At 39.9% G+C, this 288358-nt stretch overlaps 1 protein-coding gene and 1 non-coding gene across 4 annotated transcripts; both read right to left on the reverse strand.

Moving 5' to 3' along the window:
• Positions 1–287: 287 nt before the first annotated feature.
• Positions 288–174901, reverse strand: Prlr (prolactin receptor). 3 transcript variants are annotated; one of them, XM_052743139.1, is made up of 10 exons: positions 174224–174901; positions 59889–59950; positions 38721–38830; positions 31214–31346; positions 29308–29477; positions 24975–25144; positions 23385–23526; positions 22841–22940; positions 22249–22318; positions 288–616 (listed from the first exon to the last, which is right to left on the reverse strand). In XM_052743139.1, the coding sequence occupies exons 3-10, from the start codon at positions 38785–38787 to the stop codon at positions 524–526; spliced, it is 945 nt and encodes a 314-aa protein (XP_052599099.1). In that variant the 5' UTR covers positions 38788–38830; positions 59889–59950; positions 174224–174901; the 3' UTR covers positions 288–523. The 3 variants fall into 3 exon arrangements, with proteins under 3 accessions (XP_052599099.1, XP_052599097.1, XP_052599098.1); XM_052743137.1 differs by lacking the exon at positions 288–616 and adding an exon at positions 15708–20450 and having other exon boundaries at positions 174224–174900; XM_052743138.1 differs by lacking the exons at positions 288–616; positions 59889–59950; positions 174224–174901 and adding an exon at positions 15708–20450 and having other exon boundaries at positions 38721–38929.
• Positions 174902–182054: 7153 nt separating this feature from the next.
• Positions 182055–182161, reverse strand: LOC128113867 (U6 spliceosomal RNA). The gene has a single exon (XR_008219677.1). It is a non-coding gene; the product is annotated as a U6 spliceosomal RNA (small nuclear RNA).
• Between the last annotated feature and the right edge of the window lie 106197 nt (positions 182162–288358).

Consider the following 288358-nt stretch of genomic DNA (forward strand, 5'->3'; position numbering starts at 1 on the left):
GGACAGAGACAGCCGAAGCTTTGGAAAAACACAAAGTATAGTTACAGTTGTGAGCAGGCAAAGCCCTACAAATGGAAAATAACCCAGGTGTGTGTGTGTGTGTGTGTGTGTGTGTGTGTGTGTGTGTGTGTGTGTGTGAGAGAGAGAGAGAGAGAGACAGAGACAGAGATACAGAGAGACACACAGAGAGAGATGAGAGAGAGAGAGAGAGAGAGAGAGAGAGAGAGAGAGAGAGAGAGAGAGAGAGAGAGAGAGGCACACAGAGGGGCAGAGCTACTACCATGCGAAACTGGGAGAAGCAGGATGCAGAAGGCAGAGCCCAAGCTGAAAGAAAGCAAATGAGCTGCTCAGAAAACACAATTAACACTGATCTCGTCACTGAGCAAATTTGTAGTCTAGCCAGGCAGGGGTCCTGGAGACCGTACAGATTATCGGCACCGGGAAAAATTCTGTCTTGTTCTCAGCATTTGGTCCCGATGGTTGTGGAACCCATTTTGAGAGGCTCCCACTTCAGTCTGCAGCTTCAGGAGTCAAGTGTCCCTTCATTGTCCAGTTTATGGAATCGTCCAGAAAGGGCCAGGCGCTGATCCACCTTGTGTTTGCTTGAAGAGCCAGTCTAATTATGGGAGAGAGACCAAGTCAGAACCGTAGGGGGCTCCTTTCAGTGGGAAGTCAGTAGGAGTCACAGGGCAGACTGTTTTTCATTGGGTGCCATCAATCAGTGATGTTAACTACCAGAGCTCCACAAAGGGGAATGAATGACAGCAAGTGATTATCTATGGAAGCTGAGTTAACCAAAAGTCAGAGACCTAAAGATGGAATATGGTAATGTTCTGTTGGCATTGGTTACTGCATCCATATGTGGCTTCCCTGCCCCAAGAGCAGATAAATGTGATGGAAACTAGGAATAATTGGCTGGAAGCTTGTAGTTCACCCCATCTTGTTCTGTGAAACTGAATATCAGAGTAACTGTAGCTGTCTCTGTCCACAAACCACACCTAGATATACAAATTCCAATACAGAAATACAAGAAATATGAAAAACAAGGCAACATGACTCCTTGAAAGAGTGAAAAATTCATTCCACAATAACTGATTTTAATGATAGCAAAGTGGGCAAAATTAGAGCCCAAATGGAAAAGAATGATGATAAGACCATCAACAAATCCAAAGAAGATACAAATTAATTCCCAAATGAATTAACAGAGTATGAGTAAACTGCTGAGTAAAATAAGGACAATCATGCACATGAAATAATTCAGTGAAGAGCTAGAAAGTAAAAACAGACAAATGTACATTTCAAAAGTGAAAAGATTAATAAACCAAATAAAAACTCAATTGAATTTTCACCAGTGGAAGATCAAGTGGATCAATGGGAGGGTAGAAGGTCAGAGCTTGAAGATAGACAAATATAAATATTCAGATGATAATAAGGAAAATTAGAAAGTAAAAACAGATGCTGCAATACTTCTGAGCCACCATTAAAAGGTCAAATTAAGATTCAGAAAAAGAGAATATAGAGAAGAGGAGAGTAGGTACAAACTAAAGAAACAGAAAACATTTTAAGTAAAATAATAGAAAAGAGTTCCCCAAATATTGGAAAAGCGATGCACATCTAGATACAAGAGGATACAAGAACCTTAGACACATGGGTTTACATGTAAACAGGGTGCTTTCTTGAAGCTTTCCATAGTCTTTCCTCTTTCTGTGTGTTGAGTGTTTTAACAATAATACAACATGGCTCCTGTCCCTTTCCTGCCCGTCTTTACTTGTGCTTCTCAATGTCGTTTACAGCCATGAGAATATGGGAAAGACTGAATCTCATTAGAGGAGTAGATAAGCCAAGGAAGATAGGAAAGGGTCAAATATCACAAAAAAGTCAGCAAATAGAAGGTATTAGTACATATCTTTTAGTTATAACTCTGATGTTAATGGTATCAAATGTCCAATTAAAAGACCCAGACTAAGCTGGACAGTGGTGGTGCACACCTTTAATCCAAGCATGTGGGAGGCAGGGGCAGGCAGATCTCTGTGAGTTCAAGGCCAGCCTGGGCTACAGAGTGAGTTCCAGTAAAGGTGCCAAAGCTACACAGAGAAACCCTGTCTTGAAAAAACAAAAAAACAAACAAAAAGACTCAGACTAATGTATCTAATACCCACCCCCAAACACAACCAACAAAATGACTCGATTGTTGCTTTCTAGATGTGCACTTAATTAATTGGTCAAGAAAACACAGCCTAGAAAGTAAAAATATAGAAAAGATATCCCAGTCAATAGAACCCAAAAGAAAGCAGGAGAATCTACACTCACTCATATCTAACAATATTGGCTTTAAAACAATATTAGTGAGAAGTGATAAGGAAGGTCACATAATTTATGTGGATAATGGAACAACTCTATCAAGAGTATACAATGATTATAAACATGTACACACCAATATTCAGCACACCTAGTTTTATAAAACAATGCTATTAGTTTATGAAAGTACATAGATATTGTTACTATCAGACAATTTAAAATAAGCATAGTTGACACATTAGTAATTGCATGATTTAACACCTTATTCTCAGCAGCAGACCTGTCATCCAGAGAAACACCAGAGTAAATGAAATTGTAGATCAAGTGGACTTAACAGTTGGCTAGAGAATATGACACCCAAAGATTCAGAATATATATTCTTTTCTGCAGCCTACAGAAATTTATCCAAAATAGATATTTTAGGGCATAGAGAGAATTTTCTTAAATACAGGATTACATATTTGTGTTCACACTCATGCAATTTAGTAAACTACCCACAACACAGCTTTTCACACAAAAGGAAGATCTGAGCCGTTTTCTCAGACTCTCTAATAATATTCCATTATGTGTTTTATTTGATTCTGGAAAGTTCTTTGCACTGCCTTAGCCCATGTAGGCTGAGGTGAAAGAGACTAAGTAATTTACGAAATAGAAATATATTTCTCACTGTTCTGGAGACTATGGAGTCCAAGAGATGGTGTCGGCAGGCTTTTGTACACGTTAAGGTCGTGGTCCTCATGTGGCTGTTTTCATGTATCCTTACACAGAAGCAGGGCAAACAGGCTCCTTAGGATGTCTCTCCTAAAGGCACTAATCTCAGGGGAATGCATTCTCATAATGTAATCACCTCACCAATCATCTACAGATTTTCACTGCGGGAATGAAGATTTCAATATACAAATTTCAAGGGAGATAAGAAAACTCAGACCATGGCAGCCACTATTATTTCAGATACTCTTCTCTGTTCCGTCCTCACCTACTGATATTTTAATCACAGTATGTTACACCTTTTAAAATAGTTCCATGGTTCTTTGAAGATTTTATTTTCTCCCCCTCTTTTTTTCTACTTGCATTTTAGTTTGGGAAATTTCTGTGTGCTTGCGTGCACTAATTCCTTGCTCAGTTGAATGCCGTCTTCCAGAGGCTGTTAAAGGTACTGCTCATTTCTATCATGGCATTTTTGACTTTTAGCACTTCTTTCATTCTCTTTTAGAGTTTCTTTCTCTCATTACAGTATTCTTATGACATTATATGTATCTTTTCTTTATTAGAGTCTTTAACATATTAAGCATAATTATTGAAAATTGTCTGATGATGATAGTAGTTAAATATCTAAGTCTGGTTCTTACGTTTGCGTTGTCTCCTCAGATATTACTTTTCATCTTAACACTTTAGCATCTTTTGTGATTTTTTTTAATGAAACCTGCTGTGCGATGTAGGATAAGATGGTGTATGGTAAGATCTGAGGTAAAGAGACTTTTAGTATGAGATTTCATGTTAGCCTAGTTAGATGTGGGCTCTATTTAATGTTTTCCATAGCATAAGAACTAGAGAATTAAAATTTCTTAGGTGTGCTTTGAGTTGACTTGTCTTTGACAGTGTCACTACTAAGGAAGCTGACCTTAAATTCAGGATCCTTTTCCCTTAGCCTCCCATGATGGACAATCTATTTACCTTTGTGTTCCCTGGTGTCATTGACTTACCCTCAGAATCTTTTTTAAAAAACTAGAATTGGGGAGTAGTAGGTATTTTTTAATTATCATTTATTATCTGTTTAGTGTGTGTGTGTGTGTGTGTGTGTGTGTGTGTGTGTGTGTGTGAGTGTGTGTGTGTGTGTGTGTGGTCATATGCATATCATTCATGTGGAGACCAGAGGACAACTTTCAGGAGTCAGAGCTCTTCCTTTGAGGGATTCAAACTCGGGTCGTCAGGCTTGGTGGCAGGTGTCTCCTGTTGAGCCATCACGACAGCCTGGCAGCTCTTTTGACTATAAAGCTATAGATGCACGTTGCTGTCCTAGAATCCTGAGAGTAGACTTCAGTCTTCAGTGGGTGCCTGACTCTGGAGCGGGACTTCACAGTTCCTTCTCTGACAGAGTAACTTAAGGAACAAAACAAAGCAATACAAGCAAAGCACCCCCACCTGCTCTCTTTGCCAGATCAGCCTAGTTTTTGAAGCTCTTTTTTTGTGTGTGTTATTTTCTCCCTCAGTTGTGACAGAGAAGTATGGGGTGCTAGAGAATATCCTTCCCAATGTAGGGCTTTGGCAAAGTCATTCTCCCTGGAGAACAGATTCCTGTTAAACGGAATGTGCTAAGTGTATTTCTGCCTTTTTTTTTTTTTTTTTTTTTTTTTTTTTTTTTTTTTTTTTTTACAGCCACAGGAATAAGGTGATCTAAACCTCGGCAATGTAGCGTGTTCTTATAAACAAGACAAATAAAGGTTGAGGAATCATTCTAGTGGTGACTGCCAGAGGCTTTCTCTTTTCATGTTAGTGAATACCTCACCTCTTGTAGTTTGCCAACATCACTATTTAAATGTTCCGGATAGTTATAAGTCAGTGGCGTAGGCTCCAGGTAAGAGCTCATTTGCACCTGTTAGGATTCACCTGTCTCTAAGTTTTAGGATGACAATTCACTTTGTAACTTTACTTCTCTACTGGATTCAAGGGAGATAATTAATTTCAGTCTGTTCAGCTTCTTCCTGCAGGGATAAGAACGACAGCTCCCAAGCTTGACTACAAGACACGGCTTGTTTAATATCTCCTCCTTTACCATCTTTGTGCACAGAATTGTGTGTACTTAATTTTCCCCCCTTTGAACAAATTCTTTGAAGAAGGTTCCCAGTTTAACACATAGGTACATCTTAAGCGTATACCAATAAGAGAGCATCAATTTATAGTTTAACTAATGTTTCATAAAACCATTTTGTTCAAGATGTTTTTCATTTGACTTCTGTAAAGTTAATATCCAACTGGGTCTGAAAACTGGGAGGGTAAGGAGAGAGATTCCATCTAGAAAAACTTCTCCTGCACCCTAAGAGTTCTTTGGAATATCCATCCAAATCTTGCCCAAGGTTCATTCCAGGATACCAGTTCCATAGATGCTGCCTCTGAGTTACAAGAAATTTAGGAGAGACCATTTTTAGTTGCTCTCTTTTCACTCCTCTTTGGGCAGATGAGGCATACTCTTCCTAATTCTACACCAGAATCAGAGAAGAACTTCTCTGTCAAGACAGCTAGTAAACGGGGAGGGGGGGGGATAGAAGATCCGAGTTTCACCTCCACCTGAAGCTGTTTCCAAGATAATGAATTCCCCAAATGCAGAGTGTATTTTAGCAGATCTGGAAATTTGAGAATTTCTCCTTCAACATAAAAGCTGGCAGACTTCATCGGTGACTGTAAGGGGAGATGGCACTCAGGTTTACCACTTAATGATTAGTTAAGTTCTGAGTACAAATGAACTTTGCCTTTGCCTCCAAGGCCTTTTGCCAACATCAGATCAAGGTCCAGTAAGAGTTACTAAGGGTAAATGCCAGCATTCCCAAAGCTATCCTCTACATCTCCAGCTCTCAGGGCCTGTGGAATAGAAGGAGAATGCTTTTTGGGAAAGTTTTTGGTGGGGTAAAAGTCATCTAAAACTTCATGTTGTAGGTGTTCCATTTCAGCATTAATGGACTGTGAAGAATGGTGTGTTCGGGATGACTAGACGACACGTAGAAAGCAGAAGGAACAGCACCTAAGTGGAGGTGTGGTTCAGAACCAGGTTCACGCAATACTGATGCTCTTGAAAAGTGGCACAAAGAGCAGAGACATTCGGGCATGTCCTACCAGAATGACTGGACTCGCTCCTTCTTAAAAAGCCACATTCTGCAGAGACCCGGGACACAGATTGCCTTGGCTATTCTACTGAACCCCAATACCCAAGAGCCCACAGAGTGCACCCATATTGCTGAGCTGTGCTAGCATAGTATCTGACACACAATGCTCATTCAAGAAATTCCTTCTCATCATTATTTTTAGTTGTTATAAAAATAATAGGCTTCATTCTGACATGTATATCACTGTACTTTGCTCATGTTTGGTCATCTGCACCCTCTCTTCCTCTCCACTTCTGCTTTCCCATCTAGATTCCTATGGGAGAAACCACACACTACTTGTTAAAGTATTACTCATTAATGGAGATGTGGCAGAATGACTGATGGACAATCCTCCTGAAGAAGTTTTGCACTTACAAGGACATCTTATCATTTCTTTTTTGGTAAGCTGCATGGTAGGAACTCTTTGTAGGACTGACCCTTCTCTTAGCAGGTATAGTTTTTGAGTTGCTCTTTCTTTTGTACTTCCCGATCACGGCAAATTATTCCTTTCAAATCACAGCAGAATGAGATTTCTAAGAACTTGTCCACTCACTCCTGTTGTTCCTGTGTGTGTGTGGAACTGTCTTTAAACTTGGAGGCCTCATATACAGTGAGCCCTCTGTCAAGGACCTTCAATTAATACCTGTTCCTTTAATGATTATTACAGAATTAGATTGATTCATATAATTCAGATGAAAAAAAAACCACAAAGGAAAAAGTGCTTTAAATGAAGAAAAGAAAACTGATCTTATAAAAGGCACACACACACACACACACACACACACACACACACACACACACACACACACCACCCAAGAATCTCCATTGGGAATGGTAAATGGAAATCTAGCTACATATTTCAGAAGACACACCTGAAATAAGGTGACAGAACAATTTAAAATGATGGCAAGAGCTTCACCACCCAAAAGAGAATAAGAACATGAGTGTCAGAAAAAAAAATAGATGTCATGATAAAGGAATCACTGGAGATCAAAGGGATCAAAATTAACAATGAAAGGGCTAACCTTACCAGAACAGCAGTTCTCAACCCATGGGTCATGACCTCCACGCGGTCAGATGGCAGACAGACTGCACTTCAGATATTTCCATGACAATTCATAACAGTTACAAAATTATAGTTATTAAGTAGCAATGAAATGATTTTATGGTGGGGGGTCACCACAACAGGAGGAACTGTATTAAAGGGTCACAGCATTAGGAAGGTTGAGAACCACTGACCTAGAAGGATTGAAAATTTAAGCCAATATACACCTAATAATATAACTTACAGCTATATAAAGTAAAAGTAAATAGAAGTACAACAAGAAGAAACCTTTAAACCATGATTTTAATTTATCTGTGACCACTTCAGAAAATTCTCTCTGAAGCAGCAAAATGATGAGTCTCATAAGTGTAAAAGCCTTAATGTTTAAAAGCAAATTAGAACTAATGAAATTGATAAAAACCATGAAAAGTGATGTTTTCTTAACAATACAATGGAAAATTAGCCCAAAGATATTTCTCCAAACAATTTTACTATAATAATTTATTCATTAACTAATGGAGAAAAGTCACATGCTCATATTAATTACCAAAGGAGGGACATAAAGGGATTTTTTTAAGCATAACTAAGGGTATGTATAAGCGCTACAGGAAGTAGTACACCTAAGGGCAAACGTTTAGCCACACGCTTTTTGAAAGTCAGGAGGCATGAAGAAGGGCTTCTACATCTGCTTACATTTACCACAAATTGGAAACTCTACGCCAAGTAATAGATTGTGAAAGAGAAATGAGAAGTGCAAGTATCGGAAAGAACTGAAGTTATTTTCTGAGGATATAATTTAAAAAATAGAAAATCTACAAAAATCTAAGAACCAATAGAATTCACTTAAGTTGCAACATACAAGATAAATATGAAAAAGAGAGTGCATTTCTTTTGTTTTTGAAAAGGCAATAGCAACAAAACATACCAGTTGCATAGAAATGAGTTTCATATAACAAGCACAAAGACTCATGAAGAATAATATAAATCTTTACTGAAGGCTAATGCAGACAAAGCAATGGGTCACCCTCACAAGCAAGGAATAATGTCTAAACTTGCAACTTCTCTTGAAATTAATATGCAACTTTAATAGATAACTATTTAGTTCCCAGGACAAGAGTTTAGGAGATATGATAGGATCATCTCAAAATTTAGATGATGAATAACTGAATTAACAGAATGTTTTGTGGAAGGGGTATATTGATGTAGGAATTGATTTGCTGGATAGTCAGATTTTCGTATGATACATAGGAATAATATTAGAGTACCAGGGTAGTAGACAGAAGCACAAGATCTATTAAGTGCAAGATATGGCAAAAGAAATATATAAAATAAGCAGATAACGAATGAGTTGTTCAGATATAAGATGGATTTACCAGAGAAAAGAACATTAAAGTAATAACAATATTTCATTTTGTACTTATCAATTTGCCAAAAAAGAAAATATATGTGACAATACTATGTAGTTTTTTTTTTTTTTTACTCTTTGGGGGCCCACCACCCAGCTCCCAAATAAACACAGAGAGAATTATTCTTACTTATAAATGCCCAGTATTATCTTGGCTTTTCTAACTTAAATTATATCATTTTTCTTTAACTACATTTTGCCTCTGGGCTTTCTACCTTTCTTTACTCTATATATTTTTCTTTCCTTTTTACTCTGTGGTTGGCTGTGTGTCTGAGTGGCTGCCCCCTGGCATCCTCCTCTCCTCCTTTTCTCACTTCCTGCTCTTCTCTGTAGCCTAGATTTCTCCTATTTATTCTTTCTGCCTGGCAGCCTCGCCTATCTCTCTCCTGTCTAGTTATTGATCATTCAGCTCTGTATTAGACCAATCAGGTATTTTAGGTGGGCAAAGTAACACAGCTTTACAGAGTTAAACCAAAGCAACATAAAAGAATGAAACACATCTTTGCATCATTAAACAAATATTCCACAGCATAAACAGTTGTAACACATCTTAAACTATATTCTACAGCAATACTAGGTAATTATAAAAACCAGACTGGAATGGAGGCTCCTACATGAATGGGACAGGTATATTGGTGCAACTGCCTTGGAGTGAGGAGTTTGTCAGTATCTAGGGAGTGCAAAAGGCATGCTTTTTATGTCACCCCCCCCAACATTTATATAATGGAGAAACCGTTCAAACTCTTTACAATTGCATCCAGCAGATAGAACCAGTAAGTGGAAGCTACTTACATCTTAAAAATCCCAATGATAAACAAAAAAATCAAAGTACATAGTGATATATGCTTATAGCCACCTTAGAAAATTCTGTTTTAAGTGGCAAGGAGATGAACCTTATAAATATAAAAATCCACAAAATTTGAATGATTGCACACATCACTTACTGAAATGTGGATATGAGGCAAATTTAGTTTTTTTAAAAGACAAGAAGTATATATAACAACTGCAAGACTGTGGATAAAGAATTTAGTTTTGAATAATATGTATGATAGCATCTATGATATTTCATTGGTTAAAAAAACATGAAACATGTAAGGGGAAATGTTGATACTGAGGAAACTTGATGTTCATAAATAGGTGTTTGTTTTTTTTCTATGTAATTTCTAGGCACCTATGAAGTACTTTATTCAATAAAATATGATCAAATCATAACTGAAAATTTAAGTGAAGAGGTAGGATAATTCTAGGTTGGAAAAAGTTAACACAAGAAAATGTCAATCCTGTCACTAAGATTTTGTAGTTTCACAGCCTGATTGCATCTCAGATTTGGAAATTCTCCTAATGATTGTTCTTGGTGGTTGTCAGGAGAAGATCCAAGGAACTTCTGGGAGCTTCCAGTCATGTTTGCATTTTCAAAATTTGAATTTGGCAAATGAGAAAAGACAAGGAACGCGAGGGCAGCAGAAGGAAACGGAACTCAGCTTATTCGGAAGCATGACGCAGATTTGATTTAGAATTAGAAGGAAAATAAGAGAAGGTGTTGAAAGCTGAGAACAAAATTTTTTTCTTTGGAAAAACATGCTGTAGATGAGTGAACTACGATAAAATGTTTTTTTTCATGTGCCTCAATATTTTTTTTCCAGAGAGGTTACAGAATGTCATTTTCCTCTTTCTTCAAACCAAAGCAAACCAAAACCAAATCAAATCAAGTTAAATAAAAAAAAAGTTCTAATAAAGACTGTTAAAGAGCTTGCCTCAAGTTCCATTTTTCATATAATATGTGGTATAAGTATATACCAGGAAACAACTTATTAAAATTAATTTAAACTAAACACTGTTACCATTGCAAAAACATTGACTCTGAAAAAAGACTGAAAAATTTATCATGAATTCATTCAACTCAGTAATACTACCAGCAATGCTCATGTAAAATAAAACTACTAGATATATCATTTAAGATTACCTTCTAAATTTTATAAGAAGCAAACACTACTCTAAATATACACTGGTGGCATTTGCAACCTTTTCTAAACACATTTATAAAATTCCCATTTTTTCTTCCACCCCTGTTCAATAACCAACATCCAACTTGTGTTTGGGTTATCTTCTATACTTAAAGGTATCTTATAAAACTCATAAAACGATACGAGCTTTAAGTCAGTTTGTAAAGAATACACTTTAGTATGAATCTACCTGGTCATAAAGAAAGAAGAAAGTTTAATGTTCCCAAGGATGGCTGGATTTGTATAGTATGGTGTGGGAGGAGCTTACCATAAAAGAATCATAATTTTAGATGTTAAGAATTCTGAATTTCACAGTAGCAGAAATTGGTTGGATTTCTCCCACACATTTGAGAGGGGCTGTCAAATCCAGTAGGAGATTTTCTTCCCGTATTCTGTAATGTCCTGGTGGGGGGAGTTGTTTAATGACCTTATTTCCTGTCTTCTACACACCAAGATGGAAGTTACATCTTCCAGCCTCTAAATAGCAGGATAGGGATTTAGATTACACAGTTGGAGGAGGACTAAATGGGTTGAGATTTTAGACCTGATTCTGGCAAGTTGTGGCAATGTGAGTTCCTGATTTCTCTCAGAAAAGCACACACAATACATTCAGAAAACATGTTACCTATTTTATGTCCTCAGGTCACTATTTATTGTATGGTACTTATTTTTGGTGACAGATGCTCCAAAGGTTGCAAAATTAAGAATACACACGAGCCTTAGAATGAAAGGCAGATGGTTCCAATAGAAACAGAGACAAGTCAGTGCTGCTTTGCCCAAAGCCAAGCTTTAGAGACTGACAGTCACCAGGAGAAAGAGAATGTCCATTCTCTAATAAGGCACAGTACTAGAGGATTAACAGGGGCAGAAAAGATGTCTTAACCCATCCTAAGCACACCTTGCACAATTCTGTATATCAGCACGAGCAGTGGGATGGTTCTACATCAGAATTCCTTGAAAGGTAAAGATAAGGTAAAGATTATCCATTCATGCTCAGTCTAATGGATTTGTCAGATGAAAATGTTAATAATAGTGATGAATCACATTGTTCAAAGGAATTCCATATGCCATTGATGGGCTGGTCTTTCCTTTATTTTACAGCATTTAAATGAGTTCCCCTGATTTGATCCCCATAAACCCAATTTTATCTTACTTTATTTCTATCAACTTCTCAAATGAGACACAGGAGACAAAGGGGAGGGATTTTTGCCTTGTTATTGGGATGGGTAAACATGAATGGGAAAATCTGTTTTTGTTCAATTTTATGAACAATTTCTTGATTATAGATCATTAAGTGGTTCAAAAGTCTTCAACAAAATTGCTTTAGCCATATGCATGATATTCTGCTCATTCCCCCCCCCCAATTTTTTCCAAATTAAAAAAAATAGCAGAAGGACAAGCAAGGGAAACAAATATTTATTGAGCCAGGCACTGGGCTGGGTATTTCCAATAATGACACAAATAGAAATATAATGACCATATTATTCTGGGATCTCTAAGATTCTGTTTGGCAAGCATTATTTTCGGCATGCAGTAAAAGTGGATGTGAGAAATTGGCATGATTTTTATATTATTGACAGAGATTTAACTGTCCACATTCTCCCAACAAAGTGGATGGAGACAAATGGATCAGTCCGTGAAAATCAGGAAGCTTAATGTGCAATAACCCAAGATTCACAGAGTGAAATATGTAAGGGGACAAATCATATGAACTTAGCATTGTATAATCCTTTAATACTAAAAGAAAAAAAAGTAGACATCACAATAGGGATACATAGAAATGAGTCTCTAAAATCAAAACAAGATTATTTCTGATAAATGACTGACTCTTCCCATGCCATAATATATTTGATGGTTAAAATAAAATCAAGAGGGTATTTATTTCTTAGGAGTTTGGGGAAATTAAATTATAAATTCATGATTACAGATCTTCTAGCAGCAAAAATTCTTCAAGAAAATCACTTTATCAGCATCCATGTAATTCTGTTCATTTGCATTTCAAACAACAACAACAACAACAAAGGAGAACTAGGGGAGGCAAGGGAAATAACCGTATGAGCCAGGCACTGAGTTGGGTATTTCAAACATAATGACATAAGTTATAATGGCTTTGGCCAACCACCTTGAGGTGACTCACTGATGGGGAAAATACCTGAAATCTATGATTTTTTTTTAAAAAAATCTGATGACTTACAGTATAGTCTTTCTGCACTTTACTCATCAGCCAATGTCTACAAAATATCAAAATGTAGAAATGGTTATCTATAAAATCTAGCAACAATCTGCAAAGTAGTGAGTTAGAAGGTTTGTTATGAGGTTAAAAATGACAACATTAGCAATCACTTCTAATTTCCCACTTGAAGGTTGAATTTTGCTTGGCATTTTATAGGGAAAGAGCAGGAGAGAGGTAGTGGCAGCTTTGGAAACAGGGAACCTTATGCTGTAGCGGAGTCTTTGCTTCAATATGGCTTTACACAGGACATGATCACTCAATGGACTGCGTCTGGATTGCTTTGGTTTATACAAGAGACTCTTACATTGTTTAAAATTAATGATAGAGCATAGAAGCAAGTCTCAAGGTGCGAAGAACTTTTGGGGATCACATGAAGCAAAGCCAAAGGGTTGACATTTCAATAATTGGTGGATTGTACTTTACACACATTAAAACCCCAGATCAGCTATACAATGACATACAATATCTTGTAGACAAAGATTAAGGAAAAAATCAGTACATTCACAGTTTCAACAGAAATACATGATTACATATATGATTACATATTTTTAATTTTGCTTTACAGACATAGACATAACTGTATTGAAATTAGATATGATTAGATCATAAGTCATTAAATAATGATTTTCATTTGTATTACATGATAAATTTACAACACGAGGATTATATAGTTCAATATGGCATATACCAGTTTTGAACCACAAAAAGCAATATAGAGTAAAATAACAGATACTTAGAGTTAGGAGTGTCACATGAGAAATATATCAAATATTCCATCAATACCAGTCCAAATATAAATGTGGTATTTTTCATTTCTAACTATAAGCAGCTTTGAAGGAAAGTCATTAGGATGTGGAAGGGAGGTAGCTTTAAAAATTCAAAATATTTTTCTCAGGAACTACTTTCAGAAGTATTTTTCCCATATAGTTTTTTTTTTTTCATTTTAGATAATGTGGTAAAAAGACTGTCTCCCCAATTTGCAAAATGTGTACAGACAAACTAAGCCTGTATTTTGAAGTTTATCCGGGGGGGCATAATTTGACCATAACTTTTAAAGTTTGTGTTTGATAGTACTGCTTCACTCACAAAGGCTTTTAGAATTTTTTTCTTCTCTGTTTAAATGGCCAGTAGGTAAATATTAATGAATATACCAAAATGATCTGTGAGCTCTTTTACTCATTGACTAGACCATACAGATGGATGTCTTTCTGCTCTGAGCGTCTCAAGGCTTTCTAATTTGAAATGAATGGAATCAGTGTGAACAGAACAGTTGTTAGCTCTTGAGTTATGTATGCCTCTTAGCAATTGACTCATAACTGCATGTAGATTTACCATTTTCAGTTAGACTTGAATTAATGAATACTCTCCATTTCATGGGGTTCTGATACATCTCACACTTTGGAACATCTCATTTTCTACCCTTTCCCACCATTGGAAACTGATACCATGCAGAACTCAAACCCAAAGTTACCTTCTAGGAAAACAAAAGACTGAGGAGAAAATTCCCATGTGATTCATGGATGACAAGTCCATTAATCATAGGAAAGGATTGTAATTATAAGTAGATTATAAGTAGAATTTCTCATTAGATCATAAACTCTGAAGCAAATAGTCTATATTTTAAAGTTTCTCCTTAAGACAGTCAATACCTATTGATCAAGATAGCTTAGATTTATTAGATAGAGTTACCAGCTTGAATCTTTAAGCAAGTACATATCTAAATGGAGCCTTACTTATGACCTCAATTTGGGTTTGTGTCTGTGAGGAGATTCAACAAATTGGTCCATCTTATACAGAGCCCAAATCATTGTTTATAGGCAATTTATTTCCTGTAGACCTCAAGTTTACTACTCCACATAATTAATCTTTAGGGAGAACAACAGGTCCTGGGAAGAGGGGCTGAAAGTCTCTCAGTATACAGAACTGGAAGGAAGCAGAGACTCAAGGGTTCTGGTCTACCTAACTTGGAAAAATGTATCTCAGTTTTCTGTTAAGTATACACAGTCTCAGGCATTTACTGCCTAGGTCAATGGCATGTCAGCAGTGGAGTCTGGGCTTTTCATCTGCAGTCTTAGATTTTACTTAACTCATGAGAATTAACTCAAAGACAGACCTATAAGAAGTCTTAGAAACATTTTTTGAGGGCACCAATCTACTTATTTAAAGAGAGGAAACTCATGGCCTGAATTAAAAGAGATGACCAGGATCACACAGCCTATTTAGTAACAGTGACGTGACCTAGAACTGGACATGGAGGGTTCAGTGACTCTCCTAGGAGCATCAATATTGTGCTTGAGCCAAAAAGTCAGAAATGAAACCTTGTTCAATGAAGTATACACGAGGTTGTCATCCATGGCAAGTCGGGGGCATAGAATTCAAGGTCATTACTACTTTTTCATCTGTGTGCAGACCTTCAAAGTGTACATATTATCCTCTTCAGGGCCTGGCATACAATTCAGTGTCACTCAAGAATGCATCAGCATTTTGTTTCAGAATGGAAAGTCACACTCAGATTCAGGCAAAGAAATTGATGCTATTCATTTCAATTCTGTGAGGGTTCAATTAAACTATACACAAAATCTCTGGATGTTTGCTGGTTAGTCTTTAGATAATTTTTTCATCCCCTTTCTGGCTTCTCTTTTGTTCATATCTCCATTTTTTAAAAAGAATTCCATTTAAGGTAAAATTTACTTTCCAATCAATGCACTTTTCTTCCAAACTGAAACCTTTTTTTTTAAGTAAAGAAAGGCACTTTGTAAAATGTATCCAGATCTGTTTCTTTCTTGTTTATGCTAGACTGAAGTTGCTAAGGGCAAGCTGAGTCTTTTTTTTTTTTTTTTTTTTTTTTTTTTTTTTTTTTTTTGCAAATTATGGACAGCAGAGGGAAGCTGAATAAAAAAAAAATTAAAAAAAAAGGAGCTAGGCTTCTGTTTGGACAATCTTTACCCTGGAGCTCAAGTCCTTTGCTTGTTCATTAACTGAAGATTCACCAATTCTCTCGGATTACGCCAAGCAAAGAGTCTCCTCCCAGCTTTGATTTTTCACATGCAACAAGAGCTTGGCTGCTTCCCACCAAACCAGTTTACAGTGAATCATTAGCCTATAACTGATTACCAGAATTGGTCTCAGGCACTTAGGAGAATGTATCATCTTTTAAAAATCAGTGACAGAGTTGATGGTAAGTTGTGCTCATATTAAAGTTCCTTCTATGCATCTGTTAAAACCTATCAGAGAATATTTTGCCATTTGTGCCCTAAAGTTCTATCAATCATCCACTGGATATATTCAGTTTCCATGTACTTCAGAACCTGAATTCTTAGTTGCTTACAAAACTATACATTTTTGTGATTCAGAGCAAAAGGTTCTTTAATTTATATGTTCAATGGTTATTCATGAACTATGATGATAGGAAAACAGTCAACAACCAAATACAAGAACAGAGACTTGAAGCTGTTGGCTCCACACAGGAATAAGCATGGCTTGATGCATCAAAGATAGTTTTTCTAAAGACCAGTGTCTCATTTCCTGTGTCTTTCTTAGCTATACGTCTTATCTCTGAACACATATTTGCCCATGATCTTAGAGTCTGACTTAAAGTCTCAACATCCTGTTTGTCTTCATATGTGCAGACTAACGGGATGTCGAGCCTTTAAGGAGTGAAGCAGGGATGAGTACATCAGTGAAGGTGACTTTGCATTTCTACAACTGTCTAGCAACTTAATTAAGATGTCAGGAATTGGTTCAAATTGCTCAGTGAGTCATAGAATCAAGGATACCGAATTTCAATAGGGCTTTCAGATTATCCATCCAACATAGTCAGAGAAAACTGAAATCCAAAATAGGTAATTGGCCTTTCCAAGGCAAAGCAGGACTAGAACCCAGATATCTTGACTCCTAATATTCATTCTTTCACTCAAACAGCTGTTTTTCAACAGAAAATATTTGACCATAAGAATTCTAATAAACAAATTGAACTATGGGTTTTATTTTATTTTATTTTTTAATTTCATGAATGTTAACTGATTTTTGTGGGATGTAACTTGCCTTTAGACAGTCATGTTTTTCACATATGTGAAACTATATATCAGATGCAGATTTTTAAGTTTCAAACTATGAGTACAATATGCACTATCAATTCTATAGTGGTCATGATTTGTTATCTCCTGGAGAAGAATAGAATATGTTGGGAAAGGTTTAGTTTACACTGGCTTTGATGTTTATTTTGTCAGTAGTTTTCAAGGTGAACTAGATTCATTGACCCTCTTGGAAGGTGTGTGTATTTTGCATGTCATTCTCTCATGTGACTTCATATAAACTTCATCATTATGTGAATCTTAAATGACTGATAGTTTTGTTTTTGCTTTTTCTTTATATACAGTGTTGCTTATTTCAAGTTTAAAAGACTTGCTCCGTACTTTCCAAGAGAGGGAAAAAATAACCTTTTGTGGAAATGGTCGTAGAAAACAATGCTTCTCCAGCTTGAGTGTGCATGTGAGTTATCTGGGCATTTAGTAAAATGCAGACTCCAATTCTGTATGTCTTCGATGAGGCTTGAGATGCTGCAAACAAAATTTCCAAGTAGCACCCATGTGATGCAATGCAGTTGGTCCTCAGACATTTAGTATGGAGGGTCCAGGGCATTGAATGATCCTGGACAACTTTCCCAAATGCTTCTGTTGTTCACAAGATGTTTATGTACTGGGAAATATGCTTCAGGTGTTTGCACTTGCAGTTCTGAAAGTGTTGGCTCTACGTCTACTTTTGGTCTTCAAGGAATCTCTGAATCCAGTTTCTACCAACATGTGCTTGTTGGGTGAAATATTTAACTCACAAAAGGTGAGTTCAGAGTCTCTATATCCAGTTAATGAATGGACAGAGAACTGATTTGCCTATAGGTGATATGAAGAGCAGAGGGAAGCAGAGTGCAGAACATGAGTCGCAGATACTCTTATTAATATGGAGATACAAGGCTTTGAGCCTCCTTAGGAAGCCTACTCTTGGAGCTGTCTTACAGATTCTCCCATCCCCTGACCTTTGAAGCTGTTCTTATCACTGGACAGCTGCTTGCTTTCCTAGAACTTTTATCTGGACATTCTTGATGTGAGCAACTTCTGCCAAGAGTTTTCAAATACATTTATTCCAAAGAGATATTGACTTTTAGTTTTGCTTAAAATTCTTTTGTGTTCGGGATTGCTCAGAAAAAAAAGCAAATAACACAAAGCCAATTCTCTGTCTTGGAAACTCTGCTAGCAGTCACTACTCTCCACTTCCATGATGGTTCATAAGATTCGCCCATAGGTGAGCAGAGCCCTAAGTTCACGGGAGAAATATTTTAGGTCTAGAGAGTCCTAAAACCCTAAGTCAATGATGGCTGCTATTTAAAGTAACTGGAAGAAAAAAATAATCAGATAGACTATACTCTATTCTACTTTATTGAATTTTTTGTCTGCTTCACATTCCTCAGTGGGCAATGGATTGGCCTGGCATTTCACTCTAACAGGGTCTGCATATACTATATATGCACATATATACTGCATATACTATGTACTTTGAATACTCATTATAACCTTGCAGCAAAAATTACTGTCCCCATTTGAAGACGTAAACAGCAGTACTGGGAAGTTAGAAAATAGTCTTTACTTTACCTAAGCAATAGAAAAATAGTCTTCAAAAATACAGTGCTAAACTTACGGGTTTGTATTAAAGCAGAATTGTATATACAGTAAGGCAACACTTCTATTAGCATCCTGCAATGATTACCGTTTAGATTAAAATTAGTCTTTGGGAATTTTTTTTTCAATAAGAAAATACTAGGGTCTATAACAAATCATCTGTCTTGCTGAAATGAAGCAAGGAACACATTTGAAAATGGTTCACCACGTGGAATTCATTGATCTTATTTTGTAAGGAAATTATATTCCGCCAAACTATACACTCTAGGGGCCTTAGAAAGAAATAAAGCTTAGGCAGAATAACCCATGCTTAACATACTCAAACTACTTTAAGAAAAAATTGGGGCATGATTTCATTTGCATACAGGCAAAGGATCAGTAAGGTATAGGGACTGTTGTAAACAATTTGGCTGGTGTCCCAGAATGTATTCCTTCAAAAAAGTGCTATGCTTGGACCATCCTAATAGAATGAAAGAGGAGTGTAAAGGCTTAGCAATCAGTTTTAAAAGCGGTTTTCATGGCATTTTCAGCATATCTGTCATCTTCTTGTGCTAAGTCCTTTTGAGTGTTTCATACCTTCTATCACATGCCAAATCTATTGCAGTGGCTGTACCTGCTGGCACCATCCCTCAAGAATGGTAGGCAATGTGCTTTTATTTCATTGAACACATATAATATATATATGTATACATACATACATATATATATATTTATAGCAAAGAGAAAGTCTACAAATCACAGGAAACAAGATCGATTTGTTCTGGATATCAGCTGTTGAAAAGAGGCAAGTGCTGAACACGACATGAAAAGGAGTGAAGTAGTGTTATTTTACCCACATCCTGTAACATTCACTAGCAGACCACATTATTCCATGACTCTGTAGTGTTACCTGAAGAAAAAAAATCACATTTTAGCCGATCATTCCATAAGTCTAGCTATCAGTGAAAGGAGTGCATGAAGCATGTAGGATCCAGGTAATCCAGCCTGCCCAGTTGGAGTCTGCAGTTGCTTGAGGTTGCCGCAAAGCTGGCCAGATCTTTCTCAGGTGGATTCTGTTCAAGCGATGGTAGAGCCTTCTTGGCTGATTCCCCAAACAAAGCTGTGTTCTGAGCTCGTGAATCTGGCACTAACACCAAGAGGTTGTCATCCACAACCCCAGACACCTTGGCATACTCCTTACTGGCTTCAGGAACCCCGGGCTTCTCTGCCTGGTTGTTTTCTTTCTGTTTGGGGAACAATGATAGTACTCCATCTTTGTTGACTTTGTGAATCTCCACATAATCTGGGGGTTTAGCATAGACAATGGGAGCTTTCTCCTGGAGCAGGGGCCATGATGTGTTCTGTTTAGTCTCAGAATGGAAGCTTTTCATCTCCTCTTGCTCAGCCACCTCTTTTTCCTCTCCAGTCTTGAGGGTTTTAGAAAATTTTAGAAGGTTTTTTCCTGCTTTGTCTAGGAAAGAGGCAAGTGTATCTACAGGACCTCCAGCTAGCTTGCACACATCAACAATGCTGTGATAAGGAGATCTGGTCATGTGTTGGCCAGGCAGTAAAGGCCATGTTGAAGATTTAGACACATCTGAATGAAAATAGGGGATGCTGCTTTGGGGGTCCTGGGTGGGAGGAATATTTGCTTCAGGATTCTCTGGCTTCTCAATGATCTCAGGAATGTGGAAAGCAGGGGGGTAGGCCTGGGGCTCCTCATACTTTTCAGACAAAAGAGAATGGCTGTCATAGCTTCCATGACCAGAGTCATTGTCAGGATCTAGGTGTGTGGGTTTTACACCTTGACCTGGGTACTCTTTGGAATGGGATGGCATTAGCTGCACGTCCTCACTGTCATTCACTTCTAAAAACTCCACCAGCAAGTCCTCAGAGTCAGAAGTGGGGGGGAAGTCTTGGCATCCTAAGGCACTCAGGAGTTCTTCAGACTTGCCCTTCTATTGAAACATAGACACAAGGAGAGATGCTGTTAGCTTCAGCACATGTCACTCTCGGCATCACAGCTGAGTGGTATCTGAGAAGAGTAAAGGGGCTTTGTTTCTGGGGCAGCAGCCATGTGCATCTTGCTTAGTCTTGGAATGGAAGCTTTCCACCTCCTCCTGCTCAGCAGAAGGCTTCTGTGAGCACTCTCACAGTATCCAACCCCCCCGCTCCTCCCCGCTGCCCCCAGACCGCAGACGTGTGCATCAGGCCATCTATAAGCACCTTTTGAGTATTATTCACCAAATACTTTTCTTTATGTCTTTCATAATTTTTCTTTGTCTCTAATAGTGGTTTTGAACTTCAGGGGTAAGTACTATATATACTACTCAATGTACGATAAACATGAAACTATGAAATGAAAATGTCTTGTGAAACATTTGAAGTCGTAGTGTTTGTGTATACACCTGACACTGGTTGTCACCGCAGAGTACTTCCGAGATGTAGTGGCTGGCCTCCTAGCCTCTTGCACCACTTCTGGGGTGTGGTGACAGTGGAGTGGTCCTTGTCTCTGGCTTCTCCTACCACTCCTCCGTCTCACATTTCTCCTCTTACTATTTTCCACCTCTCCTTTCCTGTCTCTTTTGTCCTCTTTTTCTATTCTTTCTCTATGTCTTTCACCTCCTTCCTCCTTCTCTCTCTTCCTCCTGTTCCACATTATCTCTCTCTACATCCTATTTCTCTCTTTCGTCTTCTGGTCTCTTTTCTCTTCCCCTCTTCTCCCCAGTCCTCTGACTTAGGTCATATGGCTAAGTCTTGGCTTTTATCCCTTATCAGGTAGATATGACTTTGGATAGGTTGCTCTCCTTTCTGGATGATAGCTTCTCCAATTTTATAATGGGAGTAATACCATTTATCTGCAAGGGTTCTTTTGAAGATTAGAGGTAATTTAAGAAAAGAATATAAAAAGTGTAACCCTAAAGTAGCCATTTATTATTAGGTCTCTGTGGCTAGTAGGTTGAGCTATAAGACAGATACTAGGTAATTTGCTTAGCTGAGACATTCCTGTTGGTTTTAAAAAGGTCAATACTAGCCTGAATAGTGGGTAAGACCACTGGCCCGGAAGCCCAAACTCCTCAGCTCAGTCCTTGCTGTAATAGTTACAATCAAAATGATTTTGAAAGACAAATCAAATTTACTTCTTACATTCTTATAAGCTTAAATTTGTGGCAATTGCATTAACTGGCGTTTACTTTTATATACAGGTGATGGCTTTTTTATACATCATTATTAAGGTAGATTAAACTATACATTTCAACCCAGAGAGAAATGTTTTAAACACCAGCCCATAGAGTACTGATCTACTGACTACTCAAATGGAGCATGGGGACAATGGAAAATTCTGTCACAGAGGCTTATATAAAGAACATTCAAGTCGAAGCTTGGACTCATGTATAAGGGAGATGGTGGTAATGAGCTAGTTAAAAATATCTGCTCTCTTTCTAAACTCATTATTTGAACAAAATGGTCATCTCCATTTTTGGGAGCAGCCCAAAATGGGCAATGTAACAAGCCTCACCATGAGTTTGAGTGTTTCTTGGCTTTCTCTCTTTGCTCTCTGACTTTTAGCATGTGATGATTAACACACTCATCCCAAACACTTTCTTCTGTTAGCCTACGTGCTGATGAGGAGAGGCAACTGGAAAGAGATGACCAAGAGGGCCAGGATGGATTGATGAGGATTGAGTGTGCATGTATAAACTTAATTATCACCAAGTGGTGAGTCACATCACATTCTCTGCTTCTGTCACTTACCTCCAGCAGATGAGTATCAAATCCTTTTATTTTTGGCCCAGGAACTGGTGGAAAGATGCAGGTCATCATGCTATAAAACAATTTGTGAGAGTGTATAAATGACTCATATTTTCATTATAAATTTGAAAGAGATACCCCCATCCCAATTCCCAAATAGCTGATGCATGGGCTATAAGAGGTTGAATTCTATGACTGTATTAAAGTAGTAGTAAAAGAGAGAGGTAATTGTAGAGACATACACTACACCTTCACTGGCTAATTTTTGAATGCTAATTTCAAGCTACTGGATTATTTGTTCCACTTAGTTTTTTCAATGTTAGCTGCTTGAGCCAAATTTCCACAATTTTATAGCTCTAACTCCATATTTTATGGAAAGAGCACTGGATTCAATAAGCACATTTTAATGCTTAAACAAGCCACTGATAAAAGATTTCTTTTTTTTTTTGTATGAGAAAAAGTACTGGCACTAATGGATAAATAAGGTGCTTAGGCTGCCTGTTAGTTTCCATCATCTTTATATCAGTGTTTGTTTTTTTTTGTCATTATTCCCAATAACAATGACTGAAAGAAGAACTGAGAGACAATATAGTACCTATAGCCCTTCAAAGCTACTGCCCAGACCATAATCAAACAGATGACAGCAGAGAGAATGGCCACAATGATCCACACGGTTGTATCTTTCAAGGTGAAGTCTAAAAAAAAAAAAAAAACAGCCAGAGAGCTTTGATCATACATAATATCATCATTAAAAACCAATTACCCAATATAACACATGAAACTCTTGGACTCAAGATTTTTTCTTTCTACTTATATTTCTTGACTTGAAAAGCAACCCATCAATAGTAGGTAGGCGTAAGACAAATAGGGAGTCAGAATGAATGACCAACGAGTCCTTGGAGGACATTCTAGACTTATTCCTGTAACTTTACTCTAGATACTGGTGTGTTTATCAACTATAATTCAGGCAATAATACAACTTTTCCAAATGTCTTTGTTAGATTAAGAGTTGATAATCATATCTCTGCCTACTTTTCTAAATAAGGCTAAAAATAGTTTCTATATTAATAGCTATTACATGAAGTTTTACTGCTAGTAATACTTATAAATATAGGAAAAAACACAGTCAAAACACTCACCATTGGGTATTTCAATGGAATTCTCTTGGCCCCATCTACTCCAGTATCCATGGTCTGGCTTGCAGCGAGTCTGGACAAAGTATTTTTGTCCTGGATATAAGTCAAAAACCTTAAAATGTGTTTGCTGCCCCGTAAAATGGGTCTAAGGAACAACAAGAAAAATGGAAGTCACCTCTGACTCTTGTTATGAGGAAAGATATTTTTCTTTTATATCTTAAATTATTAGGGAGTTAGGTAGACATAGCTGTGCTTAGAGGATGTCCTGTTTTCCTTACCCTATTCCATCCTTTTCTTCCTCTTAAAAATGTCTCACAATGGGGAGACTGGAGGGATGGGAGGAGAGAAGTGTGTGATCTTTGATTGGTATGTAAAATGAATAAAAAATTTTTCTTAAAAAATTGTCTCACAAAAATTTAAAAGGTTTTCTATGTCTTCATTTGGAACTCTATTTCAGAAAGACAATTCCCACCCCCTTCCCACTTTATTTAGTGAAAGACAGGATTCTTGTTAACAAATTAGCACATACACATAAGAGACAATAAAATTATTAGTTTACAAATTCCAATAAAGTGATTGATTTAAAGGATTACTAGTTGATGTAAAAAGTACTAGGTAGAAGAAAACCAAGTCTTCATGTATCTTGAAGTGATTGTACACAAATAAAATGTTATTTAGCAAAGGAGACAGGTTTCTACCTCCCTAACCTAGACCTCAAATTTAGTATCATTTATACTAGGTCAACCAGATGCCTCATGCCTCCTGATGATGATGATCATGATGCTGTTGGTGATGATGAATATAGTATGAAGTTCATACTAATTACTTATAGAGTATGTTGAGTTACATGTGATTCAACCTGAATCTAATCAAGTCCTCAAATCTAAAGTCTGGTTGCAGACAGTACAGAGGCATAGATATTAGCTAAGTGATTGTACAAACAACTAATAAAAAGTGAAGATTGTGGGGCATCCTTATGAACAAGTAGCCTCTTCTTACTACATCAAAACTGTCTTGGAGTAGACTTTTGTTTGGACAAACCAGCTGTTAAAAATATTTTTGAAGAAACTGAGCCAGGGAGGATTAAAATATAATAGACTAACCACTATATTTTATTTAGATATTTTAATTACCTTTTAAAATGTGTGATCCCATTATTTTGACTATGTTTGCAAATGTCCCATTTCCAAAAGACAGAGGGTAGAATACCATAATGCCTATAATAGTGGCACTATCATTTTATGCTGAAGTATTACAAAGCATTTCTTTAAAAACATTGACCATGGACATATTAAACTGACTTTCTTGCCTCCAGCCTCAGTATAGTTTATGTTATTCCAGAACATGTTGTCTGAGATATACTTAGGAAGGTAAATTGGGAAGTACAAGCAACTGTCTTTGTGAGATTTGTGAATATGAACATCCTTCAATCTTAGTAGAAGGGAGATGACATTTCTTTATCTAGCAGTGCTATGTTCGCAAGGGGATGCCCACATGGTGGGCATGTAACTGGGGAAATTATCTACTCTGTTGTGAGATGTTTATCCTTACCAAAAGGACATGGCTCCTCCAATAAGCATCTGTTTGACTCACCTCCCACTCATCTGCTCCTTCAGACTTTAATCGAATTTCATATTCCATCGTAAACCAACCAGTTTTCACATCAGTTATGGTGGGTGGGGACCATTTTACCCATAGATACGTTTTTTTGTCTTTTAGCTGTCTCACTTCTAAAGTCAGGTTCCGAGGAGGCTCTGGCTCAACTGTAGATACAAAAGAAATTTTAGTTTCCCTCATAGCTTGGATCTTCTTTTTGACCCTACTGTTTTCTACCATGGCTTGCATTTTCTATCAGCCCACTTTCCCCACTGGATTATAAGCTCCTAGAGAGCATGATAAATACCTTCTTACTCTTAATATGTGATCAATCATGTTTGTACTTGAAGATGGGGTTTGAATAGTAACAAAAATAAACAACTGAGATTTTGCTTTGGCTGTATGCTCCACTTTCTACCAGTCAGGTTCATATACATATTCACATTTTTTTCCCTTAATGGCATTGACCATGTGCTAATAACTGGGATGGGAGTTTCAAGTCAAAGTTGGTATAGGAGATTATTGGAAAAGGAATTTGAAATAGTTTATTTTCCTTAGTTAGGAGCGACCATCTCCTTGAAAGTCTGCGTATCTTTTTTAGCATCACTCATTCATTTTTATAACTTTGCAGGTAACAAGTTTACAGATTTTTGCCTTTAGTTCATCAGCTATATTCCACACTCAAAATATACATCACTCCCTGTGGAGAACAGTGTAGATGGAACAGTCTTATTAAATAAGAAACACAGAGCCAAATGCAGAGTTAAAAGCCCAAGAGGTCAGAGCAATAGCTAAGAGCTGATACTAAAAAACATTTCTTACCCTTCGCTGCCACTGTCATCCTTCCCCTCCAAAAAGAGACCTACTTCCTGTGTATCTTTCTTTTTATTGACTTTCTGTTCTGCCTTCTCATTGGTTTTAAACCCAACCACATGACCTCCTCGTCACTGCCTTTCTATACAGACCTCCATGTCTTCTATGGTTGGTATTGAGATTAAAGGCGTGTGTCTCCAGTCAACAAGACAAAGCGACAGCCTACAGAATGGGAAAAGATCTTCACCAACCCCACATCTGATAGAGGGCTGATATCCAGAATATATAAAGAACTCAAGAAATTAGACATCAAAATGCCCAACAGTCCAATTAAGAAATGGACTATAGAGCTAAACAGAGAATTCTCAGCAGAGGAAACTCAAATGGCTGAAAGACATTTAAGGAATTGCTCAGCATCCCTAATCATCAGGGAAATGCAAATCAAAACGACTCTGAGATACCACCTTGCACCTGTCAGAATGGCTAAGATCAAAAACACTGAAGACAGCTTATGATGGAGAGAATGTGGAGCAAGGGGAACTCTCCTACAGTTGGTGGGAATGCAAGTTTGTACAGCCACTTTGGAAATCAACATGGCACTTTCTTAGAAAATTGGGAATCAATCTCCCCCAAGACCCAGCTATACCACTCTTGGGCATATACCCAAGGAATGCTCAATCATACCACAAGGGCACATGCTCAGCTATGTTCCTAGCAGCATTGTTTGTAATAGCCAGAACCTGGAAACAACCTAGATGCCCTTCAACTGAAGAATGGATAAACAAAATGTGGTACATATACACAATGGAATACTACTCAGCAGAGAAAAACAATGGCATCATGAGGTTTGCAGACAAATGGATAGATCTAGAAAAAAATCATCCTGGGTGAGGTAACCCAGACTCAGAAAGACAAACATGGTATGTACTCACTCATAGGAGGATACTAGATGTAAAACAAAGGATGACTAGACTGCTACTCACAACTCAGGGAGGCTACCTAGAAAACAGGACCCCAAGAAAGACACAGGGATCACCCAATGACAGAGAAATGGATGAGATCTACATGAGCAAACTGTACATGGGGGGGGGGGGTAATGAAGGGCAAGGGTCAAGGGAAAGAGAGCTTAGGGGAGCGGGAGATCCCAGCTGGATCAAGAACAGAGAGGGAGAACAAGGAAAAAGAGACCATGATAAATGAAGACCCCATGGGAATAGGAAAAGCAAAGTGCTAGAGAGGATTACCATTACTAAATGTTCATCGAATTCCCACTAGCAAAATCCTGACATTTCTTGAATGCACACCACATGCCCTGAATTAAAATAATATTCTAACAATGAATCACCATTTAACCTCCTCCCCCAATGTCATGCACCTGTATTACTCTGCCCCTTTGGTAGAAGAGAAACCAAAAGAGGGACAGTTACTGGTCTAATGTCACACATTCCATCATGATTGTTGTTTGAAACCCAGAAGCAGCTTTTATTTATTTATTAATTATTATTATTTTATTTTACATACCGACCACAGTTTCCCCTCCCTCCTCTCCTCCAGTCTCTCCCTCCACTTTCTTTCTACCCACCCCAACCACTCCTCAGAAAGGGTAAGGCCTCCTATGGAAGTCAACGATGCATGTCATATCAAGTTGAGGCAGGACCAAGCCCCTTCCCCCTGCATCAAGGCTGAGCAAGGCATCCTACCATAGGTAGTGGGCTACAAAAAGCCAGCTCATGCACCAGGGATAGATCCTGATTCCACTGCCAGGGTCCCCTCAAACAGACCAAGCTACACAACTGTCTCCCATATGCAGAGGGACTAGTCCAGTTCCATGCAGGTTCCACAGCTGTCGGTCTAAAGTTTGTGAGTTCCCATGAGCTTGGTTCAGTTGTCTCTGTATATTTCCCCATCATGATCTTGATCCTCCTTGCTCATATAATCACTCTTCCCTCTCTTCAACTGGACTCCCAGAGCTTACCTTTTCTGAGGAGGGAATGAGAGGTGGGTTGGGGGAGGGAGGAGAAGGCTGGGGGTGAGTGGGAGGAATGAGAGGGGGATCTGTGGTTGGTATGTAAAATGAACAAAAAAATTTCTTTCTTTCTTTCTTTCTTTCTTTCTTTCTTTCTTTCTTTCTTTCTTTCTTTCTTTCTTTCTTTCTTTCTTTCTCTCTCTCTCTCTCTCTCTCTCTCTCTCTCTCTCTCTCTCTCTCTCTCTTTCTTTCTTTCTTTCTTTTCCGAGACAGGGTTTCTCTGTGTAGCTTTGCGCCTTTCCTGGAACTCGTGTTGTAGACCAGGCTGGCCTCAAACTCACAGAGATCTGCCTGCCTCTGCCTCCCAAGTGCTGGGATTAAAGGCATGAGCCACCACCGCCCAGTTTAAAAAAATTTCTTAAAAAAAAAAAAACAAACAAAAATGAGGACATGAAGTTGGGAGGTAGATGTGTGATGACTGTATGGTCTCAGCCTGCTTTCTGTTGTTGAGTGGTATTACTTAGATTGGGAAGGCTTGAGTAATTTCAAACTTTATTAACTGCTTCATAAATTATTATCTAAGATAAATAAGAACCTCATTTTCCTCATCCTATCTATTTTCCTAGGAGCCTATTTATTGTCTGGGTTAACCATAAAGGCCGTTGCAGCTGTGTCCAATTGCCCTGCTACATAATGCTCATCATGCAAAGCAAGGAACTGTCTCAGATCTACTGCTCTGCTTTATGAATGCTTTTTACAAACAATATATAAGTGACTGTAATCTTTGACCATTTACTACCTACTTCCTATTGTTATTATTATTACTGCTACTACTACTACTACTATTATTATTATATTTTGGGAATACTTGAACCTAGGGTTTTTTTAATTTATACTAGGCAGCATTTTATCATTAAACTATAACCCCACTACCCCCACCAGTCTTTGTCTAATAATATCTCATAATGAAGTAGATATGATATTGTAGAGAGCTGAATTTCAGTCAAGGTATTTGGAATGATTCCTGTGGTTTCAGAACCTGAAGATGCTTTTAAAGACCTTCATTTCTGAAGAATATTCCTGTCTTCCACAAGGAGAAAGAAAAGAAAGACGTTTGGAGCTGTTGGTATAGCTCAGTGAGAGAATGCTTGCCTTCATGTCCATCTCTAGGTTTCATCTCCAGCACACCCCCACCAAAAAGAAAAGAAACTTGAGTTTCCTGGTAAAGAAGGCAACATGGTTGCAGGGAGAGGGCTGAGGGAACTATTAATAAAGGAAGCATGCAGAACACACACACACTGGATTTAAGACACTAAGATTAGAGTTGAGGGAAAACATGAGAACTCGAAGATCCCAAGGACTGACCTTGCTGTCAAGAATCAATGCTGTTGTTGCAAAATGCTTGCCCGACAGAGATACTGTGAGTTCTCTCACTTTTCTTATCTAGGATCCATACGTAAGCCAGCAAGACCCAAACTGAGTTAGACTTTTGCTAACTATATAACATAACGTAACAGTAACAAATTCCTCACCCACTTCCCTTCCTCTTACCTATGTAAGTCACATCCACATAAAGTGGATCCGATGCACTGCTTCCCATCTCGTTAGTGGCATTTACTGTGATGATGTATATTTTCCATATGGAAGTGTACTGCTTGCTAAAGAAACAGGAGTTGGGGCCACTGGTTTTGTAGTCTGGACATTCATGGGTGTCTTTCTCTCTGCAACAAGTAACGCATTAAGAGTGAATAAGGCCGGGCGGTGGTGGCGCACGCCTTTAATCCCAGCACTCGGGAGGCAGAGCCAGGCGGATCTCTGTGAGTTCGAGGCCAGCCTGGGCTACCAAGTAAGTCCCAGGAAAGGCGCAAAGCTACACAGAGAAACCCTGTCTCGAAAAACCAAAAAAAAAAAAGTAAAAAAAAGAGTGAATAAGAAAACAAGAGTCTCATTTTTGTTATTAATAGATGAATATTATTGGATTTGGGGGATAAGGTGCTCAAGGTACAAGAATGGAAGCAGAAAAATGGATCCTAGTGGCTCGGTGCTCTAACTATACCAGCTGGGAGCGAGGGAAAGAAGTGTGTTGGAAGAACGGGCGGAAAGATTAGTTTAGCATCTCAGTTCTCTGCTGCTCACGAACCCTTCTTTCCTGAAGGTGTCTCTATGAACCTTGTGGTTTGTCCTCCTGAGTTACCAGTGGCCAAGGCACACACAGACCAATGGCATCGCCATTGGATCAGCTCAGGCAATTGGGACCTTTGTTAGCACACATTCATATTATGGGATCATCCATAATGCAGTGTTGGTCATGCAAACATGCTGAGCTACATTTAAACAAAAGGATTTAGGAGGAGATGCACTGATGTCAGTACACTTTAGATGGTCAAGTGAGCAACAGAGTGAAGTGGCCTTGAAAGGAGATATTTCAGCCCCACGTGGCTCATGAAGTTGCTCATATTTTAACAGCCTCAACTCCACTCACACCACACAGGTGTTAGAGGATGCTTCAATTCTGGGTCCTTTAAATATTTGTGTCATGCCTCTTTGGATCCCATATGGAAGGACAGCTTTGTATACAAGCAGTCCTTGCAAAGTGGCATGACCGTCTCCTTCAGTAATACATATTTTATTTTTAGGTCCAAGACACGGAAGTGTACTTTTTGCTAGACTAACATTCCTTAGCTTGTTTAAGATTTCTAGGAGAGTCTCATTGTGATTTTATCAAAATTATCATCTAGAGATGATCTTATTTTGGCGTCTTGGCAATGTTACATTTAACTCTGGCCTTTAGGAGATCTTGAATTTTATTCTCTTATTGTGTTTGAAATAGGGGTTCTCTATGTAGCTCAGGCTGGCTTTGAACTTGTGATCTTCCTGCCTCTGCCTACAGAATGCTAGGATTACAGATGTGTTCTCCCATGACTTGTATCCTTTAGTTCAGCAATTTGCTAAAAAAAAAAAAAAAAAAAAAAAAAAAATCCTCAAGTTCTTTTCCTTAAATGTTATTTTTTTTTCTTGGGCATGAAACACATTCGAAAAACCTAATGTACCATGGCTGCCAAGAATCACACAGTTTGTATAATCGTTATGTTGTAAAAGTAGTGTATTAACTAAGAAAAAAAACCCTACAAATGTCAAGTGGTTATGGCTGAGCAGCTAAGATTAGGCAACCCATAGGAAATGGTGATTTGGGCTGTAATCTAAATTTGTGACAGACATTTGGAAACTTGGTTAGTTTTATAATGCTACTGGTCAATGTGCATTTGAAGACTGAGTCTGTAAAATGCTTTTACAGAACAAGATGGGCTAGAGACATTAGATCCCTATCCTTGTGGTATGAGCCTTATTGATATATATCCAGGAAAGTGTGGAATTTATAATAAGAACTAATGTAACTTGGGCCTGGAGCATGTGAGCGCTAAGGTGGGGTTTGATAGGATGGAAGAGAGCTTTTTACCCTTCTTTGCTGTAAATCAGTGAATAATTGGTAGGAAGTCCTCCATCTGTCCCAGGATTCCACCAGCAGGTGAATGTTTCCTTGTCAGGAGAACGACATTTGTGGATCTCAGGTTTTCCAGGTGGTGATTGTCCTAAAACAAAATAGCCATAAGCCATTAGAATTGATATTGAGGTCCATTCAACTGCTTAACTGAGCTGCTGGTAACAGAGGCAGATGATTGGCACCCTGGCCAGTGATGAGGCCACTGCATCAGCATCCAACTACATTCCTCTGTGCTATTCTCTTGCTAGCAGGGCACTTAGATGATGGTGATTTGTGGTGTATGCTTGCATTTTCAGATGGAAATAACAAAAACTTTTATGAGATACAGTGATAAAAATTTCAACGAAGAATGAGTGGGAGGGGAGAGAGATGGATGCATATGGAGACTATGTAGCTAGCTCTTCTTCCCATAGAGTCTAGATGGCATTAGTGTTACCATCTGAAACATGCTTCCCCAGTGACAAGTGACCTGTGTATACAGTTAGTGCATTGCTTTGTGGCATGTCTCCTCTTTGATCAGGAATCTGTACTTTTCTGGCATTCCCACAGCATTAACTCTACCCCTGTCTTTATCTGCATCACTTATGGCCCTTTATCTGGGTATCCCCGGTCACTTCCTCCCTCCTTTGCCTTCTCCTTTTCTGCTTTCCTCTTTATCTTGACTCTGTACAGCCTTGGCTGAGTGATTCAGTTTTTAAAAAATATGTTTTTATTAATTCTTTGGAGCCTCTATGCATGCATACAATGTGTTTTGAATATATTCATTCCCCACTGCCCTCCTTAACTCTTCCTAGATCTACCTCTAGCCTTTATCCCTACAAACTCTCTCTTTCTCTAACAGACATACACACACACACACACACACACACACACACACACACACACACACACACACAGAGAGAGAGAGAGAGAGAGAGAGAGAGAGAGAGAGAGAGAGAGAGAGAGAGAGAGAGAGAGTCTGATCTGTATTTTTATAAACTTCTAAGTGTAAGGCTAGTTATCCACTGGAGTCTTGTTGACACGCAGGGGCTATACACTTAGATTGACCCTGAAGATCCCCTAGAAGTTGTCAGATGTCAATAGTGCTTCAGTTGGGGATGGGGACTCAGGAGCCCTTCCATGTTGGACTGTTGACTGGCTTAATCTTGTGCCATCTGCACACAACCTCAGCTACTGTGAAATTATGAGTCTAGTGGTCCTGCCATGTGCAGAAGTCACTGTTTCATTCCAGTCTTCCTTGACTTCTGGCTTTCACAGTTCTTCCATCCCCTCTCCCAAAATGGCTCCTGAGCTGTGTGTGCGTGCGTGCGTGCGTGCGTGCGTGTGTGTGTGTGTGTGTGTTTGTGTGTGTGTGTGTAATATAGATGTCCTACCTGTGGCTGAGAACTCTACAGACTTATAGTCTAGTTTCACTATCCCCTAATTCTTCCTTTTGCTATTTTCTGAATCTTGGTTTTTAGTTTCCTTTTGTACTTACTCCCCATCCCTTCTTTCTTTGTTTCTCTCCCACTTCCTTTGGTTCTTTTTATGAGTAGGTGACTCAAAACTTCCCTGTAGTTCTGTGGATCTTCAAAAGCAGGAAGTATGGTAAGAGGTAGGATAGGGGGTAGTTCCACTCTGAGCTACCATGGTTAGATAAGGGATGTTCCCACTGTCAGCACAAGAAGTGAGAAGGTCTGCAGGAGGTGATGTGGCCAAGGGGTTGAGATTTTTCACTGGCTTAATTTTCAAAACTCTTAGTAAGCTGATTTCCAAATCTCTTGCTTGAAAGAGGAACAGAATAACCTTGTGACTTTGTCATGACGCTGTTAGTTTGGGAGGTCAACCATAACTGACAGTATATCTCATTTTCCTATTTTTTTTTTTTGGTCCCACTTGAGGATTCAATGCTAAATTCAGGAGTAGAAAGAGTTTTCTTTCAGAAATTGGTGTTAGCAGCTCAGGGGGCTTTTACTTTTTTTTTTAAATCTTTCCCCACATTTATTCAACCTTTCATGTAGGCTCTCAGGATGAAACTTTAGTCCAGGAGAGCATGCCATGAAGATCATGGCAAAGGGATCATGGATTAGAAAAGGGGGTCGGTATACAATCTATCCAGGAAGAAGAATTTAATGGATGGTTTAGGATTGTGCACCAGACGGGGTCATGGAAAGAAGGCTGGCCAGTCAGTGATGACAGAGTGTCACATGAGCTCACAGAACTGCTGAAAAGAATCTGTGTGTACCTTGTGTGTATCTACCAATGTTTGGAGAATTGCTCATCCTCCAGGGAAGGTTTTGTCAGGATAGTGATATTGCAAAAGACTCATTGCAGAAATACAAGGTTTCTTTTTTCTTGTTTGTTTTTGTTAGGGTGAGGAGAAACATGTGATGTAGAGAGAAATATTCATTAAAAAAACTTCCAAAGTAGCAGGGCATGGTGGGCGCATGTCCTTAATCCCAGCGCTAGGAATCAGAAGCAGGTGGATCTCTGAGTTTGAGGCCAGCCTGCTCTATGGAGCAAGTTCTAGGATAGCCAGGGATACCCAGAGAAATTCTGTCTTGATAAAAACCAACCAACCAACCAACCAACTGAAGAGCAAGCAAGCAAGCAAACAAACAAACAAAACATGAGATCCAAACCACTATCACTGCCAACTGTAGCTGAAGTTTTTCTGTGTCCCGCCTGGTCCACAGCCACTCAGACCCAAGTAAAAATACAGAGGCTTATATTAATTAAAACTGCTTGGCCACTAGCTCAGGCCTACCACCAACTAGCTCTTGCACTTAAACTCAGCCCATTTCTGTTAATCTGTATGTTGCCACAACATGTTCCGTGGCTTTACCTGTGTGTCATTACATGCTGCTCCCTGGACAGCAGGCTTGTGTCTCCTCACTCAGCCTTCCTCTTCCCAGAATTCTCCTTGTCTGCTTATCCTGCCTATACTTCCTGCTTGGCTACTGGCCAATCAGCATTTTATTTATCAACCAATCAGAGCAACACATATTCACAGCATACAGAACATCCCACAGCACCTCCCCCTTTCTGTCTAATCAAAAAGGAAGGTTTTAACTTTAACATAGTAAAATTACATATAATAGAACAGTTATCAAGCAAGAATTATAATTATAATATCTAGTCTATTTGTATTTGGCAAAATTATAGAAAATATTCCATTTATCCCATATTTGTGAGCTGAAGTTTCATATCTAATTTATCTTTTATCATAACCAAGGAAAATTATAACTATCTAGTCTTCAACTACATCAAAGACCTCAGAAGGATATAATATTACCTAAGTAAATAGGAAGAACATTGTGAGCAACTTCCAAAAAACCCAAGCATGTTGTTAAAAGGAAAATGCAAAAATCTCTGTATCATGTATGAAGAAAGAGCCATCTGATATGGGACAGAAGAAAACCCAAAAATTAAGGGTCTATTCCATTGCCACTAACCTCAACTCTTTGGTTCTCTTTTGATTCTTTAAACTTTTCTTATGGTATGAATTTTATATCAAAATTTATAAGATTAATATAAACGTATTTTAAACTTTCATAATGATATTAATGGTCATATAGAGTACTAACTAATTCTAGAAAATAGGCTTCATTTAGCTGCCTATACATGTTTTTTTGTGTGTTGGAGTCTCTATCAGTTTTCTGCAGGGAATCAAGACCAGGCCTGACAGCAAATTTGAAGTCTCCAGAAAGATGATGGGGCCCCACAATGACGATTCCACGTGGACAATAGTAATTCCACTAAGCTGACAAACACCACCAAAAGATCAGCTTTGGACTACAAACTACTCAGGACAATTTCGAAATGGCTAGCTGAGATGATCCAGCCTCACAGACTATTTGAGCGATGACTTGAGATAAGCCCTGCACTTTGGCATTATGTAGAAGCTGGACAACAAATGATACAGCTACTACTCTGGAACTTGACAATTAACCCCAAATTTTTCTTTTCAGGATCTCCTAAAGATGCCTTCACTCCCAAACAGCAGGAAGTAATTAAGAACACGACGCCCATATTCCCAAGAGGTGGGGTGGGTAGTTTTTGGTCTTTCAGTGGGTTTTGGGTTTGGGATAATTGTCATTGTTTAGAATGGTTGGTTACAAGTTGTTGATGTTAATGGTCAAGGAAAGGGCTAAACAAAGGAGATTAGATTTAAGGTTCTTGTTTGAAGAAAAAAAAAGAAAAGAAAAAAGAGGATATAGATAAGAGCTAGATTATTGAATCTACTCTGAAAAGAAAAAAGAGAGGATATAGATATGATATAGATAAAAAGGTAGATTATTGAATCTACTTTTAAATGATAACTACTAGTTTTAAATACTTTACATTGGATTGGATTTTTACATATTATATATAAATTATATATATTGAGATTGATATTGTTAGAAAATGCTGTACATATATTTTTAATCTTGTTCAAGATATTGTACCTATACAGTTCATTTAACAATGTAATGCAATTTGCTAATCCTTGAATGTTATTATTACCAACTATTAGGATATAAAGAAATGAAAATTAGTAGTTAGATATTATCGAATTTGTAGTCATATTAGGTATGTTTTCAAGGTCAAGTGGAGATGTGCTTTAGATAGACAGGTCATCTTTAAGCCCTTCAGAGAGCTACAGAATATGGCATTTAAATGTTTTAATAACATAAGATTTTTTTTTAATGACTATGAGACATGTTGGCTCCTGGCAGCACCAATCTACTTCAGAGAAGATATAGGCATTGAAGAAAATGCATGTGGAGTTAACTTTGATTGTGGCGAAAGTTAGCCACTGGGCAATAAAGTGCCCTTGAATCAATTGCTGACAGCATGCTATCCAAAATGGACAAACAGGACACAAAACAAAGGACTACTGATCCTTGCCAAGACAAATGTGGTTGCAGCTTTGGCAACAGGTGTCCTCCGAGGCTAGGACAATATGGCACCATCCCTGAAGTGACTTTGCAGTCTGGAAAAGGCACAGTGCCCCTTTCTTTGAAGGCAACTGAACAGGCAGTGGACTGATGACTTCTAGAGTGCAGTGGAACAGTAGCTGAAACAGTTATTCTTGAAGGAGTAACTAGGCTAACAGAGTCTAACCTCTCAATGGTAGACTGGCATTTAATAAAGGAGATGAAGACACCCACAAGCCAAGAAGAATGGGATGCTGAAATGAAGCCACGCACAAGCTGAGAAGAATGGGCAGCTGAATTCCAAAAACACCAGCAATTTCTAGAATTTAAAATCCTGAATCATGACAGGACACTGATGGGATTCAAGTTTATCTGGTACACGAAATACTCTCACTGGATGTGAAGTCAAGCTGTAGGCTTTGTGTACATCCTACTTCACAAATGAGTCTGTCAGATACACTAAGCCTATAGGTCGAAGATGATGCCCCAACATGCAGAGAAAAGTCAGGTGACTGTTCAGGCAGCTGACTGTTTCTGTCAAGTCACATTTTTTTTTTGGAAGTTGCTTGTTTGCACTTCATGTTTTACCACGTAATATTATTTCCTTCTTGGGTCTCTGAGGGAGTTGAAGAATAGATAGTTATAGTTACAGTTTTCCTTGTTAAGAAATTCAGAAAACAAACTTACTAAGAGGTGTTGTGTATAAGTTTGAAAGACATCATAAGATAGTTTTCTGTTGGTAATATAAGTTAGGATAGAAAGTGAATTAGGTACATTTTGGACTCACCAAAATAGAATAGATAATTGAATAATTTCTTTGAATTTGTCAAATGCAAATGGACTAGATATTGTTGATGTATTTATTGCTTGTATATATTGTATATAGTTATTGTATTTATTGTATATAGTTTTTCATATATTAGTTATAACTTTTTAAAATTTATTTTTAATTTTTATTAGATAAAAAAGGGCAAATGTGGTGATATTTTATTTGTGCTTTAATAAAGCTTGCCTGGAGATCAGAGGAAAAGGACAGCTATTTCAAGTAAATAAAAAGTCAGGCAGCACATGCCCTTAATTCGATCATCAGGCAGGGTCTCTAAGTGTTCAGGGCCATACTAGGGAACAGAGTCAAGCGTGTTGGTACCTTTAATCACAGTACCAACCATAGAGACCTGGAGATCTGTACAGACAGACAGTGACAAGGAAGTGAGGTAGCTGGGCTAAGAAAGCCAATGAGAGGGCAGAACAGCAAGGCAATAAAGGCTTGGGTAAGACAGGAAGTAGCTTTCATTTGGAAGCTGCAGAGTTGGTGAGGTAAGGTTGGCTGGTGGCTTTCCCTATTTCCCTGATCTAAGGCTTTCACCCCTATATTTGGCTCCGTGTTTTTTATTTAAAAAGACCATTTAGAAATTCATCTACAGCCAACCTTCAAACTCTGTAGCTCAATAGTGAGGCTACTTGAAGCTGGACAGGGCCGTTGTTGATTACTTGAGTACTTAAGAGTTTCTTTGACGGGTTATCATGATTTTTGTTTCTCTTCTCTTCTTTCTCCTTCTCCCTCTCTTTCCCCTCCCTCTGAACTTATCTTTTCTACATTTTTACTGGTTATTAATAGCACTTTTAGGAAACTCAAGGGGAAAAGGTAAGGTTGTGAGATTACAACCAGTTGAATGTTATTTTCATGCCCCTTGAGGAAACAAACTTTATGGACTGTCTCAGTGAACAGACACAAGGGATATTATACAGGTCCAAGAAATGCAGACACTTGCCTACACAGATTCCACATCAGAAGTAAGTACACACATAATACATTACACCCATGTAAAATATATCCAGAGAGAAATACACACAAAGGCATAATGATGGCAATATATAGTGGTACACATACACACAACAATATACACATATGTAAATACACAGAGGTTACTCATTGGTATCCACACACACATATACATATACAGACACAGAAGCATTTACAATCAGGTACCGTAAGCAGTTGATGTGTACATGGGTGCATTCGTAAGTACACACCCCCAGAAGTACATAGAAATAGATGTGGAAACCTATGTAGACAATTACATGCCTCTTAATTTAGCTGTGGCTTTGTTTCTCTTATTAGTGCCCACACTGAAAGTGGTTACACCTGTTTTCCACCTTGTAATGGCAATAGCTTACATTCCTTTATAGTTTTTCAAAGGTATGTTCACATACATTATTTCATCTGAAGTTTGTGAGATATCATTATCCTTCCTTGGAGAAATTAAAAACAGTGAGATAGACAAGGGGTTCAAATCACACAGCTAGTGACTATAACCTGGATGGGAACTCAGGTCCTGGCACCCCCAGTGCCCTTTCAATCTACTCTCAAAATGGGGGTGGAAGAGAGGGAACACAGTGATAAGATTTGGCATTAATTTTAATGCAGAAATGTGGCAAATAATTTAGTAGCAGCAAATGACACGAACGTTTTCATTTCTCATAACTGCATTGCAACAGACCGAGACAGCCTCTACCCCCCAATAAGCACTTGAGGCAAGAAGAGTAAGAAGAGGGTCTCTTACCATTCAGAAGGCCGATGTTGAGAAAAAGTAGGATGAAAGCAAGGGCAGATGGCATGTTTTCCTTCATGTTGGCTCCTGTTTCTTGCTACAGGCAATGTATCAGAGGCTCCCTGGAAGAGAAAACACCAGGTAATATTTGCTCAGTTACAGCCGGTCAGGCACATGCACCACTTTATTCTGGGTGCTTGCAACTGATTCTTGTTCCTTGCTTAACGTGACCAACAGAACAGCAGGGAAGAGAATGTAGGAAAATGTAGCAAGGGATGGCTTGGTTTAGAAGCACTGATTCACACGTGCTGGCAAAGATTTCACCACAAGAGGTCGTCAGACAACAACGTAGAGAGTTCAAGGGAAGTCAAGGCTGTTGGCTTTTCATTTGTTTGGGTTTTGTTTTCTGCACTCACCAGAGTTGTTCTATTTCCACGGCATTGTTTAGGTGTCTAAGAGCACAGCACCCACTTATGTAACATAGAGTGTGAGTCCTGAAAGAGAACTAACTATTCAAGGAGGGCTCTGGCTCCAGCGTTCTGAGCCAGAATTTACTGATAGGGCCAGACTGAGAGTGGAAGGGTTGGGGTGGAGGTTCCTGTCTAAGTTCAGGCTGAGACGGTTCTGGAAGTCTCCAGGGATATAGCCATGGCTGTGAAGCAAACCTCATAACGAATTTTAGTGACCCTCCATGTGGCCTCTTTCTCTTTCCTGTAAAGCCCCATAACCAGAGACAATGAACTCCAGTAATAATTCAAATCTCTTGAGGTCAGAGCAATAAGTCAATTTTGAACCTGCAGGGCTAGAGAGTTTTGAGCAATTTATTATTAATATTATTATTTTTACTCTTGGAACAGCTTTCAAAGCCTCTCATGTTCCTTAAAAAAAAATTTTAAAAAAACTTAAAAAAATTCTCATTAGTCTTATTAGACTTCAAACATTGCCCAGAAAACAATAGATTTGATGAACTATGTGTAAATTTCCAGAAACACATGGTTTTAATCTCCCTTTAAATTTTAATTTTAAATCAAGGGAAAAATATCTAGGAGGCAAAGTTGCCCATCTTAGGCCATGTGAAGAGTTGCCTGATGAGCCCCTAAAGGACCAGAATTTGTCCATTCCTTCTGATCAGGGAAAGCCTTCTATCTGTCAAACACATATTACTCAGTGGACAATTTTTTAAAGGTGTGTTAAATCTGCCACTACTGCTTGTGAAATCATACAGAAATAGACATTTTAATGACATTGGAAGCTTGGGGTATGTCGGCACCAACAAGCAGTGCCCTTGCATTGAAGATTCTGGTTCAGAACTTTGCTGACCCCCTCACGGGCCCATCAAAGTGCTGGAGATCTTTCACTTGTTTTGCCTAGATTCCTTATTCCCCACTCTCCAACCCCAGGTAGCATATTCTCAATCTAATCTGCTTCTTTTAAACTCTCGAGGGGGTGTGTGTGCATTTTCTTTAAACCAAGTGGTCAGAGACTTCAAATGGGTTTTAAATGACTCACTTATAGTCCAGGCCCTGGGCTGAGTCATCACTTGAATTTCATTTTGTTCTTTCTGTGGCCCCATCAGTAGATACTGGTTACCACCACCCGCTCCATTTTACCAGGTATGGAAACTGAATGTAGAGAAACAGTTTAATAGGCTGTCAACCACATGCTAACAGGAAAGTGCAATCTGGCAAGTCCCAGAGCATCTGCAAAATCATGATTTGTGGGATATCTGTGATATAGCAAAATTGTCTCCTTCTATAGAGGAGACACATGGGGCAAGGCTGTGAGGAGAAGTCCGCCAAGACCTGGGTGAACTAGAGCCTGAAAGCTAGGACAGGTAGAGGTTATCTCAGCTGTCACTCTACTTGTGCTTAAGGGTCTCCATTATTGTTGATCTGTCTAAGCTTCATGTTCATACTTCATTCTGGCCATCTTAAAAGCTCAGCCTGGCTCGGAAGTGGGATTTTGCTTCCTGGCTGAAGATGTTCTATAATATCTCTTTATCGAGACTTCCTTACTCCTTTGGGCATCACATAAACAACACCTGAGATCACCATGCTATAAATCACCCCTCGTGGGTGAGGTCAGAAAGCTCTGCCAGACAGGGCTGGGCCTGTTTTGCAAATGAAATACTAGGATAGGAATCAAGGTAAGCAGAGGCAGGAGTGGATTTAGTTGTTTGTTTGTATTTCCTCTTCTGCTAGTGCAGGATCAAAGAAACTTCTAATTTAAGTTTCTCCTTTTAAAAATGCTATCAGAAACCACTCTATGCATGTGTAAAACAACTTTCTCCTATGACTTCCTGAGACACACCCTGGAATCTGGTCACACCCAGGCATTTTCCAATGCCCCAAACCTCTTGTGCCAAGGAATTAGACATGTTCCTAGTGTGTTTTAGCAATGACTTCCCAACTCATTCCTCATCTTACACTCTCTGGCAAGGTAACCATGGTGTGGTAAGCAAACTTTCAGAGGGAAACAGAACAGCAACTGTTCTCCTTCAGTGGGGCTATGCTAAACGTTATCTCTGGTCAATGGGATGCGTACCTTTGCCCTACCATTAAGCATACCTCTTGCTGATTCACAGACCAGTTTTTGTGGTCGCAGATGCTAGCCCAGGGATAGATTTGGTTTTTATCTCTCTGAATCAATTCTCCACTGTAAGCGAATCCTGATCAAAAACAGGCATGGCCCCCCTTATTAGCCACTTCAGCTGGGGCTGGGATACCAAGGAAGGTCCACAACTTTGCATGATGTTGTAGTGCAAATATTTTAATATTTGGAATCCAGTTAGCAAAAAGTGACCCTTGCACACTCAGCCCAAGGACGGTCATCTCAGGATCCACACATCACCAACTCTCTAAGTATGACTGTGGTTGAAAAGTAAAGTCTCTATTTATGAGCAGGTTTATGGTGAGCTCCCAACTTTCATCTGCTTTGTCCAGGACTGCCTGATTTGGCTTCTTTACTTCTGAATCCTCAGACTTGCCCATCTCCATGCCCCTTTCCATTACCTTATTCAGACTCCTACCATGCTCCATCCTGCTGTGGCACAAATGCCAAGCGAACTCCTTAGCCCTCTTCTCCCTGAGGATGCTTTCTGTATCAGCAGTGGTCCTATTTAGACCTACTCTTTCCAAAAGCTCCTCTTTATTACCATCTCCCTTTCAGCCTCTTCCCCAGAGGCCAACAGCTGAGGTTGCAATCTGTGGTCTGGCAGCTCATTCTTTTGGGAAACTAGATGGAAAACCAGTCGGGGGCCCATGGCCTTGCTTAGTGCCCCCTTTTCCCCCACACATCATGGAAGGCATACTTTAGGGGAGGAGGCAGTATGACCATCAAGTGTTAGATAGGACAGACCTGAACTCTCAACAAATCACTGCCTGGTGCTAGCCCCTCCTCCTTTCTGCTGAGACTCTCTCTGTATGTTTTGACCCATCTAGTCCTTGAGATAATCAATTACAAAAGCCTGAAGCCTCAGCTCTCCCATGGTGTGGGATTTGCTTCCATCCCCTGATGCTAGGAGCTTCCTATCGTCTCTGCTCCATCCTGCTTTTCTGTCACTGTGGTCTCAGTTTCCTTAACCAGAGAAATGGACCCAATAAGCTAGGAGATTGTGAGGATCTTCTTAGCTCTTAGAAGCACAATCCTTGATGGACAAGCCAATTCAAGACTTAAAGAGTCAACCTTAAGTATTCTGCAACAAGTTATTACCAAGTGAATAGATCTACGCTACCATCCAAGTTGCAAAAGAATAAAAAAAGTAGCCCAGAAACAGAACTGGTGGCTCCTTCTAATCTCTACCTATCACAACAGTCCTTTCCTGACTTCTAACACAAGATTAGTCCTGCCTACTTTATACCATATAATCACACAACAAGCATTGTAGGAGTCTGTGTCTGGCTTCTGCCATTCTACATTGTTGTATGATGCATTCTGGCTATTGTATGCAACTTTACATAATTTATTTTCATTTCATTTCATTTATATTTCACTGAATGAAATACTATAATTTCTTCATGAATTCTAGTATTTTAGATGTTTAGGCTGTTTCTGTTTTTTGGCAAACTTTAAAAAATTGTTTGAGAACTTCATATATGCATATAATACATTTTGATCGAATATGCCTCCCTTTGTCCCTCTCCAATTTATCATCTATCCCCGCACCTCCCCACTATTCCCTGTGAACTCCATGTGGTTTTTTTTTTCCCTTTAATCCACTGAATTCACTTAGCGCTGCCTGTACATGCATGGTTGTAGGACAATCTGCAGGAGCACCGTCAGTTTTCTTCAGGGGTCACATCCCTCCCCCAGCAGGCAAGACCTTTATTCCAAGGTAGCCCTGCAGACATCACAATGCTCACCCACATTGGTTCTTCACTGTAAGTGGTCAGTATGCTATCTGTCATACCTTCTGCCCATTAACCTAACTACATTTCTAACATCTTTCTTGTACCTACCCTTCAAATGCAAGAAAACCTTCATGTTTTGCACACTAATTTCAAGTGCACTCATTTACTGAGGTATTATGCAATGTTAGGTGCTTCCTTTGAGCTCCCCTGCTCACTGGATCACCTCACCTGCCCTAGGTACTAAATGGTCAGAGGCCGAAATAACTGGGAAAGAATCCCATGTATGCCCTTTGATTCTCAGTTTGACTTTTCTTTCCAATACAGAATGCTGCTAGCATTTAATTTGGAAAACAAAACGCATAATCTGCTCAGGGTGGGGAGAAGAACAGAAAGGATTAGCCCGTTTTCACACCATGCTGAAGATTAAGGTTGTTACATGCTGGATTTTGGAGCAATAACTCCAGCTAGGAATAAGCACTCAGCATTTGTTTTATTAAAATGAATCCGGTGCAAAGATGCACACATCACAGTGTGGTAATTTATCTGCAATTAAATTTCCCAGGTGACCTGTGCAGTGCCGACCTGAGTCAGCTCCCATTTGGACCACTGTTTGGTGGTTTAGCTAGATCCTCATGGTTGTGTGAAAGCTACTAGAAATGAATGTGGAGACATTCTAAAACACCCACTTCTGACTCCCTATATCCCACCTTTTCCCTGTTTCAAAAACCCAAGACGGGCCTGAGAGGGTGGTGTGCTGTGTGCATGCATGTGCTATGCAAGCAGAGAGCTGCATTCTGTAAGAAGCATTCAGAACTGCAGAGAGCATGGTCCAAACGGGAGCTGGTTCAGGCTGGTACTGCATAAGGGTAGCTTCGTGGAAAGATCTGTCTTCAAAGCTAGCTGTGGCAAATTGCAGTTCAGTGCTGTATTCACCTCTGCACTGGAGTCACTTTGACACACCAGGTGCTTACCCATAGCTGGAGGCATCGCTTCCAACTCCAATTACACCAACTCTCCTCACTCACTCACCATAGTCCCAGCAACAGCTTTTCCCTGACAGAGGTTTGGTTTTACTCAGCATTTTTTGGCTTAAAGGAAAGGAGAGGAGCAGGGTGAGTGTTAATTCTCCCTGGCCAGGTCACAGTTTGGACAGATGTTGGAAAATCCATGTTGGCCTGGTTTTCAGAGGAACCAGTCTCTCATGGGATCATCTGTCAATAAATAACTGCAAAAGCATCATGTACTGGATATGATGTTTTACGGCTAGCTCACTAAACCACTCCACAGACTCCAGTGGATTTCAACCCGAGTCACACTACCAGCATGGGAGAGTTCCCATTCCTACACTGTGTCCCTAGACATTCTGAAGATGGTTGGGCACTCCCTAGTCCACAGTTTCTGCATTTGTAGCTTCACCAAACCCAGACTGAAAGCATTTGGAGAACATTTGCATTGTTTTCGAATATGATATTTTGCCATTCCCTAAATAGGACAGAATAATTGAATGTACAGGTATTACAAGTAATCTAAGGATGATTTAAAGTGTATGGGAGGATGTGCATAGGTTACATCTACATGGTATGACATTTTATACAAGAGATGTGAATATCCACTCATTGGTATCTGCAGGGGTCTGAACCCAACCCCACCGGCAGATGATTCTCCTCCTCTTCCTCTTTTTTTCTTCTGCTCCTCCCTTTCTTCCTATTCCTCTTCCCTTCCCATCCTCTTCTCATCCTTCTCTCCCTCCTCCTGATAGCAATTTTTAAACCTAAACCTAAGGCCTCACATATGCTAGAAAGTACTTCATCACTGAGGTGTAGCTCCTCTTCACTTCTCATTTTTTTCGGGGGGGAGCACAGTCTTCCTAAGTTGACTGTGTTGGCCTTGAACTCACTCTGTATCCAAGGCAAGCCTTGAACTTGTAATCTTTGTGTGTTATAATGCTTCCTCAATAGCTAAGATTTAAGGGTTTTAGCATCAAGCCCATATCTCCCTGGATACCAATGGATGATGGATACTAACTGGTTTTGAGTAGGGCCTACTGGGAACGACCACAAAAAAAAAAGCTCTGTACATTATTGGAAGATAATAGAAGTAGACAGAGCTAACGTGATGCTGCCTAACACATACAGACAAGCCTCCACTACTAGATCCCACTGACAGAAGAGGAAACTGAGGTTGAGAGAGGTTACTGATTGATCATCATTACGTGGGCCGGCAGCACCACAGAGACACTGAATCTAGTCTTTGGGACTCTGACTCAACATCAAGGGCAAAATGCTCAGCCTTTTATTGCACTGTAGGCTGCCATATATATAGCACTCCCACATCATCATATCTTATTCTTACAATAGATCTTTACAGGACCAGAGAGGCAATTATTGTCATTTTTATTACTATGCCCATCCTATCATTCTCATGTCAAAGATGAGGACACTGATATTCAAAAGGGTAAGGGATGTGCAAACAATGACCTTATCTCACAAACCCCCAGGTTTCTCACAACTGTAGTGATAAAATATGAGAGCCTTGTATTGGATATACTGCACATCAGTTACTGCTTTGTCCATTTGCTTAGCTCTTATGACAATCTTGAAGTATAGGTACTATTATTATTTGCATCTCACCGATGAGGATGCTGAAGCCCAGAGATGTTCTGCGAATTGTCTAAGATCATACAGCTAGTGGGTAAAGAGGGTTGTAGTTGAACTCCAGAGCCTGTGTTACTTACTTATCACACACTTTCCACTTTAGGTATCTACAGAGGACCAGCTGTCCTACCTTTAGGGAGCTCCATCCCAGAAGCACAAAATGTCACCTGGGCATGAGAGCTGGGAACAGGTAAGATGACCTTGGTACCATAGGCTCTAAATTCTCCAAGGCTGTTATCCATCTTTCTTGTTTGTTTGTTTGTTTTTGGCTTTTTTTGGGGAGGTGGGCTCCCCCACAGGGTTTCTCTGTGTAACAGCCCTGGCTATCCTGGAGCTCACTTTGTAGATCAGGCTGGCTTTGAACTCACTGAGATCCTCCTGCCTCTGCCTCCCCCATGCTGGGATCAAAGGCATGTGCCACAACCACCCAGTTGTCGTCTCTTTTTTGATAGGGGTCTCAGTACTCAAACGCACTATCCAAAGGTGGCTCTAAGGTTGGGTGCTGTGAACGTTCTATAGTAGTAGATATTCCAGGGGAGTATTATCTTTAGAGACTGTTCTAGATACACTATCTTTTTTTTATGTAATATGTCTCTGGATGTGGGGCCCAGGAAGAGGCATTTCAAGCATGCAGTTCTATGACTGTCATTCAAGCTGAAACTTGAGAACTCCAATTAGAGGTAAAAGAAGGAAAAGGGAGATGTTGTGAAGGAAGTAGAGGGGCTGCCTCTCTGTGAGAAATGCCACATTTGAGGCTTTGATGGAGGCCACGTGGTGGTGGGCTGATTTGATTATAGTCCCTAAATGTTTTCTTATTCCCAGTCATGGAGAAACATTTATCATTATAAGACATACTCAGGTATTGTGTTAGAAGGGGACTCACCTCAATGCCACTACTTTAGGTTCATCCATTTGGAAGGCAGTAGCTAATGAGATATGAATAATTGTGACTACTTTGGCTGCATCTGTCCATCAAGAAACAGTTGTAGGATGTGGCTTAGATTTTCTTTGTCTAAGTTGCGGGGTTACAGTATTGTATTGGATAGTGACTACATCCTTACTCTGGGTTCCAACGCAAGAAGGCAAATGGAATTCTACAGCACCCGGCAGAGCCCAGCCAATCCCAGAAGCACCACGGCCAGCCTGCTGCAACAGTGAATGTTGCTTCAAGTCACAGAAATCTCACTGCTGTTTATTACTATGGCAAACCCAACTACCAAGGGCCATATAATAGTAGGAGGACATATGTTTTACCAGATTGCTTAAAAAAGGTTCTTCTTTATAGTATGTGTGTGTGTGTGCCTGTGTGTATGCATGCACGCTATTTAATTAAACACAAAACAGCTTAGATTTCATTAAAAATCATCCCCCTACACAAATAAAATATTGCTAGTAACAACCTTATCTATTTATATATGTTTCTTAATTTCTAGAAACAAGCTTGGAAGTGAAGGGGAAATTTAAAACAATAATAAAAAGGTTAATTACTGTTTTACTGCTTCTTTGGCTGCCTGCTTAAGATTTTTGGAGTTTTGAATCATGGCATTTTGGATCTGAAAGGAAACACAAGACTTGAAAGGACCTGGTCCAGTTTCACCACTGCACATGAGGAGAGTGAGGTCAAGTTTTCCCTCCTCAGAGTGACTGTGTGGTCTTGAGCAACCCATGAAGCCCCCCTTGAGCCTCAATGGCCTCATCTGTAAGATGCAATGATCATAGTACCTCTACCTCAGCCTTGCTGTGTGTGGGAAGCTGACTAATAAAGCAGGATCTGGCATGAAGTGTCAAGTGTCTCTTGGGAAAAAGGCCAAGTGTCTGATGGGAAAATCTTCAGAGCATTGAGGATGGGCTGTATCCACATTTGAGAAAGCTGGTTAAGCCTAGTGAGAAATTCTCAAGAACGTGTCAAAAATCTTTCTTCTTTCTAATTCCTGCTCTTCTTTACCACTTCAGCCAGCTTGCTGAGAGTACATCACAGAAGAAGGAAAAAGGTCCAGCACTATCACAACTGGGTCTCTTTTCCTTTTACTCTACAGTTTATGTTCTCATTATTACTCATCCTGTAGTTAGATGGGGTCAGAGGATTGTGGCCTCTGAAACTGGGGAGAAATGCTACACTTTTAGTCTAGTCTTAATCTTTGAAGCTTTCCCCATATATATTCTCCCCAACCCCACCATCTCTGTCTGTGTGTTCCTTTCTCTTCCTAGCCTGCAGGAAATTTTGTGGTGGTTCTAAGAGCTCATTCAATAGAAAGGAGCCTCTTGATTTCCACTCTAAACCCACTGAACTTCCCAGGGATGAGAAGTAATGATCTAGTTATCAATGAGCTTTGAAACTAGGGGCTGAGTATTGAAAATGCCTGGTTTTGCTTAGCCTAGCTAAACTATGAGATAATCTAGAGATGGCTGTCATGGCCAACTTTGGATGGTAACTATTTTATTTAATCGAACAGAAGAGCCATGAGTAAATGAAAACCTCTGATGCCTGATCTGTTGATGTAGAGCCATCTTGAACACTATTATCAAAGTCATTTTGTTCAGCTTCTATACCATCCATCCTGTTATGTTGCACACATTCACACTTGCTGGTTGATTGACTGATTGATTGCTTTTAATGTTTTTTTCCTCCTTAGTGGTGTTTTGGATTGAACCTAGAGCCTCGGAAATTTGAGGTGTGTGGTGATAATTTATCTGTGTCCCCCAATAAAATTTATCTGAGGATCAGAGGATAAAGGTCAGCCACTATTAGTAAAAACAGAAGTGCAATGTTAGCATACACCCTTAATCCTATCACTTAGGAGGCAGGGTCTCTATGTGTTCAAGGCCACACTAGGGAACAGAGCCAAGCCTGGTGACACATGCCTTTATTCCTAGTACCAACCATAGAGACCTGGAGGTCTATACAGACAGGCAATGGCAAGGAAGTGAGGTAGCTGGGCTAAGACAGCCAATGAGAGGGCAGAACAGCAAGACAATAAAGGTGTGGGTAGACAGGGAGTAGCTCGCACTTTGGAAGCTGCCGAGTGGTGAGGTAAGGTTAGCCGGTGGCTGTTCTGATTCCTCTGATCTCTGTCAGATTTTCACCCCTATTTTCTGCTCCATGTTTTTTAATTTAATAAGACCACTTAGAAATTCATCTACATTTGGGTTTGCTTTTATTAACAAGACCTTTTTAAGATTCATGCTACAAAGGTGAGCAGTCCACCACTGAGTTACAAACTCAGCCTGACTCACTAACAAAAACCATATAAAACATAATATTTTCACACTTTGCTCAACTCTCAGATCCACAGGGAGGAAAATAACATGCATCCCTGAAACAGGGAATTCTTTCTTCCTCTCAAGATGTACTTCAAATTACTGAGGAATGTGCTCTGAGACCTTGGTGATTCCTCCAATACCATTTCATGTGCATTAATTTATACTCAGGGATAGATGTACTAAAATGTATCCGATTTGGCTACAAGGAAGTTGGCTAGTAGACAAAATACATAAACATTTTAGTTATTGGAAACTGAGGAAAAAAGAGGGCTCTCAAAAATAGACAAAACTTTGATTGTACAGTCTTCAAATAAAGTAATGATCCTTATCCAAGTCCTTTTAAATTTTGTTCATTCTTTTTTTTCAATGAAAACACATTCAAGGGTAGCATATACATCTAATTTTCTAAACCATGTCCCCCCCCCCAATAAAATTTTTATTTTAACCAATTGGATACACATCTAAAAATTATTCACTTCTATGGCTTCTTAATTAGGACGTTGAGGTCACTGGTGAACTTATCAGTTATAGTGAGATGCTGTGACTAGATACAGGAGACTATATAGACAATAAATACAGGCCAAAGAAGTTTTGCTTAAATCAAACACCTAGGACTCAGTGCCTCGATATATTCTTGTTTGCCTTCTTTTCTTCTTCTTCTCCTCATCTTTCCATCCTTCATTGTTTTTGCTCCCTTAAAACTTTAATTTAATGTGCAGTAGCTGTGTTTTTGCTACTTAACTCTCTCTAGTAAGTCTGACAGCCCCTTCTACTCCAGCGTTGCTTGTGTTCTATAAAGTCAGAAACCGAACATGAAAATTCAAATTTGGAAAGAGGAAGTAGCTTAAAGGATGGCAAGCCATTGCGAGGGAGGCCTGGAGGAATTCTCCACCAGTCTTGTAGATGAACAGGTTTGGTTACATCTATTTTGTCCAGATGTCCACTTGGTTTGCTTTCTGGATCCCACATGCATTCCAGGTAGTTGAGCTGCTTATCTGAGCTTTAAATAGTGGTACAAGGTAAAAGCAAGAAAGCCAGCCCCACGCCCAGGAGGAGTCAGACAAGACAAGACAAACTGGACTCCTTGTTTTTCTTTTGAGAGGTGGGGAGTGGAGGAGAGATGGGTAGGGAGGTTGGGGGGATATCTGAGAGGAATTAGGAGAGGGGAATAAATAGGATCAAAATATATTACATGAAAAATTTCAAAAATAAATAAAATATTTTAAAAATAAAACATCAGTTTGAGAAATTGCTGAAAGCTTAAAACTCAAGGGTGGCTCTCGGTTATAGAAGGATACTTCTCTGCATCTTTGTGTCTCTTAAGTCCTCCATGACACTGATGTTTATCAAGCCAATTGAAGCCCCCAACTTCCACTTTACTAGTAATCTTCCCTGGCCTATGAAATAGATCTGTGCAAACATCTGCACACTTTTCTATGATAACAACGACTAGGCAAATCCCAGCAAATCATTCTTACTCTTTGGTTCAAAAGAATAAAATGATTGCTTGTTTGCATAGCACTTAACCAATGCTGTGCCTTATGGCCACCACTCTCTGAACCTAGGAGAGGGATAGTAGTTTGGGAAGTCAATACTAAAGAGTCAGTCCAATTTTCCTTCTTTCTACAAACACTTCTTGGGCATTTATCCATGATGATTTCCATCCGTGACCTGGCAGGCACTTATTGTAGTGCCATACTTGTCAGCCCAGTTTTAGAAACAGAAATTGATTTTAATATTATGAAACCAATGTGATGTGGGGGAAATGGCTGCTTTGATGATATTCTTAGTTCTATTAACAGCCAATTTATTTGAAAGTCAAAATATAATATCTTGGGAGGCTTCTCCTAGGTGTGCTTAAGTGGCAGGGCTTACTCATACCTGGGTGTTTGGAACAAACTGCTGAATGCCTTTTATGGTCTAAAGGATGACATTATAATCCCCACTTTTTATCTGAAACTGTAGGTTCATGTACCAGGCACATGGAGCCTCAGGGGCCCAGCAAATAAATATGGGAAGAGAAGTAGGCCATGGTCACTCTGTACCCTGTATAGCTCAGGTGAAGGATTTCCAGCTTTAGCACCAATGTTCTGAGTGTATGGCAGTGCTTAAATATGAAAAGAATGAAGGATGAATGTTGAAATGTCACAGTTTCCAATATGTGGCCTTTGTTCTTACCCCCACCCATCTGGAGACTACACTCAGCCCTTTGTTATTCCAAGTATTAATAAGAGCAAAGATTTTATGGTTTAACAGGGCTGAAGGTTCCCTAGCCACTACATGTCAGCTACTTGGCCAAATTTCTTATTAAACATCTGTCTTTCTCCTCCAACAGTTGCTATGTTTGTTCCCTTTATCTTTCCTCACACCCCCCTAAGTCCCTGCCTCCTGTTATGGTTCCAAACAGTTGTGCAGTTAGCCCCTACATTCATAGCTAATTCACCAAAAAGCCACACTGATTTCTAGAGAAATGGCAGCCAGTAATACCACTGGGATCTTACTAATTCTATCATGTAGTGTGTTAAAATAAACCAAGATGTTTCTTTTTCTACTCAGGACTCCAGCTACTAGAAAACGTGACATCTCCATGGTATTTTAGAAGCAGCGAAGGTGGGTTCATGGTCACCCAAAGGAAAGACCAGATATCTCCTCATTCCCTGTTTCAGTCCTCATTCAGGCAGACACTCTGGGTCTCATAAAGCTGGTGTACATAGTAATGCTAATGAATTTGACTTATCTTTCTGCAGTTCCCTATCCCCATAACCCTTCAGGATAGACTAGAAACTCATTGATTCAGTGTGTGTGTGTGTGTGTGTGTGTGTTAGTCCTCATATTTAATTCAAAGCTCTATATATTGGTACTCAATAAATGGTTCAGAAGAAATGAACTGTTTTGAGTGTTTGCTGAATGTAAAGAGGGAAGATGGCAAGGATTTTGTGCTTTTAAAGAGCCACTAACATTACAATATTTGGCAAACGAAGGTGTATCTTCTACTTGGGTGGTTCAAAAATAGATAGTAATGGCATTGCTTATTTTAATGGAATTACTAGTTTTCAAAATTTTTCATATAAAGTATTTTATTTCATTGCTTTTTCCAACCCTTGGGGGGATTTCAGAATGTTATCACTGAGTGTATACATGCATTTGGATTAGTACCTTGTCTTTTGATTGTTAATTGGTTTAACTTTTCTCATAATATGTTAAAAGTCTCAAGAATATTACATACACAATGAGTCAGAAAATACCCTTCAGAAAGTTATCCTGAGTGAATCTAGATATGCAAAACATTTCTTGAATAAAGAGATTGATCTTCCCCAGTGTTATTTACAAAAACAAATTGTTAGAAAACAATTTAAATATCAGACCCTAAAGGACTGCTTAACTAGATCATAGCATAGACAATGATGGAATATTACTTAACCCTTGACATAATGGGATTAAAATTTCAGTGATTTCCTGAGGTGAAGTGTAGCAATAACTGGGCACCTGAAATAGACATGCCTGATCCTAATTCTGACATATGCTTCCGCATAGGTGCACAGACACTAGCCATGAAGCATACTCATGCCAACACAGTAGCAGTGATTCCCTTGGGAGGGGCGATTACTCTAAAGTAGGTAATGATTACTTTTCTAATGTAACAAAATAAGAAGTGACTACTTTTGCAATTGAGGAGACACATTTCAACAGCATCAATCACTCAACAACAAGAAAAACCTCACTAAAGAAAACCTGGCATTTAGTGGTGTGAACAGAGGCTACCATATAGGAATGAGTCCTGTGTCTCTGGCAGTATGTTCAGCAGTGGCTGGTAGCCAACCTTCGTGCATCAGCTTTGTAGCTGAGCATGTGTCTGTCTCTTGGGCTACAGTGAAGGATTTCAACAGCTCTCTCACCCACTGGCTGCTCAGTTCCTTTTAAGATTCACTCCCACTTTTCCTAATTCCTTTACTGTGTCTGAGTACATTTAAAACACCCAGGGGAAACCAGCTATTGTTTGCCATTCAGCTCTGACAAGTAGGTGAAAGGCAGTTTCACAGAAAACATCTTCTTCAGGCCCCCGAGAAGGGCCAGGCCATCTTACACAAAGAAATCTTGTAAGTTCAGTAGGACTCTTGGTCTGAGATTCTGTGTGCAATTTTTTCTCTGGCTCCTCAGCTTCTGTCAGTGCTTGTAATGCAAAGCAATAGGGACTGGAAGTCTAAAGGATACTAAAAGGAAGAGCACAGACAAGGCCAAGGATGCAGAAAGTCTGCATGTTTCTCCCACCTCATAATGCTCAGGACCGGTCCCAAAGTCAACCCTCCTCCCTGTGCTCCCCTAAGGAGCACGCCCTGTCTCTACCTCATTGAGTCACCCTTTGTCACTCATGAACAAGATGTTCCTTCAGACCTACTTCTGCATTCAAACATCTGGGCTACTCATCTGTCAGGATAATTGCCTGTTTCTCTTGCTGGCTTTTCCCTTCTCCCATTTCCATTTTATTCAGCTTCCATTAGAAGCTCTCTCTTAGCAGAAAAGGTACCAACCTAACCAGAGAGGTAACAGCCCAACCCGAGGCTAGCTCTGGGAGTAGAGCAAAAAAAAAAACTTCCATTCAAAAGTACTTCCAAGATAATTTCATTGAGTGGGAGTGGAAAGAAGTGAATAAAGATTCAGCTGTGTGTGTGTGGGTAGGCAGATTAGAGAACAGGTAGATTGACCCATTTTAGTGGTTGTAATGTCCATCTATCCATCTATCCATTTATCCATCCATCTGTTTATCCATTCACCCACCCACCCAACCACCATCCATCCATCTATCCACCTATCCATCCATTTACCCACCCACCATCCACCATTGATCCATCCATCTACCACCCACCATCCATCATCTATCTACCCACCCACCCACCATCCATCCATCCCTCCATCATCCATCTACCCACCCACCATCCATCCATCCATCTTTTTATCCAGGTACCTATACTTAGATGCAAGAACCAGATGCAGAAATACAATCTTGTGCAGAAAGAATTCTTCTAGTATATATGTACAGTCTCTCAAAGAGAGAGAACCCAGTAAAACACACACACACACACAAATGACAGGAGAAGAAAGAACAAAGCTCTGCAGGTACCATGACAATAGCAGGAAGATCTGACCTGGTCAAGGAGATAAGGTTGCTTCCCTGTGGAGGGTGCTGCTCAGTGGAGAAGAAGCTTTCTTGTCTTGTCTATGACACAGCCCTATTCACAAAATGAGTCCAGCAGATATTGCTGTTTTTTTTCTCCAGCACCCACTTCTCCCTTTGTTTTTATGCAGAGTCCAGTCAGGCATCAGGTGTCCAGCCCCAGGGGATGAGGAAGTAGCAAGACAAGCTAATCAAGGTCATTGTATTCATTTTTTTGTTCAAAGATTACATTAGGAATGGCCACCCCACTCAGTTCTGGTCATTGAGGCATAGCAGAAAATTTCTTCTCTGCTGAAAAAAAGAGAGGGGAGTGGAGTCCCCCTCCCTAACCCTCACCCTGATTCTGGGTCCTTGGAGTTATCATGACCTGCTAAATCAAACCTAAAACTGATTTTCCCAGAGCTTCTTAGGAGAGTGCTACGTGCCCAGTGTTTAATCCACCTTTAACCAGGCATGCTATGGCTTGCAGCTCAAAGGATCCTCCCTGGGGCCATGGCACAAAAAGATGCCTCTAAGAGGCTTAGAGTCTGCACTTACTCAGCCCTGGGAGAGTGTGGACTGTCCAGAGCATGGCCCACTTGCCTTGGGCATACAGCAAAACTTGGCATAGGCATCTCAGTAGTCTCATCGTCAAATGTTGTGGCTTAGGTGTTGAGAAAGCTTCTTCCTGATAGAGAAACACTGGGGTTCTTCTGTAATGGAAGGAAAGGGGTGCATTGCTAGGTGTGGAGTGCCACAGAGGCGTTGAGTGAGTGTGTAAAGAGCAGATGAAGTCCTGATGTGTATTGTTTGACAGGGGCACGGCCATGTCAAAGACCAATTCCTCAGACCCGTGGGAGTGGCAGATTCCACCCCTAGGATGAGGCTCCAAGGGATGCAAAAGTTTTCCTCTGGTCCGAATGCAAATGCTGACAGTGTGTACAAGTAGACCAGTTGATTAACGTGGACAAGAAACAGCAACACAACTTCCTCCTCCTGGATGCTTATACCCCGAGATTGCTTGCCTATAGAGACTTCTTACTAAGACGAGCTACATTCCCTCCCTAGGCTGCACATAAACATGCTGAGGTTCCAGGTTGCCGTGTGGAGTTGGTGCCATTCCATCAGTGGGCAGAGCCCAGCTGACCCCAGCTTTTCTGTATGCGTGTTATGTTTGTCCTCTTACTGTTCTCTTGTTGCACCCGTAGTCAAGTTTCCAGGCCTAAGCCATGCTGGATGCGGAAGCTAGAGGCCTTGACTTATTGGGAATGATCACATTTAAAGTGACCAATTTATTTTTGCCACCGTCTTCAATATTACGTTATCTAAATAGCTTTAGAATTTCTTTCCTATTTAGTTTTCTAGTCAGTGGTGGATTTAGTGTTAGAGGTCATTAGACATAAAGGCCATAGTTACTCTGTATATCTTTGTGTGCTAGAGGAAAATACAGAATCCAGTCTTCCATGTAGCCAATTATGTGAATGACTATTATGCATCATGAGTTGTAGTGCATTCAAATGTGAGACTACGCTGTATTTGGCCACAGGCTGTTGAAAGTCATGTGAATGGAAACACTCTAACTCAGTTTTCTAGAAAAATAAATCTGCCATGACTAAGGGTATCTCAAGGCAGACAGAAAAGCAGCATTCCCCCCCCCCCCCATTTTTCACCAAGAAGACAGACAGTAGACCTAGTGTGCACACTGACAAACACTGTTTTCCTCCTGTAATTATTGAGTGTGAGTGTTCACTTGCAAGACGGGATCTTCTGGGAAGAGCAGCTCCAGCGTTAGTGGAGCTTCATGGCTTTTGTCTCCTCTTGCAGCAGTTTGAGTAAATGAGGCAGAGTCAGTGAGCTTGTCGGAGACGCTATGCATGGATGGAGCTAGATACAGGTTGAGCTTGCATCTATGGGGAGCTCCTAGGCTTGGCGATGACTGACGTCGGGAACTGAACGGGTGCTAAGTGACCTGTATCAACTGAGAGAGGGGTTGTGAACCGCAGACAGGATAGGTGGGTGTTTTCTATGGTTGGTCCTGATATTTACCAGCCATGCTAATTATGGCTTGTCTCTTTCTCTTCCTGAGCCTCCATTTTTTCTTAAAGAAAGTGCAGAGGGCCATATCTCCTCTACTTCCCTCAGTGAGTGACTGTGAGGATGAGACTGAGATGAGTGACTTTTGTGAAAGTACTCTACTTGTCTATAAAGTCCTATGTAAGGATGAACCACTGTTTCCATTAGTGGACAATGACCACTCCTCCACCGCTGTGACTAAGGGACAAAAATTGCCCTGGATACCCACTGTGTTCCTTGGAGTCTTCCTAAAAGCATAAATTGCAATGGAGATGATTCTTTTTCCTTGCATTGCTTTTTTGATTTGAACAATCCCAGCTCTATGTGGAGTCTTGAGTATGGTCCCAGGATCCGATGCCACCAGAGTACTCATTTCTCTTTGTCTGGGAACTCACTGACTCCTAGGTGTGAGCTCTGCTTAGGCTCCCACTTGCCTCAGTATTCAGAAGCCAGTCTCTTGTTTCACCATGAGTCCACAGAATCCAAAGACCAGTCAGGGAGAAAAATGGGTCTCCAAGGCAGCCGTGGTCACTCCTTCATTTCCTGGAGCTTTGTGGTAGAGACTGCATGTTTCTTCATGGCTGGGCACAAGTTGACATAATGGCTGAGGTATTTGAAGTATTCTGATCTCCCTTTCGCTTTCTTTTAGGATCTTATTCTGTCACCCCTCCCTCACTGCAGAGCCTGAACTGTCTCATTTTCCCAGAACTCCTCATTGGGATGACCAGCTTGTTCCAGTACAAACCTCTGTGATGATGGAAGTATTCTAGATGTTCCCTGTCCAATAAAATGATCACTAAGCACATGTAGCTACTGAACATTTGAAACGGATTATATATAACTGATGAGCTGAATCTTCAATTTTTAATTTCAATGGACTACATGTAAATCGGCATATGTGGCTAGTGGCATGGGATTTGATGGCCAGTGTACTCAGTTTCTCTACTATGACCATAATTAGTCTCCCCTAGGTTCCAATCCATAGCCTTCTCAGAGAAGCACAAGAAAGTCCATCTCATAAACCAAGTGCTAGGCAGAAATTAAGGTCCTAATCCTCATAGGCAACTGTGTAGCTCTTTTTCCTTTCTCTTGTCTTGTGGATCGAACCCAGTGCCTCACACAGACTAAGCAAGAGCTCTACCAGTCAGCTACATGTCTACATGCCAAGACTAGCACACAGGTTTTGAACAACACCATGCTTTAGTCAAAGTAGAAGCCCAAGTGGCTAGAATTGGGGAAGGTAGCAGAAAAGTGTGATATGTAAAAAGATGATGGGTAAAGACTTTTTCATGCACATCAAAGTATGCCTGATAGATGGCATATCCCCCCCCCCCAACCCCCAGTGCTCTGGGATGCTTCTAAGCTCCTTTGTCTCTCACAAATCTGGCAAGATTTAAGGTCACAAGTATATGGGTAGGAGCTAGGAAAGAATTGGAATGGGCAGATCCTGGAGGATGCCAGAGTTCTTGCAAAAGAATGTAAGGTGCCAAGTAGGTTGGTGCTTTGTTCCGCCTTGCTATGGAATGAATCACAACCATGGGGACATAACTGAAAAGCTGGAGATGAGAAAGCAGCTTACAGAGCTCACAATGGACCATGGTATTTTTGTTAGGCTGTTGAACAAGAGTTGAAGTCCAGCTCTTAATCTGAGTCCCAGCCTTTCAGGGGAGTATTCATGAACGTTGGTTCCTGGATGTTCTTTTCATATTGAAACTGGACTGTGTTGTTGTGTGTCTTGGCTTGTCTTAAAACGGCCTTCAAGTTCCTGCCTGTGTTTTCACTGGTACACACTGGCATCAGAATAATTTTTGCATGTCAATTCCAGGTTGGGTAAAGGGTGGAGGACATGGGGCTAGGATTGATGCTACAGAAGGTCAACTGATAGGATAAAAGGGTCCTGGGGGGCACTTGGAGATGAGCAAGCAGAGATCATACCAATGTTTGTGTTTTGGGATTTGCTCTTAGGGCCCCACTCTCCTGTTCTAACCGTAGACACATCTGCTACCAACACTTCACCTGTTCTGCACTGCTTGGAGTGGAAAAAATGAATTTTAATTAAGCCACTGTTTAGACTCTATGTTTTCCTGCTTAAAAAATTCATAAAGTCAGTAAGAGACAATTTTTTTTACACAATAAGTAAGTATATATAAAGTTAAAAAAAGGAATTAACAGAGAATTCTCTGTGTGTTTGCAATACAGTTCAGACTCCAGTTTTCTGTACTTGTCTTCCTGGGGAAAGATTAATACAGTGTTTAGTATAACCTTGTTGTCTCCCAATTTGTCTACCTTTTGAGTAGTACAGACCATGTGAAATCAAGGGACAGAGCTCAGAATGGAGGAAGGTATGCATAGAACTTTAGCTGGATTGATTCATCAGTCCTTATGCTCATGGACCATCCAGGGAAGGACATTCATGTCACAGGGATCTCTTGTACCCAAAGTGTCTGGATGACTTATGGTATCCTTTCTGTAGACATTTCCTAATGTCCACTCTGCACACTATGAATTTCAGTCCATTTAAATGAAAAGACAGAAGGTCCTGCCAGGGCTGAGGTAACTTAGAGAAGTTGTTTTTGATAAAAGGATTTTGTTCCACGTAGGAGACATCTGGCAATGTCTGAACACATTACAGTCACTACCCAGGGTGGGTGATTTTGTCCTTCCCAGGACCTTAAGCAATGTTTTGACACTGTCAAAGCAATGAAGCTGGGGAGGGAGTGGGTTTATACTCTGATGTTGCTAAGTTTACTACCATACAGAGAGCTGTCTCCGTGACAAACAATATATTCTTTGATCAGAAGGTCTTGACAATGTTTGAGAAACCTTGGTCCAAGAGACAGGCAAGACTTCACTGGAGTGAGGGGTGGCTCACAAAGGGATACCTCCATGTCACTGTTGGAAGAGTTGTAAACCCCCGAGAGGTGGCTCAAAGAAATTTCAGAAACTTTTCACTTAGAACTTTCTTCAGGCATTAACTTAGTCAATTTCCTATCCTAATGATGTTTTTCACTTTCCCTGGAAGGGAAGGAAAGAAAGGCCTCAGAGTTACACAAGCAGCCCTCTATTTCCTTAAGTAGTCTAGATCTTTGACTGTAGCATATGCAGAGGCAATCTGTGTAGATGATTTCTCCATGGCCTATTTGCTGACAGGTCCTGGTTCCCAGGACTTCCTTGCTGTTAGTAGATGGAGAAGATTCAGAGATTGCCGTGTATGAGTATTGTCACATAGGCTGGGATGGAGCAGGTCCAAGGCGTGACAATATGAAGGAGGCCAAGACAAGGCTCAGAAAGTGGTGGCAGAATTTGTACTGAACTGGTTGGAAAAATAAAAGCAGAGGCAGTATTTCTCTTTCTGATTATAGAAGTAACACAGACATTGTCAAAAAAATCTCCCAAGTACAGAAAACTGTAAAGAGGAAATAAAAATCTCCTAATTGCACTATTAGGGGATATCAACCATGAAAAGCGTTTGAGAAAAACAAGGAAAAGAGATGAACATCAGGTTCTCTGAGACAATGAGCTAGGGAGATTGGAGATGTTTTTTGAGGACAGCAGAGTGCCCTGTATGAGTGAACATCAATGGGTTGAGATGATGTTCTTTGAGAATCAAGGTAGCTGGGTCCCGGTCCTTGCCAGGATGAGATGGACAATGGAAGGCAATCAGCTGGGCACTAGATCAAGCCCTTCTTACCTTCAGGGCTCACGTGCAAAGCATCTGTGGTGCTCACCTTCACAGACAGACGTGTCCGTTAGCTGAAAGAGAAGATGACTCATGTTAGTTCAAGTGCGACGAAGCAGGATATTTGTCATTTCCAGCTTCCTGTGCCACATAGCAAGGCTAAACACCCTCACTTATAATAGCTCTCATTTTCTGGACTTAGTTTTTTGGCAACTTCATTATGAAGTAATACCAATCTTAGACAAAAGTTGCAAAAATAAATTTCATCTATTGCACCCAGATATCCTAATTATTAATATGTTATTCATCATCCTGTGTCTTTTATGCATAAAAATTACTTTTTCCCCCAAGTCCAAGACTGGAGAGCAAGTCATAGTCATGATGCCTCCTTTGTCCTAGTTATATTGAGTTATTGAGAATAGGACATTCTTTTTTTTATAAACAATGTGATTAAGTCAGAAGATAACCATTGATTCAGTATTGCTATCTAATCTACAGCTCATAGTCCATCTAGCCCAATGGGGTTAAATTATAAGGAGTTTGATACTGGAAGTCCTAGATGGTATTTACTGATGAATCCCGACACGGCCTTGGTCAAGTTAGATTTGTCCACTTTTACTTGAAGCTTAGATTGGATTCTCCCTTGGTGAGTCAAAAACGCTTTGGCAGGAGAAGGCTGCCAAATGGTAAGAAATGGGTTGTTCACTGAAATGCAGGGTGAAGCCTTGCGTCTCTTATGATACACCCTCTAGGAGTCACGGCCCCAACCTTATCCAGCTAGTCTTCCTGACTCTAGGCTTCTGTACGAAATCCCAGACTTTTGCTTCTGATTGGCCAGGGTTTAAGGGACACACGGTTGATAACTGCTGGAAATGCAGTTCTCAGGAAGAAACTCGTTCAACATTTCAATACAAAACAGGTCTGTATATGCCAGAAGGTACTTTTTCAACCTGGCTTTTAGGGCTGGGAAGATTGCTCAGTAGGAAAAGTACCTGCCATGTGATTATAAGACTGGATTTCAAACCTGCAGCACTCACATAGATGCTGGGGAGGCATGGTGGTCTATCTATGATCCCAGCAAACATGGAAGGTGGAGACTGGATCCCTGTAGCAAGCCAGCTGCCTAGATCAGCCAAATCTAGCTAGATTAGGTTGATTCACTTGAATTCTGGGTTCAAGTGAATGACCCTGCCTTAATATATAAGGTGTAGAGAGCGGCAGGAAGTCACTAGACATCAACTTCTGGTCTCCACATGAGTATGTACCTGCATATATACAAACACACACACACACACACACACACACACACACACACACACACACACACACACACGGATCACATACACATGTAAAAAAATAACCAACCCCTCTCCCCCAAACTGATTTTTATTTATGGACATAAATTCAAAATTATTGTCCAGTTTAGTCTCACAATCCCATGTGAAAGCCAACTGGCTAGTGGAAACAGCCAAAAAAAGGCTTTCCAATAATTTCTAAGCATTCAAATGCTAGAATTCTAGGAATCATCCCTTGAAGAAGCTAGCTAGTGCTGAACGTTCTTCATGTCTCTTCAACTAACAGAGGAGGAAGTGACCGGCTGGAGACCCATGGTGGCCACCAGTGTCTTCATAACTCTGAAACCCTCACAACACAGTCAATACTTTGTCAACACTGCTGCTTTGATTAGGCAGCTGATTTGTGTTTGCAATCAAAGCCGGTGATATGATGAAAGCTATTTGAGCAAAAGACGTTCATCCACAAGGTAATGTGGAGTCTGGTGAACCCACAGCTTGTGACACAGATGTCAGAGGGCAGGTTTCCTAGAAGTAAGTCACCAAATTTTCTCCATAAGGTACAGCAACACCACATTTTCATTTTAAAAACTCTTAAATATTCTAGAGTGCATTTTATGTTCTGGGAACTATTTTAGCTCTCTTCACTAATGTCCTAGCTCTGCTCAGAACAGCCCCAGCTCCTCTCTGTTCCCACTCAAATTAAATCTATACTCTGTGTATACTCTTGTTGGAAACCCCGAGGGGTTAGCTGAGGCTGGAGAAGGGCACAGAGGCAGCAGGACATAGGTCAGAGGCTGCATTCAGATGGACAGATTGAAATACAATATAGTAGTAATGAGGGCTTTAGAGCACAGGGGCATCAAGGGAAGTGTAGTTTCAGCAGCGCCCAAAAGTGTTTATTGAATGGTGGGTCTTGGGCTTTTATTGTTTGCTCTTCTATTATTCATTAGCGTGCATCAAATGTCTGGCATGTCACTTAACTCTGGCCAGTCTCTGTCCTTGCTCCCACATTTATTCTAATCCTGTTCTGGGCTTGATGGTTCTGCCTGCTGGGCTCCCATGCCTTCATCTTCAGGGAGAGTTCAACTGCATCAGGCAGAGGATGGGAAATGGGCATGTCAGTATACTCTTTCCTTACACATCTACCTTTCCATGTTCCATTACAACATGACTCAGTTGTAATGGTGATATGTCTCTCTAGGCACATTATTCAGTTGAGTAGCCTTTCCTCTATAACCCTATCACTGAGCTCCACAAAATCACTCTTGCTCATTTCTTTGTGTGTAGAAGAGTGATGAGTTTTCCTTATTCTCTCAGCTTTACCCACAAGAACACTACATAGTCTCATTGCCCTCTCTTAAAAGCCTGGCTTATCTGTTACTGTATGACCCTGATGGGAATAAAATTCAGAAAGTTCCCTTCAATTTCTATTTCATGGAATAATTTGAGGAGTATTGGTGTTGGTTCTTCATTGAAGGCCTGGTAGAATTCTGCACTGAGTCCATCTGGCCTTGGACTTTTTTTCAGTTGGGAGATTTTTTAATTACTGTTTCTCTTGCATTAGGGATATGTATATAGGGAGGATTAGTGTCTAGAATATATGAAGAACTAAAAATTTCAACATCAATAAAACAAATAACCCAATAAAAACATGGGATACAGAAATAAAAAGAGAGGCCTCAAAAGATGAAATGCAAAGGACTGAGAAACTACTTTGAAACTTCATCTTATGCCAGTCAAGATGGCCAAGATAAATAAAACAAATGGCATCAGATGCTGTATGGAGATAGGAAAATACTTATTCATTGCTGGTAGGAATGGAAACTTGTACAGCCACTATGGGAATCAGTATGGAGGCTCCTCAAAAAGAGGAAAACTGATCTACCTCAAGACCCAGCTATGCAACTCTTGGGCATAAACACAAAAGATTCTACATTTTACTATAGAGATGCTTGCTCATCCATGTTCATTGCTGCTCTATTCATAATAGCCAGAAATTGGAAATAGCCTAGAAGTCCACCAACTGGTGGATAGACAATATAAATGTAGTACATTTATACAATGAAATATTATTCAGCTGTTAAGAAAAATGAAATTATGAAATTTGCAGGTAAACGGATGGACTAGAAACAATGATCCTGAGTGAGGTAACTGAGACTCAGAAAGAAAAATATTGCATGTTTTCTCTTGTATGTGGCTGCGTTTCAGTCAGAATAAACACCAAAGTTAAAAAGCTGGCAAGGGGCTAGGGTGGAGGATGAGGTAATCTTCCAAGTACCAAGGATAGGGGAAAATGCGTTGTTATACAGTGATGAAGGAGAAATTAGAATAAGAGGATTAAATGGGGAGGGAGATAGGTGGGCAGGGTAGAGGAAGGAATATGGGAAGAGATAATTAGCACTAAAAGTCTTTTGAAAAGCCACACAAAACCTACTGCTGTGGAAGCTCCCTAAAATATATACATATATAAATGGAATTTAAATGGAGTTACCATATAATGGGGGAGACAATGTCCCAAAGGGATATCATATGCTACCAAATAAAATCTATAACCAGGAATCGGTTATATCTTTTTGAGTCATTGGCCAAAGCAGCCCCACAGACCACTCCCAAACATGATAAGCTGTTGTCAATGATATTGGTTACCATCCCCAACCTGATTGCAATACACTATTACTAAAGACACCATATACTTTTAGCATCGAACATGGAGAAATCAAGCTGGTGCTCAACTAGAACTTTCACCTCTCTTGACTGACTTTCGAAGGGCTGGAAGGTATTATAGATGCTACCAGAGGAGAAAAGTAACTATCAGTATCACCCAGCTCTGATCCCTGAGAGCTGTAATAACAATCTGTCTGCAAGGTATATCCACTGGTACAACAGTAGCATGAATGTTACTGGAGTAACAAATCACCTTTTCATAAGATGTAAGGCCTGCTCTATGAGATAGAACCCATGCCTGGCACTGTTAATGAGGTCAAGAACCTGAGACTAGATTGGTCATAGGCCTAGGGGGAAGCCTAAATGAACATAGTAATAAAATTATTCCCAGTGGCATATTATTATATCTATAGATCAGTGCACCATAGAACCCTCATCAGAGAACTCCTTTCATTAGATGATAATTAACTTGGAGACTCACAACTGGACAGTGTGTATAAAGTGAGAGACTTCAAAGCACTCAGCCCTAAATGGAATGTCTATATAACACCACCCCTCTCAAAGATCAGGGGTTGATGTGCAAGAGGAGGCAGAATTTAAATGCCATAGGTGGTGGATGAGTCCAAGGAAACAGCATTTTCCAGATGTAACAAGATTGATGCACATGTGAATTCACAGAGATCGTGAGAATATGCACAAGACCTGAACACATGCAAACAGGACAAAATCAAAGTATGGAGAAAGAAAAATGGTCACAAAGTCCCACTCCCAACAAAAAGATATTTGCGATTGATAGTTATTGGGAAAGGGAAAATCACTTCTTTTCATGCAGTGACACTGAGCATATCCACCACACTCTAGGGCATGCCTCATGCTCAGGAATAGTTGGACAACACTAAATGGGCTCCATGTTCTCTTTATTATTTTGTTGTGTGTGCTTTTTTTATTAAAGCAAGAGAAAGAAGATGAAGCAGAGTAGATAGAAAAGGGGAGTACAGGGAGGAGTTGGGGAAATAATATGACAAAAGTACATTGAATAAATTTAAAAAATCCAACCATCTGTTATCTCCAGGAAACAATGAATGCAGCACACACACTCTCTTCCTGTCTCCATTTGAGTACTACGTGTTGAAGGCATTAGAAGTAGGGCATGAAACAGAGAGAGGTGACAGTGTGAACTTGGTATTGCCTTTGTTAGCTCCTGTGTTCAATCATTTTGCTTCTCAATATAAAAGGAGACACAGTGCCTGTAAAGGAGAGTCTGCCATGGAGCAAGCAAGTCAAGACTCACTGTTTTGTTCTTTATGTAACCAACAGAAGATGCTGTGCATGGAAATCTCCCACAAGTCAGAGGTTAAAAAGACATCAAGTATTTCTTGTCTACCCAGAGCCGCTGATGTCATTGTAGCTGATGAATCCACCAAAGCCGTGCCTTATCTATTGACATCAGCTCAAGTTTAGGCTTCAGTTGATAAATTTTCAGCTATACTCAGAAAATAAGAGAGGCTTCAAGCATTCTGGCAACAGATCCAGTCACTCATACCAATCTGTAAACATAAGGTCTTGAGGGAAGAAAATGCAAGTCCATCCAAGAAATGATTTGGGGCCCACACTCTTGGTGAGTACCTGTGTCTGAGCTCCACAGACTGAAGCAGAGGCAAGAGATGGGAAGGGGGAAGTGGGGCCGTCAGTCCCACACAGAATTAACACAGAGATAAAACAAGAAAATCCAATGCTTGGTGAAACTCCTTTTTTCTGTTCTTAAGATACATAAACATGAAGAGCGTCAGTTTTATCTCCCAGTTTTGAGTAATAAATCTCAATATTAATGACAACTACAGATTGAAAATTTTGACCCGTATGTGGCAGAGGCAAACCAAAAAAAACCAAAAAACAAAAAACCCTTGGTTAAGGGAATGGGGCCTTGTTGGAACCAAAGGAAAATTCCAAAATCTTCACTGGGCTGATTGAGAGAGAGGGAAAGAGTCAAATAAGGTAAAGTTAGTTCAGATGTCAGGTCCAACAGGCAACAGGCAAGTGCTGACTAGGAATGGAAGACTTGGCCCAAAGGTCAGGGGCTAACTAAACAGTCCAGAGGAGGAAGTAAAGAATCCAGGATTTTGTGTTTTACTGATGCCAGTTCCAAGGGGTTGGTGCAGGTGTGGGTGGCCCAGTTAAAGGCACAGAGTGGGAACTGATTGCAACTCCAGACCTCTTTTCATTAGTGGATAACAAAATGATTTTCAGATTAGTGAGCCTGAGGGCATCAGCATAATCCTATTTTTTAAAAAATGACTAGAAAGCAGAAAGAAAATAATTAGTTAGCATTAATTGACTGCCAGACACTATTTCTAACCACTTGAAGCATGATTTTGTCTAATCTTCATAAGTACATTTGGAGAACCAAGCTTCTTTATAGAGAACTAATTTTAAAAAATGATTAAAACGTAAGTGACATTTTAGAGAGAACCTTTAAAAATTCATTTTGGAACATAAGCCACAGTCAGTTGTTCATTTGTTCAATACATATTTATTCAGCCAATAGTTATTGATTATCTGAAAAATGTGGGGTAATATCTGAGGATCCTCAGGTAAGTAAATTGTCTTCTCTGTTTACTGTCCTCTACTCAACGATCCAACTCTGTACTGGCACATCTACAATAAAACCTTTACACCTAAGGCTTAAATATTGCAAAAGATGGACTGGAAAGATTTTAGGAGCCAGAGGATCAGAATGCCTGCTGCTAGAGAGTATCTTCTAGACATGGCAGGAATGCTCCTCCTGTGAAATATCAACCGTGTGGTTGCCTAAAGAAGGCCTATGTAATGACAAGATCAGTCTACATGCCAATGTGGGTAGGAGAAATTTCACAAGGCTCCACTCTAGATGAAAAGCTTCATGGCAGCAGTCAATGGCTGTTTAGAGAAAAATCAGACTTCTCTAGGGAGGTGCCCCTGATAGGTTATTCAATTGGTCAGCCATAAATATATGTCCATAAAAGTAACACTAAACAGGCTCAGGAGGGTGTGTACAAACACATATGCATATATGTGTAACAATAATTATAGAAGAAGAGGTCATGGACCTTAGAGGGAGTAGGGGTGTGGGAAGAATTGAAGGAAGGAAAAGAGAGGGAGGAAATGATGTAAATACATTACTAATGTATGCATTTTTCAAATAATTTTTTAAATTAAAACATTATGTTTAGAAGAATTATATGAGCTGGATGCAATTTATCAGAGGAAAAGGACTGAAGACTAGAAGTAGCTTAAGGTGGGAAGATAATGTGTTCTTCTCACGAATTTTGGGTGTTGTCCTGAGGTCATTCAAAATGGCTATCACCACTAGGAGAATATATTCAAAGGCATGAGAAGATAGAGTGCACTCTCTGCCTTATTTTTTACAGTTCTAGAGACTGGGAAGTCCAGGCCAGACACTCTCTCCCCCAGCCAGTGAAATCCCTATGGCTGTATCATCCAATGGTGGAAGGAGAGAGTTCAAGACAATGCATGTCAAAGAATACGAGAAAGAGGAGAGGGTTCATGCTAGAGAGTGAACAAGAAAGGAACAGAACTTGTTTTTATAAGCAAGCTTTTGTGAGGGATGGCCTAATTGCTTCTTAGGTTCTATTCTCTGCCTCGTAACACAGATACACCGAGAATTAATTACCCATCATTTGAGCTTTTGGGGACACATCCAATTCATTGTGCCCTCAAACAAGTGAAAATTACATGGAGGCAGATCTGGGTTCAAAAAACTTTAATGCAGTATTTTGCTGGACATCCAACTTGTCTGCTACTGGGCAGAACTCGAACAACTTCTTAACTGGGCAGAATGACATTTTTATCATTATGGTGATTCAGGAAGATAAGGACCACTCTGAGACCTTGTCACTGTAGATGTGTATGTAGAGATGCATGGACTCTTACAGAGGGCTTGGACTGTATAAACAGAAGTCATAAGTAGATGTTCAGCTCTTGGAGTGCTCTGCTTCTAGGGTACTGGAGAGACTTACAATCTAATCTGCACTTAGAACTTTTACTCCAAAATTTAGGTATTTTTGCAATAATAGTGCTGGGGAAAATTCATGGTTCTTTCCAGCTACTTACATCTAGTCCAAATTCTTAAATTCCTTTCATTCCAAGAAATTCTTTGTGTGGATTCTTGACAAAGTACCTACCCATCCTATCTCCTGTTTTTGGTACTTGTCATGTCTTCCTGCCATTTTTTTTAACATTAAAAAAAAATTGTACCAGGTGGTGGTGGTATACATTTTTAATTCCAGCACTTGGGAGGCAGAGGCAGGCAGATCTCTCAGTCTGAGGCCAGTTGAGTCTACATGGAGAGTTCCAGGACAGCTAGAGGTACACAGAGAAATCCTGTCTGGAAAAACAAAACTAAATAAAATGTTTTTTTGCAATTATAAGATAATTGCATCATTTCCCCTTCCTCTGCCTTCCTCCCACCCCTCCCATGTAAACCCCATCGCTTTTCAAATTCATGGTCTCCTTTTCTTTAATTGTTGCTACACATCCTACTCTTGATAAACATTAAGATGGGAATTTCTTTGGAAACCAGATTTGAAAATGAAGTTGGAGCATCACACTGTAACTCAAATAAGTCTTCCCAGCCTGCACATTGTCCGAGCTACAGCGGCATATTTGAGCAAAGCTTTCCACATGCTAGCTTTACCAGGAGCATCTAGACAAATTGGTATTCTCTAAAGCTGGTGACTTTAATGAGAGAAGGGGTGTTGGAAGTGTTTTGTAACAGGGAAATACCAAAAGGGTCATACATTTTCTTATTGTTATAACCTGCCCAAATGGCAGAACTGGTTATTATGGAGTCATGTAGGAAGTAGATTGTTTTAAATTCTTTTGAGGATGAATGTAAAGTAAATAAGGAGTAATGCTGATGATATTTAGAAAGAACCAAAGTCCAGGTAGCCTTGAATGACCAACAGGGAATGTCATAATCTACAGCTGGAGTTTATAAACAAGAGAGTAGCTAAACAACTTAAAATTAGGGGGGGTTGTTCTGGTTCAGTGAATAAGTGCAGCATGAATGTGGTTCTTTGGAAACTGGCCAGTGGTCATCTTAACCAGGGTGGCCATGGGTTGGGCATGGTAATGAGGTGACCACTAGCAGTGGACCTGAACAGAATGGCTTTCTGTTTATGTTAGCTGAGAGGCCCTCAGTGTCAGTCCAGTTCTCAGATGAAGGGAGGAGCATTTACAAGCTAGGGCTATGCGACTAATGTGGAGACAGCAGAAAAACTAGCAAGAAGAAAACAGCCTCTGAGTGACAAACACATATTTTTCCAGAAATCTCAAGGAATCGGTTTAAAAACTTCGGAGGACTGAGGCTGCAACTCATTGGTCCAGCGCGTGCTTAGTGTGCGTGAGGTACTGGATCCCATCTCCAGATGCAGGAAATCCTAACCTCGAAGAAAATTAATTCCCCATTGATTGCAATATTAAAACTGTTCTTTTTTTTTTTTTTGGTTTTTCGAGACAGGATTTCTCTGTGTAGCTTTGCGCCTTTTCCTGGATCTCACTCTGTAGACCAGGCTGGCCTTGAACTCACAGAGATCCGCCTGGCTCTGCCTCCCAAGTGCTGGGATTAAAGGCGTGCGCCACCAACGCCCGGCTTAAAACTGTTCTTAAGTATTACCTTTGTCCTGTTCTTTAAATCACCATGAGGCTTATAAAGAGTTACCGTTTTAAAAGTTGGAAGTCACTAAATACCATACTCGAGGAAAGAACATACTCTTATAATTAATACAGAGAATTGTTGTGGTCATGGTGATCTGAACTGAGAACATCCCATCTTTACCTGGAAATATAAGAGAGTAAATATTTCTCAGTCTTAGTATCCAAGGTTTAGGATTATTTAGGATTAGTAGCCAAAAAGTTTTCATCTTTTATGCTGTGTAATAAGGGAGCCTGTTTAGGAGGGACTGCTGGTGGGGAGATCTGCTTTCACTTCCTTACTACTTCTGTCCCATTTAGGGACCATCTAAGTGTTATTTCTTTAGGGCCCTTGAAAGGATTTATGTCTCTTGGGGCAACAGTTAAGGATCAACTTGGAGCAGTCAATGAGTAGCTTGCATCAAGGCTGACTTCCCTTTCTCAGTCTAGCTGTTTATTTCACTGATTGATGTTGCCTTTTGAAGGGGTAGTTGAACTTATGGTATGATAAGCTGTTCTTTGGTTTGCTCTTTTATATTCCAGGTTAATTCAAAAGTGCTGCTGATGAATGAGAATGACAGTGGTGGTTTTCTTATACCACTAAGTCAAGACTTGAAATAACAGGGGCACAACACCAACTCCTTGGCTGGTAGAAATGAAGCAATGTACTCAGGGTGCTGGGGTTTTTTCCTTTTTGCCTGTGAGTGCTGGGTACAGTTACTAAGAGTCCTTATAAACTAGGGGTCCCGTTCCTCCATGCTGGAGAGATAGAGCAGCAAATTTGCTTTGCTTTGAGGTGTTTTCCGTCTCAAGCCTGTTTCAAAAACTTTGTTCCAGGTTCTTATTTCTTATTTTTCCTCAGGGGTTTTTGTGGCATCATTTCCTAAAGTGGTGCAACTGAACCAACCATTTTATTAAAATAGAAAGAAACCCAAAGGTTTCGTTTTCTTTGAGCATGTTGTAGTTTTATTCCAGTTATGGAATGCTGGCTAGCCTGATGTGTCATATGCAGTCAGCATGGTCCAGTGGATGTGTATAGGGTATGACTCCATCTGAAAGCTGTGTGACTATAACCTGCACCACTTTACAGCCATGTGACCTTGAGTAAGGCAGTAGTTCCTTAATCTTTAAAGTAGGAATGCACATAATCATCTCTTTGTATTGTTGTGAGATTTGTTGCATAATCCACAAGAAACTGAAGTAATGAATACACATCAATGATCTTATTCATAATCATGGATAGCACATTTATCAAGCACCAGGAATTATAGAAGCTAGGAAGTAGGAACTAAGTTATGTTCATTTGATGATGAGAACAAGAGAACAACAGGTTAAGTACTATTTAATACTCTAAAGACAAGAAACAGCCATACTAGTTTTCTAGGACTTTCAGCTGGCCACTGTTGTCCACATACAAATGATAGACATGAAGGGCTTTGTCATCTTAAGAAAGAACATCTTGAATAGGGTACTGGGAGAATCCTAAGACCTTTAAAAACCTCTTTGATCCACATATCTCTTCTTTTCTGTGTCACCCCATTTATAATCAGCCTGTGAGAAGATGAAGCCAAAATTACAGACAGCATTATGTAGTTAGTAGATCCTGATAGACAACTGTGGAGCCTGGCAGAACACCCAGCCACAGGCATTTCAGCTGGGCACACAAAGGCAGCTTCTGGATCCCACATACCTGCCAATTAAATAAAAGCAAACCCAAATCTCTCTGTACATTATAGAAATATTTCAAGGGAAAAAGAAGAGTCATCTAAGACCCTTCAATTAAGATAGCTGAAAATCACAGATATAACTATCAAAATCTTATTCATGCTATTATTAGGTAAACACTTGTAAACACTCACTCTTCACATAAAAAGAAATTATTTTTGCTAGTGTCAGCATGGCACAGAAGAAAACAATCATATAGACCAGTAGAATTAAGGATCTGAAATAAACCCACGTAGCTACAGTTGTCTAATTATTGACAAAGTTGTTAATAGAGAGAGCCAGTCTCTGTAGCAAATGGTGCTGGTGAAACGATATTCACATGGAGAGGAAGGAAAGTAGATCTGCATTTCCCATTACGCATAAAAATCAATTCAAAATGGATCAAGACTTTAACATGTAGCTTGAATATTGAATTTATTGTAGAAAATATAGGGGAAATATTTCAAGATCTGGGCAGAGGAAGAAACTTATGGGGCAAAAAAGGAAAGTGGTTTAGTGATTATCACAGACTGGGCATTATACTAACGAAAATGGGGATAGCAGGGGAATGAATTGTGGCTTCTAATATACACATTTTGACTTGGTAAATATGTCCTGAAATTAGATTGCATTGACAGTTGTGTAAGTCTGTATATACATAAAACCCATAGAAGTATATATTTTAAACATGAACTTTAAGACATGTGCATTGTATCACAATGAAGCTGTTAGAAAAGTCTCCATTAGGTAATACAATAGGGATCAGGAAAAGAAACTGGGGTGTGTAGGAGAGAGGAGTGGAGGTGATTGTGATCAAGATAGTTGATGCACAAATATGAGAATATCACAAATCCATGGTTTCTCAACAATAAAAAGTAAAAAGTGAAGGGAACGTGAAAACCAGCCTGTCATTTCATTGCTTATTTGCAAATATGGTAACAACTGTCATCCATGTTTAGCAGACCTGTTTTGAATAGACAAGAATAAATAAGAAGCTATTTTGTATAATCACCCTGACCCTGAGACTTCATATTAATCTGGTCCTCACATTCTTACCTTCTAATCTGTCCATCAAGCATTTTCTGGGTGAGAAGTTGGCATCCAAGAGATAAATGGCTCTCTTCTAAGTCCACTTCTTAAGCCAAGTCAAACCTGCCTCCGTTTTTGGTTATTACCAGTTATGGTAGTTTGAACGTAATTGACCTTCATGTGCTCATAGGGAGTGGCACTGTTAGGGGGTGTAGCTTTGTTGGAGTAGGTATGGCCTTGTTGGAGGAAGTGTGTCATTGTGGAGGCAGGCTTTGAGGTCTCATATATGCCCAAGCCATGCCCTGTGTCTTAGACCATTTCCTGTCACATGTGGGTCAAGGTATAGCTTCTTCTCCACTCTTAGCTCCTTCTCCAGCATAATGTCTGCCTGCATGCTGCCATATCCCGCCATGATGATAATGGACTAAACCTCTTAACTGTAAGCGAGCCACCCCAGTTAAATATTTTCCTTTATAAGAGTTGCTGTGGTCATGGTGTCTCTTCACAGCAATAGAAACCCTAATGAAGACAGAAGTATTGTCTTGTTTTCTTTCCTTTACAAGGCAAGGACCCAGGGAGACAAATCAGAGCTGAGTTGACTCAGAGAATGACCTTTTAACTCTGTGACTTCTGATGACAAATGGTGCCAGGGTCACTTGTTAATGAATAAAAAAGCAGAAACTGTCAAGGAAGTAAAGAGGCAGGGTCATGTGCTATCCTTTCTGGATGCTGGTGGTGGGAATTTAGGTAGCAGAAGAATACTATTCCTTTCTTTTTGTTACTGATTTGCTCAGTTTGAAAAATAAACTAGAGTGATGGCAAACTGCATTCTTGGGGTTGAGATGCTTTGCTATGGTGGTCTTCCTGTGTGTTTGTCCCATCAGAATTCATGCTCCCCAAAGCATATGTTAGCGGTGTTTGGAGGTTGGACCTTTGGAGGTGATATAGATTCAATGAGGCTATGAGAGTGATGTCTGCATAGTGGCGGTAGTAGATTTGTAATGTGAGGAAGAGACATGTAAGTCAGCATGATTGTTCTAGCTTGTGCTGCCCTCTGCTGCCTTGGAGGTTTGGGGCATCTCAGAGCATCTCCACCAGTGGGATAATTCTCACCAGATGGTTGGTACCTTTCAGCTTTGGACTTCCCAACCTCCAGACTTGTAAGAAGTGAACTATTTTACTTCATAAAGTGCCCATACTGTGGCATTCAGGCATAGCAATAGAACATGAACTAAGGCATTAATCCCGTTTGTAAATATATTGATTGTTCCATTCATTCTCTGCTCAGCTTTCCACGTCCATACATTAGGTTTTAAGAGAAGGGTCACCAAACAATCATGTGACTCTGACACACCCCTTTTTTTTTCTTGTTTGGCCCAACACAGAGCATTTACATAAATATCAAGATATCAAGCTAGTAAACGTGGGAATGGGCTCAAGCAGCTTCAAGAAAGGAGAGAGCTCTGAAGTCTGAAAAGATTCCAGCTGCTGACCAAATCCACACACTTTATTATTTAGGGGCATGATCATATCTTATAATGGTAATTTTTAATCATTTTAATTCATGTTGATGATTTTTTTTTTTTTTTTGGTTTTTTTTGAGACAGGGTTTCTCTGTGTAGCTTTGCGCCTTTCCTGGATCTCTTGCTGTAGACCAGGCTGGCCTCGAACTCACAGAGATCCGCCTGGCTCTGCCTCCCGAGTGCTGGGATTAAAGGCGTGCGCCACCACCGCCCGGCGATGATTTTTTTTACCCCAGTCTTTTGATACCTACTTTTTCTCCTTCCATCTTTTCCCCATTTGTTTCTCAACTTGCTCTCTGCTAACAACAGAGTAATCTGAGTCTCAGTTTCTTTTCACTTACCCTAGAAAGCATGTAGAGTGTAAAGCATCAGGTGGGGATTGGAATCTGAAAACATGCTTTCCCTGTTATTACTGCAGAGGACCTGGGCCTCATCCAGAAACAACAAATGTACTTTTTTGGCAGATGGAAGTCAGTCCAGAATCTTAAAAACACCAGCCACTTACCCAAGGTATGTCACAAGCCAGTTAAAGATGGGTGCTTTATTAAGGAAGTAGAAGATGAAGGCAAAGGCTTGCCTGCTGGGATTTGGCCCTAGCTCTGAACATCTGCCAATGAGCACTGACCTATTAGCTGACTATCCATTGGTTAACTGACCCTTCAGGCAGATTGATATTTGCCTAGAGATACACAAGGTACTCACTATTGCCCCCTCATTGCGGAAAAACTCAAATAAGAAAAGAATACAACCTCCAACATAATAATTGTATAAAAGGCATTTGGTTGAGTTTGTTGGTTTGGTCTGATTTGGTTTGAAGCTTGCTTTCCTACTGTACCACCAACACAGTTAGATTTAAAGCAACTGGGCTTTCTGTGAATCTCAGAATGAGTCAGATGGAGGGGAGGGGTGAGCACGCCTGTAACGAGTGCAAACTACAGGGGCATGATTAATTCTTTTCAATGGAAGCTCGGGTCTGCTGTCTCTATCTTGATGGCAGAATCTTCTCACTTGGGTTCTGTAGAATGTGCCATATAGAACAGGATGAATTTTTTGTTTGTAAAGAGCCTTGATGTTGTCCCGGAACTTGGGATGTTCTCTGAATCTTTCTTGTCAAATATTACTTCCCAGGTGTTGGAAGATTTTTGCTGACTGGTAGAGGCTGCAGTTTCCTGATGGCCTGACAACTTATCTCAACATCTTGGCAATGTGGGGCTCCCTCCCTCTAGCAGAAATTCCTGCCTCTACCTGACTTTTTCTGGAGAATGTCCCTGGACCTGGAGGACTGACCTTATCTGAAAGCTGTCTCTAAACCAGGTGCCTGTCTTAAAACCAGCTGCCTGGCTTATCTGTAGCTTGAACCCTGGCACAGATTCCTGCTAGAAGCCCTCCTGCACATACGAGGAGCCTTATGATTGGAGCGAGCCTCTTAATGCAAATTAGGTGGTGTCCCTGCTACTGTCTCCAGGCTCTATATTCCCTTTTCTTCCTGGAATAAAACGGAGTTGTAACACAACCTTCTTCCCAGAGAGCTGGCCCCTGCTCACTGTTATTTTCGGCTTCCTCCGCCCTCGCGGTCTGCCCTCGCGGTCTGCCCTCGCGGTCTGCCCTCGCGGTCTGCCCTCGCGGTCTGCCCTCGCGGTCTGCCCTCGCGGTCTGCCCTCGCGGTCTGTTGCACGGAAGAAGTGCGGAGTAAACTGCACCCATGTAGGGCAAGAAGCAAAGTTTAGCTCTTCATTTTTTGTAAAATCATGAACTCTAGCTATGGCGAAAGATGCAAATGGAATCCATCTCACAGTGTCATTTGTTTGGACGGACTTGTGGTTGGAGTTGCTTCTTCCAAAAAGAGATCGTGAAGTCCTCCTATGTTTCAGAATGCAGCCTTGTTTAGAAATAGTGTCACTGCAGATGTAATTAGCGGAGATGAAGTCATACAGAAATAGGGCGGGCCCTTAAGCTCACGTTGTCCTTATAAGACACGGGAGACATAGGAGAGATCACATGTGGTGATGGATAAGGGGGATGCAGCTGAGAGCCAAGAAATGCCAAGGACTGCTGACTCTCTCAAGAAGCCGAGAAGAAATAAGAGAGGATTCTACCCGGTGTTTCAACTGGAACACAGTACCACAGAAACATAGACTTTAGGCTGTTAGCTTCCAGAAACCTGGCAAAATGAGCTTCTGTTGTTTTAAGCCACCTAGTTGGGGTATTTTGCTCTATCAACTTTAGGAAGCTGACAGATTATTCATATCAGAGTGGGATGTATGCTCATAAACGTTTTTTTTCTATAGACAATTCAGACTTATTGCATCAACCAATTAAATTTTAATAATGTTTTCAATCAGTGTTGATAGGTGCAACATAAGTTTAATGTAAGCATAGCATATATCAGATTCTAGGATGGTATTTTCCCTCCAATGGAGAAGTTGTAATGTTCTGGGAAAGGCCAGTGGTAGTGAGCATATAAGACAAGGGAAGTTGGGGAGGGTAAAGGGAGAAAAAGTAGCAGAGAGTGTGAACATGAGAAAGAACAATATATCTACAGACACGCTCAAATAAAACCTACAGATCTATGTAATTAACATACATTAGTTCATACGCAAATGATTCAGGAATTACTAGACAGACACAAAAATCTGTGGGGCAAATGGAGCCATAAAGATACTCAAAACTTTGGGACTCCTGCAGTAGCAATGGAAAGATGAGGCCAGAGGGTAGTTATAATACCTGATCCTCATTTTTTACTTAGACTCCAGTGCATTTGAAGATGCATTCCCAGTGAAGAGATCTAAATCTCTCAGAGCTTCTATCTGCGGCAGGGAATTGATTCCACTTTACTGACACATTTACCACAGAGGGAGAAAAGGCAAATATATAAATTGAAACTCCACCTGCCAGATCTTCGGGGAAAGTTTTGGGTTCCCTCAAAGGCATCTACCATCTTGGCATCATGCCCAGAACACCCAAGGTCACCCACGTCTGCTTCCTCTAGGTCCCCAACTCTTTTCGGAATACAGATTTTAATGAAAAAAGTTGCTAGTCCAAATGGCATCTTATGAGATCTGGACATATTTTATTTTATTGTTTTTTTTTTAAATCTAATCACAGACATGCTATTTTACCCCATCTAGTTCAATTTGCATTTCTAGCAATTATGATCATATTCTGAAAAAAAAAACCTATAGCATTTTCATACCAAACAGAATTACTAACTCCTTGGTAAAATCTAATAGAGGTCTGGTTGTAATTTTTGCAATTCAAAATAGAAAGTAAATTGGTAAATTAATCTATAAATTGTGGTTGAAGCCATGTCTAATGAACAGCTTCTGGTGATGCTTAAACTGGTCAAGGCAGAAGGTTAAATACTCTATTTTTAAATATCACAGAGCACTGATATATAGTTGAGGACCTGAGTATAATTCAGCTCAGCCTTTCTTCTGTGGATGGGGACATTGAGACTTTATGCTGATAAATTTTATATGGCCTAATTCCCTTGATTAGGCTAAGAAGTACTTTGATAAGATGCCTTTTCTGGTGAGTCTCTAGGTATTACTGGAAGAGAACAGAGTTTGACTCAATAGGTAGGAGAATGGTTTTCCCCTGTTTTAGATGGGTGCCATCCAATCCTTTAAGGGGCAAAATAGAAAAACTAAAAAATAAACATGGAGGAAGGCCAAATTATCTTCCTTAAATCTGAGACTTCATTTTGTCCTGACCTTGGACATGAGAGCTCTTGGTCTGCATGTCATTAGACTCCCCAGGATTATACCACCTCCTACTCTGTACTTTAGGTCTTGACGTCTGAGTAGAAGTTATATCATCATGCATGCCCCACTTCAGACTTAGAATGAATTACATCATTACTATTTCCTAGACCTCCAGCTTCAATATAAACATCCTGAACTCTAGCATCACCTTAGTCTGTTACCATAAAAGTTCTCCTTTCATACACACATATATGTGATATGTAATATATTATATATATATTGTATATTATATATATACATTGAATAACCTGTTGGTTACATTTCTCTGGAGAACTTTCACATAGGCCCTGAAAAGCCATGTGACATGTACAGTCACATGGAAAGCTGAAGGCCAAGGCAGGTTTATAACTCACCCATTTCTCCGAGTTTCACTGTCCAGCAGCCTGTCTCTTTAGGATTGGAGACGACACAGGCCTCTTTAGTATCCAAATATATTATGCAATTCTGAATTTACTGTCTCTGGCTCTCTGCACTCCCAGTTAACTTCCCTTTAAGATCATTTCCTCCATGGAAATAGATATCAAATAGCCTGGATACTCTATGAATTGGCCATGCTTTTGGAAATCACCAGGCTTTTCTTATAAAATTGGGGCAGCTTTGGATACAATCCCTAACTTAAAGGCTGTGGACCAACAAGTGATAAATTTACAAACTACCCAAAGACAGAGTTGCTTGGAGCAAAAAGGCCATTCTTTCAGTTTTTGCCAAGTAGCCATGAGACTATGCCAGCAAACTGGATATTACTCAGAAATAGTCTCTGTTGGGCTATGCCTGGTCTTCTCAACCATTTTTATTAAAACATAAACAGCTGGGCTCTTCATACGTGAGGATGAAAAATAAATCAAGAAACTGAGATGGGAATGGGTAAGCTTTTAAAAGAGTTATTGAGTGAGTGGGTGAGTGCTTAAGGGGTGTGAAGGCCACTTTATTCTTGGGTCTTTATGAAAAGGTTTAAGACTCTGGAGACCATGTCTCTCTCCACTCACTCTTGGTCCAATGTTGTATCTGGATAATTTAGAATGCTAAGGAGAAAAGTGGAAGATTAAACTTAACAACCAGTATTTATTATTTTGGCTATGGAAAAGCAAAAGGCTGGCTTGATGGAAATAAATCACCACCCACTTGTTCTGAATTCTGACAATTGAAACACAATGAACTGATATTTCATTCAATTAACCAAAAAAGTAGTTTTGGTTGAAATCTACTTGTGGGTGAAAAGTTGAGTTGCAAGATATCAAGTCAGCAGTTGGAATTTTTAAAAAACAACCTGTTTTTGTTACCCAAACCCTTTGTACCTCATAATCATTTGGGAAACTTTCCAAGTAAGTTTGGTTAGGAATCCAACTTATTCAAAGGGGGTCTGATGACATCTGTAGTGGTTTGAATAAGAATGGTCCCCACAGACTCATATAATTGAATACTTAGGGTGTGTCATTAGGAGGTGTGGCCTTCTTGGAATAGGTGTGGCCTTGTTGGAGGAAGTGTTGTCACTGGGGGTGGGCTTTGGGGTTCTAAAAGCCCAAGCCAGGCCCAGTATCTCTCTCTCTCTCTTCCTGCTGCCTGTGAATCCAGATCTAGAACTCTTAGCCACCTCTCCAGCACCATGTCTGTCTGTGTGCCTCCATGCTTTTTGCCATGATGATATTGGACTAGACCTCTGAAACTGTAAGCAAGTCCCAATTAAATACTTCCTTTTATAAGAGTTGATGTGGTCATGGTGTCTCATCACAGCAACAGAACACTGACTAAGACACCATCTATGTATTGCAGTTTTTCAAGAAGTATGCTGGGGATTGTTACAATGATGTGATTGTACTTAACATTGCTTAACCAAGCACTTAAGATGACTAAGATAGAAAGATAGTAAATTTCATGCTATCTGTATATTACCACAATGAACGGCACAGCAAAGACTGTTATTTTCATTGAGTCAACAGGCAGTCAGGAAGTTTCTCGTTTGTGCAAATGTTTGCTGTGTTGTGAGGAAGGAACAGTGAGAAAGGATTGGGAATGTATGGGGAAGAGGACGGGATTAAGAAAGGGACATATGAACTGGACAGTGGTGGCGCATGCCTTTAATCCCAGCACTCAGGAGGCAGAGGCAGGCAGATCTCTGTGAGTTCGAGGCTAGCCTGGGCTACAGAGTGAGTTCCAGGAAAAGCACAAAGCTACACAGAGAAACCCTGTCTTAAAAAAAAAAACCAAAAAACCAAAAAAAAAAAAAAAGAAGCAGACATATGTTTTGGTTTCTTTGGTCATATGGAAGGTACAAGTCAGTAAAATTCATGGCTGAGAAGTATTGTGTATGGAGAGGTGAGAGGAAGGGGGTCTGCATTGTACCATGTCTTAGTTCCCATTTCAAGCTTCTTTATGCTTAGCATATAAGAGGGTAGATAACATTTAGAGACTATAATATACCTCAGGGCAGTTTGCAGCGTCAGCTGCAAATTCTTCAAAGAGTGACAGCATGGTTGGAGATACGCTTATTTCAACATATCTATGAAGCCATGGGCTGCTCTATGTGTTGGTGAGATTTATGTCAACTTGACATAAGCTAAAGTCATTTGGAAATATGGACTCTCAATTGAGAAAATGTCTCCATGAGATTGGCTTATAGGCAAGTTTATGTAGTGCATTTTCTGGATGAATGATTGATGTGGGAGGGCCCAGCTCATGTGGGTAGTGTCACTCTTGGGCAAATGATCCAAGGTTTATATGAAAGCAGGCAGAATAAGCCACGGGGAGCAAGCCAATAAACATCACTCCTCTATGGCTTCTGCATCAGCTCCTTCCTCCAGGTTCCTGCCCTGTTTGAGTTCCTTTCCTGACTTTCCTCAGGGACAGACTGTGATATGTGGAAATGTAAGCTGCCCTTTCCTCCCAAGTTGATTTTGGCCATAATGTTTTTATTATAGCACTAGAAATCCTAACTAAGACACTTGGTTAATTTTCACTTCCAAGGAAAACATCTTCTAAGTAAGTTATAATATGCCAAAAGTTATATGATGTGCTACAAATCCAAAGATAATATTCTTACCAGGAGCAAAAGGCCAATAAAGTAAAAGCTACGCATGTGTGCATGTGCACATACATATGTGCATGCGTGGCATGCATGGCACACATACACACACACACACACACACACACACACACACACACACACACACGCAGGGGGTGGAGATGAGAAAGGAGAAGGCACAGCTCTTCTGAATTGACTGTGACGCAGGTTATATTTTTCATGCAGTTTAAAGACCCCATAGGAAGTTTATTTAGAAGGGTGCTGATATACGCATGTTTACCCAAGCGTATGCAATGTCGAGAAGTGCTAGTAATACAATGAGTTCTGTTTGAGAAGCATTTAAAATCAGAAAAAAAAATCTCATCTAGGAATGTAATACGTTCAGAAGGAAGAAAACAATCCATTATACTATATGAACAAAGAAAGCCAGATCATGATAGCCACATGGCTTTCCTAGGCCACTAAAGATTTGTCTGTATTTCAAATATGAAAAGGAGACAAAGCAAAAGGTAATGATTAAGTAAAGAAAAAAGGTGCCTATTATATTCTAACTTTCATATTCCATAGAATAATTACAGTTCAAGAGATGCTTTAGTGGAAATAATGACTCAAGTGTAAGTTTTACTGAAGCTAATCTGAACATTGAATATTACATGTATAATTTTTCTTGGTAATACATTATCAATTATTTAAATAACCTATGATGTACTTGCATAGCATTTCAACAGATATATAAAAATGCTATTTTAAAAATTAAATTGAAAAAAGAAACTACGAGCTTTAAAAATATGACTTTTCCCTCCTAAATAGGAATAATTTACCTATGAGTTTTTTTGATGAACCTCTAGCTCCCAGTCTCTGAACATAATGGCTCCTGGACATCTAGCTAGGTAGAAGGAAATAATGCACTATTATATGTATTACAGTCAGGAGCAAAAGATGTGACTCATTAAGGAATTAACTTTATTTGATTCTTTGTAGAGATGGTGGCTTCTTATTAGCTCTGTTCAACTTCATAACTGAAGATAAAAGGCTTCTGACCCTTTATTATGCCTGAAGCATTCTACTCCAGGCAAACCTCCTTATTCTCTTTCTTTTCTTAAGTCTCTGAGTGGTCTTAAGAGTTGTGAAAAACATTCAGTGTCCATCTCCATCTGCCAGTTTTATAATCAATTGTTCTGTGGCATTTCGGATGATGTAGCCAGAGAAGCTGTTCATTCCAGAGAAAATAGAATATGGAGTAACTGCAATGTCTTTTTGCCTGCTGTCTTCTCACTGGACTCCAAATGAATAATTCAGGGATTCATCCCCTTAACAAAAGCAAGCCCTTACTTGATATACATATCGCTTTCCAGAAAGCAAAAAAGAATATAGGTAAAACACAGTCTTGTTCTTGAAAGATTTAGATTTGATTATACAGAGGAAGGAGGGATGAACCTTATTTAATGACTAATGCAAAGCTAAAAAACCCATGGCAGCCATCCAGCTGGTGTCTAGGACTACCATTTGCTGCTGAGCATCTCTTCCCTTGGCCAGTAACCCTACCAGACTTGTTTATTTCGAATATTACATGTGACCACGATACCATCTGCCTATCCAATATCCCTTCCTCTATCTTTTCATCACCAACAGAAGCCTCATTCTTCCACTTAGTGTATCAGGGCACTCAACTAAACAAATAACTGCATGGATGACAGCCACGTGACATGTTATTACCAACACAATGAACCAATGCAAGGGAATGTTTTGGTAAAGCTCTTTTGCTGGCCTTGGCTTTCTGTTGGTCTTGCCGTTTGCTTTCCTCCCCAGAGCACAAACTTGAAGCTGAATGTGGAGAAGTTATCTAGGGATCCAGGATGCTTACAACGGAAGACTAAAGGAGCTGATTCTCTGATACCCTCACTTGCTCCTTCATCAATCAGATTTTGTCAGCTTCATATTCCTTAATGCCTGAAAAAAAAAATAGATAGCTTCTAATTGGCTTAAGTCCCTGGCTAATGAGACTTGGTGTGACACCTACCAGGATATAAGTCTATCAGAAGCATCAAGGTGATACCCAAAGACAGGAGCTATCATATAAAGCTGTAAACAAGAGAGTGTTATTAAATGGGCAGGGTGGAACTACAAAATCATTGACAATAAAATTATCTAGATGAAAAGGTTGAGACTGAGGAAAGTTAATTATCTGTCCAAAAAGTTGTATTTGTTTACTACTGGGAATATGAGGTTTATCTCTTGCCCTCATTCCATGAAAAATTCAGAATGTGGTCATTTGAATGGATGCTTATACATATTGGCCATATTTAAAATGTATGAAGAAAAGACTAATTAAACAAATTTAGATGCAGAAGCCAGGTGTTATTCTTGACTCTGATTTCCAATTCTCCCCTTTCTTTCCCTCCAAATTTGATCTAATTTCTTAAGTCTATCATTTAGGGATCATATTCAAGTCCTACTTAGGTGCCATGGCTCTGGGCCACTGTATTATCCTATGTCCATTATGAGCACCGGAGGCATTACCTGTTAATTCACATCTCACACAGCACAGGAAGACTGTGAAATGCCCAATGCAGCTGTGGAGATTGTGAAATTGTTTCAGAATGGAGAAGGATTCTACAAGATCCCTTCCATGAGGGCAAGGGTCGTGTACATTTGTGTCATCAGACATGCTTAGCATGCTGTACCTACCCTACTCTATGACTCACATTTAGTTCAGAGAGGAAAAAAAGGCAAATCTCAAATTATTTTTTTTCAATTTACTGCATACCTAAAGGAAAGCAACTTTTGGAAGCTTGCTAAAAAAAAATCAAGAGTCTGGCCAAGGCATTTGAAAACCAGAGTCCTTTCACAGATATTACACTTAAGTGTTAAGGAGAGGGCTTGCTAGGTATTGAGATTGAACAGAACATCCTAGAATTGGCATTTTCAGACAAATTTGCCAAGCAAATCTGGGAATTTAGTGGCAATCATCAGTCCTGTGTTGATATACTAAAGGTGTGTGGAGACTTAGGAAATGCAGGGAAGGGGAATGACTGTGTTTGTTCTAAAGGCATAGATCCACAATAAAAGAAGGGATTTTATCCCTGGAGAATTATCTAGTATATCTCATAGTGAGCACCTTCAGATAGTTAAAGGAGCAACTTAGTTTGCCAGAGTAAGTAGTGGGAGTCCTTTTCTTCCTCCTTTTTTTCTCTTTCCCCCCCTTCCTTTCCCCCTTCCTTTCTTCCTTCTAGGATCTAGTTTTGTCTGGGTGTGGCTACTCACTGGAAATCTCAGTCTCCTAAGTGCTGGGATTACAGGTATTCAACACAGTGATGTCAACAAGCATTCTTAAAAGTGCCAATTACTTTATTCAATGTCCCTAAATGAAGCCTGACAAGACATCACCTGGAGATCTCCTTCACATTGTAAATGCTTTATAAGGAATAGTGGTAAAATTTACTTCAAAGCTGCCTCTGAATGTTTTAGCACAAGCTAGTTGCTTGTGGGAACTAGGGACAGGGAGTTTGAAGTAGGGGGTGGGGTTTATGATGATGGTGGGGCTGCAGAGTAGTAAACCATTAGGACAAACAAGAGCAGTGTTTATGACCAGGCTGTTCGGTTTTATACCTTAACGGCACTTACTTGCATTATGACATTAAGTGAGTTACTTAATCTCTGTGTTCTCAGTTTTCTCATCTATAAAATGGGAGGATAACAGCACCCCCGACACATGCCATCTCTAAGCACTAAATGCCAGGCATTCATATAAAGTAATAAAAAGAGCACTTAGTACATTATTTTAATCACTATCAGTATCATTACCAGGTACGCTTTAACAGAGTTTCTAGAAACTGCTGGTGTGAATTCATAGAGCTATATATAAAAACAAAGAATAAAGATAAGACAGAGCCATGAGCCAGATTACTCTGGAGGCTGTTAGAGTCACTGAAACCCAGAAGTTCAGGTCAACCCAGGCAGCACAGTAAGACCTCAGCCAGAAAGAGTAAAGAAGATAACAAAATGATTCTATAAATGGTCAGCCAGACTGTCAAATTTTCAGATCTCTGGGCCATAGGTCTTGATTACAGCTGTGAAACTCATTTGTTGTGGCATGGGATAAGCCATGGGACTATGGAAAAGAACAGGTTCCCAGGACATCTGAGTTATAAAAGCAGGTGTTGGACTATAGAAACAGATTGTAGGTGGGCCCACTGACTGTAGTGGGCTTACCCTGATCTAGATGTATATTGCTATTGTTCAGGCAGAAGTATCTTTTGCAAGTATCAGTTAATTATTTTGTTTTCTGCCTAGAATTCATCCCCTCCCCCAATCTGCATGGTCAGATGGTCCTGTTAATGACATATAAAGTATTTACAGACTGACATCTTCCCTTCCATTTATCTCCTCTGCAGTGTATAACACAATGCCGCTTTATCTGACACATTTATTCACTGATTTACTTTCATTGTCCTCTCGCCTGAACACAAATTCCAGAAGGACCTACCTTTAATTACCTTTGCTTTCAGCAAAGATTGATCTAAAATAGTAGGTCAATTAAAATTTGAAGTATAAATATGAAGAAATTACTTATAGTAAATGACATATATTCTGATAATTCAAGCTACATAAATCAAGACTACTCAGAGTAAAACAACTTGTTTTTACTTATTTCTCAGAAAACTGTCCTACAGATCTGTCTTCATATTCCCATCTCAAAAACCAGCTCCTTCAGGTCCAGTCTATACAAGTGGCTCCTTTGGGTCCATAGGTATGGTCATGTTTTGGTTTTAGCTTATCAGTTTATGTCTGTTAATTAGACTCATATGCTTTGGCAAACACTCACATTCTCTCAGCTCCTCATTCATTATTCATTTATTTCTGTTTATGGTATCCACTTCACATCCTTTTCTGTCTTACTATGATGTCATCAGTTTTATAATAGCTTGAAAAACAAGAATGAGCCGGGGTCAGAGGTTTCCATGCTCCTTATTGTTTTGAACATTTAGTACAGTGCCTAGTTCACAGGAGGTATTTAATATGTGTTTGTTAATGATGGCTTCTATTTTAGAAAGTTCTACATTGCGACTGTAGAATGATTCTAGAAGTTTCTACAATACGAATGTAAGCAGAAGGGGTGATGCTATCTAAAAATACACGTCAAAACAGAAATATATCTTGTGTGGGGCACCAGAAAGTAAGAATAGAGGAATCTAAAATCAAATTTTGAGATAATTTTGCCTTTGATTTTTGCAGCATTTACAAAGACAGCCAGAGTTCCAGGAATAAAAAAAGAGCAATGGGAACACTATGTCTCTCAAATTACCATATGTATATTGTTTACCAGTACAAAGAGGCAAGTAATGAATATATTAGGGGAATATGCTCATCTTCTTTGTATTCATGATAAAATACCAGTCCTGTCAAATCACCCCAGAATGAAGACGATGGGCTGAGGAAAGCTAGTTCGCACATCAGCCTGATCCAGCAGGCTCTGAAAATTGATTGCGTGGATGCTTTATGCTGCTAACAAAGCAGAAGCACTTTCTGATTGCACAGAAATACCTGCTTTTCCCGACACCTATTTCCGCAACACTCAGTTGTCCTGAGGGTGATTTAATGGCAGGAGCACACAATAGAGAACAGAAGCATTTTCCTTTCCTACCTGCTCTGAGAAGACAGAGCAGGAAGCAGCAGCCAGTGACACTCTCCTGCCAACTCCGAAGCAAATCCTTCCTGGACAGGGAGTAGGAGCCTGCTGTAGGAAGCTCTGAGATTTTGGGGTTCTTGGAATCTTTGGCAGGTACCCATTCCTATCAAACACATCCTTCAAGCTCCTCCACGTTGCACCAGACAAGGTCTTTCAAGTCTTCCTGGGGATTTCCATTGCTTTCTCTGAGCCTCTACTCTACTCTACACACAGTGTTGTTGCTGCATAGTCACAACTTGGAAGAGCACACTTGCTGGCAATGCACCATAAGGGCAAATGCCTTAATTCAAATTGGCATTTTCCAGTTTGCCTGGCTCATGACAAGGTCTCCAAAAGGTTTACAGACTGAATGAAAGTATACATAAAAGCACAGTACTTTGGAACATCTGGATTTTAGTCAGACACTTCTTTATAAACTATATAAAAAAGAACTCATCTATCTATCTATCTATCTCTATCTATCTATCTATCTATCTATCTATCTATCTATGTATGTATCTTTCTTTCTATCTATTTATCTAAATATCCTTATCTATCTATCTATCTATCTATCATATATCTATTTATATACATCTATGTATCTATTTATGTATATCTATCTATCTATCTATCTATCTATCTATCCTTCTATCTATATGTATGTGACTCAGGAAATTAATATTGAGATTTAAAAATAAATAGTTAAGCCTTCACCATAAAACACTTAATATTTACACACAATTTTGTGTGCCAAAATTCATGTCAGGTCCATAAAATCTTTGTGCAATGAAAGTATGGTAATGGTAGTTTAGCTTTCAACCACTTATTGCCTTTCCTGTGCCATAGTAGCACACTAAATTATTTAATTTAATTTTTATTTTAGTGGTTTAAGTTTTATCAGTCTCTGATTCATTTACCTAAGAGGAAAAGTAATAGTGAGCATTGGTTTTATTGTCTCCTAGTTTTAATGTTGTTTCAGTTTGAGAGCTAGCTTGGTCATACTCGGTGCCTAGCATCAAGTATTGGGAAGGGACAACATCAAACTAGAGTGTGTGATATAACAAGGTGAAACACATGTGGTGCTTGCTAGGTCTTAGCAAGCTTACAGTGAACTAGAAACACTGCATACAAATGTATGTGTTCCTGTGTGTGCATCATTATTACAGATCTCAAGAGCATAAAATCAGGAAATGGGGAACATAGCCATCAGTGGTTTAGAAATGTGGACTTTTAATGACTCTCAGTATGGGGGCTTCAGAGTATGTAGACTTTAGAACCACAGAGGAGAACCAGGGGTTTTGTGAAGCCAGGACCCCCACAAGAGCAAGAGTGATGAACTAGGGTGACAAGCTGGTTTCAGAAAACCTACTTTATGTCCTTAAAGAGTCTTTCTCTAAGCCCGTCTGAAGCAAGATTGTTCTGTCTTTGTGAAGGGAATGAGATGGAAAAGAGCAAAGGAAGAGGGAGGTAGAGACACATGGCTGGCCCGGGAACAGGAAGGAGTCCCGTCCCCGTCCCCCCCCCCACCCCCCGCTTCATCACATCCACCAAACCATTACTTCTCCCATTAAACTTTTGGAGTCCAGTGTGAGGACCGATGCTGATGGAGGGGAACATTAGGAGACCGAAGCAAGCTAGAACTTACATTTCTAATATTGTGCAATCTCTCAAGCTCTTAAAAATCTCTTTTATCTCACCACAGGTCATCAATATTGCATATAGTTTTTCATTTCACAACTTATATTGACTCAGTGGAAAGGATAGTAGAGATCTGGGGCAGTAGTATTGGGGGAGAATCACCCCAGACTGGGAAGAGGATGACTCTGTTCCCAGAAGACAAGGTTGCTTGAGGAGTACTGCTTTCAGCTGTGCCTGTGTGACGTCACTACTTCACCTTCTCACCTTTGGCACAGTCAGTTTTTGCTCAGGATCACAGGGAAGTTTGGGCATGATTGTTCTCATTCAAGAATCATAAACACACACTTTCCTAAAGCAGATTTCTTCCGTGTATGGAAATGAATGGCAGAGAATGTTCATTACTTTTTCATTCAAAGTAGAAGTTGACAAGAAGAGAATTTATGTGCTGAGAGGTAAAGCCTGGAGGAAGAATGTTAAAAAAAAAAGACTTAAGATAGTTGAAAGCTGTGATTATTGGATGTACTCAGATTCAGCTGAGGAAAATGTTTTGTAAAATCCAGAGCACTAAAATAAACGATAAATCCCAAACCAATGGAGACAAACTCAAAACAATCACACTTTAAAAGAACTGGGTTGTAGATGAGATTCCAATACCCCTGACTTCTAGAGAAAGAATTCTTGGTTTGGACTTGGGCAAATACATTCTGGTATTCTAAAAGCAAACATCAGGAGAGTGGGAAAAAGAGAAAGAAAAACCAAATGCATGTGGTACTTTATATGGAAGCAGCTGGCCAAGGGTTAGGAGATGTTGCTTGTTTAAGGAACTATGTCCCTGGAGGTTGGCTTTGAGGTTTCCAAAGCTGATGCTAGGCTCAGTTGCTCTCAACCTACTTCTCCAGCACCATGCCTACCATGCCCGCTGTCATGCTCCCCACCATGATGATAATGGACTAAACTTATGAAACTGTAAGCAACGCCCCATTAAATGATTTCTTTTATAGGAGTTTCCTTGATCATCTTGTCCCTTCACTGCAATAGAACAGTGACTAAGACAGCCTTCAAAGGTCTGCAATAATACAAGAAGTACAGCAGTAGGCGTTGAGTTACTTTGGACTACAAATCACTAAGTAAATGAAGTCAATAATCATTGTCTACCATGATGTAGGTAACAGTTTTGCAAGACAAAATGCTGAATTTCTCAGTAACTTTCTCTGCTAGTATAATCAGTACCTAGTCTGTTTTTACATCTGACTGACCTTAAAAGACCCGACATTTCATTATCATGGTAGGTAAAGTCATTGTTAGAATGTTTATTGCCAACATTGCGTGTGGTTTTGATAGAATCTATGATTATTTCTTCTGACTCAGTCATAGATGAGATTTCAAACCTGAGCAGTAACTGGTTGACCCTGTTTGATAGATCTAGGAAAGTGGTACAATTTCAGAAAATTAATCCTCTGATCATAATTCTACACATTCAGTTTTTTACTCAGCATAGAAGGACTGTGCTGGGACAGAGAACGGAACAAGTCATTGTCTTATGTAACTTTTGAGATGGGTTTTCTTGCTATATTGAATACATTTTCATTTTTTTTTTTTGGTTTTTCAAGACAGGGTTTCTCTGTGTAGCTTTGCGCCTCTCCTGGAACTCACTTGGTAGCCCAGGCTGGCCTCGAACTCACAGAGATCCGCCTGGCTCTGCCTCCTGAGTGCTGGGATTAAAGGCGTGCGCCACCACCGCCCGGCTGAATACATTTTCAAAGGTAGGAGTCTTTGATAAAGAGGCTAAGCCATGCTGCTGTGCATTTGTGCCAACTACATGTTTATTTAAACACATCTTAAAGATATTACTATATTCCTAGTATATGCTTCTAACGGATTCTATTGTTTATATTTCTTTTTAGATGCCTTTAAATAGGAAATTAAGTAAATTATTTAAATGAATTGCCTTGCTTTTTTACCAATTTATCCATAATTTAGAGATTCTTCATTGGAATATTCTGCAGCACAATTTAGTGCCTGTGTTAAATAAACATGGCAGCAATTTTCTACAAAGCCAGAGTTAACTATGAAGAAATCTCCTAAGGGCTAGGAAATGTCTTAGTGTGCAAAGCCCTTGGTTTGAAACTCTGATAACCTGAGTTCAGATCCCAGGACCCATGTAAGGCCATATACAGAAGCATATACATCTATTCTCTTAGTCTATAATCCTAATACTCTTACAATGAGATGAAATTCAGGGACAGGAGAATTCCCAGAAACTCACAGGCCAGCTAATCTGGTGTATGCCGTGTTAAACAATTCAAGATGCTACTTGGAGCAAGGTGGAAGCTGGGAGGATTGACTAAAGTTGTTACCTCTGGGGTGACTCGGGTGGGTCAGCACACGCACACATGTACATGCACATGTACACACACACACATGCACACACGCACATGCACACACACACACATGCACACACACACACACACACACACACACACACACACACACACACACACACAGCCCCACTCAAACACACAAAAATGAAATAAAGCTCCAATCAAATGCATCCTGTCAGCTCTGCTGTCTGTCCCAGAGCCTGTTTGTTCTCCATTGTTTCTGATAGGGCATGAGGATTGTTCCATGATTTTCTATTACAATTTTCTCATTATAGACCAAAATATAAATGGGCCCCCAGCAGAAATAACACTGGTTTTAGTTCTTTCTATTGATAAAATGTAGCTATAGGTTTTGCTTTTGGAAAATAAGCTGCCTTATTCCTGGATTTATCCACTGCCTGTACTCTTAAGATCTATATATCTAGCCAGGCAGTGGTGGCGCACGCCTTTAATCCCAGCACTCGGGAGGCAGAGCCAGGTGGATCTTTGTGAGTTCGAGGCCAGCCTGGAAAGGCGCAAAGCTACGCAGAGAAACCCTGTCTCCAAAACAACAACAACAAAAAAAACCAAAAAAAAAAAAAAAAAAGAAAAAAGATCTCTCTCTCTCTTTTTCTCTTTGTGTGTGTGTGTGTGTTTGTTTTTTTTTTTTTTTGAGACAGGGTTTCTCCATGTAGTTTTGGTGCTTGTCCTGGATCTTGCTCTGTAGACCAGGCTGGCCTTGAACTCACAGAGGCTCTGCCTCCTGAGTGCTGGGATTAAAGGCATGTACCTCTGCCACCTGGCCAGATCTATGTATCTTTTAAGTCAATGAAAATAAAAACTGTGGTATCAGAATTGAAATGATTTAATTATTAATAAAATTAATTGGGACAGTGCTCAATTAATAGTAACCACCTGAAATTGCATATTAATTGTAGCTACACACTGTATGCCATATTACAAATTACAAAAGGGAACCTATATGATGACTATGGAAACATGATTTCCACTAACAGTAGTAGGGTGTGCAAACCACAGTAAGTGACTTCAGGAGGTAAGGTCGCAGATAAATGCAAAGGTCAGCAAAATTTCAAGTGATTTCTTGTCTTTCAGGGGAGGCTGTCCACACTCCTGGAACTAGCTTCTTGTGTCACATGCAGTCGTCATCAAGCGTGTTAGCTGGATGGTGAAAGGCATGTGTAAATTGATTCAAATAATTACAAAAAATCCGCTTCGAAAGGAACCTCCACATTTCACCACCCAGGCAATATTTTCAAGTTATCATAAACATCACCATTCATCACCGTTTACAGCTCTCCTTTCTTTCCTTCTGGGTATACAGCAAGACCACACTTGCTTGCCGAATCTAGGCGTGGCTCCAGGAGCCATAAAACGTAGGCAGAAGTGACATAAGTCTTTTCTGAGAGGTGCTCTTGAAGTTACTGTGCTATCCTACACACTGCCTTTGCCCCTGCAGCAGTGGTAGTGGGGTCCTGAGGAGGACAGAAGCAGGAACCTGAAATACTGAGCAGCCACTGGCTGCTTTGAGAATTGCCTGGCTCCGCAGCAGCTGTTGCTGAACAAGCGATTGCTGTGAGTCAATTTGAATAACGCCGTTCTATTAACATTTCCTGGCTATTCTCCCATTAAGAAGTAAGTCAGGCTCCTCCGCCAGTCAGGTGAGATGCTGTGGGAATGCCAGAACTAGACGAGAGAAGGCCTGCATGCTGCTTCTGAGGCATCTGCTGTCTAAGGCCTCGTACTGTCTGTGTGCTCCTCCTCAGAATCCAGCGGTTGTAGAGCCCAGCCCCGTAGACAGTCTACATGGAACTGCTCTTGTCAAGAAGCCCAGCTTCTTGGAATCATCCCTGACAGGCATCGAAAATGATTCCAGGCCCCAAGTCTTTGACCGTTCACAGCCGAGACCATAGACAACAGACAGAGGAGTCACCGCTGGGCTGTGTCTGATTTCCTGACCTACGTAGTTCATGAGTATAAGAAAATGATCGTTGTTTTATACCATGAAGGCTGGTGTGGTTTGTTATAAAGCAGCCGGTGACAGGGACACATTGGTGCAAGGAGTTTGCTCTCAAAAGGTGACTGAGCTCATCCTAATAGGAAGATGTTTTGCAGGGATGCACAAAGCATGAACAAAGTAAGATGGAAAATACTCTTTGTGGTTTTCCGGTGTGAATGCCGTATATGGCACCACCATGCTGGAGGAGTCAAACAGTTTGCTTAATCTGAACGACCTCTTCTCCTTACCTATCAATCACGTCCACGCTTTCGCATTCCTTACACGAGCTTTTATAAACTGGATTCACTCCGGGTGCAGCAACCTCTCATGTTTAATTAATTCACCCTGGCAAGATTTATTATGAGCCGGGCGGTGGTGGCGCATGCCTTTAATCCCAGCACTCGGGAGGCAGAGCCAGGCGGATCTCTGTGAGTTCGAGGCCAGCCTGGGCTACCAAGTGAGTTCCAGGAAAGGCGCAAAGCTACACAGAGAAACCCTGTCTCGAAAAACCAAAAAAAAAAAAAAAAAAAAAAAAGATTTATTATGAAAATAATTGCATAGTTCTGTGCCTCAAGAAAACATATGGTATGTTAAGATCTAGTTACACATGACCAAGTACATAAGGGAAATTGGGAGGCTCATGGTGGAGTAAAAGGAAAATTGGGACGCTCATGATGGAGTAAAAGGAAAATTGGGGGCTCATCTGTCTTGCCAGATAATAGACTGATGTTTTACAAACAGCTGGCACTTATGGCAGACTGTGTTATATTGACACATCTATTATACCATGTGAATTAGGGGACTTAGTACATGTTTCCTCCACCCAGATTATTATCATAAATGTAAACAAAAAACAAGCACAATCACCTAAGACTTCATATCATTATAAATTTAAAAACAAGGATGCTAGGAACAGGCGAACACAAGCAAACTGCCAATGTTGCACATGACAATACAATGAATTAATTAGTTGAATTTCGAGGTGTTGCGGCTTCAGGGAGAAATGAATACAGAAGGCCACTATAATGCACAGGAGTCCACATGTTGTTTGGAAAATTGTCTAGATCACTACTTATTAATTAAGCCTGTGGGCTGACTGTGAGTGTTTATAGTGTATGGGAGATAAAGTAACGTGTAGTTGTTCAGTTTGCAAGTTGCTAAACGTTATTGTATGTCGTTACTGTCTCACTCATGGGATGAAATGGGCACACTGTAGAGAAGCCAGTTAGGGTCTACATGCTCACGCAAGGTGTCCTTTTGCTAGCAGAGGCAAGCCAGGGTATTGGAGAAGGCATGGGGGCTGCTACTGGAAAAACACAGAGTTAAGCTGCACCTCTTTCATAAAGTTGCTGTTTGACTTTTAGGAAATAACCTTTTGGATTTAGCTCCCTTCATTTGACTATGGAGATAATGATATCCATTCTCTAAAGTTGAGGAGCGAAGATTGTGTATGTAAAGTACCTGACTTTCACTGAGCATGTAATAAAGAGAGGCTATCGTGACTGTAATTTGATAGAAAAGGCAATTAGCAGGGATTCCACCAATTCAAAACTGCACAGATTAAATAATTCTTGGATTATAAATCTAGCATCTCATTAAATAACTGATAGGTTATAAAATCCATCATGTCATTCAGTTCTTGATCATTTTCCAGGGGAGTTATTAATTTGGATTATAGGTAGAGTCTTCAGAAGTCCCATTATCTTTTTATCTCCTGTAAGGAAAATTCATTCAAGAAGGTTTGTAACAATTGGTACTGAAACCACCCGTCTGGGTCTGTGGATCTGAGATTTTTCTCCCTCATCTGTGAAGCCTGAGTTTACATAAAAGCCGTATGCAAAACTGGCCAGTAATTGGTAATCGCCTTCCTGGCTTTTATCAGTGACGCTGGAATGATTGCTATTACATAAGAGTGGGTGGGGGAAGTGTTAGCAGAGAAAACTTATCTTCTAAAGAGTCTTTGATTTGTTCAGATTAGGATGCTTCCTTTGTGATTGTCTACCTCTGGTCTGCTTCTTGCCTGTGTCTCTGTTAGCACACCCTGAGCACTGTACACATCACACTCACCACCATGCACTCATTCTTCCGGCTGCCGGAAGTCAGCTGTCCCATCCCACTGCTAGGCGCCAGATCCAAGGATGATGGTCAGATCTGAAGCAGCATTCAAGCCCTTTGCTGGTACTGCAACGAAGCCTGTTGACACAGGGGTTTCTGTTCAAAGTCAGTCATATACAATGAATGACGACTTTAATTGGTTTTAAAAACAATTTTCTCACTTCTGAGAGGGTGTATGGCTATTTTCAGACAGCTATAGCTCACCAAAATTGGACAGCAAAGTTTAAGGTAAAACATGTAAATATATTATCTCCATTAGTGGAAGCAACAGTTTCCAGGTAAATATTCATGGTATTATTGAGCTCTTAAGTGAAAATGCCTTTTAGAAATACATGTATCCAATGTTTTCATCTGAGGAAAGAAAGATTCCAACATCTTGTACCACAAGCCTAAATAATTTAAGGTACAGAATCATAACAGTGTCTAGAGTTTATAGTTACTTAGTCTCACACTGTCATCCTATTTCTTAGTTGTTTATATATTTATTTATTTATTGCCATCATCATATAGGACCTCATACAGATCATGGAGACACATGCCTATAATCTTAGCAACTGGGAGTTGGAGGTAGGTGGATTAAGATCATTCTTGGCTACATAATGAGTTCTAGGCCAACCTGGGCTACATGATATCCTGTCTCAAAAGAAAACAACAATAAATGAATAATCTGAGGTTATACACTTCATATATGAAGAAAACTTTAGCCAGGTGGTGGTGGTGGCGGCGGCAGCAGCAGCGGTGGCTGCGGCAGCGCACACCTTTAATCCCCGCACTTGGGAGGCAGAGGCAGGTGGATCTCTGTGAGTTCGAGGCCAGCCTGGGCTACAGAGTGAGTTCCAGGAAAGGCGCAAAGCTACACAGAGAAACCCTGTCTCGAAAAACCAAAATAAAAAAAAAATGAAGAAAACTTTGTTGGGTGGTATTTTTAATAAACCATTTTCTCAAGAGCAATGATGAATTTACTGTCATGCCTGAGTTATATTGTACTTTTTTTTCCTGCTCATTTGTGGTGCTCAGGTGATTGTGTGCCCAGGAAACAGAGTAAAGCTAATTTGTAGACACATGTAACAGGAGTTCCTTGTTAATTTCACAATTTAACAAATTGAGATAATTGGTTTCAACTTTTGCTCAAAGGGGGCATAGCTAATAAAGTCCTCAACCATTTGTAGCAAGGAAGAACATGAGTAAGTGTATGAATTATAATACAACTGGGACCAAATATTTGCTTAATTAAACGGCTTCTGGTGGCAGCCATTGGTTCTCAAGGACACCTTGAGTGCAGATGCTGTCTCAGAATCTGTGACATGGGCTTCTGTTACCTTCTTTTATGAGATGTAGGAACTGAGGTCCAAAACACCTAAAGGAAATGCTGGAGAGTCTAACTGTAAGAGGGACCACTCTTATATCCTGACTGCAGTATCAAGGTCCATCCCACTACAACATCAAGATTTTGGGTGCTGGCCTTTTGAATTTGATTTAAAAAAATACATTAGTTACATTAATGTAATCAATACAGCGACTAACAGGTATGATTCCAATTCACTCATAAATAGAAAAGAATTCATGATTTTGCAAAGAGTTTCTAGGTATATATATTAGTATTCTAAAAAACACATATGCATGCATTTTTGCACATTGCTTGCATAGGCAGAACAATGAAAGTTCATGGCTTTAATTTAACAATGTTTTAAGCCATACTTCAGAGAACCCACGTGTTTATTTTAACTGTCACAGAAATATAGTTCACTCTTATGTGAGCGAATAGCAAAGTAAAATAAAAAATGTTTATTTTTACTCCAGTTTCTCAGAACAAAAAGCCTTGATGTTATCCTTGACTTTTCTCCTTTCTTTTCTTCCACCTTTTTGGCTAAAACTGGTGAAATCCTGGTTTCTTTTCTGATGAAAAAAGTCCTCTCACTTTCATCCATAGCACCAACCTGGTCTCAGTGATGATCATTTCTCTGGAGACCTCAGCAGTCTCCTACTTGCTCTCCTGCCTCTTGCCTGGCATCTGCAGGCTGTATATTTTCAACAGAGCAGCGAGTGTGATGCCTTGCAGACAGGTCTTAGCACTAGGTCTTAGCAAATCTCTTCCAAATGCCAGTGGACAAAGAGAGGGTAGACAAATAGGATTACTTTAAAATGAAAAAGCACAAACAATAACGAGGAAACAAATCTAAAGAACGGGAAAATTTTACATCAGACGAGGGTTCAAAATACACAAGGAACAAAACAACCCAATAACAAAGAAACACCTCAAAATGGATAAATATTAGAATACATATTTCCCCAAAGACAATATACTAATGGCTAGTATGTGCGTCAAAAAATGCTCAACATCATAATTATTGAGGAGCTGCAAGTCAAAATTCCAATGGGATACAACCTTACTTGCTACAACGGCTCTTCTGAAAAGACAAAATATGCAAGTGCTGTCAAGGGCACAGGGGAAGGGGGACCCTTGCACATCGCTGGCAGAAATGTAAATTAGTACAACCACTATGAAAAATAACATAAAGCTCCCCCAAACACTTAAAAGTAGACAAATTACATAGTCCAGCTATCCCACCACCAGGTATACATTAAAAGTAAATAGAGTCAGCATGGCAAAGAGATATCCCATGTTTGTTGCAGTAAGAGTTGAAGTAGCTAAAATGTAGCCCAGTGGCCCACTGTGGATGCATGGATAATAAAAATGGGGTATGCAGACCCAGTGGAATACTATTCAGTCACAGAAAGAAGAAAATCCTGTCACTTGGATGACATGAATGAACCCAGAGGACATTGTGTTAAGTAAAGTAAGACAGACACTGAAAGCAATAAGATTATCTCATTCCTATGGGGAATGTAAAACTACTGAGCTCATGGGGGGAGAGGAGTAAGATTGTACTTACCAGGCCCTGGGGTTGGTATCGAGATGCTGATCGCAGGGCACAAGATTTTAGTTATAAGAGGGAATACACTCAGGAAACATGGTATAACTGTGGTGGCGATTAGTGAAAAATATTCTCACCATAAAACTGAGGCGATACACATAGAGCTAGTCATTCTACAATGTGTACGTGCTTCAAAACAACATGTGCACTCAACAAATGCAAACAGTTGTATGTGCCAATTAAAAGCCAGACTTGTCAATTAACAGGCAGACATGGCAGTGTATGCCAACAACCCTGGCCCTTTGAAAGCGGAAGCAAGAGGACTGTAAGTTCCAGGCTAGCTTAAACTCCATTGTGGAACTCTGTGTCCAGCAAAAACATCCAATGAGGAAGAAGAAGAGGAGAAGGAGGAAGGGGAGAGGGAGAGGGAGAGGGAGAGGAGAAAGTCGTGGCAGCAAACCCTTAAAACTCTTCCCTACCTGCAGTGGCTACTCCTAAATTAAAAGCCTGAGGCTTCTGAGTGAGTGCTAGGATTATAGGTGTCTAATGTTGTACTTGGCTCTGTCCTCACCGTGGCATAAGGCTCTCTGTCAGCTTCATGCTTTTGAGTATTCAGAGGACCCGAGGGCTGTGCTGAAAGTGATGGTCCTTTTGTGTGAGTGGAGGCAGCCTTCTGTGAAACAGTGACAACTGGTGTTGACATCAAGGACTTTGCATTTTGACTCCTAAGAGCAGAGGAAGATGCACACACTTATCCCTGTCATCTAGTGCAAGAGAGACTTGCCAGCGCCCTGTGCAGGTAGCTCAGCAACCTCAGTCTATGTAGTACTCTCTTTACAGAATACTTAGGACTGAGTAACTTCTAAAGAATGCTTTCTTCTTTTTACAGTTTTGGATGCTGTGAAGTCCATAGTCAAGGGACCCTCAAGTCGCAAAGGCCTCCTTGCTGTGACATTCCAGGTAGAAACAAAAGGCAGAGTTATAGTAAGCAAAAGTCAAACTGAATTTTATTTTAAAACAAACTCTCACAATAATATCAATCCACTCATTTTTATTTATATTATTACTTCAGTGCTTCACCAGGGAAGACAGAAGGCCCCGGAATGAAGGCATAAAGAAATGGCCAAATGTATCTGATGATTCACGGGGTGGGTTCTAACATGCTTACTGTTTTCAAAGTCTTGATAACTATATCTAATAAGCCCTACACTACATCACTATCAGGAATTTTAAAGATGTCATGTTCTATAGAATTGTGTGAAAAACAGTAGTTGATTTTGGAGAAATCTTATATACGGAAGAGGTCTGGATTAGGGCTCCAGGAATCCTCTTATGGTTCTGCTGTAGCAGTTCTAAGCCAAAGCCATTGTTGTGGCTTTCTTCTGACTTCCAGAGAAACCATCTCTTTTTGTCTGAGAGTATGCCAGTCAAGGAACCAAAACAAACCAAAAGTACAACAATAAAATCCAAACCAAAATATGTCTTAGTCTATTTTATCTACTACTATAAAAACCTGGAGAACAGTGGGAACTTTTTGTTTGTCTGATGGCTTTGGGGTGTGACAAATGTGTCATCTGGTGTAGAAGGGCAGGTAACCTTATGCGACACAGAGAGGATAGGTGTTGTGGGACATTTGTACACTATAGAAGATATGTTGCTGTGGTTGGCCTAATAAAGAGCTGAATGGCCAATAGCTAGGTAGGAGGTATAGGTGGGACTTCTGGGCAGAGAGAGGAAGTAGGAGGAGATAATCGAGGTGCAGGGGAGATGCCAATGAGGCATGAAGGGAATCAGACATGCAGAATGAAAGAAAGGTAAAAAGCCACATGGTAAAGCATAGGTTAAAATAGAAATGGGTTAATTTAAGTTATAAGAGCTAGTTAGAAACAAGCCTAAGCTATAGGCTGAGCTTTTATGATTAATAATAAGTCTCTGTGTCTTTATTTGGGAGCTGGCTGGTGGGACAGAGAAAGACTCTAGGAGCCAGAGAAAGGGTGTAGAGAGAGACTTCCCTTTCTTATCAAAGTTCCTCCCATGCTGACTAACCTATTCCTCACAATACAGACATTCATGAGGCAAGAGATCTCATGACCTAATTCATCACCACTTAAAGGCCACCTACCAACACTATCACAGTGGAAATAAAATTTCAACAAGATTTGTAGAGGGAACACTCAAACTACATGCCAAGGAAAAGTGTTTCTGCCTTGGCTTACACTTACCCTCACAGCCTGTATTCAAGTTAGAATAAAACAATGGCCTTCATCTGCTTCTTCTCACCCAGAGGGCCTTTCACCCTACTGACACACATACACAGGGCCAGTAGGAAAGAAAGCTTGGCTGTTAGGCTAAAAAATTCAGGCTTGTGCAGAGCTGCAGCCGACTCAAGGAATGTAGCAAATCCCTCACAACAGTTGTTTACAGGCAAATGGAAATGTTTCCTTTTACTGCAGCCACGGAGTCACAGAGTTATGTTCAGAGCAAGATTTGCTTGCCAGTCCTCTCTATGACATTTACAACCAAATCCGCCTTTCTCGGAAGAGCCATGCTCTGAAGGAGCCTCATCTTTATATTGACTTCTTGGGTGAGTTCTTAAGAAATAAAGCATGTTTGAGATGAGAGGCACAGTGACTAAGTTCACAGTGTAAGGTGACAGAGCCCCCTGAAAAGTAAATGTGAAGTTGTTGAATCAGCTACAGAGGCAGAGAGGCTGAGGAGAGGATAGGGTATACAACTTATTCTCTCCTGGGCTGAATGTGTTACTCAACACCAGGCAAACTATTGTCCTAGGCAAAATCCAGTCCACCAAGAGCCAGGAATGGTTTTTATGGTGCTGAAATGTTGAAAACAAAAACCCTCAAAATGTAATACTTTTTCATAGCACATGAAAGCTGCACAAAATTCACATTTCTGTTTTTATTAATGGTTTTATTGGAGCACAGCCATTCCCATTCATGTGAGTTTTAGATGTTTTCATGCTACAATGACAGGTGTGTTGTGATAGAGACAATATAACTAGCAACCAAAAATATTACTTTTTCCTTTGTTTCTGTATCTCTGTCTTTGTCTCTGTTTCTCTCTCTCTCTCTCTCTCTCTCTCTCTCTCTCTCTCTCTCTCTCTCTCTCTCACATACACACACACACACACCTGATGAATCCAAGATCTTTCTTTGGAGGCTATGGGTTGTGAGGTTTTCTTGTGTCATACATCAGAGAAGAATTTTGATATGTTGCCAGAACAGCCAACATTTTAAGCTTGTTTGCACACCCAGCTACCTGTATAATCCTCAAAAGTAATATTACTCCTACAGGGTATACTTTCCCCTTACTCCTAATTGTGAAAGTGGCAACTTCATTCCAACTTTAATGTTGTCTGATCTCAGTATGGCCTGCTTGCAAAGAGATGGGCAAAGCTGACCACAGATTAATGCTATGGAAGAGACCTCTCTGTAGAGTCATCATTCTATAAAAGGACACAATCAATGCTAACTTCTTAAGGCATATTTAAAAACTACCGACATAACTTTATTTTTCAATGATGGTTGTAACCACAGAAGCAAAGTGAAGGAAGAAATCAAGGGAATGGCTAGACGGAGTTATCAAAGGTTTTCTCATGACATAACTGGTTGTAGTGTCAGCCATGACAGATGTAGTAACACCCTGTAGTCAGTGAGGCCCCTTGCTCTACCAGGCAAACTCATCTTGGTTTTTCTGAGTGGGTGGGGTTGGCTCAGGTCATCTGGATAAATGCCTTGACCATCCCCTGACTTGGCTAATGAAGAACTAGGCAGAGCCAGCATTCTTGGCAGTCTGGATCCATGCTGGAGAACCAAACTTGCACAGAAGAGAGTTTTGCAAGAAATAGATTCTTTGCCTTGTGAGACTTAAAAAAAAAATCACTGTTGACCCTAATCCTAAATTCCAAAAATCTTGTGAGAAAGAGAAACATGAAGTGTGCCAGGCGATTGTTTCTAAAGCCAATTTTCCAAGGTTCCAAAACTTGAGCTGCTGTGGATTTAGCACCTAATCATATTTTTCTGTGGATGGGATATATGGTCACAACAAAAAGCTCAGTGAATTTTGCATATGAGAAAATTCCTAGGCATGTATTTCTAACATTTTTCAAAAGGTTTGACAACATATTCTCCTTCTGATAACAAGAAGCTTGTCCATGACTGAGGTGGGAGAAGTTCTGGCTCCACTATTATTATGATGTAACAAAATCCATATATCTTAGTATCACTACTTTATAAGCTTCCATCTCAACTCACTTTTCCATCAGAGCATATAGTATCTTAACTTCCAGACACACTCCAAAAACTAACTACAGTTTGAGTAGCCCAAATTCATAGAAATCAAACCTATCACTAATCAAAGAAGCTGTCTGGACTCTTGGATATCTTTTAAAATTTTTTCCTCCATATGTTGAGTATATATGTATGTATATGTATTTTTTCCATTTAAAATAATCAGAAATACAAAAGCAGACTACAAATGAATTTTACCATATTTCTTTCTGATTAAAGTGTTTAAGAGTGTCAAGCACATAATTGCAAGCATAACCTTTGAGATTGCTGGTTCCGCACTATAGCCTCGGAATGTGATGTTTCTCAAATATAAGAGGATGGGGGGCTGAGCAGTCTCCAAAATGAGTGGGTCCAGGGCTTTCACGTCCCTGAGGGACAATGGGAGACCACAGAGGGGGTGGAGCCTGCCTGTGTGAGCAGCCTACTGGCGGTAGAATGGGATTCAGAAGCCACCTCTCTACAAGCTAAGTCCCTATGTCGAACAAGCAGTTTCTTCTACCCTACTTCCATGGCAACACTTGGCTGGCAAACAATAAACCGTTTTAAGAGGCACTGCCATTCAAGTGGTAGGACAGTGCATAGGACAGTGGTAGTCACAGGCATCTGGAACGCACTGACATGCCTGTCCTTTCTGCCAGGTCTTATGGAACCAGTTTCCTCGGCAACTGGGGCTCCCTGGGAGCAATTTTGCCTTTTTGTCAACCTCCTTGAGCTTTTGGAAAGGTCACCAATATGATGTGGGTATTGATTTTTCTGAAGAGTAGAAATCAGAGGACCCAGATGCTACCATTCTTAGAGGAGCAGGCGGGGTGTGGCACAGAGATGGGATGCAGTGTCCTTTCACTGTCATAACTGGCTTACACTGAACATGAGAGGAAAGAGAGAGGACTATATCTCCTTAGTTCTGTTTGTGGTATCACTAGAGTGGAATCGCAAGGCAAAGTGCAAGAGATACGGTAACGGCCACCTGGAGGTATATTTGACTATACAAAGTCTGTGTGTTCTACAACTTACACACGTCAATTGATTTCTATTAAAATATCAAAGAAGGTTTATAGCTATTTCCCAAGTTACACGCTTTCCTAGCTTTTTAAAATTCAAGTTTCTATGGTTCTATACAGATGAGAAGTCCATTCATGCAAGTGTAAATTGAATATTTATGGATTGCTTACTAGAAGAAAATTTGGAACCAAATTGTTGGGGGAGCTTCCTGTTTGCAAGTGGTGTAGTAAAGAAATCATTGCTATGACCTTTCTATGGTATGGTTAAAGGTAAGGTTTTTATTGTGAATAAGACAGAGTAGAGAGAAAAAGAAGCAGACAGGACATGGCCAGGGCGATCAACAAGAGGAGGGAGAATAGTAGATTGGGAGAGCAGTGAGGATAACAGGAGATAAAGTGAGAGTGCAGTGAGACTAGCTGGGGCAGGGGGATATCCTTGCTGGTATAAAGAGAATAAATAGATATGGGGAGGAGGGAAGCCTGGGGAGACTGGTGTGGACTTTGTAATGTATAACAAGTACATTTCAGTAGGGGTTGAAGGAGCGTGGAGAACAGCCTGGGCTTTTCTACACAACCACAAGTATATATCAATGGAACCATCTGTTCCTTCGGCCAGAGGTAAGGAAATTGACTCCTTTAGGCAGATGGGAACCAGTTTCACAAGTTCCTGAGGAGTTCTGGCTTTGTCTAACTGCTAGAAACCCTCCTAGAGTCCAGCTGAGGCTCATGTCTGGATGTTTGGACTGCCTGTGAGACCTAAGAGCTCCCAGTTTAGAAACAATATTAGGTTTTGAGGCATTGGGACTGGTGAAATGGAGGAATTGGTTATACATTTCAAATAAAAAGCAGTAAGATTTGCTAATGGACTGGATGTAATGAGTGGGGAAGAGAGTGTAATTACAGATGATTTATAAATTTCCAATTTAACCCTCTGATTTAGAGCGGTGAATTTATTAGGCAAAGGGAAATAAGAGTCTTTTGTGTACTTTTTTTTTGAAATATCAGTTAATGGACTGTTTACATAACTTTACTAAATGCTTCATAAACTAGTTTCTAATGATTTCTACAGTGAAGACTTAGAACCCCATGAGAATTCTACTATCAGCTTCTAGGGAGACACAGACATCCTTATGTGTACTTCCCTTCCTCCAACTTTCAACTTGCCCCTGCCCAAATCATTCCAGCACCTTGCTCTAGCAATGAGAAGCTCAAAAACTCATCTGGGATAAAATACTGACTATGCATTCCTGACCTCACGTAGCTGCATAGTCTAGACTTCAACCTTCAACTTGCCCCTGCCCAAATCATTCTGGCACCCTGCTCTAGCAATGAGAAGCTCAAGAACTCATCTGGGATAAAATACTGACTATGCATTCCTGACCTCACGTAGCTGCATAGTCTAGATTCTCTCTAAAGTCATTCTTGAACATCCAAATGGCTCACCTTTTCACAAGTTCTATGCATTATACTGACAGTACTAGAGGAGAGACCAAGTTGCTGCACCCAGGATGCTTCTCTTTTCTGGCAATAATGATTCCTCCTTTAACAACCATCTTCTTTATGAGTTGTGGATTGGAAATACGTATTGCAACTCAGATCTGTTGCAAAGGTTTAAGACTACTTCATTTACTTCATCCCTAGGGGATCATACCCTGTGCTGACAAATGTATAATGATTGCCTGGTTAGCTTTGGTCCTTGGAAACACACCATGATTCAAGCTCAGCGACGGTACTGAAGGTCTCACGTTGGTATAACTACAGGGTTTGCAGCAAAGTCTAAGTCTTATGGCAAAAATATATAGAGGCTAAGTGCCAGAGAGTATGTACAACAGAGCTATTTTGTCTTGAAAGTCTTTATGTAAATATGATAAGAACGGACGAGATGAAACAGGACAAGGCTGCCCTGCAATGAACTCAGAAGTGAAATCATGTTCTCTAAGAAGAGAACCCTGTAACTTGGTATAGTCAGTCTCCTTAGATAAATTCTGTTAGAAAATCTTTCAAGCATTTGCTTGATAACACTGATTTCTTTACACACTGGAGTGTTTGATGGTCCACAGTTAAAAATGACACCCTTTCACATTTATGTAGCTGTTGTAAATAAAAATCTAGAGCTCTGTTTACCAAGGCTAAGATAGGAGATGGAAGGAAATACGCTTCAGGACACTAGGATGGGACCCCCCACATCCATTTCTTTTGTTTGTTTTGCCTCAGTCTAGTTTCTCTAAATAAATATGAATCGTTGTCTAAGGCTTTATGGTCCTGCTGCACAGAATTTAACTCCACATTGTTTTGTATGTGTTTTAGACTTCTAAAGTCTTTACAGTATTTATAAAATTCCCAGCCACAGTCAGCTCTGCTTTGGATGGACTGGCCTGTGTATTGGGTCTGGGTTATAAGAGGACAATGTCCATAAAAGAAACTCTTGGGAAAGATAATTCATGACGGTAACTATGGAACCTATTACTTTCTCAATAGTCTTATCTCAGTTTTTATCAACTCCTTTCCTTTCCCACATCCATTTAGATTTAAGAGGCCAGAGTTAAGCAAGTGATTCAAATTGCCTGGGTAAGTGAGCCCTTAGGTTGATTTTCCTCAAATCCCATAACTTCAGATGTTCAGTGTATTACTGTTCAATGTTCTCATTTTAATCGTGAAGAAAAATATTAGATGATGTTTCAGAATTTCATATGAGCAGACGTAAGAGACATAAGACAGATGTAGACTCCTTCCCTCCCTCTCTTCCTCCCTTCCTTCCTCCCTCCCTCCCTTCCTTCCTTCCTTCCTCCCTTCCTTCCTTCCTTCTCTCTTAGTACTGAGGTTGAGCCTAAGGTCTCAACCATGCTAGGTAAGCATTAGATCACGGAGCTACATACCCACACCTCTTTTTTACTTTTTAATTGAGACAAGGTATCACTTAGTTGCTCTGATTGGCCTTGAGCTCATTGCATATCCTGGGAAATCTTGACCTTCCATTTCTCCAGCTTCAACCTCCCTGGTACCTGTCATTACAGGCTTGCAATCCTAGCCCTGCCTTATTTTTTAAAATTCTTAAACTAAGCCTGTAATGAATACAAATTGTGAGACATAAAAGTAATGGCTGCATTGTAGAGCTTTCATAATTGAGGGTTATGTATTGACTAGAAGTCATTGGCATCTCAGTACTATATTCTAGAAGTTTGTGATCAAACTTGGTGCCTAATACTCGCCATTAAATGAATAATAAAGAGTGGTTTTGTCTTCCATGTACACTGAGTATTGGCTGTCCTCATAACATTCAAGGATGCTTTATGATAATAAATTCAATGCTATAAATCATTTTGTATGGGAAGACAAATTCTACTTATAAGCCAAGATAGAGTTGCTTGTTTCATATTCACATCATCACTGCTACTACCAACTACTGTCATGTAACTATAATCTATCTCTGTCTATCTATCTATCTATCTATCTATCTATCTATCTATCTATCTATCTATCTATCTATATCTATCATCTATCTATCATTTCTAGTTTTTTAAAGGCTCTAGAATTGCTCTGAGCAGTCAAGATTCTAGAGAAAGAAGGAGTGAATTGAGGTGATTTTGATAATGGCCTCTGTTCTTTTGCCTTTGGGAAATTTGTTTTGGAGCCAGGACAGATACAGAGTGAAATAAATGCCCTGGGATTTCAGGACACCCAATTGTGCTGGGCTGCCAAAGCGACTGAATCTTAAATGGCAATAATCCAAGTTTCATATTCCCACAGAGGAGTACCTGTACTTAAACTCAGAAAAACCAGTTCTGAATGAAAGAAAAAATGCAGTAAGAGTCCTGTAAGTGGGAAGAACATGGTCACAGAAGGATGAAAGCTGATAGCATCAGAAGGAATAAAAATAATCAGAAAGAGTAAATGTTTGGTAAATTTTAATATACTTTGATGATTTAATACAACAATATCTTGTGGCTTTAACAATATATATATATATAGGAAGGTATAATGTTGATAGAAAGTCTAGAAATATTTGTAATGACATTAAGCTGTTGCAAGCTAGTTACATTATTCATTATAACTTAACAGGCTAGGGATGTAGCCTGGTGGTAGCCTGTACCGTAGCATAAACTAGTTCCTGGGAGGAGTTCCCAGGGCAGATACAAAGTAAAACAAAAGAGTAATTTAAAGTAAATTATAACAAGTTAAAGAGGCAAAGTATAATTCTCAGAGAATTACAGTAGAGACCTAATTAACAAGGCAGTAAATGGAACAAAGAGAATAATAAACCATGGGCATTGATTAACATTTTAAAAAAGGCAAAAAGATTAAAAAGAACAGAAGTAAAAGCAATTGTGAGAGGTAGATGTAAAATTTAAAAATCCAGTAATTACATTAACTGTAAGTGGATTAAATAGTCTGAAAGAAAGTAGGAGACTGAAAATAAAGTAATAGAAAAAGATCATACCATCAAAACATTAGCCAAAAGAAAGCTGACAGAGTATCAGATAAGTTAAAAAATGCAGGAAGTATTGTCAGTTATAAACAGCAAGTTTTACTAATAATAAAAGGTTAATTAATCATGAGAATAAAAATCTATATTCATCGAATAGTATCAAAATACAAATGACTTCCAAACAACAAATTGCCAAAACTTAAAGGACAAGATTAAAATGCAAATCACTATGGATGTTAACCACTATTTTTACATCTGATGAAACATGCAAACAAAAAACTTAGGAGAGGTAAACCCAAGAGCCAAGGAACAAAACAGTCCCCCATGGACTTAGGGTGTAAGAAAGAAAGAGACTGGGTTAAACGCAAGTCCTTGGACAGGACAACAGTTCGATTCACTTCAAATTGATAATGCTGGCACATCCCAAGAAATCCAAAGATTCAGTATCTAAGACAGGGAGTTTCATTGAAATCACTCAGGCTTCTCTTTGAAAGTCAGAGAATTATTGGAATGGAGAAAGATGTTATTAAAGTTTATCAGGAAGATATGGGGGGGTCATACGATATTTTAGATATTCCTTTTTTTCCCTTTTCCCTCAGTCCCTTTAATACACAGATTTTGTTCATGTGGTGTTTAAAATGAAAATTGGATGCTGCTACTCTGTCTCTTTAAACCATCTACTAATTTAAATTCTCATGTTAAATATTCACTATTGGTTGTTTTTATTGTGCTGACTTTTGGTGATCGGCGCTCAGGCCCCTTCATATTGCCCTCTTCTTTTCCAAACTTTCATAGGTGCATGAGAAGTTCACACTTTTCGGGACTGTGCATTTTCAGGTGTGTGATGACGGACAACAGCCAGTGAAGATGTTCATATGACCTTCTGGTTGGTCCTGAAATTTCAGAGCATGGCTGCTTCATTCCTGGACTGTCCTTCTCAGTGAGATGGAAGGTTTTCAAAAAAAAAAAAAAAAAAAAAAAAGACCTTTCCTTAGCTTGAAGTGACTTTTAAAGTCTGAGGGTCTGGACCCAAAGAGGATGAAATTAAGTCTGGAGTCAAGACGAAAACAGATATGGTGAGAGTCACCACTAACCCCAAGATGGCTTCCGTGGGGAGAAAGCATGATGAAACAACCTTGTCAAAAGATCTCACGGGAGCTGTGACTATTCATGCAGAAGTGTAGGCCCGGGACACTGCTCCTTTGGATTCTATTTGTACCTTTTGGCCTGGGACATTGAGTTTTTAATGGACACATTTTTTTTTTTGGTACTGGTTTAATTAAAATAAAGTGCTAAAAAATTAGGAAGGACATAATAACCCAACTAGCAAACTATACTCTATTGAAAATTTCAGAATACAGCAGCTAATAGTGCACTTGTGATGTGCACTCAGACAGAACACAAATTGTGCCTTGGTTTAAATTTTTTGTTGCTGTGATAAAACATCCCGACAAAAAAGCAGCTCGCAGGAGGAGAGTTTATTTGCTTACAGTTCCACGTTATGGTCCATCGTTGAGGGGAAGACAAAGCAGGAACGCAAGGCAGCTTGTCACATAACATCCATAGACAAAGCAGAGAGGCACAAGCACCCCTGCGGCCTGCCTCCATGCTGTCACCTCGTTTTCTCTGTACAGCTTAGGGTCCCCCGACTAATGAATGGTACTGCTTACAGTGACTTCCTGAGCACCCATTAGCAATCAAGACAGTCTCTCATGGACTTGACCACAGGCCAGTCTGATTCAGACAATTTTTTCAGTCAACATTCTTTTTCCAGTTGATTCTAGGTTGCAATAAGCTGACACTGAAAATGGCGGCATCATGCCTAGAGACGGTATTTCAGAAAATTTCAAAGAGTTGAAATGCAATATGCTATAACCAAAGTCGAATTAAATTAGGAGTTAATATCACAAAGGCTACCAGAAAAAAAAATCCCAAATGTTTGCAAGTCAGTCAATATATTTAAAATCACTATTATTTTGTGTGTGTGTCTGTGTATGATGTCGATGTGTGGGTGTGGGTGCACACGTGCCACGGACACATGTAGAAGTCAGAGGACAACTCTCAGAGCCAGTTCTTTTCCTTTCACTGTGGGTTTCAGGAATCAAACTCAGGTTGTCAGGCTTGGGCAGAAATCAGTGTCCTCCAGGGAACCACCTTTCCAGTCTGGCAACGTACTTTCAAATAAGCGAATAAACACAAGAAGAAATGGTTTGGAGGAGAAACATGGATGGACATCATGAAGGGATGATAGATGCAGATATAGAAATATCACACTGGATTCTATTAATTTGAAAGTATGTGCTAATAACTATAAATAAAAACTGAACCAAAAAAAAAACCCTAAAATTATGATGGAAGAAAATTTCAGTGGAAAAATAGAAAACATTTTGAGCTGAGTAACAGCAGTTCATTCCAAGAGGAGAAATTTAAGTGAAAAGGTTAAGTAATCTTTCTTCTTTGCGAAGGAAAAACATAGCCAGAATTAAACAGTCCTGGGCATGTATCCACATTCACACACATGTGTACACAGACCACCCATACATGTGCACCAACAAAAACACACACACACAAAGAAATAAATAGGAAGTGCTAACTACATGCCATGCATTCTTGTGGCACTAGCAATAAATCACTGGACAAACAGCCACAGTGTTCTTGTGAACATTTAAAATGTAGTAGGTAGCAGGGAAGGCTTGCCCAAGCGCTGGAGGGTAGATCTAATGCCAATTTTCCCAGCTTGCTTATGTCTGCTTGTCTTGAATCTAGGTGGCACCTCCTTTTACCCCCAGAATGTGTTGAATGATGGAACTTACTCGAAGAGGAGCAATAAGTCTTCAAGTGGAGCTAAAGTCACCCTGGAGAAATCCTGCAGAATTTACGGCAGCAGAACACTCCAATATCTTAGACACGGCAATAAAAATGACACATCGGGGAATCAAAGAATAAACAAATAATGAGAACAACTCTAGCTTACACAGTAACATGAAAGCCACCGTGTCTGTCTGCAGAGAGACATTCAGATTTATTCTGGAACATTTGACAGGTACTCCCTTTGGGTAGCCCTTGGATAGAGAAGTGTCATCAAGCATATCGAAAGCTCTAAATATGTCTGGGCAACGGTCTGCAAGGCGAGCATGTCCAAAACAAGGTGAGAGACGTTGCCCAAGTAAATCCCGCAGAGGTGATGTTTAAATACGTGAACAGCTGGTGTTCTGGGCACTAGCTCCTAATAGATGCACCTGGGTGAGTAAGACAGCCTCAAGCTGATCTTTTTTCACCCCTAAAGGCTCAGGCAACCGGGGTATTTGGGAAGAAGGAGCTAAGTCAGCCACGGGGGCAGATTTAGGAGTGTGAGCCAAATGAATGCTTGCCACCTGGAACAGGAAGAATTGCATCACATTTAAGGTTTGGTCAGGATGCCAAGTCTCAGCTAGGGTTATGGGGCATAGAGTAATCAACTCTCTTCAGATGTCTTTCTTAGAGAAAAATTGTATTTTCTTTAAAATTAAAAAAAATCAACAAAACTGGGTTACATAGTGTCATTTTCATGTAAGTGTGTCATGGTTTTGAGCATGAGCGTTGCAGTACCAGGGCTTCTTAAACTAGAACAAGACTTTACTGTTCACTAAGTTACCGCAATACTACAAGCCAACTGCTCTGCCTTTTGGGTGTGTGTTGATTTCCAGGCACCCCAATCAGATTGCTTCGTATGAGGGTTGTCAGTGGCTCAGAGGAGTGAGCTTTCAAAACCGGTGAGGAAGGAAAATACAAACCACATGATTTTAGCATGTGTACGTGCTCTGTGGGACTCCAGAGAGGCTCTCTATCTCGGAGACACGCTAAAAGCTCAGAGCAGGATGTGGCAACCATTCATCTACCCACAACGTCTGCAGTTCCAACCAGGCTGCAAGTGGGCAGACTTCTGTGCCATCTCCTCCCTCGGCCTCTCCTCCCTGCATGTTTCCTGTTTCCTGTTCTGAACTATATATGGTCTGCGCTTGAGTTCTATTGCCTTCTGATTTTTACTGTGAACTAAAGGTGTGAGGCAGACTGAGCAGGCGCGTGCCCTGGGTAGGGGTAGGGAGAGGTGAGCCTGGTTTGTATCCCTCCTTGTGCTGCCTTGCTGGAGACTTCCCGGGGCTGATGGAAGTTTACAGAGACAGCCCATTCTACAAAACACCCCCTCCAGGGGCTCTGTTGATTGTCTCTATCCTATGCCCAGTCAGACATAAGCTGGTCCTAGAACTTGCCAGTTGCTCAGAGGTTAGTGAAGACTGTCATTTTGATACTTTACCCAAATCATTCTTGAATTGTCCTGTCTCTGCCCTATGGGACACCTCTGCCTCTTCAGCACGGAGGCAACACGAGCTCCCTCTCCTGGATCTTGCTATCTTTGGGGGAGACTTGAGGTCTATTTTTTTATTTTTTATTTTTATTGCTGGGTACTAATTTCACTGCAAGGGTAATAGATAAGACTTTTTTTTTGAGAGAAGTGTTAATATTTTTATTTAAGGCAATATGAGTTCTGGTTCAGGAAATGATTCTGTAAAAACATAAATTCATTTTAGCTTTTTCATAACTTTTATCACGTGGATAGGAAGATGGTATCTAAATGCATGTGCTCCTCGGTTTAAAATAAAAAGACAAGCTTTGGGTTCTTTCTTTAAGATGTTTTCATAAATGATAGCCTTGAAAAAATTGTCTGGTCAGAGAAGCACATTTTATTCCCATCCTTTGCCTCGGTATCCCCCACTCGCCCTGCTCCCCCACTCGCCCTGCTATTCTACCCTCCCCCCATCCCTCTGCTTCTTTTTCCATATCCCTTCTGTGAGATGATTTCTCAAGGTCTTATTTTCCAGGGACATCCTTGGAGTGTGGGCTAACGAAACCCGATACCCCGCAAGAGCTCTTCAATTTTATGAGAGCCACTGATAGTCTGGTAGCTTCAGGGTGATTGGCAGGCTGAGGAAACTGAGCTACTGGTTGGGGCATAGGATTCATCTTGTTCCCGTGCTGGTCCCAGATCTGGTCCTCTGGGAAGCAAGGCAGTTTCAGCACAGCTCAATGCTTGCAGAATCATTCCTGGGGCAAGTCTGTGGTGCTTTTTGAAGGGAAACATTGGGTAAGAAAATACCCAGACCTGCACGGTCTCCTGCATGGACAACCTTCCAGACAGGGGCTATGTTCTCCCTGGTTCTCTTTAATATTTGGCAGCAGAAACTTTTCTGCCTCTTGGCTCTTCAAAAGGGCATGTTACACCTCGCTGCAAACCACCCAGACTCATGCTTCCACAAAAAAAAAATTGGGAAATAAACATGCAAGAAAGAGCTGTTAACATGCAGTTCTTAAAGGATAGTTTTTGAAACCTTCTGTTCCTATGTTACATAAAAAAAGATGTTTTTTTAATTTCCTACTGAAAATTTTATTATTGGAAAAAAATGATTAAGTTTTTCATACCCCTTGGTGAACAACAAAGTGTTTTCTTTGCTTGCCTTTTCAAACAACTGTGATGGGAACATTCCTTAGTTATGTCAGACACCAAAACACACATTGCTGTCTTGTAACACTCAACATCATCCTCTTACATAGTTCTTTAGTGAGTTCCTCCTGTCTGCCCCACAAGCCGCTTTCTCTGGACTCCTGTTGCAGGTTCTTGTTCTGTGACTTGTTCTGAAACCTTCTCACTTGACTTTGTCCTTGTAAACTCTCCCAGGATGGGACTCTTGCCTCCATCCTTTAGTTTTAGATGGGAAGTTATGGGGAAGACATATACCCTGGGTACCACCGGAGCCTCTGGGACTTGCTTAGTCTGAAACAGATTTTTATTTTGTCCCAGGCTTGATTGAATCATACTCTCAGAGAAGTGAGGCTAGATCTGATGTTGTCAGTCCATGTTACCCTGTCAGCTCAGACTCATGGGGTATAATTCAAAGCCTATTTTAAAGTTGGTTGCATAGTGCAGTAATAAAAGCTATTTTTCCAAGTCCCAAACATAAGAAACTCTAAAAACTGCCCTATTTTTTTCTGGTCTAACTGTAGACCTTTTTAGGCTCCCTTCCCATAATCTTCTTGCTCACCAGTTAAATAATATTTATTGCTTGTGGAAACTGAGAATCCAAATGAAATAAGGAATTTAAATCAGTAGAAATGTTACTAAGTAAAGACAATTGCTTTAATATATGATGTTATAGTCTTTAAGAATCAGTTCTAGCTACCTCTATAAGATCTGTGTGCAAAAAAATGGGAGTAAGAAGGAAACTAGTTGGGAAGAAAAAGGGGGTGATTAGGAGTGGGTTAAGAGAGGATAATGAGGGTGAATGTGATCACAACACTTTTTCTTTTTCTTTTTTGTTTTTTTGAGACAGGGTTTCTCTGTGTAGCCCTGGCTGTCCTGGAACTCACTCTGTAAACCAGGCTGGCCTCAAACTCAAAGATCTACCCGACTCTGTCTCCTGAGTGCTGGGATTAAGGTGTGTGCCACCACTGCCCAAGGCAGATCACAACACATTTTATAATAGCCTGAAGAAGTCAGACTTAAAAGGAAATTTCATAAAATGAAAAAAAAATTACAACATGATGGTGAATGTTCTTTGTATATTTCATGTATAACAGTGTACATGTCATGAACACATACATGTGGCCCCATCTGTGTTTACCTATGTTTTAAGGAGCCTTAATCTAGTCTCTACTGTATTTTGTTAACACACAATTGTCTCTCAATTTTCTGACTCATCCAACTTTTTCTTCCAGTTTCTTCCTGCTACATTCTTAATGTTTTCCCCCAAATCAAGGACTAATTTCAATGCTTATTTATGAATTTGCTCCAAATTCATACTCACACTTTTGCTCACACTTTTCTTCCAACATTCATACTTTTTAAATATTACATTTTCCTTTGAAATTGAGAGAACTCATATAACAGTTGCCTTTTTAAAATTTAAAATTTAGTGTTTTTGTTTTATTCATCAGCTTTATATCCATTGTCAAAACATTTTTATCACAACCAGAAGGAGGAAAAGACTTATTATCCATGTATAATCAGTTTTGTCCTCTCTTCAGCTCTTGGCAAGCACTAACCTCTACTTTCCCATTCATGACCTATCATATAACCAAGAAACAAGAGACTTTTTAACTTAGCATAAAAGTTTTGAATCTCATCTGGGTTCTAGACTGCATCATTACTTCATCTAGTTCATTCTTTTTTATAGTTGAATACTATTCCATTATGTAATTTAGCAATTTTGCTTTCCTATTCACTGAAATATATTTGGATACTTTTAAACATTTCCATAGTGTTAGAGTAGTGTTCTAGACACTTTTGTTTAATGTATTTGTTACTAATGTAGAGAAATACATAGTTAATAGTCTTGGTCACAGGACAACTTTATGCCTAAGGTTTCTTAGTGATATCAAACTGTTTTATGAAGTGGCTACTGCATTTTATATGCCTACCACCAGAGAGAGATAAGTCAACCTTCTTTACCTCCTTGCAGACAGTAATTATTGTCCTTTTGCTACTATTGTCTGCCTTTTGTATTATAAACATGTGTATTGATTCTCTTGTTACTGTTGCCAAATATCTGACAAAAAGCAACTTAAGAAAAGAGGATTTATTTTAGTTCAAGTTTCAGGAGTGATAGTCCATCATGGTCAGAAGGCATGGAGGCATGGTCACAGAAGATTTGCTTGTTAACATCTTGATGGATCAGATCAGAAAGCAGAGAAAGGAAATGGCAGGACTCAGCAGCTCTCTTCCCCCTTCACCCCCCCCCTTTTATTCAGTGTCGCCCATATTCAGGGAGTGACTCCCCTCCATAGATAATCTTTCTGAAAAAAATTCATACAGACACATCCAAAGGTGTGCCTCACCAATGACTGCCGTGTTTCTTAACCTAATAAAGTTAACAATTGAAATTAACCATCATAATAAACATCCTTGTAAATAACGATGACTCATTGTGGTTTCATTCAGATTACCCTAATGAGTTACAATGTTGAACATTTTTCTTTTGCTCATTGGCAACTTTTATATAATTTTTGGAGAAATTCTTATTTTAATCCTTTAGCCATTTCAATGTTACTATCTCTATCAGTCACTGGATGAAGGCTCTATGACGACAGTTAGGGCATTCACTGGTCTGATCACTGGGGTTGGCCAGCTCAGGCACCCCCTCCACCACTGCTGGTAGTCTAAGGTGGGTCATCCCTGTAGGTTCCTGGGAACTTTCCTTGGACCAGGTTTCTCCCTATCCCCATGATGTCTCTCTCCTTCTATCAAGATATCTCCCTCAGTGCTGTCCCGCTATGTCCCTGTTCCAGTTCGACCAGATGCAGAGAGCCACGGCTAAGCACCAGTGGGGAGGGGAGGTGAATAGTTTCAAAACATGGCATATGAAATACTCAAAGGATTAATAAAGATAATAAAAGAGTCCCCTGATTGACTATTTAATACCAAGTGGTCAGCTTTGAAGTCATATACATACAATAGTATACAGATTGTATTTATATATTTAGGTATATATGCATATGAATATTTGTAAGTATATGTAAATGTGAGTAGAGAAAAGTGGGCCAGAGGCAGAGGGAGAGAAAGGAGAGAGAGAGAGAGAGAGAGAGAGAGAGAGAGAGAGAGAGAGAGAGAGAGAGGACGAGAACATACAGAGAGATACACTACATGAGGAGGGCTGGAAGGAGGAAAGGAAAAGGAAAAATGATGTAGTTATATTTTAATCTCAAAAAATTTTCCAAGGCTAATATTTTTTTTTTTTTTTTTTTTTTTTGGTTTTTCGAGACAGGGTTTCTCTGTGTAGCTTTGCGCCTTTCCTGGGACTCACTTGGTAGCCCAGGCTGGCCTCGAACTCACAGAGATCCGCCTGGCTCTGCCTCCCGAGTGCTGGGATTAAAGGCGTGCGCCACCACCGCCCGGCCCAAGGCTAATATTTTGAAGCCAAAGTTTTGCCATTCAGTTGTACACTGGGCATCTAGCAAATGTGATAGAAACCCTTGGAACATTTGGCTTTTTACATGTCGTAAACACTAACATTTCAAATCAAGAGGTGGCTACATCTACTTTGCCTGGTAGTTTTCTGACATGGGGAGTAAATAAAGATAGTCATTGAGCCTATGGAGAAACTAGATTGTAACGAGAGTACACATTCACAGAATCTAGTTGGATACCAAGGAAACAAAAGGTTCTCTGTATGCTCCATAAAATCCTTTAGGGAAAATACGGTTGAGATCACAGTGCTAATTATCACATTGACTGGACTGGTAAGAATGTAATGGTGTAGCTTAATATTAAAGAAGTTTGCTCTGTGAAGAATTTAGTATGAGGAAGCTATGCCACTGAATTATAAAAATGAGGTAATAATCTGCTAGGAAATAGTTTTGTCTATAAGTATATCAAAACCAATTTCTTAAAATGTAATGGTCAGTTGTGTAGCTCGGTTCACTTGAGGCTTGTGGGACTCCTAACAATGGGAACAGAGATTGTCTCTGACTCTTTTACAGGCTTTGGAACCTGCTCCTTGTACTGGGTCACTTTGCCCAATCTTGATACATGAGGCGGTGCTTAGTCTTACTGCAACTTAATATGTCATATTTTGTTGATATTCATGGGAGACCTGCTCTTTCCTACACAGAAACGGAGGAGGAGTGGATTGGAGGTTAAGAAGAGAGGGGGGTCACGGGAAGGGACTGGGAAGAGAGGAAGGAGGGGAAGCTGCATCTGGGATGTAGTAAAAAAAAAAAAAAGAAAAAATGTAACAAGTCTTTTTTAGAAGCACAATATTTAGAGAAAATAGCATATATATGGAAAATAACAAAGCACTCTTATTAGTATTCATATACTAATTAACTAAAAATTAAAGAATAAAGGTGTGTAAGTAGATCCATTCTGTGTGAACATATAGCCTTCTTTGCCTGAGTTTTTGAAGTAGCATTTATTAGTGTGTGTCACCTGGTTAAACTTTTTATCACTAATGGATCACTTCCTAGTCATGATTTCATTAGAACTCCCGAGATTGATTCAGTGACCTTTCAACTTGCCTGAACTTAAATTCTTTTGCTTCTGTTAAAAGCGTTCAGAGTGAAAGTCTTTGCTTTCTTCATGCTGACTGAACCCAGTCCCTCACAGTTCACTAATTCTGACAACTCTTCTCCTAACTCCATCTAGGACATCTGGGTTGCTCTCCAAATCTCTCATTAAAATAACAACCCATCACAGAAACACGGTTTCTTCATCCCTGAACACACAGTCCCTGAAGTGCCTAGAACATGCTGAAGGATCTACAAGTGTTTTCTGTTACAGTTTGGATATTGTTTGGGTGTGCCCCTTAAAGTTCATATGATGGCTAGAAATTTGTTTCCCAATGTTGTGGTGTTGAAAGGAGGTGAATTCTTTAAGTGACAGAGTCTAGTGGAATGTCACTGGGGGCACTTATCTTACAAAGGATTAATATAGTTCTCATGGAACTCTATTAACAAAGTTTGCATTGAAACTCATTTGCCAATCTATTTGACCAGGAGTGATCTCATTAGGAGCTAAAACATGTCAAAGTCACACCCCAAAACTGTAGCACTGTTTTATACTAATTAGGTGTTAGAAGTCAGCTATGACTTTGTCTAAGAGAACAGTGAGCCACATCTTCCAGCAGACAAAGGAAATATGAGAGAATCGTTCGACACCCCTAATTTTAGTAGGATTGAAAGGAGCACTCTGTGTGCTTGTATTCATTTCAAGTCATTTAATGCATAATAAAGTTCAGAGACATTTCTAGGGAGATGCTGTCACCCAGACGGTTACATTTCTAAGTCCTTCACAAACCCCTAATATATTTAATGGCACCAGGTTTAACACACCCAATTCTCCAAGTCTCAGAACTCATTTATGGATTAAGAGTAAATCTTTGTAAAGAAGGAAGAAAGAAAAGACAAGAAAGAAGAGGCTGAAATAATTTTGATCCCACAATTTTTTTCTAAATGTTGAATGGGACTAGATTCCAAAGCTCTTTTCAGCAGAAAAAGACTTAGGAGAGATAGTTGGGGCAGTCATACAGACTCCATGTGTTGAAACAGTTCTCTGTGTGTTGCCCCTTGTTTTATCCATACAAAAATGTTTCTGAAGGTTCTTCTGGAAGTATTCTTTCAGTAGTCCTAGGAGATAGTTGAGGTCTTCAGACTGTTTTAGGCAGAACTGAGAAATGACCACACATGGTCCAGGGTGTCCTATTACATCAGGCTGTAGTACATCACTATCATTCACTGAATGTTTGGACACTGTACTTTCTACCAGGGGGCGACTGAACTGTGAGTCCATGAGCTTATGTCAAGGGCTTTTGTGGGAACTCTAGATATATTAGTGTACAAAATATTTCAGACAAGTGAATCCTTTGTGAAGATATTTTTTTCTGATCACAACTATTGTAACTGTAGGTGGATGCTAGATCAGATAAAGAACAGCTTAGAGCTGTTGATCTAGAGAAAGTGAGGTCAGGGATAACTGGCCTTTTCAAGCCAAGTCTTACTCTCAACAGAAATAGTCTCTTTCTCTGCACATAGACTTCTATTCAGATAGGTTTAATTACGAGTGCCATAAGCAATAAAAGAAGAAAAGAACACAGACAAGAAGAAAGAACAAGGGAACTCACGAGGAACAACCTCCAGCTCACATTTGTAGATTGTAGCCCATATTGTCTCTCTGCCCAAAATTTGAAGATTGGACTCAATATGCCACATGGATGAGTCCTAGGTTATAGGTGTGTTCTGTGTTCTATGTGCAGCTTTGGATTTGGCCTGACTGAGCCGTGAGGGAATGAAGAAAGAACACAGCCACATGTACCGAAGAACTGAAGTCCATTGGCCTCTGCTTGTTTTGATGGAGGGCACCAGCTATGGAAACAGTGCTGAATCTAAGCCTGTTTGCTATGTACAGTGTTGGGGGGAGGGGTTAGCTAGTCTCCGTAGGAAGTGGCTATCTCAGGCTGTAAACATCTGGGAGGAGGAAGCTGCAGTTGCTAGTCTTTGCACACACTGATGAATCGTTAGTGAACACCTGTACTTGCACACACTGGCAACATCTGTCCCCCGACCAGAGGAAGGCTTTGCCAATTCTGACCTGTATGGGGAAGGCTTTGCCAATTTCCCATGGGTCTGAGGCATTGGTCGTTGACATGGCTGTACCTTTGTTGACAATACACATTCACTCAGGGCATCATCCACTCTTTACACATTCACTCAAGGCCTTCTCAGGTCTGTATGGGTGATTAGCATGTATTTCCCGCATGTTGAACCCTGCCCTGGAACATGCCAACGAAGCGTATCATTCTCAGCACTTAAAAACACTGTTGGTTTTTATAAATAATCCAGAATGAAGGAAATCAGCTCAACTGCTCATTCTTGGCATCATTCTGTTTCTAGAGAGACGAACTGGACTTGCCTGCTGTGTCAGCGTACCAAATGAGGATGTGAAACATCAGCGTGTTCTGCCACACACAGTTCCGTTACGCCACAGGAATAGCTGTCATTCACTAGACCAACAGGGCTTATCACTGTTGAAATGGTGGCTGAGTGATGGGATGAAGCTGCCATACACGTTTCAGTATTTCACACCGAAACAAGCTGGTGTCACTCTTAGGAGTGGCAAACACTTTGCCTGACAGTAGGAGGCGGCTGCTGTTCTCCCTGTGATCCAACTCATAGGGATAAAGGGACAGGAAGGCTCCCAAGAGCCGCAGAGTGTGCCTGGAGAGGGACATCGCTGTTCTTTCCTGCTCTCTTCTCATTAGCTGCCAGCTGTGTAGAATCCAGAGCTGGAGTAATCCAAAGAATCAAAGGAAGGATACATGGCTCAGCATCAACAAGCAGCAGCCAAGAAGAGATGCTTAGTCCTGTTTCTGTCTTTTTCTCTACCTTCTTTTTCTCCTGGTCACATAGGTATGTCTTATGATGTGACAAACAACAACAACAACTTAGGATAAAGCTAATAAAGTCATCAAACAGCTGTCCCTGTACTGCGGACACTAGGGCAGCAGGACCCCTGCATAAGGCCTTGGTATTTGTTTCTTTTGGGGAAGAAGCCGTGACAGCCACATTGAACAGTGGGAATTCCAGAGATTTTACTCTCTGAGCTTCGTGGCCAAAAACTGTTCCACCGAGCTGGATTTAGTTTTCCATTACGCCACAGGAATAGCTGTCATTCACTAGACCAACAGGGCTTATCACTGTTGAACTGTAGCCTAATTATAACAAAAATGCAGCCGCATTTAATTTTTCCTTTTCGCTAGATACCAACACAAAAGAAACCTATTCTCTGCATTGCAAGCTGGTGTCTTTTAAATTCTCTCTTTGGTGTAAGAAATAATAGCTGCTTTTCCTTCTGTAAGAGTTATCTCCAGAACTTACTGAGTGTTCGCTGTGTGTCAGGAATAGTTGCAGGTATGCTATCTGATTAGAAACTGGTGATAACAGCAGCGGCATGCATTATCATTTCTATCTCCACACAAAAGCAGCATCATAAGTAAATTATGTAACTGCTCCACATTCTCAGAACCTGACAAGAGAAGATGTGGGTTTGCACCTTATGACCTTAGCCTCCACAACCCATGCTCTCAGCCTCATCATGGTTCTGCCTATTGTGACCCATTGACTGAGCAACAAGTATACTTACAACTTATTTTCCTAATGTGCTTATTACTAAAGACACCATGCACTTCAGATGCAGGGTCCAGAGGCTCCTGAGATGGAACTGAATGATGATGGCTTCCTTCTCGAGGACTAGATTTCATGGTATCAGAAGGCACCGCACAAGCTTCCAAAGGAGGGAAGCAGCCAACAGGCCTGTAGCTACGAGGCCCATGACCTATAACAACCACCGGGATGGTATGGTAATCCAAAGGATGAAGTTGTGGCACACATACCTTGGTGGTAACCCACAACTCTCTAATTGGACGTAAGACCTACTCAACAAGAGGGAAATTGTGCCTGGTATTGGAAACCTAGCCACCTACCCAAGGCTAGTGAAGTCAAGGATCTTAGAGGAGAACCTACAAACACCACTTTGCTAAACCATAAATCCTGACTACAGTCCTTGCACTCACAGGTAAGTGTAGTGCTTCCCCATCACTGAGGAAACTTCACTGCCACAGACCAGGAGACCCGTAGGGCAAACCACAGCCCATCAAAATGTACTGAGGAACCCAGTCCTGATACACAAAACAACTTCTGCCCCTAAGGCTCAGGGATCATTGTGGAAGAGGGGGCAGGGAGATCGTAAGAATCAGAGGACCAAGGAGTTTGCTGTGAGATTGTGTTTCCTAGGATTGTCAGAAGCTGTACACCTAAGATCTCACCAACGTGACTGACTGAACATGAGCTGAACAAGGATGACAAGAGACATGCTGGAGTGAATGGGGCAAAGCCCCCAGGGTCCGATGTTACTTTAACGCTTATTTTTAGTATGTGAGGTGGCTAAGGTAGGAAATTACAGTTTGCAGAACACCACGACCATAAACCCACTTCGTTTGTCCACCAAGACCATAAACCCACTTCGTTTGTCCATCCACTTGAAATCCACAGAGGCATCCCCTTAGCATCACTCTAACAGGTTCTCTAGTCCCTCATCACCTCCCTGGCTGGTGTCCCCTACGCGCCATCGTGCACCAAGAAAGGCAGCACCGTAGAGAGCAGGCAGCTAGCTTTAAGGGACCCGGAATCTCTCTGCTGTGATCTCTTTCACTGCTTCTGCTTAAATGATTTTCTTTACAATTGTTTGTTTATTTGTTCATTCGTGTGTGTGTGTGTGTGTGTGTGTGTGTGTGTGTGTGTGTGTGTGTATGTGTGTGTGTGTGTGTGTGAGACAGCATGCATGATGCATGCAGAAGTAAGAGAGTAACTTGCAGCACTCAGTTCTTTTCTTCTACCCTGTGGATTCCAGGGAAATAATGCAGGCTTGTCCCTACATCTACCGAGTCACCTCCTTGGCCTTCCTCCTACTTTTGTTATTTGGGACAAAGAAGACTCTGGTCGGTAGAACTGACCTTGGAAGAATAGATAGACATCCAATGTCTCTGGGGAAACATTCTAATTCTCACAGTCTCTAGGCTTCCTTGCAGTTCTCCACTGGACACGCTCTGAGTGGCCAAATGTGCCTTGTTAGAGGTACATCACAGACCCCAGTGACAGGCTCTTAATAGGCTCTAATCTAAAGCTTTAGGTCCTCTACACAAGCTCACTGGCCCACAGTATGCCTCCTAGGACCAGAGGGTGTCCTGATTCCAGGCCCAGGTCTCCCTCTAAAGAATTTCATCACATTTGCTTCACTTAATTTAACCAAGTGCAAGGAGCTCTAGGACATAGAAAACAGGGTCTCCAGGATCCAGGTGTGCTCCTTACTCCCTCTATGTCTACTGGAGGAAAATCCACAGAGAATAAGTGAATTACTTTGCCTGGGGTTGGCCACAGACACACATATTAGCACACAACTTTGCTTTAGGTTCACAGCTCAGTACTGAACAGAGTGTTGCAGCTGCAGGGTTATGGAATGACTAGTGTTCACAAACAGCAAGAAACACGGGTTTTGAAGAACTTCACTAACTTCTTTTGTTGAGTACCTCACTCTGAACTGAAGAATTTTCAAAATGTTTTTCCCAACTGAAAGATGGCAGTCTCCACATGACCTGAATTCAGTATTATTTGGAACAGAAAAGTAACTCTAGAATGTTTAAGTCTAGATGTCAAATGACCATCTGTATATATGTGCTGAGTTCTGAGGCATCAGAAACTTGGCCTTTGTATGTGTTTGTGCCCTCGCTTATGAGACTTTGGTCTTTTAAATGCCAGTGATGATCTAGAATTCCTGATAATGGCTAGCTTATCAGCTAATTAAGTTTTTCCTCCAGAAGAACATTTGTTTTAAGTTAGAAGATAAAACCAAACAACCGCATGGGGCGGTGGTGGTGCATGCCTTTAATCCCAGCACTCAGGAGGCAGAGCCAGGCGGATCTCTGTGAGTTCGAGGCCAGCCTGGGCTACAGAGTGAGTTCCAGGATAGGCTCCAAAGCTACACAGAGAAACTCTGTCTCAAAAAAAAAAAAACCCAAAAAACAAACAAACAAACAAACAAACAACCCTGGTGACGAAAATGGTCAGATTTGGCACCATCGTGGTACTCATCACATTCCATAAATACTGCCAGGAAGAACAACCCTGTGTCTTCAAAGACCTCACTGTCTTCAAGCCAGGATGCTACCTGAGCAAAGGCAGGACCCGCGCATGCTGTCTGGAGATGGTGTAACAGAGGTCTTTGCTTACACAACCTTCCTAACAAGGCCAGAGCCTCCACTCCTCAGGGGAGTCCTGTGACTTTGCATTTGTGGAAATGGAGTAGCTGTTGAGTTTGACAGGGACACACAGAGAGTAAAAACTCAGCAAATGAAAGTGCTCCTAGCTTAGAAGGATGATATTTTGATGTGGCTTATGCCAAAGTCACATTACATCATCAGGAAAAGTTTAGTTTCACATAAACAAAATTTCCAGGAACTCTCAGAGAGGCTTTAAAAGCGAGTTTTGGGTATCCAGCTTTCCTCGGGTAGGAAGCAATCCGAGCTGCTAGTTCTGCTCTCTAGTCTCACCCCTTCTCCCCACTTCAAAGGCTTCATGTATATATTCTGGAATGGAACAAAATTCTCACATCCCCTCTCCTCTAAAATCCAGGACATTTGAATTTAACTCCTTTGGGTCTATGTGACAAGTAAAACAAGTCTCCAGAAAGCTTGCCCTCCATTACAGTTTCTGTGTGCAATGGGTGAAATTATCTTTAAATATGTCAGAGGTCATGGTAGGCTACTTGTTTCCTCCCAGGTAGTATGATTTTATTCTCCCCAAATACATGTTTGGTTGAGGGTCAAATAGGAATACTCACTTCCCTTAAAAAAAAAAAAAGCTTCCAAATTGGTTCTCCAGAATCTATAGTTTGGAGTTCTTTTAATAAAAATACTGTCCCCATTGTTTGTATGTATACTGTCTGGACTCGGAGGAGGGACCCAGTGGAACAAAGTCCTCTCAGACATGTTCTTCTAATAGCCTTCCCGTAACACCTCACCATGGTGCACTGGGGATTTGTTTGTTAATAATTAATGCTAGAACTCAACCTTCAGAAGGCTTACATGTGCATTGCTGAGAACTAGCGTTGGAGGCATGTCAAGGGTCCCAGAATCTGCCTGGGACCAGCCCATTGACAGTTCTGGAGAGGGATGGGTGGCGGGAGAATGATCTCTATTTTGCTGCTCATTTCCATTCAGAATCCTTGAAACAGAATGAGTGTTTCCAACTATGTCACTGCTCTCAGGCACATCAAATATCTGGGTTGAAAGATACCTTAGATATGACAGAGCTCAAATATGACAGGCTTAGATATGCCTCTAACAGTATGCTGTCCTGGATGGCAGCAGACTCTATTTGAAATGTATCTGGTGTTATCGAAGGGCCCATGGTTGTGTGAAACTGATCCTGGATTTCAAAGGCTTAGTGTGAGAAAGGGAATGGTAAATATCGCATTCATAACTATACTATTACATAGCTAATTGGTATTTGGAGGAGATTTGAATGAAAAAAAAACACAGTTAAAAGCTGGGGAGGTTGCTCCGTCAAGTGCCTGCTGCACAAGCATTTGGATTTGGGTTCAGAGCAACAGCATCCATCTCTAAACCCAGGCTAGGGCATACGCATTTGATGCTATGACTGGAGAGCTGGGGAAGATGCCTGGGGCTTGTTGACTAGGTAGTCCGGCTGAATTGGTCCACGTTTGGAGAGAGACCTTGTCTCAAGAAAACAATCAGACAAAACAAGGACCAATAAGTTATCCTCAAAGGAAACAATAATATGCTACTGACACCAAGCCATCTAACTGGAATGGAAAACCCAGACTGATCCTGAAAGGGGTGATTCAGTTATGCACAGGAGGCACCAATACCTTGCTGAGGCCTCAGTTTACCCAGAGGAGGCAACTTTTCTATCAGATTCCAAGAGGTGCTGATGCTGCTCCAGGCTCCTGTGGCTTTGATGCACCTGGCTCTCTAAGCCAAAGATAAGACAAGGATTGAAGGAGAAGGATGGCAGAGCCAGGAGAAGCCTATGGCTGCAGAGCATCCAGCTAGTTACCACCCACCGTGTGCTGAGGCATTCCTGCATTCTATTCCACCTTCAGTTAAACAATTTCTGGCATCAGATCATAAAACACTCTTGCTTAACAATCTCTTTCATCCATCTTGGAAGAGTTTCCCCTGGGAACTGAATACTGCTTGGAGTAAGTATTCTTGCCTGTTTGTACCTCTGATGAACCTGCCTACTCTCAAGAATGAGATCCTTGCTTCTACTTGGGTTGGTGCCAGCTTGAAAGAGGGAAGCTATGGAGGCATGTGGCCAGGATTGCATGAGGATAGATGGAGGTAGCAGAAAATGTGCCAGAAGTGTAAGGCTCTTGCTCTTTACTCAGCAGCTGGAGGCTGTGGGGGACACCAGCCTGCACGTGTCTGAAACAGGCATAAGAATATGCACTTCACAGGACGTTAGGAGGAACAAATGTAGGATTCTGACACCAAGGGCCTTTGCAGAATGGGTTCTGGGTGAGAATGAAGATATGAGAGATGGCCCAGTGATCAAGAACACTGACTGTTCTTCTAGAGGATCCGGGTTCAATTCCCAGCATCCACATGGTAACTCACAAGCGTCTGTAATTCCAAGATCTGATACAGACATACATACATACATGACATACATGCAGGCAAACTACCAGTGCAAATAAAAATTAAAAAAAAAAGATATTCAACTTTTAGATGACTTGTGCTTGATTAGTTTCATGACTATGACCAAATCTCTCAATCCAGCATTAGTTCCTTCATCCACAAAACTGGGCTGGGTTTCTAAGAATCATTTTAGCCAGAAGAGCCCACAAATCCCAGGACTCCAAGCCTCGCAGACAACAAAGAAATAGGAAATTGAGAAAAGTTTAGCTACTTGTCTAAGGTCAACCTGCTTTGGGACAACAGAATGAGAGCATTCTTGCCTCCCAGACCAGGATCTTCCAGCCTAAATCAGAAGTCTCCCTGAGCATCAATGAAAGGGGTAAGGGGAATTCCAGAGGGAAGGAAACTCCATACCTTGAGAGGCCTTGGAGGTCAGAGAGTACAGACTTCTGAAATGAGCAGTCAATGACTAGTCAGCTCCATGAGAACTCCTTTCTGGAAGATGACTCTTCTGTTTCCCCAGAATTCAGCTCAGCTTGACTTTGACCTCTTGTGTCAACTTCCACCATTTGACAGGCAAGTGTATTTTCTTGGCACTGCAGTCCCTTCGAGCAGCCACAAACACCTGCCAGGGCCTGTGCCACGAAACTGTCGTGGTGCAGCTCTTGCTATCTTCAACAACTTGTCCCCTGATATCCCTTATTCCTAGAACTCATTTTGTCCCACATGATTTGTTTAACCATCTGCACAAAAAATCAACATACCTTATTTATTTTTACGAAGGCTGATTCTGATGTGATCTGGGGTGAGTAAATACTTTCATTCACGTCAGCTACTCCCCTAGTCAGTCAGGGTTCATCCTGTCCAGGACACACTTTAATGACCTTCTGTCTAAGACTCAGTACGGTGCCCCTAGCCTGGCTTGTATGGACAGGTAAATGCTGAGAAGCTTGATTTTCTGGGTGCCTCAGGAGGACACAGTTCCCTTCTAAAGAAATGGTGGGTTTTTTCCCCCTCCCTGGGGCTAATTGCAGAACACACAGTTGGAGAAAAGGGAAGAGAAGGCAGATCTCATTGTATTACCCCCATCTTGCTCTCTACCATTTAGCTGGGAGTATCATTTAAACACTCCTCATATTACAGAGGCTCTGACCCAGCTCACTCAGACCACAAACTCTCAGTAACTGCTGGGGGATGTCTTTCTGTACTCTGTGCATATGTGTTGTTCCCATTGGTTAATAAATAAGATGCTTTGACCTATGGCAAGGCAGCTTAGAGGCAGGTGGAAAATTCAAGGAGAGAGACAGGAAAGAGAAAGATGGAGTCTGGAGAGAGACGCCAACCCGCCACCCAAGGAACAACATGCCAGTAGACCGGTAAGCCACAGCACATGTGGCAAAACATAGATTAATAGAAATGAGTTCATTTAAGATGTAAGAGCTAGCTAGCAAGAGGTCTGCCATAGACCATATAGTTTGTAAATAATATTAAGCCTCTGAGTGAGCAGCCAAGGGACTGCGGGGCTCGGCAGGACCAGAGGAATGTGGGACCGCGGGACCGCGGGGCCAGACAAGACCTGAGAAAACTTTTGACTACAAGAGACAGCTGAAAACCAGCTGTATCTCAACATATTCCCCTATCCTGGGAGTTTTATGATTAAGCCTGTCACAGTCTAACACATAGTGAAACCTAAATGTGAGACACTGTTTCAAGTTCCTTACAGAAAATAACTTACTCAACTGTGAAATTCATATTAGGTGGTATTTGGATTTAATTGTATCTCTCAATGTACAACGAATTCCTATGTTGAAATCTGAATACCTGACATCTCAGAATTGGACCTTATCTGGAAATAAAGTCATTATAGGTGGAAGCAGCCCAGAGGCAGCCATTGTGATGGGCTTTACCTCAATTTAATTATTAAAATGGGATAGCTAGATCCAGACATATAGGTTCTTACTGACACAGATGCACACACACACACACACACACACACACACACACACACACACACACACACACACCACACCATGAGAGAGAGAGAGAGAGAGAGAGAGAGAGAGAGAGAGAGAGAAAACAGAGACAGAGACAGAGACAGAGAGTGGGGAGAGCCATTTAAGTGTGAAGAAAGAGGCAAGAGTGATTCTTCTACAGGCCAAGGAATGCCACAGGTTACCACTACATGTGAAGAGAAATACTGGAACAGATGTTTCCTCACAGGCCCCAGAAGAGAACCAACCCTTTTGCCTTTTGAAACCAACCCTTGGTTTCTGTTTTCTGGCTCCCCAACTGTAGTACATTTCTGTCATCTGATCCCTCAGCTTGTTATGCTTTGCTCTTGCAGCCCCTAGAACTAGTAGGGATGATCCTATTTTGTATGTGGAGATGATGTCACGGCAATGGAGTACTTCCCTGATGTCACACACTAACAAGTGTCACGGAATTTTCTCTAAAGTAGTCCTTCTTGAGGACAGCATTTAAACCAATTCTACTTTGGCCTCTACAATCAAATGCTTTTACTTTGAAAGGAGACTTAATTGACAAAACTGGTGGGTTTTTTCTTTTCTTTTTTTTTTTTTTGCATCGACAAATTGGTATAAAAGATAAATACACAAATTCCTTTGTGGTTGATGAGATTTCCTTGGTAGTTATTCTCATCTCTTGCGCTAGAACAAGCATCAAGGCAATTGTGTGTCTACTCATAATCAGAGAGAATTTTTTCTTAGCAGAGGCTGAGAGGAAATGCCAGGTAGCTGAGTCCCTGAGCCTAGTGATGGAGAGATGCTAAGAGAGGTTGGCCCTTATCTGGAAGGAATATTTATACGATAATGATGTAACATAAAGGTCACTGTAAAACAAAGCCATGGTAGTTACTGATACCACAAAAGGGATGTGATTAATGAATGAGCTCTTTCAAGGAAGTCTTTCTCTACCTCCATCAGGAACCCTGAGGGGACAGGTGTAGGCAGAGATTTCTTCCTAGGAACACTGTTTCCAAGTCATTTCATTCTAACAGTCTCCCACGTGATTACCATGTCTACAGTTGTGTCCCTTTTGAACTATTCTCCACATTCCAGCTAGGTCTTTCCTTCTGCAAATGCAAATCTCCCTACACCTCTCTTCTATCTGCAACACTCCGATGGTTTTCCTCAGTCTATCTCTTCCTGCATGGCCTACATCTATCCAGAGGGCTGGCCATGCTTTTCTGCCCAGGCTCCCCTTCTCCCCAGGCTGAACACCACAGGTTCCATTACTTGATCAGTCTTCCTGCTCCCCCATTTCCTCTGTGCTTCTGTTCTCTGTTCTCTGGGGGCGTCTCTTGCCAAAGATACCATCCTCTCAGCTTCATCTTTCAGTTTGGTCCTGAGGAGCTCTACCGTTTATCTGTTTGGTCTCAGGGTCTCTCGAGAAGGTCTCATCACACTGTATTGTGATGTGGTCCCAGACCATCACACTTTTTGCTACCATTATTGGCTCATGGGCCAATCTCACCCACTAGCTTTTTGGGGACAAGGGCTATTTCATCCACCTTTGTGATTCCAAGGCCTATCCTGTTATATAATTGGGGTTTGATTAATGTACATGGAGAGAACATATGGATGGTCAAATGGCCTGGAGTTTATCTTCATAAACAATAAGGGCATTATACTGCTTTCTGTCTGAGTGTCTGTCCTTTAAGGCTCCTAAAAATGCAGGGCTCCTATGGGAGAGATGATGTCCATCTCTAGCCATTCTCTGCCTTGTCCACTCCTCTCCTTATCCTCTCCACACTCCACAGGGGACACTGAGCCCTACACTGGAGTTTTCCTCTCATTATGGAGAGACACATAAAGGTGTTCCAGTGTCTGTGGGGCTGAGTAGTAACAAGTGGGCTGGAAAGAAGGGCACAGAATAGGGCCAAAGGAGCTAAGTCTAGGAAAGGTTCTGAAAAGTCATAAAGAAAGTGTAGACAGGAAGACTAGGGAGAGGACTTGTCTGGTGAATAAGTTATATTCCCACTACTACCAAATGCTGGACTTGGCCTTACATTTTCATGACTGGTCCTTTCTAGGCATAAAAGCAAATGCCAATGAGCAAGAAAATAAGATGAATATTCTGTTTCAGTGGTGGATATTCTGTTCAGTGAGCACCTTGAAAAACAGCATCTTGTGATACAGATGTGCATTTCTCACAGAAATTTTTGGAGTAAATCACCTTGCACCCACGCTCAGTGGGCCACATGGTAAAAGAAGACATAAAAGTGGGAGGACTAGTTGAGAAGAATTCTGGCAGAAGAAGGTAGAGATTAGAGAGGGATGTTTGCTAATGTGAGAATGACTGAAATTCATTATGCAAAGAGTATGAAACCATCCCAAAATTAAAAGTAATTGGGGATATAGACCTCCCCCAAGTTCTGGAGATGAGCTTAGTGCTTTGCACATGCGTGATAAGTGTCTTATCACTGAACTGCAGCCCAGTCTAAGGACTGCAAACTTAAGGGGGGGGCTCTGCCCCTGGCTCAGGGATCCTGCGTGCAGGAGATGCTCTAGAGACCAGCCAGTCACAGCAGAAGTGGCTAGAGGCTGCTACGTTAGGAGAAGCAGCTGTTCCCAGGCTGATGCTGTGTTGGGATCTGAGTCTGATTCTCCTCTGCTCATTTCTGGTTACATGGAAGTTGCTTGGTCTGCTTCTCCTGCTCTGTGGCTGGAAGATCTCTAGGTCAGCAGGTGGGCACACAGAATCAGTCTAGGCTCCTCTTCCCAAAGACATGTCCTCCTCCTTCAAGGATTCCCATCCAGGAGTTTTGAGTAGGATAGAGAGCTACTCCTTGCTTACTGTGATGCTGCCAAAGTCCACCATCCATTATTAACCTTCTGCAGTAGTAGTCAAGCCCTCTTGTTATAGAAGCATAAATGGGGATAAGGAACAAGTTGTAACTTTGTGGATGAGCTCCACTCTACAGAACAGCCTTGGGGAATGAAGCTCCCAGATTAGTTTTCTTGGGTAGAAAATCCTTAAGTGTTCTCTCGCCTATGCCAATTGTGTCAGTCAAGTGAGCAGAGGACATGGACAGTCCCAAAGCAAAATGTTCTAACTTCTTACCTGGCCCATTCACCATTTCCATCACACAGTAAGAAAGGAATGCAAATATCAAGGAATACTATTGCTATGCTTTGGCAGAGAATCTAATTTTAAACAGTCAATGGTTTTTAACCAACACACTGGTCTGGGTGATAAGCTCTTTTACATTGTAGCAGCACTGAGTCAGCAAATTGTTACTTGCAGGTATCTATGGGTCCTGCAAGTCCCAGCTGACTCATCCATTTCCCTGGAGAGCTACCCACTCCTAACCCATATTGTAAGCTGTAACCCTCAGACTGGGATGCAGTCCTACATCATTGCATGTGGGCTACTGTTGTATGTGGGCTACATTATATGTCTAGATGGTCTCTCCTCTAGAATGCAGTAAACACTTGAAACATACAGCTGGTTCATCCTCCTGTCAGCCATTTCCTTTCTAGTACCATGGCAGTTGTTTGGGGGATATTTTTGCTGCCTTGGGACTAGGTTGAAACATGCATTCTTTGGTTATATTTACTCATTTTATAAGCCAAGGTCAAAGGTTAGCAAGAGAGTGTTTTTTTATCCCATGGCATGTGAAGGCTCATCTGACCAAGCAGCTATATCTTGCCTAGATGGCTTGCTTATGGCTTCTGAGCCACTGAGCTGGTGTTTGGGGAATCTTCATTTTAGACAAAGTCTCAGGGGTTTAGTTGGTTCAACAAATATTACGGGGTGCCCACAATGTGTTGGGCTCTCAGGTTGAAGGTAATGTGGCTCCTTCTCTGTAAGATTAGACAAGGGCTGGCAGTGATCATTGAGCAACTGGCTCCACCCCATGACCACTGGCTACTAGAACCAGAGTCCTCCTGTATTCCAGCTTAGACACCAGCGCTCATCTCTTTAGTTAGGTTTTCTACTTTCTTAAAGTCTTTTCTTGCTTCAATTATGTCTCTATTCTTGCTATTTTCTCTCTAGTTCACCCTTTTTGTTGTTTCAACCTTTACCATGCTAAAACATTTGCCCAAATGGATAAATCTGATGCAGTCTATCCACTGCTGTGGCATGTTCTGTATGGCAAATGTGTTGCTCTGATTAGTTGGTAAATAAATCACTGATTGGCCCGTGACCAGGCAGGAAGTATAGGTGGGACAAGGAGGAGAATAAAGCTGGGAAGTGGAAGGCTGAGTGAGAGAGACACTGCCAGCCGCCACGATGAGAAACAGCATGTGAAGATGTCAAAAGCCAAAGGCTATGGATTTGTTCCAGATTAAGATACATCGGGTTTGACCAGCCAAGACCCCCTGAAAGGTCTCAGATGACACCATGGGCCAGATGATCCAACATCCAGAATGGTTTCAAGGCAACTGGCTCAGACGATACAGCCTCACGGACTACTTCATGATCCTAAAATTTTCTTTGTGTCCCCATAAGATACAGTGCCCCCCTCCAGCAGGAAGTAGTAAGAGAAGCTACGCCCAAATTCCCAAATTATATGTAATTTTACTTTGTTAAGGTTAAAACCTTCCTTTTTTTAAAAAAAAAAAAAGGGGAAGTGCTGTGGGATGTTCTGTATGGCAAATGTGTTGCTCTGATTGGTTGGTAAATAAATCACTGATTGGCCTGTGACCAGGCAGGAAGTATAGGCGGGACAAGGAGGAGACTAAAGCTGGGAAGCGGAAGGCTGAGTCAGAGAGACACTGCCAGCTGCCATGATGAGAAACAGCATGTGAAGATGCTGGTAAGCCACAAGCCATGTGGCAAGGTATAGATTAATGGAAATGGATTAATTTAAGATAAAAGAATAGTTAGCAAGAAGCCTGCCATGGCCATACAGTTTGTAACCAATATAAGTCTCTGTGTTTACTTGGTCGGGTCTGAGCAGCTGTGGGGGTGGGAGGTGAGAGAGATTTGTCCTGACTGTGGGCCAGGTAGGAAAACTCAAGCTATAATCCACACAACGGTATGTTACTCAGTGTTCAAGAGGGATGCACCATTATCCACAGGAAGACTCAAAGGAGACTTAAAAGCATGCTACTAAGTCAAAGAAGCCAGTCTGAAAAGGCCACATTCCATTGAATTCCAACCATGTGACATTTAAAAAAATGGTAAAGCTGTGGAGTCAGGACAAATGATCAGTGGTTCTTAGGAGTTTGGGAGGAGGACAGGGAAAGGGGACCAGGTAGAAGGTGGGATTTTCAGGGCCCTGAAACTATTTTGTACAAGACAATGATGTGTCATTATGTATTTGTTAAAACCCATAAGATATCCAAAACAAATTATCAGTACCAATATAAATAAAGTAAGAGCTTCAGTTAGCAGCAGTATGTGAATGTTGGTTCATCATCATAACCATGTCACATAATGCCAGATGCTAATAATAGAGGAAAATCATGGAGAAAAGAGAGTGGGTATGTGGAAGCTTTCTGAGAAAAGACAAAAATTTTAAACTATTGCAAAAAAAAAACAAAGACTGTCAAAAAGAAAGGAAGGAAGGAAGGAAGGAAGGAAGGAAGGAAGGAAGGAAGGAAGGGAAGGAGAGAAGACGTATAACTCACCCAGACCTCCCTTTGGTAGTCTGCATTAGCTCTTTTAGAATTTAACATCTAACCTCTCTTCCCTTTGAGTAAAATGTCGAGATGTTCCCAAGTCCACACTAATTCATTTTTATCTTCCCTAAGGACTGGCCTGTCATGTGACCAGTGTGCTGGTGCACTGATCTTTGCTCTTGTGCCTGACAAACAGCGAAGATCTCTCAGTCTTGAAGGAGTTAGATGCATCTTGGCTTGTTGATGTCATCAGTTAACAAGTGGTTACAACACTCATCTCTTGTTAAAACACAGATCAATCCATAGACCCCCTTCCCTACCATTGATACTGCAATCACACCTTGCCCCTACTCATATCCAGCCCCTCTCCTTATTGGAAAGGTGAGAAGAAAGAATCAGAATGGATAGAGATACAGAAAACGAGGCCCCCATTCCTTACCTGGGATCCTCTTCTGATCTGTCACCTCCCCTACATATATGACTGCTGTCTGTTGTCTGCTACATATTGGCCATGAGGCTTACAGGCAAGCGACACTCAGCTCTGCACTTCCTACACCAAGAAAGGAGATTTGTAGCTCTAGCGTTCCATTCTTTCCAACCCAGTGTAAAGTACAGCCCATTGTTAATGATTGACTTGTATACGAAGGTATGGAGGATTGTTAGCAGCACTCACTTATGGGGACAGGGAACACAAAACCATCCATTGATGGAAAACACGAGGAAACATTTTGTTTCAGAGAGTTCCCTGGACTCGAGCTTGTGGTCCAACAAGAGCTTGCTCACATGTGTCTGCTGAGTTTGGTACTAGAGGAGGGAGGAAAGGTCTTAGTTTTTTTTTTTTTTTTTTAACAAGCTTTAAGCAAAAAAAAAAAAAATGAAAGTGAATCTTGAGGGAAAGTGTTGATTTTCAGGATCTTCGGGACAAAAACCCTTACCAATTATAAATATTTATACATCCAAAATATATAAAGAATTCAAAAATTTTAACAACCTCCTTCAAATTACTCAATCAATGAATGGACAAATGAAGTAAAAAGGAAGTTCTCAGAAGAAGTGAAATAGGCAGTGAATACATAACAAAACCGTTCAACATCCTTAGCCATAAGGAAAATGCAAATTAAAACTACATTGGGGCTGGAGAGATGGCTTTCAGCCATGAGCTCACATGCTGTTACAGCATCCACCTGGTGGTTCCCAGCCATCTGTAACTCCAGTTCCAGGAGAGCTGACACCCTCTGACCTGTACAAGTGTCAGGCACACAGGTGGCACGAGTGTGTACATACATCTTGGCAAACACTCATACACACACACACATAAATAAGTCTTAAAAAACTTCAGAAAGCTGCACTGAAGCCAGATAGGCTGGCCTACATGTGTGATCACCACAATTAGGAGGAACAAGCAGAAAGGTCGGTGAGAGTATGAAGCCAGCCTGGTCTATAGCCTACATGTTGAGAACTAAGCCATTATTCTGGGCTACAGAATAAGACCCTGTCTCAAAACAGCAGACCAACCAACCAACCAACCAACAGAACAACAACAAAGAGAACTGAGATTCCATCCCACCCCATACACAATGGCTGAAAACAACCCCAAACCAACAATAAACACTGGAGCGGATGTGTGAGGAAAGAGATGTTTGTACTCTACTGATGGAAACGTAAACCAGTAGAGCCATATAGAAGTCAGCATGGAGGTTCATCAAAAACAAACAAACAAAAATAGGTGGCCACATGATTCCACTGTGCCATTCCTAGGTACATGCCTAAGGAACCCGAAGGTAGCACATCAGACAGGTAACTTGCACATCCATGCTCATTGTAGCACTGTTTATAGTAGGAAAGATACAGGGCCAGCATGGGTGTCTATCAGCAGATGACTGGATAAAGCAAATGTGGTCCACAGACATAGCAGAGTTTTGTCAAGTGTAAAGGATGAAATGTCACTTTCAGGAAAGCAGATGGAGCTAGAAAGATAAATGAACCAAATAAGCCAGATCTACAAAGAGAAATGTTTTTTTCTTATACACAGAATCAAGAAAAAAAAGAACAGGGCTGGTGAGATAGCTCAGTGGGTAGAGGCCCTTGGCATAGGCTTGATGACCTGGGTTTGATTCCTGGATCCCACAAGGTGGCAGGAGAGAACTAACTCTGGAGAGTGGGCATCACATCAGAGTATTCATATGCATACTCTGGTGCATGCGTGTCTCCTTTCCTCCAATGAAAAAGAACATTTGGCATGAGAGTAAAAGAGGTCTGTGTCAGAAAAATACTGAGTTGTCTCTCATGTGGAATCTAGATTTATACATGTGGTGTGTGTGTGTGTGTGTGTGTGTGTGTGTGTGTGTGTGTGTGTGTACACATATGTACAACATGGAAACAGAAGGAAAATTGTTTGTGAGGAGGAAGATTAGCAGGGAGACTGAAGAGGAACAAGAGAGATTAATGGGGTAAATTTAAGCAAAGTAAAATGACCATATATATAGATACGAGAATGTCATTCTGCCATATTTTGTAGGCTAACTGAAAAAATAAAATAAAAAGTTTCTCGGAAAAGTAATCCACTAGGTCCTATGAATCATAGGCTCTGATAAATAAAGACCAGAGAGCACGTCATTCCACTACCTTATTCAGCAGGCCTACCATGAACCCGGACTCCATAGAAACACAAGCTGAGAAGTTTTGTTCAATCCTGTCAGCAAGGAGGAGTGACTAGGTTTTCCAGGTAGGGAAATGGCAGTGATATGGAAAGACAAGGAAAGAAGCCAAAGGGAAACAGAACGTAAAAAAGATGAAAAAAAAAAAACAAACCCAGACCTGTTTTCCTGTCGGATCTTATGCAGGTGCTATCTACCTGCCCAGATACACACAGAGGAAGAGGGTTCTGTAAGAATCACATTCTGTGATCTTTCAGGCCAGTTTGGATTCCAGAAGCAATTCTCCAAAGCCTAGCTTCCTTGAGCAGAAGCAATTCCACGCACCCCCTACTTCTCACATGGTGCTTCTTTCTTGCATCAGAGAAGTCAGCAGGGAAGTAGTGTCCCTTCCTTCCCCCGCTGCCCCAGGAGACTAAGCGGGACCAATGGACACCTTCATCTTTCCTGAGCAGACAACCCTCACTGGTGGAGTTCCTCTAGGCTTACCGGTCTCCAGGCTTTGAACAGCCATGCTGTTCATCTTTGTCTCTCCAGCACCGGGTGCAAGGCTTGGCTTTGGTAGGTGCTGAATAAGCACCGAGATGAACAGCTGCACATCATAATAACCGCCCTCAAGCTGCTTGGGACAAACTCTTTCCCTGGAGGTCACTAGCCCCTCCTTTTCCTCTAGTCACCTTGAAGGTTATCATGATGGAGCTAGGCTGAGTGTAGAGATGGCAGTGTGAAGGACAGAACCTTTGCTTCTATCACTTCTTCCAGGAGAGGATGCCAAGGTATGCTCAAGCTTCACAATTCTAAGGTAGACAGGTAGGTTTTGAGTGTCTAAACACCCCCACTGGGTTCTTGAGAGAAACACAAGAAAGAACTCATGTGAGTTTTGCTAACCAAAATATAAATGCCCAATATGTTTTGACTGTCCATGGTTCTGGCCATCCAAAAGGTGCTGTTTTCAGTAGTAGTTGAGAGAAATCTCGTTCTTTCTTTTTTGGTGTCTCCCATGGCTTACCCTAATTGAAAGCTATTACAAAATTGCATTAAAATGTGAAACTGGTTTGACCATGGTATGTTTTGCCTGCTGACAGAGGAGTCACACACGGAAGAAAACGTTTGTTTCTACCCGAGGATGAGAAGGCAAGCAAATATAGGTCAGGGAGTAGGCTGGGTCTCAGTGAGCTATTGGTGAAATTATTAAGGCCACTCTACGTAGCTAAAAGGAGATTTATTTAATGGCGTAACTTACAAATTAAGGGATAGGTAGGTCGCGGGGTCTGGAAAATGAGTATCGCAGTCCAGCGGTGTTCTCTGGAGCTCTGCTTGGCCCACCTTCACCGTCCAGGGTCCTGGAACTGAGAGAGGGCACTGGCCCATCCAGATCTTGGGTCTCCAGGCTCCTCCCTTGGCCCCGCCTTATAGGCGTGACAGTTGCCGAAGTCTCAATGGGGGTTGGAACTTCCAGATCAAAGCTGGAATGGCTACCCACTACAGTGAGCTAATGCAGGGCCTGAACCATTTCTAGCAAAAGCAATCCCTAGTGTTCTCTGCTGGGTTACTATCTACTGCTTTTTGTGTCCTTTGGAGGCAGAGAGAGATAAAAGAATTTTCTAGACTCCTTTTATGAGGACATTAGTCCCACTTGCAAAAAATCCCTTATATCACTTCATCAGTCTCCTAAAGCTGACACCACCATATCATGACTTAGGATTTTAACATCAAGTAGGGAGACACATGTCCATTTAAAGGATGCGGAGGTGTAGGTCTTGCAAACCACTTGCCTCTGACCCTGATGTCTTGTTTTATTTTAATTTAATCCAGTGCGAGTCACTTGTCTAAGGATGGACACCACAATGAGCAGTCAAAAGTCACAAGCAGGTGAGGAAGTGAGGCTGGTCCTGACTGGGTATCTGAGATGTGCGGGCTCATGGGAAGCATTTGAAATTATAATCTTTGTTTTTTGAGTTTTTGTTTGTTTGTTTTCTTTTTCTATCACTAAATATTAATGGCATGGTCAAGTCATCTCTTTGGAGCTGCTTTTCAGATTGGCCCAATTGCTTTTATCTGGAAATGAGCCTTTAATTAGGTGAATAACTGACTCAGCTAAATGGCCCTCTCACTTCTTCAATCATTCAGTCCAGTCTCCTGTTCCCACCTGCTTAGCCCTGGAGAGAAGCACCTAAGGGTCCAATCTGGGAGAGAGCTGAAGATTAGCCAGCCAACCAACTTGGCATACCTGTGTGGGAGGCCTGAGGCTGAGGCTCGTTCTCTTGGGGCAGCTTCCCCCAGAGTCAGTCACCTAGAGCACATGACTGAGTAAGTCTGGTGACTGGAGCACAGCACCAACAGAGCAAGGGGTTCCTTCCCACTTAGGTTTGCCGCCTTGGACCCGTGGCACTGGTTGAAGGCATTCCTAGGACAAGCCATGGCTTGAGCAGCAAATCTGGGAAGCTTAAGGGACAACAGTCATTTTGCTTAGAGGGAAAGCCTGCTCCTACTATATGCCCATACTGTAGAAGCCAATGGGGCTCCTTCTCTATTTAGCCCACTTTCCAGCCCCTTTACAATGCCCTTTGACCTCTCTTTGGATGCACTGACGATAGAACAGTAGCCTTGTTTTCTGTTAGTCAGTTGTTACTGCTGCTGCTGAAGTCAGACCTCTTGAAGAGCCTCAGGACCCCTTGAATGAAGGACTGAGTAGAAAGAGATTCAGAGCCCCCTCTAACCCTCCCCGCCCCAGGAAGATTCTCTTTTCTGACTCTAACAGAGCTGACCTTGGGCCTTTTTAGATATCATTTAGTAAAGTCATCTTGTGCTTGCCAAAGTAAACAAACAGAATGCTGTGTTGTATGGTGCCCTTGACGCCATGGAATACTGCCTCTGTTCCAAGTTCCTCTGTGTAGCTGACAGCCATGATAGTTTTCCTTGGCTTGGGCAAGAGGTAGACATCTTCAACAGCTTTAGGCTTAGAAGACTCTTCTCTCTTTCTTCAGATGTGAAATCATAAATTTATGGTCCTATTCCCCTTATCACTGCTATTTAGTCAATGGACCACATAATAGATTTATTTTTATGTGTGGTTAAGGAGGAGATACCAGACCTCTAAACGGAAAATATTTTGTCTGCTGAAAGGAGTATCTTTTGGTTTCCTGTTTTGTTTCCATTAAATTCCATTCCACTTGGTCCTTACTCCCCTTTCCCTCCCTTCCTTGACCTTTTCGGGACCACCACAGTCTAGAAGCCTCCCTGGTTTATATCATAAACTTGGTCTTCTGAGATACATTTGCTTCACTGAGTGTCTCAGGTGCCTGTCTCAAGACATCCTCTAGGCATGCTTTACGAAGTCCAGTGATCTGCAGATGACAAGAAACTTGAGGCCTGCCCACAACCAGCTGATCATCTGTACAGGCCAGTCACTCCACCCTGACAACACACAGGTGACTGCTAAGTTCAGAGGATCTGAACGGTTGCCTTCTACCCCAGTCGCTGATTCTCCTGACAGGCCAGGCTTCAGCCCCTCCAGAGACAGCCACAGGGAATGCTTGGTAGGCAGCTGTCGCTCTGAGAAAGAGAAAGGCAATGGGAAATACATAGAAATGGGGCTCTAAGCTCCTCATCCACCACCATAAGAGGTTAGGTGAGGCTTATCCAAACCCCAAGGCAATGGCCTTCCTTGAGCATAAGGAAATGCTAGAGAATAAAACAGCAGCTGCCTGAAGGTGGAGTTTGTGTTGACTGTCCCTTGCCCCATCCAGGTGGTGCAAAACCGTGCGCCATTTTCAGTTTCGGATAAGTGTGTGAAAGTGGTTATGATGGTGACATAGATAAAACATTTGGTTGAAAGTCAATTGCTGTTTCTTGAGAGGAACAGCTGAGATGTTCTACTTTGTGGTGCCAACCATCTGGGAATAAGAATGACCCTCACTATCTCCTGTGGTTAGGATAGAAACATTTTCCAGGTACCACTTGATAGCCACAAATTAACCTTAAAAAAGAGGCTATTTAGGGGGAAATAAAAGCATTTTAAATAAAGCTTGCCCTCAAAAGCAAGGAAATATACTCTCTTGTTTTGTGCTTTGCTCTTTATGGTTTTCTAAAATATAGTTAGTCTGTGATGACACAATAAACCTATCACCTATCTTGAAATCTCCAAATAGAGCAATTAGAAAAGCACTAAAGAGACTGAAAATTAATATTTTGTGTGTTTCAATCCCTACAGCACATTGCTGCTCCTCCAATCCCAACAGATCACAAACGCACGCCTCAAAGCCTCAGTGTTAACAGAAAAGTGGCGGCTACCACTATAAACGGAGGCATACACAAGAATAAATACATACCAAAGGAACAATGGCTTTAAAATTGGCAAAGAAAATGAGCATTGGGGTTGTCACATTTTAGCCAAAAACGTGTGAATTTTAGAAAACAAGATTTTTTTTTTTTGGATAGCCAAAGTCTGCCAAGCCATAGCAGACAAGATAAAGGTGGCTCTGGACAAGAGGTTGCACTTTGAACTGGCTTGTGCAGGCAAAGAGGATGGATGGAGTGACAGGAAGGCCAGTGGGACCCTACTAGCCCTGAGGCCTAGGCATGTCTACCAGAGCACCAGGCTCTGTTCTTGTAAAGCAGGGGATTAAAAATGTCTCACAGGACTACCATAGGGCTTTTCAATAATGTCTTTAACACCATTGTATAATATATCTAAAAACAAGGAGGTGCTTGACAAGTAGAGTGTCCCACGATGTTCATGAACACAAATACCTTCCTTCCTTCTTTCCTTCCTTCCTTCCTTCCTTCCTTCCTTCCCTCCCTCCCTCCCTCCTTCCTTCCTTCCTTCCTTCCTTCCTTCCTTCCTTCCCTCCCTCCCTCCCTTGCTCCTTTCTTTCTTTCTTTCTTTCTTTCTTTCTTTCTTTCTTTTCTTTCTTTCTTTCTTTCTTTCTTTCTTTCTTTCTTTCTTCTTTCTTTCTTTCACTCCTTCCTTCCTTCCTTCTTTCTTTCTTTTCTTCCTTCCTTCCTTCCTTCTTTCTTTCTTTCCTTCCTTCTTTCTTTCTTCCCTTCCTTCCTTCCTCCCTCCCTCCTTCCCTCCCTCCCTCCCTCCTGCCCTCCCTCCCCCCTCTCTCTTTCTTTCTTTCTCCTTTTCTTTTTCAGGAGAGAATCTTTCTACATAACCCATGGTGGCCTCCCACTTGTGATCTCTCTGCCCCCACCTGAAATTATAGGCATGCACCATCATTGTTGGCTTACATATGAGGTATTTACTTTTATCTATGTGTATGTGTGATGTCTTAGTTACTGTTCTATCGCTGTGATGAAACACCATGGCCAAGGCAACTTATAAGAAGAAAAATTTAGTTGGGGGCTTGCTTACAGTTTCAGAGGGTTAGTCCAACCAAGACCACCATGATGAGAAGATTGGTAGCAGGCAGGGGAGCACAGTGCTGGAGCAGTAGTGAGAGAGATCCTCAGACAGGAGTCAGAAAGATTGAGATTGGGCCCAGCATAGGCTTTTAAAATCTCAAAACCACAGTGACACACATCCTCCAACATGGCCACACCTCCTCCAATAAGGCTGCATCACTTAATCTTCCCTAAACAGTTCTACTAATGGGGACAAAGCATTCAAACATGTGAGCCTATGGGGGGTATTCTCATTAAAACCAGTACTTGTGAGCGTATGTGTCTGTACCTGTCATGTCCATGTTGGTACTCAGCAAGGCTAGAAAAGAGCACAGGATACCCTGAAGGTGGAATTAAAGAGGTTGTGAACCTCCTGATATGGGTGGTGAGAAATGAACCTGGGTCCTCTGGGTCCTCTGAAAGAGCACAAGTGTTCTTAAATGCCAAGCAATCTTTCCAGCCCCCCCCCCCCCCCGCCCGTCGAAATTAGTTCTTATACTACAAGGAAATGATACGATATTAGAGATGTTTTCTCTAATAATAAAGCTTTTCTTAAGTACACTGGACTGGTAGCTAGGGACACTGTATGAGACCCAGAGTTTTGGGGCATAGATTCCAGGTTGTTAGAACACTGGGAAAGCAGTTTTAGTATTAATGTTAACAACGGCACTATGCTTCTGTAGCATGCTTCTGAATTTAGAGAGGTCCTGGGCATAGCTAGTCTGACTGGGCTAGCCCCTGTAAGATATCAGACCAAAAAGAACAAAAAAAGTTTTGTAAGAAGCCAGTAGCACAAAAGCTGAAGAGAGTTTCCCAGGACTGTGCACATAAATTTAAAGCAGATTTTCATTCTTGCATAGGACTCCACTCATAAAGGCTTACTCCCTCAACCCCAGTTTGAACTGCATGGCCCTAACAAAATTCTATGGATTTATACTCAGATTTGTATACAAATTACCAAGTCATTATACTCTTTCAAGCTGTATAATTTGTAGCATCACTTAGGTGCACTGATTCCTATTTTCTCCTTTAAATGGGCATAATAAAAATAACATTCAAATTAATGATAATGCATAGAAAGCTGTTAGAAAAGATGGTATCTAAAGTATAGAAAATTCCAAGAACTTAGTAAGTAACACTACTTTTACCTCAATTGGAATTCCCTTGCAGACTTGAGCTCCTCCCTTCATGGAACTGGTAAGCCAATGGCTAGAGGGGCACTGACCATGGCATCTCTTGGAATGCCAGAACCAAGCTCCAGGTTTTCACTGTGCAGCCATGGTATTACCCACATCACTTCATTGTTTTACTTCAAATGCCTCATCTTGGAAAAATGAAGCTCATAGTAGCATTTACCTCCCAGAGTTACCATGAGAATGGAATAAGTGAAGACACCCCTAGAATTTACCTCAAAGAAGAGGCTGTGTGTGTATAGGTGTAAGCAAAAAATCTTACACTGGAAACTTTTACTTCTGTGCTTTGACAAGGAGGTGTTTTGCTAAAGAGATTTCCATCTTGCAAGTATGGCTGAAGCTTTCCATCCATGTTTTGTTTCAGCAAAGCTGTATAAAGTACAGAAAGCTACGAGCTCAACTGTTCACTTCCATGATGCTATCTGGGTTGAGCAAGCATTCTAATGACCCTAAGGGAATGAAATGAATCTGTTGGGGAGTGATAATTAGCTGGACAAGAAAAATGTTGGGATTATTATTTTATTATTATTATTATTAGTTTGAGACAAGGTCTTTTTATACAGCCCATATTGGCCATGATCTTGTGACATTCCTTCCTCAGCTTCCTGAACACAAGAATTATGGGTGTGCACCACCATCCTTGGAAAGAGATGGAATTCATATCAGAGATGGCACAGGCAATTCTATTGGGGCATCTTGGTGTTGAAAGGAAAAGGGAACAGTAGGAATAGATGTGCTTCTGTCTAAGTCAAAAGAAAGACTGATGAGTACCACAAATGAGGCTTTATGCAAAGCAATAAGGCCCTGGCTTGATTTGCAGAACAGACAGGTCGCAGTGAATGGGTTTATTTGATTTAGTGTGTACCAAGATGGCTTGGGAATATTTGTAATCCTTCTAAGACAGTTCTTTGGGAAATGTTGACATAAGAGGACATGCTCAAGTCTCTCACAAAGTCACTCAACTGAGAAATGATGTAATTGTCCCTTGACAATATACAAGGAAAGCCAAAGATCAGAAAGACATGAATTTCTCAGGTACAACTACAGTCAAGTAGGGAGCTCGGATTCTTCTTTAGGGCATTCTAACAGTGTCTAGGAGAACTATAATCTTGCTTCTTGACATTGCAATAAGAACACAAACATCTCTCCATACAGTTTAGCAGTTACCACACATTGCAGAGCTGTCCCCCTTGGGCAACAAGATCAAGACTCAGTTTGCAAATATTTTGGAGAGACTGTCATTTGACTCAAGACAGGAATTGATGTACGGAGTGAAGGCGTTCCTCATCACCCACCTGTATTTATCTTGTTACTTCTATCATGTTAGTGTTGGTGGCATCACATTATCTGGAACTTGTCCTACTGTTGGGACACTTCACCAGTAGTTGCCTCATCAAATATAAGCTGCAAAGAGCTTTAGTTTGCTGTGACCTAAGAGACTTGGAGCTTTCTCATATAACTACTTGCTTTAACATGCTTCTTGACTATGAACTATATGTGAGGGAAGAAGTTCTTGGAATAAGAGGAATGCATTGTAGAGCAACAAAACAAGGGATGGAGTTTTCCTGTAAAAGGTCATATATTGCATGATGGCCTGCTTAATACTGGTTTTTTATTTTAATTAAAATGGAACCAAATGTTCATATATGGAAAGAAAGACCGTCAGAAGTGCCATAACCAACCAGTACCAGGGACAGCAAATATGTGGAGAGACCCTGGACCCCATTTTTTTTTTTTACATAGAACATGATCATAGAGATTTTTCATTTGTACACTGGAAAGCCTATTCTACTTTGTAAACAGGGTGGACGGATCACATGCTGTTAATCTTGTTTGCCCTATAACTCCTCATATATTCAATATATATCAAAACTCTGAAGACATAAAACTGAACACGAAGATGACAATTACTTCCTCAGAGTGAACTGAACATCCCTCTCCCTATGGAATGAGTGAGTGAGTGAATAGGAAATATTAACGGCATTATGCTTTCCAGTGCCTGCCATGCTTTAGACCTGGAAGAACCTTCACGGCCATTCTGAAGCAGCCTCATATAGTCTAGTCTATTTTTAGCACCACACTCTCCTAACTGTTCCAAATTCTGCTTAAATGATTCTGGGAAAATGGAAGACAATCACCTTGGATAGTAGTTATGGTATATTAATTATTTTTTTTAATGCTGCTGGATTTCTGTTGTTGTGGCAATCTCTGCTATTCTGGTTCTCAACATTGGAGTCACTTCTCCCCATCCCAACAATTTTCAATGTTAAACTTCTAACAAATATTGATTTATAATAAGCAGTTTGAGTACTCTAGACATTGCAAACAGTAATTGTAGCTTGAAAAACCACAATATTTGAATTAAGTTGTAAGAGTAAACTTAACATTTGCATGTCTAAGGAAAATGATACCCTAACCCTTTGGTTGCATAAAACAAGAAGATATACCCAAGACTTATATAGAGTATCAATGAATATAATGAAACATGTCCAGAACCTGTTTGACCTGATTTGATTTAATTCTACAACCCAATATCTTTTCCATTTTATACATGATAATTTAAATAAAATTAAAGCAATCAATACTTTTTAGATATGTCTCTTTTAGATTTATAGAATTTAACTTTTAATGTTTGGGAGAGTAAATATAAATGCAGCCCTTGGAGCATCTCAGAGGTCTCTCTTAAATCTATGGATTTTCTTTGATGATCTTTCTAAAATATTTTACATACAGGCTGAAGCTGTTTTATTTTAGCTGTTAGCTATCAGATAGTTATGAATGAGGGTTGGGAAAACAACTCAGTGGCTAAGAGTATTTGTTGTGCAAGCATGAAACCCTGAGTTCAAGTCCCCACACCTATGTAAAATCCAAGCATGGCTGAATGTGCCTCTAAGACCAACACTGAGGGACAGTCCAGGGAGTACACTAGTCAGCCAGCCTATCCAAGACCATGAGCTCCAGATTCCATGAGAAAATCTGTCTGTTGTAGAATATTCTTTTAAACTGTATGAAGATGTTTCACTGTGACTGGTTTAATAAAAAGCTAAATGGCCAATAGCTAGGCAGGAGGTATAGTAGGGACTTCTGGACAGAGAGAGCTCTGGGAAGAAGGAAGGCAGAGTCACTAGCCAGATGGAGAGGAAGCAGGATGGGCAGTACAGAGTAAAGGTAACTGAGCCATGTAAAAAAAAAAGTAGATTAAAAGATGTGGGTTATCTTTTGTAAAGTTATAAGAGCTAGTGCAACAAGCCTAAGCTATGGCCAAGCTTTCTTAATTAAGTCTCTGTGTCATTGTTTGTAAGCTGGCAGTTCCAACGAGATAGTTTGTCTACTCTTGTCTCAAGAGAATAAGGCAGAGAATGAAACAGGAAGGTATTTGCTATTTTCTTCTAACCTCTTTACTGAAATGCACATATGTACACACCACACACACACACACACACACACACACACACACACACACACACACACACACCCCAAAGAAACAGACAAGCAAACAAAACAAAAATGTAAGAAACACAGTCACAAACAGGTAAAGAGCAAGACATTTGCATGTATGAATGGGATGAGTTCCCTGTTTTTCTTGTTCTCACGACCTGAAGCTTGGCAATTTACGAGGCCTATTCCAGAAGGCAGGCTTTCTTCACACAGACAGCTGTGTAAACACTTCTGGATCAAAGGTAAGCTCTGTAGGTAGAGCAGCAGCCTCCTGAACTCTGATTGTATGGGGTCACCCAACTCAACGCATAAGAGTGTCCAGACTGATTTACAACCTCTGCTTTAGCTTCTTCACCTGTAAGATGGAGATCACATGAGAACCTACTGATTGCTTCTTGGAGGTAATTTATGCATTGGATTTCTACTGAGAGACCTTTGTTGGAAGCCAATGGCCTACTGGAGCCCATTATATTTTGACGAATGAGAAAACTATGACTTTTGAATTAAGGGATCTGGGAGATAGTTCTCTGCTGACTGACTTTGCTGAATCACAGACCCCAGAGCACTGACCACGGCCTTACGGACTCATTGCAACTGGTTCTGAACTGCATTTTCTGTCATCCTTGATTTTCTATGTGCTCTGCCCACCAGGCTCTTTGCAACTAACTGCCCAAAATGTCAGGAACATGAGAACCCCTGTAAGTTTGTGTATTCTCTTCCCTCCCACTGAATTCCCTTCTTATCCTCTTCCAGTCTGGTTATTAACTGCTTCCCTTCTGCCGATGACTGCAACACACCTGCTTCCTCCACTAAACTGTGGCATACTGAGGGTGGACAGTGGCCACTTTCTGTATGCTGGTGCCAAGTAGGGTGTCCAAAACAGAGTGGGCAGGTAACAGCTGTTTACAAATGATTGAGAAATTCAACGAGTTTATTTTCACTAGATCTTGTAAGAACACTGAGCACATCTGCTTTATACTTCAGAAAAAATACATGAGTTTCTGAGGGTGAATCAATAACACCATGTCAACAGCAATACCCTCACTAAAGTTCTACATGCAGTATATTCCTGGACAATTCCTACACTCCTTTGAAAGTCGAGGAAAAAATTCAAGTGGCAATTATTTTGTGTGTCCCTGAAAATGTCAATACAAATTCCTCTGTTAATGGAGCATCTGCCTTCTGCCAATAAAATAGGACATCCTGCATAGTGACCCTATTGTTGGACTTATTGTGAAAACATGTTGTAACTCCATGGCAACTTCAGCTGTGTCCTAAGGAGATATCATTCCCAAAGGGCATCTGGGAGGAGAAGGGGTCTGAGCTGATCATTTCTTTCATCTAACTTTGAAAGGAACATCAGTGATAAGACTACCTTGTGGATATGGTGCCTCAAATTCTCCCTTGTGTAAGCATAACTCATTTAGAGAGAGTACACTGTCTTTGTCTAGAGGCTATACAGAACTGGGTGGATTTTCATATGAGAAAGTTTGAGAGCTTAGCAACATACAGTAAAAACAAATTTCTTAGGTAAAATTTAATATTGGATTATGCCAGAGGTGCAGTCGTCTTATTCATTAATACATATTCCTGAGTATCTAATTAACAAGACCCATCAGATGGAAGAAAAGAGATGAGGAACTGAGATTACACAAGTTCTCTTTTATGGCCAGGAAAAGATAGGTTGAATCATCACCATGTGGTGTCTGATACCAATATACTGAGATAGATTCTGTTCTGTTGTGCCAGAATTTTGGACTCAACATTCTTCTATCTATCTGTAGTGGGGAAAAGCATAGAATAGAAATCTATAAACTGAAAGGCCAGTGGTTAGAGGCTTTAATACAGACTTTGTGTGCTAGCCTAACACGTCTTTGCTAGTGTTTTATCAAACATTGATAGGAAGAGAGAAAAGATTCCTGCAAACAAGCAAGGTGCTTGTGGGACTAACTTTTCTAGTATGGTTTCCTGATAATAATGCTCCTTATTTCTTCGTGGGGATTTTGAGCATTTATCAATAGCGCAACTTTGCTATACTAAATTCTTTTGGAATATAGTTGAGCTTTTTCCTCTCAATTCTTTATCTTTGTTTGGTATCCTTGATGTTGCAAGTCAAGATTGAGAAATCAAATTGATTTCTTTTTTGAGGGTCATAGCCATCACCAAAGGGAACAACACTGTGCTAATATTTAGTAATAGTGATAAGGAAAAAAATCATCATGAGGGAAGCTTATATTCATTTCTTAGAAACTACTGCTATGTTCCAGTGTTACTAAAGGGAATGTGTATTTGAAAGGATGATGGTGTGAAATCTATGCAACCCCCACCAAGATCATACTTTGACTTTGTTAACTGACTCACATGTATCCTGTACTATGAGTAATACACAGTTCTGTGAGAGGACATGCATCTAACTATGTTTTAAATCTCATGATGACCTGGGTCCCTTTCCTGGGGAAGCAGACTTTAGAAGTTCCTACAGCATAAGGAGTAGGGTTTACTTTCAGGGTGCTCTAAGAGATGTGCCCAAGACCCATCTTTAATATTTGGGCTATTTGGTGGTGCTCTTCAAAGACCCTCACAGTAATAATCTTATTACAATCATGAAAATGTGCAATCAGAATAAAACCTTCCCTGGAAGACAGAAAGCACATAAGTTCAAGAGATGGAGAACAGAATACATATTCTAGTTTGCTTTCTATTGCTGTATTAAACAATATGACCAAAAGTGACTTGAAGAAGCAAGGGTTTATTTAACTTATACATCCTGATCACAGCCAACCATGAAGGGAAATTAAGGCAGGGTGAGACTCAGGAACTGAAGCAGAGGTTGAAGGAAAGCTGCTGACTGGCTTGCTCTTGTGGTTTTCTCAATCTGCTTTATAAAACCCAGGACCAACCCAGGGATGGCACTGCCCACAAAGGGTTGGGTGCTGCCATTACCAATGACTAGTCAAGGAAATGCCCCACAGTACATCAAAATGATAAAACCTGACAGGTCATTATGTATGTATTTCTGTATATAAAGTAACATGGTCATTGCTCATGCAAACTTAGACTTGTTTTAATGAGGAGTTTACCTAAGATTCATGGGAGAAATATGTAGAACAATAAAGACACTGAAACTGGGAAAGATCTAAGAAGACATTTATTAGGTTTCTGGAATAAAGTCCCTATTTTTGACTACCTTACAAGACACAGAGTAGGGAGGAGGGAGAAGAAAAATTCCAGACCATACCCAAACTCCACAGTCAGTTCATAGCCAGAAACTTGATTCCTCCAAATCAGAGCATGGTGTCCAGCTATCCTTTTGATTAATAAGGCCCACTTCAAGCAGAGAATCCATCCTAGATCAACATGAAATGGTAACCTTTAGAAAACACTGCATCTGAATGTTAGGAGACTGGGTACTGGCACATTGAGCAGGCAGGCATCTAGCAAATTCAGCATGGGAGGTGGGGAAGGCAGAGCGAGAGTTCTACACATCAGGAATCCCAAGGCAACGAATGTTTGAGTCCTCTATTTTGAGTACAGGAGAATAGGCAGTTGAGAAAGAGAAGATCATATCTCAGTGTAGAAAACCACCTCATTGGCATTCCTCTTAGAAACTAATATTGAACTAGGACATGTCATTCTGCCCTCCAGCTGTGGGCTGGAAAACTTATGGCTTAGTACACACTGAGCAGGTTCAAGAACACACTGCACATGATAAATGCTCACAAATATTGCATCTAAGTAGATTGGTTTTTCATTCCTGGGTGAGTAAGCATGAAAAATAAATAGCATAGATGTGGAAAAAGTACAAATGAGAGAGCTGAGACATCATCTGACAATGTAGGAAAGTGTTTCTCATCTTCAAACAAAGTAAAAAATGCTGTGAGAAAGGACAGGTAACTGTTAGGGGATAGAATGGTGGCAGGGAAAGTATTCTTGGGGAGAAAGGGATAGGTCAAAGGGTAGCTTAAAATGGAATTTGAAAATAATATGAAAAGTATGAAAAATGATAATCATTTTAATATGTTCATGTAGGATAGTAAGAGGTAAAACTGATACTACAGGAAATGGAGTCAGACACTCACAGAAATAGTGTACCCTCTAAAAGGAATAAATGGGATACAAAATAGAGGATACATAAATGGGTGACAGAAATAGCTTAGTGCTAATATATACTTACAAACAAGAGAATCAGTAATCCCAGGAGTCAGTATTACATCCCTACTAAGACAGCTGAATAAAAGGATGAGAATAACAAATGTTGCCAAAGAAAGTCTCAAACACAACTGGTAGGAGGGCAAAATGACACAATCACGTTCCAACGTTTGGTTGCTACTTGGGAATTAAACACGCATCTTGTGACTTCAGAATTCTATCTGTTGCTGAATGCCCATGTGAAATAGAAGATATGTATGCAACAAGCCTGCAAGAATAGTAAGTCAATTTTGTTAATAATAGTCCCCAAATAGGAATACTCGAGGCATCACAAACAAGAAATGAAGACTATAGAACACAGTGATATGCAGGGGGAAAGGGAAATAATGGAAGTGGGAATGAGATAACGAAGGGGGTAGGGATAGGAGGCCAGGGTAGAGGAGAGGGGAGAAGGAGGGATAACTACCAATAAAGACCTTTTGAAAAAGTCCCATGGAAACCTACTACTTTAGAATCTTCCTAAATGTATGTACACATATAAAGATGTTTAAATGGAGTTACCCCATAACCAGGCAACATTTCCCTATTAGACATCAGAGGCTGACAAGAAAGAATCTCTGTGTCAACAATGGGTTGGTTACTTCTATTGTTGGGCAATGAAGTCCCATGGACCCCAAAACATTGCAGGCTATTGTCAAAGGTTTTAGTTACCCTTCCAGAACATGACGGTAAGACCCTATTACTAGAGACCCCACATGCTTGAGGCGTAGAACATGAAGCAGGTAGTGCCTTGGAATCTTCAGCCTTCCTGGCTGGCTTTAACGATACTAGAAGGTGCTATGCACGCTGCAGGAAGAGAAAGTAATTATCACTGTCACCTGTTTGTCACCACAGTTGTAAATCCTGAGAGCTACAGCGGTGACCCGCCTAGCAAGACGTGCCCACTTGTGAAATAACAAAATGGATATTATGGGAGTGGCCAAACTCTGATTGTGTTTAAGACCTGCTCCACGAGATGGAACCCATACCTGACCTTGTTTTTATGCAGGCTACAAACCTGTAGCTAGACATGTCATAGGCCCTCAGAAAGAACATACTACTATTACTCTGCTGAACGACGGAGTGTTAACTGACTCCTAATGATTTATTGCTACCATTATATATAGATTAGTGCATCTCTCAACCCTCATCAGAGATGCTTCTTTTTTTGCAATAGATGATGATTAACACAGAGAACCCCCCACCCAAATGGGCAACATGTAGAGAGTAAGAGACCAAGGAATGCTCTGCCCTAAATGGCACATTTATATCACACTCCCTCCTCTCAAAGCTCAGGGTTCTTTGCAGAAGAAGGGGTGGAAAGATGCTAAGAGCTAGATGTGGTAGATGGTTACAAGGGAAGAGTAACTTGTGAACACAGCAGGGCAGGCGCGCATATGAACTCACAGTGGCATACACCAGTGACAGCATGCACATGACTTGATCAAGCTTAAACCAGACAAAATCCGAGCATGGAGAGTGGAAGCGGGCATGAAATCCCACCTCTAGCTGAGGAACTATAGGCAAATGATAGCTGCTGGAAATAGAAAGTTAGTTTTCTCCCCTGTCCCTAAAAAGTTACTACTTTGTTTAAGGGAAAGCATGTGGTCCAACATGCTTTCAGACATGTTTCTATCACATAAGCTCAGAGTTGTTTGTGAAATCTCCATTTTGAAAATATTTCATTTGTTCTTTTGAGATGATAATATAATTATACCATTTCTTTGATTATGATTAATAACCCCCCTCAGTTTTCGTTAAGGGTGTATCTTCAGGTAGGTTGACCAAGCTTCAGTGGGAGGCCCCACCCCCTGTAAAACAGCAGCACAAATTGGAATTGATGAGCTTAGATACAAAAAAGAAGGGGTGTGGATCTGAGAGGACTGATCAAAATATGGTATATGAAGTTCTCAAAGAACAAAAAAGAAGAAATGTATTACAGTACATTCATTGATTACTACCCAGCCCTAAGTGAGCTGGAGTAAGGTAAGCCGCACGTGAAAAACTCTCAAAACATGGAAAAAGAAGTGAAAAGGAACATAAAGATCCTCACACACGATGTATAATCCCACTGATGGAATTGTTAGAAGAGACAAAACTAATTGGAGGTGATAGGAATCAGGTCAGTGGGTGTTTGCAGCAGGGGGATTGCTTGGGGGTAGGGGTAAGGAAACTTTCTGGAATAATGGCAACAGGTAGGGATGTGGATCCTACAGGGAAGAGTATTTAAAAAACCTGATTGGGCTGTGTATGCATAGCCTCTGTGTGCACATACATATCCACTGCATGGTAACTGTCACTCTATAAAGGAGGGATTCAAATTTTAATGACACATTTTGAAAGGGGCAGTAGCCAATTAAAAATACTTAAAAATTAAAAAAAAATTAAAAGTAAATATAGCAGTGTCATAATATTGGAAAATATGAGTCTGTGAAGTGAATGATTCAGTAAGTGCCATGCAAAACTCAATAAAAATGAGCTCATTTCCAGGTATATTGAGACAAACAGCTTTGATTTATTAAAGCTCAGATAAAACGTTTAAGTATTCTGGATGTTGAGCAGGTCACTACGAAAACAGCACTATGGATGGTCTCAGTAACCCCAAAAAGAAAATGTGAAGTATATTTTAAATACTGAGAAAAGGGTTGAAAATGGATTAAAATTCTCATCTTTGATGAAATGACTTAAGGATACCAATTCATTCAGTAGTTGATTGGGTAAGTGTAGAATCATCATTCACTTTGACAAGCATGGGATATTTTGGAAACTTAACAGCAGCGACTCATTGAAATCACAGAATTATAACCACCTTTTTAATTTTTGGAAAAACTGAAAACAAAACAAAAATGTAGTCCATATAGCAAAAGACAGATGAAAAGGAAAAGACCAGGAAAAATAAACTTGCTTTTTCCAAAAATGAAGAAAAGTGAACCAAGTTTATGTAATTTTGAGTGTTGTAATTGATCTAGAAAGACAGGAAACATGCCTCTGGTAAAATATATTCTAGAAACAGTGGGTTAATGTCAATTGAGTTAGTTTTTTTTATTTCAGAGCTCTGACTCGTGACACATTAATATTCCCAGAACACTGAAAATACTCTACCAGAGGCATTCTTCTTGAAGTTGACATTAGAATGATATTCACTATCATCATTATTTAATATTATAGTAGTATTATCATTATTTGGTATTTAGACCAATGATCTAAGTATCAGATAAAAATTAGATGCAATCGCTAGTGTGAGAAAAAACATCATTATTTACAGATATCACAAACTAATTTCTTTTTTTTTTTTTTTTTTTGGTTTTTTCGAGACAGGGTTTCTCTGTGTAGCTTTGCGCCTTTCCTGGAACTCACTTGGTAGCCCAGGCTGGCCTCGAACTCACAGAGATCTGCCTGGCTCTGCCTCCCGAGTGCTGGGATTAAAGGCGTGCGCCACCACCGCCCGGCACAAACTAATTTCTTAAGACAAGACATACTTAATAATCAGTGGTTAGCTAGATAGTAAATATATATATATATATATATATATATATATATATATATATATATATATATATATATATATATATAAATTAATATATATTCTACAGTCCAGTAGTACCAGAGAGAAGATTTGGGAAAAAAAATCAATCTATAAGGAAACATTAATATTAAAAACAACACATAAAATGTTCTAACAAGACTATGCAGGACCTAAGATTAAAATCTATAAAGTTTCAAAAGAAATATAAAAGAAGATTCATGTAAACAGAAAGACGTTCACTATTTCTAACACACTCCCAATCAAGTAATCAATGTGAGATTTTATATCTCTGTGCATGTATGATCATATATCTAGCTATATATACACACAAATATAATAGTCAACATGCATACATGTGTATACTTTTCTAAGTTTTCAAAACCATGTCAGAATGCACCTGCAGGAGCACATTGGCAAGAAAAGATAAACAATTTTTGGAAGCAATGATTTTTTTTAACAAGAAAGACAAACATTTCATCTTAAATTAATGGTACAATGAGTGATGCCAGTGTGTGTGTGTGTGTGTGTGTGTGTGTGTGTGTGTGTGTGTGTGTGTGTGTGTGTGTGTATAGATTTGACCGGTAATGCCAGGAAAAGAAGGCATATAATTTTAAGCCAATATAGAAATCCATTCTTCTAACTCTTCCCTAATTTCAGAGACTCACTTTGTCATATGTTGGAAAGCTAGCATTTCTGTTTTTACATAAAATTACTGTCTTCTATCCCCTGAAAGTACCAAATAAAATCAAACTGTCTTGGGAAAGCAAAGGTTAAGGGTTCTTTTCTGAGGCAAATATGTAGGAAGCTGAAGGCAGAAACACAGTTTCAAAGATCAAAAGAGCACTCAGCACATGCTGTTCAGAATTGACCAGTCCTGGAGGACACAGGGACTTCAGATGCCTAGGATGGAATGCCTAATAAACATTAAGGAAGATCATTTCTACCAATCTTCTAAACAAAGTGAAATTAAGCCTCTTTTCTCCCTGTCCTCTGAAATAAGTGCCAGAGATACCAAAATATAAACAGTCTCCAAAGAGTCAAGTTATGCCATGTGGTACACCATTTATTTTCATACGGTCCCAAAGGGACCATCTCAACTGTGCAATGGTCCAAAGGGCTTGTATCACTTTTAAATATATAATCATCATCATCATCATCATCATCATCATCATCATCATACTAGGCTTACCATTGCCATTCATCTTTCTTACTAATCTCCCTCTCCTAGTCACTCCATGGCCATCCAGAGCGTTATCTAGAGCAGCCTGAGGGGTTCTTCAGATATCTAGCAACAAGTTCATGTTATACCTCATAATCCACCCCACAGGCTGCCTATCCTTCAGTGCTTTTGTTTTCTAGTTTCTTCTCTTGCTGTTTTCAGCTTAGGTCAGCCACAGTTCCTTCCATCCCACGTATATGCACACTCTCTCCATTCCAGTGATGCTGAAAGTGCTTTTCCTGTACCTGAGAAAGTTCTTTCCTTTTTCTGAACTTAGGTTTGTCACCACTCTCTTAGGCTTGATCTCTGAGATAATAATGTGCTATTCCTTTGTCGTCCTAACCACACTTAACAATGCATTTGATTTGTATGCATGTGTGTGTGTGTGCGCGATGGTATTGTGTTCCCCAAACTATTGTGCACTCTAATAAACTTATCTGGGGTCAGAGAACAGAACAGCCACAATATTAAACATAGAGGTTAGGCAGTGGTAGCACATGCCTTTAATCCTAGCACTTCAGAGGCAGAGATCTGCCTGGCAAGGCCACACTGGAAACAGCCAGGCATGGTAACAAGAGCCTTTAATCTCAGGGAGTGATGACAGAAAGCAGAAAGATATATAAGGTGTGAAGACCAAACACTAGAAGCTTTTAGCTGGTTAAGCTTTCAGGCTTCGGAGCAGCAGTTCAGCTGAGATTCATTCTGGATGAGGACTCAGAGGTTTCTGGTCTGAGGAAACAGGATCAATTGAGGAACTGGTGAGGTGAGGTAACTGTGGCTTGTTCTGCTTCTCTGATCATTCAGCGTTCACCCCAATACCTTGCTCCAGGTTTGATTTTATTAATAAGGACCTTTAAGATTCCTGCTACATGTGTGTGTGTGTGTGTGTGTGTGTGTGTGTGTGTGTGTGTGTGTGTGTGTGTGTCAGGGTGGGCCTTGCACACTCTAGGCAAGTTCCTTATGACTGAGTTACATCCTTATCCAGGGAACCTATTTGATGGGTATCTGTTCCCTTGCTATTTCATAAACTCTGCACAGATAGAGACCCCTCAGGTCATTCATATTTCTCCAGCACCTGGCATAGCTTCTACAAGTGTGAGAAATGTTTTGATTTATGAATTTTATAGGATAGTTCCCAATGAATGACTGTGATCAACTTTAATTTGAAATTATGCACAAGACTTTCAATGAAAGCGTAATTCCTTCCACAACCCAGTTCAGTTAATGCAGATTAACTTTTCCCACTGGATCAGGAAGGAGGGCAGGGAAAAGAAACCAATGCAAAGTAAAATTTCCCAGATCTTGGTACCAGAGTTATTTAGCCCATTATGTTAAAATATGTCCCAGATTTCCTCATCCCACAGAAGGAATGTGGTTTGTGTAAATCTTGGCATGCAACCCAACAGAGACAGACTATTAGCAGAGATCTTTACTCTCAATTACCACATGATCATTATTAGACAAAGCAGGAGGTTAGTTTTATTCTTATTCTTTTCCACACTCTAGAAAGCTTAACTGGGGTCAAAACTGAAATTTAAAGGAATTATGAACAGATTAGTAGTCAGCTCAGAGCATTTTATAAGAGACAATGTCTCCTTTTCATGTAGCCCATTTTGTCTCTTCTGTGCTTTCTCAATTTCTACTCTACGTTCACACTTCTGACTTTCTTTGTTGTTGTTTACTGGTCTCAAAAGACACAACTCTCCATTATTTGGAAGATTTGGTATGACCAACCCTGAACACAGTGTTCTAGTGTAGTTGTTACAATTTGAGGACTCACAAAGTCTAATGAAACTCGGTGATAGCAGCATAAAATGAAGGAGATGGGTGAGTAGGGTTATTTAAGGACAAATCATGGAGACAAAACTATTGTGTATCCAAGATACTGCTATCCTAACATGTGCCTGGCATGTCTATAGAAAAGATCAGTTCAAATAAATCATTTCCCAATACTATAATTATGTAAAACTCTTAAACCAAATTTATGAAAATGAGAGAAGATCTGCTATACAATTCAGCAGAGAATTAACTTAAAATACTTGCTGTCTTAAGGTGTGTTTGTTATTGATTTCAAAAGTGATAAGGTATACAAAAGCTTCTAAAAATCCATAAGTGACAAGCGAGTCATGATCTGTTAATGTTCATTAAATGCAACTCAATTAAGTACATGTTTAGATTAAGTCTTTCATGATAGAAAAGCGTTCAATGAATATAGACTAAATAATAGTATATTAGACTTAATTTAGGATAAATAAGTCAAGCTATGACTTCAGATAGATTTTTGGGATTCTGAGAATCTTGAACAGCCTACAGGTCAACTGGTTTTGCTTGCTGGTTTTGATAACAAAGTTTTACAAGAACAGAGCCACTCTCATTCACTTATACATTGTTCATAGTTGTTTTTACATGAAAAGGGCAGAGTTGAGTAATCATGATAGAGGCCATATGGCCTACAAAGTCTAAAATACAATTATTATTTCTTACAGAAAATGTAATGACTTCAATCTGGGGCAGATAAGGAGTATCCTTAATCTTTGAGATTCCTGCTAAGCAGGATGAAAAAAAATTTCTCTAGATATCACCTGTTGGTAGATACAGAATGTTGGCCAGAGGAGAAATTTTGGATAATCATATGAAGATAATCACATTTACTGGTCATGTCATCCTATATTTGCAGGTTGTTTTTTTTTTTTTCTTTGCAGATTTGGTAGTAAAGTTAATGATGCTTTGTGAAGTTCGGGAAGACAGTGAGTCAGCAAGTTTTCTGGCTAGTTTTTGCTCTTTCCAATTCTGGACTTCCCATCTATTCGGAATCATTGAATTATTGGTGAACGAAACTCAGAAGTACTAAGGGACATCCTAAAGTTAGATGGAATCAGAAGACAGGGCTTCAGGGGTCTAGATCAACATGCTAGTCTTTCTTGTATGTCAAATATCTTAGAACTACTTTACTCACAAATAAATGAAAACATTTCATAGTGACACCCTCCTGCCCGTCTGAGTTTTTTCACAGGAAAGCTCACTGACACGGAATTAATTTGTAGGCATGTATTACGATATGTTTTGATAATCACAACAGTTACACTGCCCAAACAGCTATGTAGGAAAGGGATTAAAGAAAACTACTCTACTACTGTGCCATTCTGGTCCCCCATATGCATAATGGAGCATGTATTCCCAAAGAACGTTAACTCGTGGATGAATTCCCAGAATCTTTGTCTAATAGTACTGCTCAGAATATAGAGGCCATTGTTATAGGAGAAGGGAGAGGCTGCTTCCTAACCCTATCAGGTCTATCCTTCACAGATAGATATCAACTAGAAGGAAGGAAGCTGTGCTTTTGAGGGTGAAACTACTAGAATATTTTCATGTTTACTGAGATATCAAATTCTCTAGAAAGATTTAAATTTCCTGAAAGGACTTATGGGACAAAAGCCACAACAGTGTACAGGGGTAAAAGTTGGGATTAGAGTATTTGTCTACCATGCATAAGGTCTTCCTGGGTTTGATCCCCTGGTACTGAAGAAGAGAAAAAAAATAAAAATAAAAAAATCCACAGCAATAAATGGTGTTAATTATTAAGATTTAAGAATGTAAATACCATTATTAAACTCATCATGAATGGAGCTGAGACTTAGTGGCCAATATCAAGTATGAGATTCGGCTGGGATTTAATCTTTAATTGCCTCCAGTAAAAGTCAGTGCCATCCTTCCGTTCCCAGTGAATGCTTGCTGTTTATTAGACACATTCACTTGCAGAAAGTCTCAGAATCAGTTGCCTACTTATTCAGAGGCAAGATTCTTAGAGAAGCTTAATGCTTGACAATAGAATAATGTCTTTCCCACCTACATAATCAGAGCTGTCTAACACTATACAATAATCACACCCCATCAGAAATCCTCTGCTTCTAAAGGAAGATGAGGTGAAAGGGGTTCAGTCAAGGCCCTTTTGCAGATGAGGTTTCCATGGAATACTACTGTGAAGGGAAGTTGTTTTACATTTGAGCACGCATTTACTACAGCCTTACATAGTCCGTCTACGTGGTGAGAATGTGTAGGTCTACTTTATGTTTCAATTGATGACTACCCTAGTCCATGTGTAAATACTACTCTAAAAGAAATTCACAACATTTGAAGTCATTGCTGGCTATGCCTTAGGTTCCAAAGCCTTCACTGTGGTTATTGATTTCCACCATAACCAGTGCAACACAGGATACGTGACTCATGTTACTAATGTTACTCTCTGTATTTTAATTTCTTATAACTTTTTGCTATTGGATTCCTGCTTGTCACATGCTTTATTTTCACAAACAAAAGGTTTTTATGTCAACCATCATAAAATGTTCAAGGAATTAGACAGACATGAATAGAACCAAAGATAAACCACAAAGACAAGTACCTAAACTTGTGCTTTGTGTGTGTGTGTGTGTGTGTGTGTGTGTGTGTGTGTGTGTGTGTGTGACCACCCTCAACTAGTGGCATACACCATGCAAATACCAGGGCCCCTCCATGCAGCCAGAGACAAATCCAAATGTCTCCCTTCACAATTGTTTGGCTTTCTAGATGGTTTAGTGAGTCACAAAGTCCAAATCATTCCATCGCTCACAAATGGAAACAGATCTGCTTTGTTAGGCTAGTTTTCAGTCCTCAGTGCCCCAGGCTCGGTTTCTATGAGCCCAGTCTTGCCTCTGGCCAGGCAGGCCTTTGCCCAGTCTAACAGGCTCTCCCACTCCAGTGGCCAGCTTTGCTTTCGCCAGCAGTGAGAGTTCCCCAACCTTCTCAGCCGTGCCTGTTGCCAGTGGCTCTGCTGGATTTCTGAGATTTTACATTTGCCTTGGCTTTACCAGTGGGAGAACAGGTGTTTCTGCCTTCAAGTTTCTGGGAATTGTTCACCGCCTAACCAGCTCTGATTTGCCTGCTGGCATCAAATGTAGGGCAAATAGAGACGTTATATTGAGGTAATCTTCCAGCCCATCTCTCTTGAGGAGCTTTCCTGCATAGTTATCAGATTTGGACTCCAAGGACTCATAATGTAGCTCTCCAGATAAATATTTAGCAAGAACAATGGTCTTGAAAGTGTGCTGTCTGTGGCTGAGTGGATGAAACACCAAACCAACAAACTATGGGTCATCATTCCAGGGTCCTTCTTCCATGTGCGGCATACAGCTAAAACCACAGAGGTTGGGGGTGGACTCATCGAGAGCCAATGACAGATAAGTAGAATTAGAGATTACTCCACCCTCAAAACTGTCCTGGTATACAAGCATTGGCTTGTTCACTTTTTACAAACAAGGTTAAAAAGAAATTTAGAAACTTTTCTATGGGTCACTAACCTGTTCCATATAGTTTAGTGATGAGATATGTGCCATCTGCCTGATTTTAGTGAATGGTTTCCATTGCAAGATGTGCAAAAGATGCTCTCGTCCACAGCTAGTTCTGAGTCCTTGGAAGAGCTTAGTTCTTTGGTATGCAGAATTAGAAATAAGGGCTCTGATACTGAGGGTTTATTCTTAACTCAGCTAGATACTAAGGAGACTTCATCACAACTACATTTTATGAGTGTACCAGAGAAACTACTTCAAGGGATGATGAGAGTTTTCACTGACTTTAACATGTTTCTCCTTATGGCTGCTAGGAAAGCTTCCTCCAACTCTACATTAGATAGTTCCACTGCCATGTACATGAAAATGCCAGGAGCATTTCCTTCTTGCCTTGCATGCTTTATAGGGTTTTTTGGCACGTTCTTAGGAACATTCAGTTCACAAGAGGAAGACATTTTAAAGAGGAAAGCAGACAATAAATGGGAAGAAAACCAAACTAAAAGGAATTAGGGGCTTCTGTGGAGCCATCAGAGTGGGGTGAATAAAACAGAATTTCTTTTTAGAATAGAGACTGATAGTGGAGATGGGTTGAGACAAGCAGGTAAATTTATTCCTTAGGCCTCCTATAAAACCCTAAGCAGTTCTTAGAGAAGATATGTATACAGCCAACTGGTTATTAATGTGTGACAGTCACATACAACTTGGGAAGGAGGTCAACAGGAAAGACAGTTTTCTGTTTTAGTGTCTTGAACCTACACCTCTACATAGTCACTTTTCATTTCTTTCAGTCACATGGACAGCGATTTGCTTCCTAATTGTCTGTGACTTGTGGTGGTTTGAAGGGTTTATTAAGTTTTACCCTTAATGAGTATCGAGGTTCTTAGAAAACAATAGGCTCTGGGGCAGTATATAAAGCAGAAACCATGATGATCCTGCTCTTGGGTGTGTCAAAATGTAGTGGTGTCAGCCAAGGAGCATATGATTGACATAAGGGTAGATAAAGGTAATGAGGCTGAACTATGGGTGTAAATAATACATTTTAAGATTTTCCTCCAGGGCAGAATTTGCCCTCTCTCATCCTTCTTCCATATCTTAACGTAGCTAACTCCATTGACTGATATTTCAATCCTACCCAGCATTCTGAATATACATTCTATATGGTACTTTTCCACTAAGGGATCTCCAAAATCTATGATGATCTGAAGCTCACAATGAAAGGGAAATCTACCTCTAGCCCCCTGAAAGTGGGTACACATACCAGTTTTGAAACCAAAAGTAAATATAAATAATAACAATTTCAAATCCCTGAACAAGGTTGAGTCTTAGCAGGCATATATCCCAGGATTCACCGTGGATACTCAACAAATGCTTCCTGAATTATTTATAAACCTACTATTGCTAGAACATGCCTACCAATATGGAGGTGGGCTTCCTCCTTCCTATTCAATTTCATCTCTTCCTCTGTACTTCTCTGAAAATGCATCAGTTTATCCTCAAATAACCACACTGAATAATACATTTGAGTTTAGAAAGGGAACTCCAGAGTGAGGAAGACTCAGAACTTGTAGTAGTTAGTGTCAACAGTGGGCAGTAGTCTTTGGCTTCATGGAGTCATAACATCCCAGAAGATGGAAGACTTAATAAGAGGATCTGATCCATATTCTCACATGTGGATTTTTGAAATTTTTGAAAAGGCTGGAGAGTCTTCATGCATATTTTTCCCCTTTAGTCTTAACTATGAGCAAAAATAAAAATTTAAAAGTCACAGATACAAACACTAGTATGATGTCTATGAAGTCATCTGAAAAATCAATCAGAAAGTTCTGAGAGATATAACGCATCAAGTCTAATTCTGAATAAAGTGATGGAGTTAACTCCATGATCCTCTAACTGCCATCATGCTCCTCTGACCCCCAAACAACTGAGTGTTATCTGAGGGCATAGCCACACTTGATATATTTAATACAAGTGTCTGACCCCGGAACAACTGAGTGTTATCTGAGGGCATAGCCACACTTGATATATTTAATACAAGTGTTTCAATAAAGAAAGAACTTACATTAATGACTTCAAGTTGAATTTTTAAATAATTAAGCCTTTTATAATATTCTGAGTTATTTGGAGAATATTCAAATATTTGAAATGGCTTTTAACTTTTAATTAATTGATGCTGCCAGGGAAACCTTCAAAACTTAATGAAGAGCATAGTTTCCTTTTTCTTTTGCAGTTTTGAATCTGGAACTTAATTCAATTATGAGAAATATGTGATGTGTGTTGTATAACATTTTAATAACACTTTTACTGAAAAATCAAACAAACAGATGAATGAACAGATTGATGATTTGATTAAAATTAACAATCCCAATAATGCATGTCAGTCTCTATTGAAAATTACCCTGTGGCAGTTGCAGCAAAAGAAAAGATTGTATCATTTTTTAATTAAAATCTTTATCAAGTTTAAACTTATAGCCTAGAAGATGAGTCATCATAATTACTACCTTACGGTCATTGCTGAAGCGTTTATTATGTAGATGGAAGGAATCTTAATCGATTTCTTTGTATAAACCTCAATTCTGCAAATCCATTCTTATTGTCATCAGGAAGAGTGCAAGGGTCTGCCACTTTCAGGCTATTTATTGAGAAGTCAAGTCACTTGAGAGAAGAATTCTCTAGCAGTGGATGCACAGTGGAATGTCAAGTATACAGAATGAAACTACTGTGGTCCCTGAGCTTCCTTTATCTCTCCTAATACAACTTTGGAGAAAAATCTCCAACATTTTTAAAGTAAACATTGTGATGACAAAAAAAAAATTAATGACTTCTTTGTTGTTGTTTTTTTAAAGTTTCACGGGCCCTAGGGAGTAACTAGAACAATGTTGCATGACTTGTTCAGTAATTTTTGTTTCTTCAAACCAAAGAAACATGCCTGAAGTGGCAGGTGAGCATAATGCAGGAGCTATGAATTATGGGCAGAGAGAGCATGCACAGCAACAGGCCTCTGGGATTGGCAACTGTGTCCAGACCTAGATGAAGGATTGTGCTTCTGTCTTGGTAGATGGCAAGTGGGTGAGATGGGAGGCCTTCTGGGGAGGAGCTGTCCTATCCAATCTCTGTGGACTCTGCCAGGTGAACTGCTGCTTGCAGGAGGAAGTCACGTGATGGTGACAGCTGCGCTTGTAATGGAAGGAATAAAAGAATTGGATGCAAAAGGCCCAGCACAGTGGCTGAGATCCAGAGCTTTGAAGCCAGGCTCAGTTCGAATCCTGACTTTGTCACCTGGCAGCTATATGATCTCGGGCAAATGAATAAAGTTCTTTTACTATGTCCTATTTCCTCATCTGCAAAACCACAACAAGAATATTCAGTTATCCATATAATTGGCTATAATAAATATCCAGTTATCGTAAGGATGGCTGAGACGATTGAGTTAATTAAAACATGAAATTCTCAGGGCATTCTTTTAGATAGTAAGGGCTCATTAAGTACTTGTCATCAAGGTGTTACATTTATATGGAGAAACTGACCAATGGCATAAAGCAATAAAGTCAGGAAGGAATTGGTAAATATAGTTAATAAAAAATTCTCAGAAAAGATAAACTAACAGCCTGGCTGTGACCATTCCAGCATTTACCAGAAACGCAGTAATCAAAAACACAAACCTCATGAGATTGGTTTTGACACAGGATGGAATTTTTACAGTCAGAAGGTAACAGGCAGCAGACAGAAACTTCTACTTGGAAGTTTGTTTGTTTGTTTGTTTATATATTTATTTATTTTGTGGTTAAACAAGTGAAACCCCAAATTACTAATGTTTCTAAGTAGTACTATAGGCCACTGGATTTTTAGTCAAATCTAAAGACCGTACTTGGAATAGGGCAGGGGCAGTTATGTTAGACAAGGTTAGGATTGTTAGCACAGCCTGGCCATCTAGAAACTATGCTGTTTTACGTCCAAATGCTACACTCAGTCCAATACCCTTCTACTCTGTCACTGTTACCTTACACAACCCTTTCTCTCCCTTGCTTGTACATCTATATGTTCAGCACCTCATGACCCATTTGCTTCTGGTTCCTAGTCTATCATCATATTGATGTTAAAACTTTATTTTAGCCGGGCGGTGGTGGCGCATGCCTTTAATCCCAGCACTCGGGAGGCAGAGCCAGGCGGATCTCTGTGAGTTCGAGGCCAGCCTGGGCTACCAAGTGAGTTCCAGGAGAGGCGCAAAGCTACACAGAGAAACCCTGTCTCAAAAAAAACCAAAAAAAAAAAAACAACAACAAAAAAAAAACTTTATTTCAAAATCTGATCCTCCCCTGCTTGAAACCTCCCAATAATTCCTTCAGAGCAATTGAAATCCTAGCTCTGTTCCATGATCTCAGGGTTTCTCATCCTTTCCATCCCTATCTCAGGCCCTCTGAGGTCCACTCACACTGGCCTCTTTTCTGTTTCTCATACACACCAGACTCTTGCTATTTTCTCTTCCTGGAGCCATCTTCTCAGATTTTTGCTTGGTTTTCTTCTTGGCGTTGATCAGGTAATTAGAATACACATTCTGAGAGAGGGTAAACCATGCAAGCCTGTTTAAAGTGGCACTCATAAGCCTCTAGTTCCTGTATTTCATCTTGTTTTCCTTCTTGGCATTAACTTTTTATTTGATTTTTAAATGTGGATATAGGTTATTTTATCACTGGCATATAAATTCCTCCCAAATACCATTACCCCATCTCTAGCTGTCATCATGGGCCCCTGTAGAACCTCTACAAATGGAAACTGAGTGAGTAAAACTGTCAAACATTCCCACTGCTTCTTAAGCAACAGAGCTCTGTCTGTCTCCCTGAAAATTCTTTAGCAGTGTCTGTGTTTACTACTAATCTTCCAAACTCAGAAACCTAGAGAAGTAAGAACAGTTCATCATTTTTTTTCATCTTATCACTTCCCTGTCATGTAAAAGCATGGTTTCCTTTTTATATTAATACAACTTCTTGAGAAGGATTGGAGTCCCAGACTCAGCTAGGTTGTGGGAAATCGGTTTTAGGATTGTTCTTCACATCCCACGTTCTTCTATATGTAGGGTGACTTGAAAGTGATTATCTCCAAACAAATCTTCATTATTATTCTTGCCTAGTCTGTTGCAGGTAGTCTTTGCATTCCTAGTGATTTTTTTCAAGGTGTGAGATGTCATTATACAACCTAGTTAGTTCTTGGCAAACTTAACTTGGTAAAAATCTATCCATGACAGTCCTTGGAAACTATCACTGTCATAATATTTTTAATGAGGGTATGACTGTGCTAAGACTGGAACTAATTGACCTGATAATGGCTGAGACATGAAAGCAAGACTTGGTCAACTAAAGATCAACACAGCAATTGAGAAATTTAATACATGGGTAGCAGGCAAGCTCAACCTTTATATTTCCATCTCATAATTATTAACCTTGTGACAATCTGGCTTTCAAATTATATATAAGGGCTTTTAATCATAAGGTGATATGGGGTGTCTTTGAGGTTGGAATCTGCTTAGAGAAGGAGAAAAAAAATCATACTCTAATCATCTGAAAAAAAAATCACACAAGTGTAAGTGTAGAATAATGAAATTGCCACAGAAGGAAAGCATGGTTTGGATTTCTGGATCATGTGACATGAAACAAGCAATAAAAGAAATAGATACAAGCAATTAAGATTTGGGTTATTGCTGAGAAGCAATTCCTAGGAATGTTCGTCATCCTCACGTGGAGAACTATAAATAAATACAGACTCTCAGGCCCCATTCCCAGAATCTGAGTCAATGGGTCTATGGGTAATTTTTAGGGCTCCCAAGATGATCTTCCTGTGCAATCAGTGTTGAGAACCATTGGTTTAGAGCTTGCTTTTTGCTATAGCTAAAGCTTTCGGCAATTGTTCTTACATTAGTAATGGATTTGGAGACAGAGAAAAAGAAAACTATTTGAGAGTGATGCGAATTGACCTGCCTTCTTGCCCTAAAGAGACTGCCATCCCTCCTGTGACAAGCTGACTGCTTTCTACTATCCTTTAGAAGGAATGCTAGTTTCACCATTGGCGAAGACCCAACTTACAGAAGGAACTCTTTAAAAAGTGCAGCTTGAAGAGTTAACAGCCAGCCTAGGGAATGAGAGAGAAAATTTGCCAGGAGGCTGATATCCATAATTTAAACATAACTGCAAAATTAAACATCATACATACACAAAATAAACAAATAAAAAAACAACCCCCAGAGACAACTTGCCAGTCAATAAATAGGCTAAGAAAATGAGCGCATCATTCTCAAAAGAAGAAATACAAATGGCTAGTACATATTTTTAAAAAGTGTTTGATATCCTTAGCCATTAGGGAAATGTAGAATAAAATTACTTTGAGTTGGGCATGGTGGGACATCCCAGCACTCAGAAAGCAGAAGCAAGCAGGTCTCTGTGAGTTCAAGGCCAGCCAAGATTACATAGTCAAGACTCTGTCTCAAACAAACAAAATCACTTTGAGATATCACCTCACCACCTATTTTACGTCAGAATGTCTACCATCAAAAAATTTGACAACAAATACTGTTGAGAGTACAGGGGAAGAACTTTATTTACCCACCCGCTCCCTGTGGGTGTGCAAATTGGTTTGGAGATTTCTCAGAAAATTACAAATGTAATTACCATGTGACCCAGCTATACTACCCCTGGACATACACCCACAGGTCTCCACATTCTTCACAGAGTTGCAGATCCATATTTGTTATTGCTATACTCACAACAGCAAGGAATTAGAACCAGCCTAGATGTCCATTAGTGGATGAACGGATAAAGAAATTGTGGTTCAGATATACAGTGGAATTTTATTCAGCTGAAAAGAAAAGTGAAATCATGAAATCTGTGAGAAAATGGTTGGGTATGGAAAGTAGTATATTAAACAATGTGAACCAAACTCACAAAGAAAAGAAAAACCTACACATTCTCACTCATACATGGAACCTACTTTGTAATGCATTCATCTGTCTATCTATCTTAGGTTTTATAAATAGGTATAAATATGCATAAAGCCTGAGACTAGAAAGAAGCTCAAGAAAGGACAAAAATTGGTGCTGAGGAGGGGTTGGGGGAAGGGCAATAGGACACACAGGACGTGAAAGTGGAACGAAGATTGGGGGCAAGGTTCCAAGGAGAGGGAGGGGGAGGTCAGTGGGGGAGGGGAGGAGACTATACCAAAACATAGTTTGTTTGAAAGTGCCAATAATCATATCTAATACATTGCATGATAATTTTAAAAATAAAAGTTGGGGCTGAGCAAATGGCTCAGTTGATAAGATCACTTGCTGCTTTTGCAGAGGCCACAGGTTCAGTTCCTAGCATCCATGTGGTGGCTCATAAGCATCCATAACTCCAGTTCCAGGGGATCCCATGCCCTCTCCCAATCTCTTTGGGCACCAGGTAAGTGTGTGGTGCATCTACACACATACAGACAAAACACTCATGCACATAAAATGAAATAAGTAAATCTAAAAGAAAGCAAGAATAAATAAAATAAAAAAAATTAAAGGCACATCTGTAAAAACATGGACTCCCCCCCGCCCATAATAAGGAACCAGTATCTTTTCAAGGAGCATCAGAAAAGATCAGAAAGGTTGTCAGGCACCAGGTTCAGCAAGAATACAGCCAGAACCCCAACTTTCCACAGCAAGAGTTTTGAATTTGAATTGTAATAAGTGGCTATGACCAAGTGTCGCTTGAGTGACTACCCAAGTCTCCTGGGACTGCTGTCAGACTGCCTTCTGGCAGCTGATACCCAGGGTATCCCACTGCTGCCAGCTAAAGGCGGTTTGTAATCTTTACTTAGCGATGTGTAACACAAATCCATTCATGTAAGAAATGACAGTGCTGGAAACAAAGACTTCTGTCACCAGCAGGAGGCTGGGCAGACTCACTTTGGAAACTTAATACAATTTAGAGAATTCGGCAGTTGAGGACTCTAATCGCTGTCACCTCTGTCCCAGCCAGCACCTTGGCCCAGGGCAAGTCATTAACATCCATTTCCCAATTTGTAAAATTGGAAAGGTGAAAGGAGCTATCGATTGTTATAGAGCAGTTACTGTGGACACTAGTGGGCCTGGTAATAAAGCCCTCTGAAGTGACTGCAAATCCTGGTGGCTAAAAACAGCTTTGACCTACCAATTGCCCACACTTGCTAGGATTGACAATGCGTCACCCTCAAAGCACACAGAGAATGGAAAGGATCAGTCAAAAGGAGGCTTTAGAGGCATCATGGGAAGACAGGATCATAGCTGACAATTATTTGGAAGTATATGTATAAATACATGTGTAGATAAAAATTTCTACCAAGTGAAGACCACATTCCTTGTTTGTCTGTTTTATGCCATTTATAATAATTTCCTTTATTTTTTATGATGATGCTATTCAAATTCTGGCTTTACATTAGCACACTCTTGGGGGGAATTCAAACAAAATCAAAATAAACCAACACTGGTTATTGATAGCTAGATTCCAATCTTGGGTTGACTAGATGGAGGCTGTAGACACAGGGATGAAGCATTAGAAGTTTTTCAGCTTTCTATAGAGTTCTCAGACCATGCTCTACTGTAAGAGTCACTGAATTAGGCCTATTCTTCTTTACCACATCAGCAAACACCTCATGCATGCTTCCGTTGTCACAGGTTTCCATGTGTTTCTTTCTACGATGACCTCTCTCTTCCCCTTCTGCCTTGGTCTAATTTCATCCTCAATGCCCAACTTTTGCCAGACCCTTAGCAATGACCTGTAGCATTTTTATGTATCCTGCCCTCTGGAATCCCCAAAGTCTAACTGCTTGTGACATCTATGTCACACCCCAGGAAGGTTCTCTTAGAATGTTGCTACTGGACAATTATGCTCATGTACCTTTTCTCTATTAGAGAAAATATGGTGCTGCTGAAGTTCTCTAAACCTTCCATTGAAGTTCATTCAAGTCAGGTTCTTTTTTAACTATTTTCCCCAGATTTAGATTTCCAATGGAAATGAACAGGTGCGAACCAACATTATTTGCATGTACCAAAGAGCATTCTGTATAGTGTTCTGCTGTATCTACATAAAGAAATCACCTCCTTGCTGGTAAGTGGATACAGAGGCCAGCAGATGCTCAGACCATCAATGATACAGCCAGGATGATTTTTGTTTAGAGCACACTGCTCCATTAGCATTTTCTGTGCCATTATCATATCAACTCTAAACTTATGCCAGTATTATTGGAAGAAATGAAGTCGGCATAATACACAAACTAGAAGAAGAGACAAACTTAGACTCTACATGCATGATCTTCCAAGTCAGAGGCCTCTTCCCTTTCCAGATTCTAACTGCTCTTCCCTTTGCAGTAAACGAAACTGCAAGAACAAATTGTATCTTATTTCGGTGACATACCTGAGTGCCATTTTAGCCAGTGAACAAAGAAGCCAAAGGTGGCCTTTTGTGACACCCCTGAAGTAGTCCTTCTGGAGATCTGGGCTGCTTCTTGTTCAAGCTGTTTTCATCAAGAGGACAGTAAGGGAAACACACTCACTCTTATCACCACAGGAGATGAGATAAGGAGCTTTGCACAGTATATGAAATCCTACCTCTCTTCTCCCTGGCTTTCCAAAGTGTTAAGAGATGCAAATGTATTGTCTTAGCAAGCAATTTAAAGTTAACATTTTTTTTTTTTAATGTGCCTTTGGTCATTGGGTTTTGTGGGAAAGCTTCTTGAGATTTGCCTACATGAGGGACTGTGTCCTTGATGACAAATGTAACCAACAGAGTTAATTTCATCAAATCCAATACCAACACAGTAGGATTGGCTTTAAGTACATCATCTGTACACCATCAGCATGGGGGTGGGGGAAGAGAGTCTTTTTAACTCTCGGATTCATCAAATAACTGAATTTGTAGTAGACGTGATAAGAATATTAGCCAAGCATAGAGAAAAAATATATATTCAGGTGAAAGTGGGGAGGAGGAAATTCCTATTATATCTCTGTCAACTTATCAGTCTTAAGTAGTGCTATTCCATGCAAATGTAATGTAAGCCATTAGGTATTGTCATTTAAAATTGCTACTAAGGCACATTAAAACAAATTAAAGCTAGTAGGTAAAATTGATTAATTTTTACCTAAACCAGTTTATCTAAAATGTTATCATTTTAATATACAAAATAAAATTAGGAGCAAATTTGCTTTTTGTATATGTGGTACCAGGTGTTTAAAACCTAGGGTGTTTTACAAATTGAGCACCTTTCTCTATGGGTTAGTTTCATTTCAAGTACTCCAGAACCCCACATGGCTCTATAACCTCTGTATTTTCTTCTTAAAACTTATAAATATCTGGAATGGTCTTTAAAATAGATTATTATTATTATTATTATTATGTATCATGTATTATGTATCATGTATGCATACAGGTATGTGTGCCACAGTATTTATGTGGAGTCAGAGGACAATTTTGTGGAGTTGGTTCTTTCCTCTACATTTCATGGGCTTCATGGATAGAACTCAGGTCTCCAGGCTTTCGCGACAAGTGACAAGTGTCTTTACCCATGGGGCCTTCTTACTAGACCTTGAATGATCTCTATGTGTTTGTTCAACTACCTGCTAACTACCGTTGTTCCTTAACATAGAAGTACCACAAAAGCTAGCTAGATTTCTGCTTTTTCCTCCATCGTCCAATCAACTACTCAACACACAGCAGAACGCAGACGAATTAATGACTGGATGAACCCTTAACACAGGAAGTACATGTAAATAGTGTCTTGATGCAAAAACTAGCAGAAACTAAAAATCCTAGAGTTCTTTGAACTTGAAAGGATTGCCCAGGACAGCCAATCAGGCCCAGCTTCATCTGCTGACACTGAGTATCACTTTTCTGAAATTTACCAGCTGGGCCGGGTGAGGGTCAGAAAAACTACTATTCATAAGTGGTTTGTTGTTGCTACCAGTTAATATGCACCACAAGTAAAGTATCTGTTCACCTCACTTAAGACCATCCACCGCATGTGGTCTTCCCTGCCCTTGAGAACAATCCAAGTCCATTTGGCATGATGCAATGTTCTGATATTGGGAAGGTTGGCAGCACTGGGTGATGGAAAAAGAATGGATGACCAAGTCAGACAGACCTGGGTTTTCTGCCCCAAACTGTGGGGGCTGGGCAAATTAGGTAAATGCTTCTAGCCCTCATTTCTCTTGTCTGGAAAACTTTACAGGATAATTCATACCTTCAGCTTCTCTGTGAGAACTGGTTGAGGTACTGTATGGGAGTGTTCACTACACTACCCTTCACTGGAAAGTTTCAGTGAATGGTATCAATATTACCATCTTTGCATGCAAGTACTCTAAAGAACACGCTGATCATCAATGTCTCCTACTTTGGGAGTATGTAGCTTCCTTCTCCTTAAGGTTTGAGATTTTTCTTCTACTTGAACCTGAGAGGTCAGGTTGAGTTGAAATCTTAAAACTTGTACTGTGCAATGACAGATAGCAATGGGGACATTTGTCTCTACGTAGGCAATTTATAGTGTATTTGGAGATAGATCTGGGGACTTTCCTGGTTTCATTCTCAACTGCTTGTAGCTATAGGCACAGATAGCTATTTTGTATTCAAAATTATAGGCCAGAAAGGATCAGAGAGCAAGTCTGAGAATCTATGCCAATCTGGAAGTATTTTATTTGTTGCCAATACACAGAGTTCTGCTTGACATAGCACAGTTGAGACAGTAAACTTGACCCTGAATTCTGAACCTCTCTCTCATCTTAGAGACTAATGAGCTGGTTTCACTCTTCTGGTCACATAAGCCTCATAGGAGAGAGAGTGAGCTGCTCTGAAATGCATAGACTAGTGGGCACTTGCAATGTAACATTAAAATTAACGACAACAGTTGACCACTGAACATGTGTCAGGCTGATACAAATAGTATTTCCATTTCCTCAACAACCACACAAGAAAAGCAGAATTATTCCCCATCTTACAGCCAGGGAAAGTGAGGCTCAGAGAAATCCAGTGACTTGCTGGAGTGTAGCTATAATTTGAAGTGCAGGCTCAGGACTGAAGCTCTCAGGCTTCAATGCCACGTGCTTTCTGCTCTACAGCCCCTGTGCTGTTGGTGGAAGACTCGTTTCTATGAGGTGTGAGACCCTCTAGACTTTTAAAGAAAAAGTATATATGCCCAAAGGAATATTACCCCTTAGCCACACAGTGTTTGGGGGAGCCAATCAAGCAAAGCCTTGGCTCGCTCTCTGAGAGTCAGCCAGTTGGCCTGAAGGACATTGGTTCATGTGGACACCAAATGGTCCTCTCACAGGGGTCGCATATATTCACATGACAATTCACAACAGTAGCAAAATTACAGTTCTGAAGTAGCAGCGAAAATAATTTTTATGCTTGGAGGGTCACCACCTCATGAGGAACTGTATTAAAGGGTTGCAGGGTTAGGAGGTTCAGAAGCACTGTTCTAGGGTATGGCATTAAGAGAGTTGAGAGGAGGGGTCCTCTGGAAGCACAGAGACTGATGAAGCCATTGAGGAAACAAACTGTCAGAGCACCCTAGGAAAGAGGACTGTCTTTGCTAGCAGCGCATCAGACTCTCCCAACACTACCAATGATTCCCAAAGCCAGCACAGCCACCAGCAAAAGCTTGGCTGGATGGGTCCTGATGCAGCATCCTTAAAAGACAAGGGATTTTCAGGCATGGACAGCAAAGGCGTGCTCGTGTACAATTCTTCCTGTTCCTTAAGCATAGTTTCCACCCTGGGGAAATGATTCAATTGATTCTCAAAAAGACCCTTACTTTGAAAAAGCCACTGAAATAAAAGCAACAACAACAACAACAGCAACAAAACAACCCAACAACAACAACACCTAAAATGTTCCTGTTTTCTGCACTGTTCAGCACCTCTATTCCACTAAGAACTTACATAAAGAATTACCAGTTTCCCTAAATTTTGCAGAGTAAACTGAGGAAAGAGAAGGTACTATACTACTCAAGGATGTAGTGTAGTCTAACGGAGGCAGAGATAGGATTGGTCAAGACATTCAGGTGGGAAATCTTTCCCTGCCAATTCCATGAATGGAGATTAAAGGACGTTCCCACCCTCAGGAGATTAATAACAGGTTGCAAACATTTTCAGGCTCAATTACAGAAAACCTCAAGTTGCTGGTTATTAGGGAAACAAGGGTTGCTTCCCTACCACACAGGTAGAGGTCACTAACAGGATATTTTTCCACCCATAACGCCACAACTACAACCCTTGTCTTCCCCTACCTCAGCAGTCCCGGTCTGGGTTCCCAGAGTCTAGCCCCCTTCTCTGCTCCCTGGTCCCCGTTCTCTGTTCCAGCGGTGTGTCCTTGCTTCTAACCCAGGACTTGAATTCCTAGCGCCTGGGCAGTAGGTTAAGACTGGGAGATGCTTCCCTGTCACTACTCAGCTGCCTTTGGGAGTGGTGTGTGTGTGCACGCGCGCGCGCGGGGAGGGGCCAGGGGGCGCAGGTAACTCAGTGTCCCCCCCCCCAACCCGGCACCCAGCTGTGCTACCTACAGGAGACTGCCCAAGTTAGCTTCCATCACGACCCTCTCTGATCTTTTCCACCCCCCTGCTCTCTCCCTAGCTTTTCATTTGTACACAAACCACCTGCAACCCCAGAATCCCACAATCACGCCGCACTCCTTCTCAAGGGCGCACTTGAAGGTATATTTTAAAATACGCTGGGCGCCGTTGTAAAAGCTGGGGTGCGTGGTCAAGCACCTCGGCATATATTTAGCTTCTCTGAAGAGGGACATCAAGGTTTGGCTTTAAGCATGGTCACAGCACGGGATGGGATTTCCTCGTGCCCGCGGGCTCTTGCTGCTGCCTGGCATTTCCCCAAGCTGTCCCTGCCTGCAGCCAACAGCTCCTCTCCCACACGCGGCCTCGAACCCGCGGCCCTAGAGAGCGCCCGCCCGCGCCTAGCCTGGCTGCGCGCAGCCGGGTCTGCCCTGGGTACTCACTTTTGCTGGGGAGAAAAGTCTGCCATAGCAGGCGGTGAGCACTTCCTGCAAAGGACGGGAGCTTTATCACTGCAGGTAAAGCTGTTTCCTGAGCCCTGGGTAGAATCCAGAAGCAGGAGAAGAGCGAATAAGACAGAATAGCGCGGCGGCGGGGAAAGCCCAGCCCAGAAGACCCGGCGTCTGGGGATTTTAGCCACTGCTCCGCAGTCGCCAGCCGCGTGTCTCTGCGAAGAAGCTCAACTCGGTGCACTTGTTCACTCTTTCTTCACTAGAGGAGGAGTCAGTGTTGCAACAGGCATGTTCCTTGCTGGAGGCAAAACAGTGATTTTTCTCCAGCATGCAAAAGGTCCAGAGTCTGCCAATTTTACAAGGTGACGGAGGTAGTTGGGGGAGCCGGAATACTGAGAAGAGGTGGACAAGAAAATTTCTGATTTCCCCCGGATCCGTTTTGCATGATCAAGGAAGGGGCCGTCTTCCACAAAGACCTGACCAAACAATAATAGAAATGCCCTTTAAGTCGAGTGACCTCAGAGATGATATTTCTCTCAGTAGCCAAGATGAGGCTTGGTGTCAAATTTCTTTCCTTGTTTCCCAGCCTAACCCTGAGCAACACTGGGGAGCAGCTTGACAATACTTGAGGGGGCTCTGGGGATTTGAATCACACCTTTCCTGAGAAGGAGGAGGAGTCAGAGAAAAGTGGTCGACAGAGAATAAGCAGTGACCGGGGGAAAGCTTTGCTTTCTTTTTTAACACAGCAAAACTTCCAGGGCTCTGCTTGGTGCCCAGCCACGTCACAATAGTACAGAAACACCCGCAGCCTCTCAGGAACCCACGATTAATGCAGAATATATCTCCTCAAATAGGCTGCACGACCTGTATGTTATTTTGTTCTGTTTGGGATGTTCAACAAGCCATTGCTTTTTCTCTTGTACCCCTCCCCATATTCTCTTGAAAACAAAATGTTAAAAACAAATACTCACAGCTACTTGACTCAAACAGTTATCTCCCAACAGGTAAGTAGGCAGTGTGTGATGTCACTGATTAATATTGCATCCTGTTGGGATATAACTCAGAGGGCCACTGTGGGTTATTTTGAACAAGCTATTGAGGTTTTTTTGTTTTGTTTTAAACCATTGAAACACTGTGCTTTCTTCCTTGAATTGATTGACACCTTGCAATAACTGGCAAATCACATTCAGCGGTCTCCTTCTGCCACAGCTCAGTAAACCTCTAAAAGCCCCATGATGTTTGGGTGATCCTCTTGCATTACAAGAGGCACACATATGGACACAATGTTTGCTACTCAATAACTCGTCCTGTACAAGGTAAACCATGGCCTACATCTGGTTTTCAGAGTAAGTGGGGTGTGCATCTGCCACGCACACGCTGTGCAGGTTTCTGGTGACTGAGGTGCACTTTTGCTCACAAGTACGATGAGTGTATAATACCTATTTATTTTAAAAACTAATGAGTGTTATCTCCAATGGCAGAACACAGACATGCTTACCAGCCAAGGTAGGTCCCAATTAACCCATTGTTGTTGAAGATATTGTAAGTAAAAAAGAAAACAGAATTGAATAGAGACACCTGCTGAACACCATGGCCTAGCCTTTTCTTGCCTATCAAACCTGCTCAGAACATGAATATTTGCCTGAATTTGGGAAAAATCATCTAACACATAGCTCAACTCAACAGGATGCTTATACAGGTACATTATCACATCATTAAAATGTCAAAAACGTCTTGGACTGACATAAGTTGGTGATTATATTTCTGCGTGACCTTTGAAAAGTCAAGGGATTACTCAGTTAACTGTAGTTTTCCTGATCATTCTATTTTCACAGATAATGGAAAGAATCTTCCACCTTTGGCTACTCAAAACTGTTAGCTTTCCTTGTGGTTCCACACATCCGTGCTCCTGCTCTGCAGCAGAGGTGGGTTACCGCACAGGTTAAATGACTAATACATGTATTATTTAGAGAGAAGGTCAGGTTCTCTGCTTTGCTGTCCCCAAGCCACAGGCATTCACAGTCAGTGAATTTCCTTGTACTCTACCATGTGTTCCTGAGATGATGAAGGAAGTCCTGTGTAAGGCAGACTTTTCTCTCTCCTCTACAGCTATATTGTGACTCTCTCCTCTTCTACACACTGACAAGATTCACTATTTCCTTGTGTTCTCTTTTTGCTTAGATCCATATCCACCTCAGTGTATGGATGCCTCCTTTTTGTCTAGCTGATACATCCAGCTGTGTCTTGGACTCTTTATCTACTCATTGCCTCCAAGACCTTGCTCCACAGTTCAAGGTAAGGCAAGAATACAGGAACTGACCTTAGTTTGGATATTGCTATTCATTTGGCTTCCGTGAGCTTCACCTATTGTAAGTCAGGCTCAGTAGCATATGCCTCAAAAACCCAATAAGGGGAAAATAATGCCAATAGAATGTGTAAAATACCATTCATGCTAATAAAAACCTTACAGTGGTAAGTTTTTGGTTTTTGTCTTGTTTTTGCCTGCCTGTGTCCTAACCATTTTCCTTGCATATTTTTTGCCTGTCCCATTGGTTTTATTTCACAGCTTGCTCACACCTTTCCTGGCTCAACTACACTTTGGATAAGCTTACAACCTAATTCACTCTTTTCTTCATTTTCAAATTTAGGAAAGCAATACACAGTCCTCAGCTTTCTTGACTTCCTTTCCTTTGACTTGATGATTCTTATCCCTGACTGCAGACCAGCGACCGAGGAGTACTGGCTTAGGGTTTCTGTTGCTCCAACACAACACCATGACCAAAAGCAAGTTGGGGAGGAAAGGGTTTATTTGGCTTACACTTCCATGTTGCTGTTCATCACTGAAGGACGTCAGGGCAGAAACTCAAACAGGGCAGGATCCTGGAGGCAGGAGTTAATGCAGAGACCATGGAGGGGTGTGGCTTACTGGCTTGCTCCTCATGGCTTTCTCAACTAGCTTTCTTATAAACCCAGGACCACCAGCCCAGGGATAGCACCACCCACCATGGGCTGGGCCCTCCCTCGTTGATCACTAATGGAGAAAAGGCCTTCCAGCTGGGTCTTGTAGAGCCATGTTCTCAACTGAGGCTCCTTCCTCTCTGATGACTCTAGCTTGTGTCAAGTTGACACAGAACCAGCCAGTACAAGTGTCCAAATCTCAGTGTTGGAGCCCCTTGAAAAACTTCTAATACAAGAGGTTTAGAGTGCTTTTTCTATTCCTACAAAAAACATCAAGTGTACTGTTCATTATTTTGTTCCTTGTCTTCTGCCATGAACACCCATCAGCTGCTCCCTGGCCAGGGTTATCTTAGCCTTTCCCCAGCTCTCTGTGTCCTACACCCCTCCTCTGTGAACTCTCCTCTATTTCCTCTCAGGACCCTGCATTCCTACTTCACCCTTTCTCTGCTAACTTGTGTTGGTTTCTGCTGTGGCACCCCTTCTCCCTCCTCTTCCTAACTGGGGACGCTTTTGTCTCTAGTCCTTCATTTCTTCACTTTAAGGATCACTTTCCTTTTTTTAACACAACAGAAAATGCTAGAACTATCACAAGAGTGAAAAGAAAAATCACACACAATCCTGCTGTCAACAAAACAAAATAAAATTACAACTATATTTGTAATGTTTAAAAAAAGTAAGATCTTTCCAAATCACATACCCTCTTTGTTTTTCCTAGTCCCATTTCCAAAGGAACCCATCACTGACATATGAACACATATTCATCCTTTTTCAAATGTACATAGCTATTCATTTACTCATCTATAGGTATTTGCATATATTTTTAAACTAAAAATGAGTTTATTTTCATGGCTTGTCTTTTTTTTGTTCAACAATATAAGAAAAAAATAATCTTTCTGTCCCCTTTTCTGCAATGTTCCCTGAGTCTCAGGTAAGGGAGTTGTTTTGTAGTTGTGTTCCTTTGGACTGGACTCCACAGCTCTGCATTTTGATTGATGATGGTCTACTGTAATGGTCTCTGTTTACTGCAAAGAGAAGTTTCTTTGGCAAGGACAAGGGCAACAGCAGAAAGCCCAGGGGGCCTCAGTACTACACAAAAAACTACAGGGAGCTTACTGGGAGATTTTCTCTTCTAATAATGTCAGAAGCTACATCCATAAAGTCTCACCACCATGACTGCCTCAACATGAGCTGAACAAGAGCAACAATAGGAATGTTAACATAGACAGGGTTGGATGGGGGGACCCCCCACAAGGCCTCAGCCCTACATGAAGAGCTACAGGCAGCCAAAAAATGCTAAGAGTGGGAGAAATAGTCTTCCCCAGGGAGGAGCACACCACTTGGTTATTCAATACCATATGATCAGCCCTGAAAACACATGCAGGTAACATTTTACATACTGAACAGGTTGTATTTATGTATTTAGGAACATATATGTGTGTTTATAACAATAGTGATTTTAGGGGCTATCTAGGTTTTAATTTCTTTCTTTCATCCTCTCTTGCTACACTTTTGGTCATTAAAACACTTTTTTTATTGTCAAAAGTGCTGCTATGATTGTCTTTGTATAGGGTAGGCACTTAGAAATGTCAGAATTTGGATAAAGACAATGGCTCTTAAAATCAGAAAGGCTACCAAATTTCCCTTATAGAATGTTATAGGCAAATGTTTTAAACATGAAACTATTGAGTCAGAGACAGGGCATTTAAAAAATAACGTATTTGTTAATTATTTAATTTTATACAAATGCACAATGTATTTTGATCATATTCCCCGCCCCATTCTAGGGTGGATCCTCCTAGATCCACCCCCACCTCACAAGTTCATGTCTTTCTTTGTTCTTCAATAACCTGCCAAGTCCACTTTGTGCTGTCCATATAGTTATGGTTATGGGACTACCCAATGGATCATGATCCTCCTTGCAGGGGACACAGCCTTAAAGAAAAGAAGTCAGGGCTTTCTAAACTGTTGCTTATACTTTCAAATCCCATCACCAAAGGTCGATTCATCTGCTCCTATCAAGCTTCCTTCCTCACATCTTTTCGAACACGGGGCCTTATTGATGTAATCATGTCAGATCTAATCTGATAAGCAAGATTGCTTGTTCTAAGTTGCAATGTACTGATGAGCCGAGCCTCCTGTTATAGGAGATGTTCTTACCATGGCTATCAAATCTGATGCTTAGTTTTCTTTCAAGATGTTTGCTTTTAAAAATCAATTTCAGTATCTCTTATTAAGTATATTAACACTTTACCAACTACGTGGCAAACGATTTTCCCCCTCTGTTATATTTCCCTTGATTTTGGTTACAGACTGATGGACTGCACAAAAATTTTTCATTTTCACATTGTTGAACCCACACATTCTATCTGATAAGGTCTCTGAGTTCTCTGTCTTGCTTCTTTATATAGAACTGATGAAAATGTTTATTCTTCTTTCCAAAATAAATCTTTAATTACCTGGAGATTTATTTTTTAAATGCAATTGAGATAAAAAGTTTAATTTTCTTTTGAATGCATGGTCAATGACTCAGTTACTCCTTATTTTTAAAATGTGTATTTTACTACATTTACTACATAACTACAAAGCTAATATGTTTTAGTGGTCTGTATTGTGAGGATTCTATCAATCTTTTTATAAATTTTTCTGATATGCTTACTATGATGGTTTGAATAAGAATACCTGCCCTCCAATAGGCTCATATATTTGAATGCCTAGTCACCAGGGAGTGGACCTGTTTGAAAGGATTAGAAGGATTAGGAGGTGTGGCCTTGTTGAAGGAAGTATGTCACTTGTGGGCAGGCTTTGAATTTTCAAAAGCCTATGCCAGGCCCAGTCTCTCTCTCTCTCTCTCTCTCTCTCTCTCTCTCTCTCTCTCTCTCTCTCTCTCTCTGCCTGAGGATCAGGATATTACTCTTGGCCACTGCTCCAGCACCAAGCTCTACACTATGATGATAATGGACTAAGCCTCTGAAACTGTAAGCGAGGCCCCAACTGAATGTTTTCTTTTATAAGAGGGGAAGAGGGCTTGTAAATATGTTTCCTTCTTTCCATGTTATCATCTCAGTTTTTGCTTTCATCATTTCACTGTTCCCCTTAAAAGATCCTCAAATGTACTTCCTTTCATCAGCCTTGTCCATGTCAAACTCAAAGGCACCCATGTTGAATACGATGTTATCAGTCACTGCCTGCCTCAAGGTTTGTTTTTCCTTAGTGTATCTACTTCCCACAGAATTAAATGAAGGCATCTTTGCTTTTGGTGATCTTATTAGGCTTCAGAGATACAGCTATAAATATCTACAGTATGTTTGAATCTACCAGCACTTATCTGCTTTAAACCCTTCAGGAGGTCCCCAGTTATCAGACTCCTCAATGTCTGTTTCTTCCTGATCTCCCTGGCTCTAAATGTTCTCCATTTTCTTCTACTGTTCTGTGCTTGTAAATGGGTTTACAGTCCAACTGCTCTGTTCTCCTTCCAAGGATCATCACAGGCTGATATGAGTTGACTTGCGTGAATGTATCTGGTAAATTATAAACCATGTGTAAATACAAGGCGCACTATTATTAGACGGCCTTTCTTTCTTTCTAAGGAGTTGCTGGATAAGCAAGGAGGCTAACTACAGCCTGGCTTTAGGAGCATGGAAAGGGGAATGCTTTGCTCCATGGGAACATTCAGTAGGACAGTGCTAAGAGAGCTACCTGCTGACTGATAAAGAGTCATGTCTCCTAAACCCAAGGAGGGAGAACTGAGCATGGCTGTTATTCAGTGACCACTATGCCACACCTTCAGGTAATTGTACTGTGAGCTTTTTAATTCAAAGTGTAGTTCTCAGACCAGTTTCAATATCATCATGGGAAAGCTCATTAGAAATACCGGCTCAGGGTTCTCACTAGCTAGCCCTAACACCTTAAATGAACCCATTTCTATAAATCTATACTTTGCCACGTGGCTTGTGGCTTACTGGTACTTTACATCTTGCTTCTCATGTGGCAGCTTGCAGCATCTCCTCAGCTCTCCTTTTTTCTTCCTCTCTCTCCAGTTGGAATGTCCTGCCTCACCTTACTCTGCCTCACCATTGGCCAAACAGCTTTATCAACCAATGAGAGCAACATATATTCACAGCATACAGAACGATATCCCACAGCAGGAATTTGAAAAGGAAGAAATAAAATTTAAAAATTAGAACAGTTTTATGTCTTGATAACATAAAACCATCGGGTTCTCAGAAAACATAATTGTATTAATTTTTTTTCTGTTGTGGGGGTAAAACAGCATGGCCAAGGCAACTTATAAAAGAAAGCTTTCTGTCTTCTTTAAGATTTTAATTTTAAAAAAATTATGTGAACGTGTATCTACAGTTGCCCACAAAGGCCAGAAGAGTGCATCAGATCCCCTGGAGCTGGAGTCCCAGGCAGGTATGGATTGTCCAACGTAGGCTCTGGGATTTGAACTCTGGTCCTGTGGAAAGGTAGTGAGGGCCCTTAATCACTGAGCCATCTCCCCAGCCTGCAAAGTTGTTTTCCCTTAATGCTATTCTCTGGCAAGTCAACCATGTTCTAATGGATGACCTCACACTCGGGAGTATATGCACAGCATAATGCAGACTAAGCAGGTTATAAAAATAAAGGAAAAAGAAGACACGGATTTGAGAAGGGGTTAAAAGGGTGGGGACTGGACCTGTGAAGTATTAGGGAGAAGAGTAGGAAATGAATATGATCACAATGTATTACATATATGTATGAAATTATCAAAAAATTAATAACATTACATTTTTAAAAGATTCAAATTTGGGAAAAATGTATTCTTTTTTTGGAGTTTTCTTTTTTTAAATTTAATTTTATTTTATTTTACAATACAATTCAGTTCAAAAATATGGAACGCTTCACAAATTTGCGTGTCATCCTTGCGCAGGGGCCATGCTAATCTTCTCTGTATCGTTCCAATTTTAGTATATGTGCTGCCGAAGCAAGCATGGGAAAAATGTATTCTTGTAAAAAGAAACAACCAACTCATTTAAATCCAGCAACCATCATTGCCTTTTTGTGAAAGAAACAGAAACTTCTACATAGTTGCAAACATTCTCATACTTACTTGATTATAATGTGTCAGTAATGTTCATATTTATAAAACAAGCTGCTAGAAACCTAAGTGGCAAGCCAACAGGTCGAGATACTCTGGCACCCCCTGTAGTTACTGAACGCCCCTGTATTTTGTTACAGCCTTTATGACTTGCGGTGAACTAATTTGAGAACAGACATAATTCCATTTCTTTCCTTAGAGAGGAAAAATCCATTATATTATTTTCTTTCTTCTTTATATCATACTGGACAGATAGGTGTCTGCATCCTTCTTGGAGGCCTCTGCTTTATTGTCATGATTATTATAAGCACACATTGAGATCACACAAGTGACCGCTAAAATGTAGCTTCCCGGTCCCACAGCAGAACTGCTGCTCTAGCTCTGAGGAATTGCTCTCTTTTTTTTTCTTTATAGGAGAGATTTATCTGAGGAAATATTACAGCATATACAAACTGCATTGGCTTAATTTACGCTTCACGATGACAGATTTGATATAACGCATATAGGACTTGCATTTAATTAGTTGCCACAGAAAATGCTGACACAAGAAGTCAGGCACTTGATAGACACAAGCATTGAAAATGCAGTGGTCCACTTTCTTGTCACTCCACGTTTGTTCTGGAAATACCAATATCATTTGAGAGTTTTTAGAAATGAGAAAGTTGCAGCTCTCTCCAGAACTGGTTCAGAGTCTGATTTTAACAAGAGTCCTGGGTGTTTCACATATACATAAAAGTTTGGGGAATGCTGCCTCAGCTAGGGATCCTAACCCCAGACGATTGTAATGTGTGTGTTCTTTCTAAAGTCCCCACTGGCACCCACACAGAAACATATTCGTATTATTTACTATTATGGGTGGGATGTTATTGCAGCTTCTACTTTTGAGATTATAAAATTGTAATTATCAAAGAATGGGAACATAATGTCAGGTAAATTTCTAATGGGTTTGTATTGCATTAGTGGTTATGTATTATATATGTGCACATACACATTAAATAAACATTATTTTGTATAAATACACAGCATCTACTTTAACACATAGATTATAAAAAAATCAGTATCACTTGACATAGTCTTGCATGCACATTTAATTGTGATAAAAGCACCCTAACATAGGGTCCACCCTCTTTACAAAACTTTTAATACATTATGCAGTACTTAAATAGAGCACAGCACTATATAGCATGTCTCTAGAATATATTCATCTTATGTAACTGAGTCTTCATATCTGTTGAATGAAATTACCCTTTATCTCCTTCCCTCATCCTCTGGTAATAAAAATCTAAACCATAGTGAGTCAATCCACACCTGTTAGGTGATTTTCATTTCTTTGATAACTGATCATGATTCTGATTTATCTCTTGGGCACTGGACATCTTCTTCTTTTAAAAAACCTGTTTATTATAGTCCTTTGATTATTATATTATTGTTTTTCTTTTTTTTTCAGGCAGTGTCTTTCTAGATGGCTCAGACTGACCTTGAATTCATGACCCTTTGTCTCAACCTCCTGAGTGCCTGGATTACAAGCATGTGGCATCACACCTGGTTTTCCTTAACTATTTTTGGTCTGTAATTACAAGTTATGGGACTTGCATATACATTTTGGACATTAACTCTTTTCAGATATGTGGCTTTTAATTACCTTACTCCATAGGCTACTTTCTCATGCTACCAAAGTATCCCACTTCTGCATCACTCTGTAACATCCTTCTGTTTCAATTCTTTTTAAAGATTTAACTGCTTCAACTCTTTTTGCCACTCTGCTTAGTGAATTTGCTATCCTTAAATTACCTATTGTACTTCCCAATTTAATAGATTATTACTCACATTGAGGAACACAAAGGTGATTTTTCAAAAGAGAGACAGCCAGGTTGTAAGAGGAAGGACTAGGGAGTCCCTGAAAGATGCAGGGAAAGTGCTTCCTGCACACCTGTGTCTGGTCCTCAGTTTGTCAACTTTAAAACAGCAGGGCTAGGATATACTTGTTACAAGCCTTTCAGAGCTGTAGACACCTCTGAAAAACAGGAGTAAGACACTAGACTCTTCCACAGGATCCTTTGCATATGCACTTACACAGAGAATTAGGAATAGAATCCTAAAGAATTTACAGATATCTCAGAGCTCTTTGTTGTGCTTAGATTTAGAATGCATATGCTGAGGGGCTCACAGAGACTGAAGCAACAATCATGGAGCCTGCATGGGTCTGTGCTATGTCCTCTGCATATATGTTATGGTTGTACGGCTTGGTGTTCTTGTGGGACTCCTAACAGCGGGAGTGGGGGTGTGTCTCTGACTCTTTTGCCTGCTCTTGAGACCCTTTCCCGCCTACTGGGTTGCCTTGCCCAGTCTTTATACAAAGGCTTGTGCCTAGTCTTAGTGTTACCTGTTATGCATTGTTCACGTGATATCCCTGAGAGTTCTGCTATTTTCTGAAGGGAAATGGAGGAGCAGTGGGTGTGGGGAGAGGGGAGGTTCAAGGAGTGGAGGGAGGGGAAACTGCAGTTGGGATGCATTGTGTGAGAGAAAACTTAAAAAGAAGAAGGCATATGCTGAATATCATGCCAGCTACCTTTTAGTTCTAGTATTTTCAATTTGTAAAGGGAATGGAGGGGCTGCTGACAACTAGCATGTTTGGAAGATGAGATGCATTTAATAAAATCCCATTGAGGACCTTTGTCATGTCAGCTTTGAGTTTAATAGTGGAGACAATGCCCTCGTATGTTAGAGGCTCCCTAAGCTCTGCAAACATGAAAGTTGGTACTGAAAATGTAGATTTAGGAGCTGTTCCAGAAATTTTTGCTCAGTCTTTGCTAGTTTTTGGACCTGCATATGGTTTAACTTCTTAGTTTAGTTTAATTTTTTTGATACCACATTCACGTGATGCAACATTTTAAAAGTGTGAAGTGATGCTCTTTAAAGCTTTTACAATACTTTACACCTGTACTTCTCTAAAGTTCAGTATGTACCCACTAAATAATCAGCATCTCACCTGCTTAACCCCCACTTTGATGACTTTACACCTAGTTATTTCATATAAAATACATTATGCAGATATGACTTTCTGTGCTTGGGTTTTTTTCATCTAGCATGTTGTTTCCAAGGGTGATAAATGTAGCAGCATGCACCATTACCTGTTCTTTTTTATGGCTTACTAATACTTCCTTGCATGGATAAACCACATTTTATTTTTCCATTTGGGTCATTTCCACCTTTTGATTATTGTGAATAAAATTGCTTAACCTTTTGCTTAACCTCTTCTTCAATAGCCAAGTAGCAATAATACATTGCTTTCAGGGATGGAGACTGGAACTTATTAACAAAGGTCGTGTGCCTGAAAATAAATAGAAGCTACTAGAATCCTTTATTTTTTGGAAACCAGAGATATGGGCATTAAAATAGGTAAGTCCTTAGGAGGATAGTCATTTTGCAGTGTTCCTGTCTTTGAAACTATCTCATGTCTCAGTTCTTACTAATTCGCCTCTCCTGACTTTCTTCGTTTGGATTGAACCCTCCTTTTCCAGGTTTCCGTATTAGTTAAGATTATTCATTGTGATATTCTTTACTCACCTGCTTCCCGCCCCCTTCCTAGGATTGTTTATTCTTTTATTTTGCTTTCTTCCATTCACCGATTAAAGCCAGGCTTAGTTCTGGGACTAGGCAACCACAGGAAAATAATAAACTCAGTATGCGATCTACTCCATGATTTATATTCCAGAGAAAAAAAAAGCATGCCACAAGCAAACAGATTATCAATGATATGTGCTTAGAAGTAAAACAAAGCAGAGGAAGACTCAAGATAAAATCCAAACTGAATCATGAGCTCAAGATGGGCCTCTACCATAATAGCCCTTGTTCAGGATCCCAATCGAGGCAAATAACTGCAGAGTTGTTGGAATCCTAAACAAGTGCTATTATGGCATCTGATTTTCCATTACTTTGACTAAATATGTGAGGTAATCACAGGAGGACACATTTATTTTGGCTATAGCATCTGAGGTTTTAGCTCCTGGTTACTGGCCCTGTTGCTTTGGGCTTATGGTAGCACAGGTTATCATGTCAGAAATGTCTGTCAGAGGGACTTACTTACTTGATGGAAGCTGAAAAACAAATGAGAAAGGAAGGAACTGGGATCCCCATATCCCTTCAAGGGCACACCCCCAATGAGCTGACTTCGTTTCACTAGGCTTTACTGTCTAAAGTCCCGACCTGTCTGGTGTCACTACGAGCCTTGCCGGATGTTCAATATCCACACTGGAAAAACTGCGCAGCCTTTTCTGCTAGAAGGGAGTGTTGATCAGAGTGATGCAAGCTTATTTTCCCTTCAAATGGGTCATCGTGGCTCTGTCATTGAAAAACACCACTGACAATCATTCCCTCTGTCTCCTTCCTCAGTTCCTTTCTCTGAGATGTATTTGCCTCATGAAGTCTTCCTGAAAGCTCACTTTCTTGATGAGATCTTTCAGGGTGTGGACTGGGGCCATTCTCTTCTCTTTCCCCCGGCCTCCAGTTCCTTGAGGGAGACGGAAAACCCTCCACAAAGGAAGCTTTCATCATAGAATCTTCGCCAATCTCAATAGCCTCAGGTGACAGGGACATGACTGGAGGCTGTTGCTTTCTTCCTTGTTGAAGATGAAGACTTGCTGAGTTTTGTCTCCACTGATGCATAAAATGTGAGAACTAGGTCAAGTTTCAGTCCTCCGAGCAAGGCTGCCCTTATGCCAGTGTTCAAGTCCTGTCTGAACTCTGCCAACTAGCAGCATTGGAAGAGCAGAGTGCTGGGGAGATGTTAGCCACATTGTGTGGCTTGCCTTTACTTCTTACTAGTTGTGTGTGATGGGAAAATTTGTCACCAGTGAGTTTCATTTTATCTTCAAATAGAACGTAGGAACAATAAATGTGCTTATCTCCTAAAACTGCTATGATTATTGAGTGAGGCATTGATGTAGATTCAATCAAAATAATACCAGGTATGTAAAAACTTACTAACATGTGTCACTGTGCCCTATATCTGATTGCTGGAAATCTCATCTCCATGGAATAGCCCAAAGTCCTGATGGTGGTTTGCCTCAGAGAATGCTGTGGTCAAATAAATTTAATGACCTCTAACTTGCATTTAAAGAGAGAGAGGGAGAGAGAGAGAGAGAGAGAGAGAGAGAGAGAGAGAGAGAGAGAGAGAGAGGAGGAGGAGGAAGATTACAAACCATTAAAAAATAGTAATAGTAACTGTTACTTTAACTTTCAAACTTTAATTATTTAATATATATTATAATTATTAAAATAAAAATGTATAAACTATTCTTATACTGTATCCTGAAATAACGTGTATATTAGTGTAAGTTATACTACTTGACAATCTCTAATGGATTTGCTTGCTTTATAGACCAGACCAAAGTCTAGAGAAAGGAAAGCTGTAGTGGACCTCAGAAAGGGTCACCCCATGAAATCACAGTTAGCATTCTTCCAAGTTAGGAGCTGCCAGACAGACACTGGCAATTGCACTGAAAAGTCAGGGACTGCCATCTAGTCTCCTTTGGAGACAAAAGTTGCCAATGTACACATCTAAGAAGCCAAGCTTCAGTTTTTTGAGGCCATGGAGTCCTGTGGGAGGCAGAGATGCTGGTCTGCCTATGAAAAGGTTCGCCAGTGACATCTAATTGCCAGCTCACTGGGTCTTGCTCTGTGGGTCAAGGCTCAGCTTGTTTTGCCATCCCTATGTCAGCGTGAAACACAACCCCCTAGGACTTGCCTGGCCTGTGCTATCCTCAACACAGTCCTAAGCTTCAGAAAAATGATGATTAACACCAGGGAATCCTGTTCAAAGAAAATTTAAAATCATCTTCATTATTTATTATTTTCTTCTATTTATAAGCAAGAACTCCATCAGAGGCTACCTCCCTTTTTGTTAGTCATTTATGCTCTTCCTGATTTCTTACATGGGAGAAACACATGTAGGATGTTTTCTTAGATTCTGGGTTCTAGGGCATGGTTCTAAGAAATCAGTGCTTCTGATTATTGCCATCTAGAACAGTGCTTCTCAACCTGTGGGTCACAACCCCATGGGGTGGGGGTGGGGTTTGGATGACCCTTTCATAGGGGTCACCTAAGACCATCGGAAAACACAGATATTTACATTACAAGTCATAACAGTAGCAAAATTACAGTTAAAAAGTAGCAACAAAAATAATTTTATGGTTGGGATCACCACAACACGAAGAATTAAATTAAGAAGTATTAAAGGGTTGCAACACTGGGAAGGTTGAGAACCACTGATCTAGAAGGTGCTGTACATGTTCCCTTTGTAACCCTTAAAAATCCAAACTTTTGTTTCCATACACACTCACTGTCTTATACCACATAGCATTTGCTGGGCTTTTGTGAAACACATTTGTGTCCAAGATCAGAAGCAAAGGAGAGTGGAGGCAGGTGAAATGTGACTGTGGCTGGGGAAAGGTAAAGCCTCAGAGACTCCAGGGAATTTCAGTTAGTAGGTATCAGAAAGGTCTGAAGGAGCCATGTAAGAAGTAAAAATACCCTTCCCACACACTGTGTTCACAATGTATTCTAAATTCATTGGTCTTCAAGGTTCAAGATTTGGTCAAAGAAGAGCAGAAAGAGGGGGGAAAGGAATAGGAGAGGAGAGGAAAAGTGGAGGAACACAGAAATGTATTCTTAATTTTCTGGTTTGTTGGCCTTCAAACTGGTAACACAGATCCACTTTGCCACATACAAGAACGTTTTGTCCTGATCATAATCTACATCAATGCCAGCATGCGTCCTATGGTTTCCTCTACCTGGAGTTTGGGAGGCAGAAGAGGGGACGAGAAGTTCTCTCAGAGGCTTTCACACTCCAAATAAATCATCAGCACCACCGGCAATTTAGGGACGGAAATAACACCGACAAGAGCCCACACAATTACTATTTTGTCCGCTGCTCTTTGTGTTTTAAAAGCAGGACGTTTTAATTCCGTTTTTAAAACAGAATTTTAATGGGAATGTAACTTCATCTTAACTAACAGAGGGTGCACCCAGCACGTTGTTTCCTAGTGGGGTAAGAGAAGCCGTGGGGAGTGGACAAAAAGGCGCTGAGAGACAAGGCAGGCTGGAGAAGACACCTCTCCTTGTCAAAGCTTCCTGGCCAATGACTTGAGGAATTCTTCCTCGAGCGAGCTCTCACCTCCGTACACTCTGCTGATGGGCTGACATTGGGACATTAACCCTTGCTCCAGATCACTGGACCAGCGGGAGCATAGTTTTGTTCTCTTCTCCATTTCTAGCGAGAGAAAGAGATCATCTGGTTGGATGAAAGAGTGGTTTCCCCCCTGGCCTCCTTACCTTCTTTGTTTCCTCTGACTGACTAATAATGCAAGCACAGATCAGCCAGTTCACAGAAACTGGTGTGCCGAGCTTCGTGAGCGGAGAAAGGGTGAGCGCCAAGGGAAACACAATGTGCTCCATTTGGACTGAAAGGCCAACAAGGTTGCTCATTGTGTCTGTGACAAAACAGACCTTAGCACCGTCCAGAGAGTCTCGGGAGACTCATCCGGAGTTATAGTTGAGACAAAGTGATTTGTTTTTCTCTCCTACTACAACCTGCCTTCTATCCTGCAACGCCAAAACTGGCTTAAGTCTTTACTGCTAGGAGGCAAAGACATTATTTCTTCGTGGGACTCAGTTGGCTTGTCCTCCTTAGCTCAAAAAGCCAAGGTTGATTGGCCATCACAGGATTTTTAAAAACAATTATTTTGAGACAATATCTTATGTAGTCCAAGCTGACCCCAAACTCACTACACAGCTGAGGCTGGTCTTGAACTCCTGATTATTCATCATCTATCTCCTAAGGACTGGGATTACAGCATCCACCTTTGTGATCAGCATTTTAATTGTGGGATTTTTGTATTGCTATTGTGAAGTTGAGCTGTTCTCATAGTTGTTCTAGGCTTTACCCTTCTTGTGAACACCTTTCTTGAGTGCAGATCTTCCTAACATCAAATATATAACACTTCTGTTGTAATTTAGGTCAGTCATATGGTTTAGATGTCAGGGTCTCATGCAATGTACCTTCATTATGCATAAACAGAGGTCATTCAAATGATGTCTTTAGCATTGTGAAATAAAATTCCTTGACTATTATTGTTTGGGCCCAAGAAATTTTGGAACACAAATTTAAAATGAGCAAGTTTCATCATAAAACCCGTATCTCAGAAAACACTCTCTGTTTGCTCTGTTCAGGCTGATACACCCAAATAACCTAGAATGGGTAAATTAGAAACAATGTAAGTTTATTCCTCATTGTTGTGGAGGATAGGGGGTCCAAGGTCAAGGAGCCAATGGATTTGTCCCATGGAAAGGGTCAGCCATCTTGGATGACACTGTTGGACACATGACAGATGGACAAAGAAACTCCTTGACCCTTTGCTATAAATCCACTAACCTTGGTGTCATGGTTGAACCCTCATGAAGTAATAAACTCCCAGAGGCTCCTCCTCTTAAACCATTATGGCAAGTAATAGGTCTCAACATATGCATTTCTGGGAGAGGATGGCTCCTGACTGCTGACACATATAAGTCACCATTCCACCCTGATGACAATCTTCCTGCTGTGTGCTGCTTGTCCTCTCCAGTTCCCCCCAGGCTCCTAATTTTTTTTTCCTACCCCAAGGCACATGACACTAGCTGTCAGTTCAGTTGCATTGCTGTTTTCTTTTAACCTAGAAAATACCTTTTTGTTTTCTGTGCCTAAGTTACTAATGAAAGTGCCCTACTTGCCTGCTCTTGGGACCCTTTTCCTCCTGTTGGGTTGCCTCATCCAGTCATGATATGAGGGTTTGTGCCTAGTCTTATTGCAACTTGTTATGCTGTGTTCCGTTGACATCCCCGGGAAGTCTGCTCTTTTCTGAAGGGAAATGGAGGAGTAGTGGATCTGGGGGAGAGGGGAGGGGTGGAGTGGAGGGAGGGGAAACTGTGGTAGGAGTATAATGTATAAGACAAGAATAAATTAAAAATGACAAAATTAAAGTTAAAAGGGTTGAGCCCCTGGTATAGCAGTACACGTGGAGCAATTCTGATTGTTGGAAAGAAGTCAGCTAGAATCTTCTTCTTATAGTAACAATAATAATAATAATAATAATAATAATAATAATAATAATAATAATATTTGTCCCCTTCCTTTGTGTTGCTACTGTGAGACCATTGTCTGTCCAGTTCTAGAACCCTCTTCATATTCCTTGAAAGCCACCTCTTGCCAGAGCTAATTATTTACCTTACCCCCAGTCTTCTCTCAATTTCTTTTATAGTATCACAGTGAAAATCAGGGTGTAGCTGAATGAAGAACGGAACACGATCATCAGCGAAAGACAAAAATAGAATTGAGATATTGTGGCTTGGATCTGGAACATCCATCCCGCAGATGCTCATGTGTTGGAAACTTGGTCCCTGATGCAGCAATGTGCAGAGGTGGTTTCTAGCATCCTTATCTCACTTCCATGACTGTGATAAAACACTCGGATGAAAAGGAACTTAGGAAGGAAAGCGTTTATTTAGCTTACGTTTTCAGGTCACTGTTGTGGACTGTTTAACTGGGTTACGTTTGTTTATGCGGCAGAATGTTACTTGGACTGTGTAAAGGTGTGTTGTGTTTGTTTCTGCTGCCTTTGTTAACGTTGCAAATACGTGTCACATTAGCTTTTGCTGCATTGATTTAATCATGAAAAGATATGTCCTTGCCTGCCTAGGACACCTGATTGGTCTAATAAAAAGCTGAATGGCTAATAGCTAGGCAGAAGCGGCACAGGCGGGGATGGTGGATAGAGAGAATAAATAGAAGAAGAACAAGAGAAGAAGAAGAAGAGAGGAGAGAATGAGGGAGACACCTGGAGCCAGTCAGGCAGCCACCCGCCAGCAGACACAGAGTAGGACATACAGAAAGAAAAGGTAACAATCCCTGAGGCAAAATGTAGATGAAGAGAAACAAATTAAAATAAGAGCTAAGACCGAACATTTATAACTAAGAAGAAGTCTCCATATCATGATTTGGGAGTTGGCTGGTGGCCACAAAAAGAAAGCCTGGTACAGGTCAGCCAATCATTGAAGGAAGCAAGGGCAGGGACTTAAGCAGAAACCATGGAGGAATACTCTTGCTGGCTTATCCATTGCAGACTCATGCTTTGCTGGGTTTCTTAGACAGTCCAGGTAGGAACACCTTCCTAGAGAATTTTGCAACCCACAGAAGACTGGTCCTTTCATCAATTAACAGTCAAGATGAGCCCCACAGACGCGCTTAGAGGCCAATCTAATCTGGAGAATTTTTCACTTGAGATTCTTTTCTCACGTGGCTCTGGGAGTGTTAAGTTGACAATGAAGCTGAAGTAGGACATTGGGGAAGTGACTGGAATATGAGATCTCTGATCTCATCAATTATTCATCCCATTAATGGCTTTGTAGTCAATGTGCTATTTGGAGATGATAGAAAATTAAAGATGGGTGGAGTGGAAATAAGTAGGCCTATCTTGTACCATCCCTTCCTACTTCCTCCCACATGTTTTCTGGTCCACATGAGGTGGGAAGCTTTGCTGTACCACACCTTTTCTGCCACAGTGTCTACCCTCATCACAGGCCTAGAAGCAGGGGCAAGAAGAGGACATGGGCAGACACCTCTGAAACTGTGAGCAGAAATCGATCTTCTCTCAGGTTTACTTCCTCAATCATTTTCTCACGGAGACAGAAAACTGAGCAACAAAATAAAAATATACCCTTTTGGCTCACTGTTGACTAGTTACAGAAGTAAATTGTGTGGTGAAAAGTCATAGCATAGATTGTAATTCCCATTTGGCATTATTTTTCCACATAATAATCTTAAAGCTTGCAAGGTATCCAAGATGGTGATTCTGAGTGCCTTTATATGAATATAAACATTTTGTAAGGAACTTTGGGGAACTTCTCATGAACAGAGCCAAGACAGGGTATATGAGATTCAGAAGTTACCTTTTTTCCTGTTAATAATAAACCAACAGGAAATGAGAGACTAGTGTCCAGATATAGTTACCAAAGTAATCTTTACCAAAGTTCCCAAAGGTAGGATTTGCAGTAAATGTCTCTTAGATATTAGAGGTCTAAGAGAGCTCCATGAGTCCCAGGGGACTGAATATAGTACCTGAATGCAGTGAGCCCCTGGGGAATTCTAAGCCCTCGCTGCCACCCATACCAGTGAATGGGAATAAGGCACCTCAGTGGGCCAAGACAGCCACATTGGAAGCCCTTTTCTGTGTCAGAATTGGGTGATTCATCCAGAACGAGCCACAAGAGAGCCACACTGTTGGAGGGGTTTTATGAGATAAGCTGTAAGAAAATTAATCATGGAGGTAGGAGGTTAGGAAAACAGTTTTCTTGGAATCTCAAGGTAGAAATTAGTGTATTTAAGATTTAAAAGGAGAGTTGTTTTTCAACAAATTACACTCAAGTTTAACATGTGAGACAAATATGGACCCCAGAAAAACTGAGAAGTAGGTGTTAGGATTCTGCCATGCTCCAGTTGCATGATCGCACACGCACAGTTCAGGAGCTTGACAAGGGGTCTTGTGTCTTATGTCATCAGTGTTCACTGGTGATTATGTATGCACGGCATGTTCACACAATCTGCACATGCGTGGCATAGCTCTGTAAGCCCACCTGCTCCTTAAAGAGCCATGACTCAGACCCCTACCCTCTCTCTCTGTTCTGTTCTCTCTGTCCCCCTATCTCTATCTCTCTTCCCCAGGCCTGGTTCTTCTGGTCCCTCTTCCTCCTAATAATGCTCTGATACTGATACTGGGGTAGTTGTGGCCATGACCTTCTTGTGCTATAACCAGTGCTGGTAACCAGTGCTGCTTATCATTCTTACAGTAGGTATTTAAGAGTGAATTGTTTTCTGTGTTAAATAAGGGAAAGAAATCCTCTCAAATGAACAAGTACACAGGTGCATGCATCAATTATTTAACATATGCCACACTGACTTCATCTCTTACTCTGTGGATTTATTCCAAATCATTTGATAAAGTGGTGTGAAAATTATAAGATTAAATCCCCAAATGCATTTCCACTCAGCATCTAAGTCCTTAGGCCCCAGTCTATATAACCTCAGCAGCATGGTGATACTCAGGAAATTTCAAGCCCAGAAGAGGGTATTGATTAACACACAGTAGTATTAGTTATTTTCTCATGCCTGTGACACAATAGTTGGGGAAATGTCTTAGAGGAAAGAGTTATTATGGTTCATAGTTTGAGGATACAGTTCATCATGGCAGGGAAGAGTGGCATGGTAGTCCCCGTGGCTTGCATCTGCAGCAGTGAGACCTTGCTTATGTCTGGGTAGAATGAGAGGAAGGGAAGGCTCAGCTGGATTACCCCTTTTATTCATCCCAGGACTCCAGCTCATGCTGTACTGCCTCCATTCACAGAAGATCATCCTTCTTTAGTTAAACATGTCTGGAAACGCTTGAAGACACACTCAGAAGTGTCTCCAAGGTGATTCCAATGCCAGAGATGTTGGTGATGTTGACCAACCATCATAGCATCTCATAGCAAAAATTTCCCAGCAGACTCAAAACTAGCTGTCGGGCTGGGTGTATATGTGTTTTAACCCAGATCATGATTGAGTTAGAATTTGGTTTTGCATTGGAATGTCATATCATTTTAATTTTTCTACTAGATTTGGATTTATAAAGATTTAGAATATAGTGCCCTAAGTGCCACTGGAAAAATCACCCTGACCTTCATGACACTAATATTTTTGTTGAGTTTCTGTCAGTGGTCTCGCATATTATTATTTTTTTAAAATTTTATTTTATAATTTAATTTAATTTTACATATCAGCCACGGATTCCCTTGTTCTCCCCCCCCTCCCGCCCCCCCCCACCTTCCCCCCAGCCCACCCCCCATTCCCATCTCCTCCATGGCAAAGAATCCCCTGAGGATTGAGTTCAACTTGGTAGATTCAGTCCAGGCAGGGAACCTCTGTATGTGTCTTCTCCTAGAGCTAATAGGAAGACTTCGTTAAGAACACAGGCTCTGAAACCAGGTGGTTTGGGCTTGAATCCCAGGTCTACTTACTAGCTTCAGGAACTTGGTATGTTGTTTAAACTTTCTGCATCTCAGTTTCATCCAAGCAATAGTTTCATGAATGTTAAGAATGTTATGAATGGTTTCACGAATGTTAAGAATGGTATCCAGCACACAGATATTACTGGTTTTCCGTTATTAGCAGTAGAAAATATACTCCAATTTATTGGAGCAGGCAAGGCAATTTTAAATGATTTCTGTTACTCCAGTGATAAAATGATGAGGATATAATTCTCAATTTAAAATAATTATAATCATTAAAGTATCATATACTGACTGCTTCTCAAGATACAATGGTGTAGTCTTTAATTTCTGTATATAGCGCTTAATGTTTTAGCTATTCCAACATTATAATGGCGAGATCATAAGCTAGTGAATTGCCATGCTTAAGTGCAATGCCAGCTAATAGTAAAAGTAGACGTTATGTTTTTTGTAGACTTGGTAATAAAAATATTTTGAGTTACCACCCACATTGACACTTACAAGCAATTCCGAGCATATCACATGACTCTGAGCTGTAATTTTCTTACATGTTAAATGGGGACAATAATCACCATATTAGAGATGTGTTTCTAGGATCCTTTTCCTTTTCTGATACCCAGTGAGCCCTTTAAGTATGCTCTCTAGAAGAACAAACCAAGCATTCAATCATTAACTTGCCTTTATCATAAGCTACTGGCCATTTAGTTATAGTACTGAAACATATTGAACACTCATAACTTTCCTCGTGTTAAGCCTAGTACAATTACTCAATCATGCAGCAAGAGTCAGATCACTCTGTCATTATTCTGTGTTTCCACGGGATACATACTCTCTTTAGATGATACATACATATGTACTTCAAAGGATAAAGAATTTGGAATCTTTACCTTTATTTATGGAAGTTCTTTTTCAGTCTATCATTATTGTCCATTAGAAGTTGGCAAACATTTTGAGAAGGGGCAACATGCCACTGTGAATAGAGCACATGTTATGGAGTGAAATAACCTGGCCTCGGCTGTTGCAGGAATACGGCATTGAGAAAACTGTCCGACCTTTGTACATCCTAATTTTCCCTTTTTGTGAGAAAGGAAACAGTACTGCCTGAAAAGTGAGTTCTCAGTAAAGCTTCTGTACTATTCCCTCTCTTCCTTCCCCACGTTTCCTTCCCTTTGTCTTCCAAGTCCTCCTTCACCTCACCTCTCATTCTTCCTTCTTGAGTCCTGAGCCAGTGCTCGGTATGTGAGTTAAGACCAGGTCCAATGAAACACTTTTAGAGAGGTTTTTGGTAAAGAAGAGTCCATCAACTCCTTTTAATGACCTGGGAAATACTACATCCATGTTCAACACATTATCCCTGCACCTGGCAAGGGCTTTATGTGGACTTGGCAATATCTACCTTTCTATATAGTAATGACACATCTCTAGAAAATTGTCCTTACCCCAGAAATAGCTGCCGTTTGAATTCTTTTATAAGAAAAAAAAAATCATCTTTTGTTCCATGCTGGGGCAAAGGGTGAACATTGCCATCCCTGTGGTTATGGGGCAACTATGAAGTAGACACTGCTGCTTTTAACAGAGGTCAGGTATCAGATGCCTGAGTGGCTGAGGAATTATGCATAAGAAGTGAGCTGAGGTGACCTCTCTTCATCACCATGACCCATAAAAAGCACAAATCCACTTTGCTGCTAGCATAGTTTTCTTGAGAGCCACCTTGTCAGATGTGTTTGAGAACCAAAGCACGCATCTTTCAATGTTGAGCTGCTGGTAGTTGCTAAGAGCATTTACTTTTGTTTCTTTCTCAATCTAGCGTATGTTAAAGAGACACCCACAACCCAATTCCCTGAAGTAGCTACTCGAAACTGATGTAATATTTTCATTCCTACAGTAAACTCAAGTGAAATACAATTTAGTTGGATGCTTAACTAAATAGATAGTAATTGACCAAGTATTTCAAAATTATAGAGTGGGCCACACAGAGCTGTGGGAGGTAAGAAAACATACACTGAGGAGACTCAAGTGTATGTGTGAGCCTAGGAAGCCAGCACTAACATGGGCTACTAGATTAGCAGGTACTCTTCGAAACAACCAGTGCAAATATACATCGATGGGATAGGTTGGAGAGGTAAGAATGAACAATGAGAAAGGCAGGACTCAAGAAAGATGGTGTTTTTGAATCTTGTAGATCTTTAAGCCTTAGAAAGAGGAAGAGGGATGACCAGCCATTTGGTGATGATTGACAATTGTTCTTAGTTTAAAAGTGGCTAGAATTTTGTTCTCTACATTTCCTAAAATCTTTTGAGATTAATGTTTCTTTAAAATCTGTAGGCATGGTAGTACATGCCTATAAATCTTAGTACTTAGGAGGCAGAGACAGGGAGATTGCAAGTTTGAAGCCGATCTGGGATACACAGTGAATTCCAGGCCAGTGTGGACTACATAGTAAGGCTTTGCATACAAATTAGTAAATGAATAAAATCTCAGAAAACAGCTCCAAAGTCCATTTCCTGGCTGTTTCTCTTGCTTCCCTTGCTGAGAATTATTTAAATGAAAAAGATTTTGTGATCAGATAGACTCAAAGCTTATTCTTCATTTGAAGAAACATTTCCCATAGTAGTACTGAGTCTTTAAAAATTCAGTGTAGGATCCCAACAAATGAATGTAGAGAGAAAGGGTTCTAGCGAGGGGTGTGATTGGAAGAAGTTATTCTTAGACATCCTAAAAGCCATCTATGTCTACCATAAATTCTTTCTGATCCCCTTTGCCTTGGGACATTGGTTTCTAGGAGCTTGACAGAAAATGAAACCACCCCACCCAAGGTTTTAACTGAGTCACAGATGTGCAAGCACCTGTAGAGTGCCTGGCAGGGGAGATGCTATCTAACTGCAATGAAATTGTCCAAAGGGCAGAGTTGGAGCTGGAAAGCAAGAAAAGAAAAACTGCCCAGGATGATTTAGGGGCACAGCCTTGTCAGAGATCACTTGGTAAGATCTGTGTGAGTCTCAGTCAAGAAAAGGCAATACAAGTTGTTTTGGACTCTGTACCTTCCCTGCTTCATATATGCCCATGCTGGTAGTGTTAATCATATTTCCCAGATGGGCAGAAATGCTGAGGGCAGACATTTCCTCCTTCACAGTCACTGTATGTCAGGAGCAGCTTAAGGAAGAATGTGGCTGGTTCTTTCTTACACAAATCTGTGATTCTCTTAACATTTTCTACCAGTATGACTGATCTCCTTTAGGTTTTATTTGTAATAATGTGTAAATGTGTATGTGTCTGAGTGTGGATTTGTGCACATGAGTGCAGTGCCTATGGAGGTCAGAAGAAGACATTGCCTCCCCAGGACTAGTGTTACAGGTAGTTGTGAACTGCCAAATATGCAAGTTGGAACCAAACTTGGGTTCTCTGTAGCCACATGCTCAGCCACTTCGCTAGCCTCCATGATAAGCCTCTTTTAAATTAAGCTAAAATATACTGTGAACCTTCTGTCTGCAAAGTGCAGTGTGTGCTAGACTCAGCAGATAACTAACTTCAAGAAGCATGAACTCTTCCTCCCATTTCTTGGGAACTGCAGTTTGGAGAAGGGGTACAAATAATTGTGAAAAGAATTCTAATGCAAAGCAAATCCTAGTAAGTATTATAACGCAAGGGAAGAAACAGCATTTTATATAAGAAATGCATATGTGCACCAATTGTTTACATGCACTAAGTGACTGTGTGTACAAAAAGCAAGTTTTCCTAGTTTATATCAGGTGTCTCCAGTACTGTTTATCACAGTTTAACTGGAGAAGTAGACATTCTAGAAAATCCCTTCTTCTTGGGAGAAAATGAGAACACATTTATGGGATTTAGATATTTTTCAATGACTTGAGAAATATTTTAAAACCCTGGAAAGAAAAAAAATACTGCATAATATATTATGATAGCCTTAAAATATTATTTTCCAAATCCAGATCTGAACATTCATCGTCCATTCTGATGAAATAAATGCAGGGTGTAAGTGGTATTAAAGAATGTGATACATTTCACAAAGCACAGTGGATACGAAGTAGGAATTAGTCAGTCAGTCTAAAGGTTGAAGCAAGGTGAACAGGAGAGACACTTGGGACAGTTTTTCAGATGTTTAGATTTTGGCAATAGCAGTGGAATAACCCAACACTCACTGAAGACCTCCCTTTAGAGAGTGCTATTCTGGCAATATGATGACCACAGGATGCAATGGCATTTGCTGTCCAGGACTACCAAATAAATTTGGGAAATGGGCCCAAGATGTGCCAAAGAACATCTGTATGACATGAACAAAAGTCATGGGAGTCGTCTAGCATGAGAGGTCTTCCAAAGCTGAGAGGTTGGAGGAACACTGTGGCTTTGAGGTTTCCAGGGAGGAAGTGAGGCTTTAGTAAGGCTTTCTGGACCAGATGGGAATGAGACATGTGGAAAGGCAAGATTGAGAAATACCATATTATTGCTCACATGCCCAAAGTACTGCATTTTGTGTCCAACTTCAAGGGAAGTTATCAACCTCTTATAGTCTGTGGAAGTCCACAGGTCAAGGTTAAGATGCCCTGTTCCAGCACTTATAAAATTGCAGTATTGAAAGCTTGTTGAGCAAAACAAGATTCGTTTTTGTTCCCTAACAGAGTAGGAAGCAACACACAACACTGGGTGGCTATAAAACTCTTCTGCCTCCCCAATTACTTAATTATATGAACTAATTATCCAGCTATAAACACCACTGTGATAAGTCCCATTTCCATTCACCATTCTTTCCTTCTGAATGTTTAGTTTTGTAGTTCTATTTAGAATAATATGATGGGAAATGACGATTGTGGGTCTTATTGAAACAGATGATTACTTTGCCACTATTTTTTAATTACTGATGTATAATGTATTTGTTTCTTTTTATTTTGTAATAAATGAAACTTAAAGTACCAAATAGTTAAATTTCAGAGCTCTAGAAACAAAATATGGTTACAAATATTCTATAATATTATGTAAAGTTACAGTGCTTTAAGCTCTTCAACTTAATATTCATTGGCTACTCATTAAAGAATGAAGTAGATGGAGGCTGCAATTAAGATTTTTACAGATTAATGGAGTAGATTAAGTATCTATATTCTATTCCTATCAAACTTTATATGTTAATAAAAGAACTATGTGGTTTTGGCATAACAGTCTACTCTTGCTCAAGGGTATTGGTTCTGGAAAAACATGTCCAGTTTACTAACAGGAACTGGAACTCACTGAGAACATGACATTTCTTCAATATTTGGCCCCAGGTTACTGCAGCGTCAGTAAACTTGGATGCTTTGAGACATAATCCACAATGTATACAACATTACAGCTTGTAGATTTGGTATTTACTGGTGCGGTAGCATTTCCACAGTGGGATCCCTGTCTTCTTGAAGCAGAACCCATATTTGAAACTCAGGAATGTTAGGCATTAGCATTTTAAAGGCAAACAGTGTCTTAGACCAACTGCTATCATGGTGACTCACCAACTAGAAAATGGCTACTAATGGGAACATACTGTTTAGGGGAAAACAATCTGGTATGGTAAGAATTAAACCATCCCATTCTCTCCTGTCTTATCTGAGCATTGTATTAAGAATAGACAATCCTCAGCCGGGCGGTGGTGGCGCACGCCTTTAATCCCAGCACTCGGGAGGCAGAGCCAGGCGGATCTCTGTGAGTTCGAGGCCAGCCTGGTCTCCAAAGCGAGTTCCAGGAAAGGCGCAAAGCTACACAGAGAAACCCTGTCTCGAAAAACCAAAACCAAAAAAAAAAAAAAAGAATAGACAATCCTCTAGCCATCAAATAATTCTTCCCGAATCAACAGGGAAAAGGCTGAGCATACACCAGGCTAGGTCTTTAATCTCCAGGTCCAGTGTAAAAGGACAGTGCCAAGCCTCTTATTGAAAACTGATTTAGAATTTCAAGAAGGAAAGAGCAGGGCATTAAACCAAGTACAAGATCATTCTCAAAGCAGGGGCTTGTGGGACTACTGTGGCTTTGTCTGCAAAATGGGGTAATTAAACACACCAGTCGCTTAGCAATCTTCTAAATTCAACTTTCTGTCATTTGTACTGTAGCTTCTTTTGTAATCTAGTATTGTACAGCTGCAAGATAAAAAGTTTATTTTCCCTAATACTGTTTCTTCTACCTTTCCCAGTGTTCCTGTCAATCATGAGTATCAGCATTCTACTCCTTCCTCGGAGCCATGTTACCTTTTATTTTTTTCCTTACTCCCTTGTACACCAATCACCAAGATTTGTCCCTTTTAATATTTTGTGTTTATTCCCCTTTTACCACTGTTGTTCTTAAGGTCACATTCCAGAATCTGGGCTATGACAGCTTTTAGATGATGGCATCATCATCCAATGCATTGTCACAAAGCAGCCCACACTGGATGATCCTCACAGAAATTCAGAAGTGGGTGAACTCAGGTTTGAGCTAAGGTCTATTTCCTAAGGCAGAGTCAAGGTATCTCCAGGGACAAAAATCAGGCTGGAAGGCATGCTATCTAAGTGGCTCCTTTATGTGCTTGGTTAGGGAGTCTCAATTTGCCCCTGACATAGACCTCAGTGTGAATCTGTCTAATTGTTTACATAGTCTAAGGACTGTCTTTCTAACCAAGTGGAGGACTGAAGGGCAGCAGCCAGATGGAAGCCACTCTAGGCACTACTGAGCTTCAGAGGTCACACCCAATCCCTTCTCCCACATTCTATTTGTTAGAAGTGAGTGTTCAAGGAAGGAGAATTAGACTTTGTCTTTCCATAGAAGGAGTAACAAAATATTTATGAGTCTACTTAAAAACCACCACATCATTCTTTCGTTTACCTCCTGTAAGCTACCTTTATTTCCTTTCCAAATTCTGCATCCTCAGTAAGGCTTTAGTTCATCAATTTCCTGCTCAGAGCATGTAAGTGTGATGGTCTGAAAGAAAATGGCCACCAGAGGAAGCGGCACTATTAGGAGGTGTGGCCTTGTTGGAGGAAGTGTGTCACTGTGGGGGTGGGTTTTGAGGTCTCTTTTACTCAAACTTCCAGTCGATTTCCTGTTGCCTACAAGGTATAGGACTCTCAGCTACTCCAGCACCATGTTTGCCTGCATGCCACCATGCTCCCCACTGTGATAATAATAGACTGGACCTCTGAAACTGGAAGTGAGCCCCTCAAATTAAATGTTTTACTTATAAGAGTTGCCATGGTCATGGTGTCTCTTCACAGCAAGTGAATATAAAATCTAAAAGAATGAGTGATAGTGTCCCTTGTAATTCTCGTGGGCACATCTATAATCCATCTCCTGCCTGGACCTTGCCATTTTCTCACCAATCCCAACTACAACTGTCTCTTTCTCATATGAAGATATTGTGCCTTGGTCCTGTTTCTCCCAGCCTGAATGTCCTCTTCCTCAGTACTTTTCATGTTCAGAATGAAATCCATTCAGTTACTTTTCAGATACTCTGTATTGTGCAACAATCCTGTTTTCCATCTATTTTCAATTTTTAGCTTCTATCAAGAAGTACAATTGGTCACTTAACCTTGTAAGACTAGGCAATGCACTGAGATAAAGCTTTAAAGCTAAAATTTTTAAAAGTTTAACAAATCTTTATGCAATGTTCACAGGCTATCCTTTAAAATGCCCCCTTGTGAGATCTTTTAGGCATCTTTACTGTTTCTATCTCAATCCTAGGCATGTGTTGGCTGTTAGACAAATATTTGGTAGACAAATGAAACATTGGAGATTATAAAATCAATAGGAGATGGAAGTTCTCTACTACGAATTACTTTTTTGTTCTCTTAAGTGATAGCCACTTTGTAGCACTTAAGAGAGTTAAACTTGTTTTGTCTCAATCTGAGACTACAATGATTATAAAAGCAAAGAAGGAAATCACTTCAAACTAGGAACAGTATTTGTTTCCTTGGTCAGATCACCTTCTAATTGTGTAGTAACTTACCATAGTGTTACCCAAATTTGACCTTTGTTATTTCAACCATCCCCTTGTCAACTCTGAATTGACAACATAGACTATGAAAAACATTACAAAGAAAATTTGCATCTCTGAAAGCTTTATGTGACCCTGTATGAGCCCTAGATGGACATTCATGGAACTGGCTTCCAAATGTCTTGTTTTCATTTCCAGGGCTCCTTAAAGGGGTAAGGGAGCAAGTTTTCATAGTGAAACACTGCAGCTGGTCCTGCTTCCATAAATGTGCACTAGAAACTCACGAACTGGTCATGAGAATGACCCCAGGAAAGCCTTTGGCCATGGGTGTCTGAATCACTCTTCTCCAAAGAAACCCATGTACTCACATGTATGGGGCTATGCCCCAAGGAATGTTTGACTTCCCAGAGGCCAACCACATAAATACAACTGATGCTCTATTCCTAGCAGTCATCAGTGGTCAATAGCTCCACAGCAAAGGGTGAGTGCTTTGGAGCCCTCCCTGCTCCCTGCTAGGATGGTAATTGACTTGACCTTGTGTAGGCAACAGCAGCTGCTGTGAGTCTGTTCATAAGAGTGGTGGTCTTGTCATCTGTAGCATGAATCTTAAATGGTCTTATTAATAAGAAAAAACCCAGAGCCAGGTATTGGGGTGAATGCTGGAAGATCAGAGAAACAACAGGCCACAGCTAGCCTCACCTTGCCAACTTCTCAGTTGATCCTGTTTCCTCACACTGGAAGCCTCCGTGTCCTCATCCAGAATGAGTTTCAGCTGAACTGCTGCTAAAAGCCTAAAAGCTTAGCCAGGCCTCGTTCCTGGTCCTCACGCCTTATATACCCTTCTACCTCCTGCCATCACTTCCTGGAATTAAAGGTGTGTGTCACCATGCCTGGCTGTTTCCAGTGTGGCTTTGAACTCACAGAAATCCAGACAGATCTCCGCCTTCGGAATGTTAGGATTAAAGGCGTGTGTGCCATCATTTTGTGGCCTCTGTATCTAGTGGCTGTTCTGTTCTCTGACTCCAGATAAGTTTATTAGGGTGAACAATATCTTGGGGGACACGATATCACCACAGTCATCTCCAAAAGACAGGTTCTTACCCTAGTCCCCCCTGGCCTCTGGCTCTTAGACCTCCAGCCCACTCTTCTACCATGGTCTCTACACCTTGGGGAGAGATGATGTCAAATAGATATCCCATGTATATCTGAACACCCCAAAGGCATTTATTTTCTGCCCCTTGGCCATGGTGAGTTTCTGTGTTAACCACTGCCCACTACACAAAGAAATTTCTCTGAAAGCTGCACTGATCTATGGTCGAGGAGATACAAATTAAATTTGATATTGCCCATTTAGCTAAATAATAGTAGTAGATTAACTACTGGGGTCTATAAGCTTCCTGTTCAAGGTTTCTTTGCCAGATTTATAGTACTAGGCATGTGAACCTTAAATCCAACGCCCCTGTAATGTTCATGTTACTATGGTACTCTTGGACTATGCATTAATACATACAACATGCACTGGAATCATAGGAAGAATAAAGAATGTAAAAAAAAAAAAACCCAGAAAATGTCATCTTACTTTAAGCAAATCACATGGTGATGGGAAAGATTGTGTGTATGTTAGTATGTGTGTGAATGTGTGTGTGAATGTGTGTGCACTTGTGTGCACTTAGAACATGCTTATGAGTGTTATTGCTTTTAGACTTTCACTCATTTCCTTGATAGAGAAGAGGAAAAATTTAAAGAAGAAAATTAAAAAAGATGTCCAACGTTAGAATTATTAAAAACAAAAGCAAGGACAAAAGTTTTACGAAAAATTTCTCTTGGCTTCATTTGTTTTTCAGAACAGAATGTAGAAGCTTTTAAAAATTATTTGCTGGAAACTAGTTGTCAGTAGCATTTGCCCGAAGCTATCAAAACTAAGTAAGCAAAAAACAGTATCGAAAGTTCTTGTAAACCTAATTGAATCTCTGAGATTTGAATCATGTTAACAGATGGGCTTTCTGGTTGGAGAAACACGATTGCATACAACTAACATTATTGTGCCTCTCTCTTTTTAAAAACAACTAAATACTTATTACTAGCTTAAGTGGTTAGACCTCGGTAAAGGTTTAGGATTGTGGAAAATATAAGTGATTCCTTGGAAGAATCCTTGTCCAGAGGAGTTCTGGAAACTTCTCCTAAGCTTTCTATCAAACTCTCTCCAGAAGGGAAGAGGTAGCTCCATTGGACCCAACTGTGAGACCCAGTCTCAGAACAATATCCTATTCTCATGCTATGCATGTTGAGACAGAAAAAATGTCTACTTTTGGATGATGGCTTTCTGACTGAATTCCTGTGTCTTCACTTCGGACCATCCAGGATCTATGACAAGAATCCAACAAGTCTGATCTTCCCTAGTAGCTTGGACCTCATACCTCTGTAATCATTTTTTCCTATCCAAATAGGGAACTGTGAGAGATTCGGCAGACCTCCTGGGACTTGCCATCTCACTGTGTGGACAATATAACTGTTGGCATCAGCAATGGAAAAGCTAATAATTTTTTTATTCAATTCTAAAGCCAGAAAGAAACAACTATTTTTGACTATGTCAGTTACTACATCTTTGTATTAGAGAAATAATATTTTAAATACTGATTTTTGTCTTAAAGTCACAATCCAGAGATCCAATGTTGTGGTGATTTGAATGAAAATGGCCCCCATAGGGCATTATTAGGAAGTGTGGCCTTGTTGGAGTAGGTATGGCCTTGTTGGAAGAAGTGTGTCACTGAGGGAGAGGGCTTGAGGTTTCAGAAGATCAAGCGGGGCCCAGTGTCTTGTTCTCTTCCTTTTGCCTGTGGATCCAGATGTAGAACTCTCAGCTACCTCTCCAGTACTGTGTCTGCCTACATGCCACCATGCTTCCTGCCATGACAATAATGGACTAAACCTCCAAACTGTAAGCCAGTCCCAGTAAAATGTTTCCTTTATAAGAGTTGCCATAGTCATGGCTTCTAGTCACATGAATAAAACCCTAAGACACATGTCTTTCTCAGGGAAAAGATTTTGCAAGTTTGAGTGTGTGTGTGTGTGTGTGTGTGTGTGTGTGTGTGTGTGTGTGTACATGCCCACACTTAATACAGACTTATGAGCTTCATTGTTCTTAGTCTTGAGTTCTAAAGACTGCAAGAATAAGAGTAACATGGAAATTATATTAATAGGAAAATATGAACATATTTCTGATATGAGGTCCTGTTCCTTAAAAGTTGGACTTTGAACAACGAAGAAGAAATCTTCCACTTAAAGCCATTTCATATAAAATGGCTCTGCTCCTCATGTTTGTGGCAGTTGGAACATAGAGCACACAGAAGGCAGCATTATAAGCATTCATTGTAACATTTCAGTCATTAAGGCATCTAGGGGCTCATGTGTGGAAGAACCTTAGTTGATTCTCAAATGAACATTGGGCGTAGTCATTGACACATATTTAAAATAAACAGTAAGGAAAATTCTGTTTTTCTTACAATTAATGTTTTAAAGCAATTAGCAATGAGGGGGTAGGAAGGTAGAGAGATAAAAGAAGGTGGAGGAATAATCAGTATATTTTACACATTTATGAAATTGTCAAACAAAATTAATCTCCCCCCACCCCTCTGTGTGTGTGTGTGTGTGTGTGTGTGTGTGTGTGTGTGTGTGTGTGTGGTGTATGTGAGTGTAATGAAGGCTTAAATATAGACCTTAATCACCTAATGCTGTCATATCTTTATTTTTCATCTTTCTTAGCTTTTTGAGAAATTTATACAATGCACTTGGCTTATTTTACCCCTCCCCATATTCCTCTCATGTCTACCCCTTTTCTTACCCACCCAGCTTTATGCCCTCTTTTCATTTCTAAATCCATCAAGTACAGCTGACGCTGCCCATATATTCACGCATGTGTGGCCTTCTACTGCAAAGTGGTTGATCTCCCAGGGGCCACACCTTAGAAAAAATTGACGTTCCCTCTCTCAGGAGCTGTCAGTTGTGGATAGCTCCTTATATACAGATGGGACTTCATGCCCAGTTCCCTTTTTTGTGTTGGGATGTTATCTGGCTTGAGCTTGCACAGGCCTTGTGCATGAAATCTTGACTGCTGTGAGCTCCTATGTGCAAATGCCTTGCCATGTCCAGAAAACATGTTTCCTTGTAGTCTTCCATTGTCTTTCATTCTTATAATCTTTCTGTTTTCTCTTTCCCAATGATCCTTGAGCCTTGGGAGGAAGCGATGTGATGTAGATGTCCTCTCTCGCACTTAACGTCCTACAGCATCTCATTCTCTGAACCTTGACTACTTGTGGGTATCTGTGTTAATCACCCTCTACTGAAACCAGAAGATTCTCTGATGAAGGTCGGCAAAGGTACTAATCTATAAGTATAATGCTAACTCAGTAGAAGTCTGTATAATGCTATGTCCATTTAGTATAGTAATAGTGGTAGGGTCTGCCCTAGGGTCTACGGCCTGTGTAGCCACAGTTTCCTGACGATGGTGCTATGTCTGGGTTTCATGTTAAGGAGTAGCCATTAAATCCAATCAGAAAATGACAGGTAACTCCCAAGACATTCATGCCACTATTGCATTGATGGAAATATCTCATCAGATCACTAGTTATTGTAGCTTGCAGGATAAATAGCTGAATAAGATTGGTGATTACTTTTCTCCTTCTGTAACCCCCATAACAATTTCTCCCACCATGAGAGCTAGCCAGAAGGGATGAAGTTTACAGGTCAGTACCAGCTTGATTTTCTCCATGTTTTATCACTCAAATATGTGGTATCTTCAGCAATAAGGTCATATCCCAATGTTATGGAGGGTAACAAAATACTTTGGCCATAGCCTATAATTTTGAGAGGTTATGTGACCCTATTGGTCAACAACTCTAAATGAGGAAACCCATTCCTGTTATTGGGCTTTATATTTGTTTGTCTGTGGCATCTAGTAGGAACATTGTTGCCCTGTTATAAGGTAATACCACTTAAACTCTATTTTGTGCATTTTTATATTTTAGAAAATTTCTACAGCAGTTGATTTCCAAATAACTTTTTTGTAATGTCCTTAATGCTGGTTATCCTTCCCCCCATTTCTCTTCCACTCTATTCTTCAAAACCTCACTATATGTAAAGTTAAAAACTGAAGAGTTGTTCAGAAAATGTATTATTATGGAACAGACCTCCTCATCAAGGAGATTGTATTCTGAATTCACTTAAAGTAGATTCTATTTATGAACCATGAATTATAAAAAATATAGAAAAGACATGCTTTACAAAAGCTCAGGTCTGTTATTCTTTTAAATGCTACTCTTCTTTCATGTATCAAAGTATTCAATCTTTCAAAGAAACCTACAATTTAAAGCTTGATTTACCCAAACATAAGTAACTAGGATTTTGTTTTTTTTCTCCATATTCTCGATTTGTAACAAAGAGGCACATTACATGAAAAAATTACAGACTTCAGGATTTATTTGCTTACGCATTTCTTTATATTTACACACTTATTTATATAACAATGTAACTTATTTATATGTTGCAAAGAAGTTCAGCTAATACCTAAATTTCTTCCTTCCTCTCTTCTTGCCTTCATCCCTAACTTGGCTTCCCACTTCCTCTTCTGAGTACACACGTGGTCACTGAATACTAACTGTACTTGGAGCTGGAGCATCATGTCAGAGATAAAGAGAGGAACCAGGCAAGGCGGGTTCCAGGCCCTGTGAAGGTTACAGTCTGCTGGAGGTAGAAGGAAACAGGTAGGAGTTCCAATTCAGCTCAGTAACAAAGAAAGTGCCGAGTCCTTGGGGATCATTTAGAAGAGACATTAGGTTCAGAGTTTATGTCAGTGACGTCTAAGCTGAGCTCTGGAGGATCAGCTGCAGCTGCCAGTAGGGGATGACAGAAGAACATTTCATCTGGAGGACATTATGCATGCAGGTCCAGATCGAAGACCGGACACATAGCCTTTGAGGATTTAGTACTTGGATGGTGCTGACAGATAAATCTAGAGAGCTGGTAGGAGGTCGAAAATGAACTTACTAGAACTTCATCGCAGTTATCTGAATTTTATATTTTCACTTTTCAAAACTACATTTTCTGGGAGAGTTTCATACCCGAGTGCTGTATTTACGTAATTTCTATATCTCCATCTCCCCCTCCAACTCTTTTTGTGACCACTTCTGCTTCTTATCAAACTCATGACCTCTATTTAGATTATTATTGTTATATATACAGACATACACACAGGCATATATATATATATATATATACACACACACACACAACATGCTGAGTCCATTTAATGTTGCTCATATGTATATGGGATCACCAATATTCACCAAGAGGCATCTATATTTTCTAACATTTAATCTTCTCTGATCATTTGCCAACATGAAGTAAGATTAATATGAGAGATCTAGAAACAATTGCAGTCCATACGGTTTCCAGTAAAGAGGTTGGTGAAGTGGCTGAGACTTAAGAATAGCTGCTTTGCCCTACAAACAGCCTCCATTCTAAAGTTCTCTTAAATAGCCAGCACTGGTGAGTGGGTTGCTTAGAGCATAACGAGGTTATGCCATTAGGGCTCCATTCTGTGTAAGCACCTGCTGGCAGTCCAGGGTTCGGAAAGCTTTCTGTCAGCTGTTGTCATATTTGAATTAAAAAGAAATACTCAAGTTGCTGTTCAAGGGACTGGTTTTAAGCACCACTTCAGTAAAAAGTTAAAGCAGCTTGAAAATGAGTTCCATGCATATATAATTTATAGCCAGTATAACCTCAGCATTTGACTTGTATGGAAGGCAGCAGAGGGCCCCTTCATTTCTAGCCTTTGCCTGATTTTTTTTTTCACTTGGGTAAGAAAATTACCCAGATTGCTTAATTTGAAGGTATGGCAGGTGGTAGAAAGCAGTTTATCCTTCCCTTGCAAAATTGGCATCACTAAGAGGGATAATTTCACCTGCCTACAGGTGACCTGTTGGCAGCTTCTCACTGTGACTTTCACAGTTTTCTGTGTGTCTTTCAAAATTTCTACAATTTTGCATTGTTTTATTAAAGCAGCATTACATTCCTGTGGTGTACATACACATAGTTTCGGGTGCCTGGCCATAAAGAGAGTGTGAATCATTTTAATGGTACAAAGAATTTCATTTTTTTTGGTGTTGGTGCCAAATCATATAGAGCCTTTCCTAAGCAAAAGTAAACAGAAGTGCATAAAACAATGGGCTGCTTTTGAATCTCACGGGGGAGAACCCCCCCCCCCCCCACCAGCTTCTACTGTTAAAGACAAAAAATGTTCTCTGCAAGTATTGTCACAATATAATAAAACAGTAACAGCAAAGAGTGCTGGTGCAGTAAGCCTCACAGTATATCCATGATGGAGTTACTTGTTTTATTTTCATTTTTCATGCATGGAGACTGAGGTTACCAAGAGGCAAAGGAGGAAGGCAAAGTGAAGCATGCCTAGAATTAACTCTATGCACTTGCCTCTAACTGTGCCGCCTACAGTCCAGAGAAAGCTCTTGGAATGGTGTAGGGTGCAGCACGAATTCTAATTGGTCTTAATAATAAAAACCCAGAGCCAGATATTGGGATAAATGCTAAAAGATCAGAGAGACAAAGGAGCAAGCCACAGCCACCTCTGACCTCGCTAACTCCTCAGCCTGAAAGGGGGCCGAGCTCCTGCTTCCAAATACCTTAGATTCCTCTCTCTGCCCAGCTTTATCACTTCCTGTTTCCTCCTCTTTAGTGCTGGCATTAAAGGCATGTACCTCCCAAATACTGAGATCAAAGGCCTGAGATCCCAAGTGCTGGGATTAAAGGTGTGTGCCATCATTGTCTGCCCTCTATGGTTAACAAGTGGCTAGCTCCACACTCTGATCTCCAGGCAAGCTTTATTTGTTAGAGCACAAACAAAATATCACCACAATCGGAGGGCTCTCTTCTGGAAATACACACATTGTGCTGAGTCCTTCTTAAGAGCTTTGGCAATAATTAGCAATAATTCAATACCCATACTTTCTGTACATCTATTAAATCATCCCTTGGCAATTATGTGATTTGGGGAAAAAGCTGATACCCCTGGGTGCTCGTGCACAGCTCATATGTCTTTGCCATAGATGAAAACATAGAACAAAGGATTGAGAGTCGTAAGATCTGGATTGGAGATCCAGTTCTTCTACTAATGAGCCACATACTTTTGGGAAAGCCATTCTGTGACTTTTGACCTTGGCTTCTGTTATTGTGTCTGTAAGATGGAACAGAATGACTCATAATTACATTTTTTACTTGACACTGGAGATGAAATGAACTATCTTCCATTTCTAAAATCTCTAAGAATCTGAAAACATGAGAGTTTAGTTAGTTTAGCTTCTACAGTCATCCATAAAGCAAGCTGTTGGGTATACCTATGAGATATTATCTAGATTCCATTAACCGCTGGACATGCCCCTGAGGGGGTTCCTCTATTAAATTAATGGAAGTAAAAAAACCTACCCTGAATGTGGGCAGTATCTTCTGACATCATTCCAGGTCTAAGGCCTGAGGGAAGAGCTTTTTCCTTTTGCCTGCTTGCGTCATTCCTCAAAGGAGAGTCTACCTACTCCATCACTGCTGTCTTCCAGCTTCTTAGGCTTCCAGTATTACATCAGAATCCAGCTTCTATAGTCTTTCTATAGGAGCTGAAGGCCAGCAGCTCTGCACAAATCCTTCAGGCCTTCAATACCAAATTGGGAAGGCTGAGGCATCCAGCTGTGAAGACTATGAAACCACTGATTCTCAGCTTCTCCACTGTGGGACTATCCAGACTTTACTGTGTAAACCAATCAAACAAATCTCCTTTTATTATATATTAATTCCGTTGCCATGCATCTCTAGAAAACCCCGACTAATACAGCTTACAAGGAGAACAAGAATATGGAAAGAACCACAGTAAGGGAGTGTGAGGCAGAAGCGCCATTGCTCAAAGAGGACTGGAAAATTCTCTTTGGCCAGTAGCCAGAGTACGGAGAGACATCAGGGTACCAGGGTGCATCAAGGGAGTCCCGAGAAAGATATTGCCTTAATGGTGGAACAAATTAGTTCTACACTAAAAGTGTCTCAGCCTATCTATCAAAGTTAAAAGTGGTATTTGAAAGGATAAAACTATGCCACATAACTGCTGCCAAGAAGAATGTAGCAACATCTCTTGAATGAGTGCATCTAAAGTGCCCTAAAGTATGACTTATCGAAAGAAATTACTCAGCATGCCAAAGAGTAGGAACACACGACCCATAACCAGTAGGGAAGGGTGAATCAGTAAAAACGTCTCAGAAGCGAGTCAGATGATATAACCAGTCAATGAGAGGGTTAAAACAGGTATGGTAAGAGGATTGGTGTATGAGAGAAGCTGGAAGAAGTACGTATATTGCAAGGGGTGAATTAATAAAAGCAAACAGTCAAAGCAAATGTGTGGCAGTGAATCCTACAGTGTATGAAACAATTATACTGTGGAGCGTGAACTAGAAATTAGCTATTTCAAGAAAACATCATTGAACTTGAAATGAAAGTGGTGTAGTTGAATCATGTGGTAATTTATTTTTTAGATTTTGAGAAACCTCATTCCTGATTTCTATAGTGCTAGAATTTACAGTTCCTATCAGCAGTACATAAGGGTTTCTTTTTTAACTGCATCCTTATCTACAATTGTTTTCTTTATGATAGCTACTCTAACTGGGGCAAGTTCATCATATGAGACAATATAATCCAGATTCAGAAAGGCCAAAATCATATCTTTTCTGTCTTGTTTGTGGATCCTATGCTATATATGAGAGACATGAGCACAGAGAGGAGATTGGAAGGAGAAAAACTATTGGAAGAGGAAGGGGTGGGTGTGATCAAGGCACATGATAAAATAGAAAGATAAATTGCCTGTGGAGTTCAGTACTATGTAGAGTGAATATAATTAAAATGTGGACATTTTCGGGCAGAAGGCACAGGGTACAATATGTTAGCAATACAGTTTATAATTATGGCTAAAGCTTATTAAATATTATTAATTTCCTAAAGCACAAGTATGTAGTGAGGTTTATTAAATATCTAGAAATAAAATACATAGCAATGTCAGAAAAATGCTGTGAGGAGCAGGTATACAACTGTAAGGTTTGAATTAATGACAGAAGTTTCCACTCGATGTGACAATAGATTGTGGTGAGTCAGAGACATGTAATGTAGAGCCTAAAGCGAACACTAAAATCCCCTAGATTGGTTAGGAGGCTGGAGAGATGGCTTAGGAGTTAAAGGCACTCTCTGCTTCTCTGGAGGACCCAGGTTTGATTCCCAGCACCCATATGTCATCTCACAAGAATATGTAAGTACACTCCCATGGGATTCAACACCCATTTCTGATCTCTTTGGACACCAGGCACCCACATGATATATAGACATACACGCAGGAAAAGTTTTAAAAGGGTAGTTAGTATACTAACAAAGAAGATAAGATGATCAGTAAAAAGATACTCAAGTCAACAGTAGGAAAGAAAAGACACAAGGAACACTTGGGAAACTAAGCAAGATTACTTATCTGAAATCAGGCATTTATCCACATTAATGAGAGTCCAAATACACTGATTAAAATATGCATGTAATCATGTTGGGAAAATTGATAGGCTGTCATCTAAACTGACGTGAAATAAAGACATAGATTAATAGGGAGAAGGGGAGGGAAGTACCCAAAAACTTAAAAATAAACTATTATTTTATCTAGTATTGGTGAAATTATTAAGGCCACTCCACGTAGTTAAAAGGAGATTTATTTAATGGCGTACCTTACAAGTTAAGGGATAGGTAGGTCGCGGGGTCTGGGGAAGGTGTATCGCAGTCCAGCGGTGTTCTCTGGAGCTCTGCTTGGCCCACCTTCACCGTCCAAGGTCCCGGAACCGAGTGAGAGCGCAGCCCATCCAGATCTCAGGTCTCCAGGCACCTCCCTTGGCCCCACCTTGTAGGCATGACAGTTGCTGAAGTCTCAATGGGGGTTGGAACTTTCAGATCAAAGCTGGAATGGCTACCCACTACAATCTAGCTATACCACTCCTGGAGTCCAAGGGACTCCAAGTTATCATACCATGGAGATAACTGCACATCCATGCTATTGCTGATCATTCACAGTACCTAACATGGAATCAGGGTAGGTATCCATGGATGCATTTATAGATAAATAAAAGGCAATGCATGTACACAAGAGAGTATTATTTTGTTACAAAGAACAAAATTGTGTGATTTTTCAGGAGAATAGATGGAACCAGAGATCTTCATGTTCAATGACATATTCCAGACCAAGAAAGACAAATGTTTCATGCTTCTCTTGTGTGTGTAATATAGATTAAATAAAAACCATGAGAGTAGAAAAATGACTATTTAGGATGAAGAAAGGGCCTAATAGATGAGAGGTGTGAATATAATTAAAATACATTATGTATATGTGTGAAAATGTCATAAGAAAGTTGGTTATTTTGTACAATTGCTATACATATATTAAGTTAGATTCTATAGACATCAAAAGGATGGCAAGTGATGGGTCTCTGTTTTCCCGTGACTTTCCTTTCCATCAGTTTTAAGGACATTTTTCTCTGGACTCAGATCCTTCCTGCATAATTCAGGAGGAGGGCCCCATTTTTAGATTTATCCAATCAAGCCAATGTAGTAAGGCACAATCAGAGGCAATGAGACATTTCTTTGTGGGAGACTATTTGAGCCAGTGCAATTGTATGCATTATTGTTCCATTTGTGCAGAAATGTAAGTAAGGCACAGTAGTAGTCAGAGGTGACTCCAGGGGCCCAATGGTGGAGGCAGGGATTAATGACATGGGGACAAAGGCACATGTTGCACAAATCCTAAATGGTCTTATAATAAAAACTTGGAGCCAGATAATTGGGGTAAATGCTGAAAGATCAGAGAGACAAAGGAACATGCCACAGGCACTTTTCACCTCGCCAGCTCCACAAATCTTTAGACTGAATGCCCCTGAGTCCTCAGCTGAAAGGGCCTCATTCCTGTCTCCTCCTGCCTTATATTCCTTTCTCTGCCCAGCCATCTCACTTCCTGTTTCAACCTTCCTAGTGCTGGGATTAAAGGTGTGTGATTCCAAGTGCTGGAATTAAAGGTGTGTGCCACCATTGCCTGGCTGTTTCTCTTTTAGACTGGATTGATCTCATATAGCCCAGGGTGGCCTTGAAGTCACAGAAATCCAGATGGATCTCTGCTTCTGCCTCCCAAGTGCTAGGATTAAAGGTGTGTGCCACCACTGCCTGACCTCTGTGGCTAACTCTGTGGTTGGCCTTGTCCTCTGATCTTCAGGCAAGCTTTATTTCTTAGATTACAAATATGTCACCACAGGCACATTGAGGGGAGACAGAGATGTTCTTTATCTTGATAAGTTTTTTTTTTTCTGCTTGTTTCTTTTCTTACAGTGGCTAAACTCACCATAGTAGACCCTCAAAATCAGTACATTTGTTGTTGGTCATCAGTTCTTTGTTTTAAATAACTGAAAATAAGCAGATTTCAAATAAAATATGGAAAGGAGTGTTACCACAGCTACTAGATCAACAGGGCTGCACCCCTACTTCCTCTGACCACCAGGTATACAGGTATTCAGGAGACTCTGAAGTGTGGGAGATTGGGGGGGTGGGAAAGGAGCTTCATGATTTCTTGGGGAGCATTTCTTTGCTTTTTTTAAAATTTAAAATATACTAAAAATATTTTTTATCACACCAATTTATTTACCTGCTTACTTATTTACTTACTCTTTTTTCTGTGTGTGGATGTGTGTGTGTCTTCTCAAACTATGCTTTGAACGTGAGATACAATTTCTACTCTTTGAGTAAAACTTATTTAGAGAAATTGATGGGCCTCAAACATGCAAACAGCATAGACGCATGTTCATACATCCTCGCAAACCTGGGGAAGAGTGTCCATTTACGATTGTCAGTGTCCGGACAGTGTGTCTGCCTGGGAGTTTTAGCGATGTGGGAAATGTGAAGGATGAGAAATATGTTTTAGTTAGTTATTTGTATTTTCTTCGTTGAAATGATTTTTTATATAATTTCACATACCTATATAATGCATTCTACTTATTCTCACTCTCCTACTATCTCTAATCCTCCTCCCATTTCTGTATACCTTGAAGATCTTTCAAGAAACATCATCATGTTTTGAATAGACTATTTAAAGTGTTTAAACTCATATCTGAAAACAAAAATTATGCACAGTAGTGGAGTGGCATGTGAGGTTTGATCTATGTCCACAACTGTGTAAATCAGGTCACATATATGTTTCCTCAACTGTCTACCAGTTCTTCATGGTAAAAGCATTTAAAATTCTTTCTTCTCACTTTTAGAGATGTATAGTACATTACAGTCATTTGTAGGTATCCTGTTGAAGTGTTCTCAATACCTTCTTGCTTCCATCTACCTGAAGATTAGCTGATCAGCTTCTTTCCATGTCTTCCCCCTCTGTGCTCTCTGGACTCTGGTCAGTGCCAGTCTACTCTGTTTCAACGAGAGCAATGTTTTTCCTTTATCAGTTTGATTCTGAGGATGAGTCTTCTTATGCTGCCCAAACTTGCAATCCTCTTGCCTCAGGCTCCAGAGTCGCTGGGATTATAGGCCTGTGCCACCACATCCAGCATAAATCAACTTCTAAGATGCACTGCAGATAAAATTATGTGGCACTCTGCACACAGAATATTTCACATAGTGTAATTATTTTCTAATTCCATCCACACTGTTGCAAGCTACACAAGTTCGGGTTTGAGTAGATAAGTAGATAATATATACAGCAATGGAATGTTGTATATATTACATTTTCTTCATTTGTAAAGACAGATTTTTACACACACACACACACACACACACACACACACACACACACACACACACATCTCTGTGTGTACCCCACATACGTGTGAGTACCTGCAGAGGCCAGAAGAGAACGTGAGGTCCCTTCTAGCTTTAGTTACAGGCACTCATGAGTCACTTGACGTGGTTGCTGGAAAAGAACTCAGATCCTCTGCAAGAATGGTGAGTCCTCTTTACTGCTGAACCATATTCAGCCAAGCAGATTATTTATCACTTAAAGAATACATTGGTTGATTCTTTACCTTGGTAATTTTTAATATGTATACCATACCTTAATAAAACTAATTAATAAAAATTGTAAATAAAATGTTTGCTATCATAATCACCACTCGGAGGTTAGACAGGAAGCGACTAGTGAGCAAAGTAAATGAGAAAAGTGGACTGGGAGAGTCAGGAAGCATTGAGTAGTCAGAAATATCAACATTTGTTGAAGGAAAAGTAGGCGAGAAAGAAGGGATCATAAGTTATGCTCATTACTGATAGCTGTGGCCCTCCCAGAGGCTGTAGTGTCCTCTTTCCAGTGGACACATGTGCTATCTATTTGTTTGGGCTGTGTCTTGGTGGAAACATCAGAGCACTGTGTTTGTGATGCCTTCCCCCTGCAACCTGTACCAAAGGACATTGTAAGAACTGCCTCTTCTATCACCCCAGAATCCCAAGCAGGAGTGACAGTGGTAGAGAGTAGAGCCCAGCATTATCCCAGGAGGGCCACATCCCGGGACTGAGAAATAAATCCAGGATACTGGCATTTTGAATTGCACCCTTTTGCATATTTAACTTTGCAGTTCAAGCTGATAGAGTGTGAGAGTAATCTAGGGTTCATTCCAACAGGGGCAAGGAGGTTGGGAAGATTAAGCGTTGAGAAAGTTGATGGGATTGCAGCATAGGTGCATGGTGCTGTGCAGCCTGGGAGCCAAGTGGAAGAGTGGGTGAATGTCAAGGCAAAGGCAGTGGGGAGCCATCCAAAACTGTAGTCAGAGGAGTAGAGTTGGAAAGAAAGCATCAGCTAGTGATCTTGCTGAAAATGGACACAGGGAAGAGTGCTCAGGCACTTGACCATCAAATTGAAGGATAAAATGTGTTGGTTTCTCTTCTTGCCCTAGCCTCCCAAGTAGCTGGGATTATAGGCCTGCTTGGATTACAGGCCTGCAGTAATAGACTTAGTTCTGACACTTCTAATTATCAAAAAAAAAAAAAAAACCTAAACAAAAAACAAGGCCTAAGTTTTCTTGCTATCAAGAAAAATCAGTTGTTATCAATTGCAAGAAAGAAAAATGATTATGAAAGACAGATACACAATGTTTTATATAGTCATATATGTGCATGTATAGATGTACACAGACATTGTCTAGCATCCACTCACAGACCCTTCTGAGGGACTCAGCTCAGGCAACTCCTCAGAGATCACTTGTCTTTGAACCTAGTGATGCTGCCTCTGTCGCTGTAACTGATGAGGCTGGAGCTGGACACATGGACCAAAAGCAGCAAGTGTAGCAGGAGCCTCAGGAGAGGGTGAGTGACAGCAACGGAGAAGATCTTTGATACTTCTCGATATGCTAGTTTTCTCTTACTTACCTATGCCATTTATGACCTCAGGGACAATGCTATGGAACAGATCTCTAGAATTTACCTTGCTAACTTGATACTCTGTGACCACCCATTAGTAACTCCCAATTTTGCCACTTTGCTCAAGGCCCTGCAGAGCATGACCATCCCCACACTGATTCTATGAACTTGGCTCTTCCAAATTTTCATTCAGTCCACTTCATATAGTATTACGTGCTTTTGACTGCCTCATTTCTCTTAATGTAATCTTTTCAAGGCTAACCTACTTTTCTGTGTACAATAAGACTTTCTTTTTAAGGCTGAATAATAGTACATTTTCTTTTCATGCCACGATTTCTTTATCCATTCAGCTATCAGTGAACATTTAGGGTTCTGTTTTAAATATTTTTTAGAAGGCAGTTGAATACCACATCCATTTAGCAAAATGGTTGTAGTATTCAACCACTTAGCAGGTCTTCTACAGGGCTTATGACCCTTCCAGCCGTGGGTTCTTGGTTAGGATTACAGTACTAAGCATGAGTTCCCTCTTGTTGGGTAGGCTTCAAGTCCAATCAGACTTGGTTGCCTCCAAGATAGCAATGCCAATACTGCATATCTTTCCAGGATGAGTCATTATTATAGCTTACAGGACTTACAACAGGATAGAACTGTTGACAAATTGTCTTCCAAGCATGCTGCATAGCGTTGTTAGACTCCATGAGAGCTCTAGTCACCATGGAGGAGGCTTCAGCTCAGCAACAGCTCGATTCTTCCACAGCCTCAATTTTGAGAGTTTGAGAAAAACTGGTGGTATATTTTCTTCTAAAATTTTATGGAATTCACCCTAGATGCTGTGTGGTCCTAAGCTTTTCTGTGTTGGAGTTGTTCAATGATTCAATTTTCATATTAACTAAAGGAATGTTCTTATTCTTAATATCTTCACAATTGAGTTCTGGTTGAATTTCTATGTTCAGAATTTATCCATCTTTTCACATTTTCCAGTTTGTCTTGCATGTTTTTTCATAACAGTAATGTGTACATATGTACATTTCTGCATGTCTGTGTATGCATTTCAGTGTGTTCTGCTGGATAGTAAACCCAGAGCCCCAGACATGCTGAGCATGTGCTTTAAGACTGAAATACACTGTAGTCTCACAGTAGTATCATAGGTCCTTTTTAGACTTCTAACAATGGTTTTAATTATCTCATATTATGACTTTATTTACTTATGACTTTATTTACTTCAGTTTTTTAGAATTTAATCTAGGATTTGGTCTGTGAATTTTCTTTTCAAAACAGCCAAGTTTTAGTTTTATTGACTCCCTTTTTTCCATCTAGTTAATTCTGTCCCAATATTTTTTCCTTTATTACTTTTGCTTACCATGGGCTTGATTGAAGTTCTTTGCCTAGATTCCCTCAGTTGTATCTATGGGTCATCTGTGAAAATTCCAAATTCAGTGACTGTTCTAAGAGCTTATGAAGGGAATGGTGACTCTGACATCTATTACCTCTACTTTAAAATAGTATCCAAACTATGGAATAATTATTTCAACTTAAAAGCAGAATGCACTGTGATTAATGGAGATTGGATGATTACACTAATCAGCTGATAATACCAGTTATGAGTTACCATAATTTTTTGTTGCCTTCATTTTCATTTTTAAATATTTTGAAATATACCATATGAACAAGCAGAGGTATAAAGGACATCATAATATTAAGTCAACATGAGCACCTTGTGTGAAGGTTAAGAAATTTGACACTGACAGTTTTAAGATCCACCTGCCACTGGCAGGAGCACATCGGCTTTACTGGAAGGCCCTGCTGTGCCAGGCTTTGCCAAGGTGATTCCTTTTCATTGAAAATATCTCAAACAATTTAGTATACATATATGGGTGTATATATGTGTATATATATGTGTGTGTGTGTGTGTGTATGTGTGTCTGTGACATATATACAACTATATACATTTATAAATTTATAGTCTTAAATATTATAAAATTAGCCTCCTGTTTTTGCATGCTCTAGAAATTGAACCAGACTTTGCATATTCTTTCATGATTTGATTTTTCCCCTTCTTTTACATATTATGTTTTGAGATTCATCCTTGTTGAATTGACTTGTTTGCATGGTTATCCCATTGTATAGGTTGTTTAGGATTTATTTATGTTACCGTTGGATATTTAGGAGCTCATTTTACTTATGAGCATTTCAGTGCCTGAATCTTAATGTATGTGTACAAGCATTTCCATAGGCCATGCATCTGGGAGTGGAGTGGCTGGGTAATAGGCCAGGTCTATACACCACCATAGGATCATCCAACATTGCTTTCCAAATTGATTAGGATAATTTTCCTCACAATGTGACTATCCTTACCTACTCTGAAGAAAAGTTACATTTTCTAGAATTATAATTGACCATAATTTTTCTGCATATTGAATCTTAAATTCCCTTCAAATCAGTTTTATATGTTTTTCTTAACTGTTCAGTGCTCTTGTCAGTGATAGTCATCCTTTTTTCATGAATCTATAAATGACAATTACATTTTTTTCATAAATAGTTTCTGTTTTTACCTACACATGCTTTTCTCCTTTCTGGTTCAGTCACTCTATTCACAATCTATTAACCAATTATCTATAGCCATAGTTGCAGAATTTATGACATGGATGCAACTGGAGACAATTATATTAAGAGGATTAGGTCAGACTCATAAAAAAACAAAGATCACATTTTTTCCTCTCGTTTGTGGATCATAGAATATATGTGTATATATGTAGGTATATATGACTTGTCTGTAGATACAAAGCTGTCTCGGGGAATAAAAGGGACTAATGGCAGGGAGTGAGAAGGTTAGATAGAGAAACACACTAAAAGTGCATCATCTCCTTGTATGAAAATATCCTTATGAAATCCAGTGCCAGGTAAAGGTGCTTGCTGCCAAGCCTGGAAGTTTAAGCTTGATATACAGGACTCACATAATGGAAGGAAAGAATAGACTACTTGTAAATTATCTTCTGGATCTACACAAGTGTGCCTTGGGATCTGCATGCACACACACATACACATGCAAACACACACAATATATCAATGTAATAAAATCTTTAAAAATTAATCTAACAAAACATGGGGGCTGGAGAGATGGCTTATGGCTAAGAGTGCTTGCTCTTGCAGAGGACACAGGTTTTGTTCCTGGCACCCACATGGCAGCTGACAACCATCTGTAACTCCAATTTCTGGGGATCTAATACACTTTTCTGGCCTCATGGGCACCAGGTACACATGTGTATTCACATACATTCAGGAAAAGCATCCATACACATAAAATAAACTTAAAAACCTTAAAATTTAATCTAAAATATAACATGTTTGCATTGTTGGAAGAAGAGTGTTGGCCTTTTTGAAGGTTCTCATTTCTTCCACATATATTTTGGGGCTTGGTAAGCTTCAAGAAATAGTATATTGGTATCAATTGTAATGGCTATGATTCAATTAAAGGTGTTTGTTGATTTCATGGTATTGTATTTTCCTTGCAATATCAAGGCCATGGTAACTTTTCATTTGTCTACCATTTTTTTTTTTTTAAAAAAAGATGGCAAAAGATTGTATAGTTAGGGAGGTGGAGGTGAGCCTGGAGGAGTTGGTGGGGTTGAATATGATCAAAACACATTGTATGGCGTTCTTAAAGAATTAACAAAGTATTTTTAAAGCTTAAAATATTCTTAAAAATTACAAAAGTAAAGAATTTCTTTTAAGCATTTTCATTGCTGCTTCTGTTATGAATGTATCTGCTTACACTACATTCACAATTTTATTTTTTGTAACAAAGCTCATGCACCAATTTTGTACTTTTACTGTTTAGGTAGACAAAACTAAACTGAACATTTTAGCTCCAGCAGTTTAAGCTACTTAGATTTTCCAGGAAGAAAGTCTTGTGATAGACAAAGTAATTTGTATTGTCCTTGATTCTAACCTTAAATGTCATTTCAACTTCCTGGCTTAGTGTATTTCTAGACAGACCATGACATAATGCTGGGCTTCCTGTTGCTATATATTCAAAACTATTAAGGATGATGACATTAATAATTCTATTGAAATATATTCATCATTTTTCTTTGCCCTGGAAAAAAACATTAGTTAAAACAACTTTAAGCAAAGCATTGTCTAGTATATACTTTTGTTAGAGTTGTTCCTAATGATCTTGTGATACCATCATTGTGATAACTGCTTCCCAGGTAGGGGTTCTATTTTAGGGAACTGTGGATCCTGCAGGAGCTGTGTTTGAGCCAGAGGAAGCACGTTTCTAAGGATAGGTACTTGACGGTTGTAACTAGGTTCCTACCTTTTTCTCTGCTTCTTAATCTTCCAGTGATGTGAACAGCCACCATTACAAGCTCCTCCGTCCAGGACTCAAGCTGCTCAGCCATGCCCTTCCTGCCAGGATGAGCTGACTGTCTCAAGCTGTGAGACAAAAGAAACATTGTTTCTGCCAGGTGTTGTGGTCAATGTGATGGAGATATAATTATGTATAGACTACCAGCACAGAACAGAAGATGCTAGAAGGTCTTTCCTTGACATGGATAATAAGAGAAACATTTTCCACTACTAGTTATTAACACATTGCTTATTATACCTTTGTCTATAAATAGGTATCTTCTATTAGGTTTGTTTATATTAGTTTTGCATAGTGCTTCTGTAATAAAACAACATGATCTGGATGCTAAAATGTTATAATTTATTTCCCTTCTATTCTGGAGGCTGAGAGTTAACTGGTAACATCTCAAAGGCTTTTCTGTACACACCTAAGCTGTAAGCTCTCCCAAGGTAGATACTTACCCTGGATAAAGAGGCATCCTAAAGACTACATTTTAACCTCATCAGTTCTTTGGAAACCTTATTTCCCATGTTGCTTACCCCATAGCACAGGTTAATAATACATCAGAGGAGATTTTTGAGAATTATTGATTGAAGAGAGTGGTATACAAGTGTGACCAGGGGTAGGCGAGGAACCCAATCAAATGTGTTTTCACTTCCCTAGACCTGCTATAACCGCACCGAGGGAGAGCAGGAACTGTGAGTTAGAGCTACCTGATAGAAGCTGTGTTCATATGCTCTGAGCTGTAACACCCTGCAGGGAGCAAACAGCCTGGCCAGTCTCTCCTGCAGCCCTGAATTTCTTGTTCTCACTGACCAAGTCCATCATGCAGCTATGGTCAGAGCCCTATCCTTGACATCCAGAGCCCAGATCAAGGTAGAGACTGGCAGAAAGAAAAAGAAATAATGAGTTGCTTTCCTCCAGTTCTGAAAGGCTGTAAGGGGATGGATTTCATTCTGTCCAGTGCTTTTCTGAATCTGTTGAAAAACAAGCATGTTTTGAACTTAGCAATGGATTACAAGTAATTTTTTATAAGATAAATGGAGGCATGAATTATTACCTTTAATATTTACTACCCATTTCAGTGTACCATTTTTCATAAGTTTCCCATTTTTTTTTTTTTTTTTTTTTTTTTTTTTTTTGGTCAGAGCTAAGGACCGAACCCAGGGCCTTGCGCTTGCTAGGCAAGTGCTCTACCACTGAGCTAAATCCCCAACCCTAAGTTTCCCGTTTTTATTCATTAAATTAGACTTATAATTTTCTTTTGCTTACAACTCTTGATTAAGTGTGATGGTAACATTAGGTTTGCTTTATAACGTGATTTTGTGAATTCTCTCTCTCTCACTTGTCATTAGTAAAAATCTTGTATAAAGTCAAACGTTTTCCATCTTCAGGGTTAGGATTTGGCAGTGGAGATCAGTGGTCCTAGTAATTTTGAGAGAAGATTTTACCTACTGTTTCAATTTTTAAAGGTTATAAAGTTGTTTCTTTAAAAATACAATGTAATATTCTTTAAAAATATCCATTCTGGGTAATTCAGACTTTCGGAAGACCTACCTTCTAATTTTGTTGATTTCATTGTATCCATCCCTTAAGGACTCCACTCCATCACTAATTTCTCCCTCAACCCCTAGTTTTTCACTTCTTTCTTTTTTATCTTGGTTTTACAGCAGATAGAGACTGTTGAAAGATCTACATTTGTGGGTGCCAGAACCCAAATGCTACATCTGCAACACAACTCCTACACCTAGGGTTCAGGGAACATCATGGAAACAGAAAGATTGTAAGAGCTAGAGGACCAGGTTACTACTGCGAAATAGTTTCCCCTTTTTTTTCTTTTATTTGCATTTAAATTATTAGTAAGATGTTTCTAAGTCATTAGAATGAGACTTCATTTCTAACGTAAACTTACAAAACCCATCTCTAAGTGCAGCTTGTATTTAATGAACTCATTTTAATGTATGCGGTGTTTTGTTCCAGTCTGCATTTCCAATCCAATTTGTATCAATTGAATGGAATTATGTTTTACATTTTTATTTTATTTTATTTATTTTTAGTTTTTATTTTTTTGAGAATGTCATACACATGTTCACTGTATTTTTCCTCTGTTTTCCAGTTCAAATGGTTCTGTGTGTTCCCTACCCATTTTATAATTTATGACTTCTTCTAGTATAATTTTTACTATATATTACATATTATATAATATTATTATATATTATACATATTAACATATAATATATTAATGTGTATACTATATTATATATTATTGTATATTATATATTAATATATATAATATTATTATATTATATTATATTATATTATATTATATTATATTATATTATATTATATTATATTATATTATATTATATTATATTATATTATATTATATTATATTATATTATATTATATTATATTATATTATATTATATTATATTATATTATATTATATTATATTATATTATATTATATATAACCTACTGAGTCTAATTAGTATTGCCTGTATGCACATGTGTTTAGAGCTGACCACTTACTACTAGATGACCTATGGGGTAGTGTTGTCCCTAGAGAAAACTCAATCTCCCTACTCCAGGAGTCATTGACTGCCTGATGGACTTCATCTAGGGGATGAAACTTGTGAAGTTTTCTCCCATCTACACTGGCACGTTGGCTGGTGAGGTCATTGTTCAGGTCTTGTGATGGTAGACATATTATTGAGATTTTTTGGGGGTAGCTTCCCTAACCTGTCTAAAAGACTGGATATGTAGTAGGCAAATCCTGGTCCTCTGGCTCTTACAGTCTTTCTGCTTCCTCTTCCATGGAGTCCCTCAGCCTTTGGTCTAGGAATTGTATTGTAGATATACCAATTGTGATTAGGCACCTCATAATTGTGGATCTCTTAGTAGCCTTTGTCTGTTGCAAAAAGAAGCTTCTTTGATGAGGGGTGAGAGTTACACTCATTTGTGAGTAGAAGGATAAATATTTAGAAAATAGTTGGAAGTGAAAGTGATTTAGAAAAATGGCAGTAGTATGTTCTACTCTAGGGTCTGTGGCCTCTCCAGCCACAGGGTCTTGTCTGGGTTTACAGTAGAAGACGTAAGTTCCCCCCATTAGTCCAATTAGACAGATGCTAGTTACTCAAGAGATATTAGTGCTATTATTGCATCATTGAAATACCTTGATTAGCTAGCCATTGCTGTGTTTCACAGGCTTTAGAGTTGGGTAGAAAAGTTTACCTCTTGGCTGGCTGCATATAACCTAGAAATGCTATGAGAACTAGCAACCAGGGAGGATTCCATCTCAGTGCATCTCAATTCTTCCAAATCCTTTTGGGATGTAACCAGTGAAAATGGCAATATCCTATATTAGTTATAGGGGGTCTCTTAGACTCCCATGGCAAACAATGGAAAGCGAGTGTTTCTTTACCTGGCACTTGATGCTTTGGTTAGACAGATTGCCTTAGATACTTTTTTATTGCTGTTATGAGACATTATAACCAAGGTAGCTTATAAAAGAAAGCTTCTAATTGGGAGCTTGATTATAGTTTTGGAGGGTGAGTCTGTGATCATCATGTCAGGGAGTCAGGCAGGCATGGCTCTGGAATAGTAGCTAGGTATGAGCTTATATCATTATCACCAAGCTGGAGGAGAGGTGAAAGGGATGGAGGAAGAGAGAGAGAGAGAGAGAGAGAGAGAGAGAGAGAGAGAGAGAGAGAGAGAGAGAGAGAGAGAGAGAGCCTGACATGGGGTTTTGAAACTACAAAGCCCACTCCCAGTAACATACATCCTCTATCAGAATCTTTCTCAAAACAGCTCCACCAACTAGAGAGCAAGCATTCAAAATATAACAGCCTATGAAGGCAATTCTCATTCAAACCACCACACAGCCCATGGCTCCTAGTGATCATTATCACCCTATGTAGGGTAACTCCATTTAAGCTGTGTACACATAGATTAGCATACATACATACATACATACATACATACATACACACATACACACACATAGTTTTTTCAAGACAGGTTTCTCTGTAGCTTTGGAGCTTGCCCTGGAACTCACTCTGTAGACCAGGCTGGCCTCGAACTCACAGACATCCACTATCTCTGCCTTCCGAGTGCCGGGATTAAAGGCATGCACCACCACTGCTCGGCACATTTTAAAGCAGGCTTATAAAATAGTGGTTTCATTTTTTCAAACATCCTTACTGTTACTTACCTCTCCTGTATCCCTCTCCCTTTTTAATATTTTCCTCTCCCAACCCCCACAGAAGTCCCCTTTCCATTTTCCCTCTCTCCTCCTTAAAGTGGTCTTACTAAGCCCTCTAAATCTCCTCCTCCCCACTCCCACCCACCCTGGTCCCTTGCTACTCTCCTCTCTTCATGGGTTCTCCAAATACTCAAGGGTAAAAGAACCAGAACTGGGAGACACAAATCAGGGAATGGGTTGTCATTCTGGATCAGAGTTCCCTTACTAAGTATAGTTCCCAGTTCAATCTCTTTGCTGCTATTTTATTTTATTTTTTTGGTTCTTCAAGACAAGTTTTCTCTGTGTAGCTTTGCACCTTTCCTAGAACTCACTCTGTAGCCCAGGCTGGCCTCGAACTCACAGAGATCTACCTGCCTCTGCCTCCTGAGTGCTGGGATTAGAGGTGTGCGCCACCACTACCCAGCTACAGCATGGGAGATCTTTCCATTTTGTGATATTTTCTTCAATTTCTTTCTTCAAGGACTTAAAGTTCTTGTCATACAGGTCTTTCACTTGTGTGGTTAGAGTTACCCTAAGGTATTTTATATTTTTTGTAGCTATTATAAAGGGTGACATTTCTCTGATTTCATTCTTGGCCCGTTTATCATTTGTGTATAGGAGGATTACTGATTTTTTTGAGTTAATCTTGTATCCTACCACATTACCGAAGGTGTTTATCAGCTGTAGGAGTTCTCTGGTAGAATTTGGGGTCACATATGTATACTATCATATCATCTGCAAATAGTGAAAGTTTGACTTTTTCCTTTCCAATTTGTATCCCTTTGATCTCATTTTGTTGTCTTAATGCTCTAACTAGAATTTCGAGCAGTATATTGAATAGATATAGGGAGAGTAGACAGCCTTGTCTTGGTCTTGATTTTAGTGGAGTTGCTTTGAGTTTCTCTCCATTTAATTTGATGTTGGCTGTTGGCTAGCTGTAAATTGCCTTTATTATGTTAGGTATGTTCCTTGTATTCCTGATCTCTCCAGGACCTTTATCATGAAAGGGTGTTGGATTTTGTCAAAGGGTTTTTCAGCATCTAATGAGATGAACATGTGGGTTTTTTTTTCTTTTAGCTTGCTTTGTGACTGAGTATGTGGTCGATTTTAGAGACGGTGCTATGGGATGCTGAGAAGAAGGTAATTCTTTTGTGTCAGGGTGGATTGTTCTGTAGATGTTTATTAAGTCCATTTGAGTCATAACGTCTGTTAGGTCCCTTATTTCTCTATTAAGTTTCTGTCTAGCACTCTGTTAAGTCACTTGTCCATTTTTGAGATTGGGGAGTTGAAGTCTCCCACTATTAGTGTGTGGAGTTTGATTGCTATTTAAGCTTTAGTAATGTTTCTTTTACATGTGGGTACCCTTGTATTTGGGGAATAAATATTCAGAATTGAGTTGCCATGGTCATGGTGTCTCTTCACAGCAACAGAAACCCTGACTATGACATCCATTCATCAATTGATGGACATATAGGCTGCTATTATTTCTTACCTATTGTGAATAGAAAGGCAGTGAACTTGGCTTAAAATACATCATTGTAGTAGGATATCTAGTACTTAGCTTATATGCCAAGAAGTGATATAGCTGGGTCACATGGTAGATAGTTTTTAGATTTTTGAGAATTCTTCACATTGATTTCCATAGTGACTGCACTAGCTTGCAATTCCACCAACAGTAAATGATTCCCCTCGCTGAATCCTCCACAGTATTTGTTGTCCCTTGCTTTCTTCTCCTAACTGGGGTAAGATGAAATCTCAGGTAGTTTTCCTTGCTATTTCTCTGATTACTAAGGATGATGAACAGCTTTTCACTTCTTTTGAGAGCTCTCTGTTTGATCTATAACCCATTTTTTTGATTGGGTCATAAGTCATTTGCTAATGGTTTTAATTCTCCCCCCTTCTCATACATTTTTTTCTTATTTACCTTTAAAACTTGTATGTATCTTAATGATGCACATACATGTCTGTGAATGTAGGCATGTGACACAGAATCTTGTTTGAGATGGGTCCCTTTTTGGCCACTGCATATGTCAGGCTAGCTGAAACACACCATCTCATCTTCCCATCTCACTGCCGCATCTGGCTTTCACTTAGGTCCTCACTATTGAGTGGTAAGCTCTTCACGCTCGGAACCATCATTACAGCTTCTCAGATACTTAAAAAAGTTACATTTTACATATGCTTAATGTACAATATATACTTGTATTTAAATGTCCTTATGTAACACAGTAATAAGTACAATTATCAGTTATGTTTTTGCTATTGAATTGAAATTCAGTTGCTTTTTGGCTAGAAAATGTAATATGTATGTTTTTAAAATTTGTCGGAGAAAGCTTATGGTCTTTCATATGGTTAATTTTCTGTGTTCAACACATTTAAGAGCAATGCATATTCTCCAATTTTGGCACCTTCATTCTATTAGGTAAGCATTTCATTTGTGCTTTTGTATAATCTAGTCTTTACTGAAACTTTTTCATTGACCTAATCTTTACATTTCTTTTATATTCTGAGATTATGATATAATTACATCATTTCCTCCCTTTCCTTTGTTCTTTCATAACTCTCTCATATATGTCTCCCTGCCCCCTTTAAAATTCATTTATCGTGGTCTCTTATTTCTTGTTCTCCCTCTCTGTTCTTGATCCAGCTGGGATCTCCCGCTCCCCTAAGCTCTCTTTCCCTCGAACCTTGCCCTTCATTACTCCCACTCACGTCCAGGTTGTTCATGTAGATCTCATCCATTTCTCTGTCATTGGGTGATCCCTGTGTCTTTCTTAGGGTCCTGTTTTCTAGGTAGCCTCCCTGGAGTTGTGAGTAGCAGTCTAGTCATCTTTTATGTCTAGTATCCTGCTATGAGTGAGTACATACCATGTTTGTCTTTCTGAGTCTGGGTTACCTCACTCAGGATGATTTTTTTCTAGATCCATCCATTTGCCTGCAAACCTCATGATGTCATTGTTTTTCTCTGCTGAGTAGTATTCTGTTGTGTATATGTACCACATTTTACTTTTCCATTCTTCAGACCACATGAGAATAGGAAGACGCAAAGTGCTAGAGAGGTCCACAGAAATCCACAAAGATACCTCCACAATAGACTACTGGAAATGGGTGAGAGAAAGCCCAAACTGACCTACTCTGGTAATAGGATGGCCAAACACCCTAATTGTCATGCTAGAAATCTCATCCAATGACTGAGGAAACCGGATGCAGAGATCCTAGGCCAGGCCCCAGGTGGAGCTCCAGGAGTCCAATTGTCCAACTGGAGAGAAAGAGGAGGATTTGTATGAGCGAGAATTGTTGAGACCAAGATTGGAAAAAGCACAGGGACAAATAGCCAAATGAATGGAAACACATGAACTATGAACCAGTAGCTGAGGAGCCCTCAACTGGATCAGGCCCTCTGGATAAGTGAGACAGTTGATTAGCTTGAACTGTTTGGGAGGCATCCAGGCAGTGGGACTGGGACCTGTCCTCAGTGCATGAGCTGGCTGTTTGGAACCTGGGGCTTATGCAGGGACACTTAGCTCAGCCTGGGAGGAGGGGACTAGATTTGCCTGAACTAAATCTACCAGATTGAACTCAATCCCCAGGGGAGTCTTTGCCCTGGAGGAGATGGGAATTGGGGGTGGGCTGGAGGGAAGGTGGGGGGAGTGCAGGAGGGGGGAGGACAAGGGAATCCGTGGCTGATATGTAAAATTAAATTAAATTATAAAATAAAAAAATTCATGTCCTTTTTTTGATTAATTGTTGTTACATATTGAAGTTTTATATGCTTGCTTTATGAGACTGTTAATACTGGTTTGGGATCATCCATATATTTAAGGTATAGTTGTATATTTGCCTATTCTTTCTTTTTGCAGTTTAGAGTTTCATATGTTTAACGTAGTTTTTAAATTTCCTCTTACTGTCTGTTGGCAAGGAATACTTTTGGTTTATGGCTGGGTCAAAATGCCTTTTTCTATCCCTCCCTAATTTAATAGTTAGATTCGTTGAGTGTCTATTTTTCATTTGACAAGCATTTTCTTACCAGTATATATGTGTGTACATATATAATATGTATTACCTATGTAATTCCACATATCATATTACATATATTTCATGTATTTTGTCTTACTATGATTAAAATCAAGCCAATCTATGGTTTTGTGAACCTATGGACTATCTTAGAATGCTTTCCTTGTGAACAGATGAGGCGAGGGTAACTATAATTTATATCATTGCATGCTTTGTGTTGTATATTTGCAATGTATAGAATTCTCAAGTCTGTTTCTGTAATAGTTGTTTCATCTTGACTTCAATCTTTGTGACTTTTTAAAAATATTTTCTAAATTTTGCATGTGGATTATGCATATTCCTCAGAGTTTATCTATGTTTTTTTCTTTGAGTACTAGTGAATACCAATCTGTCAATGACCCAGGATGCATACTCCATGGTCAACTTAGATTAACAGTCCACAAATTTCTGTTGTAACAGCATGGGTTGATTTCCTATTCATGAAAGGTCTGCTGAATGTTCTGGGAACCTTCTGAGGCACTGTGATTTTTATCTAGAATTTTTGAGTTTACATCCTAGAGCTACTTTATCAGGTGTATGTGTTTTCCTTTGTCCCGTGTCTTCCGCTCCAGGGTTATTCTGTTGAGTATTAGTTACATCACCCTGAACAATTCCAGGGGTACTTGGGAATATGAGAATTCTCTCAGAATATTGAATGAACACCAGTGTGTCTGTCGTGATTAAATCCAGAAAATGTGATTTCAAACTTTCAGATCTTAATTTGTAAATTCAAAACAATATTTATTAGTAAGCCATCTTAGAAAAATGAATACATACAGAAAAAAATTGACTTCTAGAACCTAAATGGAGACAAGCATTTCCTGTGCTGGCTTCTTTTGCTTGTCAATGTTTATTTCTTTTTATAACTCCACACTGAAAGTGCTACTCTGCAAGGTTCTAGAATAATACAGAACTCACTTAGAAGCTTTGGAGAACTCCTATGTCTTGTACCCTGTAGCCTGTGTAGGCAACTAGGTTGAAATGGAAATGCAAGGTCTCCATGGCTTGGCAGAGCCTCTCAGGACAAAGCTGTCTCTGTTTCATGCTCACATTACCCAAGAGTCCTGTTTTCACTTCCTTTTATGAGATCAACAGAACCCTTTACTTTTAGAATAACCTAGTAAGTTATTTAAAATCACGTTTTTTACTTTTTCTTAGTATTTAGCTGTTTTATCAAGAAGTTGACTCAAGATGTCTATACTGTCGTATTTCTGAAGAAGCAGGATCTACTATAACATTAAAGAGTTTAGTATATACTTGATCACAAATTATTTAATTTATAACTACAATGACCCATTAATTAAATCAGGAAGAAGTAGGCACATCAAAGTTGAAATAAAACTTAGTAAGGAATATAAAAATAATCATAAGATTTATAATTTTATTCCAAGATGACTCTGAGTATATAACTGTATTAATTTAACTAACTAATATTTCAAAAACATCTGTGTTAATGAGAGAAAACATTATGACAAGTAAATATGATTTTGATTTTTATTCAACAGTATGTAATCAGTCTGCATATTTTTAATGAGTAATTAAAAAAGAAATGGTTGAAAATCTCTTATTATTTTTTGGAATAAGCTGTTCAAGCTAATTTATATATTTTGTAAAACAAAGAAAAATAACTCAAGTTTATGGTAGATTTTTGTTCTCAGTCTTAATAGGATAAAAGAACAAAATGGAAATACACATTGTTATAATTGGTACTCAAGCTAAATATGTTATCTCCTTGAAAAGAAATTGTGAATAAACCATGTGTTTTTTCAAATGGATATAAAGTACAAAATGTCATATACATTTGCAGTTGTCAGTGAAGATAACATTTTACTGCTCTTATGTATTATAAAATAATCAATTAGTTAGGTTTCAGCTTTTAACTATGTAATATTTTTTAATTCATGATCAATAATTTCTGTTGCAATAAGACAATGGACTACAGTATTTCTGATCAGCTGGTGGAGATCTCTTGGTTCTATCTGGGTTAGAATTGAGGACAGGTATGGAGCACTCTACTGGTATTGTCAGTCCAAGACCATTGTGTTCCCAAGGTGTATACAGTGGACTTGGAGAACCTGAGGCTTATATCTTTAAACCCTGAGACTTGAGGACTCTTTCTTTTGACTCTGGGCACTTGTCCTGGTGACATATTGCTTTGGGATTTAACCACCAGTGGCTCTGGAACTCGGGAGCTTTTGTAATCTTTAACTTCTAGCAACACTGAGCAGCAACAACACATAGTGAGCAGTGATGTGTGTGTGGGTTCTGGTGTTACAGCTTTCAAACAGGCTTTAATTCTGGAGCCCTTGGCCATATAGATTCATGTGTTGCCAGTATTAGACAGTATATTGTCTTGGGCCTGAAGTATTAGATTCAGCCTTTGATAGTGGCTAGTATTATAGTTCTGAGGAATAAAGTGTCTGAGACTTGGACCATAATGCTTGGCAGGTCCCTGGATTTCATTCTGTTACTGACTCTACTATTCCTCTTCCCTGGCTCTTCACAACCTTTTCTATAGTCTAGACTCTCAACCCTGTCTTGATTCTATCACTATCCTTGTCATTTGTTGTCTTTGTTCCCCATCACTTCTGCCATGGCTGCGATGATGTCACTGTTACTTCTTAGACAATGGCTGCTGAAGGCTCAGCTGTTATTGCTACCATGGCTGCTGTTAACCTGTCATCCCCTTTTCAAATAAGCCACTCAATCTTCGGTACTAATAACAGATCCAAAGCAGGCAAGAACCGACTATCCAGGAGACACCTTTTATTTGGTCCAAAGTTTCAAAACTGAAGGCAATGTAGGTTGATATCTCCTGCTGACTGAAAAGGTGAGAGGTAAATTCCCTGCCTACACCAGTAATAGGTAGGGCAAAAATCCTCTCCACCAATCACAGCATGCCTTTATGCAAATGAAAGATGCTGTTTGCATAGCACAGTCTAGTGTACAAATGAAAGTGCTTATTGCACTAATCACTCTTTTCTCTGGACCACCAGGAAAAGTGCTCCCTCTTGGGACTGGGTGAATATGGCTGTAGATTTACTAAGAATTCACTGATTCTTGAAATTGAAAAAAAGTCTGATACACTTTTGTTTTGTTTTGTTTTTAATCAGCTGTGGCTGATACAGTGCCCCATGGAGCCAGAGTTATGCTTCAACAGTAAGCATTGGTGGTCTCAGTGTTATTTCTTTAAAGTGTCCTTGGAGTGTTCCAAGCAACTGGTTAGCATGCAGGAAGCCTGGCTTGCTTTTTGGCTTGTAGTTCTTCACTTAAGGATTCCATAAAGGTTTAGCATTTGTTAACTAGGGAGACAAATCACCTTGGGCCCCCAGTGGCTTCCTTTACATAAAAATATTAAAATGGATATTTCAATAAAGATATACAATTAAGAATAATTTAATAGTATTCAATAGTGCTCTGGCGGTGCTTAATTCCTATTCTGTTGCCACATAGAAAGTAGGTACCTCTAATCTCAATAATAATAACAACACAAACACCACCACAACAACACTAATAAGGTCCACAGAATTATATAAAAATAATGAGAGAGTTCTGAGAATGAAGCAGGATGGGAAAGTTATTCTACTTGACACCAAGGGCACCATGACAGTGTTTGTTTAATGAGCATAAAATTGAGCAGCAGAGTAAAGATATGCTGTTGATCAGTGTAACAGGAGGGACAGGAAGAATAATTGAGCCTTCCCCATGGTGGGAAATGAAACTGTGTCTCAAGTGTCCTCTCCTACAGGGTCAATGATATAGCTCAGCGGCTAGAAGTGTGCAGCAGCTGTATGGCACACCTTGCTCTACTCTTCTGTCTCCGCTTTTAGATGAGGGTGAGATCTAGAGTCTGGCATACCTGTCTTCCTTATTTCTGCTCTGTGCAATAAAGTCCCACAGCTTTAAGTTAGCTCCAGTGTATTCTTCCCTTTGTCAGTAGTAAAAAGCAATCCAATTTTAAAACAATACAATTTTTGGGCAGTGGTCAAACACGCCTTAATCCCAGCATTCAGGAGGCAGAGGCCACTGGATCTCTGTGAGTTGGCGTCCAGCCTGGTCTACAGAGCAAGTTCCCAGACAGCCAATGCTACACAGAGAAACCCTAACTCAAAAAAACAAAGCAAAAAAAAGAAAAGAAAAGAATTTATGCAAAATATTTAATGAGGTCCAGAAAGAAAGAAAACAGCAGAAGGAAGCAGGCTTGCTTGAAGACTGCATTGTTTGCCATATTGAAGGTGCCATTGCACAAAAAGGTGAGGCTTTTCTTTGGGAGTGCCAGGGCTTCCCATGGAAATGGAAGCTATGGTCCACTTGGATGGTGATTGCTTCCTTCTAATCCAGAGAGCTGCTTAGATGAGCTCCAAAGGGAGGAGAACAATGCAAACATGTTTTCTATCCAAGCAATGCCACACAGTAGTGGCTGTTTCCAGGCTTCGAAAATGATACAGATTTACTGAAACTTAACTCTGTTAAGTGCATACAACCTAGTCAAGCTATGCATCTGAACTTCTGATTTAAATCTCTTCACATGTCCCCTACTAATTAAACAATGAGATGTTTTCCAATGCGAGAATGAGCCATGGTTCCTTAGGGGATCCTGATACATTTTTCAAAGATTCAGTTTGTCCTTTCACGACAGAGCAACGCAGGAAAAGCTAATTTCCCCCTTTTACAAAAAACTTACTATTTAATTTTATTCTGTGTTCGTTATCCTCCTGAATTAGGTAAGGATACACTGCACTCTGTACTAATGGCAGGTGAAGTTTTAGGACAGTTTTTAGTGAATGTTTCCTCAGCTCAGTGAGATGATCCGATACAAAGCTTCTCTTATGTGGATATAGCTCTTATGTGGTGAGAGACTTACCTGTGTTTAATCCCCTGTAACTCAAAAATGTCTCCCACTATGTTTTCAGCTACTTTAAATAGAACTTTAAAAGGTTAATGGTTTGAACTGCACTTTAACAATTTCTCAGTAATGCAATCAGCAATGATCTCTATATGAGGCTCAATACAGAGAACCTCAGTGTCAGTCTTATGTCTGTTTTCGTTAGTCCAGGAGATATGAGCTCTTCAAGCCAGAAAAAGGAAGGAAATGCCCAAGTTAAGTAGGTTGCATGCTACTCTCCCCTAGGAGAGGACTCAGGTGTTGGGTGATCAGAAATGTAATGTGAATTACATGTTATTTTACATTTTGTAAAATCATACATAAAATAAAAATAATCTCAATAATTTGAATAATATATTTTATATACCCCAAATATCATTTCATTTTGCAATTAATTCAAGCTACACTGAAATAAATCACACTTTCAGTTTCTGTTGCTCTAAGTCTTCAAACTCCACCTTCACCACATTCCACATTTTAAATGTTCAGTAGACACATGGGACAGTCTAAACCCTGACGTGAAGAGTATCTCACAGTGGTTCCAGAGGCTCTTAATGATCTGATTTCCTTAACGCAGTGTACTTTCCAATCTGCTTGAAGCATGCAACCTGCCCCTCTCAAGTAGTTTTCTGCTCAAATGGCAGCAAAACATGTTACATTTAGGGAACCAGGGGCTACAGCATATTTCATAAGCCTGATGACTTTAGCATGGAAACTATCAAATAATCACAGTCAGCGGTCGGAGAGCATTTCTACAAGGTTCACTGCAGAGCTGCAGTTTTTGCAAACCTTGATAGGTTGCTGACCCCACATACCTGGGCCAAGGGGTTAGACTTCCCACAGCAAGAACAAAGCAGCTCTTGCTCGCTCTCTTAGGACTCACTGCTTTTGTAAATCTGTCAATTTGATCTGATTCATCTTGATTTCCTACTTTTGAGGTGGGGCTATTGGCTGTGTCTCTGGTCTCCTAACTTCAACTCTGATCCTTGGCTTCCTGAGTGAAATTTCTAGAACTTTGAGTTAGTCTCTGGTCAACTTCCATGCAGCCTATTTAGATCATGGTAAGTTATTTCTCTTTGGTATAATACAGGAGTCAAATAGAATGTTGAGTTTAACAGCCTGAAAGTCTTTAAGATAGACTGAAGGCAACTTAAACAAGTTGGACTTTTGTTTCTTTGCTGTGGGATACCAAAAGGTAGAAGGCTCATCTGCTGAACAGGACTTTGTTTGCTACCCTGTCATCCCCAAGGCACTGTCTCTTCCCACATGGCCTGGCAGTTTCTGTTTCATGTTCTATAGGGCTGTCTACAGATATAACACGCACAACAACTTTCAGTCATTACTGATCATCAGTCTTTTCCTACAAATGGGAAAGTTCTTGAAGAGATATAAAATAGATATTAGAAGTGTTTCTTTTGAACCCTTCAATAAGAATGAGTGGGGCATAGAAAGACTATAATTAATGGTAGAGACTTTAGTTTGACACAAGAAAGCTCTTGTTGACTATGAAACAACACTGTATTGTCTTGAAATATTTTTTGTTTGTTTTATGACTCTGGGCAACATTTGTCTTATAGCTTTGGTTTTCCTGAGTTAGACTACTTCACAATGTGAACATATTATTTCATGTTGCTGCACTCACATATTGCCATGAGTCTGGTGAGAGCAGAGGTGGGTTGTAAGGTGCAGGTTAGTCAACAAAGAAGGAGTGCCTGGGTGTGAGCCGTGTGAGCAGTTGATAGAAAACTGTCTGGGAAGACAGCTGCAGTAGCCTCTGCTGAATCAGTGGATTCACTTCCCCTTTTTTATTATTGTGAGCAAATATCTGACAAGCAATTTATAGGAGGAAGGGTTCTTTTGATCCACAGTTTGGCAGAGAAGACATAGCAGCAGGAGTGGAGGAGGGGCTGGTTACATACCTTCCTCAGTCAGGAATGAGAAAAGGAAGGATGCTGGCGCTCAGCTTGCTTTGTCCATTTCAGTGAGCCCCAGACTCCTGCCTGTGGGACAATGGTCTCCTCAATCACAGAGTATCTTCTCTCCTCAGTTAATGCCCTCTGGAAACACCCTCATAGACAGAGCTAGAAGTATGTTTCTGTGGTGAATCTAAATCCAGTCATGTTGGCAAGGAAGTTTGACCATCACAGATGGCTAATATTTGGGAAGAGGGGCGAGTGCTCCAATAGATCTTTTCTGAATGAATGTCCTATATTGTGTTACTTTCTTATTACAGCATCCTCTGATGCTTCATTTCTGACATCTCAGAGTGAAGTGTCATGTTGAGGGCAGGAATGAGTGTTGTTCTTCTGGATGAAAGGATTACACATGCACTCTTCTGCCTCATCTCAGATTGGGTCCTGTGTACTGAGTATCTCAGGAAGCTCCGTTTCCTCTCCTGCAGTAGCCTGCAGTTGCCATGACACTCCTGGGCTGTCTCCTAGACTGATTCTCCGGCAGTGTCAGAGGTAACAATGGACTTGGTGGCTGCTGCCCTGAAGCTGACCCTGAAAATCTGCTCTGCTTTCTTGATCTAATGAGTTGGAATGATGCCCAAAGACGTTTTCTCTCAGAGTTTTTAAATTTCTTCCTGAATCACTTTTAGTGAGCCTGGGTACTTTAGAATGCTATTCTGCGCTTCTGTTGATCATCTCAGAGTACAGCCATTGGACCTTCTCAAAACAAAATAGCCAAAAACAGCAGTTGTGAAGCAGGAACTTCTGTTGTTTGCTTGTACACTGCATCAGATTGTAGAGTAAATGGAGCTTAGCATAAAAAGACTGTCTTCTTTACATTATTTAATCTCTTACTCAGAAAGTAGAAACTATTGCCACTCTATCCTGTCCCTGGGGTGAGATGTAGTCATGTAAGTTAGAAAGGCTCAAAGTAAAATTTTACTGTGAAATATGCTTTGAATACCAACTTCCTCCAGATAGGCTGGAGATGTATCTTAGCATCATCTTTTAACCGTGGGCACTGTTTTTTTTAATATATTCACTTAGATATTATTTAGGGAGATACAGTCAGTTATATCTTTGCTCAATAATATTTCAATAATGAGTATATAAACTCACTTAGGATATTCTTTAGCTTAGACTTAGCATCTTTCTTATCTGAATAACTTTGTTTTTCGGCACTTTCATAACAAAGCTTTCAGGTATAACCCTGGAATATATATGAGGGTTGTTAGGTTAATTCAAAGTGTGTGAGCACCCTGAGTTGGTGGACAATAAATTCAAACAGTAGCAGAGAATGTTAGCATATTTAAATAATCCACTCACCTTTCCAGGGATAGGTCATCCTGTTGGCCTTTCTTCAAGAACAAGCTGTCCTGGAAATGATGTCAGTGCTGAAATTTATCAGTTAAATTAATCTAATTCTGATGACTTGGCCAGATGACATTATTTATGGTTGGGTAAAGAAAAAAATGTAAGTCATTCAAACAACACATTTCCTTTTGTTAAATCATTAGGACATCAAAGGATGATATAGAACCCTCTCTCCAATTATGAAAATACTTATATTGTTATAAATGATTGAAAGCACCCTTCTGAACAACTATCTCACTACTAAACAAAGTGTAAATCAAGGCTGAGGAATACAGTTTAGTTGGCATAGTGTGTGCACCAAGTCCTTTCTTTGATATCTAGACCACATAAAGTCAAATATACCTCTAATACCAGCATCCAAGAAGCAGAGGTAGGACAGTCTGAAATTCAAGGCCATCCTAGGCTACAAAAGACTGTCTGAATAAATAGTAAAAACTGATCTGAAGAGTTCTAAGTCCAATGTTCTGTCAACCCAAGTTTTTCCATTTATTATTATACAGGATTAAATTTTGAAACAGTCTCACTACGTATTCCTAACTTTACTAGAACTTGCTCTACAGAACAGGATGGCCTGGAACTCACCAAGATATGCCTGTCTCTTTTCCTTAAGTGCTGGGATTAAAAGTACACACCACTACCTTGGATTTATAGTTTTCTGCTTTCCAACATTTTGTGTTATTATTCAAGTGAGAGCAGTGTGGAAAGACGAAATTTTATGATACTTGTCAAGAGAATAGACCCACTAGTTATCACAGGGAAAACCTTTCCAGGTCTTAGGCCAGAAAGTGCCATGGGAGATAAATGAGGCCATTGTCTTAGGGTTTCTATTGCTGTGAATAGACACTATGTTTTTTACTTTTTTTGTTTATTTGTTTGTTTTGTTTTTTGTTTTTCAAGGCAAGATTTCTCTGTGTAGTTTTGGAGCCTGTCCTGAATCTCACTCTGTACACCAGGCTGGCCTCGAACTCACAGAGATCTGCCTGGCTCTGCCTCCTGAGTGCTGGGATAAAAGGCGTGTGCCACTGCTGCCTGACTAACACTAGGTTTTTTTTATGGTAAACTCTTATGAGGAAAACATTTAATTGGTGTGGCTTCCTTACAGAGGTTCACTCCATTATCATGACGGGAACATGGTGACATGCTGGCAGACATGGTGCTGGCTACATCTTGATCAGAAGGCAACAAGAAGTGGACTGTGACACTGAGCAAACCTCAAGCAAAAGAGACTTCAAAGCCTGTCCCCACAGTGACACACTTCCTTCAACAAGGCCACACCTACTTCAACAAGGCCACACCTCCCAATATTACCACTCCTTATGATCTTATGTGGGCCAATTATATTCAAATTACCACATTCCACTTGGCCCCCATAAGCTTATAACAATATCATAATGCAAAATGCATTTAGCCCAACTTCAAAAGTCGCTATTGTCTTTCAGTCTCAACACTGTTAAAAGCCCAAAGTTCAAAGTCTCTTTTGAGATTCATGCAATCTCTGTCTATAGTCCCCTATAAAATCAAAATCAAAAAACAGATTACATATTTCCAACACATAATGGCACAGGATATATATTACCATTCCAAAACATAAAGAAGGGAACACAGTGAGGAAACATTGGACAAAAAAGCAAGACTGAAAACCAGCTGGGAAAAATCCCAACTCTATATCTCCATGTCTGATATCAGATCTCTAAATCTATTCAGTTCTGTTGACTGAAACACACTTCTTTCTTTTGGGTTGATTCCACTCCCTGTTAGCAGCTTTTCTCAGCAGGCTGTAGCATCTCCAACATCATGGGTTCTCCAAGGCAATCCAGGCTTCAACTTCGTAGCTTCATAAAATTGCCTCTCTAAGTCTCCATTCAGGGACACTCCTGACATATGCCTGGCCTCAGCAGCTTTTCTTAGTCTTGGGGGGAAATTCCAAACCCCTTTCTTCTATCCTTAACTCCAGAACCATGTGGCCAAAGCTGTCAAGTTCTGCTGCTTACTGGTACTGAAACATGCCCCCCCCCCCCCAGTTCAATTACATCTTCACCAACTTTCTGTCCTTCACTGCCTGAGCTTGGCTGTCCTAAAACTGGATCTCTAGACCAGGCAGGCCTCAAATTCAGAGATCTGCCAGCCTCTGCCTTCCCAGTGCTGGTATTAAAGGTCTGCACCACCACACTCAGCTCTAAGCTTTTCTTTAGTACCTTTTCACAAGTTGGAAAATTAGTTGGGTGGGATCTTGCCCTGAGGTCACCACTTCCTTTATTCAATTTCTTAATCTGTTTATCTCCTTGAACACGGGATTTAGCTCTATTCACTTTCTGGTGCCCCTTTTCTCATTCTGTGTATTTTGTATTTTTTATTTGCTCAGGTTGCTCCTTTTCATTATAATACTTCATTAGAGTTACCACTAATAACCACATAACAGAGTCTATCCTAGGTTGTTTTGTCATTACCTCTGCCAGTGGAATTATTTCAAAACTCTTCACTTTAGTCTCAAGCAGACTTTTTGGACAAGGGCAAAAAGCAGCCACATTTTTCACCAAAATATCACAAGAATGATCTCTAGGCAACATACTAAAATTCTTCTCCTTTGAAACTTCTTGAGGTGGCCTCTACAGTTCATCAAATCACACTCAGTGCCATTGTCTTCCATGTTGCAACTAGTATGGCCCATTAAGCAGTGCTTAAAGCATTCTACCTCTTTCCTAACCCAAAGTACTAAAGACCATATTACTCCGTGGTCTGTCTTATTGCAGCAATATCTCAGTCCCTGGTAGCAACTTCTGTCTTAGGGTTTCTATTGCTGTGAAGAGACACGAGGACCATGGCAACTCTTATAAGAAAAACATTTAATTGGGGTGACTTGCTTAAAGTTTCAGAAGTTCAGTCCATTATCATCATGGTGAAGAGCATGGTGTTGTGCTGGCAGACATGGTGCTGGCTGCATCTTGATCAGAAAGCAACGACAAGTCCACTGTGACACTGAGTGAAGTTCAAGCAAAAGAGACCACAAAGCCCGCCCCCACAGTGACACACTTCCTTCAACAAGGCCACATCTCCCAATATTGCCACTCCCTATGAGTTTATGTAGGTCAATTACATAAAAGCCATATACCCAGTCATCTTCCCTTTGCTTGCCATGTTACACTTGGGGCAATCACTTTACACTTGTAAGACACATTTTGTTTTTGCATTTAAGGTTTATAAGTCAAGTCCATAAAACAAAAACACGTAAGGCTGATAAGTAAGTATAGAAACTCAGGTCAAGGTGGAGAAGAATTACACTCATGAATTTCAAGGAAGGAAGGAACAGGAAAACAAATTAATGGAGCAAAAAAAAAAAAAAAAAGGTTGTATCTGATAAAATGGGGTTTCAAACAAAACTCAAGAAACTAAAGCAGAATGGCGTAAGGACCCAGACTGGTGATCTCAGCTGAACATGGAATCAACTAAAGAACTCTAGCATGAGGCAAGGGTCTAGGCAAGTGTCTAGATACCTGGATCTGGACTATCTGGATGAATCCTCAGACTATTATTCCTGGAAAATATTACATTGGGAAAGATGACTCAGAATCTGAAAGACTAACATCAAATGATGTCTCTTATATGTGGGTCCTACTTTATAACGTGTGTGTGTGTGTGTGTGTGTGTGTGTAGAAAAAAAATCATGAGAGTAGAGAAAGAGAGGTGTTGAGGAGGAGGGCCGCAGGGTAATAAGACCCCTGAAGCATCAATCAAAAAGGAATTTATAGGGGGTAGAAGGATACAAAGTGGTGGTGAAGAGTAGAAAGAAAAATAAAGGTGGCTAATGAAAAACACATTTGCTTGAAAATGTCATAATAAAATGTAATAGTGTTTGCTATTTAAAAAATTTAAAACCGTGTGCTATTGTAAGACATGGGCTCATTATCTGCACAGAGGAATCTTGTCGTGTCTGTGAACTTGATTTTATAGATTGGAACAGAGAAAGGATGGGAAGGGCTGGGGTACACGCATTGATACAGACAGTGAATAGATGCTTTTTATTCTCCCTAGGAACTAAGTTTAATTCTGAAACAGGACTGGAAATGGCTGTTCTCTAGAAAACAGCATAGTGAAATAGAGCTATCAAGCTAAATATTGGATAAACATTACTTTTCTGTGAGTTTCTGCCATTTGGATCACAGCTGCTTTCTAATGACCCAGTAAAACTTGGGGGTCGCCTTGTTCCCTAGATCGCTCTAAATAATCAAAAGTGACAATTAAACCTTAAGTTCCTCAGAATCTTAGTGAATAGGACAAGTGAATTAGGTGTGTGATAAATTTATATGTACTGTGGTGGTTTGAATGACAGTGGGCCCCATAGGCTCATGGAGAGTGGCATTATTTGAAAGGATTAGGACATATGGCCTTGTTAGAGTAGGTGTGGCCTTGTTAGAGGAAGTGTGTCACTGGGGGTGAGTTTTGAGGTTTCAAAGCTCAAGCCAGGCACACTCTCCTTCCTGCTGACTGGCAATCCAGATATAGAACTCTCGGCTACCTCTCCAGCATCATGTCTGCCTGTATGCCTGTTTCAGAATATTTGCTTAACTATGCAAAGATGTGTTGTATTTGTCTAATTATGTAAAGATGTGTTGCTGTTTTACCTTGCCTGCCCAAGGCACCTGATTGATCTAATAAAAAGCTGAATGGCCAATAGTGAGGGAGGAGGTATAGGTGGGACTTCTGCTCAGGGAGAGTAAGAAGGGGGAGGAATTTAGGCAGGATGGAATAAAGAAAAAGAGACATTGGGGAGATGCCAGGCCAGCCAGGCAGACATGGAGGAAACAGGAGAGTAAGACATACAGAATGAAAGAAGGATAAAAAGCCCAGAGGAAAACATAGATGAATAGAAAAAGGTTAAATTAAGCTAAAAGAGCTAGTGAAACAAGCCTAAGTCAAGCATTCATAATTAATAATAAGTCTCTATGTCTTTATTTGAGAGATGGTTGGTGGACCAAAGAAAATTCCAGCTACACATGCCACCAGGCTTCCCATTATGATGATCATGGACTAAATCTCGGAAATTTAAGTCAGCCCCAATCAAATTGTTTCCTTTATAAAAGTTGCTATGGTCATGGTGTCTCTTCATAGAAATAGAACACCGAATAAGACACATACCTTGTATATGTGGTACTTTTTAAGGGAATGGATACAGACCCCTTCAAAAGCAAGAAATCATTTCATAAGGGAACTATATTCCACTAGTGGCTAATCAGTAAATTTGGGCCCTCACATAACTATTGAAGTATCAGACATCTGTATGGCCTCACTCGTAATAAAGAGTCCCATGGGCACCGTTTAAAACATTCAATTCCAAACAAGACAAGAGCCTGGAAGTAAGAGAGCACACACCACTGACTTTTTACAATGAGGGTCTTTCTGCTGGAAACCCTCAAAAACAAAGAAATATACAAACAAAAATCCCCATTGTCATGAATTTCAAGCTTACTCTTTGGTGTCTCTTTGAAGAACTGTAACAGAAAGATTTTTAAAGTGCTACAGGATTTCCTAGTGGTTGAGAAAAGGAGACATCCTTTGGCTAAAAGTCAGTGCACTTCTTCTACAATGAAGGGCTAACAAATGTGGAGCAGGAATTTCACAACCAAGGAGGAAAGTGAAGCAAGTAAAATCATCATTCTCAGGGAGGTGGGTTGTAGAGGAGTCACTTTCAGTAGCATCCATCTGTGTACATACCCGTGGTTCAGCACTGGTCAAATCTTTGTAACTCTCAATCTCTCCATGGAACCTGAAAGGTATGTTTCAGGTCACACATAGAAACATCTTCTACAGAAGTAATAGAAAAATACCAATATTGGCAACTACTTAATCCAATTTCCCAGTTTATGTGGATATTGAGATACCACCATAGCTTGTTGGGCTCAAATAAGAGATTGTGAGATATAATCATGCACCACTTAGCCCTCCTAGGGTAGCATTTGTAGCTCTGAAGCTCCTCTAGGTCAAAAGGACAAATCTAGTAATCCATGAGATTCAATTTGCACAATCCTACAAGGGAGTCTGATTTAAATTACAGTCATAGGCCCCAAAGTGTCTCAATTGATAATGGATTTGTGGTGGCTTGAAGAATGGTCCCATATACTGATGTTTGAATTCTTAGTCTCCAGTTAGTGGAATTGTTTGGGAAGGATTAGGAGGTGTGATCTTATTGGAGGCACTTTGGTCAGCCTTTGAAATTTCAAAAGACCCACACATTTCCCAGTGTGCTCTCTGCCTCATGCCTGTGAAAGATGAGCTCTCAGCAGCTGCTCCAGCTGCTGTCACCATGTCCTCCCTCTGCCATCATGGACTCTAACCCTTTGAAGGCATAAGCCAAGTTAAACACTTTCTTTTATAAGTTGTGTTGGCCATGGTGTCCTATCACAGCAATAGAAAAGATTGCACGTACTGTAGTGGAATTAGTACACCCAAAGTGTGTACACAGTAGGATACATCATCTAATTTTAAGTGTGCACATGATAGTTTTACATCAAAACTACCTAATGATGCATTTCACTGGATGTATCTATTATGGCCACTGTTAAATGACATATAATTATAATTAAAACAAATGGAATAAAAATTTTGTTTTTCAGAAGCCACTAATCATGTTTCAGATGCTTGGATGCTACTTTTGGAGACCAGGTGTCATGGCACTAATTTCAGTATTTAAAAGTCTGGGGTAGGAGGGTCATAAGCTCGGGGGCAGCCTGGTCTGTATAGATAATTTATGTCAAGTCTGTGTTATAGAGTGAGAAAGCTTATCTTGGCAAACAAACAAGCAAGCAAACATGCAAATGAACAAGATGGTGTATGATTAGTTGATTCTACTCAGAGGCATAGAGTGAAACATGGAAAAATATAGAATAAAGCATAGAGCATTCTTACTAATACACATGATTTGATTGGCAAGTTCTGTCAACCTCCATTCATGACTGAGCACATTCTAGAGCTGGATTCTCATAATTAAAAATGTGTATACTGAAGGTTAAATTGTCACTGTTAGTATATAACTTCTAGACAATTAAATCCATTGGGCCTTGAGTTTGGATTAGTGAAATTCCAGTGGGGCTAACTCTCTGAGAATCAAATTATAGAAGACTGAATAAGGCAGCTGTTGAAATGTCTCAGTAGGTAAAGGCACTGGCTGCCAAACCTGAGGATAAGTTTGATCCTAAATGCCCAGCTGGTGGAAGTAGAGACCAGACTCCCACAGGTTGTCCTTTGATTTCCACACATATACTGTGTCATGTGCATGCCCCCACACAAGCATACAAAGCAAATAAACGTAAGCTAAAGCCATGAAAAACAACAACCAGCTAAGTTTCTCTAGAACCACCAAGTAGATGCAAAATGAACAAGGATGTAGGGAAAACATTGTAAAAATACTTAGCATATAATTATAGTCTTCCTTAGAAATAATCTAAGCTTTCAATAATGAAGGTTGGTGGAGTAAGCCATTAGCTGTAACTGGAAGGTTCTCTGGTCCTGCCCGGCCTTGCCATCCCTCAGGTACTTATAGAATAATCATTCAGAGGCTTAATATTATTTGCAAACTGTATGGTCTATGGCAGGCTTCTTGTTAGCTAGCTCCTATATCTTAAATTAATTCATTTCTGTTAATCTGTGTTTTGTCACATGGCTGTGGTGTTACCAGTCTGTTGGCATGTTGCTCCTTGGGCAGTGGGCTAGGCATCTCTCCAGACTCTGCCTTTCTCTTTCCTGTCTCTCTCTTGGATTTCCTTCCTGGCTATAACTTGTCTCACCATAGGCCAGAGCAGCTTCTTTATTAACCAATCATAGCAATACATATTCACAACATACAGAAAGACATCCCACAACAATTAATGGCCATTGTCTTGAGTTAGAGAACTTAAGGGAATGCTAATGGGAATAAGCAGTACTTTTTTTCTTTATTTGACCACAGTGGAATCTGGTATTGCATATGGAAGTCATTAATGCATATTGAACATCTCCCTTCTTGTTTTAAGTGTTGATGTGTTAGCTAAGATTTATTGCTTCCCTCCATTGTTGACTGGTTCATCTGGCAGAAAGAAAAAAAAAACAAAGTAAAAAAAGAAGTGTATATTTCACAAGTTACATAACTAATTATGGCTATTGATATTTTTTTCTTCTGACAATTTTTTTAAAATGGCAAATAAGCATTTCATGCATAATACATAGGATTACTTTATAAAAGTTGTGGAATGGCTAAATCAAGCTAATTAGTGTATAATTTACCTCACATACTTATGGTTAGTGACATATTCAGTTAACAAATGAAAGAAATTGGGCAACATTTTATTTCTTATCTTCTTGTTAATGAGAACCCCCCTATTTTATTAGAGAATTATTTCACAAAGTCATAAGAAGGAAGTTCAACAATAATAATTTACTTATCCCAAAATTTCCTTTTTAGTAAACAGTCTAGAATCACATGAACACACAGAAAACCTCACTGGGTGAGTTCCCATCATTGCATCCTGGACACCAACTGCTCTGGCTGTAGATGTGGTAAATTTGGTTTGTTGAGTAGGAGATTTCATGCTGAAATACAACTCATAGGATTAAAAATGAGAGGCCCAGGGCTATGCTTCTCGTGATATCTTCAGGCAATGGGAACCTGGCATCGCCAGTATGTTAGCAAAATATTGCAAAATACAGGAGCACACTTCTTTTAAGCACAAAGCCCTTCTTGAGTGTCAGTTGACTTAATTGCACCGAGGACTGACCAGGGAAACATGACAGTGAACATGTCATGATTACACAGTGTTTGCCTCTTGGATAATGAGAACACTGGTACTGAAAAATTACCAGGCATGATTATTGCAGGTGCCAACAGTCTGTGGAAAGGGGATGCTGGCATCTTCCTCTATAAAATAAAGCAGTGAGGGCGTCTGATTTCATTTTCATTTCTTGAAGAGATAATAAAATTAAATTCGTTCCCCCATCTCCTAATTTTGATAAAACCTTCTGCTTAGCATCTTGGTAAGATTCATACACATTATACTTGTGCATGTGTGTTTGGTGTGTACATGTGCCTATGAGTGTCTCATTACTCAAAGAAGCCTGTGATCTACAGTTAGCAGGAGTGGAAGGCTCTTTTCAGTATGTCTTGCTAGACTGAGATCTTATGTGTTATTTAAGTTGCTTAGAAAATTAAGAAATTCCTAAATTGATGCTTTTAGAATACATAAAAATTTACTTTATACTATATTGGTTTATAGATATAAATATCAACCTTGAGATGTTTAAGACCAGAGAAGAAAACATATTGGCTTATCTTCTACTGCATGACCAGTTTCCCCAAAACTTACTGGCTGAAGGCAATACCTATTATTTTATAGGTTTTATGAACCAGACTTTACTTGGCACCTCTGCTGGGTGATTATGGTTCAAAGTCTTTAGTCAAGCAGTTACTGAGATTTTATCCAAGACTGCAGTCACTCTAGGCTTGATTGGGCCAGTGGCTTAACTTACAACCACTCAAGTGATCATTGATGGAATTCCTCTATTCTTGTCTTCATACAAGAGTCTCCTCATAAGTAAGTCTTAGTATTCACGTAATATTATAGCAACCTTTGCCCAGAACATACAGTTCAAAAGAAAGGTGTGAGGCGGAAGTCACCAGGTTGTTAATGACATCTGTAGAAGTAACATACCATCACTTTTTCCTTATCAATCACATCAATTGTGTGACCAATTGTGGTAAAATAAGGTAGGGAGACATATAGGACACAAATCCTAAGATAGTAAGAGTCACTGGGCTCACAATGGTGAATTATTACCCCAGAGCAAGTAACTTAGAGATGTGGGTGGTCTAGACTGTGTAGCAATAGGGAGTCAAAGTTAAGAAATTTGGAGTCAAGGCTGAAGACATGGCTCAGTGGTTAAGAGCATTTGCTGCTCTTGCAAATGACCCAGATTCAGTTCCCAGCACCAAAATCAGACAGCTCACAACTCCCTGTAACTCCGGTTCCAGGGAATTAGAACCCATTTCTATTCTTCATGGATACCTGCATGCACAATGCACAGACGTAATGCAAGCACTCCCACATACACATAAAAAAATATTAAAAAAGAAATGTGTAGTCATATTTACATTTTGTTTCACATTATCAGTAAGCATATTTATGGACTGAAAAAATCTCTGTGTACGTAAACTAATATACTTATCATTATTATGTATACTTCCTCAGAAAAACAGCATAAGAAATTACTATATTGATTCCTCTAGGCCTAATGTGAGAAAGACACCGAATAATCTTTTTTTGAAAATATGCATAAAGAAAGCCCAGTACCACTTAATAATTTGGGGTATGCTGGTTATCAGTCATGCCCCAGTTAGAAGCTCAAGTATTGGCTTCACTTTAGTGACCTTTTCTTTACAGGTCTCAGGAGGTTGATAAAAAAACGCTTCAGTAGCCTTAGGGTTGAGTGGCTTGATTGATTATAAAATTCTTAGATTTCTTTCTGAAAATTTATGCAATATTTTCATAGCGAGAAAGTGCCCAAACTCAGGAGATGTGGTCTTGCTTCAAGTGCATAGACCCATTCTTATTCATCTCCATGCTGGATAAATGGGTAGACATCAATCCAAGCAATAAAAGAGATATCAAATCAATAAATAGACAAAATATATACATATAGGCATTGAAGACCATCTTAGAGTGGTTTATCTTATACGTTCACCTTTCACTAGAGCAGTGATTCTCAAACTGTGGGTCGCAACCCCTCTGGGGATTGAGAGACCACTGGAAAACACAGATATTTACATTACAATTCATAACAGTAGCAAAATTACAGTTATGAAGTAGCAACAAAAATAAGTTTATGTTTGGGGTTCACCACAACACGAGGAAATGTATTAAAAAGAGTCATAGCATTAAGAAGGTTGTGAACCACTGCGCTAGAACATGGACCCTCATTCCTCATTGCTCACCATGCCTGACATGAATATAGAAAGGCTCAGAGATCCATAGTCACCTTTAATGACTTTCCCCTGCATGACAGGGTGTAGATTAAATTGTATGTCTGTTGATTGTAGGCTATCAGACCAGTTTTGAGGTTCACTCTGGGTCTCATAGTTCTCTCCTTTTCCTGTTTAGACCTTATGCAAATGGATAGGTTTTCTATGCATATGTTTGGAAAGTTGTGTGGGACCTTGGTACTTCCTCTAGTTTCACATACTTCCTGAGAAAACTACCCCAGCACACAGCAAAGCAGCAGTTCTTGGATTTTCCCTGGAAACATATTTAATACTCCAAATGTAGTGTCTGTGTGAGTTTGAGGGATAAAGATGAGCCTATCATCAGTTGACCAAGTAAGGGACTGAGGCACAAAACACTGTAAAGAGTCTGCCTGCCTCAGTGATGTGGAAAAACTAAGTCATTGGATTGATTTTGAGGGTAGGGTAATGTACCCAGCAATCACAAATTTGTCCTAAGAATAGACATTTTTGCTTTCATATTTATGACAGAATTGGCTTTGAGTTGAAACTTCTAGAGTTACAGCTGTATGCAGGGGATGCTTTGGGATATTTACAGTGGTCCAGAGAGCAAGAAAGGATGAGGAGAGCATTGAGTGATGAAAGGAACCGAGACTCCACCTGGAAGTTTGCTTTCTAGGCTATATTTAGAAAGCCCAGGGATGGTGTTAGTTGCATTGATTACATTCAGACTCTTAACCAATGAGCACCAGTGGGGGGCAACTTTCGGTTCTTTTTTAGAATACTGACATGTCAGAAATATCTAGAAATAAGAAACTGGCAGATAGGAAAATCCCATCCATGCCTATGAAGAGGAAACCCATAGAACGAAAGGGGGAAATTGAAGTAATTAGGCTGTTCGGGTTATATTTGAAACACATGCTTTGGATATTCCCCAGCTTCTAGGCTGAATGCTAGAAAGTTGGCAATTTTTTTCTTACTCACAACTGTAGAAATAACCATGCACAATGGATGTTACCCCAGAGCAGGGATGAAGCAACAGTTCTTTCATCAGAGTCCCCAGCAGGATGCTGGGAGATAAGAGCACCTTCCCTTTGCCAAAGGCAACTCAAAGAGATGCTTTCCCTGACTTGAATATCCTGCTTACTAAAGCGTTCTCTAGTGACAAGATTCTATTGCTGAAGGTCTTTTTAATTGTTTTCTCCAAGCAACTTCCAAGGTGTAATTAGGCTTCAGCTAATAGGCTTTAGGTTCATTTAAGACAGCCGGCTCTGCTGGGGCTGGGAGAGCATTCTGTTCTGGTCATATCTTATTCCAATGCAGATCTGTCCTCTGCTGTGCTGATGTAGTCACCGAGAAGTGACCCTGGCAGGCCTGTGTGTCCTTGTTTGGAAACATCCTAACCACCTGTCTAGGGTGAGTAATCTCCACATCCCAGGCCTGAGTTCACATCTTCAGAGTTCATGCAACACTGATATGGATTTGAAACCTGGAATTTTTATTATGAATTAGTCACTAGCAACAGTTTTCCTGTATTCACAGCACACCTGCTCCCAGTGTAGCAGAGTACATTGCATCAGGGCTGAAATGGACCTCAGAGAAAAGACTGTTCTGCCCTGATGTGATTCAATGTAGGATGAGAGAGGGGTGCCACCTACCCAAAGGTAACCCAGATTTTAGAGTTGAGACTAAAACCTCAACTTTCGTTTTTGAGTCCTCTGCTTGCTTCTCCTTTCACCTTCCCCCAAATGGAGCATATTTACCAGTGACCCCGACTCCTTCAGGGTAAGAAACCGAGGTACAAGCATTCAGTGTGGTGAAGAGCTGGGAACAAGCATTTCTAACGGGTTTGTCAGTCTGCCTCATGCTGCAGATAATATAGCCTGTCAGTTGGGAAAAGACAATGACTTTGTTGACTTACCCTAGGACACCACAGGACACTTGAAGGCCAGCTTGTCTTTCAATTGCTTCACATCTCTCTCCATGTCCTCAAGGTCAAATTCCTTGGCTTTATTTTTTCCAATCATTCCCCGTTCTCACCTGCATTTCCACGCCCCGCTTTGATCTCGGTTCACGGTTCACTCCCTCATGTCTTTTCGCTTCTTCTTGGTGGCGTCCCCCTTCGGTTCTCACATCCTTTTTTTGTGTGTGTTTCAGTTTCTTCTCTATTCTAGTGTCAACCATGTTGTGATTGAGCGAAAATCTGGAAACACCTGAACAAATTGTACGATGCATGAGAGCCTGACAGGGACTGCTAAGGGGTGATTATTTTCCCCAGTTATTTTCCCATGTGTTTGGTGTTGCTTTGTTTTTCAATCTTTCTCTTTCTCTGACAACAGTTCGATCCTCAGCTTGTGGTCTTTTAGTAAACTCACTCAGTTTTTCATCTTACTTGGAATCTCCCCACTCCTGCCCCTCATGTTTACCCTCTCTTGACATAATAGGAAAAGCTATTTTTCTGGGAGGTCTTTTACCCCCTGTTTGGGCAAGAGAAAGCTGGTGGCCCTAAGGTATTATTCCTAAAAATTCACATTGTAAGTCCACAAAACTGTATTTTATAGGAGTTAGTTTGAAAAATTTACATACCTTATTGACCACTTTCTGCTAGTAGAAAAAATAAATTTGAACCTTCCTTTGAAAAGTTCAGAGATTTTATATATATATAATATTTTATATATATTATATATATATGTTATATGATACATACATATATAATGCATGAAAATAAAAATTTTGGAGAAAAAATACAAGTCCTTGGGAAGGTGTAAAAGATATTCAGAGTAAGTTTGATAAAAGGAAATATAGTAAATAGCATTTCTTAGTTAAAACCATCTTTAGATGCAAAGTACTTGCAGAAGATATCAGATTTTTGTTATAATTAGGAGACTGGTTTGTCAGCAATCTTAGCAATCTATCAGATGACAAAGGTTTTAAGCTTTCCTGAACATTAAGCACCACTACTATGTAGGTAAGAGCATCATAAATGTAAGAAATTTCAAATTTGGGGTATGTGTGATGAAAAAACAATACATATGGCAAAGGACAGGCTTGAGTGCATTTTGTTAAAAATATATTGTAGCTTATGCTATTTTTATTTTCACTAGCTCTAGTTTGCCCATATCTGTCATTGGAAATGGGATAAATGTCCTCTGTATATTGCTTGAGGCCGATTTCGATAGCACTTTGTGTACACTGACTGCCACAGAGGGAGTTTCAGTTGAAGGCCAAAATAGAAATGGCCTGGTTTACAATTTTGCTACATTCATTTTCAAAAGCGGTGTAATTGCTTCTTTGAAGCTGCAAAACAAAACACATTTTTACTATTTATTACTCAAACATGTTCGCCACCTTTATTTCTCAATTGCCACTAATATTTTATTTCTAACTAGTGCACAGAAACAATATTTAGGCCAGTAAATTGAAGAATAAATGCCCCTGTTTGCTATAAAAGCACTAAAGCTAATGGGAATAAGAGGACTGTCCCCCCCCCCCCAACGGCCCAGATGGAAGTTGAAAAATAAAAATGAGTGTACAAAATGAAAGTCGAGAAGAGCTTGAAGGAAATGAGGAAACAGGTTACTCCATGTACCCTTTCAAGCTTGGTGCTGTACTAGCTTTAAAAGGGACATTTTAATAGAGTTAGTGCTTAGGTATTTCTTAAGTAGAAACACACAACACCTGCATCTTCTTGGTCCTCTGGGTCCTCTGAGGTCATAGTGATACTATTCGGTGATTTCCATCCATGATTGATTTTTGGGAGGTCAAAACCTTCCTGAAATAAGTATGGCAGAAATGAACACAGTAAGCACAGTCCTTGATTCAGCTCTTCAGTCAATTACAATAATCCTGGGCCCTCGACACATTTGAAGTTTTATGGAACTTATTTTAGTTTTGTGAGTTACTTAGTAGGTGTAATAAATTTCATTTCAATCAAATCACTAACGTATTTCTTTCTGCTTTAACGAACAAGCCTGTGTATTTTAGTAATAAGAAATAATTCAATCTTTCCTTTGAGAGGGTTCTAGTTGACCTAGGTGAAATTCTACCTGTGGAAAGTTGAACCCCATTCCTAGTTGAATTTGGTCCTTGCCTTTCTCTGTGAGTTGGATAAGCCAGCTTACCTTTTGGTGTCTCACTTTTCTCACCCACGACTGCATAGGTCTGAGCAAAAAATCAGTAAGATGCTACTTACAAAGCAACAGCATAGTGAATGGTATACAGTAGCTGTTTCAGAAGTACCAACTGAATGGGTTATGATGTGTGAAGCCTTGCATACCTGCTCAGTGGTATCCTGTTTCCTTTATAAAGGATGTGCATGGTGCAATAGGGCTATTGTTGATGCACTTGTCTCCCTTCATTGGCTGTAGACTCTGTGAGGGCAGAGGCACGCATAGTGTCATACCTCATGGCTGATCTCCAGTTACTCCTAGCAGATACAAGAATGCCTAGCCCACAGAAACTTGGACAGTTTTCCATGAATGATTATTATGAAATGAGAGTTTCTGGCAGAAAACTTTGATTTGGCTTTTGAAACAAATTAGCTGGGTAAGCTGGCATGTGGATTTTATAAAGATATTTCATTACCTAAATAGGGTCCTCTCCATGACCTCCACATCCACAGAACAGAGAAGCAGGAAGCAAGGTTGAAGCTAAAGCATAGTCAGGTGTGACAGCATCTGGATAGAGGATCAAGTTTGTCTGACTACTCATCGTAGGGGCCCTGCTCTTTGTACTATATCTCTCAGTTCTAGAGCAGGAAGAAGAGGCTAGAGGTAACTGATAGGAAAATGCTGTACAGGGTTTGCTTCCTTGGTTGTTATCATGGCAAGAGATAGTTAAAAGGGTGTGTGTGTGGCAAGATGAAAAGATTAACAGTGACTAATGTCTAAGGTTGAGATATAATCATTAGTGGAAACTTGTCTTCTTAGGTCTAAAGCTCAGCCATGGCATGGTTCCATTGCATGGTATAATGGTTTGCAAACTTCAAAAAAGCATTGTAAAAGAGAAAGAAATTTCTAAGCCACCCAACCCAACAATTTCAGATGACTTTGGATGATAAGCTCATCTACAGCTTCTTTCCACCAACAGCTAAGAACATAGAGCTTGTAAAATAATTTTCTGTCGGTGGATATTTGTCAAGCCTTTCAGGGGAAGTGTTTGTATATGTGTCCTCTTGGCAGATGCTGCCTCATCCCTCTAGTCCTTCTCTCTGCTGAGGACCTGTGTGAGAGAACAGAGGTGAATAGGCCTCTCTTACTTCTAAGTGATTTCGGCAAGACTGATTGATTACTTTTCTCCTCAGTGTTCTCTGCTGTGATGGGTACTTTGGGTAAAATGAAAACATCACTGGCTATTTTAAGTTGCTTTCTATTAAAAATACCTCCAGGCTATGTTTTAAATTAAACATAAGAAGATTAAGAAGGGAAATTTTAATTAGAACTAGAGTTCTAATTAGAAGAAGAAATATTAGCTTTTCTAGCTAACATAAATATTTGAACTTTCGTTATCTTTGACAATGAATTTCATAGAATTTTTCTTTTGTGGGATCTACTAATGGAAATATTCACTATGTTCATTTACTAATAGTATGTAACAGCTTTAAAGGAAGTACACGTTACTTGTAAAATGTGCATTTTTGCAATAGTTGATAATAGCTCACTTAAATATTCAATTGAAGCAAAGATATTTTATTGATAACTCATGAAATAAATAGGTGTGAATTATTTGAGGAAAATGAAATGGTAAATAATCTTAGAGTGCTACATAAGTTTGTAGCTGTCTACTAGAACATACTGTTACATTCATGGTACATTTTGTAAATTCTAACAAGAACACTTCGATTCAAATAAATGAAGGAAAATCTTTCACCTTCTGGTAAGAAATCCCTTAGAGACAGAATTTAAAATACAAATCACAGTCTCCTTACTGGAAAAAGCATATAATTTTCCTCCTTAGGTGTGTGGATTTCAAACAGCTGCCAAGCTTTCTTAATTATGGGTCCTCAGAGTCCAAATAGAAATGATGGATTTTCATTTTGATAGTACCATGCTGAGTGTTTATTTAGCAAGTATAGGTAATTATTCCAGTTCTTATTTGAAAATTTTCTCTAGAATTGGTTGCATGTTGTTAGTGAAAGACTGTGATGTCAATACTCAGCATTTCATGGTCTCCTACCCCTCTTTATTAATATTTTGTGTGTGTGTGATGGGATATTTTCCAATTTTAAAAGGTGATTTCTTACCTACTGTTACAAAAGTCCATATACAGAAAGAGAGAGGTATTAAATTGTTGATGGAAAACGTTATTTTTATATATTTTAAGGCAGAGATCTGAGAGCAAAATGTTCCAGTGGGTCACTTTTAAAGCCAAAATCTCGAAAACCTCCCCCCCAAAATATTTTTTTTTCTTATTTCCATTCTTTAGTTTTTTTTTTTTTTAATGTGAAACATTACATCCATGGCCATGGTTCCAGAAGAAGACTATTAATTACTGCAGATAAGGTAAGGGATAGTGATGACTGTAGTCTCTCTACCTGGCTTCCTGACAGACCAGGGAATAAGGCAGGATTGCAAACTCCCAAACTTGCCACTGTATAAATGATGACTTTCTGTTTTGACACTCTGGCCATCCGGGGACACTTGCATTTCACTTATCTTGTTTGAGTATTACAATAATAATTTAAGAGGGTAGGAAAGGTATATTTATTTCCCTCTAACTGATGAAGAAACTGAGTCTTGGAGATGGTAAATGCCTCAATCAAGCAAAGCACCGATTGTACTTTGGCTACTGTCCCCCAGAGCACACAGCTCCTAGTGTAGGATTCTTGGCAGAAAGGCCGTTGCTTCTCATATAATAGGGAGAGACAGTAACTGGAAGCCAGGAGGGGAAGGGGGAGCATTGTGAGGATTGCCTGAGACAATACAGCTCACTTTGTCAAATTTGTGGTTTACAGAAACAATCTATTTTTTAAAAGAAACATCTCATCCTACATTAAGTCATATTAATTTGAAATACCAGTGTAACTAGGTCTCTGTTTTTACTTATTGAACTTGACAACTGTAGCCTGTCTTTCTTTCTGATTAGACAACTTGAGTTAAAAAGTTGACAATGTTGACCACTTGTAGTATAATCTATGGGTTGCAACTGTGTACCTTATAAAATAAATTGGAGACCTAACCTTTATGTGATATCATTGTAATAAGGTTATCGTGGAGGTGGTCACGTTAAAACGAGATCCTTCAGGTGGGTCAAAAAGTAATATTGCTATCTTTATAAAAAGAGAAAGTTGTGACAAGAGTCAGGAACACACAGAAGGAAGATGTGACGGAAACAGTGCTCAATAACCCAACACTCTGGAAAACAGTGAAAGGGAGAAGTCATGGGAGAATTCTCTCCTAAAATCACTAGAGAAAACATAGTCCCACTAACACTCTGATCTTAGATTTCTAGTGTTAGACATCCAACTCTCAGAACAAAACACCAGATTTCCAATATCCAACAGCCACACAGTTAAGGGAATTTTAACAGAGGCCCTTGGCCATATGTAATAGAAATCACCATAAAATTAATAATTCTTAGCCATTACCACAGGATGCCAGAAGTCTCCTGGGAATAGTTACCACTTTGAAACCCATTTGAATATTGTAAAGGTTTACGCTGCCTATTAAGCCTTGAGATCATGTTAAACCATCACAATTTTGTATAACTGCCCCACCCAGGTCTTCCCAGAGCTTCGGACTTTCTCACCTTTTATACTCAGATGTAACTATCACCTAAGTATGACATCAAAATTTATAAACTACGTATTAACCAGGAAGGGATTAATAACAGGTCGGTCTGAGTCGTAAATCTGACCAAAATCTCACCTCCAAATCTAACTAGAACTCAAATATCTGCTGTCTTGGGATGGTGTCATCAGAGCTATAAGAAAGAGGAAAACACAGCGTCAGGGATCAAGGTACGTCCCCCATTAAGACACCCTCCATGTGGCTCTGTCCAGGTCAGCCATTCTGAGTTCAAAAGAGCTGAGAAAATTGCACTATGTGGCACCCCAGTGGCCATGTAATAGCCTGCATTACTCGGCTCATTAAAAGAGCATTTCTCCTTTTCCTTTCCAGTGAGCATTAATGGCTAAGGAGCTTCCTTTGAAGTTAGCCAATGGGAAACACAAGACAGGCAAACGCACTTCACAGGCCCCTGGCCTGCTCCAGAAACCCACGGGCCCAGCGTGTCAGACATGAGGCACAGGTTTAAGCCCCTACAGGCAAATCAGCATCCACAGACATCATGCAAGGTTGCTAGGTGTCACCCAGCTGTCCACTCCATCAGTGGCTGTAAGACCGGTGAGATCTTCCTGAGAAGTGGCAGCTCCCTGACCATGCATTTAGCTCACCAGGATGGAGTGTGAACTTTCTGGCCTGGGCCTGGGCTTGGTAGCGCCTCTTCCCCTTCTTGGTGTTGCCTTGGGCTGTTCTCTAGATCATCCGGGTTAGTCTCCAATGACGTGTCCTCACGGACTTGCCGATCTCTGCCTGTCCTGTGCCTCCCTTTTTCTGTTGCATTCTCTGATACATCATGTGACTAGACCAAGATACCCATCTGTAGCTCTCAAAGATTTTGTCCCCCTTGCTTGCTAATATTGTCATTTCCTTTTTTCCCCTAAGAAGAAAATGTAATGGACTGACTGCTTAGGTAGCAGGGGAGAGACTGGGGAGTGAATGAATTCATACTTTAGAGAAGAATGTGGAAAAATAATTCATTGAGTCCACTGCAAAGGAGCCATGGGGCTGAGCACCCCATAGAGTGATGCTGGTTTAATGCTCTCACTTTTGAATTATTAGGGTCATCTCCCAAATGTAACATAGAGCATGCTTTAAAGAGGAGTAAACAATAAACTGCCATATCCATAGCAGGCATGAAATAATGTTGAGTCCTATCTGAGCTGTGGTGTAACAGTTTCACACAGTGAATAATGGGAAGGAAGGAAACATGAATGATTTGGTGCATATTTGCCTGAATTTTAAGAGAAAATATTGCCTTTCAGTCTCTATCTGAAAACAAGCACTCTCTGATGATTCTTTTTCTCGACAAAGCACATTCATCAGGCTTTTTTAAAGGACTGATTTGGAGACTAATGCACCTCTGATAATAGCAATTCACATTTTGATTACATGAATTTTAATTTTTTTAAATATAAAGGAACAGAAAACAAGAGATTAAAGTCTTTCTAAAGTAATAGTTCTAAAGCAAAGAGTGAAGAAGAAACTATGAAAAAGACATTTAACATGAAAAGTTATCTCACTTTTAAAAAAGTGCTGGCTCCTCTCAAGTTTTACGGAACATGGGGGGTAATCTCATAAGCTCACAGTACTAATATTTCAAGAACTTCTTGAAAAAGCCCATTGAACTCCATCCATTCACCAGTCATTCATTCTTTCATTCATTCATTCGTTCATTCCCAATATGTGCTGTTATGTGCCAAGCCCATCAAATGAACTTTAGCTTTAATATTTAAGAAGAGTAGAAGGTTATTCACACTGCTGTCTGGCTGTTCATTGGCACCTTTGGCATTTGCACACCTCAGGTCTTTGAATTTGTAGAATGCGCATCTCTGCTGGATACCTGCATGACTCACTCTGGCAACTTTATGTCTCTGTCAGGCATTCCTTGAGCAGTTACTGTACTCATACTATGTTTTCATTTCCATCTCACCTCCCCTTCCTGCTTTTTTATTCCATAGCATTTCTCATCACTTAAGACATTAAATATTATGTCTTTTTTTTTTTAAAAAAAAGTGTCTATTTACAAAGAGAAAAACTTGTGTATTTTATTGATTGCTGATTTTTTTTTGGACCCAGCTCATACATTATTTAGTGAAAGAATAGATTCATAAAATACCATGAGATCATGAAACCGTGATATTGAGAGTTAGAATGGGGTAAGAGGGAGGGTTCAGAGAGTGACAGCATTTCATAGAATCCTCTTGGAGAATAGGTTTTTTTGTTTTTTTGTTTTTTCCTTAACAGTCTGAGGAAGTTGTTCTAGCCTCTCTTCTTTGCCGATTTACATAGAAGGAATACAGTACTAGCAGGTAACTCAAACTAGAGAAAATTAGTCAGGTGGCAGTTCATGATCAAATATCAAGACCTCTCACTTATCAGTTTAAAACTAAACTGATAGATTAATAAACTGAAGAAGAGTCCATACCTGCTCCCCAGACTCCCACACATCAGAGTCACAAGATGAACAAAAGAAGGATATAATAATGTCATCGCTGTCTTCTTTCTTGGTCATTGATTATCCCTTAGTGAGGAAGAAAAGATGGTTGACATTACATTTTGAATGCCCATAAAATTATATATTTTAAGATCACTCATATATCTTTTAGAGTTATTGTGATAATTGAGTAAGCCACTTAGCTGCAAAGCTTATTACAATTGTTAGTACTTTTGATAGCTATTATTTTATAATATAGAATCTTGTATAGTGTTAAATATGCCAGGAAAATCATTATAAAAGCTTGAAATGGCAAAAAAGAAAGATTATTGATGCCCCTTTCCAGATAACCTCTGGTTTCCATTGTCTGGGCAATTTTATAGTTTTGCAAAATGTTGAGAATGGAATAATGCAAATTTTTCTGTTCACAGGGACATAAGCAGAGGGAAACACTACTTATCTCCTGTGAGTATTGATCAATTGTGAATCTTTGAACACATTTAGCTTGGCATTTGAAAGTACCCACATATGTGTCTGAACAAGGGATTTCTATTGGAATATGTTATGACTTATTACCAATTTACACATTAATTCAAACAAAATTCTCTGTTAATTGTTGCTTTCATATATGCATGACAATTTTGATTTTTATCTTTTCAAATATGTTCTTTAAAAAAATTTAGGTTCTTGTTATAAAACAAATTTATGGATTTGTTGGTAAGCAATAGAACATTTAAATTTCTATTGATGTTTGTGTGTGTGTTCTTGTTAAATAAATGCATATGCCTATTGTTATTGTTGTGGAAACTTTGGGACTTTGGCCTAACCCAGCAGAAATGCACTGCTAGGGGCAGCTTGAAGAGATATTAACTTCTGGCTTTAGTCCAAGATCACAATTTCCTGATCCCACAAGATATCAGAAGTGGCAGCCACAAACTTCTGTCACCACAGAGAGGCCTCTCTTCTGGTCTTTCCTTTGGTGGATGTCACCACAGAGAGGCCTTATTTCTGGTCATTCCCTTAGTAGATTATGCCCTCTGACAGTGATGGGCCAAGATAAACCTCTTTCCTTAATATGCTTCTGTTAGTTATTAGATTTTTTATATAGTCTAGTATTGTCCTGGTACATTTCTCTTTATCGGTAAATCAAGCTCCATAGATTTGGTAAATTACTTTTAACCTGTTGCAAATTACCCCCATTGGTAAAGGCAAAGAACCCTCAAGTACTTTCCCCCTCCTGGTCTCAAGCGTTGGCTCATTTGCCACTATTCAAGGGATAGAGTTTTCATAAGCAACGTAATGACTATGTGTCTTAGATGTCTCTAAGAGAGTTCAGTCTCAGACACCTAGAGTGGGAATATAAAGACCAGGCTATTCCGGAACCACTTTGTTAGCTGACCAAACCAAGAACTGTCTCTTGGCTGAGAGGAACTGATGATTAATATAACATTCTTTGAAGGTTGATAATTTGATGTTTATTAGGTTTTACTGCCTAAAGTTACTGTGGTAATTAAAATAAGATAATTAAAATAAATAGCCTACCTTATTGTGCCTGTTTGGTTAGCCTCTCACATCATTTCTTACAGAAAGTGTTCTCAGGATTTTTTTTTTTACTGTTCGAGTTTCTGCATATTTCGAGGTTTGCATGTTACACAAGCAAAACGGAAAATTAGAGTTTATATCAAAAGAGGAAGATTTTGAAACACTTGCCATCAAAACTAGTTTTTATAAAGTTGCACCAAGGACTGATGTACTTCATGAAGTCCTTCATTGAAAATTTAAGGTCGAGGCTGCAAAATGTGTGCACTCCTCTTAGGACCATAATTGTGAAACTGGTAATGTGATTTTTTTTTTGGTTAAAAATCACCCTTGAGTTTTAGCTCATTAGAGTTGACTTGAGAAGAATCCTCCAAATAGAAAGCAGATGGGAAGCTTCAAATGGCATAATGCTTCCAGAGACTTCCACGGTGGTAATACTTGAATGTGTTCAGCCTGGGACACCTAACTATGACTGACTCCAAGCTCCCAGTTTCTAGAAACCAAGTCATTTACTGCATTTATCACACAGTTTACATTTTGTATACTTTGGGGTAAAAGACTAGAAATCCCTGAGATTAACATCTGCAACATGGCAAAGCCTATGTCGGAACACAGGAAGGGAGCAAAATGATCTGCTCACGAATAGACACAAGGCAGGCTCAGCATCCCTGGCATTGTATTAGAGTAATGAGGTTAGAGAATCTTCTGGAAGGAAAAGGAATGTGGGTCATGTCTATTCAAGTTTCCCTCTTTTACAGAACACCTTTCTCAAAAGGAATAGTTGTTTAGCAAGTTGAGACATTATAAAACCAGCAGCCAGAAAACTGAGTCATATTGTTATTACTTAAATATACCTTATAGTTCTTAAGCTTCAACTCTCTGTCTAATCTACCATTAAAGAAACTTAAAAGGTAGCACTGTAGACTTTATTATAAATTAATCCAATAACAATAGGAATATGCATTGACTTAATACTTCCATCACTTTGTTCCAAAGGTAGTTATTTTCTCCAATTAATAGCTGGGGTTATTGATGCTTTAGGAGCTTAAGTAATTTGTTCAACAGTCATAGCTCTTAAGAAGTAATAAAAATGGGATTCAAACCATGGTGACTCAACTCCAGACTCCATAGCTTATTCACTAATCTTTAATTTCATTGGACTTGGAAAGATTTAACCATCAGCTGTTGTAAACAATAAATGTAGTTCTAAAGTTTAAAAAAAAACACTCACTGATAAAGCTACAGCAAGCACAAGAAAAAACTCATCATGCCTTCTCGAAGCTTTCATTCCCACTTTAATATATATAGAAGCTACAATTTAATAAAACAATATTCAGAAAGAAACACTGAAGTCTAATGCTTCAGCTACAACAACAAAAAAAAATCCCAGAAAGTATTCAAGCTTCTTACTAGCAATAACTAAATATAGCAACTTGATACTAACAACTACATTCTGATCATACACTGAAAATGAGTCATTTTCCAAGTTCTTTGCATGTGCTGTGTACAATATATCCACTAGGTATTCATAGCATCCCAATGAAGTTGGAATTCTTATCACAATTCTATAGAAGAATTTAAGATACTCAACTCACAGAGGCTCCACAAACTATCTGTACTAGACTACTGGGGTTCCTTTTAAGAATCTGAAATACTGTCTATTTTATCCTAAAAGTGCCATCAGCTATAGTTTTCTCAGTCAAATTTCATGTTCAATATTTATATCTCTGTGCATAATTTAGCATCAGCGAAGAATTTTCACACACCAGCTTTAGTTAAAACAACAAGCCTCTAAGGAAGACAGAGCTGTTTTCAGAGCTCAGCAGACAGGGAAAACTGGAAGTCAGAGAGGATGTCATTTGCCTGAGGATACAGGTGATTTGAAAAGGGGGAATGGGGAAAACGAAGAGAGGGACTCTAATTGGGGAGGGGAGAAGTCAGCACAGAAGAAAAAGTGAGTGACAAGTAGCAGCAAGGATGGCCAGTAAAGCCCAAGGGAATCGTATTATTTTATATTTGTTTAAAATTATTTATAACATAATACATGTAAGTGTATATATTTACACACACACACACACACACACACACACACACACATGTTTATATGCTTCTGGCACTTGAGCTGACAAGCTCCTCAGAGCCACAGACTACTTAACAAAATTCTCAGTATCATCCATGAGAAACCTCCATTGGAATTGTTGATTGGGGTTGTCCAAGAGACTCCCAAAACAATATAGGCTATTGCTATTACCCTAAGTTAGCTCTCGGAGGTTGAAAGAAAGTTCCTATTGCTGAAGATACCACACATTTGGGACACAGGACTTGGATAACCTGGATCTAATCTGAAAGCCTCCTTCCTATGGTCTAGTTTTTATAGCACCAGGCAGTACCATGCAAGTTGCAAAGGAAGGAGAATAGTCAATAGTTCTATCAAGGTGTGATGTCTATAAACCACAAAAATGACGGGCATGGCAATACATCCTAAATTTCCAGTAGTGGCCCTTGTAACTTGACAGTAGTTAACAATCTTCAAATTGGAATTAAATGCTACTCAAAGGAGGGAAATTATGCTTGGTACTAGAAAGCTATGCAACTACCCAGGGCTAGTGAAGTCATGGAATTTGAAGAGAACCTGCTACTGCCCGTTTACTAGACCAGAAAATTCCTAACTGTATTCCAAAACTTAGTATTATACCAACAAATAAGTGTAGCTCTAACCCACAGCAAAGAAGCTTCTTCTGACAGGAAACCACAAGTGGACATAAAACAGAGACCAGTGGATCATGAGGAGCTCAGAGTAAATTGCAGTAGATGGGGCAGAAAGAGTGTAAGGCCAGAGGACCAGAAAGTATGCTGAAAGACTGTGTTTCCTAGAAATGACTGCCTAAACAAAACCTGAATAATGACAACACCGGTAGACATGTTAATGTAGAAGGGGGAAATCTCAGAGTCCCACCTCTAGATGAAGAACTATAGACAAACAGTGACGGCCAAGAGAGGGAGAAATAACTTCTCCTGGAGATGAGCCCCATAATTTGTTATCAAATACAAAGAGGTCGGCTCTGAAACCATGTGTATACAAACAACAAAATCAGAATCAGCAGATTTTATATCAAAGAAATGTTTTATATATATGTGTGTGTGTGTGTGTGTGTGTGTGTGTGTGTGTGTGTGTGTGTGTGTTATAGTCAAAGAAAAAGAAGCCATATATTTGAGAGGGAGGTGGAGGCATGAACACGGAGGTTTGAAGAGGGCAAAGGGAAGCAGGTAATGATACAACAAAAAAGGAAAAGTGGGAAGAAATGAGAATGAGAAACTAAGTTCTCTCGCTTTTGTAGATTGTATGATATTAATTATGTAGAGTAAATGGCAAGATAGAAGTTAAAGTTCATGTCTGAATTTTAGGACAATTGCTCAGTTACAACAATCTAACAAGTAGTATTGTAACACTTTAAGAAGATGGACCAAGAAGCTTTACTTTTGTAGTGCTGGAAGGATCTATTTATTCTACCAGGGTATAATAGTATTCAATAATCCTGTTGATCTGTGCACAGTTTAATATATAATAACTACTGGTCTGGCATGATATGCCCATTCATGCAATAGTGGTATGAATGTTATGGGAGTAACTAACCACTTTTTGATTGGATTTAAAGTCTTCTCCACAAGATGGATCTCATGTCTGGCATTGTTAATTTGGTCCAAAAACCTGTGACTACTTAGGTTACTATTAATTGTCAATGTGACAGGATCTATATTCATCTAAGAGTCCTCTAGGCAGTTTCTAAGGATTGTTTAGCCTCTGTGCAAGCCTGTAACTGTCTTGATTTAGTTAACTGATGTGGTCAGGTCTATTTTAACAGTGGGTGGGACTGTTACCTGGGTGGGAATTGTGAACATTTTAAAAAGAGAAAGCGAGCTGAGGTACGGCATGCATTCATCACTTTCTGCTTCCTGACTGCTGACATGATGTGAACGGCTGCCTTAAGCTCCCTGCCCTTACCATGGTGGACTGTGCCCGTGGACTGTGAGCTAAAATAACTCTTTCACTCCTGAGTTGCTCCTGTTAGGATATTTTATCATAGCAATAGGAAAAGAAACTAAAACAATGCTCTATCCGAGGTAGATACATATGAAGAAAAGATGTGTCTCTTTACTTCCTGAGGGTCTAGTTCTTTTCTAACTACACTAATATTTGTCAAATCCCATTTTTTACATAGCTGCCTTCTAGATTTTGCTGGATCAACATGCTACTTATAGTTGTTTATATAAAATGCCTTTTCAGTGAGCTCTCTCATTTTACTTAACCTAAGCAATATGACCTGAAAGTACCCATTTGATAAGTGAGCTGCAAAAATTCAAATATGCTTTAAAATAAGCATCAAGTATTTACCTGAAGGTATACCTCAAGAAACAAGGACAAATTAAAGGTCAGAGAAAAGAGTGCTTAGGGATAAAGAATGGATCAGTGAGTTCAAGGTGTGTAGCATTTTGTAACACTCTTTTGCTTTTTATTAATTTTTTTCATTTATTTTAAATACAGACCACAGTTTCCCCTCCTTCCTCTCCTCCCATCCCCTCCCCCACTTACATTTTACACCCTCCCCCTTCCTCTGTTTCCATTCAGAAAGGGGCAGGCATGGCTGTCAATTAAGCCTGGCACAACAAGTTGAGGCAGGACCAAGCTCCTCCCCCTGCATCAAGGTTGGGCGAGGCAACCCAGCATAGAGAATGGGTTCTCAAAAGCCAACTCAAGCACCAGGGACAGGTCCTGATCCCACTGCTAGGAGCCCCACAAACAGACCAAGCTACCCAACTGTCACCCATATGCAGAGGGCCTAGGTCCATCCCATGCAGGTTCCCTAGCTGTGGGTTCAGAGTTGGTGAGCTCCCAAGAGCTCAGGTCATCTGTCTCTGCGGGGTCCCCAGTCACAAACTTGACAACCCTGGCTGGTATAGTCCTTTTTCTCTCTCTTCAACAAGACTCTCAGAGCTTGGCCCAGTGCTTGGCTGTGGATCTCTGCATCTGCTTCCATCAGTGACTGAATGAATGCTCTCTGAAGACAACTAGAGAGTCACCAATCTGATTACAGGAGAAAGCCAGTGCAGGCACCCTCTCCACTATTGCTAGAAGTCTTACTTGGGGTCATCCTTGTGGATTCCTGGGAATTTCGCTGGCACCACATTTCTCCCTAACTCCATAATGGCCCCCAGTGCCACATCAAGATATCTCTTAATGTGTATTTCCCCAGAGAACAATAGACAAAGCTTCTTTCCCTACTTGGAAACGTTCAATGGGATGGAGGAGAAGCTTCAAATGTGTACCCCTCAATACAGAAATAAGGTGGGAATCCATTGCAACACCATAGAGCAGACAGTTCAGAGGAGGTGAACTATTTCATAATCACAAATTTGAACCTTAGCTGATAGGCTGGAGCATCTAGTCTTGCTAATTCCTCTGTCGTCTGCTGGGGTGGGGACAGGACATTATCTGATGAATTTTTATGAAGTTAGTTACCTCCATAAGTCTTGAGGTCCACATCATGACTCTCTGCTAAACTTCTTCCCCAAAGAAGGTCCTGCACTAGAGCACAGCATAATTATCACTTGAGTTCTAAACACAGGAACCATGACAGTTACACAAATAGGGACTTTCCAAACTGCTACTTCTGAAATTAATCTTCTTTTTCTGTCCAGGAAACACAGTTACACAGTTGTTCCTCTGTTTATTATTTATAAACACATATACTGTCTACATGCTGGTACATACATAAATTCGATTTTCTAGGGACAAAACATCATTATTTAATTAACCCAAATTTAGTCACTGAAACTAACTCCTATCGGTGATATCAGGTTATAAAGAATTTCCTGACTTGTTCTTATGTAGAAAATAGTAGCAAGACAATTTGCACCTGGATTCCTAGGATTGATTTAAGATGCTCATAAAACATTTTCTACATTTTTTAATAAGGGAGGTGTGGAGTCCAAATTTTCCTTCCTTAAACTTAAGCTAAAGATAGTGGCTTCCTCATGAATATCATGTAGTGGAAGTTATGCTCAGGAATTCCTGTAGATGAGTGATCTACATGCTTACAGCATATGCGTGGGCTCTGGGGAGCTAGTTCTCAGGACACACCCTCTTCAGAAAGATCCTCTTGGAAGTCTGCCTTCACAGTTGGAGGAAACCTAAGTAGTTCAGTGGAAAGCTAGCAAGGAGAAAGACTGAGGCCTCCAGGTGAGAGGTGTGGCTGAGCTCCTAGCCAACCGCCAGCACTGACTTGCCAGTAAAGTCATTGAGTCATCCTGCGTATCTAACCCAATCAAGCTTCAGACAACTGCAGCTGTAGCTGATATCAGTCTGCAGTCACAAAAGAAATTCCTTTTGACATAATGGAGCTCTATGAATGAGTGGCTGGGAAAACAACTGAAATAATTTCTCTCGGCATTATTAAGGTTAAATATCTGAAATGAAGGTGTCAGATTGATCATGCTGTCCTTTAGAATTATTGAGAATTTTTCCTTGCCTTTTCCAAGTTCTGGATGCCTTTCCTTTCCTTGGCTTTCAATAACATAACTCCTGTATCTACCCACTTCCCTTTTCATATGGTCTTCCTCTATCTCTCTTGCTCTCTGTCTGTCTGTCTCTCTTTCTTTGTCTCCTTCCCCCCCTCTCTTTTTCTCTCTGTCTTCCTGTACTCTCATTTTTTCTTATGAGACAACAGTCATTATATTTAGGACCTCGTCTAAATCCAAGATGATTTTATTCTTAGGTTCTTAATTAATAATAACCACAAAGACACCATTTGTAATAGAGTTATATATTGAAGTTTTTGGTAGACAGTATCAAATCAATATGGACTCCAAGTAAAACTTACAGCCAAACTCCTGATTTCTGAAATTCATTCATTAAAATCAATGTGTCTGTTAGTCTTTTCATCACTGTGACAAATACCAGGGAGAAATGGACAACAGAGATTTCAATCCATGGCTGGCTGGCTTCAGTGCTGTGGGCTAAGGGAAGGCTAAACATCATGGCAGGGATCATGCGCAGAAGCCAGATGTCATATCACAGAAGAGAGGAAGCATATACAGAAACATAATAGCACTGGGAAAACCATCTACCTCTCAAATGCACATTCCCAGTGTCCTATGTTCATTAGTCTCCACCTCCTAATAGTCATTCAGCTGTGAACTAATTGATGGATTATAATACTGATGAAGTTAATGTCTTTGTGATCCAATTACTTCTTGGTACATCACCATCAGTGGACCAAGTGGTCAACATATGAGCCTTTTGGAGAAACACTTATGTGTATCAATCATACTTCTCCATTAAACTTTAATACATGGTCATAAGAAAATGATGGTTCTTAGCTAAATTTGGGGGCTTTCATGGAGCATTAGAAACCTGTCTTTTACCACATTCCATTGCTTCCCCCACCACAGAACTTGAAACTTTGAAAAAAATCACAGCACAGCTAATGCATGTAATGTAATAACTGCTTTAAAAACTGCTTGAACTTGGGGAAATTTTACATTCTTTGTTTTAATCATAGAAGATTAAGTTTATGAACTACAGAACATAGAACTCACACTGAAAGGAATTATTGCATATTAGCTCTGTTGTTACTGCTGATAGAAACACACACACACACACACACACACACACACACACACACACACACACACACACAATTTCCAAAATAGAAAATCTTAATATTATCTATCTACTTGAACTAAATCTCTAAACGAAAAAGTGAATTTTATTGATATTTGCTCCCTATAATTTATTGCGATCATCCCAAAATTATAACCTGGGTGCCACAGCCATTGTTCTATTTCTGTGAAGAGACACTGCGACCAAGGCAACTCTTATAAAAGGAAGCATTTATTTGGGGCCTTACTTTTATAGTTTCAGAGGTTTAGACCATTATCATCACGGCTGGGAGCATCGTGGCACACAGACAGGCGTTCCAGCAGTGTCTGAGACCTTTACTTCCTGATCAGCAGGCAGAGAGAAAACCTGAACCTGTTAAGGGCTTTTGAAACATCAAAGGCCACCCCCAGTGCCACACTTTCTCCAACAAGGCTACACCTCTTAATCCTTCTAATCCTATCAAATAGTTCTACTCCCTGGAAACTGAGCATTCAAATATATGATCCTATGGGGGCCATTCTTGTTCAAACCATTGGAGTAAGTTTTGGCCTTAAGTATGAGAAAACTTCCTGAATTATGCAAAGTTATAGCTAATACAGCATCAGTCACTTACATTCCACTAGTACTGTCAGAAGAAATGAATCTTTTGTGTGTATGGTGTGTGTGTGTGTGTGTGTGTGTGTGTGTGTGTGTGTGTGTGTGTGTGTATGTGTGTAGGTGCACATACATTTGTTTCTGGTATTACAGTCAACAGCACAGTTATTATCTCATCCATTTAAAATATAATCCAATAATCCTAATCCCTGATCTAAAATACAACTCATTATTTTTGACATAGCTAACAATTTCTCATTTCTAATGGTTTGATTATTTATCATAAACAAGGCTATAAAACAACTAATCAACTGAAAATGATGCTTACATTTTTTATTCGGAAGGGTGGACAATAATAGGTGACTATTTTATAAAGCCACCACCCAAATGAAGAACAGGGTATAGGTGAAGTTTAGTGTCACATAAAGAATTGTACAATCATTTTCCCTTTGAACCAATTTCTTCACAGTTCTTTTTCTTTCTCTGCATATGTGTTTCAATCCTGTGTTTTTCTTATTCTTTCTCATCCTTAGTCCATTATCATTTCTCCAGTGTCTTTTTTCTTTTCCAGTTTTTATCTTAATCCAGAGGCAATTTATAAGCAAATCCAGAAATTTTTTCCAAATGTATACTTATTGTGTACTTATTATTAGTTTAGAAATTATCTCAGATAAATAGATAAAAATCACCCATTAAATTACATTACTATTTACTACTTTATATCTGATAAATCTTATCATGAATTTTTGTCACAGGCCTATACCATTGACTATTTAATTTTCTGCTCAATCATGACTTGTTCTTTTTTTTGTTTTTGTTTTTATTTTGAAGCTTTTTACAAGTTTGAGATGGAGTTGGGAGTTGGGAGAGTTTGGGGTGAAAATGATTTAATGTAATATTTATGTATGGAATTTCCAAAAAAATGTAAAACAGTTACAGTAGAAGCAGTCTTTACAGACTATACCCTCTTTAGAAAACAGCAACCATTGTAAATTAACATGACTTGTGAAAATTGTCGACTTACTGAGGAGCTCAATTAAAAATGCACCCTTGAAGCTTGAGAACTTGTTTGGAGGTTCTAGCTGGGTAGCACAGCTACTTGTATACTCATTACTGCAGAATGGTCCTCCTTTCTAGGTCACTTTGATCCATTGCTCAACTTCAGAAGGGGCAAAAATGGAAGTAGGAAGGGGATATCAACCTCACCAGCCAGATCAACCGAATCAACCCTAGTGATCAGTCAGGTGATTGATGTTGTAGCCAGATTGCCCTTACGACTACCATGATTTTGCCAAATGGAAAAGGTACTAAACTAACCTCTAATGAGTTATCATCTAACCAATAGATCCATACATCTGTCAGCCCTCATCAGACATGCTGGCATTTACAGTAGACATTAACTAAAACAGAGACTCCCAACTGGTCAAGGTATAGAGAATAAAGGACTGCAATGCTCAGCCCAAAATGGCAATCTATATCACATCCCCTCTTTCCAAGGCTAAGTGGTCAGGAAGAGGGGCCAGAAAGAGTGTAAGAACCAGAGGTTATGGATTCATGTATACAAGGAAACAATGTCTTCTGGACAAGCAGGGTATCTGAACATAGGAACTCAGTGCTTGTGATAGCATGCAAAAGAGCAAGTTCAAGCCACACCAAATCCCACTTTGGAGAGGGAAGATGGGCATAAAGTCTTACCCCTAGCTGAGGAGCTTTTGGGAACTGACAGCTTCAAGAGAGTTGGCCATCTTTCAAAGGAAGGCCACACATCCAAAAATGCATGAGTAGCACATATTGGACTCGGTGGGTTTAAAATTGGTTAAAAGCAATACACAAAATGTAACATTTATTTTTGTAAGGAAGTTTTATGAGCTTTGAAATAAATTTAGAGCACAAGAATGAAGAACACAAAACTGGGCAAATAGGAAAGGGACTTGTGCATCTTGGGGCAAATTGAGGGAGGTGGGTTACTATTTGAAAAAATTGTCAAAGAGCTAAAAGACATTTTAAAAATAAAGTAAAATAAAAGTGGATACTTGACTTTTCATGAAGCTTTAAATGCTACAAGCAGAGACAATTACAAATAGGACAACCCTTTCTTATGTCGTAGAAATCTAATCAGCCTCATTCATAGAAAGGATCATATTCCGAGTTACCATGAGACAAGTACAAATGACTATGTATGTGCTCAGTCAATAGAGATTAAATTAATTTTGCTAAAATTCATAATACATACCAATGATTACTGACATGGGAAAAAAATTCCCCAAAGGCTCATTATTTCCTATGCAACACAAAACTAACTCAATTGTATTCTAAAAGCGCTCTCTAGCTGCTCAGACATTTTGTTTTCTTTTCTTAAATTTATAGCTTCATTTACAGTAAGTGACCACTTGCCTTTCCCACAACTTAATGTGTTCTTCAGGAAAGTTGTCATAGGAAGTCAAACAATGACTCATTAGAGGTTCATAGCAAAGAATTAATGAATAAAACAAACTGCAAATTCAAAACTGCCTCAAACCTAAATTTATTCTGTCTTCTCCAAACCCACTCTGAATGTGGCCCTTCCCATTAAACCCTCCATCTAACTGGAAAGGAAGCTCCAGCTAGAATAAGGATGCATTGTTTAGTTCATAGTTGATAAATCACAGAAAACTCTGGGTTCCTTAGTTTAGTACAATTTTATGCTCATGATGCTCATGATTCAGATACTCAACCTTTCAAATCTGCACATTGCAGATTCTTTTATTATAGGTCATATAAAATATGATAAGCATGTAATATTCTTATATTATTTTTAGTAAATTAGATCTACCTGATTCTTTTTAACATCTTGATTTTATCATTTTGCCTTATAACCTTGGGTGGCTCTGTATGTCCCATCAAGTGTATTTGTAGATTTATTAAGGTTTTCAGGAATCTTTATTGAATACACATGTGCATCTCCGATCCATTTAGACATTTATTGCCTCTTCTCACTTGAGAAGAGCAGTCATCATTTTTTAAAAAAGAATATATATTAATATATTCTTTAATATGCATATATACTAAAGAAATACATAGTCTTCTTTCTTGGACCTCATTTTGTTGGTAGAAAAGTTTCACCCATTGCTTATCAAAATATTTCTCCTTCAAAGAAAAAGTCCCAAATCCCATTTGAACTCTGATCCCTTTATCTCTTCTACATATCCTTTGGCCTCCTCTTTTTCTCAGTATGTGGTCTGACCTAGAGGGCTTGCTAGTGATTTGTGGGAGCTTCAAGTGAACTTAAGTTTCTAGAAAGCTTTAATTTAGTTTAGACTCCCAGATTCTATGCCACTTATTTCTCCCTTTGTTCTCCACATTAGCATATAACACATACTTGTTTGTTTCTTTGGTGAACTATGAACTTGTTTAGGATATTTGTCTAATTCATCCAATAGGGCACCATTATGTTCCTAAGGACCATTGTATTCAGAATAGTCATCTCAAGAGCATGTTTTGAATTACTAATTTCAAAGTAAGGACCATGCCTTCAATTTTTTTACATTCCCTCAAAAACAATTGTTAACGTGTAACTTTGAAAGTGATAAACATAGGAATAGCATTACAGATGTATTAATTTGTTATCCATGGAAACAGGGTGGAGATATTCAAGGTCATTTAATTTTTTTAAGTTTTTGAAATTAAAATATAATTTCATCATTTTCCTCTTTCCCTTTCTTTCCAACAACACTTCTCATGTACAGTACTTGGTCTTTCTCAAGAACCAAGGTCACTTTTAAGAGGGAAATTATAAATATTATTTTTCAAGTATCTTATCAGTTAACCACACTGGGAAATGGTCCAATAAACCTTGAGGGGCCATGAATCACTTGAGGCCAGGCGAGACCTTCCCAAGGCTGGAAGAATAATATCAGATAATAATGTTTCCTTCATCTTGTAATATCTAGAGAAGAGCATGCTTTTCTGATACTTAACAGAGAACAGACTTAGGGACAAGTAAGGACAAGGACAGACTATGAGCATCGCTGTGTGGACAACATCCAGCATACAATTCTAACATGCACATGAAGCCATAAAAGCCTAGCATACATTGTTCAAAACAATAGCTCTAAGAAGAGTCATATCTCATTTGTGGCTGGAGTCCTTTATATTTTCCTTGTCCTGGGGCTACTTTTTAATCTATGTTTTCATCCTAACACAGCATCCTAACTGCAAGATAAGTCAACATCCCTATGTTAGAGCTTCCTCATGCAAAATTTGGGTTTCTGTGTCTTTTTATCTAAAAGTTTGTCATTATTCCTTTTACAGTCTTGTTAACCAAACACTCTGGAACATCAGCCCAGGGTTCGTGGTTTAGGGCTATCTGACTTAAACTGCATTTATAGAAGAAAACTGAAGGAAAAATAATCTAAGTTCTTGAGATCATCCTACATACCCACCTTGCCTTATTTACCCTTGAATTTACTAAATTCCTGAGCAAGAATTCATAACACATGAGTCATTGAAACACTTGCTGATCCATCTGTGTAAACATGCATCTAAGATTTTATGGTTAGTCCATCTTAAATCATTCATTGGATTCTCCGACAAAGCAATGGCCCAGCAGAGGTTAGACACTGCTTATATCATAGGTTTATATTCCATCCCCAGTCTCCAACCTTTGTTAAACTTCTTTTATAGTCTGTTCTTAATGGTTGATGTGTTTGTCTTCTGTCGCTGTGACAAAAGCCTTGGCAGAAATCAACTTAGAGGAAGAAAGTTTTATTGGCTCACTGTATCAGAGCTTTCAGTTCAAAGCTGTCTGGCTGCATTGCTTTATGCCTTTAGTACGTCATGAAGCAAAGATGCACACTTCATGGCCGCCTGGCATGAAGGGAGAGAGAGAGAGACAGAAACAGAGACAGACAGACAGAGACAGACAGAGGCAGAGGCAGACATACAGAGACAAATATACAGAGACCGTCAGACAGAGAGAGACACACACACACAGAGACAGAGACAGAGACAGAGACAGACACACAGAGACAGACAGAGACAGAGACACAGAGAAAGACACACAGAGAGAAAGACAGAGTCAGACAGACACAGAGAGAGATAGAGACACACACAGAGACAGAGATAGAGAGGATGAATGAATTCGAGAAAAAATTCTACCCATCTTTGGTATATTCTCGTATTCCATTTCCCAACAACCCATTGAGTTATGAATTCATGAATAGATTGATATTGATGAACTAAGAGTCCTCATGATCCAATCCCTTTCCAAAGGCTCTGCTTCTAAGAGCAGCTGTTAAGAATCAAGTCTTTTTTTTTTTTTCGAAACCTAAACATTGTTCTAGAGTCCTAGGCTAGGCTGCACATAGTCTTTTGTTTTGTTTTGTTTTTTAATATTTTTATTTTACAATTAATTTATCTTACATATCAGCCACGTGTTCCCCTGTCTTCCCTGCTCCCATCCCCGCCCCCAGTCTTCCCTCCAATCCACCACCCATTCCCACCTTCTCCAAAGCAAGGTCTCCCATGGGGAGTCAGACCAGCCTGGTAGATTCAGTTGAGGCAGGTCCAGTCCCTTCCTCCCTACACCAAGGCTGAGCAAAGGCCCCAGGCTCCAAAAAGCCAGCCCATGCACCAAGGACAGGTCCCAGTTCCACTGTCTGGGGGCCTCCTAAACAGTTCAAGCTCATCAATTGTCTCACTCATCCAGAGGACCTGGTTCAGTTCCATGGGGCTCCTCAGCTATTGGTTCACAGTTCATGTGTTTCCACTAGTTTGGCTAGTTGTCCCTGTGCTTTTTCCAATCGTGGTCTCAATATCTCTTGCTCATATAATCCCTCCTCTCTCTCGCCAATTGGACTTCTGGAGTTCCACCTGGGGCTTGGCCGTGGATCTCCGCATCTACTTCCACCAGTCACTGGATGAGAGTTCTATCATGACAGTTAGGGTGTTCAGCCATCTGATCATCAGAGTAGGTCAGCTCAGGCACTCTCTTGACCATTGCCAGTAGTCTATAGTGGAGGTATCTTTGTGGATTTCTGGGGACCTCTCTAGCACTCTGCTTCTTCCTATTCCCATGGGGTCTTCATTTATCATGGTATCTCTTTTCTTGTTCTCCCATTCTGTTCCTGATCCAGCTGGGACCTCCTGCTCCCCTAAGCTCACTTTCCCCTGACCCTTGCCCTCCATTAACACCCCCGCCACGTCCAGTTTTCTCATGTAGATCTCATCCATTTCTCTGTCGTTGGGCGATCCCTGTGTCTCTCTTACGGTCCTCTTTACTAGGTAGCCTCCCTGGAGTTGTGAGTAGCAGTTCGGTTATCCTTTGCTTTACACCTAATATCCACTTATGAGTGAGTACATTTCTTAGATATTATTATGGTTTAAATCTTTAAAGTGTTCTCATGAGGCTCATGATAAAAGTCTTGGTCCCCAAATGGTTGTGCTAATTGAGATGTGACTAGTTCAAGATGACACTACTTAATGTATTAATCTATGACTCAGTTCCTAAATGGATGTGCTGTTTGGAGGTGGGGAATGTTGCTAAATGATACATTGTATCCTTGAATCCTGTTCTCTTGCTCTCTGTTCTTCTTGCTCCCATGAGGTAAGCAGTTTTGTTTTATCATGAGATCCCTGCTATGACTGCTCTCCCTTACTACAGGCTCTGCAGCCGTGGAACTAAGCAACCATGAACTGATACCCCTGAAACCCTAAACCAAAATAGAGCTTTTGGCCTTTATGCTGATTTGTATCGGTGTTATGTCTCAACAACTGAGAAATAACCAACATAGGGACATCTCAGGCACGAACCACAACAACCAACATACTTTTCGCAACAATCACTCTGCTTGGCTACTGGATATGAACAATATTGACCATCTATTATTTGTTCGGTGTATTTGCTATCGACACTGAAGAAACAACATTAGGTGAACTGGATACGAATTGCTTAACTGAAATTCTTGCTTATTAAAGGTGCTCTGTGAACTGCTATCTAACTTAACCCTTAAACCTGGGAACTAGGTAATATTATTATCTTAATTTAGATATCAAATATAGTGATTAAGTCCTCATGTTTTGTAAGCAATGACACTTCAAATTATTTGAGGGGTATAACATAAGTATGAGATCAACCAAGACTCCCCAATCCATGAGAATTATCAATTATATATATATATGAACAAGGCTAGTGACCTTTTTTTCTAAAAATATATCTTCCTCCTCCGTTTTCTTCTTCTTCTCCGACCCCTCCTTCCTCCTCCTCCTCTTCTTTCTTCTTCTTCTTCTTCTTCTTCTTCTTCTTCTTCTTCTTCTTCTTCTTCTTCTTCTTCTTTTTCTTGTTCTTCTTGTTCTTCTTTCTTCTTCTTTCTTCTTTTCTTCTTCTTCTTCTTCTTCCTCCTCCTCCTCCTCCTCCTCCTCCTCCTCCTTCTTCATTTTACATTTTAGATAACTTGTTTCCAGAAGAAATATGGGATTTGTAAATAGAAAGCACAATTTATGAGCTGAACATCCTGAATAAAAGTTGTGGACTGTTACCATTTGGCTACTTCTCTTCCCACTCATATCTCTTCATGTTCATTTCATCTTTACTTACAGGATGATAACAGGTCCTCCCAGCACAAAAGCTAGTTAAATACACAACACTATATTTAGCCAAGCTTCATTAAAGTCACAGCACAATGCCAAAATGTTAGTCATAACATGCTGAACAACAGTGCAAACGCCCTTTTCATTCATTTTTGTCAAACACATTTACACATATTCACAATTGTCTCTGCAACCCAGAAATGATTTCTTGTGGTGACTTAGTCATCAAATTACTTGACTGAACATCTCTGTGTTTAAACACATTTAAAATGTGTCTTTCTTATGACTACCTGTAATACATTTTGTCCTCTTCCATCTGCCTTCTTTCCTTTCCCTTCTCTCTATTATCTGTGTCAGGAAGAACTTTTAGTTCTGTGTATCTTCCTACACTTTCCAGAGATTCAAGAGTTTAACTCTTGGTTGCATTAGAACCATAAAATATTTTAAAATAATTAACATTTTCTTTTTTTTGTTTGTTTTTTTTTGGATTTTTTTTAATTTATTTTTAATTTATTTTGCAATACAATTCAGTTCTACATATCAGCCACGGATTACCTTGTTCTCCCCCCTCCCGTCCCCCTCACCTTCCCCCCAACCCCCCCTCCCATTCCCATCTCCTCCAGGGCAAAGCCTTCCCCACAATTAACATTTTCTTAAATGATCCTTTAAATCACCCAAGAAGTCTGGTGCTTTGAAAATTAGATAAGGAATTAGGATCTAGAACAAGATTTCAATATGGCAGTTACTAGCCTCATTGGGTCTTTGAACACTCCAAAGTGCTGCACGTGAAGTAATGTTTTTTGGATATATTGGGTTATAGTAACTTAATTTCATTTATTTATCTTTAATATGGCTGCAAAAATGAAACATTATATATATATGTGTGTGTTTCTATGTATGTATGTATGTATGTATGTATGTGTATATATATATGTACATATATATGTCAATCTGATATGAAGACAGTGTCGTATTTAGGTGGTGCACAGTGTTTAACTTTCCCTATTAGATTGTAGCTATATATTTAAGGATTCAATGATAGGTGGAGACTTTTGTTTATTTTTGTACACAATTTCAGTCATCTGATATGTCACAAAGATGCAAACAATACACTCTGGAAGAAAGACAGCCTCTTCAACAAATGGTAATGAGAAATATGGATCTTCATATGCAAAAGAAGGATATAAGTTGGGATAAAACAGAAGAATATAATAATATAATACAGTGTAATATAGTATAATAATATAATATAAATATATAAGGTAATTTGTTCCTTATAACATATTCTGAAGGATATCATGACAGTCTTGGTTAACATCTATCCTCTTAAAATATAAAGCTTATGTTTTGTCACCAGAAACATCACCAAAAAATACAGCATATGAAATCTGAGTATATTACTTTTCTTGTTACTGAATATATAAATCCTTCTGGAATATAATATATAAAATTTGTAAATTTGCCACAGGTTTTCAAAAGTTTAGGATTTATTTTTATTACTAAGTGTACAGAAAGAAACAGACTGCTACTGTCCCAAAATAGGTAGATTTTATTTATTAATTTTTTGTTGTTGTTGGATTTTATTGCTTTATTCTAGGCAAGAGCCTGAGAATATTTGGCATATAATGGAAACAGAAGACTTAAGTGAGAACATTTTCATGGAAGGTTATACCAAAGTCCATTATCTTAGGATTTCTATGTCTGTGAAGAGACATGATGACCACAGCAACTCTTATAAAGGAAAACATTTAATTGGGGCTGGATTACAATTCAGAGGTTTAGTCCATTATCATCATGGCAGGAAGCATGGTGGTACTCAGGCAGACATGGTGCTGGAGAGGTAGCTGAGAGTTCTACATCTAGATTGCCAGGCAGGAGAGAGAAAGGAGAGAGAGAGAAAGAGAGAGAGAGAGAGAGAGAGAGAGAGAGAGAGAGAGAGAGAGAGAGAGAGAGAGATTGAGAGAGAGAGAGAGAGAGAGAGAGAGAGAGAGAGAGAGAGAGAGAGAGAGAGAGACTGGGCCAGGCTTGAACCTCTGAAACCACAAACTCTGCCCCAGTGACATACTTCCTCCAACAAGGCCACACCTACTCCTACAAGGCCATATTTCCTAGTAGTGACACTCTCTGTGAGCGTATTTGGGCCATTTTCATTCAAACCACTACAGTCCAGAAGCAGAACTTTTGCATATCCATGTTGCCTCCTGTGACATATTTGATACACTAAGTTGTGCTGAGTTAGTTGAGTCTCTAGGTCTTGTATTTGGGATTCTTTGTTGTTCTTGCTTCCTTGACTTTTTGTGTTTATTCTTTTTGGTCAGTGCCAGGAATTAATTATGACCCTCCCTAATGCATGGCAAGTCACTCTGCAATTGAGCTGTATCATACCAAGCACCTCAAATTTTATTATTTTGAGATAGGGTCTCATTAACTTGTCCAGTGGTTTTGAACTCACTATGTAGCTCAGGCTATCCTTGCATCTACCTCAGGATGCCAAATACTTAAATAGCTAGTGTTATGGGTATGGTCCACAATGCTTGACTGTCTTTTCATTTCTGAAAGATAAATGAAGATTTTTTAAAATGACTTTTGGGCACAGGTACATTGGTATAATGAACATTTTCTCAGTTTTTGATGGAGACTTTTGTACTTGGCACCAGGTTGGATTTTTTTTTTTTTTTTTTTTTTTTTTTTTAGTGAGGAACACTGAAGCCTATATTCATCTATAATTTTTTGGAAAATATTCATGAGACTGAAGCTTTGACAATTTCTCAGTGGTAGTATTCTCTTGAAGTTGATGTATGTTTTAGTATTGACCTCATCAGATAGACCAAAGATTAAGAACCAAATGTCAAATATGTTCAAAAGGAATTTTGAATTAGTTATGATTATGGCCATATCCCGAATGCATACTGAGACTGCTCCATGCTCACAGGGCTAAATGTACCTGACTGATTGTTTTATTAAAAAAAGTATAAAATAGCCGGGCGGTGGTGGAGCACACCTTTAATCCTGGCACTTAGGAGGCAGAGCCAGGCGAATCTCTGTGAGTTCGAGGCCAGCCTGGTCTACAAAGCGAGTTCCAGGAAAGGCGCAAAGCTACACAGAGAAACCCTGTCTCGAAAAACCAAAAAAAAAAAAGTATAAAGTATAAATAAACATGTTCATAAGGAAACACTCAGGTACAGACTCCATATGCTCCACAAGAATCAAGCTGTTGGTCATATATAGATTTTTTTCTTCATTTACAGTCACCCATACATCAGTTTGATTTATTACAGTTTAGATTGTGATAATCTGATATTAGTGTAGTACATTATGCATGACATATATCAGATTAAATGGAGAAATTAATTATCCTGTATAATTCATAACCTTTTGTTGACTTCCTAGCCTAAGGCCAACATGTCATATGGGTCTGTGGTTGGACTTATGTAGGTAGAGTTTTCCTGCCTGGCCCATAGTCAGGACAAATCTCTTTCACTTGCCAGTCCCACAGCCACTCAGACCCGACCAAGTAAACACAGAGACTTATATTGGTTACAAACTGTATGGCCATGGCAGGCTTCTTGCTAACTGTTCTTACAACTTAAATTAATCCATTTCCATTAATCTATACCCTGCCACATGGGCTCGTGGCTTACTGGCATCTTCATATGCTGTTTGTCATGGCGGCGGCTGGTAGTGTCTCCCTCCGCCTTCCTGTTCTCTCCTTTCTCCTCTCTGTTAGTCCCACCTATACTTCCTGCCTGGCCACTGGCCAATCAGTGTTTTATTTATTGACCAATCAGAGTACATACAGACCATCCCACAGCAGACTTACATGACTGAGTGACTGCCCTTTCCTAAAAGAGCTCCTAAGTTTTTTGAAGCTGAGGTTTCCTTTCTATCAATATCCAAGTAAGTGGCTCTTTGCTGTACCTCCCCTCTCAACTGATCAGACTGCTTCAAGGAGGAACGATAGCAACACCGAATGGCCACTGACATAAACGACAAAGGAGGCCTTGGCCATTATAACCTTCATTCCAACAGTGACTCCAAACATGGGAGCAAACTTACTTTGGACTAATACTCCAGGAGCGAGTCCAGGTCCATGTGCAGTAGCACAGACTATCAGGTGAAATACTTGGATTTAAATCCTGTTTTCACTTCTTAGTAGTTGGTTGAACTCAAGCAAGCTATTTACCTAATCTCAAACTTAGTTTCCACTTTAAAACTATGTCACTGCTCTTCTTATCTGTCATGGTTTTAAGGATTAAAAGGAATAGTGCCAATTGTTTCCCGAGTTTAACAGAGTATCTGACCCATAGCAGGTGATTATCATATGAACAGTTACTTTAGTTCTAAAGTACTAGGCACCGATGGACCTTAGGAAACAATAGAAATCCAGCTACATCACTGTGCTTCCAATCAGGGATCTACCCCAACACTCATCAAGTAATTGTTGTTGGCGTCCTATTATAGGAATTGCTCTTTGAAAGAATTTCTTTTGCTCATGAAGTTTGTCACACTTCAATTTCTGCCTTGATTCATACTCCAGTAAAATAAGTGGGGAGGACCTCATCTTAAATTCATATAGTTGTAAGTTCATTGCTAGGTAATAACACAAAAATACGAATGGTTCACTTATCTTATCTGATTTACCCACTGATCTGAATGTTATGAAGATTTTTTTTTCCTGCGTGAATGCAGTTTACTTCAACACCATTAAAGAGCTGGTCCCAGGGCTGGTAGTGTAGCTCAATGGTAGAGTGTTTGCCTAGCATGGTTGAGACTTGGGTTCCATTCCAACACAGCAAAACATATTATCAGTTCCCACAGTTCTGTGTGACTATGTGTTATTACCTATATTAATGTGAACTAACATTAATGTATCAATAAATGTCATACATATAATAGTTTTGTTTGAATCCAGGTATATTTTCAATGACAACAAAAGTTTTAAAGATTTTAAGATATTTCAGATGCACTCACTGTATCTCTGACATGCCCATTAGTTTATTTTTGCTTCTTTTTAGATGTAAGGGTAATTATTATGTAATTATAATTGTAATACAATGGGAAAAAGATACTGTAATTAGTCCTTTTGTAGAATAAGGATGTACAAGACTCAGTCTCTCTAAAGCTGCTTGAGAACAGTCTTAGACTAATCCAAGGTTACCACAACTAATTTGACTATTTAGCATAATTATATTGTAGACTATAGATAGTTTAATATGCACATTTACACTTGTGTACACTGAACACGAATAGGCATACTTCAATAATACTATCTTTACATGACCTGCTTCCTTTGGTGAATTCTTTGCTACATATCTTTTCATCATCAGAACTGATCCCATTTCAAACTGTTTAGAATGAAACTTTATCTTTACTCAAATTTTCCCAGTTTAATATTTTTTCATCTAGAATGTATTTTTTAACTCTAAGTATGGTAGGTAGGAAGGTGATAATAGAAATACACTGTTGAATAAGGAAGGGGCTTCTTAGCAGACATTTATGGAATCTTTTAGTCAACCAATGTAACCCTCTGAGGCCCCATTAGAATGCTGTCTCTTAGTGCTATGCATTGTCTGTTAACTTTCAAATGCACCAGTAGTATCTAGAGTTCAAATTCACATTCCCACAATTTTATCTTCTAATAGAGTTTTAATAACCATGTTGACAGTTGTTATACCAATAGGAAACTACTCAACTCTCTTCAGAATCTTCCCATGGAGCAGCGACCCCTGCTCAAGGAGGTAAATCAGAAGCCTTTGTTGTTTTCTGAGACAGTCAGGTATAGGATATTTTGAAGGAGTAGTGAAACATAAGGAGGCAAAATCTTGACATTTGAAAAACAAACAGATCTGCTTGATAAGATGACATCTGCTATTGTTCTTTCCAGACATTATTTTTCCCCCAAGTTGAAAATGTGAGAAAGTGCAAAAACTTGGGACCCACAATGAGTAGATACCCGCCTCACAGAGAAAGAGGGATGGTGTCCTCTGCAGCAGCAGCGACACATTTCTTTCCCATTCCAGATGTCGATTTCAAATATCTGCTATAGGTGCTACAGGGGTGTGTGGCATTGTAGCGTTCCGTTCCATATAGAACTTTAGACATGCAGTCTCCAAACCCAAAAATGAGGGAGGAAAAGACATTATACATTGTGGATTCAAAAAACAGTGTATAAGCCAACTAAGTGGAAAATCTGTTGCCAAAGATCCAGACCAACAAGTTCAGCCAGAGAAACAAGTCTTGGTCTAGAGGTAAGTATAAAATCCTTGGCTCAGTTTGGTGAGCATCAAGATGCCACTGAGCTTGAGGGGGAAGGGCAGGGCCACAGGAATGATACCAGGCTGAGAAATTTCCAGGTCACTGAGTCAGCTGGCTGTGACCTGGTCTTCCAGCCAGTGGAATGCTGCCCCAAAGAGCACAGAAACCAAGCAGAGCAAACGGCAAGCTGCTGTGGGAAGGCTTCAATAGTTTCTTCTTGAGACAAGAGGAAACATGGGAGAGATAGACAGGTTTTAGAGAAACAATAGCAGATGCCTGCCTCCTTGATCCTCTAGCAACCCTTCAAGCATTCAGGGGTCACCTAGCCATCTGCTTTTGTTCCAAGATCAGGATGGAAGTTTTTAGGATTCAGAGGTAAAGAGAACTCTTTCTCTTGACTCCATTTGCCTTAGTGGCTTCTAATTACTTTCTGCATCTTCCATATCTTCCATGTTTGAGCTGGTGTGTGTGTGTGTGTGTGTGTGTGTGTGTGTGTGTATCCTCCTTTTGATGGGGAGACACTAATCTAGTTCATCTAATTGGTTTAAAAGCTATGGTTCTTACCATTCTATAGAATGTATACCACAATTTTAGCTTCACCTTTGCCCTTGGAATCCAGAAGATACTCAGGTCTTCTTTCCCCATAGGCCCCCATTCTGTGCTGGGTCACATCACCTGTGTATTACATACACCACCATGCATCTTCCTTCCTGACCTCTCTGACCCAATGCTGCCCCCTACTGATTCATCTGCTTCCCTTCCTGAAAAAAAAAAAAATAACTTTGTAGATCGAACAAAAGGATATAATCTTGTCATATGGAGTACTCCTGGTGAAAAAAACCTTGACTAACATGTTCATCAGAGAGGTCCTATTGACCTAGTAGATGGTTTCCCAAGGCCAACTGTGAGAACAGGATCTCAGTGCTACTGTTTATTAAGGAGGTTTTACCTGGAGGAATATGTGGGACCCGGCATCATGAGAAATGACAGGAGGTCATATAGGATGGGCAAGTAGGAAATTTTCATTCTGAGATTATGCAGATGAATTTTACTAGGTAGTTGTGAAAGGATGTTGCACACCACACAGAATAATTCCAGCCAAAGGAATTTCTTCTCTGACAGCAGTTGAAGGCTACTCAGGAGCTGGATTGTTCTTTCCTACGTTTGTTTTGCTGCTGTTTCACCTCACATGTAGGCTGAATAGAGCCTAATGGACAGGAGCAATGTTGAGCAAAATGTGCAGGTGCTGGCAGATGGCAGAGAGTTGGTTTTCTTCATGGAGATGGTAAGTGCCAAGTCCAATAGCAAGTGTCTGCCAGTCCCCAAGATTGGGGCACACCCATGATCTGCTTCTCTTCCTCAGAATAGATCAAATGCCACACGCATAGAGTTTTTTTTTTTATCAACAATTCTGAGTTTGACTTTAATTCCAGTTGCATGCTAATATTCTCAAAATTTATACTCCTGGCTCTGTGAGCGAAAGATTCCAAAATAAATACTTCTTCATCTGCTTGCTAAAGGTATCATACAGCTTGCCACCTTGTGTATGCAGCAGGAAGGACAGAGATGAATGTAGGTGATCAGTTAGATTCCCTGGCCTGCTCTTTCTGACTCAAGACAAGGGAACTGTAGTTGGTTGTTTTTGCTCTTTTGGGGGACCCGCCACCCAGCTCCCCAATAAATCACACATGGAGGCTTATTCTTAATTATAAATGCCCAGCTTTAGCTTGGCTTATTTCTAGCTAGCTTTTCTTTACTTAAATTATCCCATCTGTCTTTTGCCTTTCACCTTTCTCTATTTCTGTATACCTTTCATTACTTCTTACTCCAGGGGTTGCTGTGTAGCTGGGTGGCTGCCCCTGATGTCCTCCTCATTTTCTCTTGCTCCTTCCGCTTTTGTCTCCCAGATTTCTCGTTTATTTATTCCCTCTGCCTGCCAGCCCCACCTATCCCTTCTCCTGCCTTGCTATTGACCATTCAGCTCTTTATTAGACCATCAGGTGTTTTAGATAGGCAAAGTAACACAGCTTCACAGAGTTAAAGAAATGCAACATAAAAGAATGCAACACATCTTTGCATCATTAAACAAATGTTCCACCGCATAAACACATGTAACACATCTTAAAATAATATTCTACAATATTATTGTATTGGGAATGATGCAATTCACATTTAGAGAACGTTTTTCTACCTCAGTTGCCTAATCAAGATAATGCCTAGAGTAGGTCTTTCTATCTCAATTGAACTAATTCAGATAACTCTTCCCAGACACACCCAGAGGCTAACCTAATCTGGATAGTCCCTCGAAGGTGTGACTCTATAACCTGCAAAGCTGACAATCAATATTAATTATTGCAGTTAGTTAGCAACCATAGATTCTCTGTCTCTTAACTCCCTGACCCACAATAAAATTTATTCTCTGCAGCATGATGATGTGAAGAATCTTTCTGGAACATGTCATCTCTTCTCAGAAACCTTGCAATTCCAAGACATTTGCTTGACTCAAGATCCTCCTCAAATTTAACCCCCCAGCCTTCTTTTAAAGTCAAATTCCTTCACTTACCTCTGGAAGAAAGCACATCTACTTTCTACTCTCATGTAAAATTCCCAGCTGGCATGGTATCCTACCCAAACCCAGTCCTATTCAAACTTTCAGGGCTCAAGCCCCATCTTTCTAGAAGTTTATCACCCACCACCACAACCCATGCTGAGCTTCCTTAACAGAGCCTGTGCTTTTTCCTCTGCCAACCACCCAATATTTTATTGTTCTTTGTGACATGACACTATTTTAATACGCCTGTTTTAGTATTTAGAACAGCTGTCACCTAACACTTCATGTTAAGATATTTTAACATTTCATCTTCCCATTCCATAACAATGAAAGATAATTATTATATTTTCCTGATTCAAAACGGAAGAAAAATCATTAGAAAGTACTCTCAGCTCACCCCCGGAGATAGGCAGTGCTTTTTCAGACTAGAATTTGAAACCAGGTCTGCACAGTTCCTAATACCTATCCTCTCTTCCCAAGGAAATCACGAGTCTATTAGGAATGAGGATAAGCATTGTTGCTTTTTATAGGTAATGACCTATCTGAGGTAGGAATCCAATTAAGTTATTTGTTAGGTTTTGAACAAATTTTCTTAAACTGCGTTGAAAAAACATTTCAAAGGACAAGTCTGAAGTTTCTCCCGTCTACTAAATCACGTAGTTAGACAGCTCATTTATTTAATTGAGATATGATCTCAACTGAGATATGATCTCAATTAAAGTTCAAGGCTGGCCTTGAACTTGTGACCCTCCTGCTTCAACTTCCTTAGTGTACCACTGTGACTGGCTTCTCAATAATTTAAGGGAAAACAAAACAAAACAGAAACAAAAACAAAAAAGCTTCATGACTAAAGTCATCTCTGTTCATCTTTGATGAATCTGGTCTTTAAGTTTCCAGAAATTACACACAGTGTGTGGTGGTTTGTCAGGATATTTGACTATTAGGAAAATTATTTGGTGAATGAATGATACTATATGGGTTTTGACTTGTGTTAAAGATGTTGAGAATCTGGACCATGTCCTAAGGATGCAATATAATCTTAAATCCTTATAGAGATAAAGCATTAAGACCATAGAAAAAAAGGATTTTCTCTTTTCTCTGTGCATCTGGCTCTGTACTGAGTTCTGCTACTGTCGCCTCAGAAGAGGATGTCCACAGTTCCTGCTAGTATGCAATCACTTTCATGAGAAGAATAACTTTGCTTCATCTTGGATGAAATGATCTAACATTCATTTCTGTCTTTTTTGTGATGGCCAAGTTGTATAATCTTCTTTCAGTTTCATTTCCCTCTCAAAATGGCTATATTTGAATAATGAATAATAGAGTGGTCAATGGGAATTTAGGCCTCTTGATGTAAGATGGCTCTGATGGATGGTTCTAGCAGCGTTCGCTGTGCGCAGGAACATACACACACACACA

The sequence above is a fragment of the Peromyscus californicus genome, unplaced genomic scaffold (genome assembly GCF_007827085.1).
Source record: "Peromyscus californicus insignis strain IS unplaced genomic scaffold, ASM782708v3 Scaffold_18__1_contigs__length_77618521, whole genome shotgun sequence".
In the NCBI taxonomy this organism is placed as follows: domain Eukaryota; kingdom Metazoa; phylum Chordata; class Mammalia; order Rodentia; family Cricetidae; genus Peromyscus; species Peromyscus californicus.

What these genes read in the sequence shown, in the direction of transcription:
- Prlr (XM_052743137.1), bottom strand. Translation starts at nt 38,787, where the DNA reads ATGAAGGAAAACATGCCATCTGCCCTTGCTTTCATCCTACTTTTTCTC. An exon ending in TGTGGATGTGACTTACATAG is followed by an intron (nt 25,145 to 29,307) that starts GTAAGAGGAAGG and finishes TTGTATCTACAG; the next exon opens with TTGAGCCAGAGCCTCCTCGG. An exon ending in AAGGAGCAGATGAGTGGGAG is followed by an intron (nt 23,527 to 24,974) that starts GTGAGTCAAACA and finishes GTTGTTCCTTAG; the next exon opens with ACCCATTTTACGGGGCAGCA.